This window comes from Pyrgilauda ruficollis, unplaced genomic scaffold (genome assembly GCF_017590135.1).
Source record: "Pyrgilauda ruficollis isolate IOZ18807 unplaced genomic scaffold, ASM1759013v1 scaffold13, whole genome shotgun sequence".
Classification (NCBI taxonomy): Eukaryota; Metazoa; Chordata; class Aves; order Passeriformes; family Passeridae; genus Pyrgilauda; species Pyrgilauda ruficollis.
The window spans coordinates 8,982,586-9,270,943 of NW_024511432.1; the positions used below are offsets into that span (position 1 = coordinate 8,982,586).

Consider the following 288,358-nt stretch of genomic DNA (forward strand, 5'->3'; position numbering starts at 1 on the left):
GCAAGCACCTATGACAAAGCTGGAAAAGAGACCAGGAGGGTAAGAGGGAGAGCTGTGCCCTCTCCCACAGCGGGTGAGAGCAGGAAGGTGAGAGCAGGGGGCTGCAGCCACGCTTCTGAAGGGGTTCAGGCGCTGCTGTGCAACTTGAACTTCTGACAAGCCAGTGCTGATGTAGGAGTCTGGGCCAGGAGGATTATGCAAGTGTCCAAAACGTATGATTGACATCAGTTAAGTCAGGATCAATGACTGGAGAGCCTACTGCTACATCTTGCATCTAAAACTGACATGTGCAGAAGGCTGTGGAATTACAAAATAGAAAACTAAGTGGCTAGAGACAGACAAAATCTCAGCTACTGCCCCCACCTCCAAGTTGTATTTCAGCCACAGACCTGCCATGAAAATCAGGATTTGAGTTTAAGAATTATGGTTGAAAATGCCTTTCTGTGAATCAGTAATCTGGGAATCAGAGGGGCAAACAAACTGCTTTTGTTCAGAGACGCATGATCTCACTGGTGGCTCTAATGCCCTCTAGCTGCTGGGATCTCCTGTCCTTGCCACAGGATTATTGCCCACCCATGCTGGTCCCTGAGCTGGTGACTCTGGGGCAGGTTTGCTGCTACAGTATGCACAGTCCTGCACAGTGTGGGGAAATAATATGTGTGAGTATGAGAGGGAGAAAGTTCAGGTGTAGACACAGCTCAGTGTCTCCAATGAAATCTCCCCTGCCCAGCGCCTCAGCTGAGACCTATGCCATGGGACACAGCAAAGGACCATCCATCCAGGTATGAATTCTAATTGCAGCTCTAACTTGATTTTGGCAGCCCTTCTGAGTGCCTCTTTTAATGTACATCTCAGCTGGGTCCCCGGACTTCAACCCCAGGAGTGGCTCTTGTGTTTTCCATCTGTTGGATAAAAATATCTGCTGCTGTCACCAGCTGCACTTAGTCCAAGAAAAAAATAACACAGACTTGACTAGGGTGACCCACACAGGGATGCTTCTCACTGTCTGCAACAGAACAGCCACTTACACGAGTTTCATTTTCTCTCTCACAGAACTTTTCTATAGCATGGACCTATCTCCTTGCCACTACACTACAAAAATCTCCCCAAGTACTCCATCATCCTGTTTCCTACAAGGTATGACTTTGCCTTAGAAATAGTGTTAGCAAAAGATGTAATTGTCATTCTCCTGGGCTGCATCAAATCTTATTTAAGGATGGATCTCCTCTCAATTTCTCTTAGAGGCACTTTACCCTAGAGAGAACCAATCCATTATTGGAAGGAGATGTTCTGACCCCATTAGCTGGGCAGACGTGTGCTTGAACTGCAGACCTCTGAGCATCCTCAATCCAAGCTGAGCTGGCTCAGGCAATGCTGTGTGGAGGGGATGCATCCTCAGAGATCCCTTTGCATCCTGCTCAGTACCAGGCAAGGGCTGAATGCACACTGCAACAGCCACCTGAGAGATCACTATGTCCAGCAGTTCATTGAAATGAGGGAATTTAAGGGTATGCAGATAAATATAAAATGCTGGGAAGTGTAACTTTGGATGTATGCTATGTTTTTAAAAAAAGCATTGGAGAGAAATTCGTTATGATTTATAATCCTCATATTGGCATGTACAAAAAACCTGTGTGTTGAATTTTTTTTTTTTTTTGAAAACTGCTCTGTTCTAAGCTTGCTTAATATATATTTGGCTCTGGCCCCCTGAGAATACCAGAAAATGCATAATACGAGCATTTGCAACCTTTAAAAGTGGAAATGTCATAACTTAGTCTTAGTTAGTCAGTTGTGGCCCTGGCTCTAATGAAAGTGCTGTTGTCCAATATGCTTTGCTCTTCATTGATTTTTCTTCTATCAGCTGGGAGTTCTGGTAAAAGAACAACAGATCTAATAATATCAGTAAAGCAAAGAAAGTAAGGAACAGTGAGCTCTTCAGTATATACAGGTCAAGCCACAATCAATTTCCAGATTTGAAATTTTATTTTTAAAATGTATGTTTAATACAAGATCTTGTTCCAAGTCTATCAAAGCTTGCATAGTTTCAAGTTCCTGAATGACTGCTTTATCGAGTAGCCCAGACTTAGGCCCCAGAGGTTAAGAAATAGAGGAGAAACAAAAATAACTTAAAAGTTTCTGCAGCTAGTTGAACCCAGCAACAGCTCCTTAAACCACTTCTACATTCCTACAGTTTGACATATCATAAAGCCACGAGATACTTTGAAAAGCTATGAATTTGCTAAGTAGGATTTCACTTCCTCTTGTTGTTAGAGGCCATTAATTTTATTAGATGTTAGCAAAATACTTGTAAACAGAAAATATGAAGGCTTATGAAAAGCACTCTATTTTCACCCTAATAATTAACATGCAACTAGGAATAGGGTAACAGAAACCTAATTAAGTGCTGTTAGTTCCAAAATCTTAGTGATAATTATGCAGCAAGTTTCATACAGACCAGCTGAAATGAAATAAAATTGGGCAAAGAGGGCATCATATAGATTAGATGAAAACTTGCACATATGTCTTTAGCAGATAAGCTGATTCAGTTACAAACTCTAAAATCATACTCTGGACCCACTGAAAAACCAAGAATCCAGAGTGATACAAGCTTTCTTTACTTCTTTTTACCTATTTACAAACTCAGTGTGATTCTTCTGGTTTGAGATAATGGTTCTTTTATATGAATGATTTTGGAATTAAAAACCCAACACTTTTAAAAACGTTTAGCAAAAACTCACTTTGAACTATGATTGCATGACCACAAAATACAGACATTGGCTGACAGATAAATTGCATATCTGCAACTTCAGCAATATAACTTGAGACATTTTAGATCAGAAATGAAGTCTCATCACCCAAAGAAAATAATATCTTTCAGCTACAGCAGGGTGTATACCCTTATGACACTCTCATCTGCAGGATGATGACTGTAGGGTGAACGAGGCTTTATGGTGAAAAGACAACAAGCCTGTCTCCTCAAGGAGAATTTAGGTTCTCATGACAGATTTCCTATAGAAAGAATGGATTGAGGGTAAAATTAAAAAATTCTACAATCACTGAATCCTGATTAGTTTCTGCCTCAATTAAAACCTGCTGCTTTTGAATGGAGATGCTGGGAGAGCATCTTAACCCCAACAGAAGATGTTCTTGAGTTTCCTTGTGCTTGTGTCCCTCCAGCACAGGCCCTGATTATTGCATCTTTTTTTTTTTTTTTTTTTTAAAGGTTACTACTGCCATGTGTTTTACCCATTTTTAAGAAAAGTTAAGGAAAAGAAAAGTATGCTCTGAGTAAAAAACGGAGAAAAAAGTGAACAGCTCAAGGCATTCTAGATCCCAGGGACACTCATCTTGGTCTTTCTAGACATATATCACAATGGATTGTAAGAAATGTTTCAGACTAACTTTGGTTTTGCAAATGGGTCTCCATACAGCTTTTACTTAAATCAATTAAACCTCTTCTAAAGCCAAGGAAAAAATGTTCTAGGCTAAGAAAGCAAATTTGTCATCTCTTGGATGCCTTGCTGACTCTGAGCTGGAGTGTGTGTTCATAATGCTCTCTGTCAACTTTTACTTGGAGACTCCATTCCATCCTGGCCAATTCTATTCACATTTCCATCACCTCTTGGCTGGAATCTACTAATGCAGAACATTTGCACACACAGCCTTTGGCCTTAAGGGAACTCCAGGAATTACAGAACACTGCAGTGCACCTCAGCCACGTGGCCATGAGCACATCACATCTCACTGTGCTGATCTCTGCAATGGCTCCTGCCAGAGCATCACAGGACATCTGCAGTATCAGTCCTTGCTTTGCTCTCCCACTCGAATCTGGATGGCATGGACACAGCTTTCCACTGGAAAGAGACACCTAATGACAACTGTTCCTCTGACATAGGAGAGCCCTACACAAAATCTGATGTGGGTGAATAAAAGCCTGTGAAAAGAAACTCTTTAGAAACAATGGACATCCCAAACCTCACTACCTCTCAGTCTATGTACAAGACACATTTCTTTGACATTGCCTTGTTATAATGACTACACATGTTTTAAACTGCAAGCTCTACTGCACCAAACATGGAACAAACAGTTTAAACACTCAAACAGGCTGATGGTGGTGGGCACTGAGTTCCTACCACTCACATAATGTAACAGTTTGTGTCAGACATGGGAAGTGAAAGGCTGCACTGCCAGAAGAATGTGTTCTAAACCTAACAGAGCCATATTTTTTTGCTGAAGGAAACACTATTACAGGGAGTAGAAGTCAGATTCATTCATGGTATGAGTCTTAACAAAGGCACAGAAATTATTCTGCCTTCCTCACTAGAAGATTTGCAATATAACCAGTGTTTAATTCTATCAATTCAAGAAAAAAACAAACCAAAAACCACAAAAAAAAAAAAAAAAAAAACCACCAAAAAAAAAAATACCCCAAACCCTCCACCACCGATTTTATCTATTTACTGTTATTAACTTGCCAGCATAGGCAGATGAGGATAACTATGCACTTGGACTTGACACACAGTCCAGGTTTTGAGCAATGTGCCACTGAAGAGTAGACTCAGCATCTTTGAGTGTGGTGCTTTGATGAGGTTTATCTCTCACTATTTGGCATCAGAGAGCTTACAGAAACCAATTTTGTCACCTGTGCACCTGAAATCTCATGCACTGCAACTATGAGGTATTGAAAAGAAGAACCAACACCTTCTGAAAGGCAAAAGACAGACAAACAGATTCTTTAGGAAGTTTATTTGATAAATGTCAGTAAATTAGTAAATACATAACAAACTTACATATCACTGTATATCTTGCAGAGTTCTATAAATAGGTCTTAATAAAAAGTAGCAGTACCACATGGAAAAGTAGTCAAAATAACCTAGTGAATTGGTTTGAAAAGAAATGTACTTCAGGAAATATCTGATACATAATTCTAAACTTTTCTCACTTAAAGGTCACATCAGCCTAACAAAGAACAAAACTTGTTAATAACATTACTGTTAATACTGAGACAAAAGGGAAAGAAGGGGCATCAGTCAACAGAAGAGAAAGAACAGCAATAAAAGAATTGTGGAATTCTTTGATGTTGGATAATAATTTATTAGGATGTTCATCAAAATAGCTAGTAACACAGTGCTCTGAGTAAAGTACTACCAGACTACCAAATAAGTACCAGACCAAAGTGCTAACAGGTGCATAACCAGCATTCCAGTTTGCTTCAGCAGCTCACCTTCACCTTGGTAAAAACAGCACAAATACCAACAGGGTATTTTCTTAAGAGTTTCCTAATACAGCAGCTGTGCCACCTTGTGAGGCACGCAGTGGAAATACTTAAAATAGATCTAGAAGAGTGGGGGTAGTATTAGATTGTATCATATTATACACTGCATACTCTCCATGGAATCATTTAATTCCAATAAAATCTGTCTTTCCCATTGAGAGCTCAGGGACTTGGAATGTAACTAAAAGATTCACTGGAAAGTTTTAATCAAACCTTAGGAGGTCTGAAAGGTCTCTATTATATGAGATATATTATTGTATGTTATGCAATTAAATATTATGCTAAATATGACATGAGTAGGACAGATTCCAGCTCAACTTTCAGATATAACTTTGGGGGACAACAAGTTCTATGAGAGCATCTTTACTCTGTAAACTGAGCTGACTTCTGGAAGTGATAGAGATATGCCAGCGACAGAGGGTTACATAACACTCGTTCCAGTGCTGGCACTCAGATCCCAGCTGCACTTTTGACCTCTGCCTCAGTTTCTCTGTGTAAAGCATCCTGATATTTTAAGATAAAGAGCCACTTTTACAATAACAGTACAATTAGATAAATCAGTGAAGCTGTTGAGGAAAGGGACCCTGGAAAATTTCTTTGTATTTCATATGTTACACCTTGAGGTTACAATGAACTAGGAAAAGTTAAAAACTCGTGACAATAAAGAGGTGATTTCACTGCATTTGTTTTTCCCTTTTTTTTATGTACACATTAATCTTCCACAAGAAACAAATCTTCTCAAAACATACTGGAGAGCAAAATGCTCAAGTCATACATGCTTAGTTTCAAAGTTATGCTGCTATTCCAAGAGAGAAATCAATGTATACTATATTAAAAGCAATCATCACAGTCCTTCAAATGATTGGAGAGCTTAACTTTGAATGCAATTCAACCTAATAGAGGCTTTAATGGCTTTTGACAGATTGTTCCACTGATCAAGGGACATGTATGAAAATAACTGCCTACCAAGCCCTGATTTGATTTTAAGAAAAGAAAACTGAAGGTTAATGGTAAACAGAAGTTGATTGTTCACATTTTCACTGAAATAACTCTATCTGACCTGTTCTTAGAAGCAGTGGAATAAAGGATAATGGGAATCTTATACACCTGACTTTTTGCTTTAGCCTGTAATCAAGGGGACTAATCAGACCAAGATGTGTTGGCATGAAAGCAAGTATTTGAGGATAGGGAGGGGGAGGAGAACAACTTTTGTGACCAAATTCTTGATCATCATGGACAAGCCCTGTAAAACCAGTGGAGATTTAGAGACTGTAAACCAAAGCATAATACATCCTTTTGGATAATGAATGTTATCTCCTAAGCAACAAGAAGAGAAACAAGAGTTCCTATAATATGTAAAGTGCTCGTGCCTAAATATCAACATTTTAGTGTGCTAATTTTATTGGTTATTTCTTGGATTTTATTTTATGTGTTATTCAGCCAGATCTGTAGCCTTTCTATGTACAGTCTTTTTGTAATTGTATAAATGATCTTCTCTTGTTCATTGAATGCCCTCAGGCTAAGGTGAAGAGGACAGATGAATGTAAATGAAGGTACAAGCTCAGCCACACTGAAGGTGAAGAGTCAGTTTGGACAGGAAAGAGAGCAGTGGCTCTGTTCAGGATTGCCTCTGCAGTGGATCTGTTCAGGATTGCCTGTGCAGTGGATCTGTTCAGGATTGCCTCTGCAGTGGCTCTGTTCAGGATTGCCTGTGCAGTGGCTCTGTTCAGGATTGCCTGTCCAGTGGCTCTGTTCAGGATTGCCTGTGCAGTGGATCTGTTCAGGATTGCCTCTGCCTGTACAGGTGGGGTGAGCCAGAACAGGGCAGGATGGGAGTCCTACAGAACAATGAATGCTGGTGGTTTGGCCAGAGACCTTCATCACTCCCTAGCAGCTCCCACCCTCTAAAGGCAGATTATTGTAGTCCTGAACCTTTCACTCTTATAGAGAGTCCAGTGGGTGTCTGTTTTTGATGAGGAGCCTCATGCAAACAGAATTTTTCTTGTCTGGCCCTTCCCTGTGTCAGATCACTGTCCTGGTAGAACAGGACAGAAGATGAGCTGCAGCAACTTGAATCTCAAATGAGAAACAGAATGTTTGGAGGTACTCAGTCTGTGGAGCTGTAGCAGGAGAGAGGATGGCTGAAGCTGGGGATGAGTTTCTCACCCCTGTTGCTACAGTGGAATAACCACTCTTCCCAACTCTGTAATCTTGGTGTGAGCTGAGAGTGGTCAGCTCCCAGCAGAAAGCTGAGGACTGGCTGTCAGGGGCAGGAAGGGGTTTAGGGAGCCAACATTAACTTTGCACCAGGTGGTAACAATTAAGAGAGAGATCCTGACCTGCACTGTACAAGTTTGAGCTCAATGACTCCCATATGAGTCCAGTTAATGAAGTTGTGGCCTTGAAAAATCACATCCCTTGGGTCTCCTGTGCATCCCACCTCGTCTCTCTCACCCTGCTCTCAGTCCAGCTTAGACAAAAGCCTAAGCCTGGCCTGGTTTAATATCCAGCAGCCCAAATTCCACTGCACAGCACAGAACTAATGGAACAGCACTGCTGTAACTGAGAAAGGAGCAATGCCAACTCTTAACACATTACAATATTGTAGTCACCTTTCATGATGGAGTTTAATAATATTTTGATTTCTGTGCTGTGACATGAATGGAATCCCTGAATCTGCCCCACTGCATTAATTAGTCCAGCATGATTTTACATTGCATCTTGTACCACTACCAGTGAATCTAAAACCATATTCAGATGATAATAAGACAACTGATTTGGATATTTATTATGGGGCATGTTACCCATCTTGCACAGTTTTCAGTCAGTGATTACTCACAGCATTCTTATTTACCCTTTAAATAATCAGAACCTGCTGTAAAGCTTAGAACATAAGTATTATGCCTTTAAAATCTACTGTACTGAGATTAATTTTATTTATTTACATAACCTTTTCAGCAGAAGAAAGGACCGATGGGATAAAATATTTTTATATACACGGATATGAACAAAACATTATAAAAACATCTCTAATTACATTGCACAACACAGCAGTTTTCTATCAAATACTTAAAAACAGTCTGTATCTTTCATCCCCCAAATTACAGAAACAATAGAAGTTTTTCATTTTCTGCCAACATTTTCTTTCTATCAGTGTAAAACCAACTCTGTATCAGATTTATAAAAGAAAGCCCTTGCCTTGAGCATTTCATTTGTACTGGTTCCATGTTTAGTCAGTAGCTTTTGTAAAATTGATGAATATTGTCTAAAGGCAAGTGCAGACAGGCAAACAGATCTGTATCTTCTGCAATCCATTTAGCCTGACACACACGTGCAAGTGAACTATTTTACCTCAATTCAGTCCTGGCTGATGAAAAGTAAATGTAAGCAAAATCGTGAACTTCACCATTTTAAAAGAACCACTGAATTTAATGTCACAAGTTAATTTATGCTCTCACCTCTTCCTTGAAAAAACTTGACCTTGGTCCTCATGCTTCTAAAGCATCCAGGCTTGGCAAACAATTGCTATACACAGAACATTAATTAGAGGCTGTGTCTTCCAGCTCTTTCAAAAAGGAAATGGGTTATCTAATGCTGGAATATAAATGGATTGTTAAAGAATCATTGAAACAAGCTAAATTGTAACTACTTGAATAAAATAAAGAAATCTTCAAAGTAGATTGTCAGCTTCTAACACATAATCTAAGCACAGCAATAATTTATACTTGATCTCTCAGTTTTTTTTATATATATTTACCTTTAACTGTGTTCTCCTGTTGGCATTACTGTGTGCTTCAAACAGTTCCACCATCTTACTCATGTTATTGCTATCAACTCCTGGGGGCTTTGGAGATATGAAATCTTCTCATACTTCTGCATTTCAACTGAGCACAATCAGGTTATACTGATTTAGATGATGCAAGACTGGAATGCAACACAGAGCCCTAAACCACTTGATTATTGGTATTTTGGCAGTCTTATTCCAAAGGTGTTCATTTGTACATACCATTGCTAACCATGGCTTAGATAAGTGCTGTCTGACTGCACTGAGACTAGTGCTAGTTCAGCGAATTCACTACCTTAAATCTTCAAGCATAGGCAAGGACTGGGAACATGTATTCTAAAAATTCTGTTATTACTGCCAGCAGCCTCCTAATAGGTTTGGGATTGTTTCAGTTTGGTTTTATTTTTACTGATGCTGGAAATAATTATTTGGCAATCATTTTTTAATAGCTTTGCCTCCACTTCAGCTACAAACTATATCATTGATGTGCCTTCTCCACCCTTTGTGGTGTTCAGATTCCTTTCAATACTGTGATTCCCATGGATTTCAGCAGTGCTTAATTATACACAAAGTAATCATAACATAAAAGCATAAACAAACAGTCCCCCTAAACACTGTGTTAACACTGTTACATCATTAGCTTGTCTGAATTCATACTGCTCCTTTCCAAAGCAATATCTGTTTCTGAGAACTGCCTTTTCAAAAGCAGAATTCCCACATCTTCAGCTAGCTTTTCTCTAAGTGATCTCCAAAGTAAACAGTGTTTAGTGTGGCACTAATCCAAATATGCCACTGGTAAAGCCAGCTTCAACTAGTGCAGGGAAGAGAAAGCTATGCCCATAGCAGTGTTTCCAAATATTAGGAAATCTATGGCACAAGAGACAACAGAGAAATGTGTGGATCATGGTAATATTATCAATGCTAGTTTAAGTAATAACTTATTCTTCAGAGAGTCTTTACATTCCACAGGATAACAAAAAGTTTTCACAGAAGCTCAGGACTACGATGGAAACACTTGGTTCAGGTATTTTTACTTTTGCTGGCACAGCTTGACCTAAAGTCTTATGAGGTACAACCTCTACTTGATATAATTGTCCTGGCAAAAGCTGGTAGGTGTGGACACAGCTTTATACCACTAAAACTGAATTTTTACTGGCACAGCTTCCTTAGCTCCAGGGAGGTCTGGCATATGTTATACTGTCAAAAGCACAATTTTCAGGAGTAGAAGCCTCATCCACACACACAGCTCTTTGCCAGTACAGAAGCTGGTGTGTTCTGGGTGAGCTCAGCCTCAGCAGAGACTTTAAACACCACATTAACACAGGTGGCATATTCATTTCTTGGTGGTAATGTCAAACTCTGAACCTTACTGGCTTCTTTGGTAACACAGCCTGAGTGTTTTTTCACCATAATGATTTTCTGCTTTTTGTGGCAAAGTTGGACACCAGTCCAATCAGTTCAGATAAAATAGCGATTTACCAAAACAAAATTCTCTATCTAATTCAGGGGCACCCTGTATCATCCTACACATAATTGTTCTTTTTACAGCATGTTACTACAAAACATCACAAACAGCTTAATTTCTCATAGTTTTTGGGTTTATGCTCATAGATCTCACTTGATGCTGAAATTCCCAATATCACACAATCTAAATCTAGTTTCTCAGGGGACCAAACAGCCCAAATGGAAGGTCTTACTTAGGTCCATCACATCTTTAGGCAATGCACTGGGAAACCTGACCTCAGAATAGGTTTCACAACATACAGAAACAAAGCAATGATTAGGAACTGAATTCTGAATTCCAGGGAACCCAGGAGGTACAGATTCACATCAGAAATTTCTCTTATTAGTACTCTGTTGCCATGAGGCAAAACAGTAAGAAAGTCTTGGGATCTATGTTAGAATGCTCCTACAGAATTCCTCACCTGAAAAAATGCTCTGAAAAGGAGCCACTGCACAAAGGAATATCTCCAGCATCTCCTGCCCCTTTGTGTTACCGGATTGAGACTCCACAGCTCTGTTCTGAAGATCTCCAGCAGGCTCAGCCCAAGCTGGCCTCTCATTAGGGTGCCCAGATCATGCAGTCTGCTTTGGCACAGGTGTGAGCTACACCTTGGGCTGCTCAAACCTGCCAGGCCAGAGACAGCTCTAGGCACTCATGGAAGCTGAAATTTAGATACCAAGGGAATGTGTCAAAACACTGCAGAGCTGGGCCTGCTCAGCCTCAAGAAGAGAAGTATGAGAGGGGACATTACTGATGTCTGTCAGTATCTGCAGGAGGTGTCAGAGGATGGACCAGGCTCTGCCCCTGGTGCCAGCAATGGGACAGGAGGAAGGGGCAGGAATGATGCCCAGGAAGTTGCACCTGGACACGAGCAAGGAGTTCTTTGCTGTGCAGGGCCCGAGCACTGAACAGCCTGGCCAGAGCCTGTGGAGTCTCCCTCGCTGGGGACATTCCAGAACTGTCCGGACACAGCCCTGTGCCCTGGGCAATTCTGCTTGAGCAGGGAGGTTGGACAAGGTGATTCCACTGTGGTCCTTCCAACCTGCCCCATCCTGTGATTCTTTGAAACACAGATATCCCTGGGCTGTAGGGTCAATGGGAATTAGAGTGGAGGAGGAGGGAACTAAGGCTGGTGTTCTGGACTTCAGGTCTTAAAAAACACACGCTTCTCTAAATTTGGGGGCTGGTCCTCTTTCTTGTGAGACAGTGACTAAGCTACTGTGTAAAGACTAGTAAAATCTGCATTGACACATAAAATAGCATACAATCAAGAAATCATAAAGCTTAAAAGATTTATGATAACGACAAAGCTTCTCCCCAGATGATCAGCATCAATAACTCTAGGCTGGAAGGTCACTTGTTATTCTATCCATTGAACAAGATTTTGTAGATAAGCAATTACTTCTTCTAGATCATATGGCAGAGGCATATTACATTCATCATCATCTGTCCAGAAGGGATGGCATTCTGGTTTCTGGTCTTCTGGCAAGCTCTCTGCTGCGTCTGACTGGCACCTGAAAAGAAAGGTAAGCAGATAAACCACTTAAGTAAAACTGTATCAAGAAACTGAATACTCAGCAAGGATTCATTTGAGCATTAATTTAAAGAGAAAGATGATAAAAAAAAGAAATACGACATCTTCTGACACCAAATGGATTGCACATTTCCAGTGAAGTTGATTTCTGTTGTAGGCTTTGTATTTTCTGTAGGGATTTCTCAAAAAGCCAATCACAGAGAAAACTCAGTTAGTGTTCCTTTATATGGTGAATTATTTTTTCATTATCTCAGCTGTTATTTAAAGTATGTGATTAAATCATTATCAGATTTAAATGTTTGCTGGTTTCCAATGTATTACTAGATTATTGAGAAAGATTAAACTGAATTTACTGCATTAAGGTCAGGGGGGATAGATTAAACAACATTAAAGAAGCCAGACTAGCTTTGTAGATTCTGGAGATTTACAAGTGTATCAACCTGCTTAGCACTGAAAAAGGCAATATAAAAAGAGAAAATTCTATAAAGAAAAATGGAAATGGAGGTTAATAACAACTTCCAATGATGAATAGGTGGGCAAAACTTCAATAAAATTAAATTAAGAGGCTAGTGTATGTTAGTCCCCAGAGAAAATGTTTAAATTACAATGTTTTTTATCAAATGGATTATTCATCAATACTAGTGAAGTCTAATTATAATATTCAACTGAACTGCAGCCTGCAGAGGAAAGTTTTTATAAGTGGCAACCATCACATCTCTAAAGATTAGATTAATACATGCCACATCAAAAACATTGTCACAGTTCAAGGAGGATTTCTCCCCCTCTCTTTTCCCTTCCCCTCAAACAATTTGCACATTGCTGATTAATTAGTTAATATTTGCAATGGGAAAAAAAAAAAAAAAGGCAGAGAATTACCTTAATTTTGGTACATACTGCAGGTCTACACAGCTCTTTAAAGAGATAACAACCAAATTGCAGAAATGCACTTTTATCTCTTGTATGACATTTTTTAAAACTTGTTTTCTATAAAGCACATAATTTTTGTAAGAACTTTAAAGTTGTTTTAAACATATATGTGTCTTTCACCTCAGTAGAATGAACTCTAAGAATACTGACACACTCAACTTCCTAGTCCACACCATTGACCTTCTGGAAGAGACTGTTGCCAAATGAAAGATGTCTTTTTCTCCTGGGAATTATTAATAGCAGCGTAATCCCCATGAGAAAACATACTTCAGCTTTACACCCATGTTGGTGGGTGGTTAATTGCTGCACCAGCATCCTGGGCACTCAATCCATCGTACATTACACTACAAGGACAGTATTAACACATAGCATTCCAATATATCTTCAGCTCTCCACATCAGCCCCTGATAATAGCATCTGTTAACATGCACTAAGTACTATTATGTAGCACATCACTTCATAAATAATAAGATTAGCCGACCTCAGGGCCCTGGGAAGAGTAATGTGTTTAAATGTTCTCATTATTTATTTAAAACAAGAATTAAAGGAACAGAAGCTACTTGTGACAATCCTCTTAGCATAAATATTAAACTGTTTGCATTGATAAGCTGCACTGTACAGAATAACAGAGGATTTGTTTTGCTGGCTGCTTTATAATAGTTGTTATAGCAAATGCAGTTTAGTGTGTGAGTTCTGAGAGGTACTTAACTGATTGTGCCATCATGTTCTGAAGACATTTTCCAAATTATATAAAGGAACAGGAGAAAATTAATATGCAGGGGAAGTTGAAACTAATTACAGCATAACTCTATAAGGCTTTTAAAAGCTTGCTTTATTTTCTGTCTTGGCACAAAATAATACACTCAGTTTGGTGGGTAGTATAAGACATTCCAGTTTAAGCATTTCCATCTAAAAGTCGATAAATTAACCATGTAGTGATTATTGCAGATAACAAATCACAAAGCTCAGCCAGTAAATACTGCAGGCAAGTTATGTGATCTGCAAAACTCAGCTAATAATAATAATAAACATTTTCTCTCTCCCACATTTATTAACAACAGTTTTCACTGAGAGAAAAGAGATATCAACCTTTAGCTTCCTCAGCATTTCAGAGCCCTCTCTGTACCTTTCATGTCTTTTTTTTTCCTTGCTCTCTCACACAAACAGATTGACCAGCTTTTCCCTCACATGTGGGTGTTTGTGTTGCTGTAAATGTGGTGGCAGTCACAGTGATGCTGTTCCTGGACAACCCAAGGGCAACTACTTGCTACTTTCCCTTTTCTATATTTGCTGCCAGCAGAGCCATTGCTGAGAGGTCTCCCCACAGCCAAGCACGTGCCTGAACTTCCAGGAGATCATGCAATGGGGGAAGCTTTAGCCATAGCATATTCCATGGGAGGGATTGGAATGGAAGTGTGTCAGGTACTCAGACTCACTGTACCAGTCTGATGACAGAAATGCATCAATGTGCTCTAAAAATACAAAAAAGGGAAAGCAGTGCCACAGTACTAGAAGTTCAGTGATCCATGGTGCAATTGTCCTTCTGCTGGATTTCTACAGCTTTGCTCCATACTAGCAAGAACAGCAGGGAATAATACACTCTTATAATTTGTCAATCATCTATTTTGACCAAAAATACAACCCCTGTGCTGGATCTGCTGGCATCAAAGACAGCTTAAATTTTGTCAAATTCAAAGCTATGGGGCTGGTTCTAGGCAGTCACTGCTGCACCTGGCAGTTCAATAAGCAATCCACCTGAATAGCTCCCACAATCTGGAACATGGTCAAAAATGTGCTTTCTCACTCAGAATTACAGTGCAAAAACCAGACCTTTCTAGATGAGTATATATCTGATTAAAAAAACTAAAAAATTCTACAGCAGAAATTGTTCCTACAATGGTCTTTAATTTGTAGCAGTGGAAGAGAGCTGAAGATCTTGCCAAAAGCAGAGCAACATTTTAAACTGAAGCAGAACAGTCAAATGCATCTAAATGATTGCACAGAATTATTTAAAATTCTTTGTGTCTGACAGTTAAAGTGAGTTAGCAACAATAACTCCTGATAAATAAAAAGAAGCAAAAAAAGGCTGCAAACATCAAGCTGTGGTGGTAGTGGGAAGCTATGAAGACTTACAATATTGTAGGTTAATGAAAATATTCCATATCAATTAAAAATTTTTATTTGAGTTACTAAAGTCAAAACTCCAAAGGAAAATAGAACTAACCTGTGCATATTATATGTAAAAACTGAGTAAAGAGTGGAAATCACACAAACTCTGAAATACAGAATAGATTCCTTCAATATTTTATCTGCAGCAGGAGAACAGGAAAACTGCTGTGATATATTTCAGAGCAATTTAGCTGCAACACCTTGACACTAATTGTTCAATAACATATTATAGAAAGAATTGTTTGTTTAGAGAATGCACAAAACTCCATGGTCCCTACTTTCTTACTAAAACAATCAAGACTTGTGACAGTTTCAATTTAAAAAGCCCATTTTTAGTTACTGTTGAAGAGTACGTTCTCACTACCTCTACCCTCTAAAGTTCTCAGATTTTTCATAACCTTTTTGTCTGTTTTTGACAAATGGACTTTGCTCATTAATATTTACCAATGTTCAACTAAGTGATGACAAGCATTTGTATGACTGTTTGACTATTTGCATAACAGCAGATGATGCTTTCCCTGGAAGGTGGCTGGTATCTCCCTGGGCAGGTGTGCATCCACTGAGACAGACACTTGCCTGGTCATGGTTCCCTGGGCTGCACTGATTTTTGATGATCAGGGTGTCATCTACATTAGAGGACACTGATCACCATGCTAAAATTAACCAAGCTAGCTAAAGTGTGTGTTAATTATGAGTGTGCAAGCAGTCAATAAAAGGTTAATGCAAAAGTCAAGGGATGAATTTATTTCAGTATTGCATCACTCTACTGACTAAATGACTAACATTATACGTTGTTTTTAATCGATATATTTTACAGTAATGCGTGAGTCATTGATTTGAAAAAATGTATTTTTTCTAACAGTTAAGTTTTGCAACTGTTAGAAAAGCATCAAGTGTCAATACACTTCAAACACACTTTCTTCAGAGCAGATACCTTTTTGTTCCATTGTCAGGAACAGGAATGCATAGAAGGCAAGCGGCAGCCTCAGGTTCTCTGTGATTAATGCAAGTGATTAATGCAAATAAGAATTATTACCTAGGAACCTAAATAAGGTGCTGTGAATTAGAGTCCCTGGATTCTCTTGCACTGTTTGTCTACTCCACAGGAGCGTAGTCAAATCAGATCAATAGGGGTCAATCAGTGGCTCAGACTGCACAGGCATGTTAAGAGTGAGGAGAGGATATAAACAGCCCCGTTCCTGAGATGGCACTAATTTAGTTACCTATGCCCAAAGACCAAAGGAGATGACATGGAAATTCATAGGGTAAGATGAGGAAAATGGGTCTGGCTGTTTTCCCCATGCACTGACATGGTCAGAAGGGGAGGATGGCACATTTGCCCTGCGGTGCAAAAGCACACACTCCCGCTTACTCCAGCACTCCTGAAATTTTATGTTTTATGTGGGGATTCAGGCTGGAAAAAAGGTGTTACTGTACTATTATTCAAAACTTCAGGATAACTTTTAAAACATTGGCCCAGGCAAAAAAAAGCATTTGGATCACTTTACTAAGACAAATGCATTCCTGAAACCCAGACTGATATCGCTTAAAATGGCACAGCTCTGCTAACACGGGGGCGTGCTGTTCTGAGTAAGAGGAATTTCTTTAGACACCATTTTCCACTCTTAAAACTCACAATGAGTTTGCATATATGTCTTCAAATATGGGTTATTAATGTTACAACACAGAGCTCTGCTGTGGAACACAAATCCTACTAGTATAGGAACCTGGGACATAGAGATTTGCTTTAGGTTTGCATTTTTTCATACTTGTCCCTCAAACAATTACTCCACATGGAAAATTATTATATAAACAACGTGTAGTTACTCTAATCTTAGTTGCCAGAGCATATACAAGACAGACAGCACTCCAGCCTGGATCACCTGTATCCAAGGGAAACCAGTCCTATGCTCTCCCAGAGCTTTTTCTGGAGAACTAATCCAGGACATGAGAGCTACATTGGGAGCTGGGATTTAACTTGTTTATAGTCAAAAAATATTGAAAGCTTGACTTCTCATTTATCTTATTTTAAAATAAATAGCATATAGAATCAGTATTTGAGCTGGAACTTCACCAAAAGTGTTTTGAAGGGTGTTTGGAAAATGGGCTGACTAATGCTCCATCATGACATAGGGTTAGGATGGAATACTTTCTGATCTCTTTGTTTAAACTCTGTAAAGCATAAGGAAGCTAATAACTACAAATCCTTCACTTGGTATTAATTTTTTTAGTTTGCATCCTAAATACTATTTTCTGAAAAAAACAGAGGATAGACACAATATTAATATACTGAAATACCATTTTTATATGGCTATATCACCAACAAAATTCAAATTTTTCATGCCAAAACTGATATTTTGAAAGCTATTGGGTCCAATCTAGACAAAAAATTTTCTTAGATTTTTATTAACCAATCAGAAAATTGCCAACTTTGACAGAAAGCGTTTCTTTCAGTTGCTCCCTGCTTGTCCCTCCTGTGACTCTGCACAAGTAAAACCTTCCCAGGTTTACTCTACCTTTTAAGATTAAAAAAAAAAAAAACCCATTTAAATCAATATTTTACTTTACAAACTAGATTTTAGAAGTGCTGGTCCCAAATAGGCAGTGAAATGAAGTGGCCAGATGGAAAGAGAGCAGTGCTTCATTCTTTTGGACATCTACTCCCCAGTGCATTCCCAAGAAGTCTGTCCCATTTACAATAAGTCATCGCTGATGTTCTTTCATGTGCTGTAACTACAATGTGCCCAGCCATAAATAATGGCTGAGACCAGGACTGCATTTATAGAAGGGACAAAAAGAGTTTGTTTCCAGATAAGAAACTTGAAAAGAGAATGCCAGTTTTAGGAAAGGGATAGAGGCAATATCAGTTAAATATTTATCTAAGAGAAAAAAAAAAAAAAAGTATCAGCTGCACAAAGACACAAGAACAAATACATTTGCTGGCACATCAGATGATCTCTGCCTGCTTCTTTCAAAAGTTGATAATGGCTCGTGTCACTGGTGCTTTTGGCCCTTACCACAGAACCGTTTACAGTCACTGACTCAAGAGCTTTACGCCTTCAAAATCAACCATGCCACTGGAAATGAGGACGCTGCTGCAATATCCTGAGGCATCACTGGTGACAAAGCAGGATAGCCTGAAAACAGCCAGCCTTGTGTGCACTTTGACAAAGTGAATCTATAGCAGAATCCATCTTTAACACTGGCCTGCAGAGTGCATTTTGCTGTTCCACAGCAAGGCAGGGAAGAGATCAGTGAACCTGTCACTAAACGGGGTGAAACAACAGTTGCACCAGCTTGAAAATGTCAGAGTTTCTATTACTACTCAAATAGTAAACCAGGTAAATATGAGAAAAACCCTCCAGATATTGAAATAACAGTAACCAAAGCACTAGTGGAGTCTAACCAAAAGACTTTTCAAGTGGTGCACCAATCTGCTTCACATGCATTTACAGAAATAAATGAAACTCAAAATCATTGAAAAAAAACCATTTTGCTTTGTCTTAACTGTAAAGAACTTAAAGTACTTTTCCCCCACAATATTAATTAAAATCTGTTAAAATGTATGTCAGTCTTTCCAAACTATTTAGGTCAGAAACTAAGGAAAAGGATCAAGGTTTGTTTCAGCTACAGAGTGGGGATTGCAAAGCCCTGAAACCTCCAAAACATTCCAGCTCTGGGTGGAAAGAATGAAAGAAAAGAGGAAACAAGAATCTCCTTTCTCCAAGACAGTAATCCCTACTGTGGGGTAATTAATAAACAGAAATCTACCCGACTTGTGACGAGTTTATCAGTGACCTTCCTCACCATGTCCACCAGCTCTCCCCTATAAAGGGCACTACCTAGGAGATGGCCTTGCAGCACTGAGAACAGCCCTGGCATCTATGCATGACGTGAATTTGACTTCCCCAGACACAGCTTTTCCTCTCCTTTGTGTCCAACAGACCCAGAAACTGTCCGTGAGAAAATCAGTGCACCTCCTATTCCCACAGGAGAATGTCTGTGTGGGGCAGCCTCAATTCCATGTTTGTTTGATTTTTTAATTAAGAAACATCACTACTCGCTATAAAGTGTAGGGGGTAGGGAAATCCCCCAGAGAAACACTGAATAAATAACATGGCATTTGCTGAAAGATGAAGTTTAATCCAATTTAACTTATAGGTCTAAAAATTGCTCCCTTTCAGTCCTGTTTCTCAGATGCTTTTGTTTCCTGTTTTTAGAATGATATGTATACAAGGAATGTATCCTGACTGTATGAGAAGCACGTTTATACATATTTATATGCACACCCCTTCACACCAATACTTGCAAAAAAATCCCATTAGTCCAGAGGAGACAGCATTTAGGAGGAAATTTTCAGCACCACAGACATAGATTTAGTTACATACTTTTCATGATCAGCAATGGGAAGGGAGTTATTCCCACCGTGTTAAGAATATTTGGCTTTGACTTCAAACAACGTACAAATATATCAACCTCAATATAATTTATATACTCTCAGAAGGAACCTAAAATTCTCTAAGCCTTTGCTGAGACATCTGATGTTCCAGTCCCCTCTGTTGCACTGTATGATCGGCTGTTTTATTTCACTTGCAATCCTTGCTTTCCTATGATTTTTTCAGACAAAGAAACAAAATGTCTGCTATATGCTGAGTATAAACACAGCTGACTTGTTTTCCCCAAAGTATCGATTTTATGCACTTTTAAAATAACTATTTTCATTCTGTTTGCATAATCAGCTGGGGCATTGTTCCTCTACATTTGCAGAAACACAGATGGAATTGCTGATTTGGAGCCTTTGGAGAGATTTTATAGTATTCTCCAGAATCTAAGCTTCTATTAAAATAAGGTTTCAAGCACTTCTGGTTGTGAAGATAGCCTGGACAATGTAATTTGATGCATGGTTATCTTGTTGAGTCCACAACCAGACAGACAGACGCAATAGCACCAAGGGAGCTGTGAATTTCCCCCACTTATTTTATTGGGTGTTTACTTGGGGCCAGATGCTCCCCTCTGTTGTGCAGAACAGCGTTAAATGACTGAAAAAAAGAGAGGAAAAGGAAATGGAAATAAAAACCAACAAAGAGGAGAAAAGGAAATCCCCACAGCCCACTTCCCAGGGGGCTACAGATGCCCTCCCTTGCCAGTATTAGACTGCTGGAAGATCTGGGGCTGAGCCATGCATATGGCACATTTTTTTTGAAAGACACTGTATTTTCCAAAAGAATGTCATCTGAAAAGTTAATGGTGCTTCCAGCGTCATTTACTCTTTCACTTTATCTTTTGTACTCTTTTTACGTGAAAGTCATATAGGTAAGCAAAAATATGAACACAGGATCTTCTGAAATGACACAGAAGGAGGATGGCCTTCCCATTTAATGCCACCTCATTTAAAATAAGCAATCCCATTTTCCGAGGAACTTCAGGATCTGGAGGCTCTGCCCTTCTGCAAGAAAGCTAAAACATTCTCCTTGTTGATTGTATGTTTTTCCATAAGGCACCTTTCCACGTTAATAAAAATCAACTGCTGTATTACAAATCCCTGTTCTGAAAGGAAAGTAAAATCAAAGGAAACATGACTGAATGCAACTAACAGCAACCACCTTACTTGATCCTTAAATCAGTCTGGAGAGAAAGGGTCTGTATCTTAGCATCAAAGCAATGTAATCCTTCCTGCACCACTCCTGCTGGCTGCAAATACAACTCACCCCCAAAATCCCCCAACTTCCATCAGGACCAAAGCAAGGGTGACCCACAAGGGGCAGCACTTGGGAGCTGAAAGGAACTGCAGATCTCAGACATTTGTAGTAACCACTGTGCAAGGACTCCAGGTATGATTTTACACGGAACAGTCCTTTGTGCATGTATGGCTCACAAGGGAGGGTGACACCAAATGGAGATCCTGCCCCAGAAACCACCTGGATCCTCTCAGATTCTTCCTAAGTTGCACCACTTGCCTGCTTTGCTCCTTTTCAGTGAATTTGCACATTTCAATAACCAAAACAAAGTTATGATAGATGGATAATAAGCACCAAACAACTCCAAGATTCTCCCAAGACTGAATTTAAAATCTTGTTTATCACTATAACCTGAGGCATAAATACATGTATGTACATACAGACATGTCTCTCTTTATACATATATACACTCACAGACACATATAAGAGGAGCTTATTCCACATCTTCTATCAAGAGCTATGGCCTTAAACTCCTAAGAGGCTTAGGAAATAAAGAAACAAACAAAACTAAAGGTTTATTGTGCTGCAGCACAACATTGTCTTCCCTGTGTTGTGCACCTTGGCCGTAGCCTGCAACCAGAATGTTTATAACGTATATTGGAACTCCTACTGTAAGAGCAATGCAATTCTGTGGGCTAAAACACAGTTTCTTTAAGGTCAACATGAGGTGAAATGGACGCAGGAGGGAACAAATAATAAGGAAATGAGAAAACAGATACAAGAAAGGCAGAGAGGCCCAAGAAGAGTTAGGAGTTTAGGAATAAAAAAAGAAAGCCTCATGTAACTAATCACATTTCAACCACTGCAGAATTTCTCCATGGCTGCTGCTTTATTCAGTGATATTTTATGGATAAATCACTATAAAAATATGCCACCAAAAAAAAATTCCAGTGCTGGCAGACAAATAGACTTGATATCCCAGGAAATGCTACACTATGTCCAGCCACAAATAAAAATAATATGGCAACAATATGCTCAACAAGCTGCTTCTCTACAACTGGAGTAAATCTTTCTGTCTACCAAGCAAGACCTCAGAGTTTATTCTATTACCCTTTGGATTGCAAATAACTGCAAACATTATAAAGAGATTTGAAATATCCTTTTCTACTTTCACTTGTAAATAATTATCATTGCCCAAATACAATGTGAAGAAATATATTTCTTTACTTACTTTCAAGTTCAGCATCACTGTACTTCAAAATTTTCGAATCAAGGTAACTCTGCAATATTTTTTAAGACCAACTAAAATTCCAGTACAGACTGGATGACGATTTAAAGTTACTAGACTGGAATATGCTTTAGTTTATGGAATATGATTGCATTCAATCAATTTAAACACAAGATAAAGTACATGCATCTGATGCTGGCCTACATTCACAGCCATTATTTTCAGATGTACTTACAAAAAGTGAAAGATTCTGATCTATAACATCCTATCAGTGGACTTGAATTCTCTCAGCCCCATGAGCACTTATTCACCCTAGCGAGCTCCAAAATGCTACTAGCAGGCAAAACCTAAAATGTCTATTGCAACAAATGCATACAGCTCTTCATCTTTCTTCTGCAGTTGAAAGATCTTTCTGACTGCAATATCTTTCTGACTTTAAACCACAGACTAAGACTTCAGACCTTCTGGTGGTGCCAACTCACTTGTTTTATATGCTATGATATATAGTCCTGGCTTTGAGCTCTCTCTATCACTACTGATGCTTTTGATGCTTTGTTCTCTTTTTACTTTAGGATGGAAAATAACAAATAATGCTGAGTTCTCTTCTTACTCTTGAATTCTTCTGATGTCTATCTTCAGAACTCTTCTAACATCCAATTTATGTCATTCTTTTTCTTTCCTATGCTGTGAATTTGAAATGAAAGAAGGTAACATAATATCTATGTAAGATCTATGGGCGACTGAAATGGCCTTCAGAGGAAACTTCAGAGTTATTTGGAAAACTATCTTGCCTCCATAGAAAGTAAAAAATTGCTTCCCAACAGATAATGCAACTACTCCTGAAATTCTTCTTGAAGTTATTGCCACAGGGAACAGTCCAATCATAATAATGTATATGCTGCTAATGCCTTATGAGTAGTTCAGATGGGTTATTTTGTTAGTACTTGCAAGGCACAATTCAAATTCATTTATGTGCTTTCTCTTGACTTATTCTTTACCATGAAATGGCAACAGAACCCAAAGTTTGCTAACAAGAGAGGTTAACATCTGCTCTGCTGATTGACCTGCAAGGCTACTCATGATATTTTATCATATAATTCCTCCTAAAACACCACATCAGAATTCCAAAGACCTCTTATATTAGTTAATTAAAGACCTCATTCAATCTTCTCTCAGTTCTCAGCAAAATGCACAGTCATACATTTAAATCTCATTTAGTTCAGTGGAACTTTCAAATATATTTTCAGCACAGGTTGAAAAGCTCCACTGTGTAGGGCCTGGGAGGTGATCTCTGCACCACTGCTCAGAGCACAGCCATGCACATATACAGGATTATCTGCAGCTTCTCTTAAGGACCAGAGACAGCCACCCTATCCCTATCCCTACCCCAAGGGCTCCCTCTGCATTTAGTCTCTAGTCCCTGTGCTGCACTGAACATTCTAACTCATGGACAAAAAATCAGGGGCATGTTACCTGAATAATGCTGGACTTCAGTAACCTACCAGAGGAACTTCTCAGGGGTTTCTGTCAAGTAACCTACATTAAACTGTCAGGTTCCTATTCTAGGTGGATAACTGTGTAATTTTTTGACACCAAGGAAACAGAAATCTTTTGTTGTTGGGTGCCATTTACTGTCCATCTCTCCATATTTTGTGCAAATTCATGAAAAATCAAGATATACGCCACGGAAAGTATCCATTTCACTAGTCTCATTTTTTTTTTTTTTTGACAGGTGTAAGTCTAATGTTTAATATACATAGGTTTAATGGAAAAGAGAATTGGCCAAAATACATACACATTAATTAATATTACATTTTATGAAAAAATGAAATATATGAATATATAACTAAGCAGCATGTTTATATCTTCATTTACTTATTTTCTCTAAAGATATCATAGAATCACCAAAAATACAAGGTCACATTGGATCAAAGGACATCATCTTGCTTGTTCAGAATGTCATTACGGAAGAAGCAAGAAAAGCAGCTGTATTACAAGTTGCCTTTCCAGCTCTCACAAACAAACTATTAATGGAGCAAGCCAGTCCTTTATGGTACATTACAGGGCCAAGGTCACCTTGGAAGCCATAAAGCCTCACTGGCTACCCCCAAGACCAACTTGATTAGTCCCAGTAACCTTCTGCCCTTGCCAAGGGGCTGATGGAAAAACCACTTTTTCAGGAGGCTCTGACCTGGTGGTCAGAGTCTTTAGAGGCAGTTACACAGAGGAAGTGCCTGAGATTCACCTGCAGCACTAAGCCACACTCACTACTGTCTGCTGGAATTACCAGGAGCAGCATAATCACGTTGATAATCACAAGTTCTCTAAACATGAAGTCTAAACTTACTCGGAGTCCATGTCAAGACTTCTGTCAGCTAAAGAGGAGCATAACTTTGGCACAGAAACCAGGGAGGAAGTGTTCTTGGAAATAACCTGTAAACACATGCCAGACACTTTAAAGCACTGTCAGACTAAACTCACGCTTTCAATATGTGGCTAAATTATGAACTCTGTGTGTTTTCCCTGTACTGAATCCTCCCTCATATTCCCACGAGAGCAAGAAGCAGTTTGACTTACTAAAACCTAATTAGCTCACTACAGAAAACAAATTACATATATAATATAAGGATTCAGTAAAAGTTCGTACTTTCAACTTCACGTGTGTTTATGCAGATGCATGACACACACATTTTAAACAGCAAATGACAAGAACTGAAGCCATTTAATCTGGGTTGAGTTTTTAACCCCCCAAAAGGCAAGGACATGTGGACTGTTTAATGCAGTCCCATCAGAGCACAGCATGATCTTGACTTATAAGAAATATCAATTAGTTATTCATTGCTTTCAGGTACTGTAGCTACTATTGCAATTCCACTTTAATTCCATCTGACTTCAATTGTGTTCAAATTATAGTAAAAAGGAAGAAGACAACAAGCTGTAAATATGAAAAGAGACAGAAAATCATTGAGAATCATGCCTTTATGAATATTTGATGAAGAAAGGTTAGATCTACTGCTGGTAAATTACTAGAAATTATGTCCATCATGTGACTCTGTCAGCAAAGGTTAATACAAATAGGTTTGGATTTAGTTGAGATGACAAGGAGGATTAAAAAAGATTTGTCCTGTCCTTGCTGCAATTAGTTTTTTTCCTATTATTATTGTAACAGAGTTTATTGTTAGGATTATGGTAACAGAACTCCCACTCAATGAAATAACTTTGTTTTTCATAATACTGTGCCACTTTTGCAATAAATTTTTCATCTCTCCTAATCTACCTCTTTATTGCTCATTTGCTGAAGTGTAGATACAATCATTAACCCATTTCTTGCTGTATTAACTCTCACTTTGACTGAAGGGGAATTTTGGATGCCTTCCCATGGGCTGCACAAGACTCATGGGCTGCACTCCTGCCCTTCTCCACTGCAGAGCAAGGGAGGAGGTGGTGACAAGGTGGCACATCACACAAGACCCTTTAGACAAAACTGGTGATGACATATGATCTTGTCTGCACTAACAGCTCTTCTGAGCTCGTGGTGATGGACAATGGGAAACCTGGAAGCTGTTACTGTACGTGCTTACACACAAATAAAAAGGAGGAGGTCTTGAAAATCTCACCCTTCCTCTTACATTGCAACTGATTCAAAGCACAAGCTGAAGTACATTGAAAACTTGATATTTTTATAGAAAGTTTTTAATAAAACTATCAAGCAACTATGCAAAAGAAATCAGAAGCTGAAGCAAAGTTAAGTTTCCTTCCAAGATGCATTGCAAATTTTAGCTTACATTCAAATGTTACATTTGGTCTATTTTCTGTATTTATATAGCTTTAAATACAACATTTTGCTCCTCTGGACTTGGTAGCTTCTTTGTCCTCTTTTCAGTTATACACTTTTAAGAATCCATGGGTAGCAGAAATTTAATTCACCATTTTCTATGACTGATGAAAATAAAACTTTCTGTGTAATTCTTCTGATAAAAACATGAATTAAAACTCCAGAAGTACACAGTATATTTGAAGGGTACACAGAATTGCTAGAAAGTGTTAAAAGTGGCTAGTAAATGACTAATTGGAATTGGCATGTGAAGCACAGTTGATGGCAAGCAGTCATCCTTTGGTGGTGTCCACTGAGAGTTACACATACTTCTTCCACACTTAACACCACGTGAAAGAAGGGAATTTAACACATCAGGAAGCTGGCTGGATTATCAGAACATCTGATCAATACCATTGACAACAATTCTGTCTAAAAGCATTGGGGCAATCCTAAGTAAGCTATGGGAAAGGCATTCAGGGCCTTTGCCAATACATTCCCTCTGACCCAGCATTCCCACCTCATCCCCAAGAGGCAGCGGGGCTCCCTTCCCCGAGCTCTCCCACGTAACTGCTTTCCAGCTGCCTGCTTCCATAAAATGCACCCTTCACAGCAGCTCTGACCCAGCTAAAACCAAAACAAATAACAACCCAAAAACCCCACAAGTGCCACTCTAAGCACGAGAAACAGGGATTCAGGTCACACGGATGCCGCCCTGCCGCAGCCGCGCTTCTCCTCGGCTGCAGAGATTGGACTCGTGTAAATCTCAGCAACGTCCTCAGCATCGTGGGACTCAGTGGGATACAAATGGCTTCTTCATGTACCAGCCTTGCTCAGAGAGATCTGAGTTACCTGTGGAGCAACTTTCCCACTCCCTGACATACACCTGGTGGTCCTGAAAGACATCATGACAAATATCCACTCGCCAGATTTAATGCTCTAAAAAGCACCCAGATTTTATTGCTCCAGTTGAAGTTAACTCTCAAAGACAGAAGACAGGGATGCATGTGTCTTGAAATACCTCAGGTAGCATTAGGGAAATGAAGTGCAATGGAAAAAAAACATTAAACTCATAGTATATGCAACATATCCAGTCAGACTGCTGTTCCCATGTACTGGTAATGGCCACCTATCTTTGAAGAAAAAAGAAAAAGAAAAAGAAAAAGAAAAAGAAAAAGAAAAAGAAAAAGAAAAAGAAAAAGAAAAAGAAAAAGAAAAAGAAAAAGAAAAAGAAAAAGAAAAAGAAAAAGAAAAAGAAAAAGAAAAAGAAAAAGAAAAAGAAAAAGAAAAAGAAAAAGAAAAAGAAAAAGAAAAAGAAAAAGAAAAAGAAAAAAGAAAAAGAGAAAAAAGAAGAAAGCTTGCAAGAAAAGAAAAAAAGAAACATCTCGAAGTAGAAATGTATTACAGGAGTCATGGATCAGTCTATAAACTTTTAAACATGCAGACAGCTATTAAAAAAAATTCCGAAAGAAGTACAACAAAGAGAGTCACAGCTATAAGCTAAAATACGCACATAACCCTGGAAAAAGAACTGCGTGTCACTGGGCAGGAAAAATGAATTTCTCGTGTTATCACTGACTTAATTATGTGTTTAGCCCTGACACCTGTGAGGCAGCCTGTGAGAACAATTCTATGTATCTTTGCAAGGCAATCCATAGAGTGAGGGTTATTTTAAGGATCTGATCCACATTGCAGAAATGGATCAGTCACTGAATTTTGTAACTTTTAACTAAAGATGTGAATATTGCCTCATGATTGTTCAATTTGTCACTTTTTCAATGACTACCACATGATTCCTCAGAGACACAGCTCCTTAACTTAAGTCTATCTTTTACAGTGGTATCGAAGTAAAAATAAAACAACCTGAGGTCTTCAGCTTTAAAGACAACATAATGAGATCAGAGATTCTGCCTGCAAAGAAATTAACTTATGGCTGATTAATGAAAGTAACCTTAAATACTAGGCATCCTGCCAAGAACAGGATACTATAACAAATGAGTAGGAAATAACAGGCACCTTTCAAGGGGCTAAGGCACAGCAGCCTAGAAATCTGAGCAAGCTGCTTTCAAATTTGATCCCAGCAACCTGGAATGACCAAATAAGTCATATCTTTTATAATGTCCTTCATAAATGTCCCCCTTCCATGTATTCTATAATGATGTAGATAATGGATTCAATCAGTTGTTGATAAAAAAATGTTACTATATGATAAAACCTTTGCATGTTGTTACAGGAAAAAAAACCAGAAATAATATTTATTAATAAAAAATAATCTTCTGAGCCCTATGAACCCTAAAGGTCCTCTGCTACACTCATGATTTGCTCCATTTTACATCAGCGGTATGTTTTGTCTATTGCTGTAATTCATGTTAAGTATCTTCAACTCAATTACTATTGCTCCCTGTTCTCTTTGTCTAGCATAAGATCAAGGTCCAAAGAAACGAGCTTCCAAAAGACACTTCACTGGTCTTTCTGACTTTTTTTTTGCTACTTCACACAGCCTCAAATGTGCTTGGTTTCATGTTCATACAGATGCTTCTTTACACATGTGGTCCAGCTAAAAAAAGTGCCTTAATATTTTAATCCACAGAACTGCTGACTTTCCTTTGCCATAAGTGTTGAGACTTCAAACAGATGAAAACTAATTTGTTTGGGTTTTTTTTTTTTCTATTCAATTAGCTTTGTCTATGGTCAGCTTCTTTTACCTCAGTTATTGAAACTAAATCTCAAAAAATAAAGTTGAGAGGCGAACAGTGTTGTTCCTTGGTGCTGTGTTTTCTTCTCCTTAAGCTTAAGGAGACTTACATATGTAATTTACTCACTTAAGTTAGTAATTAATGTTTCTAGGTGCATAAAGAATAGCATGATTAGCTTGGTGATGCCAGCTTTTAAAAGGTGGCCTTCTTTTTTCCCTTCAAAAAGAGAGAAAGCACAATTGTGGAAATATTTTTTGGATGGAATATTCAGGACCAATATAAAATCTAGACATCTAGATCTTGTCAAGCTCAAACTATTAACAATCCCACAATGTTTTGCATGCTCTGGTTCTGAGTCATTCACCAGGCACTCATTGTCAGACACGGGTTCCAACAGAACTCCTGATTCTCTTACAAACAGCCTGTGAAAGTAGGCCTGGAATGTTTAGCAATGAAACATATGTAATATAGACATGAGTGTACACATAGAACTATTCAGCACTTCCACAGGAGGAAAGAAGCTCTAACTGCTGTCTGAAATCAGTAAAACTATCCATCACAACAGAAACTGCTAAAAGGTTGTAGGTGATTAGAAATGGATTTTCCTGAAATCTATTAAATCATTTCAATATGGCCAGGTGAGGACAGTAATTTTACTCATCTGAAGGAATGGACAATGTGTTATTCTACAAATCAGCTGGCTTCACCAGTGGCTGTCAGAAGAACTCAAGAGTTTGATATTGTCAGAGGGGTTATATTCAGCTCTCAAGATTGCTCATGTGTGGCTTTGTGTTTGATAGTTGAAGAAGAAACCAGGCAACCGTACATTGCTTTTAATGTGCTTTCTTTAAACCTAATGCTGGGCACACAAATCTGATACAGCTTGTAATACTATGGCATGCTGACAGTGAGCTTTTTCTCATCAATCTTATATTAGCTTCATTGCTTAATTTCCTGTGTAAATGTATACTGTGCACTTTTCTAAGTGCATTCATTACATGCCCCATCTTATGAAAATTAGTGACTTAGCTGCATTTCACCTGTAAAGAACCTAAGACACTAAACAACCAAATGTTTTGTGCTTGTGACCAAAGGCAGGATTTATCTGACAGACACCTACAAATGCAAGAAAAAGAAAGGTCATCCCAGGTTGAATGGACACCTAGGAAGGCAAAACAAAAATTACTGTGACAAGTTGGGGCTCAGAACAAAGAGGTTAATGGTTTGCATTCCACCTGCATGACAAAAACCAACAAAGTACATGGAGATTCTTGCAAGGAAACATTGGAGCCAGGCTCTTCAGAGAAGACAAGGGGTAACAGATCAAAACTGAAACAAGAGATATTTTAACCAGATATTAAAAAAAAAAAAATCATTATTCCCATGAAGACAGCCAAGTAGTAGAACAGGTTGCCCAAAGAAGTTGTACTGTCTCCATCTTTGAAGGTTTTCAAGCTCTGACTGGCTAAAGCCCTGAGCAATCTGATCTGACCTCATTGATAATAATGCTCAGAGGTTAGTCTATACAACTCCTGAAATCCCTTTCAATTTCACCTATTCTATAAATCTGTGAACTAAAGTTTTTGACCTCTTTTCATTAAAGATATTTTAAATGCAGATTGTGTCTTTTCAGAGATGCAATCTGTTTCCATAATAATATGCAACTGAAACATTCTTATGTTGAAGGTAAAAATGTTGACTTACTTCCAGCTTCCCAAAGAAGGATGGGCAAGAAAGAAAGAAAAAACCCAAACCTTTATTGACATAAACCAACACAGACTGGCTTAAGTTTTCCCAAGTATTAACATTATAATTAGGGAACAAGAGGTTTTGTTCCAACTTTGGGTTTCTCACAACATCCTGCCTCAACAGGATATCTTGGAATTTGCAACTACTTTAAGCACAAATTGTTCTTCCAAAGAGATGTTGACTTTTGTGGTCTATTAAACAAGCAATACAAAACTGTACAGTGACGCAAGTGCTCCAGGCTAAGCTGTACATAAAACAGCTCCTTTCCCCTGGGGACTCTCTAGAAGTATAGACAAGATCAAAACTAAATTTCAGTGTTTTAGCAATAAGTGGTCAGGAAGAAAAAGCAATTCATACAACTTTGCACATTGTTTCATTTCCAGGTGAGAAATTATTTGCCTACCTACAGAGAGATTGAGTAATTGCCAAGGGAAAAACAGAAAGCCCAGTTTTTGGGGTGCATGGAAATCAACATGCAGTTATACACCTTTGGATCCTTCTTCCAAAGTATCTCTAATTTACAGAAAGTTGCTAGGGTAGCCCTGGACAAAGATTCTGAAAAATCTACATTTCTGTCTGCAGGGGAAAAGGGACAGAACCACACAAGTGCACCAGCAATCACAGCAAGGGTTGTTTTAGCCTGCTACAGCCTCCAAGAAATCCTAATGGACTTATAGCTGGCCTCAGATGGAGGGAAAAGAAGGGAAGTTAGAAAGAAAGAAATCTTCACAACACAGTGTTTTACAGAGCAGAAATTCCACTGAGGTTTTTGTTTATTTACCTTTAGACTGTGCTGTCGTGCACTTTTTTCCTCATTGGTGTGGAATGACCTACCAAACTCTCTGCTGGAAGGGCAAGTTCACCAATAGTATAAGCTACCCACAGCACTGAAAATTCTGTCTTATCTGTAGAAAAAGTTTTGGCAAACATGCTAGATACAAGGATAGTCACAGTTTGCATTTGAACAGTACAGGTTCTATAGGAAATCAAATGGCTAAATATGAAGCATTTATATTAGGATAGTTCTATTCTGTAGTACTCTATGTGGAAATTAATCTGGAAATTGTTAATGTACTGACAGCAACAAAGGGCTCAGAACAGGATGATGTCCCAAGTTCTTAGACATTCTTTGCCCAGTTATGTTTACTACCAGTGGTCCACATACGTTGAGAAAGCTGTCCTGTATGTGTAGAGTGGATATAGTTAACAAGAAAGATTTGTGAAGCTTTCATTTACTTTTTTCAAACATACATTTTTCAGTTTGTAGTGCCTCATATTAACATATATGGTCTTATTCTGCTGTTCTCATTCAGACAAGACACCCATTCACTTGGACAGAGTGTTCAGTTTTATGTAGGAAGCATGTTCAAAAATCATTTATCTTAAATGGTAAACAGTAATTCTGGGGAGAAATCCAGCAAGATTAATCCTATACATTTTCCTTCCCAAAAATGCTGGATTACCTTTCTGTTTTAATGCAGACCTCACTTCAAAGTGTTCTTTTCTTTCTATTCAGATTTCAAAGTACTGCAATCACTTCTGCCAGTTTCAGCAATTATAAGTGTTATTTCTTCTAAAGTACCCTATTTCAATCAGTGTTACACAAAGATACATGAGTTCAGATTTCTATATTATGAATGTGGCAAATTCAATCTCCAGAAAAGACCAAGATGTAGTATTTTGTGAAATACCTTTTTATACTCCAGTCAGCGAAGATTTAAACTGGTAAAGACATTATACGCCAAAATTTTAACTTTAAAATAAGTCCTTTCCACTGGAAGCTCATGCTCAGTTTGACAATTCCTGAAATGTTATTTGTAGGTTATAATTGTTCAGTTGATCTCCACCTATGCTTCAGTAATCAAAACAGTAGCATTGAATTTTTGACAACTGCAATATAATATTAGGTGTGTGTTGAAGTTAACTCTTGTAGGATTAAAAAAGGGAAAAAATACTTTCTTTTTAAGTCTTTGACAATTCAAAGTTTTTCTACAGAACAAAAGTAACTCTACTTATAATGCAACTTCCATGTTTCAGCTTCTATTTCTCCCAGCTCAAAGCACTTTATAACATTGGTCCAGATAGTTCATGCTTTATGCTTGGAAGCACTTTCATTAACTATTTATGTAGGTACAGAAAGCAAGATTTGGTCCATGATAAATAATAAATCTTCAATAGATTTAGCTGGGATCTCTTCAATGAAACATGTTTTTGCCAGAAAATCCTAATTTATTGAAATCATAGAAGTTTATGGAATGGGTTGGTTCCAATTTATTAAATGTTTCAAAGATATTTTGGAAAGACATTTCCAATGGTAAAAATCTCATTCTAACATATTTGAAACAATTAACTTACATTTAACTAAAATATATCTGAAAGATCTCTCAAAAGTCATACATCTTTTTGGAACACAAAATACTTTCACTAACCTGTGCTAAAGTGTATTCTGAATTGAAGGTTATGGCAAATTTTTCAGAATTTGACTTTTTGTCCTTATAGAAACTGTCTCAAATACTAACATTTTCCCCAGGACTTACAGCTGCCCTTTATATTAGTATTCCTTACTCTATTTACATTTTCCTGCAGAGATATAAATTAATTACTTAAGGTTACGAAGATCTTAGGACAGTGGGAAACAAACCCATTCTGTTTTCTGGAAAAACACTGAAACTGTACTGTTCTATATTTCTGAACATAAGTGAATAAAGCCTAACTGCCAATCCAAAGGTGTGATCCCGTTTCCCTAAGCATCCCTGAGCTAGCCAGGATACTCTGAACAGTTTATCCAACAGCCCCCAGAATAAATTATGTTTCTCTGATCTGGCTGAGTAAACTGGGCTCTCAGCAAGGTGATGGACATGGTGTAGTTGTGCTTCACCAAAACCTCCTGCAGCTCGTTTAAAGCCATCAAGGGTACAAGTATCTACGGTGAATTTACTGCAAACAGTGGGTCTGATCAGCCCACCCACAGATGAAATAAGAAAGGACACGTGGAGCTTCTCTCCCATCATTCCAGTGACTGGTAAGAACGGGGCAGAATCCGTTCTGGCTGAGTGTTGTGCAATCACAGTAAGTGCTCAGAACCTAAGAAAAGGAGCAGACTGCAGCTAAGCAAAAACTCCAAGCCAAACATGGCACAGAAGGAAAGAATATCACACAGATGCCAAGGCAGTGCAGTTGGGAAGGGCCTCTCGGAGGAAGGAACAAGTCCCACCCTGTCCCATGTCTGCAGGCTGCTGCCTTGCTCCTTCAGCTTCCTCTGGACCTGTCAGGCAAATATTTGTGTTTCTACTGATTCTCACCAAATACAAACTTCAGTTCTAGACCTGCTCTGAGACAAAGCCTCCTAGGGTATTACCAGACACCCAAGAGATTGCCAGGATCTCCTACAGCAGCTACCCCAAAGTGAAACAGTCATTTGGGTTAAACAAACAGAAAAAAAAATTAATGATTCTGGACCAGAAGGGAAACAAAGACGATTCCTGTAACAAGGAATCTTTCTACCCTGTCTTGCACAATTCCAGAACCTGACTAGCAACTTCTCATATATGATACATATTACATATCTAAATCATAAATATTACAGTTATTTATGACAGCAAACAGAAGAAGCTATTATTTGCACATAAATGGATTCTGAAAAAAAAAAAGGAAGAAAAAAGGCTGTACAACATTTCTCAGACATGGCTTAAAGAACAAGAACTTAAATAACTTGTACTTTGTGATTTAATTTTAGCATTTATGCAGTTACAAATAACCTGAGGCACTACAAATTGCCACGGTAAGGTATCAAAAAGGCTGAGTCAGGACCAACTGCTGCCATCAAAGACCCTGAAAAGCAATCAGAACAGAGTCATCTGTCCACTGGATGTTGTTTTGGTGCTAGCTCATTTATTAGGGTGCAGAGAACCCAACAAAATCAGTGATTCTGCCAAGGTAAAGTTGAGGGTTTGGCTTAAATTAGCAAAGCATGCCAGCAGATATATAAACTTAACTAAACATAAAAGTCTCAACTGAGCTAGAATTTTAAAAGAGTTCAAGTAGAGAAGTTTTCATTTTATATAAAAAAGGGAGGAAAAAGTAGTGATTTTGTCATGGTGGGAGTTTCTGAGCCCCTCCTTCACAAGGGCAGCAAAGAACCCACTGGCATTCACTAGGAGACCACCCACAGTACCTATAGTATATTGGAAATGTCAAGAGTGAGCTGCATGTGAAAATAAAGAATATATGCCCTACTTCCTATGGAACACCTCAATATGGCATGCATAATGTCTTAAAATTTTCCACTGAAATATTGGCTGCTACCCTGGTCCAATCTGGATTGTCACTCAAATGTCAGGACAGAAAGAGAAAATGCTGGGCTGGGTTTTTTTTTTTTCCCTTGCTTTAGACTTACCAATAATTTTACTGCCAGTCACCACCTTTTTCTTGCCACTAATGGTATTCCCTAAAATTCTGAGAGGTGGCATGAGCAATTCTGAGAGCACTCAGCCCGCCCCAGGGTGGGCAAGCAGCTGAGGTCACTACGCTCGTGTGACCTTGTGGCAGCTGGTCCCCAGGTTGGAGTTATCAGACTCCCACTTCCAACACAGAAACTCATTTCTGGAATTGTAGAATAAGGTACTACATGCCACACTGCTATCACAATGGTATAAGGAAAAAATTGTTCTCTAAAAAAAAACAACCAAAGACAAAGAGCTGACAAAAGAGGCACATGCAGCTGCACAAATGTAGCCAGACAGTGCAATTCTTGGGCAGTCAGAATGTTGCTACTGAATCATTTTCCTGAGAAAAATCTTCAGAGAGGCAGTGGTGAGATGCTTTCATCACATATATGCACATATTAATAGCAGGTTATGCAGAAAACGCCACAAGGTAGAGCTGCAAGGCACAAATAAGACACTGTATTATAAAAAGTCCTGGTTTACATTATTTTCCAGTACAGAAAAAACCAAACCACAAACCGTGAAAATGAGATATGCAGGTCATCTGTGTTAATTTGCTGCTCTGACTCAAACCTCTAGATTTTAACACCGAAATGCAAAGCACAACTTTCCAACATTCCCTGGTAAGCAGCTGCTTTATGAATAACTGGAAGAAAACCTTTATGCTTGGTCACACCACCAGCAGGAGACAACTGGCTTTTCTCATGTAATACAGGGAATTGCAGCCAGTACTTCATTAAAACACAAGACACTTTGGCAGACATGGATGCTGAACATTGCTTACTGTTCACATCTGTGGGTAAATGACAGCAGGCTGAAACTGTTGCCTTCCACTAAAGAGCAAGTACATGATCCAGTGCAGCTAATCAATAAGATAATGGAAGGAATCAATAGCAAAGATTTTTAGGAGGTCTTAATTAAACAAACACTTGCAGATACAAATGATGTCTTCAATCTATTGATGGTGCCAGGGTGAGGGGTTAAACACAAACAAAACCATCAACTTTATTTTACCAGCATCTATTTCTCTGAACTACCACACAGCATTTTGTCCTTTGCATTGGCCCATCACTGCATCCCTATTCATTTTTACCACAACATTACACAGGCAAATTAGCACATAATAAAGAAAAATAAACGAACTGAAAACCCCCCTGAACAATTCAAGATGTGATGACAAAGTAGATAATTCACTGCTCTTTCTTCTCTTTGAAAGGTGTGACTACCTAGCCAGAAGTCCTAATAGAGCCACTTTACAGCTGCAAGGTGTACAATTAGAATAATTAAAGAATACCTAAATTGATAGACCCATTAATGCAGGAGATCTCCATGGGCCTCCTGCACAAACATGATAAGTCGATATTTTTGATTCTCCCAATGGTTCTGTGCCAGGCACTGTTTTAAAGAGACATCAATCTATGATGTCAGCATTTATCTAATGAACCTTCAAAAATCAATGTCAAGATGGCCTGCTACATGTCTGCACCCAATTTGTCCATTCCCCAAGGGACAATGGGTAAAACAAAAACATTGGGTTGCATTCTGCTATAAGGGGAGGATTCTTTTTAATATTCTGCTGTATCATAGGAGGGATTCCTTTTAACAGATTCCTTAGATGAAATCAAGCACAAATTAGACAAACATTGTATCTGAGAACCATTTATTGATAACGAAGGATACGTGTCCCTACTAGAGAGGAAGAGAAAACTAAGCAGAGAGGGGGAAAGAGAGACTAAGAGAGAAAAGAAATACAGGGACAGAACCAGAATCCTAGGGTGCACTGTTGGCTTCCAACCAGCAGGTCGAGGTGCATGCTGTGAGCCATGGCTCACAATTTCATGGCAGCACAATTTCTTCCCTGCCTCAGTCACTGAGAGGACGTGTGCTCAGGTTCATACCGCATTTCTCTGAGCTTGGTTTCTCACACATTTTGTCTGACATTCCAATAGCACCTTCTCTAACACGTCCATGGGGAGACCATCCATTAGATTTCTCGGAATTCCCTTCTGCCAACCTTGTGCCCAAATCAACTGTCTTGTGAGCGTGTGGTCCCATCAACCCTGGCTGGAATGGGGGAATCCTGGGTGGCATCCTCGGACTAAATCAGGTGGTGAAGATCAGAAAGATGTAGGAGCAGCAATGGTGGGGTGCTGATGGCATTGCTGTGGCATGCCTCTTCCAGCCCCAGTGTTCCTGGACATGCAGGCTCCTTGCCTCTCTCAAGCCTAAGCCTAAGCCTAAGCCTGAAGGCAGTTTGGCACTGAGATAGAGGTCCTCAGGGCCATAGGTGGCACAGATTGAAGAGGTTTTCTGGGGAAGCAGCAGGCTGCTGTGGGCAGTGGCAGGCAGACTTGCGGAGAGGTGAAGCAGGGTAGAAAGAACAGGTGTGGACAGGTAAGGCAAGCAGGGACAAAGCAGGGTGGACTGCAGGAAGACGGGATGCAGGCAGGCTGAGAACAGGAGCAAAAAGGGCATGAACAAGTGGACAAATGAACCAAAACCGGTTATGACTCATTTAATTGCTTTTTATATGTTAAGGCTCCTCCCATAGTCCTGTCCCTTGAGGATAGGACCACTGGCTAGTCAGGGGAATTGTCCCCTAGCAGCAGGAGTTTCCCCACCTCTCAGTGGAGTCACCTGCAGCCCAGTGGTGGCAATTTTCTCTGCCCTGGCTGGCTGTCAGGTGAAATCCCCACAGAGACAGAGCTTCCCTCCATTTTCTAAAGGAGTCCTGCCTGGAGACTGGAATTTTGGCTGTCTCCACCCCCACCACACCTGCCAGCTGACCTCTACACGTGCCATGTGTTAGGGCTCTCAGCTCCTCTAGCAACTTTCCACCTGCTGCCAGAAAATGGATTCTTAACCCACAGTGTTGAGGCATAAATAAAAATTAAATTGGCTCCTCACACATTGAAAGAGAAAACTGCTTGTGACCAGCCTACCTGGTCTTGACAATGGTAATGGAAGGAGGGAAACTTGACCTGGCTGTAGACAACAAGAATAGGCTTCCAAAGACAACAGGTATTCCAATCCCTGCTATATTATATATATAAACATTAGGTATTCCAAAGAGAAAAGGAAATTATGTGGCTTAAGGCCCTCTAAAATTGCCTTTGTCAGGCTTGCAGTACAATGACAACCAGGTGATTGTTTTTTAAATTACTATAATCAGGGTTCTTAAGGATAACAAGATTGCCTTAGCTATTAATATAATTTTTTTCCTTGTTGCCAGTAGTACATTCCTTGGCAGAATTCTTGTTTACACCTGAGAGCCAGGGTGTTCAATCCCCTGCATAGCTATTAGCTAGGAGAGCCGTTTAGCTCTGCTGAAGCAGTTCTTTTAGCTATTTTTTTTTGTTAGCATTTAGACTCAACTCATCCTCACTATTCTGTCCACAAAATTCCCTGAAACTGATGTTTTGACACTGTATCAGACAGAAAGTGGAGGTCTAAGTTAGCTTCTCCCTCTCTCCTGTTTGAATAACAAACTGGTCTCTCTAGCTGCTCCGAGGTAGGGCTGCCTCCAGCTTGTAACTGGAGGTGACAGGTACTCTCTAGCAGATGGGCTGTCTTGTAATCTTTTTCTTTATTCACAGCAACTCTGTCTCTCCCTTCTGTTCAGACTATTTACTCTTGTTGGTAGCATGTAAACAGTTAGCTATGCCTTAGACAGTTCAAAGATGTGCTGTGTGGGTGAATTAGTTGTTGCAGGATGCCTGTCTGCCTTCGTGCACACACTTCCTTCTAACACTGCCATTTGCAGATTTCTGCCCAATTAACTGACGATGACGGAGCCCAGTCCTGAGCTCCTTGCCCAGAGAACCCTCCCCTGAATTCAGGAAAAGCTCTCAGGAAGCAGAAAGCTGAGAATCACTCTGAAGATGCCACAGTTTCTCCACTCTAAAATGCTGCATTCCATATATTTAGAACACTTGCAAAACATTTACATTCTTATCTAAATACAAAGCATGCAATTTAATTCCTTTCATAACACTTGTGTTTCTCGATGAGTTGGAATGAATTCAGGTTTTTTTTCACATATAAAAATTATACAGAATTTCTTCTTCAATGCATGTATTCTAAGCAACTAGGGCAGCACTGACAAACGGGACAGCTTCTGCAAACTACTGATGTCTCATGACATGTTCACTAATATTTCATAATGGCTTTTTTCCTTGCCTGTCTGCTGTAGAAGAGCTGCTGATTTGTCTTTACTCACAGATAACACAGTGGGGCCAAGTTTTCTATTTGATGCAATCACATGAGGACTGCGTTTGCTTGCTGATATCTTGGCAAATGGTTTTTGTATTTTAATATCAACAATGTTCAACTCATCTTTTGGGAAAACTAACTCCCCGTGTAATGAAGTTTCCCTCCACATAAACATACATATTTGTATGTTTAAGAAATGTTTCTTTTTATATTCTTAATGCAAGTGAAATTTTCATATCTGCTCAGTTGTACCAATCCGTACTTTTTGGTACAAACCCTCATGAACCTTCCTAGGGAATCTGTTTTTAACTGTATTTAAAGTGCCACGCTTCTTTTATTAATATGCAACTCAGTTTTCAAAAACAAGTATGCAAAGTAAATTTAAAAGATACTATTCAGTTCTTCAAAGAGATTTTCTACAGATACATAAAGTTATACCAGCACAGGAACACAGCACTTGCTGTGCAAAATGCACCACCATTTAAATGAGTAATAAATCAGGAGCCATCTCATACACTGGGGTCACAAGAGAAGAAATTTTCCTATGCTTTACAGCACCTACATTTACTCTGTTTTTTCAGAAAGTTATGTCAAGTTTCCAAATTTTATCTAAGTTTGTCATTCTGGTCTGCTGTTGTCTGGCTAATAAATAAATTAAAATTCGATAAAAGTCACTAGACACATTATGCATGTTTTACCGGTTACATTCTTAGGTGATATTGTAAGCTTCTCCTTCATCCTTGGGTATTTCCTAGTGAAACTATTTTAATTGATATTTGGGGTTTTCATCTCCTGGGTGTGCCACTAAAGGCCTGTGCCTCCATGGCACTTTGCCACGTCAACTTACTAATAAAGACTTCTGTGGAAAAATTGAGTGGGACTTGAGCATAAGTCAAGTGAAATTACACATTTTTAAAAGAAACTCTTTCAGAAGGCATGTTGCACTCAACACCCATCCACAGTAATTGCTGAAGATATGATTGACCGAAAGTCCTCATTTTACAAATGGTGGGACATACAGGCAACAAAAGAACTCACTCTTAAATGTCTTTGTGAACTTATGCCAGAGCAATGACAAATTTGTAAAAAAAAAAACAGATCAGCATTAACAGCACATAATCCCTAGTATTATGCCAGAATATTCATTAACAGCTCAGAATTCTTTAGGAAGCATTAAGATACTCCTTCCCAATCTATCAAGAACTGACTGGTCTCCATCTTTCTTGAGAGATCTTTGAAAAGCAAATCAAGACTTAAAACACTATGGTGTTTCAATTTTAATAGACATGATTTACATTCTTGTTGAAAAAGTTGAACTAAAGCTATAGCCAGACTCAGCATGTATGCCATGGTCTCTGGAAGCATGTTATAAATGCAATCTAAAATCAATACCAAGAAACAATTACAGCATCTGAATACCATTTGGATGAAATAAGCTGATGCTGGTGAAGCAACCAGCAAATGTCTGTCAATACCTGCAACAAAGTATTCCACAGCGTTTGCACAAAGAGGGGTTGAGTAAATATCAATAAAGCAACTCCTACTACAAACAGTAAAAATGATAAAATCAATATTATAAAATAAAAAGGTTAGTACACAGATGAACACTGTGATGTAGACAGTGCTGTGCTAGGAGTGTTGCTAAGTTCCTGCATCTCAGTAAAGGAATAGACAATGACTGCGTTTGTCTAGGGCTCTGATTAATCAAGAAATCAAAGTATACAAAAAATGGTATGCAAACATTAGACCATAGGCATTCATATGAAAATGTATTTATGTCCTACAGCAGGAGGAATCACATATCTACTGCACCTGCTAATCCTGTGCACTGTCAAGAATCCATCTAACTAGCCCGCAACATGCCAGCTCTGTCTGCTTAATGGGAAGACCCTCAAGGACTTCCCATTTGTCCATAGAAAAGGCTTGAGTAAGAAAAAAAAACCCCATTACTGCACAATATTCACATTAAAGCACCAAATCCCAGTAAATTCTTTAAAGACCCAGCAACTAAAGGGGTAAAACTGCAAGTGACAGCCCATCTGCAAGATGCTGTCTATAGCTCTGACCTGCATTTAAAACAGGGCTGCTTAGCCTTTAGAGCACCTAAAGTTGGCTCTGTTGTTTGCATTTCATAGAAACTACTTTTGAAAGTAAACAAGAACCTTTAGTGAATTATTTAGCATACAAATAAACCAGCAAAGAAGCCTAAGTAGGCCAATATGAACTAACTCGATTGAAATATTCATCTGTAAATAACTTTTCAATCTGCTGCTTTCACGTACAAATACTACATGGAACATTAGACACAACTAGCTTCTAGGGATATTTAGGCTCACTAGAGAGCAATTTTTATGTCTACTGGCATCTGTGGGTAGTGATATGGACTGACTGTTAATATAACCAACATAAAATTTATGTGAACACTCACTGCAATAGCAACACACTGTCAGACAGCTGGTGGTTGATGCGTAGCACATGCGGATTTTATATGCACTGTGTAAACTAACCTTTGCAAAAAAGATTTAGCAGGTTTATTAGTTTAGGAAATCGCTGTAATTATGGATAATTCATAATGGCCACTTATCCATTCTATAGCAATAGCTGCTTTAATTTCGACTCTGTTTCTTTGAGCCATAAATAAGTGTGCTGATATCTTCTGCACAGATGTGGCATTCAACCTGTTCAAGTTGGTTGAGTTCTGCTTGTGTTTTAATGCCAAAAAATAGTAGATAAGCCCATAAAAGGCACTTTGCTTGAAATAAATTAGCAAAAAATGAAGCTTGAAAGTTCTGAAACTCTACTAGTAGCTACTTTTAGGGAGGAGAGAGTAAAACTCAGAAATTTTGTACAAAAAAGGAGCTAACTACGTGGTCAGAGATCTGACCCGATAGAGAATAGCCAATTTGCATAATTAATCATTGGAAAAAGAGCTATGTCTGTGACCTACGTGTATTATTTACAATCTATTCAGTTTGTAATGGAGGGTTTGACCTCTGTCAGCCCTTCTCATAACACTCTGACTTTCCTGCTTCTGTGCACAGCTCCAGCCTCCTCTGCAGTAGAACATGTGTGGTGTTTCCTAACTTTGATTCCCATTAAAATTTCCTGCAAAACAATCCCTTGTGTTGCCATTGCTTATTTAGTGGACAGATCTTTTCCTGAATGTCAGCTATCCCATGTCCTACTGGTCTGGAACCACCACAGGTCTTTCTGACCAAACCTCCACAAATCCAGCTTTCCTTCCATTCCTTGCCTTTGGACACAGGCATTTTTAGTGGAAACATTTCACAGATAACTCCTTTACTAATCAGGAACTATAGGAGGCCTATAGTAACCACAAGGCCTGTAGCAGCCAACATATCAAATATGCTAGTTTTACAAAAAAAACCAACAAACAAATCTACTACACTTGTCACTTGTGACCTTATTGGTATTTTCTTTAGACAATGATTACAGACCCACCCAATTAAAAAAAACAGGATTTGAGGTGTCTTTCAGAAAATACTTAAGATGTTTGATAAAGCAGCTTGAAGTATCAAATGATCACAGTAAGTTTAGAAACAAACACAATCCAGATTCCTTTGATTCTAATTTATGCTTCTTCTTTTCTGGAGGAACCCTAGATTCTTATTGGTATTTTCTTTAGACAATGACTACAGACCCACCCAATAAAAAAAAAAAAACAGGATTTGAGGTGTCTTTCAGAAAATACTTAAGATGTTTGATAAAGCAGCTTGAAGTATCAAATGATCACAGTAAGTTTAGAAACAAACACAATCCAGATTCTTCTGATTCTAATTTATGTTCTGGAGGAACCCTAGATTAGCATGAACAGTAAAGAATTTGGATACTGAGCTTTGCAAGAGATGATTAAGTACAATGGCTCAAGGTATTATTTGTTATATATAAAAGGAAAAATGTGAAGTGCCTATCTAGCCTTGTAAGTCTCCTGCCACCAAGTTACTAACACATTGCATTTTCAGGGAGGGTGCAACCTACATTTTTTCTCCATTTAGATTTTATAGTAACCTTGAAAGTGACATTAAATGACATAAATTCACATAGTATCATGGCAGCCAGTGGAGCACATGTAAACATGTCCTGCTTGGGATCAAGTCAGTCAAAGATGAGATGCTTTTCCTGAATTTTACTGTTTTCCCATCAGCTCAACTTACACTGTGCCTGAAGAATGTGTACCAGCCAAAGCACTGGATCTATGAGTTTAGCTGGATCTTCTAAAAAGACTTACCCTTTTTTTAAAGAAGAAAATACAGAAGTGTAAGTAGTCTGCTTGCAATCACCAAGGAAATACAGAATAATCACAGTTAACAAAGGGAGATGTAGCAATCACCACACATACTGAATTTCAGGTTATCTAAGCCTATCATTTTCAGTCTCTTGATGACAAATGACCACAGCATTCTACTCATTTCCAGTCCAGTCTGAAGAGGTATTCATTGAGAGATTCAGACTTCAGTAATAAAAAGATCTTGGCTAAGCAATGTTTCCAGTCCATTGAATTAATACACTCAATTTTTTCATAAGTGCATGGAATACACTATAAAAAAATTCTTCCAATACTCTCTGCAAATCCATGGGGTAGTAAAGCACAACTACTGCTTTAACACTATCCAAAACATAAACACTGCAGTAATTATGGAATATAATATGGCATTCCAGGTAGAGGCACTACAAAAAGAGAAGTAAAACATGAAACAAACTTTTTTAAAAGGAATTCCTAGGCATTGACAGGAAACAACTGTATTTTCCTTACCCAAATCACAGCTAAGATTAGAATGGAAATGGGAGAGATGAACTCCAAAGTTAGAAGTTTTGCTGTCAATGCAAGACACCTTTTGGCAGCGTTCTCTTGCTCTCTGGGTTCTGACTAATATGTTTTGAATGAGATAAAAGCTCCTGCATTAGCATTCAGTTCAACCAACATGAGCAATTGACTATAGGATGGAATTGCTTTGCCAATGGCACACTGCACATAAGCTGAGTGAAACCGCAAATCTCCGTGCCAGAGGAAAGTTTGAAATTTCCATTGCCTTTTTTATTTTTTTCACATTGCATTTATTTTATCAACTAATGGCCAAATAATTCCAAATTGCAAAACTCAATCTAATTTGTAGAACTGAGCTGAAACAGTTGGTTTTTAGTCATCAGAACATTGGGCTGTTTTCTTTGTGGTGATGTTCAGCTTGGTGGGACTTGTGGCAGGTGAGCCTGATGTTCACATTCACACTATAGTCGACATCCCTGGTGGGATGAGGTGACATCTGCCATAATTTATTCAGCAGTCATTTAACTCCTGCAGGCCATTGCACAGCTTTATCTAATAAAGTCCAAAAAACTATCAAAGTTATAGTATTTTTGCCAAGAAGCTGAACAAAATGAACCAAATACGAGTTTGATCTACCCTTCTAGAAGGCGATTTCAAGTGCCACAAAATTAATTTCTTTTTTAAATAATAAAAAAACTTGAACTTAAGATCAAACCAAAAATTAAACAGATTTTATTTGAATAAAACAGAGACATTTATCATGGGAAGATTCAGCTTTGGTGAAGAAGTATTTGACCTTAATTTTGATTAGCTCAAATGATTGTGACTCATACAACAAAAGTATGGTAAAATGGAAAGTTAGATACTGCTGTGCTAATTTTTACCAAAAAAATGCAGAGTATTTGCTGCATCTTTACTAAATCATTCCTATACTTGAATAAGACATGAATCTTGATTTCTTTAAAAAGCCTTTACTGTTCAAGATTTCAATGGAAATATAAACCCTACCTGCTCAAAAATAGGAGATGAAGACACATTAGAAATGGTCTTAAAGAAGCCAAAAATGTCTCTCTGGTGGTTGGGCCAGGCCTGAACAGGGACGATGACACCATCTCAGCAACAGTTGTGAGATAAACTAACGTCTGTTTAACCCGAATTTATAAACTCGTTTTTCTCCTGAGATATCTCTTACAGTAAAACTGCTGTCTAGGTACCCAACAACTAGAAAAAAATCAGAAAAAAATCTTTACATTAGGCTAAAGTGGCTACACATGATTCTTAACAAATGCAAGACTTGTTATAGCCTTGGACAAGAAGGAAGCATGTAAAGAAAACAAACCACTTGTCCAGGCTGGTAGTGCACAAGAGAAGACCTGCAAGCCACGGAAGGCTTGTCTGAACAGGTGCCCTATCAAAAGGGTGGGCAAAAGGAAAGAAAAGAACCAACCAAACAGAAAAGGATAAAACAGTGCAGGAATGTAAGGGATAACATCCAGCAGGCTAGAGATATTTTGACTTAAGCCTAAAAAGCATTTTGTGATGAGGAACTCGAGATGGGGCAGGGGCAAGGGAGAAAACAGATTTTGTCATTTTGGTTTATTAGGTTTATTGTGCTTCAGCAATGGAGAAATCAGCTAGGTATTTGCTAAATAGCTTGAAAGTGCTGATAATGATGTCCAGTGTATCTTACTGCACAAAAGCTCATTATGTGACTTGTCATTACTGGGACTGATTCCTCAGCTAACCCAAACTCTTATTCTTCAGGGTCTGCAGTGGAGGGCATTATCAAGAGGACAAAATGCTCATGCCAGAGCAGCTCAAGAAAAGGTGACTGAAGGAGATCACGTGGGGAGGAGACCCGCACACCACCACGCCCCACCTTGCACAAACCATCCAGGCAGTCTGTGCCCAACACTGTGCCAAAGAGGCAAAGAATGAAAAAGAAACTGGTAATGCATGAACTAAATAGTTCAATGGGAGATGTGCCTGTGGTGTGTGGAAGTGCTCAGCAAGGAGGTTGGGACTGGCACTTGGGGCTGAGCATCAGAGCCATCGCACCACGCTGAGCTCCAGCTCGGCACCACGCGGGACAGGCAGCAGCTCTGCAGGCTCTGCTCCAAGCTGCCAGCATGGACAGGAACTGAGCACTCTACAAGGAACTTGCAGATCGGAAGGAAAAAAGAAAACACATGGAAAAAAAAAAATAATCCTGAGCATGTGGGATACAAGGAAATTTATGGTTGACAGGTTGTTTAGTCCCTCTTCCAGGGATCAAAATTACTTCAGAGACTGCCTACAAAGGGAAGTTCCTTAAAAGTGGAAGCCAGTGGCTAGACTGAGAAGAAAAGGAGAAAAACAGAGATTATAAAGTAAACAAAATAGAAACTCAACCACATCATCTGTCCTTGGTTGTAACTCACTTCTTTCCTGAGAAATAAACTTCAAATTATCAAACATGAATAATGAAACAGAAGTCACAAAAGAGTGACTGAATTCAGAGGTGGTCTTCAAGGTTAGATTACATCCCTTTGTCTTAAACAAACAAACCAAAAAAGCAATAAAACTGTCATTAGCTTTCTATAAAATATTTTTTTAAACTGCAAATCACTTTTTTTTTTTTTTTTTTACAAAAAGAAATGCATTTGCAATAAGACAACACAGTTTTGAACATAAGAAACAGCAAACAGTTTGGCACTGATTTTTAGCACTTATGGTTGACTGTAAAAGCTAAAGTACAGTATTTTTAAAAGCAGAATGCATTTCTTAAGTCACAAAGTCTTCATTGGATTTGCAGATGGGGACCTCTATTGGCGTAAAATAATTTCTAAAAAAATGACACCTGGGAACAGACCCATTGGCTCCCACAAAAATCCCAATGGCCAAAATCTCATTTTCATTACACCAACGTTAACATATACCCACTTCAATTAAAATTGCAGGAATTAGCCCTATCAAATGCAATTCATATAAGAATTTGGTCCAGTTGTGAAGGATATCAAGTATTCTTAAGGAGAAAAAAAAAAGCTACAAAGAAGAACTAATATACTTTGAAGTTAACCTTCTCATACTCACGCCTGGGGCCCTTCTGTGCATGTGCCTTGTGTATTTTTACTACAGCCTCCATGTAACCAGGCAGTGTTCTGGCTTTGGACTGACATCTCTCTGTGCTGGGCAGGATTTTCAATCCTTCATGACTATCTATTTGTCACTGCAGGTGAGTGGTAGCACTCAGGCTGATCCCCAGCCACTTTCACAGTTACTTATCTGTCTTTATGGATTCTTCCTGTGTGTCAAGTTGGTGCATAACAGCATTACTGTCAGGGTGACAAAATTGTCCCCAGAGTGTCACAAATGACTCCCTGGCCTTATGGCTGCAAGCAGGTAGTAACACATCGACACTGCCTTCCTCAGCTCATCTTTCTGCAGCCCTGCCTGTTATTCTGCGCACACACTCCCCTCTACGGATGTAAACCCCAGCTAAGAATTCAGACAGTTCTAATTTTGGTGCTTTAAAATTACCATCAAAAAAAGAGAGCAGAGTTTGCTTTCAAGGTGAAATATTTTTCTCTGAAAAGTCTGTTAATTTGCTTTATTAAATAATAGACTTTTGGTGGAAGAACATGCCGCAGAATTCCTGTTTTCTAAATATAGAAACCATGATTACAAATTCAAAATTGTGGCTAAAAATCTGCACTCATTGATTTTTGCTGAATTCTATACACTATCCATGCTCTTAATTTTTTCTTGTGTTTTTCTGTCAATGAAAGCCTGGGGTTTTTTCCTTATAATTCTGTGGCATTTTTTATTTAATTGTATTCTGCATGCAGTAACACCTTTTTTAAAATAGCATGTTATCCAGTTTAACATTGGGTGTTTATCTGGGTGATAAATTTAAAATCTCATTTGACAAGTGCTGGTATAAAACCCTTTCCCCCTCATAATGTAAAATCATTCCAAGGAGAAAAAAAATATGCATCAAGTTAAAACAATTTATATATTATTTGAAAAAGGCTGAGAATCTTGATAAATACAGAGAAAAAAAAATGCAGCAGCAGCAAACCTTGCTCAATAATCTAAAAACTACTTAATGGTTACATAGTATAATCTAAGATTTTGGTGATTCTTACATGAACTGTGGTTTATGAAAATAAGCTGCTTTAAGTCCACTGTACTTTAATTCTTTAAAACACCCTCAAGACAATTGCTTCCAGACACTGACAGTGGACAGGACTGTGTAAAGGAGTCCCTGTGTTCCTGTCCCTTCATCACCTTGCTATATCAGCTCATCTCTCCGTGCCTCAGTTTCCCAGCTGTGAATTGAAGACTGTTATACCAAATTTTCCTATAAAAATGCCAAAAAAACCGCAGAGCAGTGAAACTAGTCAACATTAAAAGTACACTGAGATAAAACAAAAGCTTTTTTTGGGGGGGAAGATAAACATTTAGAGAACGACCCAGGGTGTGTGTGTGAAATGCATGGTCAGGCACTGCTGCCTTGAGAAATGCAGCTGGACCAAGGGTACCTGACCCTCGCTGACACTGCCACAGCTGGGGACAGGAGTGCTCCCACCAACACGTGTTTGGCTGTCCCTGCACACCCTCCCCACCCCTCCGACCATTTGTCCTTCACCTGACAAACACACATTGTCTGAGTTCTCAGATAGGTTCAATATGATTTCTGACACTGGAAAAACAAAGCTAAAAGCAATTTAGAAATACCTGCCCATGAAGTCAAAAGGCAAAATACCTAAAGCTTCTCCTAGAATCTCTGACCTCAGAGGCTGACATGGTTTGATGGGAAATTTAATGTAATAGTCTGAGAAAGCCAAAAGGCCTATTGTCAGCAATGAAGTCTGAAAGTTAGCAGAATTAATATAACTGTACAATGGAAGTGCCCTCGAGGGACAAGGCTGCAGAACCAGGGCAGAGGGAAAAATGACTTTTGAAGTCATTTCACTATGACATTCTGTCATCACTGCTAAACGAAAATAAAAAAATCATCTGAATCACCACATGCTTCAGTGTGTGTCCCTTCCTTATCTAATATAAAGTAATAACACTGACGTCCTGTGCCCCACCTAAGCTGGGAAGGGGCTCTGCAGGGACTTCAGGAGCTCCATTTTGAATTGCTAAATGCAATAAGAATAAATGCAAGTGGGAGTCTGTTTAGCAGAGAATGATGTCTGGTCTGTAGCCCATCAAAGCCCAATAAATCTCAATACTTCAACAAGAGATGAAAATGGTTATCTCATCATTTCAGTGCCAGGGTGAAATTTTCTCTGAGCCAGAGTATTTTTACAGATGATTTATGTCTGGGAAGGGTAGTTGTTTAACAAAATGGCAGATAATGATAAATAGAAAGCAAATAGAAACAGCAGCTAGGGAGTGGTTCTTAGTTGCAGCAGCGGAATAAACAATATACTTACATAAAGTATATGTCATATATAAGTACCATTATTCTAAATCCTATGACTTATATGTTACTTGGAACATCACATAAAAGAGCTGGTAATATGATTTACAGGATAGGAAATTTAAGATGTATGCAAGGCAAATAAGTATCAAAATTCTTCTTTCTGTTACATTTCTGTTAATCCCACTTCACTGAAATTACTCTGGATTTCCAATTGTATAATAAACAAGAAGTGCCTATGTTTTCACTGGGTTTAATACATTAGTATATTAAAAGGAGAAGGATCAGAAGACAGGCTAATTTTGATGTTGTTACAAATTTATTTTTAACAATACTTATATTATCTGTGGGCTAAAACAGAAATAGTGCTACAGAAAAAGAAAAGGCTGATACACACACTATCTGGACATGTTTTTAATAGTCATCTGAAAACAAAACTTTTATTTCTCTTAAGATCTGGGTTTGGATGACATGATAAAACAAATATTCATGGAGTTAATGATGAGAGGAAAATGCAGCACAAAGCAAACTGCCTGAGTTTTTTGAATTAGAGGTACTGCAAACAATGTCAAATTGGAGATGGAGATTTGAGGTCAGGGTGCTCGGTTTCAGTTTCTTTTTCTTTTTCTGCCTTTTTCCTGTGGCTGTACACAAAGGAAAAAAAAAATCTAATTACAGTTTTAAATGCCCAAAATGCCATGTCCACCAAAAGCCCGATGCTCATTAGTACTAGTAATTAACTTTACAACTGTCAACACAAACACCACACAGGCTGACAGATAGATAGTAGCTCTGAGGGTGCTAATAAATCCGGAAATAACAACTTGACACGCAGATGCACAAAAGGATGCAGGTGATAAAGAAATGTTGACATCAAATCTAATTATCTTCGAAACGGCCAAGTACTGCACAATCCCCAGTAATGCACTGTTATTGCTGGTGATGAGCCCCACTGGAACGGCTCTTAGCCACAGCCTACAACGCAGCTTTTACAGCCCCTTGTCATATCTAGTGAGGACAATATCAAAAAGGAAATTATGAGTGTCATGACCCCTCCAAGTCAAAAATCTAGTGATGAATATAGGCTCAGCAAGGCATAGCAGATTACCCCCTTACGAGTTTTAAAGCCAGGATGATATATGACATTTTTATCAGGCACTTTCTCAGGAATGTCACCAAGAGGGAAAATAAAGGCCCTGAAAAGAGACGACTAGGTGAATTATGCAACTGTAATTGCCGATCATAACCTGATATGAGCTGAAATTGCTCTGTTTTCATATTGAGATAGCATAAAATAGTCGGGAAATGCAATGGCTTCTTAATGTGGCCTAGATGAGTCTAATATTCTGATCATTTTTCACTCAGCTGCTAGGTAAATAGTGCTTCTTTAACACAACCACCGTGGCCCAGGGCAATCTGGGGGCCCAATTTTACACTTGAATTGAGAAAATATGTGTAAACTACAATTTTTCATATTTTCTGCATACATAAGAAGATGAAACATCTTTATCATGTGTATTGTCTGGCTGAGCTTATACAAAATATTAGTTTATCTCTCCTACTTTGGTTTATTCCATAAGCAAAACACATAGATCTAAAGGACAGGCAATATTCTATATACAAAATAGGTCCATCTTTTATGCAGCCTCGTATGAAGAATTCTACCATTTTGTTTTTGAAAAGCTGGCAATTAGCAAGTGTAGATTTTGCAAAATAAATTAAAATATTCTAAAATGCTTACACTTTTCTGCAAATTTGCGTTAAAAAAAAAGGAAAATAAAAGGTCATAGAAATATTAATCTTTACAACATGAGATACTTGCTTAAACAATAACCTCTAGGAGAAAAGGAAGGTGAAGGGCATTTCTTTATTACCATGCCATAAGATAAATTTATTTTATCATAAATCTGCTGCATTAAGGGGTTTATAAAATAGATTTGCTTAAAAAACAAAACTGAGTTAAAATAAAAAACCCTCAAATCAACCACAAAACCCAATGAAACAAAAAGCATGCTACTACCCATTCTCAGATAATAATCAGCAATAATACCTGGGGCAGAAAGGTCATAAACCATACTTCCAAGACAGGAATAATTCATTGTACTACTATGTGTTTAAGAATTAGTTTGATAGAGTCACTATCTAGACTGTGAGATATTGTCTATCAATCTGACCTTCTAAAAATGAGCCCACAGACTCCCACTTAGATCAAACCTCTGCTTTTATGATAAGCAGTGTCTTTCCTACAATGAATTTTAGGACCAGGCTTATGATGAGTGCAGCACCATTTGCAAAATATGGAAGTGAAGCAACACAAACTCTTAAATAATTATGTCTTAAAATTTCTGGACATATTTTTCCTGCAAAGGAACTCAAAAAAGCAACCCCATTTTGCTTGCTTGCTTAAGAGTCAGTTCAGAAATAAACAAGTACAAAGGAGGTTAAAAGACTGAAATTTCTTTGTTTGCATTTATGTTATCTGTTCTTATTTCCTCCATATCGACCTTATCAAGGTGCTCCAACACTAATTGCAGAGCAGCACTGACTAGCAGCAATAACCAGCACTTGGAAAAATCCCGTGTGATGCTGGTGACTGCAGATAAGAGCCCCCTAACAAACTTGGGTATATCTGCATCAACTTATTTCCTACTCCCTTCTACATGTTATGCTTCCTAGAGGCTGATATTTTGTACTAAATATCATAGCAAAGTGATACCTCACTCTACAGAGAGGCTTCAAGCACAGATGATTTCCAAAGGCTTGAGGGTGTGGGATATACGGAACTGAAAATAACACTGAACACTGTGATACTTCAGTAATCACACAAGTCTTTGTAAAATATTTGACTGGAAACCAGAAGAGGATTGAAATATAGTTCCTAGCAATTAATACTGTGTGATCCTAAATGCAGAGTTGTTCAGATCTCAAAAGAATTTAAAACTGTAGACCCATCCATATTTATTACATTACCACTAACCCTATTATGAACAGTCTTTATGTAATTAACATACCAGCAGGGAATTTAAGAGGTACTTGGCATTAATTTTCAATCCCTATTCTCCATGAATTTGGTACTCAATTGTAGTGATAAATAGAAGACACATGGTTATGATCACGCATTTTCTGTAATGATTATGCACCACAGTAGAAAAGACCTCATAATGCAGCACAGGCTCACAGTTAGCAAGAAACCCCATTTACTGCTGGATTTTTGTTCTCTTCCAGTAATTCAGAAAGTCAAGTGGCCACTTTCTGGTTTTTTTTCCTTTTTCACAGGACCTGTTTAGAGAGGACTTTTCCCACAGTCACGGGCACTTAGCAGAAAAATAACTTCCAGCCTTCATCACTCCTTCCTCAAGTGAGCCCTGTGGAAGGTGCATTTATTCCATCTCCCTGTCTCTGTATCCCCCTTCCGGAGAGCGGGCGCAGGGGCTGCAGCCACTGTTGCTAAGCAACTCAGCCACAGCACTGCATCACCAAGTACAGATTGCTCCCATCATTTTCAGCCTCACAAATTTGGGAGCGGGTATAATAATAGGAAGTAGTAGGGATAACAAAACCATTATCCATAGACCGGTAAGTTAGCAGATGGATCATGAGAGCAAAAAAAAAAAAAAAAAAAATCTACTGTAACAAGAACACTGAACAATTATTGGCAGTATTATTTTCAACCTTAAAAAAAAAATCATTACAGCCTTCACAAAGAAGTTTACATACTCACTAGGTGTGAATGCAAAGGTATTTTTGGATTATGAAGATTTTTTGTGGGTCTTTCTGTGCAGGAAAACACCACAATATCGGTGCTGCCGAAAGCTAACAGAAGATCTATTAGTAATCAAATTTCAGCCCAGATTTTATGGTTAGTCTAACCGAGTTAATTCCTCTAATGTTAGCAATTCATGGAAGAGGTCTCTTGTGGCAGCACAAACCTGGGATCCACAGCAGCTGTCAGAAGAGACTCTAAGGAATTCCTTATTAGCCAGAATGCAACCAGGCAGAAAACTCATTACACAGTGCTAAATATACTTAATCACATCTATTAGAGAAAAATGAACTTGATAATTACAACAAATAACTAAAGAGCAAAAAGTGTTCATGGAAAAACCCACACCAGGATGTGTAAGAAGAGGGGCTGCATACTGACTGTGTGGGAGAAAGCCTCGCTGGAAACCCTTCTGATTCTGATGGAAAATGATTACACCACAATGTACAAATGATTTAGGTTTCCCTTGAAAGTGAAGCATTTACATTTAATAGCTTACATAAATGTAACCTAATAAGTAAATTAATTGCTTAGATTTTAAAAATTAATTTGGAAAGCTCTTCTGAGAGTTGAGACAACAACATCTCAACATGCTTTTTTGAGGAAGTCTGCTACAGACATTCACCACAAAAGTGGTAATTTCACAATAGCTGGTACTTCACTGCAGTACATAATACAAGTGCTCAAAGTCTTTCCTTGTTCTTCAGCCTTTATTTTGCTTCAAATGGGATTGGATTGTGGGGGTGATGTGGTCCACAATTTTGCCCATTAAGCTATCTGTATTTTAAAATGGGCAGTTTTAAACGAAACCTATCAGACAATGACCTCACAATGTAATTATAGGTTGAAGATAAACATAAGCATCACGTATCATACACAGGCACTCCAAGCAGACCTGGATACCATCTGCCAAAACCTTCCTTGCTCTGTCACCCAGAAGTACCCAAAGTCTGTCTTAGTTTTATTTGCACTTTGCCTAGTCAGTGCACATGAAGTGTGGGCACTCTCAAGTTGCAGCAATTGCAAATCCTGATGCACAGACTTGGAGAACACAACAGTGCAGTGTTGCAGTGACTGCAGCTTCATATCTTTAGAACAAGCCTAATACCCAGACTTCTGTCACTTCATCCCAAATTCCTCTCACATCTTACAAAAAGCAGATAACCTTTAAGCAGATCCATGGAGTCTTTTTGAGCCCAAACTTTATTTAAAATTCTTTCCCAACTATATACATATCCTTAATTCAACATCCTTGAAATAAAGAAATCAGGCATATTGAAATCATCAAATAAAATCTGAGAAGGGACACTCCAAGGTTTTCATGTAATTTTGACTTTATTGGAAGAGGACAGCTAAGTAATGCACGAAGCAAGCCATCTGGGTTTTCTTTTTCTATTCAGCCACAGAACATTTTCACCTTTATTTCTACGAAATACCATTAAAACACTGGATAGCATCTAGCAAAAATAAGACAAATTCTTCACAGTTGTATCCAAATAAAGAGAGAATGCAATGGCCACAGAAAGCCCTCACCTAAAGGCTGTCAAAGACACAGAAAACCTCAACACTTTGCAAGTCAAAGTGAGGGACCCAGGGAAGTCCCAAATGAAAGGTTTACAATGCCAGCTTCCTCTCTTCACCTCATTCCTTTCCTCCAGCTGTCATGAAGAGAGGCAAGAAATTGCAGAATTCCATTTCCTAGGAACATAACTTAAAATGGTGGAAATTGGGAAACAGGATTTGATTCATTGTGTGGCCCAACAGCAGTGAAAAATCCAAAGTCTGCATGACAGTAAATTAAGAGCAGAGGGACAAGACTTGAACTGATAGAAGAAAAATTTTTTTACTGCTCCCTTGCACTTGTTTTCCTTTGTTTTAGCTGATTCTACCTTCTTTTGGTCATTTCCGCTGTCTCTGTATCATGTCAGAACCAGTATTTTACAAGTAAAACAAGGCAGTTGCCACAAAGCTCAGGCAGTAGCCACTTCTCAGAAGTTGAGGACTACATGTACACCATTTTAAAATAAGCTCCTTCCAATGAGTTACACTTAGGGACTAATGTCTTTTAAAGGAAAAATGTAAAAGGTATTATAGAAGAGCGTAAAAATTGAACATTTTCTGAATTTTTTTTGGTTCTAAAGTTTACAGATCAGAAAATGCTCTTATGGAAAGAAGCAACTGAGCCTTGCAAGAATTACTGACTTCATAAAGTTTATTATTTAACCTATAAATCTAAAGAGTGCACCTTACTACAGAGAATGTGTAGTATTCCTCTGTGTGAACAAAGGTATCACAGAACTTATATAATTGCTTCCTCAGTTCTGTACATCTATTAAGCAATTTGTTTTTCTTTGTACAAACTGAAATTCTAATTTTAGGTTGTCAGTCATAACTTAGCATATATATCACACCATGCTGAAATGAGAATTAATGCACACACATGTGATTTGAATTATGGGCACAGAATGCTACATGAATTTGTAAGTTATTTTTACAAATTTCTACTGTGATTCAACAGATTTAACTCGCACTTAGTTATGCCAATACAATAAATGTCCAGTAAGTTTGAGATGTGGAAAAACAGTTTTTGCCTTCAAGCAACCTCTCTCCACTCTATCTCTAAGCTTTCAAAACTTGGCACAGTTCACACTGGATTGCTGAATTAGGTGAACCTTTCACCTGAATTTTCATAGCAGTTTCTATAATCTTATGACTGATATGCTCTTTACCCTAGAAGGTTAAGGCAACACAAATATAACATTAACTGCTATGAACTGAAACAGAGCTATGGTGGCAGTGGTAAGACAGTAAAATGAAACAAGCAAGTTTTAAAGGGCATAAAAGTTCATGATCTTTCTTTATGTGTACAGAAAATGGCTACAACCACATCAGAATTTTGTTCAAAAAGTAGAAATTACTGATTGTAATTTCTTTTCAGAACATCAGCCTTCCTGTCCATGTTAGGAGTTTGGACAATAAAAGCTGGTTCTGTACCATTTCTCATTTACACAGTATGAGCTCTGAGCATAGACAACGCAAAAGTACAACTGTGCATTGCAGTGACAAAAAAAGGAGGTGTAGTATCCTTTTATAACAATCATGTTCAGGAAGGCTAAACACAGTAAGAACATCATCAGAATGTCAGAATTCTGCCTTAGTGTTTTGGGGATAAAGGTACATTGCAATCTTTTCTGTCCTGCCATTCAATAAATAATAATAAGCCTTCCTCACTTAAAACAGAAAATGTATCCAATTTATTACAAAAGTTCATTAGCATTTACTGAGAATTGAATTAATAGAAATGGAAATCTTGCTTTAGAATTAGTGTGTTAATAGTATATGAATTGCAGATATCTCCTTTTAAATCCAGATAATTCTTTCTGGGATATAAATTCCCATTTTTATTTAATTCTCTGTTGAGGGCCTTATAGATTTTTTTTTTTTTTCTCCCAGGGAAGTTTTTTCCATTGTGAATACAGAAAAAAAAGAAATCTGTGGAGATGTTCACAGAGCAAGTTTATGTTGAGAATAAAGAACAGTTTGAAAGCCAACAGAGAGTGATGAGCAGTGACAAACACAGGAACAGAGGAATCATTCCTTTTGCAGTCCTCATGGACAGTCCAAGGATGCCACAGGCACAAACTTTTCCTAAGCAAAGAATGTTGTGATAGCATCAAAGGCAGAAAATCTGATTAAAATGGCTAAAACAGAGCTTTGTTGTTAAAAAATGTGGAAAATCTTGCAGCTCCAGATGTTCGTAACTTGGTGACGAAGCTTTCCTTTGCTTTTTTCCTATTTTCCAACACAGGGTTGCACCGAACACCCTTGAAAAACACGGCAGAGTTAGGAACAGCACTGACAAGCAGGGCAGGCAGAAGCAGCACAGTGTGGTGGCAGCTGCAGCAGCCCGGGGCTGGCAGGGATGGAGCACATGGCTGGCACGGAGCAAACAACAGAGACAACCGCTCCAGACCACGGACGGGGCATCGCTCCGTGGGGCTCCGCCACAAGACATGACAAGAAGAACTGTATCTATGACTTTCTCTAATGTTCATAACTCAAAACCTACGACCTTGATCACTTTAGCAGATGGTTTTGCTCTGCTGTAGTTGCAATTAAACAGAGTGTGCCAAAGTGAAGAGCAAATTACCCGTGCTATCTATCCCAGTTAAAAAAAATCTGCAGTCTTCCAGTATCTAGTGGGACAATATCCAAAATTTTTCAGCCCCAGCCCATGCTGGATTGCCATTATATTTTATGTCAGTCAGTACTTCAGAGAGTCCAAGACCCTTGGCATATGTTCTTAGTTAACAAAATGGAAAATTAAACTTTGTAGCAACCCCCTGCCACTCCCAAAATAAAAGAAAAATTCTATTTACATCAATGAGCAGGAAGTCTGATCTTCCTGTGCCAGCCAAAAAGCCTGCAATATAAAGACGTTTGGCTGAATAAAGGAATTTAAAGTAAGCAAACTAGCCTAAACTCACAATCCTGCATTTCAGGTGCTGAGGAATATTCATAAGGAATATGAATTTTAAAATAACCTCTGATATTGACAAGCAGAAGTTTATTACTTTTACAGAGCTTTTATGCCTGTTCAAAAATGAGCTGACCTTTTGAACACATTATCCTCATGGAAGAAGTGCTCCTGAATTTCTTCAACACACAAAAATTACCACAATCATAAACCCAGTGTATGCACAAACACGTAAAAAAATTGTATTGCAATGAAGCAGGATGAGGTACCTAATGACTGTGGCATTTCCAGTAATTAATGACTGTCAATAAGACCTCATGAAGTCTGAGGGACTGGACAAGACAATGCCTGAATATGAGACCTAGTCTTTGGTTCCCAGCTACCAGAACAAACTTTTCTCTGGGTTACACTGAAAAGGAAACACGAGCAGCATCTGCTCCTTGGCTCTCCAGCACTGATGTATTTGGAATAGCAATGTACAGTAGTCTTTACAAATTAAATGCATGAAAACTGCAATGAGTAGACTGAAAAAAAAAAAAAAAAGGTATTTGAGAGTAGATCTGAATATGAAGAAGATATGTAGATAACCTACCTCACTGGCAAATGCATGTTAGGTTTTTTACAGTCCAGATGGTATGGGGCAAACCAAAAGGGGGCATTTATGTCAGAGTCTGTACAAGGATGCTGATATGGTTTCTTTTTTATATAGAGCTGGGTAAAGAGATCAGAGAACACTGGAACGTTAGCCAAAACAAGTTATCCAGCTGCACTGTGTTTCATCACATATCAATTTTTACTGAAAGAAACCCATACAAATTTAATCAGTTCTTCATATGGTAATATTTAACATTTTTTCCCAAGTTGTTTGATATTATTGTTTTAAAAGTTCCTTTTCCCCCGTCCTCGAAACGTGATGTGTGATAGTGGTGAACACAGGAAAAACATCTATCCCTGGCAAGACTGAAAGCCTCATTTACAGTAGACTCAGTAATAAATGCACTGGCGTCTGTGGCAATTGACTGTCTCAATGAAGAACAGGTCACCATAGGGAGCAGCACAGGCAGCCTCTACATTTGAACTCCCACATCCCCATCCCGTGCATGTTTGTAGCATCAGTAGAAATTAAATTACCTTAATAAACCTTTCTGCCTCCCCCCTCCCCAAGAAACAGGATTATTTTCCTGATATCATAAACCACATGGGTTTTCCTTCTTTTTTTTTTTTTTGGAAGGCTATCATGTAGCATTTGTATAGCACTTTTAATTATTTGAAAATATATAATAGAGTGGAGACATAGATCCCACTTATATAAATGCCTATTAAAAGGCCATTTATTCTCTCAGTAACCATAAAACGTAAAACACCTCTTAAAAGAATATAATTCCTTTGTTTCTAAGCCAAACACATATAATAAGACAGCTTGCTCCTTTTAAGTAAATAAAAATTATTTGTATTAAATAAAATGAAATATTGTACGCACTATATAATTTAACAATAAGACACATCAAAGTATGCATTACTGCTAACCCATGCCTGAGAGGTGTTGCAAGCCAAATTCTTTAAACGATCCAAGAAACATGTTGTTACAGAAAAGCAAAAACCACAGCGCGTCATAAACTATTGGTCAGATGAGATGTAAAACCAAGCTCCTAACCATTTGTGGTCACTAAAATCCCCTGGCAATTACTGTGCCCATAGAATGTTGATTTTGCCCAAACTGGAATATTTTTAATGCACAAGTTTTATCGCCGATTCCTAATTTCTGCAGGGAGAAGTCCCTCCTGTTTCCTCTGCACTCTGCTGTGTCTAGTCCTCAAATGGTTGCAAGGACTGTCTTGCATGTGAACACATTTATCTGGATCTCTACATGCTCTCAGTTACAGCCCACTAAAATGGGTGAAACTAATGGGATTTCTTGGAGGTACTTGATAGTGACATTTGATCCATAGTTTGTAACACAGTTTCAAATTCCTCAACTATAATATAACTATAAATAACATGATTATGCTGTATATAAATCCAAATAAGTTTACTCAAAAAAATGTTTGTTAGTGAGAACACACTAAACCCCTTGACAGAACACGAAGTATTTTTAAAAACACAGCAAAAATACCCATCACAGAAAAGTTTGTTTGTATCAGTTTCATATGGATTTACACCACCACATTGCATCTATATTCCCCATACAGGAACTGTTCTGTAGTTTTGATTGCTCTATTTAAAAAAAATAATTCAGTGAAAGCACTGTAAGCTGAATCAGAAAGCTGATGAGTCAGTACAGTTCACTGAAAAGGAGTTTCCTCTCCAAGAGAAACATTAACATGTAGTGTAGCTTAGGTTCTAGCTGTGCCAACTGTATCGTAGCAAAAAAAACCCCTCTGTCTCTAGCAACAGCAGTAATTTCTTTTAAAAAATACACCACACAGCAAGGAAATGGACTGTAATCCTACTGATTTATACAACCTGTGAGGAGTGAGCGAATGGTGGCCTAAAGTGACATGTGAACCAAAAGTTGAGTTGTGAGTTGAGAGGACACTGACGCTACTCCATAAAGAGAAACCTCCCCAAAACAGGACAGAACTGAAGGCCTTCTGCTGCACCTGAAGCCTTCAGTACTCCAGTGCTGAAGACAGTGGGGTCACACTGTGGAGCTGTGGAGCTGCAGTTGGTGGGACATCTGCCCTACAGTCGGTCCCAAAGTGCACCAAGAACGAGCTGTGAGCTCAGGGCACAGGCCCTGGAGATGGGAAAGTCCCTGCTTGCCAACAGCTGCACATTCCACCCACGAAAGGTCCCACTAACAACAACAACCATTTATTCTGTGATGCTTGAAAAGCTTTTTAATAATAAAACAACCCTAACTGAAAAGTAATGAAGCATAGGGGAGTTTTTCTGAATAACTGTGACCCTAAAACATTCTACTTTGTTGGTCAAAATACGCCTGCCAGGTGAGTGGGAAAACCAGACACCAGCATATCGTCCTTCTCATTCTATTGTTACAGAAACAGCAGAAAGCACATTAATTCATGTCAGACATTTCTATCAAAAAAGCCACGTCAAATAATAAATTTGAGGTGATTTTTTTTTCATACTGTTATGTCAACAAAGAATGACTGTGTTTATGAAATTCTTTCTTGTAATGTTACTTAATAGTTCTAAACTTTTGCTGCTATCTTGCAAATTAACCTGCACCTGCAGTTTCCTGTGGCTATAGACTTCACCACCAAAAGTCATATGGTGCTAAAATAATATTTAATAAACACTTTTTTATTAACCTGTCTTCCATCCACAGTATTATTACAGTCAATAAATGTTACAAGAACATTATTATGTGGCCTAAAAATTGTTATTAATTTGCATTTGATCGACTCCATGTGTCCACAAGCCTTACAGGACTGCTAAGTGCTTCTAGCACAGAGCTGAAGCTCTTCTGAAGCAGATTCACAACCATTCAAAAACAAAAGGCTATGCTCATTGAACAAACAGGAGCCAAATCCTCCTTAATTTCATTGCTCCAGGCGTGCTGGTGAACTATTCACACTGATTGGCATCGTTCAGTTTTCAATAAAGGATTTGCTGAAGTGACAGATACTTGTGGAAATAAACTGCCAACAGATTTGCTATGTCAGTAATTAAGTATGTAAAGCTACAGATGTTGAACAATAGTGCCTTCCACCAAGATCTATGCCATAATATCAAAAAGTAACCTGGCATCTGGTTTCTTTATTTAAGTACTTTTCTTAGGGTTTGGATCTTAATTTTTTACAGTTGACAGCAACGTTATTTGAGTCAGTCAGTGGCATCTGGTTCCTGGGGGGGGTGGAAAATAAGGAAAAAAAAAGGGGGGAAAAAAGCAGCTCTGTGCACTTTAATTAATTGTGGAGAGATTACATGGTCTTCCAACCGTGTAGTTTGTCATCAGAGCACATTACAGATTTATATTAGATGTTTCTCCACAGTGTCAAGAATAATTAAAAAGGGATAGGAAATGATGCCAGCTAGCAATGCTTTACATCAGCGGTGAAAGTTTTATATTTATTACAGCCAAATAATTTTAAAAGAAGATGTCAATTTTGTAGTTATACTGTGCAAGGAATAAATATTAGGTGGGCAAAGCAGCCAATACATTTCAGCTGCTTGAATAATGAGAGGTTCATGTTTAATCTATCAGACCTACCAGAATTGGTGTGACATGTCAGTTATTAATGAAGCAGCATCCCCTTTTCTCATAAAAACATCCTCTCAATACAATAACTAACATATGTTTTTCTTTTCTTCCTAAAAGGAGCTCTGCCCAATTCCTCCTTTTGATTCATGTAAGAACAGACATGCCTACTGTACACAAATTCTTTTGCTCAATTAATTTGCAATACCTTTGGTCTTGGGCTGTGCTAATAGAACAGTGCTTATGTGTGCTCAAGCTCTCAATTCACTCATCATAAAGGGCCACGTTTCTCTCCTCCCCTGTGCACAGACTCCTTTGTACTTGCAGATGAGAAGCTATGGACCTAAAGGCAGTTTGCAGCCCAAGGAGCAATCTCCACCCAAATACTGCAGGTTTCATTTCTGTCCTCATATAGACTCATTCACAAACTGCATTTCTCAAATCCCCTCAATATATTTCTATTTATTTCATGCAGTTTGACTAACAGAGTTTCTGCTGCTTTAAGCATTCTGTATTAAGAAACCAGTGCAAACAAGTCACTTCCTTTTGCTATGAAATAGCTTTCAACCTCTGAGCTCAAATGGAGATTTTTCTGTTGCATATCAATGACAAAATTAATTACTAAAAACAGCTGTAAATTTTCCTTTTTACCCTGTTCTGTGTTTTTTTTTTTTTTTCTTTCTGAAGCACAATGAGAAAATAACTTCAGAGAAATTACTACACATAATTGTGATCAAATGGCTTGGCCCTTGCTGTTGTTTTTGCTGAGCCCAAAAGAGGAAACAAGCTTTCATGAGTACAATGGCAGCTTTCCCATTCAGTTCATCTCTCTCATTGAGCTACATTTTATAAAGGTAAAAATGCAAGAATTCACATCCTACATCTACAGCACCACCCAATTATGGCCAGAGCTCATGAATCAAAGAGCTGATCTGGAGGAGGATTGGGCATCTCTCCATACAAGGTAGGCAGTGAGCCCCAGCAGACAGAGCTCTGGACTGAGATTGCCAAGAGAGTGATGCCTCTCCTTGGCATGCCCAGGAACTCACTAGATGGCCTTGAGTAAGTCTCTCTTTCCTTTATGGCTGTGACTACAGAAAGGGCCATTTATTTCATTTCATTTCAGACACTTGGGCATTTGTTCATCACCACACATTATTACCCCAGTTAGAGATGAACTTCTATATGTTATTATAATGTGCATAGATTTTGAAAAAAGTACAGTTAAACCCAGTTTTTCATTCTTTAAGTGCCCTGACTTCATTTGGGATGTTTAACCATGCAATACAGCATTGCTGGGTTAAGATACCACACAACATTTCTGCCTATTGACGCTGCTGTGCCATGTTTCAGAACTGTTCCCTAGCAATGGACACCACACCACCTGCTTGGTTTTGTTTTCTGCTGAATGATCACTTCATTTACACTAGGAAACATGGCAATGACAATTCCATAATGTTTTGTATCTATAATGAGTCCATTTGAAAAATGTAACCAGTGTGCAATTTGCCTAAGTGGTGGTTCCCTAAACATTGTAAAGCTTTGGAATGGAAATTTCTATTTACTGCTGTTTTTAAGCACCTTTTCAAATGTGTTTTTTTCTATGTATTACCAAAATGTTTGCAAAACGACCTGTCTAGATGCCTTTCCTCTCTTTTTAATATGACCACAGCAGCAAACTGCTGCAGCTGCTCACAGAAGAAGCCCCCAGGAGAACCAATACCTGTCAGTGAGTGAGATCTCTTTCTTTGAAGCCTACTATTGGCATTTTTTTTGGCACTCCCTTCTCCCTAAGAGATGAGGAAATATTCTGGGCAAAGTCAGGTAATGGCTGTGGAGAATTCTCAAGAGACTTGCTCTGATTATTTTTAGGCTGATAAGGAATTTGATTGGATTTGGAGACAGAAGATGGGAAGAAACTGTTGGTCTTATCAAATAGGATCAGATTTATTTTAAGGTTATTTGGAGCACTGAGAGCAAGCTATAGTAAATAAAATATGAACACAAAAAAAGGGAGGAAATCGTTCACAGCGACCTACTGCATTACATACAGCATTTCACTTAGCTGATGTCTCGCAAGTGCCAGTCAAAACAAAAAAAAGTTCCAGCTTCTCTCACATTTCTCTACGTGACTACACGTGCCACTGACAATTCAAAGCCTTTTCAGTCTTCAGAGAATTAATAAACATATTCCAATGGATTTGAGAGGTGCTAAAGAGACAAAGAGTAGACATTTTCCCTTGTGCCTAGACTCAAATGTCCTTTTATTTTGAAATAAGGACTAAGTTCTCCAATCTCAGTATAACTCCTTTATCGTGAGAGACCACCTGATGAAAACCCACTTCTAAGAGGAAAAGACCAGCTGTTTACAACTGACAGAGCTTTTGGTTCTGCATCAGTGCATGGCTCATGCCAGTATAAATATCCAAATAGTACTTCCTGGAGAATTAAACCTGGACCTCAGAGTCTCCTGAGCTACAGCTTCCAGCTCAGTACCAGTAATACATCTAAAATTAATGCTTAACACACTGACTTACCATTTCAGATTCAGGGACTCAAATATCACGAATGTGTCTGGGAAAATAATCTCCCCACCATGCTACTTTGTCCTCTGAACTACTCTTCCCCTCCCTCTCTCCCCAGTTCAGTGACAGGCACACACCAAGGGCCATTAGTAGAGATACGACTGGTACAGTAGCTCCTGAATACTTTGATGATCTACTTTGATCATCTTGCATCATATTCATTGGAGAACTCTTACCCTTTCCATTCTGTAGAGGGTGGATATCTCCATTAAAAGTCCTCTTCTCTGATTACCACCAGCACTGGGGAATTCATGGTGTGCAATGTGGCTTTCAGGTCTCAGACACACAGAGATTACAATGTTCAAATTTAATTTTAATTTAATTCTATTGCATCAATATACAACTGCTTTATGGTCAAATCAATCCACTGATTAACAATATTTTATCATTGACTTGAAATTTTGCCCATGCAGAACACAAGCAAGCTATATTAATATTTGCTCTGATTTATCCTACCCTAATCAACACTCAGCTGTCACCTATTTTAACTACTGAATATTTAATAACTAGTATTAAAATAAAAGGGCATTATCAAAGTTTTGGACATCTTCCAAAGCATATTAATTTCTTATGACACCCAACCAGCTTCTCTAAAAACATTCAGAAGCCATTAGTTTGCATGAAATCAATGAAACAGATACAGCATAATCATGGATATTTCTTAAATTATTTCCCACAGCAATGGCTGCCTTATTCCCACCTGCCCTTTGCCTTTGTAAGGAGAATAATTTAGGAAAAAAAAAAAGAATCACATCTTTAGGTTCCTAGTTGGGTTTATATTATATATAATGACATTAAGTAACTATTCCACTTCCATCCCACTCCCTAAACATTAGTCTTAGATAAAGACTAATCATGATTTAAAACTACTTTTCTTTGGAGGGATATTAGAGGAAGACACGTTGGGTGTGGAAACATTCCCAAGCCACAGACCTATTTAAAAGGGCCCTGTAAGAATGCCAACACAGTTTTCAGACTTAAGGTATTAAACACGTTGTAACTTGTGCTGCAAAGGGATGGTGAATATTAGCAGGGTGGTCAACGGGGTAAGAAGCAAATCTTACTTAAAAAACTGCTTTCTTTTACACTTGCACATTCTCTAAACAACAGATGAATTCATTTACAAAAATATTTACAACTTAATTTAGACTGAAAAGTATCTAAATATAATCAATGTTGTTGACATTTTCACTGAATTTTCACTGAAATGAAACAAATTAATCAAAGTATTTTAATTAGAAAAATTAAAATCATTCATGCAACTGCCAAAAAAATGAGGTTTCTTAACTAAAACCATTACACCAGAAATTAAAAACCTCTTTCACACAGATGTTTCCCAGGAGTTAAAAACATGCCTGGGCTGGCTACTGCTACTGGATACCCAGTTTCTCAAAGCTAAGCTAAATCCACTGGACTTTCAGAAGAGTATTTTTCATCTCTCTTCCAAGAAGAGAAATGTGGTTATTACAACAAATCAAGAGAAATTTTGAAATTTTTAATAATGACAATGCATTAGATATTATCAGAGGTCTTCACCAAGACCATTTGTTCTGGTGTTACCATGGGGTGATCATGGCATCCCCACATGCTCCCAGCTCCGGGTGCCAGCTGCACTTTCCCTGTCCCTTCCCCAGATGCAGGACCCAGACAGGGCAAATTTAGGCACACACAACTGAAGTTAAACTGAGATGGTTTTGAAGTCTTCTTAGGATCTGAAATCATAAGCAGTACACTAATGATCCTGTAAAATTACAGATTTTTGGGGGGAGAAAAGTGGAAAATGTTTTTCTTTTTCAATCTGCCATATAAAATGGTGACATATCGTGAATATTTTTTTGTGTATGCCCATCAAAATCCATGGGAAGACTTTAGTGGCATTTGACCTGGATGCTTATCACCTTTTGTATCTATATTTTTATAAATTATTTTCCTTCTTTTACTGTTCTCTGTATCACGGTTGCCAATACTCTAGCTGTATGCAAGGTGATTTGACATATGTTAAGCGTTTTCTAAAATACTTTGGGATCCTTGAGGATAAAAGGTGCTACAGAATTTTTTTTTTTGTATTTTTAAACAATGAAATTGTGTGTCCCCTATAACACATATACATCTAGATGTTTGCAGACAGCGTTTTTGTTGTTGTGCACGCCTTATCACATTGTTTCCTTGAGGAAGACACACTAAAAAGCCAAAATCTCAGTAAAAAAACCCAAATAAAAAGAAATTTAAAAACATAACCCCAGAATTCACTCATTTAGATTCCAGTCTGAAAACCTGATGGACCCATACTGAATTCCCAGTAAATCCTGATCTAGACACTTAGGAAGAAATGCACAGATACAAAGGTAAATGCTAATTATGCATTATAATGTTTAAAGAGGGTTTATGCTGGATTTCATAATATGTACAAGCACTTCAGAAGTAAAGAGCTTTATATTGTATTCCTTGATTTCAAATAGTCTAAACATTTTAGCATTGATGTGCCTTTCCACTCACAGCCTTTGCACTGCACCTCTTGACCTTTCAGCACTCAAGAGTGGGGCTGAGATAACTAAAATCTGGGAAAGGCAGTAAAACACCGAGCACGTAATAAATTAAAGACTTGGAAAATTGTGGTAATAAGCCCTTTGGGGTAAGTCTCTTTTAAAGCAGTAGCACTGTTTAACACTACTGGAACAATTCTTGTTTTATTTAAAACTTGTGTTAAGGAGCTTCACCTACTGCTTAGATACAAAATGTGTTTCTGTTACAGCAGTGCAATTCTGTTTCAATGAGTTTCTGGCTTATTTCATGATGTCTTTAGATCTTTGTCTAAATAAAAAGACAACCAACAATTTTGGTGAAATGTTTAGTCCCATATACAGAGGAAGGCAAGTCACTCCTTGCATTGAACACTTCCATTTTCAAGGCATGAAGTTTAAGGAAGAAAACCATATGAATCAGTAGACTAAAATGAAAATTAGCTTTGGCAAGGAGTCTTCTGGGATATCTTGTTTGTGCAAAGCCATACATGAATGGGAACCACAGTTTCAGTCTAGATCTCACCTGCACTCATTTTAAAAGTGAATGCTACCTAGAGAGTAGACTGCTCTCAAGGAAAGGAAGAACAACCAGCACCTGGAACTGCATGATGGAACTACCAGTGTAATGAGAAAAACCCAGAAATTACAAGGAATACCTGACACCTATTAATAATATTTGCATGAAGCCCTTAAGGAATCTCAGTAAGTCATGAAAAAGACTGGTCTCTCATGGAAATTTAGGAACGCAGAGATGGCGGTCATGCGCACACACAAACTCTGGGGAATTCTGCTTTAAACTATGGAATTTGAGAAAAACTGAGGCACTGGAAACCTGAGACTATTCTTTATGTCTTTGATGTCTGTCTGAGGGGAGGCAGGAGATGTACAGCTGGGGAAAAGACCCAACCAAAGCTCCAATACTGAAGCCATTGTTTACATGCACTTAATGGAGGAGTTGCAGTTGCAGGAGTTGCTGCTACAAACCTGCAATGAGAGACATGGATAAGCAACCAGCAATTTTGCAACACAAGAAAATCAGAAATTAATAATTGTTAAATAACTTACAAAAGAAGTCCCAGGTGACTGTCTAGTCTATACTTCTGCAATGGGGCATCACTGATGTAATTATCAGCATTCATGTTCTCAAAACAACTGATGTGAAAACATGCTAAAGGTGTCAGTTGACAAATGATAGCAAACATAGATCAAAATGAAGCAAGCAAATTGGCAGGAAAAATGAGTGACTGAATTGCCTGAGGGATCACACAGGTGTTAGATATATGACCATGTGAACAGAAATGCATACAAGTATTCACACAGAGCATCTTTTTACCAAGAATATTTTTTATCTCTTCACCATTATCAAACTGTCAACTCATATACATTTATTAGCACTCTAAAGGAAAAAAAGCAGAATGACTCATTGCTATTTATTAGTTTGATATGTTAACTAGCAAAAGAGAAAAAAGTCCAGATATATTAAGTATGTGGAGACTGCCTACTCTTAATAACTCTAGGAAATCTTTGATCTATGTTAATCTCCTGTTATTGTAGTAAGCATGAAGGACCATCATTCATCTCATATGAGCAAGGCACTCTTGCGTGTCATGATAGATTTTATCAAGAAGAAAATGAAGTCAAAGGTGGCTGTCAAGGCTCTAGGGTTTTGAGTGAGTGGAGAACTTCAGAATGGGATTTTTGACTTGCAGAATTTGATGAAGGAAGGAAAGAAATTTAATTAACCACTTTATATACACAGTACTTCATTGATCATCAAAAAGCTTTCTTCATCTAAATTCGCACAGGAAAAATTCTCACCCAGGTAATATTCTAGGTAGAGGGAACTTGCAAAGTAATCATCAGCAGTTCAATGCACAAATGAAACAATGGAGTAGTTTGGTATTGGCAAAGATGTTCTTTCATTATTCCTTTTAAATGTTATGGAGAGATGGGATTTGAGCACAGCAGTAAATGCAGGGCACGAGAATGTTGACAGGATATTAGAAGGAATCCTGTGGTGGCAAAGTCAATGTAATTCTCATCACTCCACAGAAACAGGCCTATGGTATTTTCTGAGCAGCGAGTACAAATAATATTCACTTTGGCTTTTAGCACAGCAGTGACTGGCAAAAATACAAAAATTCTTTTAAAAATAAAAGTCATAAAATGATATTTCTTTTCTTTTTTAATTTGGCAGGCCATCTAAAAAACACCCAAGATGTTAAAATTAGAGGTTCATTTTTCCTTGCACTTGAGTATCACTTTGGGGTTTTTTCACTAGTCAGTGCTGCTTTACAAGGCGGCACAGGAACGTTCTCCCTGACAAGCAGCAGATACTGAAGGCATTCCACTCGTGCTGAAGTTAACCAGAAAAGTATCTCTGTGATCATTACTGAGAGGAGTTACTGTTCTCACTGTCTGCCATGGATTCAATACAGGTCAGGTGAGCATTAGGCTGTGACTCAGTTCACCTGCCAGTGCTCTTCAGTGCTGCTGGCAGCCTTATTCCAACGCCATTTCCAAGAACTGTTTGCACCAGGACTTCAGAAAGCAGCTGTGCAGGTACTCTGAACGTTAGTGAACCTCTGGAGCTCACAGATCGCTCCAGGAAAGCAACTAAAGCAAAGATCTAGCCTTCTAATTGCTTATTTAGCACCAAGTGAACAGAAATATTTATCACAGAGTCTTCTGAACTCATCGCTAAATGACACTGCTACCAAAATATCAGCAAAGCAAGTTACCCTGACATTGTACTAAATTCCTCCACCTGGAAAAGTAATGCCATTTGGACTCTCATTTCTGCTATATAATATGTTAAACCTGCACATTTTTGGTTTTTGAGGCTTAGGCCTGAATATCTATATTAGAATTAGTACTTTTAATCTTCTTTTACCTAATGTATTTCAAGATTTCAAATTATTAAAAGAGAAACTGCACGTAGACAGAAGAGCTGACATCCCATTGGTAAGGGACTGGTTTTAGCTCTGTGTTAAGCTTCAAGAGAATGTGATGGGCAGACAGTTCTCTGTACCTGCTGCACAGGAACAAGCTTCAGCTCCAGCCACTGTCTGCACAGAGGACAGTGCACAGTAGGATTCCCATCACACCACCATGCACCTGCTCTCCCCAAAGTCACAAGTACCAGAAGATTAGCATGAGAGAAAGAATATGTGTTGAAATGATGATGAAACTAGAGGTCCACACATATATTGTGTTCATACTACTAACACATACCCTAAAATTACATTAACTAGGAAAATAGGTCTATTTTTTACCTGTGGATGCTTGAAGACTTCTTTTCCCTTCTCCACCCATGTTAAAAAAACCCAAACACATCAATTCTCCTCTTCATTTTCCCACACTAATGCATTATTGACTACAATGTACCAAACTTGCACTTGCAGTCTAACCCACTATTACAGCACCTTGTATCAGTACTTTAAACATTGCTTAACAAGAAAAATATGTCAATATACAATGAAAGCCTTCATTTATGCCTTCAAATTGAGGAAACTGCTGCAAGCTATGTTGTAAATTACCCCCAAGAATGTTTAACTGGGCAAAATAAAGAACAAATTTTAGTGACATCAGACGTGACTTGATTAATAATTAGTAACATTTAACAATATATTAATTTTATCTCCTTTTTGTTCCAGTGACCCTTTCAGTCCTGAGCAATGTTTGCATATCCTACCATAAATCATGTCTCAGATTTGTCAAGGAGCTTGGAGTAGTTTTGTTATTTGCAAAAATTAAAAAGTGAAGTCCTGATTCAAAAATGTTTTGATTATGTGGAACAGGGTAGGTATGAGCTGCCTGATCTCAGCTTCACTCCAGTCTCTCTCAAAACTGAAAAAGAACTGTAATTAGTGTCTATGCAGAAGTCCATCACTTCAATAACTGATGCCACTGACTGGTGGGGCCACACCAAGCTGCTCCAAACCAGGTCCTAATGCCAAGTTAGCACTCTGCCTAAAGCGACTGTCAAGTAATGATAGATTGGACAAATCTGATTGCTCTATCAAAACATTCATCTCAAATCTTGATTAGCAAACCTATTGAATTATGATTAATTCACGAGAGTGCTGCTGACAGATAAGGTACTTTATCTGACAATGTGTAGTAGTTGGTTTGCCTGAAGCAAAAAAAGCTCTGAAGCTGCTGGTAAAATAAACAGTATCAACTGCAACACACTGCAAAGGATAATGAGGCTGCACACACCTTTTAATTTAACAAAGGCTGATCTATGAGAATTTAGCTTCAGCCACAAAAACATGGGGAAGGGAGGATAATGGCCAGGAAATGACCAAAGTGGCAGGAGACGAGATAAAACTGCCAGATTGAAAGTACAGAGATGCATGGGATGGGCTACAGGGACTTTTGGGGCAGCTAAGATGAATCACAAAATCCCAAAATTCCTGGCTTTGAGAAAAATCTGATTCCAAAATTATGGCATATGGCCTTGGCTTTACTGTCTCCTAGGAGAGTGTGACACTTATATGAGATGTGACATTGTCTGCTTTGCAGTTCCAGTGAATAAAGCAAGTGGTTAAAAACTGAAAACTCTATTCAGCACATGAAAGTAGGAGAGACTTGCTTCAGTGTTACTAAAAATATATTAAAATTATATCTTGCATTATTTTTAATGTTTCATACAATTAAATAAGAAAACAAATCCATTGTGATTTTTGCAACTTTTAGAAACCATCTACAGCAACAGCATTTTTACAATTAATGAAACTAAAATGTCATGGATTCATCAAGCTTCTTTCAATGCCACCTCTGCACACTCCCTATGAATTTGTCCCAGGCTCAGTATATTATAACAGATGTTCCATTACAGGGTAAAGTGAAAACCTACCAGTTTCAACTCAGTCTCACTGTCCTGATACCTGCATGTGCACAGGGGCAGATCATTAGAAAGCTCTACATTATTTGAATTTGTAGCAGAGTCAGTGAAAAATAGGTATTGAAATATTTGGTTCTGACTTAATGAAGAATCCACCTTCTCCAAGTCACTTGTTAGCTTATCCTGACCTAATAATTTTACAAAAACCCTAATGCACTATAATTATGTTTCTCCCCAGCCAGTATTAACCTTTCTGTGACTCTTTCCTCTTTATTCTCTCTCACACATATTTATTTATTTTACCTAGCCTCTGTTAATCAATGTGAACTGCAGATGGGGTCAAGGAAAGCTACTTCCTCCTTTGATAGTCTCCAATGCTTTCACTCCTGGGGATAAAAATGCTTTAAATGGAGTTATATTCTAGGAAAATCAATATATGATTACTGCAAAGATTTGTATCGATTGCCCTGTTGCATTGCAAAAAGGCTAAAGAAAAATTGCAAGGCATATTCCCTTCATTTTCTACTCCAGAGAACTTGCTGCAAATACCTTGAGCGAGTAAGAAGTATTGGGACTTTATTTAATAACCTAAACTTTTCTTTGTTTAACCCTGCTACTTGTGTGTTTACTTTGAAAAAAAATCCCATTGACATCTCTTTTCTAATGCCTAAAACCAGAGAGCTACTTGCAATCCTGAAACACAAATGCACTGCAGCAAACATCCAGCTTGCAATAACTTCACCCATTTTGCATATTTCATAATAACAAAAAAAACCCTCCAAACCCCAAATTCCTATTTTCACTACTTTACCAGAATTGTTCATGCTTCTTCCTAGCACAGACACCACACCAAATATTCAGGCTGGATCATGTTTTCACAGACTGTAGTGGTGGAGGAGCTGGGTTTCCTGACCTGGTTTCATTTGTCTTGATGTAACCAGAGTTAGACTTGTTTTTCCCCACAAAAGTCCTAAGAACTGGAACTAGGTTCAAGTTCGAAGAGGATCTTATTAAAATTCCTTACAGGAATATAAAAATTTTTTTAAACGCATCTTTATTTTGCAAGAATGGCCTAAATGCTTTCAGCAAATTGTTTTCAGACAACGGTCTCTGTAATCCTGTTTCTTGTAGTGTGCATTTTTCATTTCCATTATGTGGAACACTGTCCAAATAGGATACTGCTTTGACTGTTTGAATGGATCATTAAAGTTGTTAAATAAAGTAACACACCACAATATTTCAAAGTCACTTTGAATGAGTTCTCTGTTCATCAGTCTCCTGAAATGTAACATTATTTACCTCTTAGTAAGATGCTCAGAGATCTAGTGCCAGAAAGTAATACGGAAGGACTTACATACTGATGTTTGTATCAGTGAATACAGAATGCAAACACAAAACTATAACTGAAGGTATTGAATTTTTACCGAAATGTGCATGTGCATGCAATTTCTTGGAATCTTGTGAAGAAATAATAGGAACTTACAATTTATAACTCTCAAATTTATTGCTTTTATTTCCCCAACTCCACTGGCAAATCAGTTGATCTAGTTCTAGTACACTAATATTTAAAAAGGAGTTGTGAGTCAACATCTCCTGCTTTCTGTTCCTCTCCTTAACTCTACTGTATTTCAGTTTTGAAGAAATAAAAATATCGTACCAGATCTTTCTGTTACTTATATTTTTCTGTTCAGGAATACTGCAAATTATTTCAATTTCAATTACATTGAAAGATATTTCATGGCATGCTCCATTACTTATCTTGTAGAATCATTCAGGTTTTCCCATGTTGCTCATTTTCATTATTAATAAATTACTGACACTAAGTTTCTTTTTTTAACACTTAGAAACTTTTTCTCCAAAGTAGGTGCTAAACATACTACAAATTAATGCTAAATATTCTCATTAATGGACAAAGTGACATCATTTACATAAAGAAAGGGCAACACTAAACCACATCTGACTCACAAGACTAATTTTCAGGAATTTTCCTTCTATGGATATGCATGTGCAGAAACCAAGTAAATTCTGTTCTGGGTGAAGAGTTTCTAACAGCTCAGTAATTTTGATGTCTGGCCATTTAACTGTTCTGGTGGGAGACAATAAAACCTCAGAATAAAGTTTGTTCCCAGATTGTGATTTATGTTAATTTCTAGGTGAATGAAGGGTCCCAAGTAGTCTATTTCTATAATTGGACTTTTGACATTTCTCAAAAAGTGCCTGGGGAAGAAGACAGGCACACCTTTTTATGGAATGTATATATATAAGGAGAGTAAATACATACATGGAAAGTGAACTCCTGTGAAAACCTGTCTCCTTTAACCAGATTGTTAAATAGAAGGTCTTAACTGCTGAGCTTTTCAGAAATTTGATTCCCTTTTTTTTAAATTTTGTTTTCCAATAATTTTTTCCTGCTAGGCAATCTCACTCCATTCCAGCCTGTGCTGCCCAGCCTCACGCAGTGCTGCTGCATGCCAGCGCTACCTGCAGAGAGGGAAAGCAACTCCCTGGTGGGCAGGACTCCACCACTGCCCCAGAGCAGGAGCTGGTCACTCCAAGGCTACTGCAGCACACATCTGGAACAGCTGCCCAGACACAGCACTGGGGCCTTGGCATCACGGATAAGAATCCCCATCTTTCATACCTAGACTGAAAAAAACATGAAAAAAATACCATTTCTACCTGCCCTGTTCTTATTGCCTACGAATCAGCATGTGGCCACTCCTGGAGGCAGAACAGGAGTTTGATGGATCCTTGCCTGAACTTAGAGCACTGTTCTGTGCTTATCCACCTGCCCATGCTGGCAGGCAGATGTTCCTGGCAGTGCCCTGTCCAACTTCCCTCTACTCTTCAGTGTAAAACAGACTAGACATATATTTTAGGATTAATTTATTTGATTTTTTTTTCAATAGGTGTTCTCCTAGCAGAATAATACATAGAACATGCACTTACAGTCACGAAGCTAAGGGAAAGAAATCAATTCCTATTATGACTTATAAAATGTATACATATATATATGGACAGGCAGCACCCCATGCCCTTCTTGGCAAAATGAATTACAATACCTAGTGTAATTCACATATGCAGAAACTTGCTGCTGATAAAATCAAGTAAAACATAATTTTCTGTATTTTTAATAATTCTAATATTACCTATGAAAAAGTAAACAAAAATAATTTGAAGTGGATAATATACATCCAGAATGACTGGCTGTCAAAACATCCCTTAGATCTATAGATGACTTTTGCTGAAACAAATGGAAAATTATATAACATTCTAGGCTTTTTTTTCCCCTCAAATTACCTTTTCTGCCATTTTTTAATTTTCTATATAATTCTAAAAATTCCAGCCAAGTATTTACAATCAAATTTAAAAGTGTGCTACTACATACCACTATTTAACCTCCACATTAAAATTTTAATGATCAGATAATTTAGGATTGTCTTTTTAAAAGGATATTAAATCTTTAAATAGAATATTTAATTCTATTAAATGTGAAATCAGACGCCTCCCTAATGCACACGGGTACATTGTATAAAAGACACACATACAAGACATTTAGTGCAGCCCTGGATTTCCTTGAGCAGAGACAAGCAAAGCTCCAAGCTGTCCATTTAAACAAGATTGTTACTTCTGAATTACACACTCTTACCTATCTAACAAAAATGAAGAAGGAAAATAGCCTCAGTCCATCTTTTCAGCTACTCCCCAAACTCCTCTGAGAATCAATCATTAGCTAGTGTTAAATGTCTTTCTTCCACTGACTTCAGTAGAACTAAAGTTGACAGTGGGTGAAACCCTAGACAAGACAGATATACGAACTAACTCTGCTCTCTCATAAGGACAAGATGTTTATGAAAAAAGAAGATGGTACAAAGTGCAGAGCAAAGCTTCCTTCTGTTGGATGAACCCTCTGAACGAGGTGGGGATCTGTAAGCAAAGGTCCTCCTCAAGCCCCTTCCCTCTCAATGTTTTTCCACATTCTAAAAAACGTAGCAATTATTCAGTTAGGCAAATATAACTATGTCTTAATTTGCAGATTTTCATGCTTTGCCAACTAACTATTGAAAATGGCAGTGTTTTTACCCCGAGTTTTCAAACGGTATCGATGGTCACCCACCAACGCACGGCCAGTCCCAGAGCACAGCAGTCCCTACGTGTTTGGAACATGACTCTGCAGATCAGGGAATTCTCTGTCATTTGGTGACCACCAAGGACTGACCACAACACTCAGAGGATGGTAATGCTTGTTAAAGTAAATGTGAAGTGCTGTAGCCCACAAAACAAAGTCAGTGGGTATGCAGAAGCTCTCCCAGACAGGAGGGCACCACTGGATGGTCAGTGAATGCCAGATTATCATCTCCATGAGAAGGGGTGTTAGGCTCTCCCAGAATAAAGTTTCACTTTAATTAAAACCAATTAAAGATATCACTCAAAATCTGGGGTAATCATGACCAGGCAACCTAGCAAAATACTCAGGGTACCACTAAACAATTCCATAATAAAGGCCTAGATTAAAAAATTGCAGTAATACGTATGTATAAACACATACACACACACACCTTTTAGTACTGACTCATGAAAGGATTAAGTTAAAATTGAATATAGACTCAAATGCATGAAAATCTAGACTCCCATTTGCTATATACATATGTAATTGTTATTCTAGTGTAATCTATGAGTAAAAATCTGGTTCTGTTGCATTCAGAAACAGAATTTCTTCAATGTACAAAACTGCATAGTTTATTAAATAAACACAAACTGGGATATAATGGCATACATTTGTTTTCATTACAAGTAGTAATGCAATATTTCTCTGAGGCTTACTACATTAGCATTTCTCTCCATGTTCCAAACGCCTTTGAACTTTCTGAAAAGCTACATCTGTTAGCTCCCTCATATACAGCCGAAACTTACCAAGTGAATTAACTTTTAATATAAATTGCTTTGTTCACTATTAAGATTGATGTTGGACACACTGTACTGTAAGTTGCAAACTGCAATTACAATTCACTGCAATTATCTCTGGTTGTTAATAGCACAAGATAGCATGTCACTTTCTACCAAGTGTATAATTTATCATCTGGTTGGGGTTTTTTTTGGTTTTTCCCTTCATGAACTCTTGTGGTATTCCAAATGTATAATCTTGTTGTATTTATTTCCCAGTGGTCCAACAAAATGCACAGCAAGTGCTGACTAGAACAAACTAAAAGGCAGTGCTATTGACAAGCCGTCACTTGAGCAGTAATGAACACTCTGCCTTTACTTTCACCTCACCAAACTAACAGCTTTAATTTATGATAAAGTAAACGAGAGACAACCTCCAGTTTTATTATACCCTCAGTGCTGTTTCAAATCAAGTAATTAGAAGGTCAAGAGGCAGGTCTAGAAAGCCAAACACAAATGCAAGCCCTCTGCACTGACATTTTTAAAAAATCTTGGCTGTTCAAAGAGCATTTTATCCATCCCTCTTCTGCAGAGCAGTGCAAGGCAGTTTTTACCACCGTAACCAATCTGAAACAGTGTAGTTCAATTCTTTGCTGAGTAATTCAGCCCATATGTTCAGAGAGATACCTAGCAGACAATGTCCATTCTCTGGGCTTCTCTTTAAAAGAAAGGTACAGGTGAGCTTTATAAACATGCCTTTCCGACAGAAACTCACTTAAAAGTGGTTTACTTTTTAAAATACTTTTAGAAGCACGAGAAATTTCACAGGATACCATAAAAAAAGTGAAATATTTGAAGCAAATAAGAAAAAATAAATCTATGTTAGAGAGCTGAACCTAAATTCTCTAAAAGTTTATATGTAACTTGACAAGTAAACTATTCCTAGAACTGCTGAAGAACTAGTTTTTCTTGAATGTTTAGACCAACTGGAAGAAAAGCACATAACTATATTTGGTCTTTGCAGTATTGTTATATAAATATTTACAACTAGAGAGATATAATTATGCTAATGCAGCATGTCTCCATTTTCATTATCCGATATAATCTTGAATTTAAATTTCAGTCAAAAGTACCTCATAATACATTAGAAGCTATTGGAAGTTGTTCCTCAGCTGTGTACAATGAAACCTACACAATTAGGCATTCTTATTAGGCAACTGTATGCCTTAAGCTACATCAAAGGGTACTCCAATGTATTATTACAGCTCTGTTATATGGTGATTGGAAAATTACTTCCCATTAAGAAACTGTTTTTGCTGAGCCTTTGATGAGTTGTCTTAGACTACCTTCACAATTTCAGGTAAATTGCTGAACTCTAGCCAGGTCTGAATAAAAGGCAACAGCTGTTTAACAAATCAACAGTTTTAGGAAAAGATAAATTGGGGTCCAGTGAAAAAGTCTGGGGAATGAGTCTGAGTGCACCTATCTGCATGGCCATTGGGACCAAGGCTCTTCTCTTCCTAGAGTGCTTATGGAATACATGCTAGGAGTCTTCACAATACCTCAAAGACAACAATTTAGTCTCATCCAAAATATTGTTGTTCCACCAGCAGTGGAATAACTCCTGCTGACAATACCAGACCAGGGTCAGAATGGAGGGCACCACTTGCAGACTTGTGCCACACTAAGTACTGGACCATGTTTTTCTGTAACTCAAGTCTTGTGAAACTATCAATCTATTTAGATCATATTTCCTTAGCTAAATAGGATGGTAGAATCCCTACAAAAATGTTTAACTGCCTACATTCAGAAATACAGTTCTCAACAAATTTCACAGGATACCATAAGCACAGATATTATTTCTATGTAGCACAGACATTAGATGAGTTTAACGATAAAAACCACACCCAAATTAAGGCAAATATTTCACAAGCGCTTGCATAAGAAAACACTGAGATTTTGCAAATATTTGTGCATCATGGGAGCTTTTAGCCTCTTGTATATAATATATTTTGGTAAGAATGTCTTACATATTTAATGTTTTTTTAAGATTCTGTTGTATCATTTTTCTAAAAGTTTTTCTAATTTTTGCTCTACCATTGCATGTTCACATGGCAAGTGCAATTACGCTTAATGATGTAAGGGGTGTAAATGTGTGATTATACAATTAGAACATGCAGTTATGCTGTGAAGGTCCTTGAGGAAAGGAAGAATCCCCAGAAGATACTGTACACAGACCTGAGAGAATTAACATAACCTACTGAACTGCACTTTAGTTTTTACAGACAACACAAAAGGAATAATTTCAGAAGTTCTCTCAAAAGAGCTGCTCAGACAAGAATCCTTTACTCAAACCATTATAAGTAGCTTCCACTTTCCCTCTTCTACAGTTGTCAATATTTAAATTTAAATCTTTCTCATGCTGTCAGGGACGGAAAGTCTTGAATGACTGCAGGGAAAGCAGACACGGTGTTACATGCACATTCTGGTGAATAAGGACTTCCTTCTCTTTCCATATCTTAATTACCAGTCCTTCATAGCTGGTGCAGCTATGTGTAATTCACTCTGAATTCAATTTGGTCTAAACGTCCAAATACACTTAGCCTGTATATTCAATTACATACAGCCAAGTAACATCACACCTCTACAGTAGTGCTGGGCAGCACTGTGAAGTTTTATCCTGGCTCATATGAAAGCTCTGAAGCTATTTTACTTCACTGAACCCCTCATGACTGTACTGTTTTGCCCTGACAATGGTCTTCAGAGTCTATTTCCTCAAGCTGGTGTTTACAGCATGAGGTGAAATTTATTTCTCTCTATTCTGTGCGCTCCCGTCATACATTTCCCACCGCACAAATAGTGAACTGCCTTCTTCCTACTGCACTGGTCAACAACACCTGCAAAGATCATTTTGCTTGCCATCTTTTCCCATGAGAAAGTCCAACTCTGAAGCTTCCACTTTCCAGGTACCCTCAGGGTAAGCATATTCTTTCCTAAGGTGCAATTAAAACGGATGGCATCCCTTTTGCTGCCCCTTCACCTGCTCCCATCTAACATTTACCACCTCACTTATTCAAGAAGAGCACATACCAAATGGTGAATACAGAAAAACTGTATGCCTTGCAAGGAAGATTAAAGACTAAGCACATGACATATGCACCCAAAAATTCAGAGTGCAGTGAAAGAACATCAGATGTCTCTGCTGCTCAGTACATTTTTAGATTGACATAGTCTATGTGTAGCAGGCAAAATCTGACTCAAATGCTGAACTTTGACAGGTGGCAGTAGATTAGTGTGCTTGTGTATGTGTGAGAAAATAAGAGACTGAACGTTTGACTTAAACATATTAGGAACTCTTCTTTGTAGCATTACCTGCTGAAATGCCATCCAAACTCACAAGATTCAAACCAGATAATATTCAGTGTTAAATATTTCTTTAGAAAACCTTTGATGGTTCTCAAATTTATGACCTTTTGACAAAAGGAACTTACAAGGATCATTATGAGATTATGATTTAAAAAAATATATATAAATAATTCATTCCTTAGTTCAGATGCAGCCATTGCAAGGCAAAACAGCATTTATCTTCAAACTACTGTTCAAAGATTGTTAAACAGTAAAGGAAGTACTGAGGATATAAGGAAATCTGTGAATCAGTGAAAGATGTTGGTATGCAAGAGTGAAGATATACCAGCTGGGCTCTGCTTCAGCTGGTTACCAGAGGGCCAGGAAGAAATTAGTCTCAGCCATCAGTTGAAAGAACACCTGGACATTAACCTGGGGCACCAATTCCCTTATGAACAAGGTAATCTTTGTTTCCTCACCAATAGATCTAGAAACTAAATAATGACTCTTTAAAAAAAAAAATTTCTTAGTCCCAAGTGTCCTTAAATCACTTCAATAAAGAAAATAAAAGAAGTATTTATGAAAGGGCAGGGAAAAACATAGCAGGCTTTGCTCACACTTTAAGATGCAAGTGAAATAAACTGCAGTAGCTTCTCTCACCTCCTTGACAAAGACATATAAACATGGGGCTGAAACTAATTTATTCTTTAATTATTCTTACTTAATTCTCTAATGAAGAGATGATGCTTTCCCCAAGGACTTGGCTCATTGGATAAGAAAGAAACACAAGGCAATGAATTTATTTTTGGATAGACAGAACTTCTACACTGAAGATGACACAAGCCCTCAAAATAAAAGCCACGCGGTATTTTGGCTAGTGGCTTGTACTTTCTCTTCTTTGGCAATCTTGCCTTAGGATGCAGAACGAGAACACAGTTTGTGTTTGCCTGTATAGATCATCCCAAGAAAATGAGTATTGCACAATTTCCATAGACATTTACAAAATCGCACATATGGCTAAGGAGAAACTATTAGTGGTGTTTGAATCATATTATATTTGGCAGCACTGATATTCAGACTGCCAAATACCACCCAATTCCAAATACAGCACTAAACCTCTGCTTTAATACTCCAACAGACTCTGCCCTTCAGAAACCTTCACAAGGAAAAGCCAAAGATTTAAACTAAATCATTACCTCCCCTCATAAGAGCTTTTTGAAAAAAAGCTCGATGTATTTTACAGAAGAAAAATATTCTGGTAACAAGATATGTGATGGCTTTCCAATAAAAAATGAAGAACATGTTCTATTATTTATTTTATAAAAATTTTATATTTTTCTTTTGGTTTCTATTATCCTGTGTTGGAGGGAAAAAAAATAGAATTATTTCTACTGGCAAACTGGTATAGACAGAGAAAAATGTATTTGCTATTCACACTGGAAACAAAGATGAGAAAAAATAATTTGCTTTAATGATAAAATCCCGTGCTTAAATTATTTTTATTAAACTGTCAATACACTTTGGAAGCAAATTCACATTCCACCACAAAGTTGGCATGAATCTGCTCACCTTTTTTTTTTTTTGTTTTCCCCTCTAGTATTTTTGCTAGGGGCACACATCACTTTTTCAATGTTTCAATCCTTCTCTCGGCAGCCAGGAGCATCCTGACGGAACATTTGATGATGGACATTCTGTCTGCTCAGTTTTTATCAACAAATTATTGCAGCAAAACTTTACATCAGTGATGACAGGTACCCTGCTAGTAGAGAAGGAGGAAACCTAGAAAATGTTCCCCAAGAAAGACTAAGGAAGGGAAGGTAGGAAGGAGACAAATTCCCTGCAAGCTGAAGAAGCTACAAAAGCTCACAGATGTGAACTGGCAGCTAGAAATGGGCTAAATGCTATTTACTCCTTCTGTTAGAGTGATTCTCCCTGTCCACTGAGCTTCTTGAATGAAATGTGGGTTACTAAAGTTGTAAAAATCTTAGAATGATATTTTTTTCAGCAGTAGATTCAAAATGTAGAATAAGTTTTGCACAATCATATTTTCAATTAACTGATTTTTCTTTCTACCACTGATGTGTGCAATTAAATGCACAGAGTATTTCTTTTCCAAGGAGTGGCTGTTGTCTCCTCATTAGTGTCAGTATAAGGTCAGTCTTTGATTGTTATAATTCAAAATTAAATAACAGTGACTGCTAACAGTTGATGGGGGTCTCATAGATATATTGGGATGATATCAAATTTTATTACTACCCCATACAAGTACATGTCAATTATGGAAACATGTTTTGCAAGATTTCCAAAGGTAGCCAATATCTTAATGTGCACTTTTATTCCAATTTTCTTTGGTGTTCTGCATTAGTGATCACCACTGTCCTTCAGATGACAAGGAACAGAATAGAAATACTGTTTTCCCCCACAACAGATTTTCTTTCTCTGGTAATGAAATACAAATCCTACTCCAGCCAGATATCGGTGCATTCCATTTTTGGGTCAGCCTTCATCTGCATGTTATACACACTCTAAAGATGTATATTTTATCTCTCAATCAGTTCTTATAAGTACATGAAAGGCACATCCTAGAAATTCTTTGCTACAGCTTCTGATTCATGATGTATCTTACGGAAGACGTATTTTAGGTTGTCTGTCCTTTGATTTCCCACAGAAACTAATAAATAATCAACAAAAATATGATTAAAGATGTTGCTTGAACTCTCAGCCAAAATGAATACTAGCTAGTTGAAAATCTTTCTGATCCAAATCTGTTTATCTTAGAAACAGAATTCTAACTCAGATTTTAAAAAGCCTGATGAAGGGTAGCACTAAGTTTTGACATGATCTTTTCATATACAAAATATCTCTTGAAATAAGAGGGAAAGGTTATGAAACTTGAAATAGCAGAGGGATGAAATAGAGCTTAATAAGGTAGAAAAATATTTATTTACAATTGCAATCCTCTCTTAAATAAAAAACAAACTACAAAAACCTTTGAAATCTTAATCAACCAATACCTGATGCATTCCTATGAACACTGCTCTACATCTTTGTTTAGGTAACTAAAGATTACAGCCAAAAGTAGATATTAGATTAAAAGTATTCCAACTTATGCCTAACTTCCCATATCAAAAGGTGAGGAATAACTAAAATTAAAACTGCAAACTGAGTACTTCCTGTAATTCAATTCTCTGTAAGTCCATCTGTTTATCCAAAAGTCTATCCCAAAATTCTCGAACATATTCAACAAATTTGGCAGTGGGCTTAAATTGAATTCGAGAACATATATGAGATTTCTTCCTTGCCTTTACAAGTATAGACAGAACTAAAAAGATCTGGTTAAAAATATAATTTAACATATATGACCTCTAGCCTCTTTAAAGAAGTATTTATTTTCAAATAGGCAAACCTGAGATACTTTCATAAACCAGTTATTGATATCTGTAAATGCTCAAGATCTGACATACAAACCTTGTATTTTTGTCATGGAAGAATAGTTTTAGAGGAACAACAAAGTAAACAGAAATGGAATCACCAAAAGAATGGATTATTTGTAAGAAGCAAGGAGTGCTAATTAAAACTTTCAGTTGTTTTCTACAAAAATACTGCTAATTGACTAGTAACTATTAAAAAAAATGGTTTACAGCTCAATATGATAACTTCTGTACTTGACAGAAATGCATTTTTTCAATTCTACATAATACATACTTATTTAGCCTATTTTATATATTTTACTACTTCAGAAATAATTACTAACTATTTAAATATTTAGTAAAAGTGATAAAAAATATTATTTAGGTCTACCTTTAGGAAAAAATTGAAAATGCACAATATGATAATTTCTTGAATAGCTGTTTTTAATTAAAATAAAAATTAGTGCATTGGATATATTATGGAAAAAAACCCCTAATTTGTTTTCCATGTCCAGCAAGCATTTAAAACCTGCAGCTCAAGTCCTCTTACATAGCAATATATATAAAGGTTAGAATAGGAAAAGAAGCTTTCCTGCATTTTCAACTCTCAATTGGTTTCTCAGCTTTGAATGAATTAGTCAGTGAACCATAATGAAGGGAAAACTCTCTCTGCACGCTGCCACTGCTGCCAAAAGCCAGCTTAGCAGTTTGGCAGCCTTGCTCCAGGTGTTTAACTCCTTCAGCCATCTGACTTTAACACTTGAGCTGTAAACAAGTGTGCTGCTTCATTACTGGGGTTCATCGATCTTAAGACCTGTGCAGCCTCATGTTGGTTTCCACATATTTATTTTAAAGCAGAATGATGCAAATATAAATGTCAGTGTCTATTTATTTCTTTACACTGATTTTCTTTTTCCTTACTCTAACTTCTATATAACATAATTAAACTTGCCTTTATATTTGTTAAGAACAACACAGACCCTTACTTCTTTACATAATTTTTTTTTCTGGTACATTTTCAACAGGGCCTGAAGAGGACAAACAAAATAAATGCTTTATTGTAGCTTTCTCAGCCAGTCCTGCTCAGCCCTTTTAGCAGGTAGTTCTCACAAATAAATTTTACAATTGAGAAGAAGTGTCCTTAACTTCACAATTTCAATCACAAGAAAATTTCATTTCTTCAAAGCATCTGCAGTAATTAAACAAACACAAGCCCAAGCAGATCAACACAATGCCTCTCTCCTCAAAGGCATGTGGATGCAGCATGGAAATTCATATCCAAAGCATAGGAAACCCATATGCAGCTACTTAGTCCTCCAGCAAGACAGCTCATGGTAATGAGTGTTAGCAGCTTAAAAATCTCGATGATAAAAAGCAGATGCCCAGAAAAAGTTCCATTTGATTTAGAAGAGAGATGTATCTCTGACAGATGCCTAACACAGGGACTGGGTCTGTTTTACAGGAGCTGCCAAACCCTGGCTGGCGGTCGGCGCTCCGGGAGCAAAGCGGGACGCGCTCGCGGGGCAGGGAACGTCCCCAGCTGCTTGCACGAGACCTCAGGTGGCAGTGGCTGAGTGACAAAGTTTGCACACAATCACTGGGACCTAGTCATCTTTCAATTCTTGTTTATTCTGATGGAAAATCAAACTACTAAAAGTTCACAAGCAGGGATAATGCAGTGCTCCCAAGAACTCCATTTCACCAACATTATTGCATTCTTAGCACCCTTTCCATTTGACTCAAAGTAACTATATTCTCAAAAAAGCAGCTTTCAGAGCCAGTGTAGGCAGTGCCCAACACGACACAATTAAACTGACCCTCATGCAGGAAACATCTCAGCGTGCCACTCTAGTAATATACTCTGAAATACACAGAGCTATTTTTTTTTTACTAAAAGGACGTAGACATTTCTATTTATCACATAATTGAAGTGCTCTTTCATCCCCTCCTCTGTGTACCTTTTTTCTTTATACTCTACAGATAACACACAAGATGATTTTACAGACTTTCAAAAAAATTTTGTAAGCGAAATAGGAGGATTCAGGTAAGCAGAGCAAATATACCTTTACAGTAAACAGTTGATACTCTTGACACATTTTCATTCAGTATGTAATTTATGGGAATAACAGCATTGAAATACTGTCACAACATTATCTTCCCTGGCCAAAAAAAAAAAAAAAAAAAAAAAAAAAATTAAAAGGGAAAAGATCTAGAATTACTGAAAGATGATCTGACATTTGGCCTTAAATGAAGGAACACAAACAAGTTTAATATCTCCTGCTGAAAGAACACTCATACTCCAGTATCTTAACCCAGCCTCAATGCACCAACACATCTCACTAAAAATCCTTTGATTATTGGTGGTGTTTCCAGCATCCATTAAACATAATATGTTAGTGTAGTGCAAACATAGCATTTAGCTTGTAAGTAAATGTGATTTTAAATATACCTTATGCATGGAGGCTGGAGACATCCACTCTCCTGTCTGTACAAGCTGCTCTGCACAGTTTGCTAACTAGTGCTTTCTCACATTTCATGAAGAGACTCCTCCAAATTCACTGAGGGAATTCCTGAAAGGACTATGAAATTTCAGCCAGAGCCCCCAAACCAGAGCACGAACCACAGAAAGACTCAGCCCTTTTCAAGACATCAAACAGATTCTAGTCTATAATTTAAAAAGCAATTAAAAATTACAGAAGGCACAATGTCTGTGTATGAGATCTCAACAACTGCTCTGTGGGTTGTTTCATCCCAAACCTGTGTAAACTAAATTTTAAGGAAGTATTGCTCTCGCTATGGAAGTCCTTAGTGCATATTTCATATCACTTATGGTATTTAAGAGGACAACATAAACAACATTAGGTGTCTCAGTACAAGCAGGGCAGACCTGAGTGTCACACACACTGGCACATACAAGCACAAAGTAACTTCTGTGAATTACAAAAAAGCAAAACAATTTCCTAGCAGAAACACAAAGACCTGAAAGAACTTGATTAAAAAATATTTTTGTGCTTCTTTTATTCAGCAGCTAAGGGGATAGGAAAATGTATATTGTCAGTTTTCTATATACAGTTCAACATATGAACCACTATTTTAACAGTTAAGCTTTACCCCAAGTACTCCATACTTGCAAATATTGAAAATACCATCCCACCACACACAACTGTTGTAGGTAGAGACTTGAGTGAAAACACAGTCGGTTGAAAATAAAGCTGTTGCATATGTGCAAATTAGCACAGAGTTAATTGGAGACCTGTTATAGATAGAGGAGATGATGGCATGTCTTACTGTGCATCAATGATGAATTTCAACGATTGATCCTATAAATCAAAATCAAACTAAGCTTCACTTACCTATTATCTGTTCATAAGGAGTAAAAAAACTTTCTTTTCAGTACAGAGTATCTCACAGCAACAGAATTTAAACTACAACTGAACTTAATGAAATACAAATATATTTACTGATTCTACATAGTAACATCATTTCTGCCTATGCTCCTCTATCTTATTTTGTTATCTTGAAAAAAATAATCCTGGGATACTATAATAAATACTTACACATCAGAATATGAAAAATATATTAAATGCCAACATAAAGTGCTAAGAATGCAAAGTACTGATGCCATTTTTTCTTGACTGTTTGTGAACAGACTTATCAAGTGTTTCATAAATACAATAATTAGCTGGTGTTGGGTAGGTATGTGCATGAAGGGAAAACAATGAAACCAAGTATCTAGAATCTGAATTCTAAACTTGAACAGTCCCAATACCCATTTCGACATAATTGATCTCTAGCATGCATCTAATGTCCCAGAAGATTATTAGTCACTTGATCTGAGATGTGATACACATGGTCTCTATGATTCTGGACGGTATTTGGAGCTCTGCACCTGCTGCAAGCAAAATCTCTATGAAACTCCTGAATGAAATCCCAGCCCCTGCTGTTGTTAATAGCAACATTCTCAAGACATCCATGAATTTCTTCATGTTAAGAAACTCAAATGATGGAAATATTAATAAAATTGTCAAATTCCAATGAAACTAAAAAAAAACCCCAAGGCTAATCCCTGTATCTACTGCCTGTTTTGAAGGTAAAATGCTTGAGCAGTAGATAGGGAGAGTGAAAAAACATAAGAACTGCATCAACACAAATTCTCAAGCAAAGGCCCTGAATGGATTTAGACATCTTAAATCTCATTATTATTCACTCTCAAGTCAATACTTCTACTAAGACACCAAAGTACCCATTTCATTTAATGCAATCCATGGTATTTCCACTGTACACTGTCTTTCAAAAATGTCTGAAGTGTTTTAAAATACTAAAGACTAAGAAAAGACTAATTATTGCATTTATATAAACTATTTAATAACTATCTTAGCAAAGAGGAAAAGACAGAAAAAGAAAGAAGTGGTCATCTGTGATGAGCAGTAACCATACAGTAATCACACATTCCCTTCAGCCACAGCCACTCCTGTCTCCAAATATGAACTATTTGTCTTCAAGAATTCTTCCTAGCATGTATGAGCACATTTAACTGTTTGACTTGTTCTCCAAGTTGTTTTTAATTGCTTTAATGTGAAAAAACCAGTGATAATAAAATTATCCTCCATATCTCCCAACCGTGTTGACAGTTGCAATGAGAGGAAGATCACATAAAAGTGCATTTTCACCAAGCATGGACAAACCCTTGGAAATCGGCCATGTTGACACTAGAAGTGAATCTGACTAGACATGCTTAGAAATGGCTATAGCAAAATGACAATTATCATTCATTTCAATTTGGAGCCATGCAGAGAAAAGAAAAATATCTAGCAGATAACCTTTGTAAACCAGTAACATCATAGATTCATGCCCTTGTGGCATCATAATGCCAAGGTAAATATTTTTCCACAAATTTTACATTTCTGTGTCAGTTTGGTGGGGATCATTCTATCATCTAAATTAATGCCATTATATTCAGATTTTCTAGAGGCACAACTGAGTTCTTCATTACCAAATGACCTCAGGTGATGCAGCAGAATATAACAACCCCTGTGTTCCTACAGAATCTGGTGTTCCCTTGCCTCTTCTGGAGATTATTTGGAGCAAATGGATTTGCACAGGTGGATGCTGAGTCTCAGTGCAGTCTTTTTTCCTGGGACAATTTACCCTTTAGCTCAGACTTTCTCTGGCACATTTCACAGCTGTCCCAGAAGAGTTCAGAACACAATTCTATCACTTTTTAAAGAGAACCTACACACCAGATTCTTTGAATCTTCTTGATTTCATCTAACATTTCTTTGCTAACTTTCTGAAGTAGGCTAAGCTAAGGAAATGCTTGTTCTCTCCTCCTCATTCTCTAGACTCTGGATAACCCCACGAAATATTTTCTGAAAGACACAGACAGTGACTCTGATGTGCTGCTGATTTTCAATGAAGACTGCATTCCTATGGCTATGGCAACCACACAAGTTTCAAAAGGCACATTTATTTCAGATCTTATCTTGAAGAATGAACAGAATTTTGACTGACTCGAGGCCTGTGCCAACAGCAGCTAGCACTGAGCATGGAGCTGAGACCCTGGGGAGTGAAAGTCAAGCGGGTGGAACTCAAGGTGACTAACTGCCCACTTTGTACTGCCAGCCAGCACATCCCAAAAATAGGGCACTGCACTGCCTGGGGAAGGATCCTGTTACAGCAGACAGAGGATATTACTAGCACAGTGTATGTCAGCTACTATTTGTCCCTACCAAATAATACTTTGGGCCAAGCATTCAAAGACAGTTAAGGCCATCCTTGGTTTTGGTCCAGGAGGTTTAACCCCAGAAGTCACTGCTACCACACAATTTGTGGTGTAAACTAGAAGGTTGTCAAAACATTTGAATGTGCTTACAAATCAAATAAATTGCTTCATTTGCAACTTTACTGTAAGTGCAGAAGCATAAGGCTACTGATTTTTATCCTGTACTTCCACAGTTGTGGAAGCAGAATTTCCTGTAGAAGAAACTTCATTTAAAACTTGCCCTTCCTTAAGGCAGGTGAAACAAAGAGTACAAGAAGGCCAGTGATCATACCCCCACTACACTTCAGAAGCATAAAGAGACTCTTGTACACTAAAATACCCACTCCCCCCAAATATATATGTATAAATTACACATACATATGCACACACATATGTACATAAACACTGTATATATATTTAGTTGAATACAAGTTTAGCTAATGTGATTTTGATTGCTCTTTCAAATGCTGATATGACACAAGAAATTTAGTTTGTTTTTGCCAGTTAGAATTTACACTTACTTAGTCTGAAGGAGTGTGTACTCCATTCTTTACAAGGCACATTTTATTTTGATCCTGCATGTGCTAAATGCCAGCAGCACCCCGTGAGGAATATTGCTGTGGTCCTTCTCTCCTATGCTGATGGCTTTTAAAGCTACACTCAGCTCTGCTGTGGAAAAAGGTTTCATAGACCAAATGAGCTGCCTTTATCCAAACGCTAACTATCACATAATAATCAGTTTCTTATTTGAGATACCAATACACTAGCACAAAGACTACAAAACATGTTCCTAAATCTGTGTAACCGAGATTGTGCCACCTCAAGACCTTGCAAGTCCCCCCAGATGTGGACTGGATGTAAAGGACAGAGAGTGACAGCCCCCAGCTACTGCTCTGTCAGGAGACCCCAGGAGGAGCTTCCAGGGCTTTGGGAAAGCAGGGAGCCCACAGAACACTGGCAGCCTTCAGGGTACAAAGGAGACAAGAAAAGACACCATAGACATTTCTTCTTCTTCTCTGTCCTTCTCCCCCCATTCACAGTGATGGCAAATTTAACACTTTTTGCTTGCAAGCACCATATTTAGTACAATATAAATCCAAATAGAACCTTTCTAAATGTGCCAAACCTAAGAACATATCCATGTTTAACAGTGCTGATTCTATTTCCAGCCATGTTAAACTCTGATCTTAAAGACTTCAAGTTATTAGAAGCTTAATGTAATAACCACAAAGAAACAATTATTATACAATTAGAAAGACATGTGTCAACCATGTTTGTACTTTTTAAGAAACTATTTGTTAATTAAATGCTATGTTATGTGTTCAGACAATTCCCAGTAGATTATGTCTGTGTCCTTCAAATTCTGCCTTTATAAGTACAATGCACAGCTTTTACATTTTATCACTCTTATAAAACATTCAAACAAGATTTTTCTTTCAAAACCAACACTTTTTGGAATGGAGTAAGAGCAAAAAAAGGACACCTTCTTAGCTGACATCATAGCACTACCTAAATAAAACGGATACCAAGGTTCACATTAACATGATAAACACTAGAAACACAGTTTTTGAGTATTTCAGGAGTCTTAAAAGGTTTTTCTGAAGAGTGAGACATAAAATAAAAGAAATAAAAATGTAAAATAACCCTTTTCTGTGCTATAAATCACTGAGCTGCTTTTCCAAAACCCATTAATAAAAACAGTGATTGTATTTCATGTTACAGTTATCTACAAAAGACCATTCTTAATTGCTCTTAAGGCATCATGTTTTATTTTAGCCAGGTTCACGTTTTATTATAGAAGACTAATGGGGCATAGACTCCTAGCAGAACTTATATGGACCAGTCAACTATAAAGAGGGTATAAAAATAGTTATGGAGGCAAAATAAAAATTAAAAACTACAGCTAAGCTTTCAGATTTACAGGTCTAATAAAACGTGCCATAAACTTTTGCTTTCATTCCAAAGCTTTGTTGTAAGAACATGCAGAATCTTTGCCCGTTTCAAAAGTGTATGTTCAAAAGTTAAATCTTTCTATTTCCATTTTTAGTTTATAGTCTTGCTTGGGTACATGTAATTTGTTAAAATTTATTGCTATTTCATTAAATATTCCTGCAAGAGTGATAAGAAGGAGAACCATTACAGGATAATAATAATAACTTAATGGCATTTCTTGTTAATGAGGCAATAACAAGAGGCCTTCAGGCTTTCTGCTTCAAAGTTTATTTAACCAAATACTTTAATTTTATCTTATTAACCAGACCCCTCAAGTTGTCATTGCCCTAATAACAATTCTAATACCTACTGGATTAATTTTTTAATTAGTAAAGGAAAAAAATAATAAGTTAGACCTAAGAACTTTAAAAACATCATGGTATTTGACTGAGATGAACTTGTCTGGATGTAACACTGAGTTTGCTCTGATTTGAGACCTTAGGTCTTGCTCTGCTGTTTGCAGCAAGATCTCCCAGGAAAGACTGATATCCTAATCCTCTACCCCATGTAATTATTTTCTAGACTAAAGAAATCAGCACTTGTGTCCTTATAAATTCTAGCTCATTTATGTCATCCTGCCTACTTACATTTGGTTATTCATTGCAGCTGGATACCATTCCATACTTTTTCCAGACTTAACTATATTGATGCAGCTGAGATGCAGCTCAATTACAAATCTCTTGATATGTGGGATATGATTAGAAAAAACCCCAGTATTCTTAAAAGAAACAAAAAATCAAGGTGAACTTTACTGTCACAATGGAAAGCAATCTGAACAGTCAGAACTACCCCAGACTCATGGGGCTGGCTTTCTTTACATATTTCCTAATTTTTAATCTAATCTTGTCATGTTTAAGGTCTATACTTAATTCCAGTGCTGGTTTGTTTTCATGGTAAAACATCTTCAAATGGCTCACACAGCTGCCCAAGAGCTGCAGAAATAACACTGCTGTCTGCCATGACACCAACAAATAAGGGAGGCAGTACAAGAATTTATCTTTTTTTTTTACCTACAAGAGAAAAATACTACATAAGAATGTTTTGGAACAATCTGGTGGCAAAGATAAAAAGGGATCTGACTGAAAGCCTAATGCTAACAAGGTGCACAGTCACCCAATGGACTTTGTTCAAGCTAACTATAAACTCATTATAGCCATGGAAGCCCCATCTCTGTTTCACAGAGTGAACAGCTCTTAGGGACAGTGACACATTAGCCAGTTTCATGTCCTATTTTGGCAGGTTGCATTCTGCTAAATATAACAAATTTTCAGGCTGAAGGAGCTATGAAAATCTGTATCACGTGAACTGAGTGTAGTTTCTCTAATTGTTCTGCTCCATTTCTGGCTCTACTAGAATTAACCAAGGCAAATTATTCATGTGGAAATATTCTCATTTCCTAGGTGAACAGCAAGTCCTCCACAGAGAAAACTGCTTCATTATGCACATAGGCAAACTGACGTGTGCAAAACTGTATGTGCAATAGATAGCTCTATTTCCCCCAGATATCAGCAGCTAACAGGTTTAGTTTTAATTCCCCGTCATACTTGTCTGCCACAAACACTTTTAAATAGAAGAATCTTGAACTGGCTCAGGTTTGTTCCCAGCAGGCATACTTGTAAAGATAAAAAGACTAAGAATTTTTTCCCCCCTGCTTACTCCCTATTTTGGTAGTTTCTAACAAGAAGGACCAAGGAAGGAATGGAATGTTTAGCCCAGCACCACAGACTGATCTTGCAGAAAAAAACCCACAAGAGCAGTCAAGCAAAGTAACTCTGTTCCTATTTCTGGGTTTAAATTTCCATGCCAGGTTGTCTTTAATGTCTGGTTCTCAAAGTTTGCCTACTCCTAATCCTTCTTGCTAAAAAATTTGTTTTGTTTTTTTTTTCATCCTACAGCTTCTGGCAGCAAGTGGTATGTAAATGTTCAGTAGCCCATCTGAACCCTGTTTCAGAACAAAACAATTTCAGTTTCTAAGTGTCTGAATTACTTTAACTAAATCTGAGGATTTACCTATTGAAGCTTGAGCAGCTCCTTTCAACTCTGAATGAAGGAAGAATTACAAGACTGGAGTTATTCAATGAGAGCTATCTGTCCTGGCACTTAATCAAAGGGATTAGGATTTGGAAAGAAAAGCCTACAGGTGATCCTCCAGGAAGCATACCAAGCAGTTATCAAAAACATACAAGTTCAAAGCAGCTCAATTTTCATATGTTAAAAGTATTTGGATGAAGCCTCAGGCTTGTTTCTAGGTAAAGAATTGTGTTAAAGCTGTTTGTACTTGCATACTTAGTAGACAAGGGAATGAAATAGCATGTGGTGAAGCAGTACTATGTCCATCTAACCCTGATGTAACACAATAAATCAATCTTGTTCTGTTAGTGAAACATGATCTGATACTGAGTCCAAGTTTCAGTGCTCTTTTCCCACTCTGGCAGTTGTAACAGACATTCATTTACCTCTTCAGCAAAGGAAGCTGTCAGAGCATAAAAGGAAAGATGTTACACACCACATCAAGTGCTTTAATAATTGTTATTAATCATGTAACTGTGTTCTCACCACTCAATACATTGAACTTAAAACATATTCAGTATCTCTGCAAGACTATTTTTAAAACTCTAATAATCAGAGATCTGTCTTATTCAACTTGAGGTGTCAGTAATCAAAGCTAACATTAATTCACAACTATAATGATTTTCATTTACCACAAGCATTACATCACAGCGGCATAAAAGGGCAGGTTAGGGACATGTTCTGTCTCATTGCCAAAAGAGGGAATGCTTGAGTAGCATGGCTGGACCAGCTGTGGATCCAGGATAAAGTACTTTGAGGTTCTAGGCCTCCCCACCACATCTCTGAGATGGCTTTCCTTGCCAAGCACAGGCAGTTACTTTTGACATGGAATAAATGGAGGCACGGCTGTCCAGAAGGAGACAGAAACAGAAAGAATCCACTGTACATACTAAGTTCCTACTGAAAACCCCCATAAATCATACAGGCAGTCACCATGTGAGTTAACACTGAATCATTCTCTGCAGAGTTTACCCAGTCTGCAAATACCATGAGAGGTGCAGAGAGCAGAGCTATCCCTCAGCAGCAGCTGAGGGCCCTTGGCACCGGCGGTCTGGAAACAGAGACAGTTCCTACACTACTGAGAGCATGGCTTTGGGCCACAAAAAATTCTTACAACTCAAGAGGTTTTAAAAATGTATATATACATCTCCCTAGATAGATATTTATACATCTGTATATATACATCTCTCTATGTATATTTATACATCTATATATACATATATTTCTATAAATCATTATCTCAACTCGAGGGCAAGTGCTTCACAGCCCAGTCCACAGGGAAGAGGAATGGCACTGAAAGGGAAAAAATTATTTCCATGCAGAAAGAAAGAGAAAGAGGAAATATGTGGAGCATCCCAGCTTCCAGTATTTACCTGACAAAACTGCTTTGTGTTTGTTTTCTGTTAATATTATGTACCATCCTATGTACATACCATATGTATTATCACAGAATATTCTGAGTTGGAAGGCACCCACAAGGATCTTTCAGTCCAACTCTTAACTGCATAACATACAAGCAATTAACTGAAGTGTGCACAAAGGAAATAAAGATTTGTGCATCCATCAACTCTGGCAAACTCATGAAGAAAAGTCAGAGTACCTAACTGGGTCAGCTCAGTTAACACAAAAGCAAAAGATAAAAATTCCATAAAATGACAAAATGTAGGAGTTACACAGTGTACGTAGGAAAAATATTTTTAATGTACATGTTTACTCTATAAGCTCACAAAAATCTGATTTGTCAATATTTACAGAACTACTTCATAATAATTTTTAACTAAGACTGGGATTGTGGACTTCTCCTGAAGTCCCAGGCTTAGTTAATTCAAACAAATAAGTGTTTGGAGAACATTACTCTGAGTGGATCATTACAGATTGTTCAGAATAAATGCATTACTCACTCCTGAAATACAAACCTTATAGCAAACAGAAACTGTAGCAGAGCTACCGGGCACAACTGAGAAACAATACCTTAATGCTGATTCTCTGTGGCTTCCTATCAGCTTTTATTGGTAATTTGCAAATTACCTGCTTAAACACTCTTCAGAGAAAATCTTGAAGTCCTTACTTGGGCCAAATTCACACTTCAGAGCAACAAGATTTAGCCTAAAAGCACTTAATAATGAGGAATTGGAATTTATATAAATGTAAATTTATATTCTGATTCTGTCTCCATAGAGTCTCACATGTTTATGTTCATGTCTGTAGAATCAGGGCCTTAAATGCTCCTAGGTAAAAAGTAAGAAGAAAAATGTGCAAAAGTTTCCTTGTGTGTCCTTCACAATTACTCTTTAAAAAGGCAGAGTTATTGAACAGAAACATACATTGGAATAATAAAAGTCTGCTAAATATACATGGTTTATTTTGAACTTATGCTTACATAAGTGAAACCAAGGGAGTGAGAAGTCTTCCCTTACAGGATTCAAGGCATTACATTATGAAAAAACGGTATGCTAGACTAAAGAACAAATACAATAATATTTTTAGCCGGCTGATAGACAAAAGAGCTATTCTAAATAAATTCCAAAGTCTTTTAAAACCCCAGTTATTTTAGAGAATTGCCAGGTACCCTAATTCATTCCTATATTTCACTGGGGACTTACACCTGTACCAACAGATACTACTCAATCCTGACATGGTGCTAGACACCACAAAAACAAAGAATGGGAATCAGCTATGAAGAATGTAGAGCCAAAAAAAAAAAAAAAAACCAAAAAAAACCAAGAAAAACCAGGACAAATAGGGCAGGAGAAATTCTGTCTTATGATTACAGCCGTGCAGAGACATTAAGTACTTCCCTAAGTACCTATAAAAAAGCAGAGAGAAAGCTGGAATTGAATCCATATCTCTTATCTCTCTTTCCATAGCATAGAAACCAACCCTATCAAAACCAACAATAGCTGAGGGCACTCAGCACTTTGTAAGATCAGCCAGCAAGAAGTTCATCTTTCTTTCAAATGAAGCTATTGGAAGCCAAATATCAGCGTCATTCATAACTGTGTAGCCTCACAAAAATTCCTTATTTCAGTGGAGATCCTTGGAGTGGAATTTGACTCTGGAAAGTCAGTTATTGAAACTGATAAGTTTGGTAAGGAGTTTTAACTAACTTCAATGGAGTTCCTTTGGATTTACACCAGCATAACAGTGTACTTATCCTTGTACAGCTATACCAGTTAGCTCTCATAAAAATAGAAAGGGCTGTTACCATCACAACATAAACATTGGAATACATCTTGTGTACACTACTTAAAAAAAAAAGAAAAAAAAAAAAGATGTATTGCATGATTGCTACAATTCTATATTTATGTCTTTTTGCCAAAAAGAAAATATGGTTTTAATAAAAGTTTACATCTGCGTGGTATTACATGCATGTAAAACAGATGTAACCCAATTACATTTTCATTTAAATTGCTAAATAGCTACTTAAGTAAAAAGCTAAAATAACATACAAACAACAGTTACTATAATAACAAGTGTTCTTAGAATTAAATGAAAGGGATCAAAGCTACAGCACACAAAATTTGAGCTGGTCTTTGAAAAAGATACAGTGACATAACAGGACTGTATTGATTTACTCAGTAATTTAATGTCTCTACAACTCAGCCAGAAGACACATCTCAGTTTAGCAGAGACACATGGAGGAAAATTCAGGGAGTTTATACAGAGACTTTGGGTCTAATAAAGATTAGACATACTCTACTTGAGTTTATGTAGCAAAATCCCAAATTGGAAATTAGAATACCAATGCAATGCATTCAACTTGATTATACTTTTAGACAGACCTGTCTGAACTGGCTGGATTCAGAAATCACATCCTAACATTTAACCTGAGTGTGCCTTTTTTTTTTTAATTTTTAGCAGAGAATTGCAGTCTTTAGAATAGATACCATACTTACTACTATTTCTATGTATGCAAACATAAATTTACTAGACATAAATCTGAGTGACTAATAATAATAAGGTGAGTACAGTGGAAACACTAAAATCAACTCTCCTTGATTATTTAATGAAGCTAAAATAAATCTAATTTTCATTCAAACTTATTTACCAGAAAGGGCTAAAATTTCAAAGCCTGGACACAAGAGGGTGACTTGCATTGGTAAGGCACACCTAAGCATATGTTAGAAATTCTGGAAAAGGAAATATAAATACAGCATTCTGTATTCCTACTGTTGTCACTCTTAGAAACTTAAGACAGTGATAATGTTTTGTTTTAAAATATTTGCATTGCATGCAAATACCTGTGACTTCTATTGGAGTACCACTTGAGGAGAAAAGCAATCACACATTTTTATCTGCAATAAAACCTATCTTTTAATTACCTTATTTGTTCACACTTTTATAGAGTTTGCCATCTGCATGCTTTTCAATCCAAGGTACTTGTACAGACTTGTGTAGGTGGATAGTAAGATTATGAAATTTCTATCTCCTGCCATGAATCAGCTCTTAGGTAGGTTTTGTGTGTACATCTACTCTTTCCTAGAGCCTGTTCTCTGTATGCTATTACACTTCTGTGTACTTGTTAGGCTGCATATGACTAATGAAAGTTCAACAAGCTGATAAGCAGAGCTTGGTAGGAACATGCCAAAGCAGGTCTTTTTTTTTCTCCTAACAAATTATTTTTCTATTAAAGAAGCAGTTAAGAATGGTAATAAAACCATAAAATCATAGAATGCTTTGGGTTAGAAGTGACCTCAAGGATCATCTTGTTCCAACCCCCTGCAACCCTTCACTGGCCCAGGCTCCTCAAATCCCAGCCCAACCTGGCCTTGAGCACCTCCAGGGACTGGGCAGCCACAGCTTCTCTGGGAATCTGCTCCAGTGGCTCATCCCCCTCACAGGGAAGAATCTCTTCCTAATATCTAATCTGAACACCCAAATGTCACCTGGGAAGTGCTTTTGTCTGTGAGCTCGCTCTGCTGACACTGCAGGCAGCAGCAATCTAACCAGCCTGACTTGAGGCAGCCACTCCCTGCCAAGCCACCCTCTCCTCCTCTTTGTTATTTTAGTCTGGAACTAGAGCAAACTCCAAGGAGTAACACAACTCTTACAACATGTGTTTCATCTCCCAGCAGTTTGGGTGCAGGGCAAGGTAAGTAAAAGCACAAGGTATTCAACCCTCCCACTTACCCAAAACCATATGTAATTTGCAAGAGAAACTTGGGGGTTGTTAAAATGATAAGAGACACATTTGAAACAACTTCAGTTCCAAGGTCAACAGAAGTTCAGATTGCTCAGCATTTAATTAAGGGTACTCAGTATGTGTTGAGCTCAGGACCTTCAAGTGAAATTCCCATTTAGGGTCATCAAAATCTTCTATTTTATTAATAGTCTACTCTTATAGTCTTTCTTTTATGCATCCAGAAACGATTATCAGAAGTTTAATATTTACAATTACCTAATGAGTAATAAACATTTTGATTCTGTACAAAAATGTGACCTTAAACCAAAAGTTGAAACCAAAACATTTGTGCTTTGAGGTGCAAACCAATTTTGGGGGAATATGCAAAGCCAGGAAGCAGATCTGAGTACTGCCTGTTGCTGCTGTTCATCAAAAAGGAAACGGGACTACTGGAAAGTCCTATTATTTATTATCAGTCTGTCTTAAAAAGATAGATCTAATAACATCACCAATATTACATGCAAGCAGCTTTTCGGGGTTTTCTGGGCCTTTTTTTTGATCTCCCCCTGCATCCTTTTTGCTACCTAGAACAAAGAGGAGACACAGAGATGACAGCAGGCTGCAGAAATTCCTGGCTTCCAAGGACCTCTCCTTTTGTGCACTGAGGCTGAGTACATATAGGCTGAAGTGCATTTTTACATGTTTCAGTATGAGATCTAGATCATCTGGAAAAAGACACATTTATCTTGTAAAAGCACAGCTTATTCTTTGCTAATTTTAAAGAAATTCTCTTCATTAAAAGAAACATGAAGGCAGACGTTATTCTGGTGTTCTCTTCTATGTGGTCTGATAGAATAAATCAGCTTCATAAAAACTTCCATCTTCACAAAACATGAGGTCCTGTATTACTATTTATAGAAAACTTCTCATCTGAATGAAAAAAAGAACTGTTTTTTTCCATTGGAATAAAAAATCAACAGTAGTTACTTTATTGTGAAAGGTTCAATGTATGCAGTCACAGGCATTAGAACACAGACACTTCTAAAGGAAGAATCAGCCTCTGACCCTATTTTGAAGTGCCAATACCACTTTAGTGCTTGCATTTTAAAATATTTATTTCCTTCATAGATATTTTATGTGGAGATCTCAGTCCCTCAGCAGCAAACATTCTTATTTTCACATTAGCAGAAGCCCAAGACTAACATGATGCTTTAATATGAAAGACTTTCCTTTGTGGAAATCAGATTGTCTTCTGTCTTAAATGCATAAAATCATGTCTTCATTTGGTAATGGACAGATGTAAAATCATAAATATGAAAAAGCAAATTCTTCAGCAAAAAGCTGAAGAAAAACATTTTGGTATTCTTGTCTCTGGGAGGGAAATATTCTTAGTTTTGAATTGTATTTATGCTGTGAGATAATTTACATCACTTTCCAACTTAGCTCTGTTTCCTCTATGAATATATAGTTCTGCAACTTCTTTTTTTGGAGGGGGCCATGTATAATGGTGATTATCAGGAAGTCAAGAAACTGACTCAGTGAAGAATTATTTGAATTCTTTTTTCAGTTTCCAAGTGAGTTTCTGCCCCGCCCAATAATAATTACATTTCTGAATGCTGCCAGAGCTGAAGCCAACAATTCTTCATACAACTCTGGTAACCTTGCATCACTAAGTGCCAGCATGGTGGAGCTGCTGGTTTTTTTTTCTCTAGAACCTCCTACACAATTAAAATTGATACTGTCTGACAAGAAAAATAATGACCAGGATAAACACTCCACCCGCTGACACAAGCTGCCTTTCATAAGACAAGGCACCCTCAAGATATGTATATGCTTCTGTTCATTAATGGTCAGTATATTCCAATAGTGTGTCCTTTTGATCATATTTTATGTCAACTAACAATTACATGAACTTTCCTATCATGTTCAAGTCCTTTCTTTCCCCCATCTCAATTTCTTTTTTCTTTCAATTATCTTTTCACTCCTAAGCAGCAAAATCCTCCCAAAACACTTATGATCATGAGTAAAAAAGATATTTTAGGTCTCAATTTCCTTTTCAATGTTTACTTCCATTTTTATTCCTCTTATACACACTGAATATCCACTTATTACCTTTGTGTCAAGTTTTTATCAACTTTCTTTCTGATCACCTCTGCTTGGACCACCTTTTTCCACAGAAATCACTTCCACTAAATGTTGTAATAATTGTTTTGAAAATTTTTAGAGCCTTTACTTTTCCATGCACCTTTATTTTCTTTTATTGCCCTTAATCTTGCTGGGCCCAAAATCCTAAAAATGTGTTGTGTCTGAGCATTTAAGATTAATTTAATATTAATTTGATATTCTCTTCCACAGTTTGATATTGCCACCTTATCCTCCTCTGTCCCATTTTTGGTTCACTCCCCTCCTCAAGTGACCAGTTCATGCAGAATGTACTAAACTTTTGCTTTCCAACATAATAAACACTTAGTTGTATATTGATTTTACCCCACTGTCAAACTCACATCATGCCCCTGACAATTCTGCAAATTTCTTATCAACCTAAAAACTTCAAAAGACTGATCCATCTTCTACAGTCTCTTAAGTCCCTGTTTTTCCATGTTGGGTTAGGAAATTCAGAAAATTACTTAAAGACACACGCTAACATTTAGAAATATAAAATGTGTCACATGTAATCTTCACTAGTAATTTATGTGGGAGCATACTTGTGCAATTATGAGCTGATCTCACTGTTTCTAAGAAAATGAAATCTGTCTCCCTTCTTGGTGAAATTTAATATTGCAAAAGATACCTGTACTCTTGTTCACAAGACATAAGATGTTCACCACCTCTGTCTTTCCTGTGTTTTATTTTGATATCATGCAAGACAATTCATTTGGCGAAGTAAAACATGTGACTTTTTACCAAACTGATAGAAACTTATGCTATAGACTCCTATCCTGTGTATGAAGTGGCTGCACTCAGGTTAATATGCCTCCAGAGAAATGCCAGACCCAGGTCAAGGAAGACATAATACCATCTTGCTCAATTTTCCTCTTTTGTATGAGATAAAGCACCAAACTAAGTTTACCTATTTTCATTTGGATTTCTGGAACATGTGGGGATGGAAAAGGAATCCCAGGAATTGTTTCTTTGACTGATTTGCATGTTACATCAAACAAGCAGGTACTTTTTTTTCGCCCATGTACAGCATAATGGAGAAGATGATCAAATCTGAAACTTGTAAAATTTAGAATTCACTCATATATTCACTCACATAAATTTCACTTGATTCTTTATATATAAATTTGTTGAAACAAACCTCCCCCTAAAAGGCTAAAATAAATGTTATTTTATTAAGTAGCACATGGAAATAAGCCTAGTAATTTCAAATACATAATATGGAGAGAGTAGCAGGGATAAAATGAAAAGAATATAAGTATAGAGAGATCCTTCTGGGACCCTTAAAGTTTTATGAGAATAGCCCTAACGAAAGATCTCTGAATGTGCAAATGTAAATTAATTGAAGAAATTGAATCTTTACCTGCATAAATTTGTTGAATGTAACAATTAAAATCTATTTAAATGTTAATGATCTAAAATTTAAAATGTGCCCCCCATTAACAGAAATGAAACCCTTTACAGTTTAATCAATATTAATGAAAGAAAAATGTTAAGGTAACAAAACCTGGTGCATTAGAAGCTGTTGGGGACAGGATTTTCTTTTAAAGTAAGTTTTCAATAATCATACGGATTATACAAACAGATAGATGCATACTGTCTAAAAGAAAAACTGCAATTAATGAATTTAAGAAGAGACAAATAATGGAAGGTCATTAATCAATTAGGCATTGCCACCTCACATACACTAAACCAAAACTTGATATAAGAAATTGAACAAGTAACTCTAAAGGAGCTGAAGAAAGATTGAGTTAAGCCATTTATCACTACATAAAATACATGTGTCATTTATGCATATCATCAGCAGGAAAGTCACTGCACCCAAATTTGCTCTGCAGGAATCCTCTAAAGGAACAAAACAAGTGAAAGGTGGAATAGCTGGATCTGTATACAGTATACATTTGCCTAATGTTATGCCATTAAGGGCCATCCAAAATATTTTATATTTATATGAAACAAAGTGATCACCCCAAAATTTAGTAACTGACTACATACGGCAATCAGAGCAAATAAAGCAATAATGAATATTAACACATTTCCATGCTTTGCAGATGACTAACATCTTAAATATATAATTTTTAAAAATTACTGAAAGAAAATCTTTAGTAACTAAAATTTAACAACAGTTGCTATCTTAAAAAATGATTGCTTTGTGACAGAAATACAGAGAACTGCTGCACAGAAGTTTTTGGGAGTCACTATAAAATTTTTGATTGCTGATGATCTGGCACTAAATGAAATTATATTCACTGTCTGCAAACAAGCCTCCTGGACAAAATATTAATATAAGTTGTATACAATTCTTCAGTGGCCTGTTTATAAGGAGGAATCTTGTTAGCACAGCTCCTGAATGCAACTTCTGCATTTCTTCTATATCAAATGTATGCCAGACACAATATAACCTCAGTTTAGAACAGATACTTCTGAAGTTTTTTTACACGCACACTGATACATCAACACCAGTATTGTGCCTAGCAAGGACATCATAATGTCTTAATTCTTTTACCTAAGGCAGGTAAGTAAACTCTGATCTGACTTTAGTTCCACCTTGCATGCTTAATGACACAATTTTAGATCTGAATGGCAGATACTAGACTTGTACTGTGTTGTGAAAACAACAATTATTAATCCTGTGTCTGACATTTCACTTCACAAAAAAGACACTGGCTCTTTTATCCAAATTAGAAGTAAAAAACACATTCAACATAGGAAGAAAAATGAACTAATTTATACGAATATGGTACAGTTTGGATATGATTAGATGGCAAAGCATGAAGAACTAAACAATTTTGGTCCCTGCCTCAAAGCAGATACAATACAATTAAGAAAGACAAAAAAAGAATCATGCACAGAAGGCTCTGTGTATGAAAAACTAATTAATTTCATCAATGAAAAAAAAGCCACAATCCAACCAAACCCCCATTTTACCTAGGGAATTAAGTTTTTACTCTTTTCTTATAAAAGCAACAAGCTATCAAAAGGAGATAGAACTTTTGGTTTGGGGGGACTTTTGCTTTTGTGGAATTTTTGGTTTTGGTAGTTTGTTTTGGGTTTTTTTGGGGGGGAGGGAGTGGGGTGGGCTGTGGTTATAATCTTTAGTATATAGAGCCACAGCTCAGAAAATAATAGCAAGGCTGTTAAACGTCCACATAAATTAAAAACTACTGAATAAATTCACTGAGAACAAGTATCTATGCAGGACCATTAGAGACACCACCTTGGCATCAGAAATTCTATTAGCCACAAATTACCAGGGCTAGGTCAATATTCAGAGAGAAAATCACTTATTCCTTTTTTCTTTTTCTTTTCTCTTGCTGTGTGCTATTGTCCCTCACTGTGTGGCACTGAGCTGGGAAGGTTTTTGGTCTGACCTGGCTTGGTGTTGCTCACCACAGGGGAAAGAGAGCAGCACAACAGATCATTACAGAAACTTCACAGCATTTTTCTTCCCCCACTCTTCTTATTGATAGACAGATTCTTTACATTATTGTCTTAAAGCCACAAATGGGGACATTATTAAAACAACAAACAAATATGCTAGTTAGAAATTATTAATCTTGACTGGCATGAGTGTGACATTCAGAATAGAAGTACTTGGTATTCAGGCCATGCCTGCACCAGGATGCTCTGAAAGGAGGGACTGCTGGGAGCAGCTATGGACACTAATGAGCCACAGCTGAAGTGTAAAGATGCAGAATTGTTCCTGGGTAAATGTGGGCTGGGGAAGGAAGTTCATACAATGAAGAAGGTTCCTTTCCTGAAGGGGGAGGTGGAGTCTCTAACTTGCAATTTATATGGAGGGAACATTCCCAAAATTCGTGTCTGGCTTATGTAAATCTCTCTCTCCCAACCCACGGCTTTCCACAAGACAGAGTTATCTGTAACAATCATTCATCTACAACTCAACTGTAGAACTGCTGAAACCTTCTTTAAATCATACAAGCACATGCTTAGATTAATAAACTATTCAATTTACTTGCCAATACTTATCAAAACTGTGTAATGATAAAAAAGGACAGAGACTAGAAAATAAGAGCTTAAAGAACCTAAAAATTCTTCCTAAGTTCTGTAACTGTTTGTAAGAAAGAATTTTAAATTCAGAATAAAGGACAAATGCTGTTCTTTTAATTATCAACATTTATCTCTGGGACAAGAACATCAGGTATATAATATAGAAGATTCTTTTAATATAGAGGACAGATGGCAACTTCACTCCTGGGACTTCCTTAGACTGCCCCAGAAAAAAAACCCAACAAAACAACCAACAACCCAAAACAAAACCAACACCAAAACCCCCATAATTTTAAAAGGCTTTGAATATTCCCAAAGGAATGATAGTCTGGATATGGGAAAGCTGAACTATCTTGTTTGCAAAGCAAATGATAAAAATTTGAGGACTACACAGAAACTCCTAGGGATGCCAATTTAAAAAATTCACTTAAAATAATATTCACTGTAAATAATACTTCCTTGTCATCTAAGAATAAAAATTTAGAATTCACTCACACACTTTCAAATTTCACTTGGTTATTTATACATAAATATTTTGAAACAAACCTTTTGGAAAACAGAATTATGTTAGCAGAATTTAAGGTAGTATAACACATAAATGCAGCCTGGCATCTAGGAATGCTTAGAAAAGGTGTTGCTTGCTTTGTAACATAAACTAACAAAACCAAAGCAGACTGCACAATTCTTTAAAAAACCATTTCTGCCTATCTAAAATCATACATGCATCCATATATGCATGTGACTTTTCATAGGCATGTTTCATACTTCATTTACTGGGTGTTAATTTCGTAAGCTGTAAATCCACATTTTCTCCTTGAGTGTTAATACTCTTTATGTCCTGCTGGGTAAACAGCCAGAACCAAACTGGTGTTCTGAACTGTCCCTGACAAGATTTAGCCTTCCTACACTTGGTTTTCAGCACAGTAAAACCATTTACTTTTGTAAATTTAAATGTAATTTCTTATTAAACAAGAAAATAAAAAACAAACGAACAACAACAACAAAAACAAAAAAAAAACACCAAACCAAAACAAAAACAAAAAAAAAGAGCCTGAGTAAAAGAAGAAATATCACTTTAGCTTAAGGAAACTGGAAGCTGTCCTTTTTGCAATGAAGTTGATTGAATAGCCTGCAATTGCAGTGTAATGTGATTATTACTGAGGGTTTACACTTCCCTAAAAAATCCTGGAATCTACTTGACTAAATCAGGCTCATCTCCATTTCTGGTGCTTTGGGCCACAAATGATCATTTCTGCCTCTCCCATTTTTCTTTACATTGCCTTAAAAACCACAAAGCAGTAAGTTTCTTTTCTTTTTTTCTTTTTTTTGACTTAACCTTTTATATGTAAAGAATGAAATAATGCAAATATTTTTCCTCCTTGATTTTAGACCAAAGTTTCAAAACAGCAGTATTTTATATTGCAAGAAGTGTCCTTTAAATAATTAAAGGATTTGGCTCCTTCCCTAAGTTAAAAAATATATAGAACAAGTACAGCCATCAGTACTGGATTTGCCCCTCTCTGAATTAATCCAATTATTCAAATGTCAGTTATAACTGTCAGAGAGCAGTTCCTTGGGCTGGACCAAACTGTTAAAAATTAAAACTGTTTTACCTCGTTTAGTCTCTCTGCCTTTTTAATGTAAAATCCATGGTCTTGACAAAAAGTTGTGGGATTTGACACCCAATGCAACACAACCCTATTTCTGTCATACATGCATAATTCACTTTGGAAATTTGCACTTGCTTTAAAATATTACTAAAATATACATGTAACATATGCTAATTCAGCCGCACTGGCTTGCAAGCTCCAGCCACTAGGTTATATGTAAACTTTGCCAAGTGCATACACTGTACATAAAGGGATTATAAATGAAAGAAAAGATCACTGTCCCTAGCTCTCAGTTTCCAGCCTTGGCCAAACTGACAGCCCCAAATCCCAGCAACATCTAACATGCCCTTCCTGTGGAGAAGACAGCCTGTTCTCAGAGTCTTAATTACATCCCAGCTGACTGCCCAGCGTTGCCAAAATCAGGCAACAAACGATGCACCTTCACTTGCAATATGGTCTGCTAAACAGACTCCCAGTCACACAGAAAGAAACTTTCACAACAAGGAGAAATAAAGGGACAAGCGAGAGAGTGAGGGAGAGGGCAAGCAGCAATGCAGAGACAGCCAGAGCCTCCTCCCAGACTCCTGGGGGAGCGGCGAGCAGCAGCACGTAACAAACACGGCTATCCCTGGCTCCCGACACCCCGGCAGCCCAAGGTGCCTCATGCCAAGGACTGCTGTTCTCCAAGATGGGCCACTGTTCCTCAGACTGGCTAGATTAATGATTGCTAAGGAAGGCTAACCAACCCCTCACTGCTCAGGCCATTATAATTACAGAAGAACAGCATGCCGCATTCTGCAATCGCAAATGGTATCATATGTTTTCCTGGCCGCCGTGCACGAGGAGCTCTGTTCACACAGATGAAGTGCGAGAGGACCTGGATTTAAAGCAGAAGTATTTGAAAATTAACAGAATTGTGTGTATTTGTGGATACCCACCAAACAAAGTTGCACCGAGATCCGGTTTAGTTTGCGGAGCTATAAAGATCAAAGCCTCTGTGAGGGGAAAATGCTCACACCCATCCTCCCTGAGTCTCATGGTTACACAGAAAATACAGCATTGAAAAAGTCCTATTCCCTTAATGAAATGAATTTCTGAACCTTACAGAAGTGCTAATAAAGCAGTTTCACTAAGACCACACGACTGTTTTAGAATCTGCAAAAATAGAAACTTCACTCTTACTAAATGTGCTTAGGAAATGTAGAGATTATTTCCTACTAATAAAATGAATATTAATATCAAAATTACATTAATTAGATTCCAAAAGACAGACTTCATACTATTTTTCACAAGATTTTACTATAAGCAAATACATTCTGGAAATAGGATAGTTGCACTATGATTTTTAATTAATACATAGCTTACAGTAGTAAAAAATATTTTTGGGTTACTCCAAGTACCAAGGAATCTATTCCACTGATAAAGCTAAGTAGTTCTATCTATAGATATACTTATTTTTAAAATTCAAATCCTTCTCAAATACAGATTTGATGAACCAGTCTAATACAACATTTATAAAAAAAGCTATCTAGTCCATCAGTTTAATACTTCTTCAATCTAATTCTCCATGTTTGAACTTGCATCTGATGGACCATCTTTTTCTGCTGGTTTTTGTGAATTGTGTTTTTAAACCTATAAAACTGATTATGGTAAACTTTCTAAAGGAAGATGGAGTGAAAGAAATACAAGAGGTCATCTTATACTGAGGCAGATGACCACTTACAGGACTGCAAAAAAATTAGGTACAGTACACTATAATAAATATCTACAAAATCTTTTTACTTGACAGTTCACACACAAGGACAAGTATCCTTCAGTGGCCACACAAAGGACTATACCCTGCAGGCTTTACAGCAATGTAGGAAATTCTCAGTGCTCCTGAACCTTGCATTAAGCAGACCTTTCTTTTACAGAGCCTGTGACACAGAGTTTAAGAAATATCAGAGGATGAGGCTTTTTGATTGCTTCAGTTGGTTAGTTTGGTTTTAAATACAGGCCTCTAGGAAGTGAGAGAAAAACCTGCTCTGTGCATATTTTTGTACTTATAAAATACATTCCAACTACCTCAAGAGCACTAGTAATACAACAGACAACTATTAAAGTGAAACTGCTAAAAAAACAAGCAACACACCCACACCACAGGCCTCCAAAATAGCGAATAAACCACTATATGCAAACTACCCTCCCAAAAGTACACCTGGCACTAAAGGATGATTTTGCTAGCTCACATTTAAATCTTGACAATATACTATTGGACACATGTATCTCTTTTTTTGAAAGACATGGTGCCACACACTTAACTCCACACCCACTGCTCTTTACACAACAGAGTAAAATAATTCAACACACACAATCTTATTAAATTTTCTGAATGCCAAAATACCAGTTTTTTTTTCTTCCAGACTTCCCATAGCATTGAACACAAGCTGGTGAATGAGTCAGCCTCAGAATAAGGTGCTGTGGAAGCTTGGAACTGAATATTATCCATCGATCAACAGCTCCCACAGTTCACTGTGGCCCGCCAGGCTCAGGGGGAGCAGAGCACAAGCAGTGCTCCAATGGATGCAATGGCTGCTTTCCTGCACACTTCCATCCTGACAGCTGTGGAAGGCATTTTTATTGGATAGCTGCACAGGCAAGAACAGCTTGGGACTGCAGTCCGCAATACATTGATACAGATTTGGTAAATATCTTGGATCTGTGGAATGTGAGGGTAAAAAAGCATGCACATCAACCAAAGAAGTAACTCTCACAGAATTTATCTTGTAGATTACAATATATTATAATGGTATGAGTAAAAGGTCACATAGGAAATGGGAGGCAAAGGAAGGGTGTCATAGAAACATTATCACAACATAGTAATAAAATTAAGGAAATAAATGTAGATTTATAACTGGCAAGTAAGTGTTTGCACTACTCCATATTCCAATGCTAGTGAAATATTTCTTGTATTCAGAGAAGACTGCTTACTATCTGGACATTTGGATAGATACTATACAGAAGTTTGCAGATACATATTTTATTTAGATTTGTAAATAAAGATGCATGTATTTTAATCCATCTCAGCCTGATGTTCAGTATTTTGGTGCTGCAAAAGCTGATTTGTTGAACATCCTATTTCTGTGAATAGCCCTAAAGGCCTGGCTACAATGTGTGCTTAAAACAGAGTAAATTCAGCTCAAAATATGATGGATTTTGCATCAAGTAAACAACACAAAACAAAATAATTTCTTTATTTGAAAAAGAAACAGTACCATTGGCTGAAGATGCCACTAAACTTACTGCACTGTCCTTTTGCAGCCACACAGCTCTCACCTGAAAAACACTGCTCAGGTGGGCACAGTGGGGACACCAAAGCTGCATTGGGGATGAAAATTCCCAGACATTAAAAGATGTGAGGAATTAAGGAATTATTGTGAGCAGGTGAAAGGCTGTGAGGCTTTCCTGGAGATGCCTGTCTCTTCTGCAGACTGTGCAGATAAGCACACAGCTTTTTGCTGAGTCACTCTCAAGTTCAGCACTAGTTTCTACTGCAAAAATATAACAGAAAAGAGGAGCTGTATCCAAGCTTTTTCTGGCATAAACAGAATTGACATTGGAAATCCAAGCCTATATGAGCAAATCCTATTCCAAAAAGAAAACAGACTGTATTTTTATTGGCTGCTGTTAGTTGTAAAGGCCAGAGGGGCAGATAACACCTAGCAATCAGCAGAAGACATGACAAATTTATGAAGCCATGGCAGCAGCTCTGCCTGTGGCCTGTATGAAGTACAGACCCTCCTAGATCTCTGCCCAGTTTGGGAATGACAGAAGACTGAAATGATGCAGCTCACACATACTTCTGCGGAAAGAACTGCACATAAATGTTAGGTTTTTTCCTTCCAGCAGAAAAAAAATCATAGGAAGGAAGTAGTACAGAAAGGCTGCTGAAGTAAAGCATTCCAATAAGAAACAGAAAGAAGAACTTTTATGGTGTGAGGCTAATTAGCAACTGACTCAATGTCCAGAGAAATGGTAGATTCCCATTTCCCACTATCCTCAAACCAAAGGACACCATTCTGAAAAATGCATTTAAACCCAAAGATAAACCACTGGGCTCAATACAGGGAAAGCCAAGGGAAACACAACTCCTTAAAATACACAGGAGCTAAAATCAGATGGTCTAAATGTCCCTTCTGAACTTAAAATCTGTGACCGAAAAAGAACACTGAACAAACAGAGAAGATGGAAAATAAACCACAAATCTTGCTTTAAAGTGCTTGTTCCTTCAAATAGAACTGAATTCTGCCCTGTAATCTGAGCTCTTCTAATTCTACCAATGGCATGCAATATTTTTGATGTGCTATTTGAAAACAAATTAAATTTTCAATCAAAGTATTTCCTTAAATTAAGTGTAGATACAATCACAAAGGCAAAATTTATCTTCATTGCTAGAATTTAAAATGGCACTCCTTTCAGATGAAGGAAATACATCCTCTTACTACAGTTTTCTATTACTGCAAACCTTGAATTCAGCTCTGAACATCCAATGAATTGTTCTTTTGAAGAATGCACAAGATGAATGTCATATTCACTCAGCATCCATAAATCAGCTTGAATAATTTAATACCTGTTGAAATTTTCTTCCAATTTATTACATGAAATAATAACATGAGAAGTAATTACAATAAAGAAAAAGTTCAGGTGCAACAGCGTTAGTTCAACATCTAGGATCAAGTGTCAGTGGAGATTAACAAATTTCATTCATTTTATCTCCAGCACTGGAGACACGCCGCTCCTAGCTTTAATAGTCAGGAATGTCTGTTAGTTAAATGACTTTGTAAAGGCAGTCAAGTGAGGGCAGACAGCGACAGTTTAATTAGGGAGCTTGCTATAACTCTATCTGGGAGCTGTAGGCACTGGACTAGAACAAGTGTAAAACAGTTCTCAATACTGACTAGCAACCCCTGCCCGCCCCCCCCAGCCAACAAAAACCCTCCAACACAAAAAAACCCCAAGAAGATACTTTTCATGGCAGGCTCTCTCATTTATTCTGGCGTCAGGTTGGCTACAGGTGAACAGGAGCAACGTAACCGCTGCAGCAGAAGAAAGGTGAGGTTAAGAGAGCAATCATTTATCTTGTATTGATTTCTGGACACTATGTCCTAGATACATTCCAAGATAGAATGACAGCTTTCTGTTTTGTGTCGGTAAGAGAAGAAAATGACTAGCACCAGTACCCATTGTTTTCCTATCATATTTCCTTTTAGAAACATGCCACACTTAGATTTTTATTCAGACAAGGAAATCCAAACAAGTTTATCACAGAAAAGGAGGGCTAGGGGATGGTTAATCAGCCATTTGTCTTTGCTGCTGGATAGTTGGGAGTCACAGGGTCAAAACTGAGCACAATTGGACCATTTGGTTTTATCTCAGGTAACCCTACATCTCTGGTAATTGAACCCATTTCACTCGGTCAGAGTTCCTGTCACTCATATTCAATGTCTGTCATTACTGAGAAATGCTTCATGACATATTACACTGACAGAACCACCACTGCAAGGCTGCAAAGAATCCCCAGGCACCAGAAGTAGAAGACAATGGAAGCTTCTTTCAGACCAGTGATGTTTAACATTTTATGTGCTGACATTGTGACTGCAACCACAATATAACGAAAGCCTAGCAAATGGAAGATCAAAAAAAATCCATAGTTTATCTGCTTCAGGGACTAGCAGGCAACATCAGAAATAAAATGAACTGGCAGCTCCAAGGTTACTTGCACATAACACTAAAATCCTTTGGAAAAGCTCTATGTATAAAAACACACTTAATTCTAGACCTCAATATGACACTGATTTTATTTTGGATAGGCTTTACAACTACTACATCTCCCTTAACTAAGAGCATCCAAATCCTTTTCTTTCTGCTACTGCTTTTTTACTTATAACCTGCAAACAGTAACAGGAGCACAACTTGCACACCTTCTGTTTCACTGAAGACGATGGAAAACAGCCAAGATTTTCTAACCTCTGAAACACTCCTGTACATAGAAATTCTAAATGCAAAAATGCCAGTTACCCTTTCACTTCTCAGCTTTACAATCCTTACAAGTGATCTCCTAATTTATTTTCTCTGTAGATAAACTCCTTCACTTTGCTAGGTCATTGCTGCAGCATTTGACTGGCACACCACTCACCTCTGCCACACTTGAATTCATCACATACATTCAAACCATCTTCTTTGGACCACAGAAATTATTTACAGGATCTTCCTCGGGCTTAAAATCCTACAATTGTATTAACTGAACATCAAGATTCTATTAGCACATTGATTGGAATTCAGGGATGGAAAGTTGAGAGACTTGAATTGGGTGATAGGGGAAAGAAAAAAAAAGGCAACAAAAGACACTGAAAATTTCATTGTCATCTTGATAGGTTTAGCTCAATTTTACCTTCTTATAAGAATGTTGAATAAGTGTATTAACAAATTATTTAACTGCATCTCTTCAAGTAACTGCTGCGAAAATTGATTTAACTGCATTTAAAAATTCATTTTTAAGAACCTCCTTTAAACTAAAAGTTACAATATTTCAAAGACCCTTTGCTAAGTACCCAGCCACATGTTAAGATTGTATTAGCTACTACTGATTATTTGTAGTAGTTTATTACACTGCTTAATGATGTCCTGACCTACCAGCAGAGAGGAATAATTTCTTTCCATCCTGAGTGCCCTGAGTGAAAAATAAACAGGATTAAATTCTGCTCCTAAATTTGGTAGAAGCCCAGAATTTCAGCTGAGATTATTATATTAAACACTTATTGCTTCAAGGCTGAAGCAAAAACCAAAGGAACACCAATGTGAACAGTTAGATTCCATCCTAAGATTATAATGAATTTCACACAGAATAATGGAAAAATATGCCTAAACTAGATCTTTCATATTTTATTAAATCAATTTTGATTAATTTATAGGATTAAACTGAATTTTTGCACTGGTCTGATGCAGTATGTGAGTGAATATTTTAAATAAAGGGTTGCTTGGAATTCTGAGATCAATAAAGAACTTTAGCGTTATTCACTATCAGCTACAGAAATTGGAATGGAAAAGATAAAGTCATCTTGAACTATGAAATTGCAGTATGAAGAGCTGAGAAGACACTGCCTGAAGTTCATAAAAGTTCTAATATCAAGTGCATTACTTCTAAAGCAACCATTATTTTCACTTTAAGAATAAACTGTATTCATTGTGAAGTACAAAAAAATCTTAAATAGATTTAGAAACTACAATTCACAGCAGTAAAAGCAGTTAAGATGTCCAATAAGAAATATATGACAAACAGTAGCACAATAATTCAGCCATTAATAAATCTGGCACAATAACCATTATCTTGTCATAAAGTAAGATAATATATCACCAATCCCTCCACGCTGGACTTTATACTGTATTTATATGCTAACAGCCTTCTTAGAAGCAGATGCTTCAATTCAAAGCTCCAAAACCCCACTGATATGTACTGGTGCTATTCAGCCGTTTCTCAGTACTTCTGTACATAAAGCAGGGAGCAGGTTTGGGAGCACTGCGGCCAAAGAATCAAAATGAGTGATATTCAGGTTATAGCTTAGCAGGGAAAAAAAGTGTTGCAACAATTTTTCTAATGCTGAAATACCATTTCACCAAATGTTCCTGTCAAGGCATGGTTTAATTACCTTGGCACCCACGCCACTTATAATCACCTGTCATTAGCAACAAGGCTTGCATCTGTTTACACGTCTGTCAGAAATGCCAGCCCAGCTCATGTCTAAGTAAAACACAACTTTTGCTGGTGCTTGACCCCAGATGTGGAAAGCTCACCATAAACTTGGATCCAGGGCAAAACATTTCACAAATTTCAGCTCTGAAGAGTACTACAATGTTTTTGCCATAATGCTTTCCCATCGTGGATTTTGTAAACATGAGGCTTCTCTCTTTTTCATTGTCATATATATTTTGGCAATTTCATCTAGGAATTTCAAAATGCACAATAAGGTAGAATACATAGTTTAACCTATACTAAAAAAAACTTTCTGGAGGTACAGAAAAATTTCACTGTTGCTCTGATTCTTAAGTTTATTATTCAGAAGGACAGGGCAAGACAAGACCAATTCTGAACGATACTCTGGCAAACTCTCCTCACTACAAGGACTCCTTGTGCATCAATTCCACATACATACCTGGAAGTCAGGTGTGCATGCACATACATGTTGGGTGGTAGGTCAGTAACATACTAAATTGAGGGGCAGAGTCTGTTTTGATAGCTTTTACAATTCTAGGACTAAAACTCCTGAGGCAAAATAAATGCAGTTTCCATTTGTGTCCTGTGCAACTGGAACACTCACTCAAAGCTATTCTTCGGCAAATACCTTTAAAACAAGTAAATCACAAAAGCAATTTTATGGCTCAGTCCTGCAAATACTCTCTGCTGCAGCACTTGCTCTTTAAAAGCCCAGCAAGTCAGCTGTGAATCCAGGAGTGTTCTGAAGGATCAAAACTCTTAATAGGTGTCAGCACTCCAGGGCAATGCCCCACACAGAAGGGACGCACACCTGCCCTTTTCCTCATATAAGCACATGTATGGCACCCCGGGTGTCACTGCATTCTCACTCCTGCTTCAAGGACTGCAGACAGCTTTTTGTATACACTATTTCTAGCAAGTTAAAGAACCTTAAATCAAGTCCCTCAGCTGCTAAAGAGAGAAATTTTAGTGTACAATATTTTCACATCTTTATAATGCTGAAAATAAAAGCTTGCAGATACTACAGAAACATGCAGCTATGGCGAATACTACAATTTAAATATACTTTCTATCCTTGTAAGACACATGAAACAAAGCCAAGAACTCATTGGCTTTACATTCTAGTGAAATCCAAACTGTTCTGAACGGTTATAATGGTTACTGTTTGTCTTGGCTCCTACCTATATCAGATTCAGACTGAAGAATCTTAGTGAATTATAAAGGATAAAGTGGATATTTCTAAATTACAAGACTGCAATTCCAGTGGCTCAGTGTATCAGTTTTCTGTTTCATCTAAGTTTGCTGTGGAGAAAATTGTGGTATCTGACAACAAAGGATCGAAAACATTTACTTTCATGAGCCAAAAGCTTGATTATTTTGAAGATTAAACCCCCCACCCTCTGCAACCAACCAGATGAAGATCAGTTACATTTTGTTAATGACTCAAAGGGACATAGCTACCAATAGAATAGTTAGAATAGAATTTAAAGAGCACACAATCAGAAAGGAATATGATTAAATTAATCCAACGCTGAGTTTTAATCCTGGAGTGACGTCTGTGTTTTTCATGTAACTTTTTGATTTGTACCATTAAAAATTCAGGGAAAGTGAGAACTGCCATTGCATCTTCTGTTTGATAGGGACATCACACTTAGGACCAACAGTCTATCACCACTGAAATACAGCATCCTTTGTTTCCTTTAGGGTTTTTATGTGACATTAATAACTTCTTGGCCAGATAGCCAGGCCAGGTTAGTGACATGTTACATCCAGAGCAGAAGGAGAATGCAGCATCTGTGAGTGCAGCAAAGACCAGTAAAGCCAGCTTGTGTTTCACCCAGAGTCAATCACCAGGGCTGGATTAACCAGGAGCAAAGACAATATGCACACATCAGAATGAAAATGCCTTCCTCTAGATTTGTACCAAACTCATAACTGACATCATCACAACTTCAACTGAAACATAAAGCTCACAAGTACCATTAACACTGATTTCCTATAGTCACTACAGTTTGCTGAATGGTGAGAATAATAAAATTTGTGTGTTTGACAACCAGAAACCAGTTAGAAGTGTTCCAGAGACAGGGTAACCAATGCAAAAGATCCCTGCTACACGACACCCATGCAAGTCAATCATGATTGCTTTCCCTGCTCAGCAATAACTGATTTCACAGAAAATCTGAGAATCAGAGTGCTTAGTACAGAACAGGATAGACAAGGATGTTAGGCATCTCAATGCGTAATTTGCACTATACATTCTGTAGAATATGGATCATCAAGTACTCTTCCAAATGCTCCCTCAATCAGCACATGGTCAAAAACATGAGCCACGTCATTATTAATTTATTATAAATTACTCTTGATATTATATCCCCTCATAAAACATGATACATGATGAATATGACCAGACAAGATTAATTAAAAACCCAAAAATGGAAAAGAATGAGGACCAATGATGCATAGATGGCAAGGCAAGGAGGAAGCGGAGACTAAAAATGTCCAGGGAACAAACCCAAGAACTTCCTCTTAGGGCCTTTGCTGAAAGCATTGAAATCCATAAGAAAAATATGAAGAAGTTAAGCTGGTGTGTTTATTTTGGACTGAATGCCAAAGAGGTTTTGAGTAGCATTTCAAATATGACTGCTATTGTAACTGGTTAGACAGAGAAGCTCACTGACTACTAATCAACAAAGATCATGTAAGTTATTCCATTTCTTAAATGTCTCTGTCTGGATGTGGCTCAGTTCCACATACATAAACCTAGAGTTTCCTCCTTCCACTCCATTATTCAACAGCAATTACAGTTGGGATGTTATGTAAGAACCACCCAATGTTCCAAGCCCTAATTTAACATGATGCACAGCTACCTGGGTACTTCCTCCCATGAGATGTATTCAACCACAGAAAAAAAAAAAACAACATAAAAAATCCCTAACCTGTATTACTTGTAAAAGCTCATTATGATTAAGCTCTTCACTGTCCTATAATTAAAATAATTATTACAAATAACTGTCCCCTAAAAGTAAGCTCGTGGATACAGATTTCAATTGTGAACCATCTGGTTGTAGTTTTCCACCTTCCAGCATGGGTGGTGATAGCAGTCATACACTCTAAAACGAAGTTTAAAATAGTGTTATCAATACACACAGCATTGGAGTAATGAACCCCAGAAGTCTCAGCTTCCTAAGATATTTCTGCATTGGAAAAGACAGATGACTCCTGGAAGGTAAGCTAGCATTTCTGCAGCAAACATTACCCCAGTCTAGCACAGGACATAAAACTTGCCATTTGCACCATTAGGTTTGCCAGGACAAATGAGGGGCTGGGGGTGATGTATGGCACAGGAAGGCAACCACAGCTGTTTGCTTCTGCTCAGGAGGACGTAGGTGCTCTGCACCTGAGTCTGCAAATATTTATTAAGCCCTTAACTGTGAGGTTGTGATGATCAGAACAGCCACTGCTGAAAACCATTATCTATGGATAATTAACTATGTCAGGACACTGAGGTCCTAACATGAGGTCCTCATAATTCCCCACTAAGGGAAAGACAGTACAACATTATTATAATATATTAGTAATATTTAACAACAGGATCAGACTATTTGTGTTTTAATAATGAAGGCTGAACACCATAGCCAGGTTTAAATTAATATTAGTTTCTGATAGTGCAGTTTAAGCCAAGCTTAGCAAATTCTCAGTTTGTGTTACTACTAAGCAATGTGATAGTGCAATACAAAATAACAACATCTAATTAGAAAATTACTTATAAATAAAGCATTTATGTCCTTGCAGTTTTAATTATTATTAATGCATGTTTTCTATCATTTGCAAGAAGTCTAAACTTGTTGGGAAGACAAATGAAAAAAAAATTTTCCTATTTTTAACTTGACCAAAATTACTCACTTGAACTTTGGAAGCCCTTGTATTTTTTTCAACCAATTTTTAGAAACAGCTAGGAAAAAAAATTTCATCACGCAATAAAAAGGCTTTTTGACACATGAAGACAAAAGCTTCAGGCCGTTTATTAAGACTACTTCCTACTGTGTTGGGCTTTGTTTTATCTCATAATTAAAATCACACCTGAGCTGGGCCATCTGTGAGAGTGTATTAAGTTTCTTACAAAACATGAAAATCCTTTCATTTTTTCCATACAAACGCCAATAAATCTTGTAGGGTTATTTTTTGTGTGTGACATGGAAAAATAATATGCTTAAATGAAGGCCAGGCTTTGAACAAAAAAATGAGCATGCAAACAAAATTATTTTTCTGTATTCATCTTCAACTGCCCTTCATAATACATTTTTTTAAATTGTTCACTTAAATTTTTAAAAAAAAATATATTTGACAGCATGCTGTTTTCTTACAGTTTCTTCTGTAGGATAAAAATAAGATTTAGCAAAAATTGAAGGAAGACTCTTCCATATCAGTTAGCAATTAAGAGTATGCAGAAAAATCAGTCAACACTTTTTATATGTTAGCACACTAATGCATACACTAATAGATTCCAGTGAGAAAAAAAGAGAAGTTACATATTTCATAAACATAGGTACATCACAAAATTCAAGAGGGGTTTGGTTTTCTTTTGCTGGATTTTTTTTGTTTGTTTGTTTTGGCCAGATTTTTTGTTTGCATTAAAATACTCTGATGAGATACCAAGAGGATTTCCTTGTGCAGACAATGTATGCAGCAAGAAATTCTAAGTATAGACCAAATCCATCAATAGAATGTCTTCAACAAAATACTTCTGTCTGCAGTCACACTGAATGACAAGAGGACCTGAATTCATGCTAAAAGTCATAGAAACAGAGTAGCTTGCTTTGAACATGTGAAAATTCACATGCACGATTTTATTTATATTGTTTCAAGCTGTTTTCCTTCAAAAACTATAAATGAAATGATCTTGTTTCATACTTCTGCTGAGTTAGGAACCAAATGCATATCAACATCTTGTTTCTTAATCATGCAACTTTGATTGCACAATTAAATTTGCACAGTATTATGATAGCCAAGAAATCCTACTCAAAGTTTTATGTTTCTCAGCCAAGGCAAATGGTAGAATGGCTGTCTTAGAGAAGAAACAGGTCAGAAGGCCCTAAAATGGCAGTGAAGAACAGTGATTCTCCATCTCAGAGTAAAAAAAGAGCCAGGTGTAGGAACACTTTGAAAAAAAAATATTATAAAATGTATTTCACACCAAAACATCTCATATTTGAGTACAATAAGAGAGAGAAGCAGGCTTGTTTTCATAGGCAAACTGAACAAGCAAATAGTCAAGAGCATTCAGCACTTCCAGTGTTTCACTAGATTTAAACTGCACAAAGGCTTTCCCCACATGCTACTTGAGCATAAAATTAACTATTAACAAGCAGAAAATTATAACCCCCATTCTGTTGTTTATTACAATAATATTAAAATCACAATTTCTTTATATATTTTGAAGCATCAAGCTTCAACACTGATCTGCACAACTTGCCACAGATTTTAATCCCTTTTATATTCTTGTCTATTTGAACTACAGTTCTTTTTATTCTTAGAAATTCATTTGCCTGATAATGCACTTAACTGACAAACATGAGTTTACATTCTTTTAAATTACCTATTCTACATCAAACAAAAGTCTAAATTCTGTGTCATAAATAAGAATAAAGTAAAAAACCAATCCCTCAAATCCTTGTTTTCCAAGTGTTTTTTGGAATCTAATGACTAATACTGAGGCTATTCTGAAAATTCAGTTTTTCTTGGGTTGATGATAGAACATATTGAGTCACATCAAGCAAGAAACAACAATATTTTTAAATGTGTCTGCCTGTGAAACTAAGTGGCTTGGATCTAAGTCTTAAGTTGGTCTCTCTCTAATTATGTTACATGTAATTCAATCAATTTTTGTAAAAAACAATTTTTCAATACTTCATCGTTTTCTTTCCAAATGCAGATTTTTTTCTTTCAAAGATGACCAAGAGCTAAGAAATAAAGGGACTTTTTTCTGGGGGGGGAAAAAAAAAAGTTTTCTCGTTCAATTGCATAAAAATTTTTCTTATATTTGAAAGAGAATTACTTTGGCAATGACTATTTTATGTGTCAAATTAAAGCCACAAAGATTTCTCAAATCAGATGTGCCTCTTTCTGCAACAGTATCACCATCAAAGTCTGAGATTCCACCACCAGAAAACATGAAGGATATTTATCAGGATCTGTGCTCTAATTCTGTTCTCAATCCCACTAACTCAAATCAAGAGTAACTCTCTCAAACTCAGCAGAATTCCAATGGTGCAAAATCAAGCTGGGAAGAGATGATGATGACAATAATCCAGATCCTTTCACATGATTTTAAAGAAAATAAACATTACAGTTTTGGATACTCAGCAGTCAAATTATCTCCTAAGAAACCAGTGTGGACATCTGAATTCTCAGGCCTCTCTCCTGTCTCCAGCCTTCTGTGCAAGCACAAACTCATGAGAATTACACTACAGCAGTGCAGGTACCCCTGGCTGTGATCCCAGCTGGGAGTGCCCCACAATGCAGGGTTTGCTTTGGGAATGTTTATGGATAATCTCTGTTTACAGGCTGACATCCTACAGTGCAGGAGATAATAGCACACATGACCAGGTGGAGCAACCCCACGGGGGAAGGGATATTCCAGCAACACCTGCAACACCTAGAACTTCCCCTCCTCCTCTTTTGTGGGAGATAAGGAAAGGATGACACCAAAAAGGAACTTTGAGAACAACACCTCTGAGTCTGCTCTTGAGGCAATCCCGTTTGCCCAGGGCTCTGCCTAATGCAGAACTTCCCTCTAAATAAACTAAACAAATAGAAATACAGGGTTCTGGTCAATTGAAATGTAGTGGTTTCTTCTGGGAATAAACCAAAATGTGTGCTGTCGACTCTGGGAAAAGGATGGAACTCTAAAAGATATCACAAGGCACATTTACTGTAAATTCCAAGGGAAAAGAAGTAAAGAACATACATTAGAAGTGTAGTGATTTTTAGGCTCTAATGAGTCCTTTTCCCCCTTTTGAAACATATACCAAGTCTAATTTACAATGTCAGCACTATTTTGAAAATGTTTTCTTCCCTGCATAATGAACAATCAAAAATAATTAAAACTGAATGAAGACTGTCAAAAGAAACAAACAATATAAATTTAGATGAATTATCCTACTGTTTTTCATTATTGTGTTTGTTCATTTTCTCCTCAATTGAATTCATAACATTTACTCATTCACAATGGGTCTGTACATTCACATCTGCACAGTGGTTGCCTATGGAAAAGTATCAGCTTTCAGTATTCCTTCTCAAGTGCCCTCCCAGCTGTAAATGAGGTTAGGAAACAACACCATAAACACAGAAGGCCTTTCGAAAGGTAAAAGAGTGGAAGAATAAAAAGCCTCTCAGGAAATTTGATTTGCACTTTGGTTTTAGTCTTAAAGGAACACTCAAAGCTTAACAGCATTTAAAACTATCGAAATACAAAATATTAAAGGAAGAGACAGCAGAATAAGGCATTCCATGGTAGTCTTGTGTTATTGCTACAAAGAGCAGAATAAGGCATTATAGCAATAATAAAAGTGTATTACTAAAATATAAATAGCACTGAATGCCAATCTCATTGTTCTGAGCAATGGGCTGCTTTATTTTTATTATTCCCCCTCACTTTTATTTCTTTTTAAGAAATGAGTGTTTGCAATTCCTTCAGCAAAAAACCCAGGATACACAAGCACAGATGTCATAAATAATGCCCATATAAACCCATGCTAATTTATTTAATGTGAAACTCCAACACAAATTACTTAGCAGTGAAATTGCACCTCCTCTTATTGTGTTTGCGAAATAAAGGCGAACAGATGTGCTCTTCCAGACCAAGCTATTGCTACAATTAAACCAACAGTCATTTTACAAACCAGCGAGCTATTTCATGTGCCTCTACAGTGCTAATCATCTTTCCTGCACCAGCCCAGCCCAACAGAAGAGTGAGTTATTTATAGAGTTATCTATCTTGCACTTTGCAGATGATGCCTAACATTATGACAACAGTGAAAAGGTCTCCGTACCTGCCTACCTAAAACAAGTTTCTGTAAAGTAATGAATAGAGACAGCTTGGGGACTATCCACCTGCACTGCCTGCCTTTTACTGCCTGCAAAGTGAAACCACAAGGGACTGGCAGAAGGTACTTGTCTGACAGGGCCAGGACAGCCTTTCTCCTCAGTGACAGCCTGGGCCTTGCCTCTTAAACCTGACCCACCATAATTCCTTCACAATGCAGCAGCGAGGCAGCTGACAGTAGCAGCTGCACCTCCTAAGCGAGATGGATGGAATTTTCATAACTAGTTCCCCAAGTTACATTTTACCTTCAAGATAATTTATGAGCTGCTGTGGAGCCTTGAAGAGACAATATGCTTGCCATAAAATTAACTGTAACAGTCTTGTAGGTTATAATTAACACTGGGAGGGTAGCACCAACTGGATGAAACACATGGCATAATTGATGGTGAAACTGGAAATTAAGGAAGCTAACAATATCATTACTGTGCACATCACTTTAGTGAAACCTATGCTTTCCAGGGGTTAATTACAATCCCCTTCCAACGCACACACTCTGACGGGGAGTGGATGAGTGTCACGGCTAGGAGGAGGCAGGTTTGCTGGCAAGGCCACCTTGCACCTGGACTGATGTGTATATTGTTTTTTTTGCCTGGAAGAGATATACATGTCAAAGCAGCAGCACCAGCACCTGAACATCTGGCAGCAGGCACACTGCAGCTCAGAGATAGATGATTGCTCAAGCCTCATAGAATATTTCATTTTCACTGCAGCCAGCACACTTAATGGCAAAGAAGAAAAAATCCTCTGTGAGATTTCACTTAATGACACACATTATTAATTTAAATTACTTGAGCAAAGAAAAACATTTTAACTTTATATTGCTGTAACTTAGAAGCAAATTAAGATTTTTTTTTAATCAGTGCATTATCATTTTGTCTTATTACATTAGTCTTTAGAAACATGCAGAGCCATCTTTTTAGAATCTCACCTTTCAAGGGAATACTGAACTGAAGATGCAAAGCTAGTGAGCTAGTTAATCAGAAATAATATTATAAACTGCTGCCATCTTTGGGAAGGTGAACATGCGATTCATGTACCTGTATCCAAGACTACTCTCTAGCCAAGGCTTAAAGAATCATTAGTGAAATGCATTTTTTTGAATCCTTCAAATTATTTCAATAAAACTTTTTTTTTTGTCCCTGGACAACATATGTGAAAATGTACAGATAAATGATGCAACAGTGTCACCTACAGGCAAGCAAAACAGTCAAAAACCTCCTCCAATATTGCACCCTCTTACCTCTCAAACCTTTTCCTCCCCTGCTTTCCCCTCCTCCAACCTTCCCCTCAATCCCTAATAATACACACCTGGATTTGGGGATTATCCATATCTCCAAGTAGAAAAAGAAGGGCAAATACCTCAAGTGCTTTCAGGATGGTCTAATATAAAATACTTAGATCTTTATGCAGTACAGTGTGCCTTACAATAAACATGCTGTGCAGCCAGCAAGTCATCTGCACTGGAGTGGGGACTTGGATTCCTTCACGTCTCCTGAGCACTTGTTCAAATTCAAACCAGTTAACAAGCTGGTCAAAAGTAATTCTGATAAAAATATTCTTTATATCTCAGGAAAACCAAAAGCTGACATGAAATGTGAGAAAATAAAAATGACAAAATGTTGACTTGCCTAAAAACAACCAGCAAAAAATTTAACAGTATTGTCCAAACTTCTACAAAAAACACCCTCCAGCATTATTTGGCACTAAATCTAACTCCAGCATATCATGGGCATAATTGATGGATCCATTCAGCTTACCCTTGCAGAAAAAGTAGAACACGGTCTTATTGGTAGCTCTTAGAATTCTCAGAACTCTCATTTTCCAACAGAATACTCTTTTCTCCTAGTATTACTGCCTTCACTTTAACACTCAATAGACTTTTCTTGGCTTCTCCCACAAACTGCATTTTGAGGCCCTGTTTCTCAATCTTTTTGATACTGTTCAAGATACTTTTTTGTTTCAATTATTTCTTATATATCTGCATATCTCTGAGAGAGCCCTCAGTTGGCCAAGTTACTCAAGTAAGTTGCACAAAGTTATAACAGGATTTTCTTCTATTATTATTAATATTATATATTATTATATGCTCTAAGCACTGTTCCCATTTGGGGCTGTTGTCATTTATCAAAATAAGACAAACAATATGAGAACAATTTACGTTCTGTAACAGGTCCCCAAGTTCACTGTTTTTATAGAACCTCTTAAGCTTAAGAAATGCCAACTTCCCTTTTTAGCTATATTAAAACATCAGCATATTTCATAATTTAATAATTCCACAGCAATGATACATTAAGTATTGAAAATTCATATAAAATAAATGGAACAAATAATAGTAGCCAAATCAAACTCTTCAAATGCCCAAAAGATCTCATTAGCAGTGAAAACTAGCAGGTAAATCAAATCCTGTTCTCCGGTTCATCTTAGTTTCTCAGATTAGTTGATACATCTCCAAGCCATTCCTTGACCTCCTTGTGGACTGCACTTCCCTTTCACCAATCCTCTCAAGATTGCCCAGGAATTCACTCTCTGTCCCAGCACATGATTATCTGCATGTGCTCCCATAACTTTAATGCAAGCAAACTGCAGAGCAGTGCGACAGCCTGATCCTCTTTTTCACCCACAGCAATCCATGGCATTCACCGGCTCCTCACCACCACGGCCTCGACTGCTCACAGCACTGACAGCACATTGCTCAGTTGCAACATCCATTCAATTTTTGGCTGCTCCAGAAGTGCCAGCAAGGGTACCAATTAGTGTCAGAGAAGCAGTTGCTGTACGGATACACACACCTGCCCACCAGGGCTGGAGAACCCGTGCATTTTACATAGGCCATCAAACACAGATGCCCAGTGGGAATCCTCTTTGGCACTACCTACCTGAACCATATTTAAACTGCTGACCTGAAAACAAAAGGCTTTGTATTTCACTGCCAATCCCTGGAGCCATCAAGTTCTGTATAGGTGCAAAAACTTTATTAACACAAGGCTGACAGCCTTTAAGACTGAAGTCATGAACTTATGTAAGCATCTGCTCACTTACACTCATGGTATGACACGACCAGCACCATTTGGCTGGGTAAACCATTGAAGTTACCCTCTGTTTTGTCACCATTGGTAATGTATACAGATTATTTCACACACCTCCAAATTAAATATTTAATTCAGCATTATGCCAGGCAAAGCTGTGACAATAATGGTACTAAAAATCATTAAAGTCCTGTTTCTATTTTTTTTACAGAAAAGAGAATTCTGTCTTCAGATTCTTTTAATTTTAAATATCTAGTTTTAGACATAGTTTTGAGTTCACAATAAGTTTGCCAGTAGTTTAATGGATGTTACATACCATGACATTAGCACATTTTGCTGAAGGCAAAGGAAAGCATAGATGGATACTGCAGAAGAAATAGAACTCAGTGTAAGAAAAATAAATCTATGATAACTTTTTTCATTCACTGGACCACTCACACCTTACCCCTAGTTTGTAACACCAGGTCTTTATCTAATATGGGCAGCTAGAGAGCACAGTAAAACACACTGAACTCTCCCAGCCTTTCTCCTTTTCCCCTGCCTCTGGTAGATACCATTCTCTCCTACAGAAAGGATGACAGCAGATGCTAATGCTACTTTGTGGTTCAACTGTCTGATGATGTGGCTAACACTTGGTCTCCACAGATTATAAATTTGTCACTTCTGTGATCTAGTCAATCTCCAGTACCCTGCAGCCTGGAAATGCAATAATCTCCATTTCCAGCATTCAGGTCTCCCAAAGGTAGTGAACAAATCATTGTCAAGCCACTGGAAAAACAACACTATCTATCTTTCTTGTACTGCAATTATGAAAGCTTACATAAATAAGGAAATGTCACCCATGCTGACTTTAAAAGCCTGTCCAAGTAAAACCAAACATAAAAATCGTAAATAACTGAATAATATCTGATAGAGTGGGAAAATTCCTTATCACATTTTTTGGAAGCTTTAATCTCACTATAAATAAGGACTAAATTTGTGTAATTTTCCAGTTTTGGAACTGCCATTGAATTATTTGAAAAACTCATCTGGCACAAGAAGAAAAAAATCATTAAATCAAAAAAGGAAAATATCAAAGCAGTTTCATTTGGTAGTTACTCAGGTATAGGATTATACATCTGTCTATGGATTTCAGAAGTGAACCATTAAAATTAAACTAAAATGATAAAGGAAACACTCAGAGTAAACAATCCCTACGAAGTGCCTTAATGACAGAGTCTGACACAAACACAGAGCTGAAGTTCTGCAGCTTTTCTTAGCCTGCCCTATAACAGCATTTGGTTTAGGCTGCTACACCATGTAACATTTTTTTGCACCATATGTCTGTGTATATAGTGACATCACAAGGTAAGGGGCCGGATTTGCTCTAAGTAGCCACAGCTTGTAAACACATAGTCTTTCCAAGGGTAAGGGGTCAGGACAGTTTCAAAGGAACAGCTAAACAGCAGCATTTAATCAAGCTGCATTTCCATTGTTCTGAAGAGTACTTGTACCTATTGATCCCAAGCTTGGCTGCTTCAAAGACTCCTCCATACAAGGAACACAGGTGAAAGACAGAGGCAGAAAACAGGAAGGGTCACGAGGAGCAAAAGAAATCTGGCAATAAGCAACTGGAGAAAAGTCAAAGGTCAATCAAGGCAGCTGATGTCTAAGCATAACTACAGCAGGAGACCTGACAACTTCATCCACGTTGCAGTGTTTTCTCCATTCATTTGAAAGCTGCAAGGTTGGTTTTCAGTCTGACTCAAAGCATCCTCTTGATTAACATACAGTATTCAGGATTACTCAGCCACAATTTACTTTCTGCACATTGTCTAAATATATTTATGTTCTGAAAACCTGGTTTAAGCTTACATGCTGGTGCTGAACAGTTTCTTCTTTTAAGGAGTATTCATGCACATACATCTAAAGTATCAATGTCAAAGAATCCAAATGTCATTTTCTCTTTTTCTCCCTGTAATTTCCAAAATGGTGAGTCAAAATTTTGGTGTATGCTCATTGCTAACTTACTGAGACCCACTGTCCAGAGAGGACAACTGTTACCAAAAAACACACTGGAGAGCATACAGCTGTATGTACTGAGATCCTTGTAATATAAGAAACATAGATACTGGATTCCACAACATAAAAAAACAACAAAAAAAATTCTGTCATTCCCACTGACATTCTCACAAAACAAGAAGTCTTAAACAACGCAAATACTTCCCCCCACTCTCTGATACACTTTGATACCTCTGTAGTTTGTAAAATCTTGGGAACTGGTGTAGCTGCTATTGTAGTATTTTGTGAAGAGTTCACATTATTTCATATACTTATCATCCAGCCAGGTCTGTGGGAGTTAAAAAAAAAAATCCATATTTTTCAACCAGTCTTTGAACTGGTATTATCACATTTGGTTTGAAAAATAGCATTCATGAGTTCCTGAAAATGCACAAAGCCTGTGACAGAAAGGAAAAAAAGCTCTGATTTTCCCAAAGCCCATGTTTACTTCTTAAACTACAGAGGAAACACAGTCCTTCTTTAAATCAACACTACCTTCTACTGGAGCTAAAAAGAGTAAAATCTACCTCAATTACTCCTTAATTATGATCTAAAATTCCAAGGTATAAGGAGGTTAGGCATAAGAAGAAAAAATGAACTTTTTCTTCAAAACAGAAAATAAAATAAATAAAATCTTCCACTTTGTATCTTATTTAACATGCACGCTATTTTAGGCTTCCACTCTAAGATTCTTCATTTTTCTTATTATAGAATTGAAGAGCGTCATCCAGATTAGGACTCAATTTCCTCACTAGGTCCCTATAATTGACATTCCTATATAAAAATTCCTGATAAAAATCCAGATTTCACTGCTGAGAGCTAAGACTACCTCTGCAGAATAAGTGTTCATTGTAACTAGAAAAAAAATACATACCTTTAAATTGTTATATAAAATTGTGAGATCTAAGAAGGGGTTTGACAAAGGCAAAAAATGCTGAGGAATTATAGCTCACATCTGACTTGAAACCTGAAACTAACACGATTTGTCACAAGTAAGAGGTTCTTTTTCCACTGCCATGCAAAATGCAAGAATATAAAAATTCTAGAAATACAGTGACCCAGTCTACAAAATATTATGGGTTATAGAATGACCCCAGAAAAAGATATTTTTTTACTGTGTTATTTTAATGATGCAAGGTTATAAGTTATTGATTTTTACAAGATATAATCAATTAACACTTTTCTACTCTTTATCTCATGAACCAGAAGAATTTTGTGATTACTTTGGTACAGAATATTTATTGAATATTTATTCTGTTTTCACTATGTCAATTTGCCATTAGATGATTATTTCAAGAGAAGTTAAGATTTCAGAATTTGGATAAGTAGCACAACTATGAAAATTCAACAATCATATATAATTTTATCAAAATTTCCACTTCATGCACTTCATTATGTCTGTCTCCAAAACTTTACATTTTCCAATATCTGGCTGAATTTCCCCTAAGAGAAATGGCACAATTTCACTGAGGGAAATAGCAAAATAGACATCAGAGTCTGTGTTACAATAAAACTATTTTGGACTAATACAATTTTCCCACTTGGAAACTCCATACTTTAGCAAAGGTTTAACTAACCATATTTTTTCCTAGCAGTCAATATTTTCAAGGCAGTTAAACACTACCATTTAAATTAATCTCTTGTTGATTTATTGAAGACAAATTAGCTTGGTAGTAAATGTATGTCTATGAAAAATACAACAAAAACCTACTACCAATTAAGTGCAGTACGTCATGCAAGCATTAAAGACAATGCTATTATAACATGATACAAGTTCTATTAGGAGAAATAAGAGCTACAATTTTATTCAACTGTAGCCCAGCCCTCTCAGGCACATCTGATCAGGAAAAGTGCAACATTCTCTCCTGAAATTCAAGTACTTTTGTCTTTTTCCCCTGTTTCTTTGTGATATAACAACTTTTCTGGTTCCAGTTAAAAAGTAAAAATAAAAAATGTCGATAACATCATGAACAGGGAAAAATATTAAAGCCTTTTTAAAAAATGAATCAGGTGCAGATATTGAACTGTACTTTCTCATCCTTTGTCTCACTTTTCAAATGATAATTTCTTCCACAGTCACCATTAAATCTTGATCTATTCCAGCTCTCTGTATGGGTCATTGATTCTAGATGTACCATGGTTATTTTTAAATGTTTCCCTTTCGTAGAGAAAAAGAGGGCTGTCTAGAGCCAGATGGGTAACTTCACACTTCATTTATCAAACCCAATGCATTAGACTCCACCCTCTCTTTCCCACTATTGCTGTTAAATTTCCATATAATTTGGTAACAATTTTCATTATCATACAGTGACCCTAAAAAGTCTATCCAGGTTTGCATGGTTAGTCCAAAATTCACAGCTGTTCCCTTCACCCTCTGTTTATTACAGTAGAATCTGAGGTTCCCCTCACTTTGTAAGCTGAACAGTGACCTTCTGTAAGCAGAGGTCAAGAAGGGGTCAGTTCAAAGGGCTAGAGCAGCTCTTTAACAGCTATAACAACCTGTCCATCAGGCCCTATCACGCAGTATAAACAAATCTGGGGCTCTGGAAACTCTGGACCATTTCTGTTAACACTCAGAGGACATTCACTGAGTCCTACCTGAAGTATTTTGGATCACTACCACTCAGAGAACAACTTGAATCCCTGGAAGACCTGCTCAGATACTTAAGATACTGATGACATCTTTGCATCACAAGTCTATGAAATGGTGAGTGCAACACGAAGCACACTGCCATGAGTTTTGGGCTGTGAAGCTGAAATAAAATCTTAAAGAGTCACTTCAGCTCATTAACATGAAGAAACACTGGCACAACTTAAAGTAAATAACATAAGAATATGCTTTAACTGAGTAGGTACATACCAGAAGAGTTCATATGCTTTTCTCTGGGAAAGGATAAATTTCCAAAAGTTCAGTCAGCTTGTATTACCAGTTTTTGGTTGTTTTTGTTTTATTTCAGGTGTTAATGACACAAATAAAACACAAGAAAGAACAGAATGACTACATAACTCTACAAAGACCAAGTGCAGAGTGAAGTTTTCTGCCAGCTGCCCTCCCTTCATTGACCTAAATTTCTTGAAGTTGTACTGTTCATAATCTGCTCTCTAATGCACAATGTAAGGTAATTAGAGTCATCTGTATTTAACTTCCACAGGAAAAAAAATTCTATTATCTAATCTAGCTGATCCCCTGATAGCCTGTTGAAAGTAAAGTACTGTAACCTATTGCCTGCCCTTTGACAAGTGCTAATTATTTCCTGTCCAAGCACATTTTTCTCATGTAATTCCAAAGTACACAATAGACTGATCTCTAAAACATGGGCAGCCCTGCTCGTACCACGGCGGACGTTTTATAACTTTCAGCACCGTGTGCTCCATGGCTGCCACAGCCAGTGTTTCATTCCAGACACCGAGCTGAGGCTTTGATGGAGCCAAGTGAGGTGTATGGTAACAGTCTCTGTATGCAGATCATACGGATGGGACCCCCAGATAGGTCACTGGGATGGGAAACATCAAATAGAAAGAAAAAGGATTATGGATATTTAATACTCAAAGGACACTTTCTTTCAGAACTTTCAATGCACAATGCTCTCGATATTTTCTTTCAGGTGTTTGGTTTTAAGAAGGCCTGCACTTCATCTGCTTGTGCCTGTGCCACCCCCAAGAGGTGCAGCTTTGCTGTGTCAGAGGCTGGGCTGCGTCTCCAGCTGCAGCCCTGGCCGCAGCCCCAGAGCTCCCTGTGAGCAGCAAGTGGGGCCAGGCACACTGAAAGCCACAGCGCCTCTAAATCACTCATTACTGCCATGATTGCTGATGACTTTGTGTATTAGGAAATCATTGTTAGACAAAATGAACTCTAAAAAGTATTCCACTCATTAGAAGCTTTCCATTGTGTTTCATAACGAAGATGCACATGTCCCACAGAAAAACTTTAAGTGATTTCCTCTGTTTCAACATAGCTAAGACATTTGCATTATTTAGTAAGCATGGTGATGGAAGGCAAAAAAACAAAGAAACACCCCCCCATAACAAACAAAACAAACAAAAAAACCACCAAATAACCCAACCAATTAAAAAAAAAACAAAAACCTAACAAAGCCACCACAAAAATCCCTTATATTGTTCAAGAAAAAAAATTAAATCCCACAGAATACTATGGAAAATATTTTAGAGCCAGTTTACTCTGAAACCTTAAATGAGTAGCATACAAGCAAACATTCCATACTCACTGGAACACAAACTTATTAAGCACAACCTGTAATTTGTAAAATAATTATGTGTAATTATGTTCAATTTTTATCTAAAGTTTCTAAAATGTTTCAGTTTCATTTGCTGTAATTATGTGGAGCAGAAAGGATACCCTAGTGTCAGACCCAAAATCTACAGATAACATTTTAAAAGCAATCTCAGAGTCTTCAGGAGCTACACTAGCAAAATACCAGAGATCTCCCTTAATGTTAATTAGTGCAGGTAAAAAAAATCATGCCAGTTAGACACTAAATTTAAATAACAAAAATCTGATTTAAAAATACTTTTGACTAAAAATTGTATTTAATTGTAAGAAAGGAACATCTCCTGGTTTTAAATAATAGCTGCATATTTGGCAGAAAAACTTCAGATTGCTAGGTATTTTATATACATATAAAATAAGAAAATAATAGATTATCAAATTAGTATAAACCTGTAGCTTTTAGACATTGGTGTGAAAAAAGGTGACATCAACTCATTTAGCAGCCTAAGAGAAGAACAAGGTAGAACGTGATGGAAATCCTCTTTCATTGACCTCTTTCTGAAGAAACTAAAAGTACAGCGTATCTGGTGCTTCTGAAATGCTATTCAGCTGACTATATTCCAGCAACACAAACCCTTCCAAACACAAACATAAAACAATTTTCAACATGTTGATAGCATCTCCTGATCTGTGGCAGTGAGCTCTCTTTAAGAGCTCTGGTACAGTAAAACAGCCCCACGTCGTGAGCTCCAGCAGTTCACACACGTGTGCCCATCTCACCCATCACCATCCACTTAACTCCAGCAGGACACCACAGGGAAATAGAAGGAGCACAAGCCAACAAGTGCAGTTTTAGCAGAGCATTCCAGCAAAGAGCATGGCTCATACTGGCAGCAATAGGTGGAAAACCGAGGGCATTTTAGGTGGCAGCACTCCTCAGGTCTGAGTGCTGCCTACCAAGTTGCTATCAGTAGTCTGTACTGTGTGAGAGCAGTGTAGCCACAGAAACATGGACTATCCCATTCAAGGAATTACTGTTTGAACAGTGAAAATTTTAAATTTTTTTAAGTCACTTTTCCCCACTCAAGGGGATTTATAGGAGTACTTCTCACCTTGCTGTCCATTCTTTACGCAGCTTTTGTCTCTCCTTAAGAAGGAGCAGGAAGCAGCTGATGGTCTCATTTCTTTGTTCCTCAATTTGTTGCTCTTTTCTAACCTCAGAGAGGACCAGACTTGTCTTAAAGGGAGGAAACACATAAAAATTATAATCTAGAAATAGGAAACAATGTGTAAAATTAATAAAAAGCCCATAAGCAAATAAGGACAGTAAATCAATAGCTTTTTTTATTACAGTTCCACTGCTGACAAATCAATACAGTAAATGATGGTTAGAAATGGCTACCATATATTTGGTATTTAATCAATATACATGGCACATAAGGTAAACCTTAAAATCTCATTGCCTTAAGTATCACACTAAGACACCATGCATTCTAGCCCACATTTTCTTGAAGCATAGTTATTTTCTAAATATTATCTTGTATCAAATAATATCAGAAGTATTTTCCTCAATGTAGCATTTGTTTGGGGGACTTCACCCTCCCCTTTGTTCATTGGTAAAGCTGTTGAAGAAAATACCTGTTTGTACTGTATCTGCTGATGTCCACATGCTCTCTTTATTGTTAAGTACTTCAAATAAACAAGTTATAAAGTCTTTTCACATACAGAATAAATTAAAAACTGATCCAAAATATACAGATATACATGCAATGGATTTAAATAATCTGTGAAGCAGGATGACACTCAGTCTCTGCAGATCAAGTGTTACTGCCCTTCCCAAACATTGTGCTGACAATTAATGTTGATCTAAGAGACCTGGGGATGTTCTTATCACCCTTCATCCTCCCACCAAGCTAACCCCAGCTCCCTCACTCCATCTTTTTCTACTCACTCCTGCACCATTTTTACCTCTTCTTTCCCTGCACCTCCCCGTGTCTGCCAAGCTGGGAAGGAAATTGTTGATGCTCAGCTACCAACCAGTCCTATATCCACCAGCACCCACGTGCTCCTCCATGTGCAGAAGTGTCTCCATGGCAGAGACTGAGAGTCTTTTCCTTAAGTGAAGATATTACATTGCCTTTTTCATCTTAATCAGCCTCCAACAGACATGGAATTATTTTTTATATTCTAACCTCCAGTCACATGTTCTGCAAATGTATCAAAGCATCTAAATGTTTTTGGGAAGGATGAGAGAACAGATGGAATTCTTACACAAACCTGTTTTCTTTTCACAGAAAAGGAGGCAAAAAAAAAAAGTTTCTGACCTGGGAAGTTGTGCATGTGAGTTTGAAAAAACAACCAAACATAACCAAGAGCTGCAATTCCTATTCCCAGCATAATCTGCCTCATTGGAACAATGTGACAAAACACATCACATTTTGCCTCCTCCTCAATATCACATACACATTACCTTCTGTCCTGCCCAACTAAAATTCCTCTGGGAATTCTGTGAGAGAAACTATTGTTATTATCTTCAGTTTGTGAAAACAGATCTATCCTCATTCTGATAGGGTTGTTTTTTTTTTTTTCCCCCTACAAAAAAAATTATAACATGCAGATAATACACTTCTTAAGCTATGTAAAGTAGGAGTAGCATTGTTGCTGCTATGGTAATTCCAAGAAAGAAGCATGACAGGGTTCACAGAGACAGAAAATAAGTTTATTGCACCAGCATCACAAGCGAAGAACAAAAAGCATCTTTCTCCCCACCTCCCAGCTCTATCCGTTGGCCTACCAAAAGGCATTACCCCATCATACGGGACTTAAACATCAAAAAGAACATTTTCTTGTAAAAACCCCAAATGTTCAAAACTCTGTCTGTACAGATCACATTCTTGACCCTGCTTTGACATTACAAAGCAAACAAAAAGCCAGAGAGCATTTTCAGATAAGGATTCCATGACATGGGTTTCCCTTGCACTGACCTACAACATCTTTTCCACAAGCTCTAATATCCGCCAACCTCAGCAATCCTGACCTTAGAGCCTCATTGCCAGCAGCTGCACAGTTTGAAGCAGGATTTGATAGAGGACTTTAGCAAGTGAAACACACTCACATGAGCTGATGTACATTCTTGAATGGTGAAAATTAACACTCCTTGTCATTCACAATAAATACACCTACTAAGGCTTGAACTTTTGTATTTATCATGTACAAGACTTGACAGAGCACTACAACCAGAGTTTATCTCTGTATTATAGGATGATCAGGTTGCAGCCATACAACGAGGCCACAGTCCACCAAGATTTCCCTTTCAGAATGTTTGGATGGCCATTTTATTCACAGAGGGACAGGAAAATCCACTGATGATGGTGAGATGTCTGCTTCTCCCCCAGACTTCAGGAAAGTCCCAAGTTTAATGATGCCATGCCTCACAAAGCTAAAAGTACAGTTATTTGCTGCAACAAACATCAAGATCTCCTAAATAAATGATTCAGAAAGTGCAGAGCATGGAAAACTGTGACTTGCTACAGAATTTTCAGTTAAAATCTGGTGAAAATATGATGTCAATAGAGTATTATCAGTCAGAGATGGGTGATCACTTCCCCAAGTATTCACAATCACACTGTATGTGATATGGTATGAATTCTGTTGACCTGGTCAAATTGCAAGTTTGGTCCTGAGTTTCATTAAGAAAAGTCCCCTCCATCTACAGAAACATCATAATTCCGGAAACTGAACATAATTTATTTTTTACTAAGAATATAATTATATTGCTCCAGCCTTCTGTTAACACCTTTCATTTATGTGGTGATGTACATGGCTCAAGTCAAACGCATAGTTTGACACTGACATCATAAACGCTTCTTTATTGAGCCCTGTGAGTACAGTCACAGCTACCTGGAGGGTGAAATAGTATTATTAAGCAACATACAACAACAATACGTAGCAATTTAACTGATTTACTTGTTTTCTAACAGTGCTGAAAGGGCAGTAAGGTCACCTGGAATGCCAGTGCAGGGCTTGATGGGTAGCTTTTATAGAGGCATTTCTTAATAACTTGCTACTCTTATAATAGCAATAAAAGTCTCAAAGTGTAACAAAGTAGCATTCTGGATAAAATAATATTATAAAATATGTTCCTTTGAAAGTTGTCTTTTCCATGTAACTTGGTTTTGGATTTATTTTTAACAAGGGGATTCAATATATTCTTTGACTGATAAAGGTCAAGGGTTCAAGAAACTCGGTCAAAGATGTTATCAGCTGGGAAAGCCATTTCCTCACATCAACACTGATAAAAACCCATCAGAAACCTGGCTGATACAACCCCTGCTCCAAAGAGCAGGAATGACCTTCTTTTGAACATCGCTATAGTCGCACATCCCATCAAAGAAAATCTGATCTTGTGTCTCAATTCTTTTAATGACAGATAATTGCCTGCAGAGGCCCCCTCTGCCCAATGCTGAGTGAAGCCTTCACAATTCTGAACTGGACTCAGCACTGGCTCAGGGGTTTTCAGCACACTTGGGACTGCAGGACAGTAGAATAAATAAACAATGCAACCAGCCCTACAGCCTGTCTTATCTCATCCTTGTGTTCACAGAGATTCTTGAAGGTGGTAATGTTTACAAACTGGTGAAACTTTCTTTCTTCTGCTTCCTGAGCTGTCAAAAAACATATCCTGGACAACCTAAGCAAGGAGATTACGCAAATTGCTTATCACTTGTGGGAAGCAACTCCCAGTCTCATTGGCCAGCATAGCTCTTGAATAAGCAGTACTGCTAGTATTTTCACTAAATCTTACCCAATTCTCCTTACAGATCTATACATGTATTTAGGGCTTTCCTCGTAAAACCCAAATGGCAAAAGTCTTAAAAGCACACAACTCACCTCTCAAAAAGCATAAAGCTATGTACATACACGTGTGTGTGTGTGTATGTACACATATATCAGGAGCAAATCCAGCCTTTTACATTAAATACAGTATTTAGGAAACTCTACTCTTTGCCTTCCTCCTGGTACAGCAGCAGAACTAAATTCAGGCGTACCAGGCAAGAGCCATCAGAGCATCTTCTGTCACTATGTAAGAAAAGAAGGTTCAGATCAGATTTGAAGAGACCAACACCCTATTTCTCTCATTATCACCATCAAAATATATCAGTGACACAGGACTGAATAGAAGCTGTTATAACGAAGTCTTTCTATTCACCCAGGATATACACACAAAATTAGAAACATAACAAACCCAATCTAGGTATTGTAACAGGTTTACACTATTTTTCCTTAGATATGCAGCAGAAGAAACTCTGCTTTAACATCCATAGGCCACTACCCTGCTGAACTGCGTGTCCTGGATGAATATCACAGCTGAACTGCATGTCCTGGGTGAATGTCTACAGACAACCAAGAAAAAACAACATCTAAACACTCCAAACCCCACACTGGTACATTTTCAATTTTATATAGCCAGATTTTTTCCCTTCCTTCAATACAGACCTCATAAGGAGTCAGACATAAGGTTAGAAACACTGTATAACTGGAGACATGAAGCTTAGTGCTCTGTCAAACAAATTAGCCTTCAGTCTGAACTAAAGTGGCACTTGGGACACTTTGCCTCTTGGTCCTACTTTGTTGGATCAACAAATCAGATTTTTCACTCAAAGTTAAGATTTAATTTACTCACCATCAGTTTAAATAGGATAAACTTCTGAATCTTTACCAATCACTTCTACTTTAACATAGCAGACATCTCTAAAAAAAAAATCAATAACTAATAGAGAAAGGAAAAACAAAGAGTAAAATCTGTAAACAGAGCTAAAATGTTATTCTGTATTTTCCATGTTATTTTTGTCATTTTATTTGCTTTCAGTGAAAGAAGTTTCCTGATGAAATTCTATGAAATTAGAACATGGTCCCTTTTAGAGGGGAGGGAAAAAGAACCTGAAGTCTATTAGGCCATGTTAATTTAACATGTTGTAACTCCTCCATGATAAAAAAGCTAGTAATTGATTACAAAACCCTGCTCATTTCTTCTTTACTTTTAAAATCCCTACTTAAAATATGAGCAAATGTGCCCATTTTCATTTATACAATGGAAACAGCCAGTATGGTTTAAGTTATCACCCGGTAATTTGGGCACATTAAACCCAATTCTCTGCCTTTTGTTTATTAATTCACTATGCCAGATATCACAGTTTCACTCAGCAACCCTCATGTTCTGGATGATATTGAAAAATGAGTCATGTTTGTCAAAGAAAGTCTAAAAAAAAAAGGTAAAGAGGAAAAAAGTGTTGTTTATAGAAGCCAGCTGCTCTGGCTTCGGCGCCAGCAGCTCTTCATCCTGCTATTTTACGCTCACAACCCCCACTGCCCCCACTGGCACAGGTACAACTAAATGTTGACTTCAATGCTTCAGAGAGCACTCAACTGATTCTGTACATGATTAATTGCCAAAGACATGGCTGACCATATGGAACAGAGAAAGCATCAAGTAATTCATACTTCTGTATATGATCATTTGGCCCCTGTTGTTTTAATGTACAGGAAAGAGCTAGTATAGCACAGACCTGGTGTCTTGCCCTTGACAGCCCATTAAGAAATCTCAAAGCACCTAGTTGAAGTTATGCTGTTGGCTTTTCAATAGCAGCCTAATAAAACAGAAGCAAAGCTTTCCAACTAGTCTTAAATCTTTCACATACAGTACATTAACCACTGCTGCTACAACAACTGGTTTCTTATGATAGGAAATGGGATTTGATTTCTAGCCTCTGCATACTTACTGAAAGCCTTTTTCTGACCTTTGGAGGGTTTACAAAATCATTGTTCGTTTTTCCTGCCATTTTCCCAGTTTCTTGCCATGGTGATCCTAATAGATTTGTTTAAGGTTCAGTACATTCTACTCTTACTAGCTGTTGTATGCAAACTGTGCAATGAAGGTAGGCTCACAGGAACTGAATGGAAAGAAATTATTATTAACTATTTTCTTTCTGAGATTCAGAGTAGCCACTGCAACATCTAAACCAATTTATTTTTAAGGAGCCTATAAAATAAAACAAAAAATTCCTCAAAAGAAGCAATATACTAGCATGTGCTTTCTTTTATCAGACTGGAGACAAATCATCAAATTTCATTTGAGAAGGAAGGACAATTTATTTTAAAGCTGTAGTATTCTCAAGGATTTCTGACATAGACCTCAAGAAAAGAAAAAGGTGCAGACTTGGAATATATGTCAGTATCATTAACTGCTCTATATTAGTTTTATCTACTGTTAACATCTTTTCAGTCATATGCAGTCAAAGAAAAAACATTTAAATAATGTTTCCCTGTCAAAGCTCTTAAGACGACAGTGCTAAAAAGTTAATCCCCATCCTCACAGATCTTCTGGCAGCTTTGACATACGTTGGCAAGGATGCATTTGCTGGCACCTTCCAACAGAAAATATTTACATGGAGTTTTCTTGTCTGATGATTTTCTATTTGAGTAAATGATCTTCATGATCTGAATGGTCTTATATGGGAAATTCTAATCATTGGACATTCATCAGTGGTAATTTCCCAGGCTGAGAATTCAGATAAGACTATTAATACTCCAACAAAACACAAGAATAATCTGCAAGTCAACATAAAACTCCCTAACTATTCTGGTTATTGATTGAGAACTTATAACATCACAGCGTTTAAGACAAACATTATGTCTGTTTTTAAATAAAATATAAGGAATACAGAATTTCACAAAAGAAATAACATTTCTGTAGCACAAAAGGAATGGAAACTCAACTTGTTGGTGTGAAACCATCACCACAAAGATTATACATTCTCCCCTCCCATTATATTCAATGGTGCACATCAAAACTAAACATGTACATAACCCAATTATAGAGCAGAATGCTTAAAGTCAGACATATGCTTAAGCTCTATATACAAGTCGACATGCATTAAAATGTAGGCAGCCCTGCCTGGCTTTGAGGTATTCACTGCTGACAACAAAGGATGAATACCTGACTTGATAGATGAGTAGTTTGACCTAGAAAAACCTACAGCGAGTAGATCACTTCGACATTTCCAAAGAAACTGTAGGTTTTGTCTGCACTAGAAAGTTGTTCCATTTATCTATACCTGTGGAGCTAAAGCAGTACATTTTCTAGCTATATGAGTTTGAAAGTCATAAATTAAACTAGGTTGAGCTTATTTGGAAATAAGCATTACCTTTATGCCTATAAAAGAGTATTTATACCAGGGTCTTGAACCATATATTTACAAAAAAGGAAGTAATGCCCAAGTAATTTTTGGTTACTCTGGCATGCCACAACTGAATAAATTTCCAATTGAGAGAAAAATATTCTCTTTACTGGATGATTTAAGCAGTTATGATGAGTCTCTGTGAGATATTCAATATGTAGTTACAAACTAAAAAATGTAAAAAGATCAACACTTTCAAAATATTTTTGCTGCACTAATTGGTTTGGCAGTGTTCTAAAGGTGAAGTATAATCTACCTCATCGTGAAAGAGCAACCAAACCACTTAAGATACTTGGAATAAGAGTGGCTTAGCATCTTCAGATGTATGGGTGACTGAAAGGTTACCCTTCAGCCACATTCTCCCAGAGCATGGCCCCTCCACCTCTGAATCATCAATAGCACAAAGACTGAGGCAGGCCTAGCATACATAGTGGATTATATGAAGTGTAAAACATTGTGGGGAAAAAGCTTTTGAAAGAAGTCAGGAAAAAGAAATCACGCTTGCAAGAAGATCCAGCTGACAGGCCAGTCCCTAACAAGTGAATATGTTTGAGAACATTGTGAATGCAAGAAAAGAACACGCCTTTTGTTTCCAAACCTACAGTGTCTTTACCCCAACTGTTGCCTGCATGGCTGAACATATGTTTTCTGAACAAGAACTGAAGCAGAAAGTGTTCTTTGTTATAATTCACTCCTTTGTATACACCTCCCTTTTCCCATTTTGGTCACATGCAAACAGTAGTTACGTCGAACACTTAAGTTCTGAAGGACTGCATAGCAGTGTATGCTTCAGTGATTATCTGCTATTGCTGAAATCAGTTGAGCTAAGATGCACTACAAGACTCACTTGGCTAATCTGCACTCTGGACAGCTTAGATTTTGCAGTGCTGAATCACGCTGAGTACAACCTGCACATTCTCACTCAGCCAGCACTCTGAATTTTCATCATCAATTATGTGCAGTTCTAATAAGCACTGAAGAATTATACAACAAATTATTTTATGCATTCAGAAGAACTCAAAAGAGTACCCAGTAAGTTTCTTAGCATCTTAAAATTAACATCATCAACTATTATGAATAATTTAGGGTGGAGGAGAGATGAGAGGAAAAAATTATGGACTTCAAAGCCAGAAGTAGGTAATACTATTTCACAGGCACTGAAATGAACTGTAGTTCAAATTAAATACTCATATAATTTTACTGATTCTAATGAAATAATTCGAGACACGAGATATTGCTTTATCTAATTTATACTGAAGCCCTAATACTACATACATGTCTCTCTTAAAATATTTATAGATGCAAACTTGTACCAAAATCTTTGAACTAAATCTCTGCTCTTTGTAGCACTCAAAATGAAACCTGGAATCTCTAAAGGTAACAGTATTAGTCACCAAAAAATTTTTAAATACATACAAGCTACGAATAAAAATGGAAAACAGTGAATGCTAGATTCTGAATTCATTATTACATTTTTATTTTTTAGTGGTCAATTACATGTCACATTACTGACTTTCTTGAACAGTACATCTCAGTATCTATTTAGTATGGAAAAGCCTAGAATATCAGTATTTTCTTCCCATCACTGAAGCCACTACCTGTTGCCATCAAGCTACTTACTGCCTTAGTCACAATACCTTTTAACACACTGTCTGCTAAAATATAGTTGTGCAGAAATTTGAAATGTATTTCCAGTGTCATTAGTTTTATTAAAATAATTTAAAACAGAAAGCCAAGTTACAGAACGGGTTAAACGCTGCAGAATGAAGAAGCTGCAAGCCACAATCAAATGAAACAGTGAGCCACATGTCCAGAAGTGCCTGTGGGCATGCTTTGTCTGAGACACATGCCACAGCAGAATAGCAATTTAGTACATATGCAAGACAACCACATACAGCTGAATCATATCTTCAAATGACATAAGGGGTTCACTACCATCCTCACAGCACTAAAGGCACCAGGCCTGTGGATATCCCTGTGAGAATGGGATTCTCACCATGCTTTTTTCAAAAATGAGGTTTTGTCACACTTGGCTCAAGTAACAACTTCATTACCCCCAGTGACACCACGGCACACCATTGTGAAGATTTAAAATTCCTAATCATTTAAGTGCAGTAGTGATACCAGCTGGCATGGCAAAACAGACAGAAAGAGAACTGAGAGCACACTGCTGAGAAATGAAAGCAAAACAGAGCCTGCTACACTGCATGTATTTAACATATGGGGAATATGACATTACCAAGCAGCAAGGAGAGCACCACCAGATATTGCCACACCACCAGTAGTTGATGACTACAGCATTAGGTTATACACTTTTTTTGGAAGCTATGATCCTCATTCCTCAACAGAAAACCAGGCTGTCTGATTTCAGTGCTTTATTCTCCTTCAGTTTTCTTAGAGTACGTAACTATATTTGACATCAAACTATGGGCTAGGTACTTCATATACGGGCCATGAAAATGCTGATGATGTGCAGTGTAAAATGTACAACAAAAATACAATGTACTAGCAAATTTTAAAAATGGTGGAGCTGACAAAAGGAGAACAAAAAGAAAAGCCTACTGATTTAACTTACTTCAAACAGTTGCCCAAAATATGTACCATCACTAGTCTGATTTCAGTATTTACACTAAATATGGATTCCTTCTAAAAGAACAAGGCAAGTACTCACTCTTAATTCTCTTGCATTCAGAGCACGTTCAGGAATAAAGTTTTGCACATGTCATTCTGACTAATTAAAGCATAAAACTACATAAACCTGTAATGTATATATGCCACTTATACATGGACACTAATTTTCTATTACAAGTTATAAAGGGCAATATACCTTACTAGTATATAAAGACAACACAAATGTTGCAAGAAACAAAGATAATTAGATAATTGCAAAATTACAATGTTGAACTATAGTTAATAAGTCTGATCAAACTTTACATCCTGTAGGCTCAAAAGAAAGCTACACTTTTATTTTCCAGAATAAGAAAAAAATAAATACACAAACCACAGCTCCTCCTAAATGAAAGAATATTAAAACCCCATCTAATCTTATATGTGTAAACCTATGTTTGCTGTATTGGATACACACCAGGATACCAAACACCCACAGTTACTGTTTAATCACATTCCACTTAATTTCAGGGCAGCACCATGGATCTGGAACATTAACCCAAGGAACACCCAGACACACCTCCACCCCTTCCAAGGACACATCAATTCCCACCGAGCTTCTCATCCTGTTACCAACTTCCATTCTGCCAAGAACTCACTAACATCTATTGCTATTTATTTTTCTTCTGAATGCAGTGTGTCTGTAAAATCTACACTTTATAAGGCTGTTAATGCCAGCTGTAGGCAGCAATTGATTAGTCTGATTGAGCTGTGTTCCAGTAAAACACCACACTACAACACTGAAGAGGATTAAATGCCCAACTATTTGAAAATTTCACTACATTAAAAAAAATTATATAATTTTCATTCATGTGACAGCATTCAATCAGGGAAAATAAACTTTAATCATCTGATTCATGTGCCCAACAAAGAAAACAAACAGTGTGATCACCAGATCAAACATACACACACTGGTTTCTCTCCAAAACAAAAATCACGTGCTGCAGATTCTGGCAACTCAACAGAGATGACATTTGCATGATGTGCTCCCAAATTATGAAAATACAATTTGGAAAACAGACAATGCTCTTACAGCTCAGACACCCTGTAACAGTGCATTCTGTTACCCTGCACCACAACATTCCCAGCTCCTGCCTCACCACTCACCAACTCTTCCTTCTACAGGCACGTGAAACAAGATACGGGTTCTCAAGTTCAGCTGCAAAGTCCAACTTCAGAGAGAGGTCAGAGGTGGCTGACTAATCACCTCTGCACTCTTCCAGCAGGAACCGTTAATCCACGGGTAAAAAAGCAATGTCAAGGATGCATTAACACAAACTGCCTGAGCATCCCCAACAGACACGTACCGAGGACGTGCCACAAAGGACATGTTCTCCACCAGCCCAAAAAAGCTTTTGTATCTCCTGGGCTGCTGCAGAAATGAAAAATAGCAGTTTGTGGAGAAGGGTTTGACCTGTGTTCTCTCATACAAAAACCTCTACCGTTAAAATACATCATGACAAGCTGTGCCAGAGCTCTAAAAATCTCCATGTCCTGTCACTGTCTACCTGCTTCACCTACTGCTTCACCATGGTGCTACAGGGCAAACCACACTTCAGAGCACACATTAGAGGAACAGCCCCAGCCAAACAATCACCCAAACCATTTATGTTAAATAATAAATTTATTAATAAAAAATATTTCTCTTCTTAGAGAGGAAAACATGCCATTTGATAAACTGGTGTCTCTCAGCATTTGAATTCTGGAGTTGGTGTTCTTTATTTTTTTTTCCCACTTTAAAATTTTTCATTTAGGATGTCATTATGCAATCTTTTTATGTGTATCAAATCAATCTTCAGGGATAACTACATTCTTCTAGGAAAAAAAAAAAACAAACTAAAACATTTTCATTAGGATATGGACTGCTTTTTAACAATATTTGTCTATTTTTTCCTATTCAGCAACAGCTCTGTCAAGACTGCATGCTGAAAGACTCATATTTACTGCCATCTTAAATGCTATACTTTCCTTTTTGTTTCAAGAAAATTTTTCTTAAATATTTATTAACAGAACTCCTTAAATATCAAACTATCACTATGTTATTGAGTTCTACATAATCTCTTAAGGTTGTCAGATTTCCTCCTGTTTACAACTAGTCAAATCAGTTATTGCCATACTGGAGAGATCACTAGATATAGTAAGTTGCTCTTGCTAGAGATGTAGTGTAAGAAAATTAAAACCCAAGACAAAACGTCTCTGCCAAAAGCCCAAGAGCATAGCAATTATTAGGAGGAAAATAAGTAGTTTGAGAAACATTTATGAAAACTTATCACAGCATTTCCATTTGAAATAGAACAACCAAATACTATGAACTTATGTCCATATTGAAGAGTTTTCATCCTGAGAAAAAAGTGAGATATTCCCCCACCAAATGGCTCCCTGTGCAGCAATTAAAAGCATGACTTCAACTTTTTTATTGTTATTTTGGCTTAAAAACCAACTAAAAGTGACAGCCAAAAATTACCATCATCACTGGGTTTGAAATCATGTAAAATCTTGTGTCTCAGGGCAAATTCTAGATAATCAAAACAACCTGTAATATTTAAATATATTTCTTCCTTCATACATTGGTGAAAGGCAGGAAAGAAACTTCGAACTCCTGAAGCCATTTCAAAAGGTTACACTTTGTTAATTTTTAACTGATTAAAAGCACTGAGAATACTATTTTAATTTGACATTTTTAGAAAGTCTTAATTTTAAACCTATTCATCAACACAGAAATAGTAGTCGGCAAATTGTTATGTAAAGGGTTTGGGGTGGAAAAGAGCAGTTCCAGCTTTGTTTACTACTTTTCAGGCTATCAGGAACAGAAGGAGAAAAAGCTTCTTCGTTTTGTATTATTTGAGGTGAATCCATTAGCTCGGTTCAAAAAAAAGAAAAAAAAAAAGTACCACAGGTCAAAAGAACAAAATGACACAAAATCCATTGCCAAACTGGCTGTCGGTTGGATGCACAAGAGTAATGCTAAACAACTGTGGTATGGAGACAAAATATGCTTTCTTTAGGACACTTTTACAATAAGTTATTTAAGCCTTGTGAACAGCCTCGCCTTGCGCCCACCCCTCACACATTAATGAAAACAAAGGGGGCCCATTTACACTGTAACCCCGCAGTGGGGTTAAGCATGTGACCTTAAAGTATGGTGCTCTTGTGCTCAGTGGAAAGGTTCTTGACAATATAAACAAGAATTACTGCTGTTAGAGAAAGGGAAGACAATTAAAAACAATCTAGGATGCATGTTGTACAGCTGTTCAAGTTACAGCTACGGCTGACCCCTAAAGATGCTACAGGTTTCACTTCAGAAACTTAGGACATTTTCGTTTTATTAAAGTAATCCTTCAACAAAAACTGAATTCAAACGAAAAACATGAGGTTTTAGATGAGTAACACAGTGAAAATTATGTATTGCTGGCAAAACATGCCATCGCTGCAGTTAAAGAGACGTTGTGGTCTGCACATCTCTTTCCAATACTTAAGCTTACCAACAGCTGAGCAAAAAGGAAATCTCTGTAATGAATGCTAAGAGAACCTGTTGAGAGAAAAAACACTGTTCTTGAAACAAATGAGACTTTGACAGGTCAAATCACAACCAAATCTGTTTGACAGACCTTTGTACCCAGGCAAAAAAAAACCCAACTGGGTGATTTCAGCAAAACTCTGCAGGCGCAGTGGCCCAAAATAGATCAAATTGCAGGACCAAACAGCCACAACATTTTTTTAAGCTTAATTTTGGATACCATTGATTCCAAATGCAATAAAGACAGGGTGCAATTATGGTCAGTAGTTTCTTTAAACATGCCTACAAATTTTCTAATAACCAAGAAAATACTTAAATTTTAAAGAGCAAATGATAGGACAATCTTTTTTTCCCATCAGTTGGTAAAACTAATTGTCCTAATATTGTCCTTAAAAAATAGGGTTAGAGAAGAAAAACTTCTGAGAAAATAACAAAGATCTTGGCTAAGTTTCATAAAACCACAATTTTCCTGTCTGTTTGATCTCTGTACAGTCAGCATAAGCCACTGAAACTCCTCCACAAATGAAAGGCATTCATGGGAAGCCATCAGAAAGCATTGCTTGTCCTCTGGGACCCAGGACAATAAAAGAAAAGTTTGTGTCTGCCACGTGGGCCTACAATTCAGCTTAAATGAACAAACCATTGCAATATCCTTCAGCTTTGTGAAAACGATACTTCCTACTTTTTTTGGAAGAAAGGAAGTCATATATAAACAGAACAAAGGGAAGAGGCAACACAAGTAGAGCCTCTCATAATAAATATTACAGTGAAAGTTTTGCTCATCAAACCAAGATTAAAAACATATTTTAATCTCCCAAGTTTTATGCCTTTGATGTATGTTCAAGAGGAAAGCTTATATATTTTGTAAGATTTACAACATTTCTAGTGGGAATAGCTTCGTATTTCAGTTTTTTCCCCCTCTTTCTGAAATTGAGAATGTATGGGCTTGATTCTATCCCTTAATGCTGTGTCATATCAAACACTTCTGTAGAGAACAGAAGTTAGGATGTCCTTTGGACATTTTTCCCTCACAAATAGGCTAGTGTTCTATGGAACAAAGCACTGCAAAGTCATTATAATATTCTAATGGTAACCTATGCAACTATGAAATACTTCTTAAAATGCCAGCTTTCCCAGACCACAGGAAAGTTCAAATATTTGCACTGAACTCCATAGCATAGAGAAGCACTAAACTGCATTTCCTTGTGGCACTAAAATTAGGAGAATTAGGGTGTATAGCTTCAGGAAAAAGAGAAGTAATTTATTATCTGTAATTTCACCACTACATGCCCACAACAGCCTGACATGACACATGAAGCCTTAATTTTCAGAATTACCACACAAAAAGCATAAAACTTATACATCAGGAGCTCCCTTTGTAACATCTTCTGTTGCGTTTTGCACGATTTTCTTGACCTCCCATACAACCTTTCTGGGCAGCTTTCCTTGCTCTTTCTTGACACAGCATCCATTGCTATGACAAAAGAACCTGCTCCTAAAATCACATTTTCTTGCTGCAACACAGTCAAACAGCTGCTCTTTTCCACAGTCTCAGGTGAAGGCAATGCCAAATACATCAATGACCCCCTCAGATGGTATGAGGCAAAATAGGTGAAAGTTTCAGTCCAAGAAACAATGAAAGAGTGGACAAGCACGCTCTCCCTGGTCTTGTAATGCTTTTGGCTTTGGTTTTATCTACCAAACATTAACTTTGGAGGGCATCATCAGAAATTCTCAATTATAGTTTCACAGCCACAAAGTCAGAAGAGCAAAGGTGAAATTTGCCAGAATTGTTACTTTAAGCAACTGTTACAGTGGAGATAACTGTACTGTGTATTGGTAGGACTTAGTTTAACAATGTTTAAGGAATATCTGTTAACTTCAGAGAAGTATTGAACTGCTGTGAAACTGCTATAAATGAGGAAAATACTGGGTGGTAGACAGGTGTGTACTCAGGAGGTGGAAAGGAGAAAATGGGTGAGGGAGGAGGTGACAGAATCTTCCCAGAGCTGATAAAAAGATTCCTCTGTGCCATTCCAAAGGTACATGGACCACATAGCTGTCTTTCCAGAACTCAAATCCTTTCCACATCTTTCCAAGCACTCCCAATCAGCCCATTTGATTCCAAAGATACACAAAAGAGAGATGCAGAAAGTTGTGCAGAAATGGCAACTTGCAAATAAAGAAAAAATGGAGGAGGCAGAGATTTCAAGGACAGCAAGAACCCACCACAACAGATTGTCCTTCTCAAGGAAAATAAGTGAAATGCTGTAAGAGAAGAAAGGGATATCCTACCAGAAAATTAATATAGATTTTAACTTAGGAACAGTCAATAAGAGATTATTTCAACACTATTAGAAAAACAACAATAGATTTATAATCAGAAGTGCCAAAGCTGGAATTACACCAAAGAAACTTCAAGGAGCCTGACAGTGAAGACAGGTGTCTTGTCAATAAATACTGCGCCAGAAGAAGGTTCAGGCACAACTTCAAGTCATTTGCCCAAAGCAAATAGCAAGCAAATGAAAGTGTGAGGAATAATAGGATTCTCGTCTCCTACTCTCTATTTCCCTTCATGTTGCCATATGGTATCCATATCTGGGAGGATAAGCAGTACTTTGTACCCCGGTGTTTCAGTTTTCATGACACTTTACAAGTCTCATTGCTCATTTCACCGCTTTCCACGAGCTACTCCTTAATGACACCCAGCCATTGCTTCCTTTGCTTTCCTGTAAAAACAACATGCTCAGGAAATAATGAATGTATATTTGTCTCTTTCAAGTAACTGCAGCTCCGTTTTAGCCATTTACTTTGCAATAAACTTTTTAAAGAGAGCTGCTTTTCAATCAAAAAAAAAAAAAAAAAAAAAGCCTGTATATCTTAAGGGTCACGATACACCAATTTTTTAAAAAATACACAAATAATGTCCCATAGCCTCACTTCTGACCTATGACCTACATTAACTCCTCCGCCTCAGCAAACAAAAAATTAAATCACAATGCAACAACTGAGCACTCCATAGTTCATTTTGACTTTTCAGCCCAAACAGAAATATCCAGTGACCGATGATAATTCACAAAAAGGACTATCAAATTGCTTGTAATGGTGAGTTTCTACAAAGCATTCTTTGCTAGAGGGAGTTACTTAAGAAGTAGTTGTGGAAACAAGAAAGAACTGGCCCAGAGAAGAGGAGTGTAAGCTTATTAAGAACAGCACCCAAGTCAAAGCTGAAAGAAGCACCTGAAAAGGCAGAACTGTTTTGTCTCCTCTGAGTGCAAACAGTGGACTCCAACCACAGGTCAAGGCTGAGCAGTTTCACTGGAAGGGAAAAGGAATCCTCCAGAGCTAGAGGCCAGAGCCATGCCTCAGGCAGAAAATAAACCACTGATGAAAATGACTCAAAGAGTGACTCTTTGGCAGGGAAATCTCTCTCTTATTCTTCCTTGGTGCCCAACCTACTGCATAGCCTATATGAGAAAATTCTGCATTTTTCTGCATGACAGTAGCCTCTGAAGCAGGTATCAAAACTTATATTTAAGAAAAAGAATTGTAGACTCAAAATTTTAAGATACTTTAAGTCAAGATCACGGAAAGCTTCTGAAAACAAAACATTGTTCATAATCAATTAGAAGAAAGGAAATTCCTGGGAAATTTTAAGTTTTTCACCTCCCCCAAACCCCAGATTTTCACAGAATTTTAAAGTCTATTCCATTCACAAACCATTGCAATTCTCTGGAAACTATCCTAAAGGCTACTTTTCTCTATGGTTAGAAAAGTGTGCTACAACATGGTCTAGGAGAGATATTCTAAATTTTTCACCTCAATATGATAAACTTGAATATGAAAAACATACTCAGAAATACAAGTCAGATTTTTTTTTCCTAACAGTACAATAAAATTAATATAGCAAAGGGAAAAGATTCATCACTGCTCATAAGAATTCATTCGCCCAGGGAGTTTTTTCATCTGTCCTCTCCTTTACTTAGCTAGACAGAAAATAGATTTTGCTGGCTATGTTTAATTTCCACAGCTGTCACTGTGATCTAAAACATTTATATTGGAGCAATCACATTTATCCTCAGGAAACCAGGAACTGGAGTACCAGTTCTAACACTGGATAGTCTATCTGCTGTCTTCTGATCACAGTGGTGTCTCAGAGTTAGGAGATGTACAGTGCAAATCAGCAGCAAAATATTTTTTGATTAAATTTGAAAAATGCAATTAAACAGCAAAAATGCGATGAAACAGCAAGACTTGACATGGTTTATACATGCTTATTGACTGGGTTAGTACAAATGTAAGGCAAAAGTAGGTGTAAAATGAAAACAGGACACTATTATTTCTGGTGTAAATCTCTAAGCATATTTTAATGTCTAGTAATGAAACAATATAACATATTAATGTCTTTAATTTGAATGTATAGTAATGAAATTAATTGTATAAATTCTCATTATGGAAAAAGTCACCAAAAAAGAGCATCACAGGTAACAAATTCATAGCTGTACTTGTAATTCGTGTTACTTACTTAAACCCATTATGCAAATTTTCAAATTGTTGTTTTCAACAAAAGATTACAGCACTTACACAAATATTTATGGTTCAACCCAAGAAAATAAATGATTGTTTGTGATAAATGTAAGAAGGAATCCAAAATATTTCAGCAAACTTTGAAACAGGACTACCAAAACTCTAACGTACAATATATTTGTACAGAACATAATCTTCACTACGAAAACAGCCAAGTACATTGTTCTAGCCATACCAGCTAAATCAGCAAACAACTTTCTCCATCTTTCATGAAGCACATCTTATTTAGTAAGCTGGTTATTCTCAATCTTTAGTTGTCTGTTCTTTCAGTCTTGATTGCTACCTACTAATTTATTTCCCTCCCCCATGCCTTTTTTTTTTTCTTTTTTAGTATTAAAAATGGATTTACACAAAACCAGTAACAATTTTCAGTAAAAACATATTCTGGTTTTAATAAGGCAGTTCATCACTTAAAATGTCACACATACACACTATTGCAAATGCTCTATCTGCAGACTTTCAAGCTCAATGTTCTGCTGCTGTGAGGCCATAACGTAACCAATCCACAAGAAAGCTGATTCAGGACTACGTCAGCAGACAAGAAACTACTTTTGTGACATATAAAGTGAAATTATACATTCACACAGAACTCCCATTTCTAACTAATTGCATCATTTATATTAGTAGTTTACATATTTAATATCCCCAGAGCAAGACCCTATTAAATGCTGCAGCCAAGTTTAAGAGATGAAAATTCAGATCATCCAATTAATACCTTCAGTTCTTTTAACCCTAGCATCCTTTGCACTTCCAAGACTCTTTATACTTCCATTATATTTATTCCTACTTCTCTCACTTGATTATTGTTACTCCCTCTTTTCTGCAACTTATTTCCTCTCAGTTTCTTGCTCTGCTTACAAAACCACTTTGACCTTTAATTCTGCCTCCTACCAAACTACTTCAAATGCTTTCAATACATTTTGTAGTGCCAGACTACTCACAAAAGTAGGAAAAAAAAAGTTTCTAAGCATAAATGAAACTATTAAAATGGAAGTGAAACACTAAAAGCACAAGGAATGAAGCCAGTGTAGCATTTAGCATTTCCACTAACCACAGGCCAGCAGTTGAATGGTAGTCAGCACTTAAGCAATCTTATAACACAGAAATCATGTAGGAAGCCACAGTGCAGTGTGCAGCATTCCCCCTGGAGCATGTACAGGAAAAAAGTACCCCTAAAATTTTAGCATGTCTGCTTTTTATCCCACAACATAGGAACTAATTGCCCTCAGTGTCTGAGCTGAATTCCTTGCATGCTGGAGCAGAACAAATACTACTTTCTCACCTATCCGTCACAGCAAACATGAGGGATGATGACAAAAACAAACCAGCTAATCTTAGCACCTCACTGAGCTCACAGCAAAACACCAGGCAGCAAAGCAGAGAGAAACCCAGCACACACAGAGAGTGGAACAATCATCAAATGAGCGGCCAGACAGGAGCAACTGGCCTCTGTGCTTCCACTCACTCCACCATCATCCTACCTGCTGCAGAGCAACACGAAAACACCCACAGGTTGGGTACCGAGGTTAAGTGTTTAAGAATTGCTACAATATGTTTCATTTTTCTAGCAGACTGCAGGACTTCATCCAGCAGTTCAGGCATGAAGCCCATTCTGGTAACTGAGTTAAAACTGAGCTTTTATACACCAGTGAACTCATGTCCCAGCTCTGCAAGAGAGACACTGTTAACATTTGTTCAGACTAGTCTGATGCTGAATTTTCTTAAAGCAGCAAGTCAGGAGCAGTTATGCCTCTATTAGAAAAGGCAGAGGGAGGCTTATCATACCCTGATACAGCTTCCAAGGCTGGCATCATTTGAGCTGAGAACAATCCATAAGCTCAAAGCATTGCCCCAGCCAGACAAGCCACTCTCCTGGTTTTGGTTTCCTAACTTTATTTACTGTTTCCTTTGCTCTTTGACCATTTTCTTTCTTTACGTGCAAGTCCCAAACACTGCTGAGGGCAGTGCTGCACCAATTTAAAAAAAAAAAAACAGCAGTGAGGGAACTCTTGCAGGTCTTCCATCATGCCCACACTTTTCCAGATTTGGGATGACCACGGCCTGAAGAAATCTCCGGGTGGAACACGTACCTCAGTCTTGCAGTCGAGGAATGTGCTGTGGTCACCTTTAGAGAAGGGGGCAAAGCCCGTGTGACAGCACTCTGGTGCACACTGGCAATGGCTGCAGGCACTGGAAAGGCTTTGCAGGGGGACACAGCAACTCAGCAAACCTGGACACGACTGAATTCTGCTGGAGCTGGGGGAATGGTTACAGGACCCCAGAAATGTGTGAAAAACAAAACAGAAAAAAATCCTTTGGTGCTTCCCTCTCAGTCAGCTCCAACACTTTAAAGAACACAGAAAAACACAAAAAACCCCACAGAATTTCAAGAAAGGACTGAAATATTAGGGCAAGGGCAACTTCAGCACAGCCATAGCCTTTGAAACAACTGAAGGTTTCTATAGCTCCTCAATTCTGAAACCACAATGACTGGGATACAGCTGGCAGCCAGACAAGAATCTCTGCAATATCTCCACATCACCTGAAATGAGAGCCATATATATTTATACCTCATAAAGTGTGTGTTTATATGTATACATACAAATATATATATATATACACACACACACACATTTATAATCTTTAATAAATCTTTCTAAAAAGGCTTAGAATGAGACACAGGTAGGTATCTACTTTTTCACAGGCTTAAGTAGAGACCATCTTCTTCTATGTGCTTTTTTACTATTTTTTTTTTTTTTTTGTGGTTATGAGATTTTCATTATTTTTAAATAGAGGATTTCTGGTGGAGCTGTTCAGTGCAAAGAGAACTTATGTTCTAATGCCTACAGCTCCAAAGGACTTGGGTTCCTAAGAAAGAAGCATGGTCCTCTTCTCTCCTCACCCCAAATTGTCTCAAAATGATTTTCAGATAAAACAGAGATTGAAACAACCTTTAGGACAAAAAAAAAATCAAAGGAAAAAACACTGAAAAAACCCAAACTCCAAATAAAAGAATGTACCTTTGACCTCTGGTAATTCAAATAGAGTGTTAATCACCAAAGGATTAACACCCTCTGTATTATAAATAACATAACCAGTCATCAGGAAATTATAACAGCCCATATAATCAAGAAACACTGAAGTCTATAACAGAACTATGCCCAAGCAGTGGGATGAGAAGTACTAATATGAGAAACTTAACCCATTGTATCAGTTAAGAGAGATTCTGCAACTTCAGGCATTATGGAGAGCAGCTTAGTACTTAAATAGGCAAATATTTTACCCTTTATGTGTGCACATGGCTGTATATATATATATATATATATATATATATGCATCCACGTGCCATATAAACAGACAAAAAATTTCACAAGCCTTAATCATCATATGCATTTTTTAAATTTTAAAAAAACTATGCATATATCATCTCCTTGGTTTTTTTCTGTATAACTTTATGTACATGAAATTGAAAGAAAATACTTTTCAACATACTTTAGTTTTCTGCATTCAATATAATTATTTTTTGCTTAAATAAAGATTATTTCTCCCTTATTTATCTCTCCTTTATTTTAAATGTAGTATTATTACAGCACAGAGGTATCAATGAAGAGAATTCTATCAAAACACTATTTTTTTAAAGGGATGGGTGAAAAAAAAATCAAAGAAACCACTACCCACAGTATTTGGCGTTGAAGGAGACACACAGCTATACCCTTATCTTCTGCCATCTTCCCCATAACCACTTCCCACTTGCAAAGCCTCTCCATCCTATTTTCTCTCAAACCACACCATTCCTTTTTGTCTGAGAGCCTTTGCCATCCTTTCCTACTTTTCCTCAACCTCCAAGGCTCTTCCTGCCAAGCTTGTTTTCTATTCCCACAGTACCCAAAGGTCCATTCCACCCACACACTCGGTTCCAAGGCTGGAAGCAGTTCCACACTGACTCCAGAGCTGCTGTCCCAGGAGTCCTCACTCACCTCACCTTCAGTGCTGCCACTCTGCCATGACAGGGCTCCCAACCCTCTGTTTGCACTGGCACCTGCTGCCACCCTCCCCTTGGCCAGCTGCAGCTGCTTCCCTGACTGCTCCTTCCCCACCCCTTACTCCTCCAGAAACCTGTGGAGGTAGGTAAATAAGTCACATTAACAAGCCAGGTGAAGCAAATGAGATGGTAAGTAGAACCCACTCAGCACTTACTGTTTCCAGCTGTGCCTTGCTAATCATCCTCCTCTGTCCACACACATGGCTTACACTAGGACCCCAGCGTTTGCCCAAGAGGAAAATCAGACTTTTTCCTCAGCATGGAGTACCTCATGAAGAACAGAAAGGGCAACTCATCACAAAAAATAACAACTGAATTTGAATTACTTTAATTTGTAATAGTATTTTCTGCTGAGACTCAAAGATCAGTGGAAAAAAGATCCACATTCTCACAATCACACTGCCTTAGTTTACTTCTTTCAAAGAACAATAAAATAACGTAGAGTCATGGAATCTGGTGACACATCTACAAGCAGACAAGCCAAGGTTGGGATGAAAATGGACAGCTCTTGCCGTGTATAAAAATCTTAAACTTAGATGGGGATAAAAAGAAGAGTTGACTTTCTCAGTTTGAGAAGCATTTACAATCTAAACTGCATTAGAATTTCCCCTTTAAATCTTCAGTAAAAAGGTCACACTCCTTTAGTTCACTTCCTCCCGTTGCACAATAACTATCAAATCTGATCTTTTTCAAGCCCACTATAAAAATCCCACAGAATTTCTCCAACATTGTGTCATTCCACAACTATGAAATACAGTTTCTAAATGAAATACACTTTAAAGCTGCACCATGAGAAAAAGCACAGCTTAATGAAGTTAACTAAGCTGATTAAGCCATGCTCTTTCACCTACTAGAGGAAGTATTTAGCCCTGGAGCCATCCTGAAGGCACCTCGCACAGTCTATGACATGTTTTCCAGAGATACTGTATATATTTAGTCACTGTGGAAGGGGAAAAGCAAACACCCTATATGTCAGCATGCCAACAAAAGAACAGAAGAAGTATCAGCTGATAAAGCAGCTGTTTACATCTCATTCTTGTCTGGAAGGCAGGTATTACATTACAAGGGAATAGACAAAGTTAAGAGAACAGTATCCCACCACCTCAGATCTGACTGTTATAAAATAATTTAAGTAGGAACACATTCTCTAAAAATCCTGATCATTGATATTATTACTTGGATCTTTGTAAGTTAACTAACTCAGACAAATTGAATTACAGCAGCTTTATTTTAAAATAATTAAGAATAATCTTTCTCCTTTGTTGTATTTAAACACATTTCTATCATTAAAAGAATTCTTTAAAAATTTCAATCCTTTAAAAATCTACAAAAGCAATTTCTAAAATAAAGACATAGCAGTATTCTTATCTTGGCTTTTCCTGGTACAAGGCTGCTGCTCTGTGTCTCATAAAGATTTCTGGCAGAGTGAGAAAACCTGGTCAGTATCAGAGTCTTTCCTGGGACCTGTCTGCAGTGTCGACAAGCAGCTAAGCTGAATATTAATACACTCTCCATCATCAAAAGCTGTTGCATACCCAAAGGATGAAAAATATTTTAATCAGCTTTCAGCTTGTCTAGTAGAAGTCAGTTTATTCCTTTGGGATTATACATCTATGTGCTCAATTTTTGTCTTTGCACTCTCTCTCCATACATATTACTTTTGAAACTAGCAGCAAAGAGCCTAAATCTGCTGTTTTGTTGGGAAAAGCCAGCTAATGCTGTGATTCAATTACAGTACTTTACATTAAAGAAGAAAATGTTGAAGATGAAAAGCAAAGAAAAAACTTGAGAAAACAGCCCTGTTATCAAGTTTGTTAACATTAGGATTTCTTAAAGAAACCAGTGAGACTTTTTTTGTTTTGTTAAACATCTCCACAAATTTTAAGAATTTTCAAGGCTGGTTCATCTGTTGTCTTACCCATCTTTTCCTCTCCCCAGTAATTACTGCAAATTCACAATTCCTTTAGCATAACAACCACCAGTGGAATTGACCCATGAATATATAAATATTTTATGTGTATCAAGTACATCCTACATGAAAACCAACAAAAGATCAGTAATGGAAAAATGTTTTGAAGAGCCTTGACTGTACAAGTGTACCTGCATGGCAGCCTCTCCTTTCTCTGCTGTCCTTTCTCTGAGAGACAATGCCAGTCCCTCTAAGTTGCATTAACGAAGAAAACACCTACAGGAGAAGACTTTTGAAAGTGAGAAATATTAATAATCTTGATTCTTAATCTTGATTTTTAATCCTTTTGAAAGCATCGTAACATTTTGGACTAGGACCTAGTCAGGATTTGCATTGGTCTTTGCTTTGAGCACCTACATAAATGCAATATAGAACTAATTTCATCTTGCCTCAGCCCTGCTTCCTGGGGATAGATGCATTACCTCCGGGCATGCAACACCATCGTGCTCTTTCCTCTTGCCCATAAGAGAAGACATGAAGAAATGCAAGGCTCTGCTGATTTTCAGATTTTCTATCACCTCATGGAAGCCTGAAAAGTACAACCTCTGTGTGGTACTACACAGCATCAGCATCAACTGGTTTGTACAGGCTAATCTTAAAATTATTTATATTGTCCATCAGCAACACAACCAATCATTTTTTCTGAGCAAAAGAGTGAATTCTGTGGTCCTACTGCAAATTATTTCAGCACAAAAACTTCTTTTTCATGAAATGGAAGTACGACATTGGACAGAAGGAAACCAAAAGGATCACAATGAGTTAACTTACTCTGCCATGTAAAAAAATCTCATAATTCAGTTATCCAAGCTGAGTCCCACCACAACATCACAAAACAATTGACCTTCTAGCTAGCTGCTGAAGCTCTAATCCATTAGCATGTAGGACACAGCTTGAAGATGGAGCTAAAATGTAATTATTAGCAGTGTGTATATGCATACATATATACCCAGACACATAAAAATAATCACTTCAGTTTATTACACAATGATATTGATCCCTAGGCAGCTAAACAACATGAACTGATGCACTGTTCCCAGCTATTAACAGTGCACTTTGTGGATCACTGCATGCTAAGCACAGAGCTGGATTCATCTCCAGCACAGCTCCACTGCTGCCATTCCTGTCCCCCAGCAACAATCCGGCCTGATTCACAATCCCCTTCATCATTCTACTCTATTGCAGAAATCCAAAATGAGTCCTATGAAAACTACTCTGATTGTGATAAACAACCACATTATTTTACTGGAATAATTTAAAAGATTTGCTACATTTAAACTTTATATTAGTGCCTCTGTTGTGAAAATTATATAGAGTTCAGATTGACTAGCTGTCCAAGGAAAACTGCCAAAATCTGGTGTTCACTTGTAACATCTGAGAAAAGCCAGTAATTATCTTCCTACTGCAGAATAGTAAACATTATTATATCTACAGCTTCAGGATCATTAAGCAGAAGCATGTGTAGTGACAAACAGAAAGTGCAAAAAAGATTCCCACAAAAGCTCCTGAGAACAAGACCCGGGAACTGCCAGGAGACAATCAGGGTCTGCCAAAACACAGTAAGCTCTTTCTTAAACAGACAGAATTTGTCCATCTGACAGGAAAAAAAAAAAAAAAAAAAAAAAAAAAAAAAAAAGCATCTGCTCTGAAAGCAGTATGTGAATTTATGTGTTCGTGTTTAATTTGTGTTTTGGGACCACTGCAAAATGTTTCCACGTTAAAAGCAGTGGTAGTAAAGCAGCTGGGAAATACATTCCCTCTAATGCTGCTGGCTGCCCTTTGGAGCTCAGACTTGAACCCTCACATATGGAATCTTTTTTAAAAAAAAAAAAATTTTCCCCCTTACAGGAAAAAAAAAAAAAAAAAAAAAAAAAGCAGCTCCTATGTGGCCCCATCTACACTTTCCAATCATGATATGGGGAGGCAGAAATTTGTTGGTTTCCTTCAAATGCAGGATGTTCTCTCCCTGGGACATAGCCAATAAGTAATTGTCAGATACAGAAAAAAAATCACAGCCTGATTTAATTGAGGAGGAATTTAAGATCAGAAATTGTCTGCAATAAAAACCAAAGTTAGACCTCAATGTTTTGATTGCCAGTCTGATTTTGAAAACCACACCTAGGTTACTTACACAAGTTAAACAGAGGGTCAGTAAAAGAATCAGCACATAATTCATCAGGGCATAATGCTCTCCATAGCAACTTCTGAAGCCAAGTAATATTTCATTATGTATAAAATGAAAGCTGCAGTTTTGACCAAAGATGAAGTAACTGTTAAAGAATACATTAGAAAAACCCATTACTATTCACCCATGATGTTGTTAGGAATTAGAAGGGCTGATGAGCAGATAGGAAAGAAGAGGTATCAATGCAGCAGCAGCAGCAGCTTTTCAGAAGACGTCACCTCCTTCGCCTACCAAAGCCATTTGGAAAGTAAAGCAGCTGTGTTCTATTTTATAGTGGTTACAGAGCCACTAAAATACAATAGCAATAAAACCACATTTAGCAACACTAGCTGTATTTTAAAAAATACAGCAATGTAGATGGTGACATTTTAGTTATACTGCCATTTGCTTTCACTTTCATTCAAAATCACAACTTACCCTTGTTTATAACAATCACAGTACAAATTATTTCTGCCAAACCACTGTAATTCACAGTTTTAACATCAAACCAAATCCTTTTTTTTTTTCTGTGTAGCATGTCCATAAACATATATATAGAAATACAAATCCGTAAGTTCTATATCTGATCACTTCTAGGATTGATAAATAAGAACTAGAAATAATTTTAAATCTTGATAATAATTACTCAATTTCTATATAGCATATAACAAATTCTAAAAATACAGATTAATTTATTTCCGAGAAATACTATTCCCAGTCTTCAAATACGTCTTTTATTAAGTTTTTCTCCTAGGAAATAGATTTCTGAGAACATTAAAACATATCATAGAATCTTCTGGGTTGGAAGGTACCTTAAAGACAATTTAGTTCCAACCCCCCTTGCCATGGGCAGGAACACATTCCACAATCCCAGGTTGCTCCAAGCCCTGTCCAACCTGGCCCTGAACACTTCCAGGGATGGGGCAGCCACAGCTTCTCTGGGCACTCTGTGCCAGGGCCTTGGCAGCCTCACAGTAAACAATTTCTTCCTAATATCCAAACTATACTGCCCTCCATCAGTGTAAAACCATTCCCCCTCATCCTGTCACCCCATGCCCTTGTGAAAGACTTTGCAAAGAATAATGAGTCTGGTAAAACTATAGCTCAATATGCAACATCACTATTTCCACAGCAAATAATATGCCTCAATAAACATACTATTGACACAAAGATCTTTTGTTATTCTAGTGTATACCCATCCAAGGTTTTGGGAGAACAAATTTGATTTCTGCTGATTGTGGTATATGCGTTTATGCCTTAAACTCCAGCACAGACCTCATGGCATTTTACATGCAAGTGCAGGTATTTAGAACACACAACTGTATATATCTAAGAGTACAAAAATAGTGAGGATCACAGAAAGAAGCCCGGTTACAGTCAGAATAAAGCACAAGAGCACACAATTCTAGTTATTCAAAACTGCAGCTCACCAAGATCCAGCTGTGTGCGCAAGAACACCCAGCAATGTCAAACTTGCAACACCTATAAATGTCAAATTTGCAACTCAGGTGCAAATCCAGCTGGAGGGGAAGGCAGAGGCAGGACCACGCCACGGGCACAGCCGCACAGCCCAATCCCACCTGGGCCACCAGAAATGCAGCTCCCTGTCCCAGGGCACACAGAGGGTCCCAAACCTCTCCTGGCTCATGCCAGTGCACATCAGAACCTTAACGCTGTCAGTGTGATTGTCCCAGAACGCTGTCAGGTGGGAGGCTGCCCTTTGAACAATCCCAGTTTCTAACAGAAATGTTATTATAGTGGCTCATATCAACGCAGCTCAGATCTCAACCAGCTCACGTAAGGGTTAAAAATAGAAAGTGCTATCCACTGGTTTGCTCTGATGTTCCTGGAGATATTGTCACTGGATGTATCCTCAGAAGAATTCTATTCAACACCTCTGTCTTTAAGTACAAAGCTGTAGGCTGTAGCAGCTTTAGGAAACATAAGTATCCTTTTTTCTGCTGCACAGTATCTGTGTGTGAAATTCTCTAAAGGGGTTTAAGTATTTACCCTGAACACTATCAGACAGTTTCTAAAATTTTCCTTATCCTGTTGCAGAAACACTTCAAAGAGAATCATAAACACAGTCTTTTGTGCTTTCAGCACACATGTTGTTTTCGAAGCTTAAGTCTGAATTCCCTCAGAATTGTAAATAATTTTTTTCTTCAAAGATGTGCAATATAACTTTACTTTTTTTCTTTTTTCCTTTTTACAGTTTCATTGTGATTCTACTACAAACAATGCTAAATCTTTTCTGCCATTTCTGACAGCTAAAAATATTGGGGTCATAGAAATTATTGCCAGAAAAAAAAAAAAAAAAAAAAAAAAAAAAAAAAAAAAAAAAAAAAAAAAAAAAAAAAAAAAAAAGAAAAGAAAAAAAAGTCTCCAGGATCAGGTTTTGTTGTTGTTGTTGTTGTTTAAGATAAAAGATACATTTCCAGAAACATCTGACTTCCAGTATACACAAAATATAATCTGCCAAAAATACATTTATTTAAAGGCTCTGGCCTAAACAGATAAGGAGAGCCCCAAAAGACAATGAATATGGGTAAAATGTGGATTTTTGAGCTGCCATGTTGTTCCTGCATTTCACAGCTCATTAGGCAAATCTGATCACCCATGGCCACATGGCCCTCCAATAAAGTGTGACACTGCAATATCTGAGCACCACGGGAAAACCAGAAGAGAAATTAAAATAATACCTCAAGAGTTCCTGGAATTCTGGCTGACAAGGTCAAACCAATTCAAGTGTCAGTTAAGTTGCTATGCAATTTCTGAAAGAAGCTAAGCAAGTAACCAGCCTGTTTGTGATCCCATTATCTATTTTTTTTTAAATAATTAGTTAGTTGTTTGAAGTGCCAAAGTCTAGAAAAGCTAGGAGAATTCCTTGTAAAAGCATATTTTTTCTTAGAGCTTTTCATGGTTATCCGGGAACTGAAATGCTCTTGATTTAAATACATATTTAAACCCTTGCTTTAATTTGGGAGAAAAAAAAAATGGCTCTGGGCTGAGATTTTGTAGCTCAAATTTCAGTGTAGACTCAATTCTAACTGTCAGGCTGTAAGCCCCTGACAACAGTGGCTTATAGCTGAAACTATGACATAGTTCATATATAGCAATAGGGGCAAATAATGAAACAGACCTCAAAAAGTAAAGAAAAATATTTTACAATAAAATAGCCTTGCTCTCTGATTTCAATTCAGTTGTGTAAACTGATAAAAAGCCTGTTATTAAGAATAGCAGTAATAACAAGACTAAAGACAGTTTTTAAAAAAGTTTTACAAATCAAGATGAAAGTTGTGCAGAAAGATACCAGCCTGCATGAAATGCCACTTTGATCATTCTGCTTACATCAAGTGTGCATGCTTCTGCTTTTGCACTACTACAAATTAAAAGGTGTGCTGCACTTCATTATCATCAGCTGTTTTAAGACGCCAAAAAATGAAACAAATGGTGTAACAACTACTTGTGCTTCAGTTATCCCATTAAGAAATTACTTCCTCAAGATCTATGTTTCATTCCTTTAAGTAGTGCCTTCAGCGTGGGCAGTGAAGCAGTTGTGCTGTTAAATGCAACTCAAGTCACTCACACTTTTCTCTACATTTCAGCTCCAAGCTCTCTTTCGTCTTGCCAAAATCCTGCATAAATAGGTGGGATTAAATGGAGCCTAGCCTACCAAACATAATTATATATGTTGTGATTTTATACTGCAATGAAATTGATACATTTTAATAATGCCAGTCTAGGCTCTTTCCCACTGAAGTCAATAAGGGTTATTAAGGCCAACTGCCATATAAATACATTGCTACATTGCTAAATGGACTGTCAAAGCAGGAAATACAATTCACACCATATAGCACTGTAAGGCCCTTTTTTATTTTTTAGGAAACACTAGATATGTTTAAAAAAGCCTTCAAAAATTCAACATGCAAGTGTAGCCATATACGTTTACTTTTCATTCCACAAACGAAAATAATTTCACTGATTTACATTTTACTTTTCTCATGTGAATTCACCTAAAACAAAATAACAAAAAAAAAGACTGTTGGACTTCTGCAGTTCTTACAGATTTGGTGTGGTGGTTACAGATTTTCATAGCTAAAATAAATGTCAGATTGCAAGCTTTGCATGATATCAGACCCTGAGAGACAAATTGTCTCTCCACTGAATCTCAGAACAGCTACAGCAAGACTTGCTCACATCACATGAGATTTCAGCTTTTCAGACTTCTCTTTACCCAGAAAGCAAAGCCTATACGGTCTTTTTTCAAATGGTAACTCTCCCTTTGAATTCTGCAAGCATTTATCCTGATGTTGCAGGCGATAACGTGTTAATCTTGGATGACTTTTAAAAAAAAAAACCCTCCAACATATGAATAGCCTTCATATTTTCAAGGGAGGGGGAGAAAAAAAGGAAGATTGGTTAAACTGCTTCGGATTTAATGGCTCATAAATTCATGAGGTAATATTGTGGGAAATGTGATGTTTTATCAGAATGTCATTCAAATGAAAGGTTTAACATTTACATCACAAGAGTGAGCTCTTAGTAAAACTATCCTCAGGGAAAGAAATGCCAGGAATAAACATTATGATAAAATTGCGTGCTTGCTATAATGTACAAAAATATTTAATAAAGCCCACAGGTTTGAAGACACTGGGCTGAACTTCCTACAATATCATACTCTGCCGTGACAGAAGAGTAATTACAATTAGCAGAATGAGAGATAATTTTTGAAACTTTATTCCCTTCTTTGTTAAACAAGGGGAAAACCTAAAAAAAAACCACACAGAAGGTCCCTGAGACTGACTTTTGTCTCACTCTAGACACATATATAAAAACGCTATGTCAACAGTTGTTCAGCTCACACACAAAGGAAAAATACATGCTTAAATATTTCCTTTTAAGAAAGAATTCCTTTTGAGCAGCAAAATCCTTCCAAAACAAGACCAACAATTCTAAGACATTTTACTTTTAGCATTTTATTCTTTTTTCTTTTTTTTTTTTTTTTTTTTTAAGAATCATCCAGGTAAAGTTACAAATTCGGAAGAAAAAACCCCCATCGGGTGCAGACTACTGGCTACCTTCAAAAATACCCTTATGTTTAACTTAGCCGTGGAAGCTAACCATGCCCCAAAGCAGCGCAGTTTTGATGTTAAATTGCCGTTGAACGGGTTACCCCACAGCGCTGGATTTCCCGAGCTGTGGAATCGCGGATGGGGCTGGCGGCAGCAGCGCGGGGATCGCTCCCGCCGCAATTCCAGCGCAATTCCAGGGCCGGGAGCGCCCAACGCGCGGCTCAACACTGCCCCCTGACGGCGGCGGGCCGGCACCGCAGCGCGAGTCGCGCCCCGCGGCCCCAAAATCCGCCGAGCGCACCGAGAGGCTCGGCAAGCAGACAGCCCCAATTAACATGCTCTTCTGTCTCCTCCAATAGCTGAAATTAATTGTGATTAATATGTTATAAGTCATAAAACATTAAAGCGATTCTTAAAATATAAATTAGAAGCAGCTCCTGTCTTGGCCCGAGCTTGGGTTTGCTGATAAATATCATCCCGAGGCTTGTTGAAAGGAGATACACTGACGCCACCATGCTTCTAATTAGAGACACATGGCAATGTCACACCAATTGCAGAAAACCTAACCCTTGAGAGTTCCAGAGTTTGCTGTTTTTCCGTGTTTTCAACACACAATGGATATAAAATATCAAACATTCTTGTCTCTACCTCATCTAAGCCTGTGTTACAAGAGAGTAAGTTGTCATTTGAAAGAAAAACAAACCAGAAGATTTTTTTTTAAATTATAAGGGTCGTTCAAGAATGTGAGCACAGAAGAACACAACAAAAAAAGGGAAAAAACCCCAAAAACCCCCACAAAATTCAATCTTCATTGATTTCTTGTAGCAACTGGTTCCACAATTCAAATGTCCACTTTTCTGGGTACGTTTTCTGAGTCTGAACCAGCCACTGCTGGGGCAGCTCACACTGCATTTGAGCAGCTGAGCCACAGCATTTCCTGTCCAGGAAGGTCTAAGGAAGGACCCCAGGTTCTTGTTGCACCGCAAACACAGCCCTGACACAAGTGGTACTCAGCATCCTCAACTACAACACAAACTCTTCCAAGCCAGTACAGGCAAACCGAGGCTAGTTTATGCTGTGGCCAGCAGAAATGACCAAGAAGCAGCTTCTGATGCAGATGGATGGAGAGGAGGACAATGGGTTTGCCGGCACAGCCCCTTCTGAGTGCAAAAAAAACCCAGAAAAAGGCATGCTGGCAACTGCTCTGGAGCTCTGACAGCACAGGCTCTGACCTGAGGCTCTACGTGGACAGCAGCAGCAACAGGGTAGCAGTGTTTGCCACTGAATCCCTTTTCAAGAAATGCACAATGTACTTTGAAGTACCCAAAAATCATTATTACGTTGATTCTTGAAATAATCCCCTCTTGCAGGTTCTGGCTTTGGTCTAAGAGTGCAGGTGGACCACAGACAATTGTACTTCCAGATGACCAATTTTGTTCTCAGCTTTCCTCTGACACGTGCACTACTGTTGTCACTAGCAGAGGTGTCCGTCAGGGTGTTGTACAAAAAAGTTGACAATGCACAGTATTTGTGTGGTGTAATATGTGGCTGTCATCTTGTGAGGCTCTAAAACGCTCATATGAGGCTTTCAAACTTTAAAAACAAGCAAAGTCAAGAACTAACTAAAATCCTGGGGTTTTGGATCTGATTTTGCTCACATTTTTTCTGGCTACTGGGGGATAAAAGTAAGAGGAGACAGTGAAAGGCTGACATTGATTCTGCTTCTCATATGTTCTGAATAAAGTCTAAACCCCATTACTACAGTACAATTAAAAACATAATTGTGAGTGCTCTCAGAATTAGGCCCTAGCGGCTTTAGACTTTAAAACCAGTACTTACCATAATCTCCAGTTTTCTCCAAAATTCTTCCAATTTAGCCATAGGCTTAAGCCACCAATCAGTGCACTTCAAATACCTCTTGCCTTGGAACCAAAACTGTCTAAGCCACTCAAATTCAACCTGCAAGATAAAAACATATGGCACCATAAACATCCACAGTCCTTATCTGGGGCAGGAACAGGGTAAGGCAAGAATCCAGCTATACCTGAACAGTCCCACAGGAAAGGAGACAGTTAGCAAAGCAGGTCATTCCTAAACACACCCTGACTGTTCCTCTCTAAACACACCCAGATGGTTATTTCTACTCCACATCCATTTGTGACCTGAGCTACTCCCTTCAAACCCAGAGAGGTGCAAAACTCAACTCTTTTTTACATGGTGTATGTGTATAACAAACATTAAAAATTCCAGCCCAATATGCACCAACCCTGGCTTATTGTGATTAACACTGTGGGTTTCAAATTGTTTCAGTCACAAAGATGGAAAAACACTTGCAGTAATAACATTGCTAGAATGCAGCCCAGTTGCTATGGAATGAGAGGGGAGCACACAAGGAATCACAGCCTCTCATCCTTCACCAGACAGCCCAGTTAGCAAAGATGCTGCTTTTCTTTAAGAGTAATCCATAGTTCTGGTCTTTAGAATTCCATATTTATCTTTGTTGTGGTAGTTATGTTTCACACTGAGTTCAAAGCTGCTTTAATCATTATTTGTACCACAAAGAAGATTTGTTTATCCCTGCTCAGCTCTGAAGATGCAAACAAAGACAACCTACCAAGGTGAAAGAATAAAGAAAACTGCCCAAAGCTGTCACCTAACACTCCCTTTCCTGCAAGAGAAAACTGAACAGCTGCAGAAATCTGAAAGTGGTCCAGTTGACATTAACTGAAGATTTGGTCCATACAGTAAAGATTACAATTAAAAATACTTAAATTTTCAGTGTATAAAAAGAATAATAAAGGAACTTTGTTAGTAAAATATAGCATGATTAGTTGGCAGACACAGATCTTAAAATGTTTTAAAAAAATCCTGACTGCTAGCCAGTGACTTTTTAGCACAGAAGTTTGATGACATCCTTCCAAAAAAAAAAAAAAAAAAAAAAAAAAAAAAAAAAAAAAAAAAAAGAAGTTGAAAGAAACTTTGCTTCCTCTATAATATTAATGAGGTATGAAGGACCTAGTTATGGTTTGGTAGGAAAAAAAACCAAACCAAAACCAGTATATGCAGTTTTGGGAAAGCTGAGCATACCATTCTTCAATTAGCATTTTAAGAACTGTTTTTTTTCTCTCTTCACTTCTTTTTGAGATTTTTGGCCTCTACCACGTGCTGTCTGGTAAACAGGTTCCATGAAATTAGTCACGAGGCCATTAATCAATGAAAAAAAATTATTAAAATCAATCTTAAAATATGACTCATCACAGATCTATTTCAGTCAATCTGATTTTTACCTAGTCATATTGATTTGTTGCAATAATTTATGTAACTTCACTCTAATTGCAGTCTGGCATATTGGCCAAAATTTAAATGTATCTTGATCCCATACAAAATACATATAATTTGACCCAAAAGAGTAGGTTTTTAGGTCTAAGACATAAAGTAGAGCAACAAGCTAGTTCATTTTCTGCAGGATTAGCTGGTCTCATCAGAGGTCAGTGTGTACCTAATTGCAACAAGAGGCTGTTTAATGATGTGGACTGCCATCTCACACAGCTATCAAACTCTGCTCTGCATTCATCTCACAGCTGAGCTGTTTAGCTCTAACCTGGCTTAATAAATTGGGGTTGGGGAGAAAATGTTTCACTCTCCAAGCTGGCCCTCCAGAAAATGTTTCACCCTCCAAACTGCTTGACAAGTGTGTGCTCTGAACTATGACCTCTGAACAGGTATCTGTTGATTCTGAGAAAGAAAATTATCTTGATGATGCAAGGGTGACATTATTTCTCTTCTGTAATAACTTTTCTCTGCAGGAAATCACTCCTCTTGGTTTGTCTCCTTCCATGCACATGATGCAAGGGTGACATTATTTCTCTTCTGTAATAACTTTTCTCTGTAGCAGGAAATCACTCCTCTTGGCTTGTCTTCTTCCATGCATAGAAGCTGTACCATTAAAAAAACCTCAACACTAAATACTGGAGAGACACAAAAAGCTCATTTCTAGCCCTACTGGAATGGAAGTTTAGAGAACATTCATCTTCTGTGACAAAACTCTCAGGTTAACCGCTCTTGCTAAGTAAAGATTTTGTCAGAGAGTTTTAATTTGGAGACTTCCATACATGAGAACTAACTTCAGTTATCATTAGAAAATATTTTACATGACTGAAAAGGACACAGCTTAAACATATTTACAAATAAAAATATACAGGCTAAGTATCTGAGGAATAACTTTCATCTTCTAATTGATTTTCACTTATGACTTACATCTGTGCAAGTCAGCCCAGAATCAGGCCTCATGTGTCTAATCTCAACATATTTTCAAGTTGTCCTTTAAGCAATGATTAAAGGCCAATTTTAGGTTATTGCCAATACTGGGCAGTAAAAGGCCAACAGCAGCATTTGACATTCTGTGAGGCAATGCTCCTCAGTCAATTCTTTAAAAGTACTGGTTATTCAATGCCGCACATGTAGGCGATCTATATTTTCTCTCTGCCATACTAGTAGCCACCAACCATGCTGTCAGCTCACTATAATGTGCTAAAACAAACTAATCTTCTTTTGGCTGCCTGCACCACTCCCCTTCTCACCCACGACCTCTTTGTCCAACACCACATCCCTTCAACTCAGCTAGCCCATGTTTTACCTCCCCATGCATTCTCCAAGCTCAATTAATCTCCTGTTGCCATAAAAACAGATTTGCTGTAGGCAAAAGTGACTGTACCTCACAAGCAACAGGGCAACCAATTCAGTCTCTAGTTTTAATCATGGCAATCAGGATCTGATTATCACAGCTGAGCAAACACCCTGATGTGAACAAATCCCCACCTTTCCAACTTAAGTACTTAGTTTGAAACCTGCCATATTTTCAACACAATCCCATGACACAAAAGACTGCCTCTGGTGTTTCACTACACTGAGGACATCTGAATATTAGTTTGGTGCTGGCAAATACAGAAACCTTGAAAATACCTCACACCAACATGAACTATTAGCAGATTCTGCATTAGTCAGAGCAAGACAAATTTTCTTTGAAATGTGAAGAACAGGCTAGTGAAGATCTTTTCTTCAGATTTATTCTTATATGTATGAGCAGTTACATTGTCTGTCCAGCAGTATTTAATTTCTTTAAAAATAATTTAGCTGCCAGCGGTTTTCCCCAGGTGCCCTGTAGCTCTGTTTGGGATGTAGTCAGCAGCTGTACACGTTTAGAAAAGCCAAGTAGGAGGAAAGTAGTAGGAGGAGCAAGAAGTTGCCATTCAGAGAATTGTGCGAGATCATTTCTTTTGGGATAAACTATTCCTGACCAAACAACAGCCTGGTTGTGACTGTGTGTGAGCTGCCAGGCTATTGTGCTCCCCAGCTGCCAGGTAACTGCATCTCCTCACCCTCCTACATCCCTGCCACTGCAAGGCCATGAGCAGCACAGACAAACTGCACGTGAACACCCTTAATTAAGGTTATCTTTACTTACAGCTACAAAGTACACACTGGGAGTGAAGTGACTCACACATCTAACACACAGCACATACCTTGCAATTACTCAGATATTCCTTTGAAGGCTGTTTTAGTGAGGGAGACCATGACAACTAAGCCAGGTTTAAAGAAATACTAAACTTCCACCTGGCTGCCCACTAGAGATGCTAAAATCCTCCTCAGGTTAGCATTTCACTTTTTCAACAGGAATATCTCTGTCAAGGCATCCAAGACAGGGCCCTGAAAAATGAACTCTGGGAAATCTAACATCAAGTAAGGACACCCCCCAGATACTCTTTCAGAGGTTTCTCTACCTACCAAAAAACTGGAAAAAAAATGAAGTCTCCACCTATGCTTCAGATCCTCAGTTCAAACACACTTTATCAGCACAGCAAGTCAATTTTCCTGCCCAGGAGTACAAAAGTGAAGGCACAGAACCATTCCTCATTCTTTCAGACCCGCTCTTAGGCTTTTTCCCTCGAGCAGACACAGATAATTCATCCAGGCCTCATTTGGCAGAGCAGTTAATTTCAGCACAGTTTGTGAATCTGCTAAACTAGTAGACTTTAGCTTGGTACTGTGATGGTTCTGTTCTGGTTAATGGTCTCTGATGATTGCTTTGGAGGTAGCAGCAAGGGGGCAAAAAGAATGAACCCGTAGCATTTCAGGAAGATAAAGCACCAAGAAGAATGGCTGCAGCTAGTTATAAGAGTTAAAACTGAAAAACTTCAGTTAAGACAATATTTAAAAATAAAATACAACAATGTCATCACCCCTAGACACTATCTCATTTCAAGCTCATGATCTCTGGTTCAGAAGAAGATAAAAAAATTTGCAAGGAGCTTTATGAATAGCACAGAAAGCTGTCTATCAGAAATACACAGGCAAAACTGGGAAACTGGCTGGCAGTTCTCCATCAATCTTATGGAGATCTGGATTTTAGTGATTTTGATTTTACATTAAAAACTGCTAACAAACTAAGAGTGTGAAATGAAAGGTTCATTTTCATCAGTAAGCAGTTTGATTCTTTTAAGAAACAAAACAGTCTCTTGTTCTTCCATCTGCCTGATAAAGTTTGAACCTAAAACTTCTATTAGCACGTGAAAAGACAAAGATTTATCATACAGGAAGGTAGGAAGCTTTTATATGCAAGAGAAGTTGCATTAGCTTCACAGGTCTTTATATTTTCAGCTCAGTGATGTTTGAAAAAAAAATAAATTGGCATTTACCACAGAGATAAGCCCCTAGAAATTTTGTCTACTTGTGCAGCAATAAATGAAATTTAAGGAGCATTCTAATAGGAAGTGAAGATTTGACCTTGGGATAAAAAATTAAGGGGAAAAAAAAAAGAATAGTAAAATAGGAGGATGGGTAGTCTCTTTTCAAATTAAATATAGATCCAGTGTGTCTACTAAGTGCACAATAAGTACAAGTTAAACAAGGATTGCTGTTACAGTATATCCCATATGTGTAACAGGAAACATCCCTGTATGTCACATTGCAAAATTATTCAGGTGACTGCAAACACCAGGGGCTACTCTCTCACCTGATGTAAACAGCACATGCCTTTGATGTTAAAGGACCCGTGCAAATTTATACCAGCTGTGCCTGTGGCCCTTGCTGTGCAAACCACATATGCGTGTAGTTTTATGGACTGAGCCTGATTAATGTTTTGTAAACCCCTGCATGCATCAGACTTCTTTAAATTGCCCTAGGAGCTGTTTTGGTAAAAGTCAAGGGCGCAAATCTTTTGCCAACGCTATGCTCCATTTTACCAACTGTAAACACAATACAGATAAAAATGTGTTCTACAAAGTTTTAGTAGCACTACACAATATTATATTCCTCAGCAGACAGAAATTTAAACATTTTACACGAATTCTAATTTGAGTGCAAATGACCTTTGTACAGCTTCTAATTTATCTTAGTAGAAATACAGCACAGCTCCAAGCAAGAAAGCACTTCCAGCTTCAGTGAAATTCTGTCCAAGTGCATTAATACACTTGCATCTTTTGTAGAACTAAGTGACCTGTTAAAATATGTTCCTGACAAGTATTTCCGCTGTATTTTCTTCAGAACATACTTTAGAGCACACAGTCACAATTACGCCACCCATGGCATTATGCAAAGACCTGGTTCAACAAAAACCAGGGAGGAATAACTGAAAAAATCTACCTGCTCCTTTCCCTCTAATCCCTTCTCTCTCTTCCTTTCTGTTAGAGAAGTGCTAGAGTAGTCTGTTTGACCACCACGCTGTCAGTTCTGGTGCAGTATTTTGTGAAACTTCTCTCACTTTACCAGCAGAGGGATCTTAAGAAGGAAAAATGAAAACTTCCACAATAATCCCAATTACTGTACCCAGGTAAAAAAGACATAAAATCCACATTGCAAACTCCTACAAAGCAATGCCTTGTAAGCAGCTGAACACACTTAATTGCCATTAACTCCATGAGGAGATGCACTGCTCAGACCTGGCTGAGGTGTTTTCAGTGTGGACCATCTCACCTCATTATGTATTTCTTCTACTTGCTTCACCACTGCAGCTTCCAGTGATCTCAAAGACAAAGCCATTGAATCAGGATCAGTCTGTAAATTCTGGAGTGCCAGTTCACACCGCCCAAATATGTATTCCAATGTTCCTCTTGAAGACTGTAAAGATACAATAAAAACTTATATATAGCCACTTCAGAAAATTTGTATTTCTCAACTACATTTCATCAGCAATCCGTGAGGTGTGGTGCAGCACATTCACAATTCACATCTGATAAGCCCAGCTGGGAGTTAAGGCCAACTACCAATACAGAACCAATTGTACCTCAATCAAAAATAAACAATGGCAGTTAATGAAAAGAGTTTGAGTCATAAGCATAACATGAACCACAATTCTGATATCCTGGTGCTGCATACATGGCACCAGGATACTGGCTGTACAAGGGACCAAAGAGTGAAATGGTTTTGGTACTTACATCTGCCACCCTGTGAGTGGAGCTGAACCGAGGTGACAAACCAGCCAGAACACAGTGCTGATGGGTCATATTGAGGTCATCTAGGGACAGATTAGAAAACCTTAAGTACAGGGAAAAATTATACTTAATCAAAGTTAATCTGGTTGAATATGAATTAAGTACACTATTTATCTTGCTTTAATGCTTAGAGAATTCAGCCACATAGCTCCAATGTTCTGCAGAGCACAGTAACTATTTACTATCCTAGAGTCAGAAATATTTCTACTTACACTAGCTTTCTCCTATACAGTTTAGAAGTGGCATTTTCCCACCTCTCATAGGGAAAGTTCACCTAAACAAATTAATTCCTCCAAAGCTGAGGAGGCTACTAAATCTAGACTATGGAGGAGAATAAAGAGGCTACATGGAAGTTACAATCTCTTTTCCCAAAAACACTAAACATGCTCAAAGTTCTTGAAAACAAAATGCTAAAAAAACCCAACAAAACCTTATTAAAAACTATTTCCTATAGACACATATGAGGATAAATTGCACAGAATCCAGTCTTGCAAGGGCCACAGAACATTATCATCTCTGGACATCACAATATTTAAATACCACAATCACTTTCAAGAAGAATTGTGTCAGAAAACAAACCTAAACACTTTCACTACCCCTTTCCGTGCCCATTCTTTATGGCTGTATGTAGCAAACATAGAATTAGACATTACATTTTGATGTGCACCTTTATTCAAACCCTTGGCATAACTTTCATTGCAGAGCTGCACCTTGGAACTGCTCCCAACTGTCTCTAATCCTTTATGAATCTCAGAAAGAAGCCTGTAATTTTAATTTAAAAGTTAGCAAAAAATTTAAAACTCTAATTGTACTAAAATAGTTGAAGCTTCATTGATTGCATGCTTCAAAGCATATTAAAAAATACCTTTTAGGCCATAAAAGATTGTGGCAAAGATTTGATTTCTTTTTCTCCCAAATATATATTAACTGAAAAGAAAAAATCACTCTTTGTTAAATTGGCCATTGTCCATCTGGCATTAAAAGCTTTTATTCAGATACAGAACACTACACCCAGAATGCTATTTTGGTTTTAGAGCCAAACCAAAGCTGTTTCATTCCTTGGTCACCCATGTTGGAAGTACCACAGAGCTCTCGTGGGGTTCAGTAAAAAACAAGTCTTAAGGAGTCAGCCTCAGCTTTACATGACTAAGCACTGGCCCATCAGGTCTGCAAAAGCAAAACACAGACTCTTCAGCACAGAATGCAGGCTATTATTCTCTACATGGGACCCCCCATCAGTTAAACTTCTCAGTGATATCACTGTTATTTACAGATAGCAGATAAATTTTGGACTCTGGATGTTGCATATTCAACTTTTAATTGTGGAGGCAAGTTCACATGGTATATCTCTCTCTCCCTGCACTGTACTGACATCTGGGGTTTTCTGCCTCTTGTTTTCTCAAAATACATCCCTCCAGCACAGACCTTCAGCACAGTCCTCTCCTCTCCTTCAAACTACTGCCAGATCCTCCCTTTGCTCTCTGATCCCGTTCTCAGTCCCAGCCCTTGCTCTGTCCCCTCTGGGCTCTCTTCTGACAGCTGAATTACGTGGGCTCCACCAGCAGCACTGAAAGCCCCGTGCTCACACAGCCTTTGTCAAAAGAACAGACTAATGGATATGTCTGTGCACAGACACTGAAATAACACACAGACACTTAATTCTCATTTTACCACTGAACTATCAGGGAGCTGAGACAAAGCACTTCAAGAGGAACAATGTGACACCCACGTTACTGCAGACTATTGCAACATAACAAATAAAAGGTAGAAAGATAAGAAAATCTTAGCCAATCCTTAAAGAAGTGGAGGCTAAAGGCCCTAAACTTATTACTTTGAGGTAAAATATTTCCCAGGAAAACACAAACAACAAGGAAAAATGGCTCCCAGAATTACCAACAGGGATTTATATAGTCTTTTCTATCTTCTCTAAAGTGTTCCCCATGAACTTTTTGGACAGTTGTCTCTTATCTATTTCAAGAGGCAAATAAAAGGTACAGTGGTGTTCAAAGCACTGGCAAAATCTTTGATATTCTAATCACCACAAATATCTACAAACAAAAGTGAAATGGAATGGACTTTTGTTATTAATTTTCTTAACTACCATTAACAAACAAGAAAAAACGTGCACAAATAAAAACAAATTAAAAGTCTAAAAACTAGAAAAATAATGAATTTAAAAGAAATATGTCAGAGTTTGCAAACTTCGCAATCAAAGTTTTTTAATGACAAATATATTTCTGGAGTTCTAAGTCTTAGGAGTAGCTAATCCAAATGTACCATTTGGATTAAATGTAGACTCAAAAAAAGGAGGAGGTGAAAAGCTCCAACACATTCAAGATGCTAGAGAGCAAAGAGGGTTCAAGTTCATTTGTGAAAATAGAAGCAGATTAAATATCTAGAAACAGTTTAATGAGTCACTTTATACATGTGGAAGTGTTTCCATTAAATATTAGCTTTAACCACAAGCCAACTCTGCAATGTGTGCAACCTACTTCTGGTTGGTTATGAAAATAATTTTTTGATGCTTCTCAAAGTATAATTTGCTGGGGGTGGGGAGTGGTATAAGACTGAAAGTTCATCTTCATGCTGTTTTAAAACCCTGACCTTCAAGCTAAGAGCTTGATCTATGGGAAACAGCTGCAGAAAAGTAAATCTGCCTTTGAAAGAGTCCAGAATGTATTTTTGTTAAGTATGTTTTGAAGTCATGGTAGGAAAATTAGTGAAAATTGTAAATCTGCTTGCAAATCTGGTCATGTCTAACGCAAAGATTAGGGAAAACAACTCCAATTTAATAGTAGGACCATGACAAGCCTAGTTAAGCATGCTCCAGGACAGAGCAGATGGGGCCCTTTGCTCACCTCCACGAGTTTTGGATTTATTGCATGCACCCAACACTTTTCATATTAGACACCCCTTGACTGTGTACTTGAGGCAGCAGGGTTCAGTGTGCACTTCCTCTGCAGACCAATATATTATTCCAAATTGAGCTAAAGTGTTTCCGTGTCATGAGTGATATAAAGTTTAGATTTGAATTTTTAGGCAGCAGACTTGCAGCCATTCACCAGACTTTTTTCTTCATATTAAGAAAAGCCTAAAAAATTATTTAAAAAAATCAGTCTTACTCAAAATAATTTTGAGTTTTTGCTGGTTTTGCTTAATAAAATACATTTATATTGTTGTAATAGCTTAAAAGAAGAACGGATGTGATCATCCTATGTTTAGTATTAACATACATCTAAATTATGGCCCATGATTTTATCTGAAGAGGGCTGCTGGAGAAGGACAATGTAAATTTAAATTATAAGACATTTTACTTAATTTCTCCCCAGAATAATAAAAAAACATTCATAAAGCCAATGAAGAGAGGAACAGAAACATTATTAAATGTCTACTAGAAATGCTAAAAAGAAAAAACTGGGTTTTTTTTGTTACTTTGCTATACCCATTGATCTTGATTTACAAGTTACTGTAATTGCATCTTACTATAAGAAATATCCAGTTACCACACTCTCTTATATAGATTTGTGTGTACCACAGGAAATACTAGTGGTATTACAGGTACAGAAATTGATAGGACCTGACTTTTAAATTATAAGCAACATGTTGAATGTGATGTTTCAGCATTTTCAGCATTCATATAAAGCAGTAACACTACACCATTCCAGCAACTGGAAGGACAGACCTACAGAGTGGCTGAGTTCTGTGCTGGGGTGGGTGAGTCAGTGGTGGTCACAACCAATCCCCCCAGTCCTATCAATCAGTGCCTGTACATGAACCACCACCAGCTGCAGGACTCTTCAATATTCTGCTTTCTAGATGTCTTGCATTCTGCCACTGCTTTTAACATAATGCCAGTAAGAGGACTCTGCTTACTGACATGAGGTTCTGGAATACAACATGTACAAAAGCGTAAGACAAATTAATCTTCTTTTTTTTATTACTGTCAAGTTTCTTTTTTTACAGAGTTTTCATATTTTGTCTTTTAGTTGGCATCTTCAAGATATCCCCTGTTAAAAGTTAATGTAAAAAATCCAAACAGTAAAACATACACTGGAACTATATATGTTTCCTTATATTGTCTTTCACTCCAAGTCAAAATGATAAAGGCAGTCCTGCTACACAAAGAAAGCCAATAAAAGGGCCATTTTGAGAATACCCCCTAAGACTATTTAGAAGAGTAATTTTCTCCCCAAGTAATTGAAAAGAAACACAAAGACTATGGAAATGCAGAAGAGATTAAAAAAACACCTGGCCTACAGAGCTCAAATCTGTAGCTCTTCAAAAGTACTAATAAGAAAGTGATTTACACATCATCTTCAAAAGAATGTTTAATATATCCTTTGTTTCCATCTAAACATGCTCATGATGTTACTCATTAAATAAACTAACTTTCTGATCTACCCTTCATATAGAATCTCTGAAAATACTTTAGTCACTATATAAATTCCACTAGGGAATAAAAAACACCCTTATGATCTGGTAACTCAATCAACTACAATCTACAGTATTTTGCAATAAAAACACTAAAGTTAGTCCCCTTCTTTTATTAAATACCTTCTGAATCTCTTGGCCAGCAATGCTCTATATGCTCAAAGTTTCCAGTCAGGAAGGATTAGATAAGAAGTTTACTTGATGCCCTAACTGCTATTGCACAAAAATAGATTATAATAACCCTCCTAGGAATGTTTAGCTGCCACTTAAAGTTCATTTTCACTGTCCCTCTTTCCTTCTAGGCTTCTACTTCATGCCCTTACAAAAAAGGGAGGCACGTCCAGACCACTATGCCAAAGGATCACACATCTTAACACCTGATCTTTCCATGTCTGAACATTCTTTAGAGCACAGTTAGTCCAGTACTTCTACACTACACTTCCCTGCAGAAGGATTTGATGAGATAACTAAGAACAAGGAATGGCACATGGGTTTTATGATGGCTTATAAAGGAATTGTTTTTTAGTATATATACTGTGAAAGGTACAGTTCAAAAGACTGTTCTGCCCATAAAGCTGGGAGTGTGACAAGTCATTCGAGGGACATTCCAAGGAATATGCCTTCCAAGTCACAATCACATAAGCAGGGAGCTCTGCAAGTGCTCTCAGTCTTCAAAGATGATGTATGTCAAGCCAAGACACTAAACAGGCCAACATGATGTTGTCAGAAACCTTGTTATTGTTTTTAGTGTAATCTATAACTAAATTTATTTTAACAAAAATGAAAACCAAGAGAAACAGAAGCCAAAAGAGAAAGCAACAGATTTTGTGTCAACAAACCTTAGCAACAGCTCTTGCTTCGTTTCTTTCAATGGATAAACCTTAGCACATGAGCTCAGCTGCTCCAGCAAATTAACTCAATTTAATTTTCTTTTCTTAATCCTCTACGCTTGAGACATTGAGACTCATTCTTGGAGTAAGACAGCTGTGTTCATTATGATCTCAGCATAATCCCACTACTAGAAAACAGCATGCTTGAATGTAGACATAGTAGCAGAAGGAGAGAAGTGTCATGTGTAAAACTGGTGACTAATAAAATATCCACAGATTGGCATAATGACTGAAACCTCAAGGACCATGGTACCAGAAAACTTTAGGACATTCATTCACATCCCACATAATACAGGTGTCACTTGATAAGCCAAGCTGAAGAACAGAAATTTATTCGTCGAACATAAGAGATGCTCAGAAAAACTGCATTAAGAATACAAAAAGAACCTAGAAATATAAGGATGGAAGAAATACAGCACAACTTCTGGCAAGATCTGGGGAAATTCTAGTTATGGCCTGAAGTTTAACTTGAACTAGTAATTCTGACTGCACAACAGACAGAAAAGGTGAAAAAAGACTATTTCTTTCTTAGCTGTAAAGGGAAACAAACATTAAGAAAAAAAGTTCCCCTAAATACCTTGGAAGTAGGCAGAGCAGGAGAAATTTACTATATACTCCAGACAGATTTCATGTTTTACTAAATAAGAAAAGTCCTAACTGTAAGGAAGGTATGGTAACTCATTTTAACATAAGTGTAATTTTCTCTATTTTCAGCAGACAGTTCAACATTTTAGTCCTTGAAAATTACCAAGCATCAAGTAGATGTCTCCTTGGTGAAGTGGCACTGCCAAGCCAGGTGTCTCTATGTCCCATGCCACCTTCAAGCCCACGTGCCAAACAGCTGGGTCTCTTCCCTTCAGTTCCTGTTCGTTGCTTTCTTTTACAGATGAATCTTGAGAGAGAGAAAGAGACCACAAGAATGAGGGAACAGGTAAGAATCATAAATACAAAATCTGGCTTAGACTTAAAGACATCCCATACTGGTACAATCTGAATAGGCTTAAAGATTCTACAGTCTCCACTTGCTAGAATCATCATCTCCAAATTCAAAAGTAGGCAACAGGTAAAAGAAAAATAAAAGCCATATGAGATCAAGAATTGTTTTGCAACCAACTTTACCAAGGTGAAAACTTTAAGTTAACTACCAAGTGAAGGCTAATCAAGTCAAGGCTTGTAATGGACTTAAGGTTTTCTGAAACTCTTAAGCACGTGTAAGGGGAGTTTTAGTTAAGCATCACTAATTTTTTTTCATTACTAAAACTACAAGCACGGAAGAAAAAAAAAATCAAAAAATGCAGCAACATTGATATAACAATAGATAACTTCTGAAAGAATTTCAAGTTGTAAACTGCCAAAGCATTTTAGGAAAAATTTCATTTGTTTATGTACTTGCAATTTCACCAAATCATAAACTGAGGCAAAGGTGAAATAATGGTTACAAAATACAGTCTAGACCAACAAAGCAAATCTTGGAATCATCTCTGTCATTCTTTTCTCAAAATTACTAGTCAAACATGCTAGATAACATGTGCAAGAGCCAATGAAGCTTCAATGCATTTGTCACAACACTTTTCTTATCATTATGCAACATGAACGTGTTGAGCTTGGGGAAAAAATAATCCACTGCATAGAAATAGTATTTAGAGCTTAATCCCTCAGAACCATTTTCATAAGCTTACTTCACTGCAGTATAAATTGAAAGATACAGTCAGCATTTATAACAAGGTATTTGGGAGCTATGGTGTAACAGTTTTACAGCTAAAGTAACAGTGCATTTTGACAGAAGAGGGATGAAGTTTTAATAAGTAGCTGGCACAGAACAGCAGTGAACAGTTAGAAATTAACTATGCACCATGCCCAACTCTTGCTTAGAACTTAGCAACTGTGTCCATTTCACTGTCCATTTGAAATGTGCTTTTGTACAATAATTTTTAAAACCTTTGTCTTAAGTAAATTCTAGAAGAAAAACATTAAAGATGTATAGCTCTTATTATAAGAGGCATGCACAAAGTGTGACCACAAGCTCACATTTCTAAAATATTCATGTCATTCATCTCACATGGTTACTGCAGGTTGTTTAGCTGGGAGCAGCCTTTAGAAAATTAAGACAATTTATTAATTATTATATCAATGAAGTATTATCTAAATTCAGGAAGCAGAGAGACAAAGCCTATTAAAGAGCCAATCTGAATGTTCTTAAGTGAAAATTCTTACAATCTCCAAGTTCCCTCCCTTCACTGCTGCAGGGCTCATCCAACTGAAGCTCTCACTCACAGGAGCAGCTCTAGGCCCTTCCATCAAGGAGCACAAAAATGAGAAAACAAGAGCTAGCAAATACTCAGAAAAATCAATACTAAACTCTTCAAGGGGCTTTCATATTTTCTACCCTGTTCAGATAAATCGTACCTTAATTTAAGAAAAATGTTTTCTGAAAACTGCAAATAGGATGGCTTTCAAAGCATTTTTAATGCAATACATCATGGATATTATAAAAAGAAGTAACCTTTCTGGGTTAACTCTCTCTGCTATGCTGCCTTCCCATTCACTTTGGCAGCAGCACTGCTCACAATATGGCACCAATAAAATATAGAACTACAATCAGAGACAGCAATTTCAATCAAAGTTTCCTGGGGTCTCCTCATAAATCCAGCACCTTTGGAATGTGCTCGTTAAAATGACTTATTTTTTGCAGTTTGATAAATTTTTTATTGCTTAAGTACTGAGTTCAAATACAGCTCACGGTCTCCTTTTCTCTATATTCTCAATTATTGCACCTTATAATTATCAGCAGCAATTGAAACTGATTGCTCCTACCATGTTATTTTGGTAACAAATGGAAGCAAGCTGCTACTTGCTTTTAAATGCAAGCTACCCTGAAACTGAGAGCAAGGGAAAAAGAGACACCTTAACATTTGTGGCATATCCTGACAAACTTTTACATAAAAAGAAGTTTTTATTAAATTCTCTATGACACCTCAAGAATTATTGGATGCTGTATATTTATTGATATAATTACAGCTGCCATTTAAGTGAAAACACTTGGATGCATCTAAATCATAAGCATTTGAGAATAAGTCATGTGAATAAATCATGGATCACATACCCATCACCTTAAGAACACAAATGTATTTTGTAGCAAGCCATACAGAAATGGTCAAGTACACAAGTATTTAATGGAAGTATAACAAAACTATGTGCAGATTTGAATTCTGGTCAGCAGAGATTTACAGACTTGGGCCTGCAAGAAACCTTTATGCTGGAATCCCAAATAAAATGGTGCAATGAAGTAAAATCTTACCACAACATAACAATACCTCATCAAACCTGTAATTATGGTAGGGCCATGAAAGAGAGAATGTAGCTGCAGAAAATTGGCCACAACATTATGCTTTTAATGAGACAGCTCAAATTTCAGAGATGTTCCAGCACTAAGATCTGATCTTATCAGGTTTGGGTCAGGGTTAGGTTCAGAACAATATGAAACTTGTTTTCCTGGAACTACTTTGGTTATTGTTCCAGAGCACAGAAAGTAAAAGTAGCTTTGAAAGGTTTCTTTGCTATTTGGCTCCAAAATCTTCCAGAGTCTGAGACTTTTTGATGCTCTGAAACCTAAAATTATCTCTATTCAAGTTAAACTGTAATGCCAAATTATATCCTAAATGTAACCTTACATACCATTTCTTAAGAAAATAGAATCACTGCCAACACATTGGTAAGAACAAGGACTGTAAGCATTTACTTCAACATTAAATCCAACTGACCACTGTTATACTATTTCTTACAGATTGATTGATTTTTTCCAGAATGCCCTTGTTCCTCAATGAAAAAAATACATAAATTATGAGCGTCTTTCAATAGCAACTTATATATGTTACATGCAAGAAGTGGAAGAAGCAGAGCTTGCTTTGCTTCTTAGCAGCTGATGAGAAATAAGTATCTACCCAAAGTTATTTCCTCTACATCATTACTGAAAAACCATAGTATAAGAGGTTACATTCTATTAACATTTAAATTTTTCTTGCAACTGACATTCACAAAACCAAAAAAACATAAGATTTTGCCAACAATGTTCTTATCAATTCATGTTTGGAATGGTGTATCCACATAAATCAGGAACAAAAGCATGAAAATAAGAACAAACAATATTCTGTGATCCCTTCATTTCTGAAGGAGAGGCTGTATTTGATCAATGAGATGTTTAAAAGAGACCCCAAACCCACAACAGTCTATTCAAGTGATGATTTCTTTTTAGACAACAGGGATTCTAATCTATTATTATGAAAATTAGTGGATCACTAAAAATTTGCGTCTTTGAGAACATAAACCAAACTGGTCAGACCCTACAAGTTAGAGCTGTGACCATTTCATACACTTACCCATTTCTTTAAAAGTAAGATAACATTTTCTACATACCATTTTTGTTACTTCAACAAGTAATATTTATGTTATATTATTGTCATTAGAAATTATTCCAATACTGCAAAAAAGCATCTACTCTATGACTTTTATCCATTAAGCAGTACATAAAGAGGATTATTGTCAAAGTTAGACTGACTTCAATGCTGAACAACTTTCGTAGTTTCAGGATTGTTTTTAATATGGTGGGGAAACATACATCTGTTGTTCATCTTAATAATTTTTATTCCCAATTAAATGAAATAGCCATCATTAGACTATCTGCCAGGATGTTGCTTCTAGCTTCACAGAGTAAAAACATACAAGCAGCATTTCACAAAAGAAACAAGCACAAAAGGTCCTTGAAGATCAGTCATCACTGCAACTAACAGTAAGTTTGTTAAACCTTTTAACATTACCTTGTCAGCAGACAGAGCCAGTTTGTAGGAGTTCAAGAGTTAAACAGCAAGTAGCCCTTACAGCAAGAAAACAAACTGGATATGGTATAGAATCTAGAGAAAACTACTTACCTAATCTCTTCCTCTGTGGGAAATCCAGGTAAGAGAAGATGGACACACTTCAAGTGTTTACATTTTTTTCCATCTCCTGTAAGTTTGTAACTGAAACAGGTCTCTACTTCAAAGAACATCTATAGAACCAACTAGTGCTCTGGTAAGTAATAAAACTTCCTACAAAACTTACATTGACCTGATGGAAAGCTAGTCATTAGGAACTTTTCATGGATAAAATCCAATTTTTGAAAATGCCCTTATTCTACTGAATTGCAATTCACTTTATAACCGCAGCAGGAAATAAATATGCATTATTAGCTTACTATATTAAAATCCTGAACAATTTTTTTACCTTCATGCTCTCAGGTGACAGGATACTTGTAAGCTAATGTGTTATTAAAAATGCTGAATTGATCAAAATTTGAAATTCCCGTTCCTTGATAAATTCTGAAATTAAATTAATTCCAAATAGTGTTAGTGGCAGTATAATTGAACACACATTCTGTAACCAATTCCATTCTGCATATGCACCCTGACTACCACTCATGCACTTTCATGCAGCATACACACCAAAAGGAAACCTCTCAAATTTTTATTCTCATCACTTGACAACCTACTCTTAACCTGATGTAATGTAAGTAAAAGCATCAACTAAATGTTTACTTTATTTTGTTGTTAGAATTGTACTTCATTTGAAGTCGCTTTGAAAGAGTTTTACACTGGAAACAAGAAAATAAACACTGATACCAATTAGAATATCAGCTTGTTCCAATATCTTTATGTTGATGTCTAAATTTCTTTTCTGGCATATTGAAATCTGCTTCTACTCCAATTAACACTGATCAAAGTTTCAAACATGAAATTTTCATTATGGCATCAAACAATGAACAAATGAACAAGAAAACAAGTTGTTTCAATTACAGTAGTATCTGTTTTAATGCTATTTAATCCAGTAAGTAGGTACAAAACAAATACTGATATAAAGATGTAAATGAAAGTACAAAGAAAACCATATAACCTGAGTTGTGCATCTCTAAACAGTCTGACAGAGCTGCCAGAGCTCAGTAAGACTGCTTGACTCCAAGGGCTGCTGCTGCTCAAAATCTGACAACCTGGGGACTGAGCATTTGCAGCAGGGTAGGTCAGTACCAGCCATGCAGCCCTGGAAGCCCCAGCTCCCACATGCCAAGGCTGCCACAGACCCTCAGTGTCCACTGGGGATTTGAGGAATTGAGAGCTGACAAAAAAAAAAAAAAAAAACATGCAGGAAAAAAGAATCAAGCCAGTTCCAACAAAAATCAACATGCTTAATTTGTGTTTGTGTTTCCCACTGAAGCGGTGTTTTCTCCCAGAAAATTACTAATCCAGCTCACCTACATTTTCTAAGGAAAAATAGCTCCAACAAAAAAATTCTGACCAAAACGATTCATTTTATTATGTGTTCTGTAATGATTCTGTGACAGTCTTTTTATACTACACTGAGAATTCAAGGCTAATTCAATACTAAATGAATGAGTGGAGTAAGTGCTAATAAAAGATGTCGGCATAAAAAGTAAACATATTTATGGAAAATAAAAAGTCAAGACATGATTTCAAAATATAACAATATTCTTCAAAAAGATGCTGAGATCCTCATGTTTCACAGTTGTGGAGACCTGGTAATATAGGAAATATTGAAAGTCTTTGCAGAAACCATCAAACATTGACATTATATAGAAGTGGAAGGAATAATATTATAAACATTGTTGAGCTTATAACCACCAGCACTGGAAGGCTGTTACCAGAAAATCAGAAGAGCAAAATTTACTTCTCTCAAATCAAATCCTCTTGGATGCACTGGGTACAAAACTTTAACACAAAGAGGTATTTACCCACACTTCAGTTACAAAACCATACTCCTAAGTATAAACAGGATCCATTTCCCCCAATTCATGAACAGGCAGGTCATTGCTTTCGGGTTACACAATGACAACCCTGACACACATGGGAGTGAACTGCTGGCACACAGAGCTGGACTGCAGGACATCTCTCCACGCTGCTCCATTGCCATGGCAGGCACCTGAAACTCCCTCTAAAGCTCAAGAACTCGACCTGAGCAATGCAAAATCAGAAAAATTGCAAGTAGTGACTTTTAATTTTTTTTAATGATAGAACAATCAATTGATTTACTAGAAAGATCTTGTTTTCTTTGTTTTCCTGTCTATTTCCCAACTTTTCAGAAAAAAATACAAACTTTTAATTTAAGTGTATTTATGAAAAAAACCTTGTATTAGGCAAAAAAATTAATTATGCATAAAAACCAAAATAACTTTTAGCCTAAAAATATAAAATATTTCTATCTACCCACATCAATCAAATCTTCTACAGAATTTTTAGTGGTTTTAAAACACCATAATTTTTACTTATTTAACTCACTGAATAAAAGAAAGAAAATCAACTGACAAGTTAAGAATAAACATAGCAGCTTTCATTTTTGTTCATTTATAGCTGAACTTAAAGGGACTCATTTTTTCCCCCTCTATAAGCAAACTTCACGTTAAAGCAAAAAGTTTTAAGCATACTACAATAAACCCTCATACACAGTATTATTATAGTATTATGTTTAGGTTTCTTTAACTTAAAATCCTACTGAAAAAATATTTCTCTACAGTATTAATGGAAAAAAACCCAACACATCTACTTGATACCACTGACAAACAGGACAGAAAGAAGTTCATGAAGAAAATTACACTTTTACCAGTCAGGAAATCTCTTCTCAATTTGCTAAGCCAGTTGATGTTTTATATCCAGGAAAATGTAAATAATATGACTTCAGTTGTACATTAAGTAACAAAGTGACACTGAGTTTCAAAACTAATAACAAAACCAATAAGAGAATGCACATGGGAATATAAACTGTTATTTTTATATCATAGTCTTTAGCCAAAACCTTCTGAAGTCAATGCAAATTCTTTCCCTGTTCTAAAGCAAACATCACAGGATTTTTGGAAGAAGAAAAAATCCATTGCTAATGATGAAACATAACAGAACATTTGCAAATTCAAATCAAGTTTCTAAATTCTAATCTTATGTTTGCAAAACTAAGAGTCATTAAAAAAATATCCAAGCCTTTGTTCAAGCATTGTTAGGAAAAAAAACCAAACAAAAATTCCTCATGTTCACTCTTAAATAACGATAAAAATGGGGCAGGTGCTTTAAACTAAAAATGAAATATTTAATGATGTTTCAACTGCATTTTTACCACTACCACCCCTAAAATGCTGTATGCAATTCACTTTAAAATAAGCAAGAGCCTGCAAAGCCTGTCAGACAAGAGTTGTTTTAATGCAAAGTGTCCACTCTTCCCAGAGAAATGCTGGCAAGTCCTCCATAAAAAACACATTAACACTACAGCATGCCTAGACAAAATGTATATATTTCTAAGTAAATACAGTAATACTTCTATCCAAGACCAACAGAAAATGATCTTTCCAAAGAAAGAAGAGTAGTAAAATCAGCACAAAGCAAAGCAACTCTGTATATGATAAATAACACTATAAAAATGGTGATTCCAACCACAGTGAAACATTTTACAGGACAGAAAACATGCACATGCATTAACCTGAGAAAGGCATTTGACAGATTTTGATTTCCTGGCTCTTAGTCAGGGAGTTAATTATACCAATGTTTAAATCTAGTTAGAGAACAACTGCTAAGCCAGCTGCAGTAAACACAGGTATTTTGTACAGGTTTTGGTGGAAATAAAGACAAGACTTCAATACAAAAGGTACCACAGTGCATTCAGAAGCATGTGACAAGTCTAGACCAGCATGCAGGTATGCTTATGTACATGCACACAAGGGAACACAGGAGAGCTTCAGGGATTTCAGGGATTTTTGTGACTGGTCAAGTCCCACCACTCACCTTCACAGCTGTAACTGTACACAGCCACTGCTGACCTCTCCACCAGGTTCTCATCATGGTGCCAGCTCACTGCCATGTTCCCCATTCCAAAGTAAGGTTCTTGTTTCAAGTACAGCATTTGTAGTGGATCCATATAATTTAATAAAGTCAAATTATATGATGTTCTGTTCTTTAGACTTCTGTCATCCTCTGGTACACAAACACTGCTTTGATATTTTGAAACAGACACTTGCTCTGTAAGAGAAGTAGCAAAACTTTGCTTCCTATCTAGTACAGCAGTATTGTTAATTTCTTTGTTTTCAAACAAATTTTGTCCTTGTAATGCCTTGACTGTTTCAATATGCAAGTAGTCATTAAGTCTCATTAATGCTTTACAAGCATCATGTATTTGCGGACTGCAATATTTTATATCATAACTTTCTGTAGGCCAAGGAACTGTAAATAATCTTGTGTTCAAGTACTTATAAGTGCATCCTGGGCTTCCAATTAATATACGAGACACTGGAGTAAGAAAGTCTTTTCCTTTGATCCTTACAAGATCTTGAAAGAAACAGTTGTGTTCTCGCAAGGCCAGAAAGCTTTCTTGTACCATTTGATGGAGCTCTTCAGGTACTGTATCAGATTTCCTGAAAATCAGCTTGGAATACTTGGTCTTCCACTAAAGGAGAAAAAAACCCCAAACAACAAAAAGAGGAAAATAATTATTCTTTTTACAGGAGTCAAGATATTTCAAGACAAGGCAAAGCTGTCAAGTGAACAGGAATGAGTCTAGAATGTGGTGAAGATATGGATGCCAGCACTTGTTACTTTTCATATTTCAGGATATTGCATCAGCTGTGGATATGTATCAGTGGCTTAAACCAGAGCAAATCTCCAAGTAAATAAATACGAAGACTCTAGAACAATTCAGCAGAACATACAGCTCATGTGATGAATGGGTAGATAATGCCACCTTTAAGTATATAAACAAGAGAATATCAAGCAGTAAGAAAGTGATTCCTCTTTTGCAATGGTTGCAAAGACCCTTCAGTTTCATTCTGATGTACAGTAATCTAGAGATCTACATGATACACTCAAATAGCTTTATCTAACAATACTTTTCAGGGAAAAAATAAAAACATCAAAATGTAAATTTTTAAAAAAAATGCTCCACTAACATTCTGGTGCTTTCTATTTCTACATTCCTCAGTACCTGCCAATTATCCCTCATTTTATATAAAAGCTCTCTTGGTAACCGAAAATGTCCAAACTTATTTTCTTCCCCAGCTCCCTACCTGTAGTGTCCTTTTCCCTCATATCCTCTTGTGACCACACCAGCTCTGGTATCAGCTGGGGTTCAGAATGCAGCAGTGTGTGGAGGCAGCAACTCCCAGCAAGGTATAACACTGCTAATCAGCAGCTTCTTGCTTTGTATGCACAATACTGCTTCCCACTCCAGGAAGGCTTGGATAATTTTATTTTGTTAATCTGGTTTTCTGAGGAAGTGAGTATCACATAATCACACCTTTTATTGGTTGCCTGTAAATCTGCTTTAACTACTGCTGCGACTGTTTGGCAAACTAGACAAAGGCTAGGGAATAAGTTCTTTTAAAGAGTGGGTTCTTACGTATTTCATTAAAATTAATAGATAAATAAAAGAAACAGATGCACACTAGTGCCCTAGTAGGGGAAGGGCTGTAATGTGAGTGTATCAGGCATCACTTAGCATTTGTGAAGCTCCTAAGGACTCACCACACCTATTTCCTTTTGTCCAGAGAGGTACTGATGGTGGTGTGGGGACACATGTTAAGGTGGACTGAAATCATTAGGCAATAGGGCAAGAGCACATGGATGCATAAAACTGATCTGCCAAAACTTTTATTATTAGTCTAATAGCTTATGTTCAAAGTGCTCTTAAAAGACAAACAAAAGTCACCGGCACAAAACACCACACTGACCTACAATCCATCTGTGAGCTCCTTCTGGTACAACTCAAACCCCCTTTACCAGTACTATCTACTTCCAAGTCTCATATGAACCTGCCTTTCAGGAAATTAATTTCAAAATCCAAAGAATGTGCCCTTAAAAAATACAAACCAGGCAGTAAGTATTCACATTTTCCACTGCATGAAAACAGACTTTTGCATCATAATGCACTGTTATCCTATAACACTGAAGAGCTGGCTTTATAGGTTCATTTGTTTCTACTAAAAAGAAGAACATAAAAGGAAGCCTATTTTAAAAATAATGATTACATATAATAAATCTTGGTTTATCTATAAACCTTGCCACTATTCCTTGTAAATTTTTACAGTGAAGCTAACTCCTTTTCTTTATATGTTCTTATGGTTCCAAAAACTAGCTTCCTAGAGAGAGGAAAATAAATCCCTGTAACAGTATCTAAAGATAATAATTTCTGACAATTGCATTTACATGCTTAGCTTCAAACACCAAAGCTTGAAAACAGTCCCAGATCTGTGTGAAGGTCCCTCTACAACCCCAGAACACAGGATCACAGCTTTCATTCAAAGAAGTGAATCCAAACTTGATAAACTACATTCACCTGAGCTTGTCAAAAGCCTGAAATGATTCCTTCAGAGGTCCTGAACTGCCCCTTTTGTTTCTATCAGTGCTGTGTATCTCCAGCCTTTGAACAATACAGTGAAAAAAGTCCTTAAAAACAACAACAAATGAAATCAGTAACTGTAAATTTAGGACTTGGAGCTATAGGCTACAGTCAGATGTGAAGGTACAGGCTCATGGGAATCATAAATATTCTTTCATAATGTTGCTTAAGAATGCTAGAATATTATGTGTTGTGACATATAAAGACTATTACTTCATTATTTCTTTCATTATGCAAACGCCCTGTATGAAAGAAAGAGCTCTAACAGTTCTATAGCAGTACCCCAGTATTCCTTTAAATAATTCCGTATACTGGACATACTCACACCACATCACATATGCTATTATGGTGTATTTAAGCAGTCACTAATACTATATATTTTTAAACCATTTATATGAAAATATAAATACATTGAATTTCTGACATTAATCACACACACAAAATTCCAAACAATTATTAGGAACAGAAGTAGGGAAATAACAATATGACGTAAAGCAATTAAATCCCTGAAAACATGCACTAGAAAGGAAGAACACAGATTTTACAAAGGAAACAACATTGTATTCCCCTCCTGAACTGCAGAGGTAATGCCTTGCACATTTTGCTGCCAGCCAAGAGGCCTGTTACCTTTGGGTTGTGCTTTAAGATCCCATGCTTAAGAACTATTTTATCATTAAGGTATCTCAAAAGAAATCAGGAAGTGGAAACACATTTCCGACACATCACATGAAAACAGCCTGGTCTTCTTTAAATCCCCAGCCAGTGCCTGTGCTGTGCCCTCCATAAGGAAAGAATTACAGGATCAGAACACGGGGTGACTGCTGGGTTCACGCTGGACACCTTGTTGTTCTGGGGGTGGGGCAGGGCAGCAATCATGTACTCTGCCTTGTAACTCTGACAGCCAGCATCAGAGGTCAACGCACTGCTCACTCTGAAAGAAGTGGCAGCATTACAGGCAACTACAGTACAGAAAAAAAAAACCAAACACATTTGATGTTCAAATCTTTTTTGACTATTACACACAAGATTTTAAGTATGCTTTCACTTTTGATGGTGATGCTCAACACAGAGAAATCACCCCATGGACCTGAGTGACAGAATAAAGTTAGGAATCAGTAACAAGGACCCTTGATAAGCAAACTGCCATGTGAATAATGAAATTATAGTCTGAACTTCAAATATTTGTGAACGACCTTGTTGCAGCCCCTTTCTTGTTCTGTACTGGCTTTAAACATTACACTGTTTCAGCTTATGGCTTGGGGCCCATTTCCAAAATCCTTTATCAGGAAAAACACATTGAAAGAGGATGTCAGTGGAAGTTTTGCTTGTGATGGAATTTCTTACTTCTGTTCAGGCTGTACACTTCCATACCTGACAGGTAAGACAGTTTTTTAAGTTGCATCCTACCTAACTTTTCCAACACATTCAAAGAATACTGTTTCATAAGAGTTAGATCCTTCAAGGAGTAGGGCAGGTCTGTCCAGGAAAGACAGATTATAAAACTAAACTGTATGGGATATTTTACTTTGCCAATTTGTTGTCTTCAAGTTCTCACCCTTCTTTTCCTCCCCAGCTGTAGCGCATTTAAGCATCATGGAACTTGCAATTTCTACAGCTGTGATTCCATGAACATTTCATAACCACCACAGACTTCAAAAGGTGTTTGTGATGTTTATGATTAGCCTATACACTTAAAAATACCTAACATGCACACACACACTACATAAAAAGTATAATTCCATATTTGAAAACAAAATGCATTGAAAAATTATTAAGGACTGAACAGGTGTGATTTTACTGCTTATCTTGTTCCCATTGTCTTCTGTATTTATGGGTTACTGACCCTGAGCAAAAGAGATGCCACCTTCTCTTTTCACATCAGCTCCAGGAGAAGCTGAATTTACAAAGATGTGAAAAAGAAAGAAGATGCTGGGCACAGCAGCTCTTGGCAGCATCAGAGGCAGAAGAGAACAAACAGGAACAGGACTAGGAAGGAGAAAAGTCAGCTGCCCACTTCTTAAAAGAGGGAAGAGTTTCTTCATGAGCACTAAGACTGAAAAGAATGTGTTTGGGCTTTGTGTAAAGAAAGAAGAAATAATAAAATCCATCTGTATCGCTCTTATAAATTCTCCCAGCTCTTCCACACTTGCACATCTTTGAGCCATATATCAACACAAGGCAGGCACACTCCTGTGTTGTGTAATGTCAGCATGGTCACTGGAGCTCTTCAAACAGCCAGGTCATTCCTTTTGCTTTTTCTCTTACCATGATCCAGTTTGATCTGATTGAACCTACCCTGAGTTCTGTAGCTGATCTAGAAAGATCCAAGACAGATGCAGAAAATTCTATTTCTTCATTATATTCTTGCACACACTCACTTGGTTCACTACTCACGTGGCTGCTGGGCCTGATCTTACTTCTGCTTGGTTTCATTTGAGGCATTCCAGTTTCCACAGTTTGTTTTGCAAGCAAAGTAACAATTACTTATTGTTGGAAAGTAGAATTAAGCCTGACAAACTTTAAATTTCTATGTTAATATTTCCCTTATTTTGCCCAACAGGAGCTATAAAATTATCTTCACCAGTCAGAAAAATAAATTAAAATATTGACGATAAGTATTTTGCTTCAGCAAAGCATGAAAAACTGTGATTAACTGTTATACATTACTTGTAGTGAGGGCACACACATAAAAATAAAGTTCACCAAGTTCTCATTTGTGAACATCCCAGTTCTAGAGATCTTATTTCAACCACCTGGAAGTGCATTACCAGCTATCAGGATACCTTTTTTCATATCAGATTTCACAGTGTCTCTTTGAAGGAAGATTTATTTGTTGTTCAGTGCAAACAGCCATTTTAGTTTAAAATTACTTAAAAGAAATACGTTACCAGCTGGTGGAAATCAGCATCGGCTGGTGTCAGGTATGGAAGTCTATTCTCCCCAAGTTCTTCAAGAAGTTTTTTCCTCTGTTTTGAAGGAGCAAAATTGAAACAGAAAATTAGACTTAAAAACCAAGATATAATCAGAGAAGTATAAAAATAGTTGTATTTAAATGGTAAAATCAGGCGCAATTACTTCTTTTACTATCTTCAATTCTGGAAAATTAAATAAATAAAACAAAAAAAAAATCAGGGGAAATTCTCTGCTTGCAAAGCAGTAATTCAGTTTAGGCAGTTTAGAGCTCATGAGTGTTTTTACTCCCAAGTTCTTTTTTAGATATCAGTACTTGTTACACTGATCAAAATTCATCTTGGCCTTATGTTCTTCAGACCTACGCCTACTTTATAACTACACATTCATTTCTTGTTTCCTTTCCATTTTTCTTTTTTACTTCAATTTGTGCAGCCAATGGGTACAAAGCTCATATTTCATCAAATGGCTCAAAAACCCACTTCATTAAAACAATAAGCCCCAGTATTGTGGGTACTCTAAAATATTTCCTGAAATAGTTTATGAAATAAAAGGAAAGCACAATCTACTGTAGCCCAAAGCCCCAACAGCCTGACAATATTTGAAAAGCCACCCTCAAGACCTGCCATCCCAGAGACAGCCATAAATCCAGTTTGATGCTGAGAGTGCACAAAGAACCAGCTGCCTGTAAAAACAGGTTTCCTCTGTCCCCTTCTTCTCTCAATTCCATTTCTACTTCTGATTTAGACTGAGAGCATCTCCACCAATATTTAGCCAGTGTGACCACTAATAAATTGCTAAGAACGAAGCCTGATGTCTCTCCAAATTGTATTTTTCAGGTTTTTATTAATCAAAATAGATTTTTTTGTGGCACTATGTAATTAATTGTGTTGATGATTTGCCAAGTGCAAGAGATGTGTGAAACATGCCATCAGAATTTTTGGAATCAAACAATCCTGATCCATGACAGGTCCATTCACACTGATCTACTCACAGAATAACTCAACATTAACTTGATGTAAGTACAGCTTAACCACAGTGTAAAAATTATTACAGTGGAAGTTCTGGCCTACAAAACTAATAAACTCCTTCCTCTACTACTTCTTTCTTTTAGATTGCGGGGATTGCTTTTTCAAACTTTGATTATCAACAAATTTTAACTTACTTGCAACTCAAAGACCATAAAACTGTATCTGCCATAATGACTAAATATGTAACAGGACTCAAATTTTTATTTTGATTGCAATATTTTCAACTACATAAACACTAGCACAAGAAAAAATTCAATATTTTTATGTTGTAAGAGAAAGACCAGATGAAAATAGAATACTGTTTCTAAAAAAATATTAAGGATATAATACAATGGGAAACATTAAATAAAAAAAAAGGTATGACTAACACTTTCATAAAACCAAGTTCAAAACAAGGTGAAACTAGATCTTCACTATTCTGGCACTACTATTTAAAAAAGGAAGAGAAAACTATTTATGTATTAACTAACTTCTGTGTTACAGCAAACACGTAAACGAGGAAAGCTGAACTATGGAGTGTAACTGTGCATTCTGTGACAAGGAATTCCTTCCATTCAAATTTCAGCACCGAGAAAGGCGACAGAGGCTTAAAGTCAGGTGGAAGTGTAGAGGATTTTAAGGTTCATAGATCAGTCAAACTACAATCAGAGCAGGTGGCTCCCACTCACCCCCACACCCACAATGTGCTGAGCACCGATTGTTAACGAGCCTGAGAAGAGCAGCACTGACATTTCTGAACTAGTGGTGTAACTTCTTTGTGTCCTCAGTTTTCTTTGGGGACAGGTTGTTGGGTGTTGACATGAAGTCATTGGTGAAACACAGCAGATTGTAACTTCAGATTAAGTTGGCAGAAAATGACACACGGGTTTCCTGCATTTTCTAAAACAATTACACTCCTCTATTACCAAAACTTGCCAGAATTTTATTACATGAAATTGCTGAAAACATTAGACTGGCTTTGTTACCTGTAAGATAAACCATATTAAACTGCAGGGGAAAAAAATAAAATATTTTAACATGGACTCACATCTGTGGGAAGAAAAAAATAAAAGTGGGAAGAAGAGAGATTCTGACAATTTCTTTGTCAAGTATCAGGCACTTGGCAAAAAGCACACAACATTAAAATGCACTCTTGTGTATAGGCAGTAGTAGTTCACATTTGATTGTCAGATCTGGCTAAGTGCTGCTCTTCAGCTTGATGTGCAGACTAATACACACAGCTGGGTGGTAGAACATGCTGCTCATCTCTTATGCAAGAAGCTGTCACACAGATGTCAAAAACATCAAGCTACTCACAAATACCTCCAAAAGGTAAAAAAAAAACCAAAAAAAAAAAAAAAAAAAAAAAAAAACCGAAAAACTGAGTATCTGGCTATACCAGCTGGCTGATGTGAAAGTCTAAGCAGTGTTACATAAGCATTGTTTATTGGTTCTTCAAACACATAACCCCCTCAGTAAAAACGAAAAAAATGCCTTCACTTGAAGATGTCAGACTTTTTAAAAAGCATTTTTCTAAATCTAATTTTTAAGTTTTAAAAATTATCAACAGTGTAACAGTTTATTCCGATATCAAGATTATGTTCCTCATGTTTTAAAAAACAATGTGATTTTTACGCAGACATTAGTGATGCCAAGACATGAAAGACAATCTGATGTGCACCATCCCCATCACCACACACTGCACTGCTTTAGAAACTTTGTCAGGTCTTCATCTTGGGCCTTCAGAAAGGCAAAAACCTCTGCAAATACTTATTTTATGGGCTGTTGTGAGTGTTAGTGGAGCTATTTTAAGTGACTCTGCAATAAAGATCGGAAACACAAATGCCCAATTTTAGAGTGCACAAGGAACATTCTGCAGACATTAATCTCTGCTCATTCATTAATAACAAATAAGATTATTAATGAGATGGTTGTAAAATTCAGCAAGTGGAATATTAATAATTGGAATCTCTCAATCACTATACATGTAATTATTTATTTTTCCTGTCAAGAGAAGTGGTGCCTTGTATGTCACAGAGCAAGAGAAGTAACAGAAACACAGCAAAGAGGTGAGGGTGCAGAGAGGATGGTGTAGCAGCTTTGGAACATCATCCCCACTCCCAGCCTACAACAGCCCCTCTGCAGCAATTCCTTTCATCACAAGTTCTTCATACATTGCCCATTTTTTCATCTTAAAAGTTTGCTAACTGCCTGCTGCACTTTTTACACTTCTGAAACTACTTGTGACCAGAGCTAGTAAAACACTTGATTTTTTTTGTTTTTGGTTTTTTGGGGTTTTTTTGGTCTTTGTTTTTGGGTGGGTTTTTTTTGGGGGTTTTTTTTTTTTTTTTTTTTTTTTTTGTTTTTGTTTTTGTTTTTGTTTTTAATGCAATCCAATGTTTTCACAAAAATTTCAGGCATAGATCATAAAAGAAGAGCCATTATTCAAAGCATAAGAAAGTATAATATCCTTCTCCAACAGTTTTTCCCAATAGTCTTTTTGTTTTCCAAAAGGTTACCAGGTTTAGAATGCCTGAGAATGCCTATTGTAATGAAAGAAAGATCTGAATCACAGTTCAGATGCAAACCTTTGGTTTCTCAAAAATCTCTCCTTCCTATTACCTTTTTTACCCACATAAGAATGTCCATTAGGACCTGTGTTTCTCTTTCATTCTTTTCTTTAATCAACTCTAGTAAAACATGGATTTCTTTCAAATCCTGCATGAAGCAAAGGGTCAGTGCTCTAAAATGCTTAATAAACAGTTTTATAAAGGAGGAAGACTAAACATATAGCGAAAGTTTTGTGACACATTACAAAGACCCCATCAAGAAAAAAGTCATCATTTTACAGGAACTTCTAAAACATTACTTCCTAACAGCCTTTCACATGTAGGGGTTTTTTATAAAAAATAAAACTGGGATAGTTTCTTAAGGAAGGAATGTGATTTTGAAGTTGACATTTGTTTAAACTACAAGGCTTTCCAAGTGTTAGCTATTAAAACTTCATAGCTACCAAGATCATTCAAGTGGTTCACTAAAACAAGTTATGTCAGAAATGAATCTAGAGTAATAAAAAATATATCCTAAATGTACCATTACAGCTTTTATTTCTCCGTTATCACATATATTAGATTTCAGATTTTTTTTTTCTGCAAATTATTTCTGTAAACTCTACTCATCAAAAGATCTTAAGGGACTGGCAAATTTTACAACACCATTTATTGACATGAAAATGTTATATTGCCAGTCTACTCTTCATTACATTCAAGACTTAACCAAAAACCTTGTCTGTGCCACATTCTACAATGCAGCCTCCCAAAAATACTGGTAGACATATGACCATACTGTACCACACTGCACACTACAAGCTGCTCTCCTTGCCCACCTAATATAAGTCAAAATCATTTTTATATTAAGGGCAAAAATATGTATAATTATCATTACTATTATTCTATATAAACTCATATTAAAATATCTACGATGGTCTAGCAATATTTTATGCCCCATATATCCGCTTGCTAATTATACTACAATAAATTATACTTGTTATTTAATACAACTACAGGGAATCCTGTTCTTCCACTGAACAAACAGGTCCAGCTACAGAAGTAACAAAATGCAGTTCAAGTGACCTGGGCATGAAAAAAATTACGTAATGAACAATCCACTGCCATGCCAAGACCTCAGGTCTTACATCAGCATCTGTGAGTAGCTGTCACAAAGACTGTTTGATATTCTCTGCTGCAAAGGTACTGTTTGGCTTTGCTTACTAATTTCAACCTCTCTTACCCTTTCTCATAAATCAACAGGCCCAGGTTTTGGTTCACACACAGACCAGTCATGCATATGCACAACACACTCCACTGATGTAACTGAACTAAGAGTTAATTTATGCATTGAAGCAGCTTAGCAATGTGTGAAAAATATCCGCTGCCAGTATCCCCTCTCCCCATCTTCAGGTGTTAAGGGGCCCTTAATTGTTGTTTTAACCTACAGGAACATTGTTCCTTCGGCCAGTGGCTGTTAATGGAACAGAACTGGCAATTTCCTTACCTAGCTGAGCGTAGATTTGTCACACATGGATTAGCACTGTAAGTAATCATAATAAAAATATGAAGTAATAAATAGTTCAAACACAGACACTTGGGGCTGACAAAATGTCCCTAAGGCTCCTCTGTATAATTCTGAATAAACTTCTACTTCTTCTACCATCACTGCAAGCATCTTGATAACGTCACCCACGTCTTGTTCCCTCCCAGCATTTGTGCGTTCTCTTGCAGCACGTACCAGTTAGCAAATGGGTTAGCTCTGTGTATTAGGTGAAAAGTAAGAACATTCAAACTTTGAGATTATCAAATTTTAACCAGATCTCCAGTTCTTAGTTTCTTCTTATACATACGGACACAAGATCACATGTGTACTTAAGAAAACGCAGTTAAAACAGTGTTTAGTTCCACATGGCTGTGAATCCAGACAAGGACACTGAGGCATGTCTGCATGTCATTCTTTGCATAGCTTCTAAAAGATAGCCAATAGATTCTGAGACCAGATTTCTTAATCTAGCAATTCTTAACCAGCTCACCTCCAAAGAGTCAGCAGATAGAAACCTTAGTGACTGCTACCAATAACTGATTCTGCATGATTTAGGAAAAACACCCCTACACACCCAGTGCCAAGAAACCAAGGGGCTTTGACCAGCTGTGAAATACTAAGCAACAGTACTTGACAGACAAGATTCGATAAAGATTAAAGACAGATAAAATAAAAACTGTAACAAGAGTTAATGTTGCAACAGTGATACATTTGGTGTTGCTGCTCATCTCATGTTCTAATGACATGAAGACTGATGGTTTCTAAATTCCATGGAAATCTATTACCAGGACACATGGCACTAGATCTCTGTAGCCCTTAGGAGCTGCATATTATGCTCAAGAATGGAAAACAATGCTGACATGGTGCCATTTATCCCTGAAGGCCCCAAGGAAACAGAAAGAAACATTAAGAATTTGGGGAAATAGTGCATATCTGCAATGTGGGATTGTACAAACCTCACTGCGATTCAATATCTAATCAATGTAGCAAAGTAAGAGCAAACACACTGACCAACAAGCACAGAACAGAGCAAGGACCTCCCGACTGAAACCCAAGGGCTGACAGCTTGAAATGCAGACTTAGAACCTTTGCAACAGGCTCACAGCCTCTGTAGATACAGACAAAGAACTTTCCAACATGAACACTGGCAGGTTACACTGACACAACTTTTCAGAACTACCAACAAAATCAAAGACAAAGTAAATTTTCTGGCAGCTTTTCATCATTTCCATAAAATAACAAGCCTGGCATGATTGCTGATCTCTATATATATTGAAAAGTAATGGTAGATGTTTAATGCATAGTAAGAACACTTTAAAAATGGGAAAAAATCTCCAAGCATTAAAATATCACCCAGAAAATAAAGCAGTCAAAAGTGAAGTAAAAAGGATATGAAAAAAATATAGATATTTCCTTAAATACTTCAGCTTAGCATCAAATGCAGCTTCTAACCTGCCCTTGGTGACACTGCAGAAGATAGTGTTAATGTAGAAAGAGCAGGTGTTAAGTGCAAATGCATGTGCCATGCAATCGGCTACAAGGAAGATCAATAAGGAGCTAGAGCATTAAATTTCACATACTGTAGCTGTCATGCCCATTACACAGTATTTGAACATCTTTGCAGGCCATTACAAAATTGTTGATTCTTGGTATTTTTTTACAGAAGCAAATTGTTTTCCAGAGTTTTATTAGCACAATAAGCACTATGAAAGTCTAAAAGCACCTACAAACTTGGTGAAATCTGAAGACCTTTACAGCCCTCCAAGACATCATATGTATGTATTTGCAGAATGCATAACTGAATTCTTCACTGCAGAATGAAAAGACGGGAAGATCTGTAAAGCCTTACAGATAAAAGGAAATGTATTCCAGGAACACTTTTCTTTTCTGTTAGTCATATTTCACCAGGCACACAGATGATGTATTTTAAAGGAGGCATTTACAAGATAATGCTTGAGAGTATGTGCCACAATTAACAAAATCACTGCCAAAAAATGCACCAAAGGAAGGGCTATGCCAGGTCCCTGGGCTCCTGCTGCAGAAGCAGCACCAGACTTCTTGCCTCATGCTTCTTGCCTCTGCTCTTCCATCTTTGTGCTTTGCCCTTTTCAAGGACATAATCAACTCAAATTTTCCTTCCAACATTTCTCACTAGAGGAGGCCTTGAGCAGAAGCTTTGTGGAATTCTTCCTCCTCTCCTCAAAACAATTTAAAGGCAATCATCACTGATGTGTAATCATGGTTACAATGAATTCACTCTCAACATCTTTCCAAAACAGCACAACTGAGAAGTCAGTTTTGAAGAAGTCATGTTTGAAGACATGCAGGAAAACAATGTTATTACAGTTGCATCACTTAACAATGTATTTTAAGGGACATAAAAATTAGAGATCACATTATGCACTTAAATTTAACATAACAAAATTTGTATGACTGTATTCAGTGAGGTGCACTGCATTTTGTAACATTTTGCACAAATGGACCAGAGAATCCTTGAGGCCCCCTTCCAACCTGGTATTTTATAAGGTCTAAGAAGTGATAATAAATGCACAGACACTGGTTTGATTTTATTACATACTAATTTCCTAACTTGGCATGCACTACACCATCAGTTAAATGATGCACACACTCACTTAGAAAACCTAAATACTACAGTTGTTGACTCAACTTTATAATAACACAACTATTAATGAAATACTGTTGGATTGAATTTTGGCATAAAAATTAAAGAAAGATATCGGAATTTTTTTCAACAAAAGTCATTTAAAGTAACACCTCATAATGAACAATTCAGACTTGGTTAATTTTGAAGCTTGAAGACTTTGCTTTGTTCACAGTCTCCAAAATAAGCCACATGGGGAACAGAAAGCTAACACCTAAATGTTAAGTTGGCAGGCAACAATTAGCAAAATTCAGGGTCTGAAATGTTGGACAAGTTCAGACCAGAAACAGGGAGCACAATTGAAAAGAAAGGATAATTAGGCATTGGAGGAGACACCTCTGTGAAACCTGAATTCTCCCTCATGGGAATTTTTTCTTATATCAAGTTTGGAAGTTTTTCTAAATGAGTGGTTTCCAAACTGTTTAGACCATCAGACTTCAAAGAATCATTCATATTTCTTTAAGAAGTTCTGCACATACAGCCTAACCAAATAAACCGGAGGCAGCAGAGCCACACTGACTAAAAGGTAGATGCATGTCATTCCTCAGTTTGGTTTTGATTTATCACTTTGCCAGTCACCAGCGGTCAGTGAACCAAGAGACCTTGGTGTTTGAGATTCTCTTCTGCCTCAGAATCCAAAAAAAACAGGGGTTAGTTGGGATCTTTATTTCACACTACTGAGAACATTTACAGTACCATCATAAGGGTAAAGAACCACAGCTAAAAGAAAGGCTACTCACATTTTATTCTTAAGCCATTTCTGCACAATGTAAATAATGATAGGGTATACTATGAGGTAAAATACAAGAGAACACTGATGTGCTGTGGCAAAAGTAAATCTGTTAAGCCATTTGCTTTGTGCCAAATCCAGGCAAATTTCATAATTCAAATCAACATTCTGCTTAAGAATATGTTTGTTGAACAAACTTAAGAACTCCAACATTTTCAAATAATGCTGTTTTAATAAAGCTATTCTGACTTATGAAAATGCTAATACTTAATTTTCAGTTTTCATTTCTATTATTTGCAGATATAGACCTTATTTCTCATTAACTTTTCCCCTCACTTGCAATGTTCAGGAATAATTTTGCAGAGCAGCACCACTCAACTTAAAATGGAAATGCACAAAAATTATTTTTTAAGACTTCCTTGTACATTTGTTCACGGAAAACTCTTTCTGTCCTTTCTTCCCATACAATTACATTCCCAACTGGTTTGAGATTCTGAATAGTCCTGCTGCTACCTCTGCCTGTATTTTGAGAATGTGAAGTAATACAGTAATAACAAATCTTTTCAAAATCATCTCTTCACTTCTCCATGCTATTCTCAAATACAGGCTGGATTTCTGAAGGTGAAAAAGAGAGGCTGGCACACAGAGGACCATTCCAGATTTCATCCATTTCAACTCTCCTTTGCCCTACTTGCTCTCTTCTGCTGACAAAACGTCCTAGACTTACACTATTGCATGTTTCTTCTGCCAAATTTGATAAATAAACAATTCCTACCAAGAGTACTGACTCACTCTAGAATGGCTTGGATTGGTTGTCTAAACAAAGGAAGAAGAGGGACAGCCATACTGATCCACAACATAGTAAAGCTGTAGCAGGCTGATAGGAAAATGCAGACATGTTTAATGAACGGTGTGGTGACAATCAAAACTGAATCCCTGAAATGACCCAGTAAAGAAAAGCACCAAATAACTTCTGATTGTATTTTTAAGTAAATATCTGTATATGATATTGTAATGTAATGATAAGAACATTATCAAAAAAGCCCACAGTAAATAAGTACAAGTGAAGGAACAGCAAGAAAGCATAAAAATCTTTCATGTAAAGAGATATAAGCACACAAAAAATAATCCTAATGTGGAAGTACAACTTGACAAAGAGAAGGATTGCTCTGAATAATTATAATTTTAAAGGCACACAGGAAAATCTCCATCCAACTGAAAATACTGCAGATACCTTAAAATCGAAACTCTCTTGTTTCCTTAGAGGATATGTCAAAGACAACAATAAATAAATTTCACTTCCTTCAGAATGCCTACAAGGACTGGAGTCAACCAGTTTATAATTTGATACAGTGGTTTTGTATGTTGGAGTACTCTCAACCTGAAACTCAAAAATCTAGGCCACCCTTTCTGACACGTAGCCTGCATGTCTGTGTTAAAACCATCTGAGTGACAGCAGCTCAGTTGCATTAATAAGGGAGGCTGAGGGCAAGGAATTGACATTAAAAGAAAGCTGCCAGACCCACCTTTGTTCTTATTTGCTGGCTTAACATGCTGTATTACTTCCCCTTCTACAATGGAATTGCTTCAGCAGTAACTAGAATTCAAGAAGGGCTGAATGAAAAAAAAATGAACAATGTAGGATTTAAAAAAAAAAATCAAAGGGAGGATTTTAAAATTAAATAACAGACAACTGCAAGAGCTTATGACCCACATTTGGCACTATACGTGCTGCAATTCCCCATTAAACTAGTGACAAAGGCTTGACAGTCTCCATGCAGAACTGAACTTCCATGTGAAATAAGCCTCAAACCACTGCTAGTTGAGCTAATTAATTATATAAGAATTGCACTAAATTTTTACTTAGGAATTCAGCTGAAAAAAGACTACAGCTACTTAATAATTTGGGGAACCTTTAACTTTATCAGGCCCTCCATTTGGAAAGAACCATGATGAGGCTCCCTACCTACAGCACTTATTCAGGAACCTTTTCTTTTTATTTCCATCACAAGTATTTTAAGCAAAACCATTTCCAGCTAGGAAAGTGCAAAAAAACCCCAAGTACTGTTTAACTACCCTTCATGCCAAGCAGATAAACTTTGAGCATCACAGCAGCAGAGATCACCTTTAACAGGCGTATGAGAAATGTTCCTCTAGAACAAAGTACAGTGATCTGCACTGAACCTCATGAAGCACTAGAACAGGCTCCTGAAGCCTGCCATTGGTAACAGACACTGTACTCTCATTTCTGTAGCTCCTCATTCCATTTCTCTTTTTTTTTTTTTTTGTTTGTTTGTTCTTTAAGTTGACAAGTTAAGTGTTCTGTGCTTACAAGTTTTCAATAGCCTATTACAAAAAGACTCGAGTTTGTTTGCATTACACACCACGGGGATTAAAAAGGAGTTAATATATATCTATTCAGAACTATTGTGCAGCAAATAGCTGTGTTGTACAGGGCTTAGGCTGTGACCCGCTTAACTTTATTCACAGAATGCACAATCCATCACGTACAAAAACACAGAGGAAAATGGGAGGTGTTGGTAAGTACCGCTGTTAGCGAGAATTTCTGCTAATTATTACACCAAATAAGCATAGCCAACAGGCCAGAGCTGTGAGAGGGCATGTTTCAGGGCATTAAATGGCTGCCTGGGACGGAGATGAATACATTACACCGCGCCCTTTGCCAATAAACCAATTTCCCCGGCACCCGGCGGCGCGGAGCGCGGCGGCGCCGGGCACGGCCGGTGCTGCAGCGCCACCGGGACGGCGGCGGGACGGCGGCGGGACGGCGGCGGGACGGCGGCGGCCCTCAGCGCCAGGGAGAGCCCGACAGCGCGGGCAGGGCACGGGGAGAGCCTTCTTCCTCTGCACCTCCGACACACGCGCCCTTAGCTGGAAACGCTTTACACAGTTTTATTACAGCCCGCTCGCACAGTCCAAGCCGTAAAGCCTGTACTATGCACTGGAAGCTGGGGACAGTTTTTGTCATTGATTTCAGGAAAATATTTTGTATTTGGGTGCACAGCCCAAAGGCGGCCCGGCCCTGGTCCGCGCCAGGGAAATCCCGACAGAGGGATCGGGGACACACGCTCTTCTTGCTTTGTATCTCCAACACACGTGCCCTTAAATAGCTGGAAACGCTTTACACACAGATTTATTACATCCCACTCGTACAAGCCAGTGCATCTTAAAGCCTGTACTATGCACTGGAAGTTTGGGACAGTTTTTATGATTGATTTCAGGAAAATATTTTATATTTGAGTGCATAGCCTAAAGGCGGCCCGGCCCCAGTACTATGCACTGGATGCTTTGGACAGCTTTTGTCATTGATTTCAGGAAAATACTTAATCAACTAATTTTTTTTTAATACCCCCCTGTTTTTTAAATGGACTCTTATCACTACTATTTTTATCTGGAGTGCTTTCACAGCTTAATAAAGTGTATTAGAGCCTGCAAACTTGCACATTCTTCCTTTCTTTGCTTGCATGTTGACACTTGGTATGCTCCTGCCATCATATTTATGATTTATGATGATTTATTTATTTATTTAACTCCACAACAATGGAGTTACAGCCATGCCCCATCTCTGTTACCCTGATTCTATTCTGCTGATCAGTGTTGCAGCTCAATGTTGAAGTTTATGCAAACAAACTAAACTTTGCAGCACAACCATGCTCATGAAAAGCCATGGAAAGGTTAAAATACATTTCATGATGGATATAAATTAATCTGTGAAGACCAGCACAACTTTCTACCAAGTAAAATTCTTTTACATGCTTAGGTCAAGTTAAAAGCACAGATTGCAAAAAAAGGATGCTAGTACAATCCCTGCCATTAGTCTCCACATTTTTATTCCACAACATTTTTACAGGAAAAGACAAGAACAAGTCTATGTTCTCTACCCATTTACCACATGGACAGCATTTATTTATGGACACTCTTTATATATTGATGAATAAGTTAAAAATGCTACATCTGAACCCCACATCTATCATCATGAAATAATAGCAATATATTAATACTTTATAGTACTAATTTCAGCAGAAAATCACCCCCCAAGCTGCTGCCTATTACTGGCATTAAATTGCCATGACTCAATCTCGTGACTCCCAATTTCATGTGCTTTATTAAACTAAGCAAAAATAATTTACTTTTGCGTATGTAGAATTACATACTACAAAACACAGAGAAAAAAAATCAAAAATCCACACCAGGCAGACTCACAGGAGGACACCAAATGTCTGTTCTGATTGAAATATGACTCATATCACAAGGTGCTTAGAGGTTGCTTTAAAAATAATTTTTCTTCATTCTGAAGCTGCAAGAAGTGTGAGGGGCAAGAATGAAGAGAAGGAATAACAGCTTTTAAAACACTGCTCATGAAAACATTATTCAGGCTGCAACAGACTGACATTTGAGGAGTTTGTCTAATTTAATTTCCTCACCACAAACTCCGTGAAATGGAAATATAAAACTTCAGCAAAGTTTTGTATGCTCTCAAGTCCTGACCATTATATCGTCTAGATCTTGGGGGTAATATGATGAACACAGAATCTTATTCAGTTATGTATCTGCATCAGAAAACTCTGAAATTATGTGTGATGAAACAAGTTTCTGAAGCTAGAATTCTCATTTTGATAGTTAGATTAGGACAATATGACCACATGGACTAAACCTTCCATTGAATTAGGCATACAATTATGATGTGAGGTACATAAATACTGCTAAAAAGCCCTTAGAAATCCAAACTTGGTACTAAAAACCCTTAGAAATCCAAATGGGAGAAGTGAGTGGTCAGCACACTGTAACTCTAAGTTTGGAAACCTTTACTGTAAATACACTTTAAGTATTTGAATCTGTACCCTACTTTAGGACCTGAACTGCTGCCACAAGAATCAATATTGTCCCTACTTTAAATACAAAATTAAAAAAGAAAGATAAATTTGTTCCTTATGTGTCATACAGAATTCTGCTCATGGCTTCTCAAATTGCTCTTCCAGATTCAAAGAAAGTGCTTGTACTTTCTGGAGCAATTTCACTGCTCTGACACCTGGGAAAGCTCAAATGAGCAGAAGGGAGGGAAGATGTGCTGATACAAAGCAATGAAAAATGGTGAGGAAATGTAGAGACCACAACGCAAAGAAGGCAGCATTAACAGCAAAAACCAAGTGTAACCCCGTTTACCAAAGCAATGAACAAAAAAGTCCCAAGTCTGATGGTCACTGAAGTATTACTGTTCAAGCTTTTAAGAGACTGTTGTTTTATTGTTTTTACAAAAATGCATTCTTGTTTCTAACACAGAGGCTGCATTAGAAAGAAAAAGGATTTAAACTAGAGTAACTCCTGATCAGCATGTTAGAAGTTTTAATCCAAAAAGATCCCACACTAGCAGTTGTCTTGAAAAACACACGTAGATCATCTACTCCACAACAGGTATTGTTTCTTAAGGATCCAAAGATGTGCTGTCCTCTGAAAGCCAGGGTCACACCCCTGTACTAGATTCCAGATTCAATCTGAAATTTAAATGCTGCATAATTTCCAATTCTTGATATCCAAGAAACAAACAGGGAATATGGTTCAAGTTTTAGACAGTGAAATGAACCCAGTTGGGTTTATCTTCAGTGCAGTCCCCACTCAAAACATCTCAGCTCACATCCACTGGCATCAAGTCATCAACATTCCAGCTCCGTAGCCCACATCAATTTCACAGCCACAGAGGAATGCTCCTCAGAGCAGCCATCACCTGCAAAAGTTTTTCCCCCAAAGAAAAACTCGTCCAAAAAGAGAACACATCACATTAAATTTCTGTCACATTCCTTTTGCAAAGCATATCGTTCATATATTTGCAGGAATATAACATTTTTTCTCTCTTGCAATATACCAACCCTTTCCTCCATAGCATTAAGATTCTTTCCTTAAAAGCTATAAAAATGTTTTTGCCCTTATAGCTGAAGAAATGTTTGACTGACCAAAGCTCAAAGCTGGTCATATGCCTTAGATATTCCAGATATTCACAGTTATTCATATTCTCAAATGAAGCAGATTACTTATGGACATTGATTGGATACCCACGCTGAAGCCACTGCTAAGAAAGGAATTGCCAAGCATCTTTTCAAAAAGAAGTTTCCCTTATCCACTTCCAAAAAATTATCTTTGCTGTAAAATATTGAAACAAAACAAAAACCTATCTGATTATTTAAAGCAACAAATTCTAGAATTGTGTTCTGTGTTCTCTTTTGCTTCTCTTTTGTGATGAGAAAATGAATATATGAAAAAGTGGCTTGATAGCATTCAATTTTAGTTCATTTTCAGTATTAATTTGTTTTAATTACATGACATGACAGATTATTAAATGCAAGCATGCTCATCATAGCAATACAAGCTTCATAAAGTATTTTTTAAACATTCAATTTACTATCACCATTGTTTTATTTTTCCCTACAAGCAAAAGGTTTTTGAACTGCATTTAGAAAGATAAAAACCTCTAACAAAATTCATATGTTCCTCAGTATAAAAATTGTTATCCTATGTTTCTTATAAAGTCATTTCCTTTTAAAATTATGTGTGAATCAAGCATTACCTATTTTAACAAGTCCAGTGCAAAGAATATCAACTGTTCTACAATCATAATTTGCAGGTTCCCTCGAAAAACAAAACAAGGGCACATAAACCAATATCCTGCACTTCAAGAACTCCAGAATCAATAAAATGGATTTACTCCTGTGAAACTGCTCAGCAGTGGAGAGGGCAGGAGGACTCCTTGCTTTCATCAACTCTTTCAGTCACAGCCACAGTACATTCTTTAGGACACAGCTCTCCAGACAGCTCCTATGTTGGAAAATTCAATGCAAAACTGAGGTAAGGCAAAGTAGAGTGAATCTGGGCTTTTGGTAACAGGTTAAAATCTACTTTGGTTAATATTAACCATTTAGTTATTATTCAATTATCAATTCTTATTTCTGAACTCAGTAATTGCTTTTGCATTATGTTAGGTATGGAGTGATACTGGCACCTGGAGATTACACCAATAAAGCCTTGAAAATTGTCCTGTATGACAGTAGATCATATACCTGTCTTTCAGAGAAACACTGCTAGTTATTAATAAGAAGTTGTCCTATACAAAGGTGTACTATATCACACTGGGGTTTACCCACCTTACTGCAGAGACAGTCTCTTTTCCACTGTCAAAATGCTTTTGCTATATGTAAATATTTAATGTTATTACCATCATTCACTCAGTGCTCACATTGTCTGTTCAAGCATCTATTACTGTCTGCTAGATACACTCGAGGATAACACTTATTCATGTCTGCTGCTCAGTCACATGCAGGCCCCACTTCCCAAAGATTCTTCAAAGTTCCATGTTTTATTAAACACTGCAAAGGCCTGTATCATCTGCAGGATTTTACTTGAGCAAGTGTAAGCACCGAATGCACCCAAAATACTGCAGCAGTTCATACTACACCAAGACTGAACTTTTATCCAGAGTTCTGTAAGCAACTGAAATCACAGGAAGAAATTTTACATTTCCTAGGTAAGAACTATAGATCTTAACAGAAGGATACTGAATGCACTGTAGTTCATTCAATTCCCTGAAAGGAAATAAACATAGTGGTCAGTTTCACACCTAGTTGTAGTTACATGCAGCCCAATTTTTTTTTTTTTTTAAATTTACCTAAATTCATAGCCCTGCATGTAAGATATATATATGTGTGCACATATATATATGTATGTATATATATATTAAAAACCCATATGTAATACAGGATTTTATCACCAATATTAACCCTTTATATACCTTCCAGTAAAATATAGAAATCAGCTTTCTAAGTCACAGAAGTCCTGTTAAGATAGACAAGACGAATCATCAGAGTCCTCAAGAAGGACAGTCTCTCTAGCAGTTGTTTTGTTTCAAAGCTCAGTTTTAGTTTAGATAAAATATTTTTAATTTAATTTTTATTTGTTTATTTTGTTAGGAAACAGTAAGCATCACAAACAGACCATCCTAAAAAGTACAAGACTGCACAATTATTCCTTCTATCCCAGGGCACCCTGACACTTTATATGACAAGATCTAACTGTTCATCAATGAGGCTAAAAGGAAATGAAAACCTTGAATTCAAAAGATCTGCCTTTCAGTTAACGTCCTTAATGCAAATTAGGGTTAAATGTGAATAAAATTAATATTTAATCACTTAAAAAACTTCTATTCCTTTCTTCTCTTTCAACACTAAAATTTAATTATAAAATAATGTAAAACAAGTGTAAATTTAAAAGAATCATTTTGAAGATCTGCATTAATAGTTCAAGACCTGTTGACACGGATGAAAAGAAGGGGAATCCCAACACTGTGTTGCTTTAAAGCACAGTGTGATTCTGTTCCTTGTCAAGAGACAGCAGGAACCCAGCACAGGGGAGTGCTGTGGTGGGGCAGAAGGGAGAGACTGGGATGGAGAAGCACTGCAGGAGCAGCACAGCAAGGCTGACCTCTGCCAGAAAGTGAAGTGCAGCTACCGGAGTGGGGAGTGTTGGGGAGGAGGAAAGGAATCCCAGTGTCTGAGCTGCTACAGCAGGGCCTCAGTAGATTGCTTCACATATCACCATGGAATAAAAGGTTCCTATCAGACAGGGCACAATCCAATATTTAGTTATGATGCAGCAGGATACACAGAAAACAATCCAAAACTGGGGGGAAAAAGCTTCTGACATCAGCACAATACCTCTTCAAAGTATTGCAGCTCTTATGCAATCTAACCTGCAGCCCTCCTAAACTGCATTCACAGGGTGAATCCTATGGGCCTTACGGTTTTTCATAGTGGTTACTGTCACACAGTCTATATATACAGTTTAAAAAACAAGATATAACAGCTCAGACTTTAATAATATGTGTCTCCATGAAAGATAATTTGGTTGCAATGAACCAAAGAGGCTCATTCCACCACTCTTCTCTATGCAAACTTAGAACTAAACTCAGGTTAGAAGTTGTTTCCACAAAAAGTAATGAAATTAAAAACCCCTGATGTGTTTCCCATTCCTTTCTTGAACATAACTGAGGCATTTTGTCACTTGCAAACAACACACATAAATGAAAGACGAGAGTGAGATTCATGGCAAGTACCAGGCACACAGGGTAAGAATTTGAATGCTGAAAACCCAAATCCAAGAACTTCTTTCAAATCAACTTTTGACTGCTTTACCTTTGTTGCTTACACCCTAAAACTTCCCCAGGTACCTGCTAAACTTCTGTTGACTAGAATTCTCTTAAAGTTTTAACCTATCTCAAAAAAAAATTTAGCTTCTATGAGAAAGTACATGTTTCATAAAATTGGTTATGTAAGCCACTTAGTGAATTCTAATATTAACGCCATTCAACAAAAATACAGCAGATCATTTGTAAAGCATACCACTAATGGACACCACTGCTCAATCTCGTGAACGTAAGGCAGCTTTGCCTTCTAAAGGGAAAACTCAAACCCAGTTGTGTTTTATGGTTAACTGTTCCAAATACAAACAAGTTCTCCCTGGAACAAGCACAGGTGGTAATTTCATTTCTGTCCCACTCAAGTCAAAGATATGAGAGAGATGTTTTTAGCAGACAGCACTAAAATAAGAGGAAATTGGTTATTTGCAAAGCATTTTTCTCAGTACAAAGAACCTACCACTCTGCCAAAATTATAAAGGCATTATTAAACTTGAACATCACATTGCAGATACTTTGTTAACTAGCTATTTAACTTCTGCTAGTTGAACTTTAAATTAAAGAAAATGGTCTTATTTCCCCCTAAATAATGTTTTCTCATTCCTTTCTGCAATCACTTCCTTTACATAGACTTTGTTGACTGTACTCTACCACACAACATTTTAAAACCTGAATCCCAATCAGGGCTGCCCTCATTAAAAATGTGACCTTTCACCTCCAATGAAGCACTGATAACATAAATTACATTTTGTTGTAGCCCAAAGGTGATAGAGATGAGAGCAGGATAAACAAGGTATAATACAAAAGCCAGTTGGGTCAGCCTTTCATTACAGCCCTTTCAAAAGCTATTAATCTCCCTTGTAGTCAGTAGGCTGAAAATAACTATTTATTCTAACCAACACTGTACTCAAAAGTAGCCATGGGGACAGGTCATGTAAGATGCAAATAATTCTTGGTCCTCATAAAACCACTTCAGTTGGTATTATGAGAACATCCTGGTATGCTACTTTGAATCTCACTAGTCAAAGGATATTCAACAATATCAATCTGGCCAAAATATACCACAAAAAACAGAAATTAATTAATAATGTTGAATTTAAAGCACCTATAAAATAGCTCTGTAGATTTTAAAATGTGAATACAAAATGCTATTCATCAAGTTCAACTTAATTTGTATTTCAAGTCAGGGTCCACCTTAAAAATAACAGAAAAAAAAAAAAAAGAAAAGTAGGCATTACTATATTTCAAAGAACATGGCACAAGCTAAGTGTCCTTAAGAAATACCATGACAGATTTTAGTAGTAGGCAACAATGACTTTGTCTACCTGGATCCTTCTTTTGGTACTTCATGGCCAATTACAGTAAAAGTTGCTCAACAGGATACACACATAAGAAAATTCCTGTCACAGAGCAGATGCAAATTTAATTACTTTAAGTTAAACCTTCCATCTTGTCTAGAGGTCCTTCAAAAATGCAACTGTAAACAAGCACTACATTGCAATCAGGTGTCAAGGGCTTATTTGATCTCTTACAAAATATGTCACAAATCACTGGCAGAAAGTGGGTCGAGAAGGAGAACAAAGGAAAAAACTGTCAATGGACTAGGTAGCTCATGTGAGTGTGCCTATTAGTGCACTGGATCTTTCTGCTCCTGTCTAATGCTGTCCATATAAAACCTTCTTAGTTTGACAGTGTTCTGTTATCCTGCATTTGATGTAATTTTTCTGTAGTAAGCAAAAAAGAAAAAAAAATCTGTGAAAAGAACTGATAGAGTAACCAGAGAAAACACTGAAGATATCAAAATTATTTATTCTGCTAAGATATCAATTTTGTGCTATTCTTCATGTGTGATATGTTACAGAACTTCTAGAAAGCTCTGCATTTTTGAGAAAATAATCACATAAAAGCTGGAAGTAAGTTACTTTACATTGCAATAGGATTACAGATGGCCCCAAATAAGTAGCACATAAGACATTCTTTTAAGGAAGGAAGTCACAGCTTTGTACAACTGGCCAGAAGAAAACCATGTGTATGCGATGCACACATTTTACCTTCTCTGAAACACCAAGTATTTTTGGGTAACTAGAGTTAAAATCCCAGACAGCTCTCTGCAGTCCTCTGGTGGTCCTGAAATGCTGGCAGGTCACTGCTCACGAATCCCTGCTCTACAGTGTAGCTCGGAATGGAGAGTGTTTAAATGGCAAAGTATTGGTACCGTTAAGGAATTTATGGATACACAGCTATGAGGACATCAGTCTTATGACAGGAAGACATGGTAGGTATTTTATTTAGTAGAAGAACCTCTCAAATGTACTTAAATGCACAGTCTGTTTTCTGTACACACTCAGTTTAAACCATTTACCAGAGAGTTAAAACTATAATTAAAGAGATCATTAAAATTCACAAGGGAATATGCCAGCATCTCTCATATTTCCTCTGAGATCTGTGGAGTTTAACAGTAGGTGACCTGTGTCACTTCAGCAGCAAAGACTCACTGGTCTGCACAGCACAGCTTGTCTGCTCTAAAGAACACTTTGGAGTGTGGGGCAACTATCCCGAAATACACTGGGCTGCAAGAGCCATGGGTATGTCCCTTGTACCCAGCCATGGGTATGTCCCTTGTAAGACCACTCGGAGCCACTAGGCATGGTCAGTCCAGCTTTAGGACACATAAGCCTTGTCTAACTTTTATACTCTTACAAGTTGGTCTAACACATTATTACCTTTAACTATCAAATTTTTCTCAACACAACAAGGAAAATACCAGAATTTAAATACTGCTGTCAGAAACTCAAAATTTGTATTCTCTGACTCAAACAGTGTAACGTCTACATAACATTTACTGGAAATTTTGCTTAAGTGCCTATTCATTCAGAAAAAAAAAAAACAAAAAAAAGCTCAAAAAAAAAAAAAAAAAAAAAAAAAAAAAAAAAAAAAAACCAAACCAAACCAAAAACCCCTCAATTAGGTTGTTCCATTTTACAGTGCTTTTTCCTGAAACCAAAGTATATCCTTATTACCTGTAATACAACAACTTTTTCAAAAATAGTATCTTGAAGAGTCAGTTTAGAGAAGCCCTACTAAGTCTGACAAATCAGGCCAAGGAGTTCCTCTTTCATACAATCAAAAGTACTCAAAACAGAGGCAGGGGGAATATTTTCCTCTTAGGCTTACAAAATCAAACCTTTCTACATTGATCTAAGCCAAAAAAGCAGATAAAGAGCAAAATCATCAAGGAAGCTGCCTGCTCTGGACAAGGCCTGACTTTGCTTACTATACAGGATGCTATTTTTGCTATTTAATCAGAGCTGCATGTCATATTTATCAGCTTTGTAAACTCAGTTAATTCTGTTTAATACATGTGTCTCATGTACACTTCTTGCTACTGAGCAAAGAAACCAAATTGTTAGTCTTTCAACCCAGTTCTCCTTATTAGCAGAATACCGCCCATCAAGAATGAACTTGAACAGCTGACACTCTCTGTTATTTTAATACGAAAAATTTCCTCTTGGTTCAAATCTCATCCCCCCTCAAAAAAAGAGCTTTAAGTGTAAACTATTTTATTTATATATTAGATAACAGACCAGTTGCAATCACTTTGCCTAGAATTGACTTTTTTTAAATCCCCCAGATGACTCTAACACCGCATTTACGAACAAAAATGCACTAGATCTATTTATCTCATTCCAATAAAATTTAAATAGTGCAACACATTATTCATCTATCCATATTATAAACTGTTGTGTACATTAAGTGGATAATATTATTAACACTAATGTTTCTGTAGGCTATTCATTAAATAAATGGTAGACACAGTAATTCCATCTATTACACATGGAGCTCAATAACAGCTGTAAATGAGAAAATTGCAATAGACATACTGAGTAATAATCAGAACTAAAACGACAACTGTAACAATATATCCATTGTGTAATGTTCTGATTATAGAAACACAGACTAATCTGTAATTTTTCATCACTGATAAACATTGGTAACCAGCCAGTATTTAAATTATATTTTATCCAGTTACTAAAACACAAAATCTACTTGATTTATTAATTTAACCAGATACAAGTATTTTGTTTACTACGATACAGAAATATGTGCAGCTTGACATCAAATCACCATACCTGCCTAAAAACTACAGCTAGCAAAATGCACTATACCTTTCCAAGTATGTAGCTACAAACATGACATACAGAGTTTTGCCAGCAGAATGTCATAAAGCTATACTGGCTTGTCAGTAGAAGTTCTCTAAGGCTTCTTGTTAATATTTACAGGCACCATGTAATCCCAGTTTAGAGCCTGCAAAAACAACTGATCATGTCAGAAAAGAAATTGAGGTAACTTTCTAGTTTGAGAGCTTTGGTGATCCTAGTTAAAAATCTTAACATTTTTACTACTGTTTATGGAATAATGCCTGGAAATTATCTGTAGAAGCACAAAAGAACCATGTGGCATACTACACACACAATTGACTAACACTGGAAAGTTACCCAAGAAAAGTCTGGATCATTACTAAGAATAAATGCCATCAAAGGCCTAATATTTGGGATATGAGGCACTACATCACCTGATACAAAAATGCTTCAGTCAAACACCTGGCATGGTTTTCTGCAAACAGTGCAATTTATTAACAGGAAAAGGCTAAATGCGGCAAACACCAGGGATTATTAGAGAAAGGCTCCTTAGGAAAATGCCAGCTTTCTTCTATTTTCTGCCTCCGTACCAAGAGTCACACAAACTTGCCAGCACGTGATGGAGGAGGCTGAGGTGTGGCCCACCTTCCTGATACCGACCAGATGGGGACGATGCTGCAATTGGCATAAAGCCCAAGGAGAAAGAAATCTGTGGGGACATGGGGAGAGACAAACATATCTGACAAGAGCAAGACAAGAGCTCTCCCCCAGACATCATCCATAGGGATGCTTCATTCCCCTTTGCTTATATTATCCCTGCATATGCATAGGATGACTGAATATATTATGCATGGGAATTAATCACGCCACTGGCACTGTCAAGAAGTCACTGAGCTTTTATTATGCATGCAAAGTTCTGCCATTTTGCACACACAGATGAAATTTGGAATTCTCAAATAATTTCAAAACTAAATTAGAAAGGAGAGATTAGGCTAGAGCCACAATAGTAGAGAAGATTCCACAGGCAAAGGAGATTTTCTAAGAATAATAAATCCATTCTAAGCAGTTCAGACTATTTCAGCCAGGTACCTCTCCAAAGGACTCAATGGCCAAGGCCCAGCAGGTACTTATGCATGAGCAGGTCACGTGCTCTTCACAACTATTTGTTTGGATTTTTCTTCATTTTTATTATTTGTAGCTATGCTAACATTCCATGCTTTTAAGAAATCTTCCATTTTTCTCCTTGGTATCAATTAATTACTCTCCCTCACTACTCCTCAGAAAAGAAGAATTAGCAGATGCCCAAGTGGAAAATAATTTGGCTTTTAAAAAAATTTGATGTACTTACATTGCTAAACAGCCTCTCTTAAACAGCAAACCACACACGTAAATTCACTTATACATAAAGCACACAACAGTCACTCATTACATTTCAGTGAAATAAATGCTAGAATATTACACAGGAATCCACTAAATGTCTGGCTTTGTAACGCACTTTTTATTGGTTCTCTATCATTTAGTTCTGTGTTACTTTTCTCCTTATCTAATCTTCCTCCTAAAATATTGCATTGCCTTAGTATTTTATCATCTTTCAGCATGTCTCTCTTTCTTGAGTTATTTTGTTCCTTCATTGCTCATCGCCCACCTTCACTACTGACTTCCTTCTCTAATTTTTTCTGGATTAGGACTCAGATTAGGAACTGGATTATATCCTGCTCTTTACTTAAATTCCTTGGAATAAAAATATTTACAAGAAAACAATACCAAATCCCCCACTGATTATGAAACAAACAAAAAAAGATGATAAATAAATTGGCTTGTTAATGTAAATTTCTAAAAACTCTTTAATCACAAACGCAGGTAAAATCATGGGCAGTTAAGTATGAGTCAATGTAATAGTGAATTCTGTAAACATTAAAAAATTGAAAGAGGAAAGTTCTGTAACAATAAGCTTTTACTTTATAACTAGCTACTAGTCTTCAGGGATATAATCAGAAGCATTCAACAACACTTCATAAATCCAAATTCTCTGGATTGTTCTTTCAGTTTTTAAGAGATATCAGTTTATAACCATACCAAAGATGCAAGAATTATATTGAAATTTCCACAGATATTGCTATACTTTCAATAGCTTAAAATAACCTTGATTTAATTCATCAGCTCATCATTCTCTAAATTCTTTGAAGCACAAATCCACTTTATAGCACTTGACACCACAACATTGCCCTAACTCTAAGGAAACTGGACTTTTCAGGCAAAACTGAGCTAGCTTAAGTGCCATTTCAAGAAGTTGAAAAGAATGGTCTCCTTAAAGCCCTTCTTTAGGATGGTCTGACAGTTATCTCCTCTTTCCCATGCCTTATAAAAAACTTCTAAACAATTAGGAAAAGACAAAGTTAATTATTTATGCTTCATCCTTAAAGCCCTTCTTTAGGATGGTCTGACAGTTATCACCTCTTTCCCATGCCTTCGAAAAAACTTCTAAACAATTAGGAAAGACAAAGTTAATTATTTATGCTTCGTAAGAATATAATGTCAGAATTTTCAGGATCTAACATGACATGCTTCACTGACCTAATTTAAATAAGTTAACACTGTTTTTCTAAATTTCATCTTCTATTGACATTTAACCCAATACCAACAGATTTCTACCTTCTTCATGAATACTTAAGAGTTCTAGGCAAAAAATACCTTAATGAGCTTGACGTGCAAACAGCCAAAACTAGACCAAAGTTATGGGGTTTACACTTCTTTAAAAAGGCTCCCAGGCCTTTTAAAGAAACTTTTCCAGTTTCTCTCATGAATGTTCATTTGTAATTTCACTCATTTTGGGCACAGATTTCAGCTCTTAACCAATGTAAAAACCAGTATCTGTTTGGCAACAGGACGTCAATTTCCCATCCCCTGGAGTCTCATACCTCTAACAATAAAACCTTTAAAATCTATTTATGCAAACAAGAGACAAGATTATTATGCAAGGAACTCACACAAGAGACATCTAAATTTCATTGCCATCGTGCAAAACATGAAGAAATGCTGGAACCAGTCTACTCAATATTAATAAAGAGTGCAATAGAAATCTTTCCTTTGTCCTTAAGTCCGGTTTCTGATTATCAGGAAGCACACCTTTCTTTACAGAATTGCATAGAAATATTAATTAAAGCTTAAAGTTCATTTAACAGTTTGAGATGTTCCAGCTCTACAATTTCAATCAACTCTCTTAGTTATATTTCATCACACACAGCAATAGGCAATGACTAAGAACAACTTCCAAATTAAATTTTACAAATTATAAATGCTCTGGAATGCTACCCAGAAAAGGTCTTGAATGTGATGCCAATTATTTCTAGAATACAAGAAATATTGTTACTTGTATCAACTAAGTCCATGATTAAACTATCTAAGTTGCACAGCCCAGTGGCACATCAGAATTTCAAGCCATGACTCAAGACATGTCAGCCTTTTGTGCACCAAAAGGCCCTGGACAAGTGGAGAGCAGGGTTAAATGCAGAGCTTGAACTGCGAGTGTCTGAAGTGGTCAGAAGGAATCTCTTGATATGGATCATACATCCTGTGATACCAAGGGCTCACAGAACAAACAATCTCTGCCTTTCTTCATAACCTTGTTCAGCACTGTAAACCAGCTTCTTCTTTCTACCCCTGAGTATATTTTATCAGTAGCTAGAAATGTCAAATACTTCTGTGGTAAACAGAACTATCCTGGCCTTTTTTATTTTCCTACACACCAGTACTAAAGAAGGTGACAATGTAATCTGCCCCAGGCAACTCTATCACCATCCACAGTAGACAGGTCATTTTCCTTTTTATCAAAGAGGAGAGTAGGTCATCACATTTTAGTACATGTTGACACCCCTGCTAGTAAAAAGAGATAAGAATTCAGTGCCCTTAAGGTGCTTTAACCTCTATTTTACCTAATACAGATATTTCACAGCTCTTACATTAAAGCCAGAAGACAGATTTGTTCCCTGAAAGAATGCACTACAAAGGTCTCAACCTTTGAGACAAGCCGATATTTTGTATTGCAGAGGGTATAGGTGACAACAAAGCACTTCCCTTAAGGTATCTACCTCTCTTTTATTTTGGGTAATAGGATTTATTTTGTTCCTATAACACCATAGAGCATCATGGATGTTTAACCTCTCAAATACACTTACGTGGCTTTTGAACACCTTTGGAAGGTGAAATAAAAAGCACATGGACACCTCCTGCCATCCTGAGAACCACTTCAGAAGTTTCTTGGCTTGATTAAAACGTTTTGCTTTCAGCCAGGATATTCTTAATTCAGAACACAAACCAAAATAATGACACTTAACTGATGTCATCTTTATTCACTGTGCTTTCACTTTCAAATTCTAATGTCTAAAGAAAGTTAAAAAACACTTTTATAGTGCTCCTTTTATCTTTTAAGGCAATGGGAAAAGACACCAGCTCCCAACAGTTAATGAGAACTTACTTTTTATTGCATTTTATGTTAATAAACTGGTTTCTCCATATCCTTTTTAAAATAGTGATAAGATAAAAAGATCTGCAGAGCAAGAGAAAAACATTGCAAACTCTTAGTTATGACAAAGACTGGACAGAATTCACAGAAGTATTTCCATTCGTAAAAATATAAAGATATGAACACACAATAAACTGCATAATGATGCCTAGTTTCTTCTGCACATCAGTGTAAAATGTTACTTCAAATCAGGAAAAAAAAAGCAGCCTCTGGTTAGAGAACAACACGTATTCCATACTTCAAGTGAAAAAATAAATTTGTGGTTCAAGATTTTAAACTTTTCTCCCTCAGTAACACAACTACAAAGAGTATTATTAACTCCCAACAGAAATTAAACCTTCATTTGTGAAAGAAATAGTAACATTCTTCTGAAAAGAAAAATAACATTCCTTTAGTTTGAAAATAGTTGGGCCAGTTTTTCTGTTAATTTTGGTGGCATTTTTTTTTAACTGTGGAGGCTGAAAAGGAGTTCTGAATTCAGAGACCATATCAACCAACACAATAACTCACTATTTAAATGCTATTTAGTTGTCTACTTAAATGCACTTAAATGATTGCACATTTGCATATTTACACACTTTGAAAATTCAGTCCTTCTTCACAAAAGCACATTTCATATATATATATAAATATATATACATTACACCAGAAAGGGGAAACATAAACCAAAACTTACTAACAGCAACTTCATGGGCAGGATAAAGAATTTACAAGATAATAGTTTTAACATCTAATAGCAGACTACTTCATTCGACAAAGAATTTTGCACATTTATGGCACATGTGTGTATGTACACAAACACCTGAATGCATGCATTTTATACTCTGTTTCAGAGTAGCCACATGTCAACACACTGGCAAAGACTAAAAGAGCTGGGCTATTAAACAGCAACAGCATTTAAGAGCAATAAGACCAAAAAGATCTCCATGACACAATCTAGTATTTTAGATCATTGACTCTGAATTGAGGTCTCTTGCAAATGATACTATGAGCAGAAAAAATAAAATATGGTTCAGAAAATACACTGAGGGCAAAACTCTTATGAAAATAATACCTTTTTGTTTCTAAGCAATCTAACCAATAAGAACTCTACTGTTTTTACTTAATTAGCATAAAGATGTTTTGAAACTTGAAGGAAATTAAAAAAAAAGTAATTTTATAGCCAGTTTGCAAGATGATCCTACTTTTCTGGTTTGGAAAGAAGTCATTATGGTCACTATGAACAAGCTCTAATGAATCTCTGGTTTTAAGATGATATTTTGTGATGTCATCTTAATATACCGTTTCAATTAGAAAGGAACTGATATATTTTGAGAGAAAACAGACAAGTTTCAAATCTAATAAAATAAACTTCAGTTACAGACAGCTGTTGCCCAAGTGAATAGCAAATATTCCTCTGAAGTAGGATATGACACCTCAAGCAGGAAGCAATTCAAAGTATTTGTTAACATATGATAGATTGCATAAGTGATTTACCTACACACCAAGTTTATATTCACAATTAACCTACGGGTACAATCCCCATTCGTTAAATTAAGTATGAGATTCATCCCAAATCTCTTTGGGATTCATTGTCAGAAAATACACAGATATCTATCTGCCTGTTAAATATTTTCAATGTCAGGCATTTATTACTGAGTAAGTTTCAGCCTGGCTCCTCATGCTGGATTTTGATGCTCTTTTATGCATTGTGTACTCGAGAGAAATGCACTCTGTACTCGAGAGAAAAATGACCATTTTATACTGCCTTGGGTTCTTTTTATGATAAATTCTCTTTTCTCGTCAACTCTTTTAGATGGGGAAAAAAAAAAGTACCTGAAATAAACATTTCAGTCATTTTAAGTTTGCACAACTGCTTTACAAATCACACAGCCTGACCTCCTTCTATGATATTACATTACAGCAAGATCCAAAATAACATTCCAGTTTGACAGCTAACCTCAGGCACCACTGGTCTGGTATCGCGCTGCTTATACTGCTGGCTGAAAAGCTGATAGGATACGCAAGACAAGCTGAGAGTTTAACTGGCAGAGCTGTTCAAATCTAAATTGTGCTATTTGAAACTTAGACCACAGGAGACAACAGTTCACTTTTTACCATGGCAGCAGAATCAACCTCTTGGCCCTGTGAAACTCATATGAATACATTTAGCGCACACAAAAAAAGATCTCCCTATATTATGATCAAAGACATATTCAACACACATTTTTTATGCACATTCGATCGTCCTGTTGACAGTCCTGGAAGTTAAGTAATATGGACTGCTGCACATAGGTTTCAAACCTTGATGGAGCCCAATGGCAGGCTACTTTTGACAGTCAAATAATGACAAGCACGTTGCAGGCCAATGCCCGTCATTCACGAACATCTTGGCCTGCTCCAAGCGTTGCGCGGCAACAAAGTGGGCGGTCAAAGGTTAAGTTCGGAGAAGACAGCGATGAAGGGCAACTGTCATGCACCACTGAGTACTGTGAGGCAGCAAGGAGTGGTTGTCTTCTCAAGAACATGCAAAATGTTCTCATTCTGTCCAGGCAGACACATATTTGAAGGTCCTAAATGAGACCACTGCCAATTCACGGAGAGCCAAACTGACAGCATGCCATTCAAACTGTCTCCCTCAAATTTAGCTTTTTTTTTTTTTTTTTTTTCTTTATTTCAAATCACAAATGCATGCAAAGTATAATATTAAACAGAACTCACAGCAGTTCTTTTAAGCAAGCCACATTTGGCAGGGTAGGAAGAGTGAGGGAAAGACATCTAAACTTTTTCCTCTCACGTTCTTTAAATATTTAGAAGTTCAATTATTTCACAAGAAATTCTACCATTTTCTTGTATGCCTGCATTTATTTCCAAAATTACATCTGTTGTAAACCTTGTTCTAAATACTGGTGTTTCTTCCAGTATTAAAAAACAGAATGTAAAACCTCACAATTAGGTCTAATACCCGGAATTTCAATTCTGCATTTGTATATTAATATGACAATAGAAGCATACATTAAAGCATGCTAAAATAAATACTTTGCACCAGTTTCTAAATATTCTAAGCATTTCTGTTATAAATGGCCCAATTACAGTATATTCTATTTGTTTAAAAGCACTGTTTTGTGTGGAGTTATGGCTTGAACAGCATGATTAACAATGAAATTGCATTATTTTGCATAAAACATATACATCTTATTTTTAAACTATTGCCAGTATGTATATTTTTTTACATACATATTTAAATTATGTGATCATGGTCATGCTTGCCTCTATTAACATATAAAAGACTTCAGGAAAAATAGAAATACTTTTTTCTATTAGATAACAGTGATGTGCCTCATCTTTCATATGAATGAACACTTGACATTAAATTTAATCAGGCTGACAAAGGATCATATGGGTAAGCTCTCTGTGCCCTTTTCATGAACAGTCCATCTCTCCTGCACTTGCAGGGCCAAACATTGCCCTCTCACAAAAGAGTCAACATGCAAAGTGCTTGTTTCTTTCACTGGGTCACTGGCATCCTCCTGCCTGTGACATTACTGCTTTGACCACTTTCTGTCATGACACCAAGCCTTTAAAGACCCTAATCACAAACTGTGCTCTGCAAACTGAAGAGAAAATGAATTCTCATTATTTATGAGGAATATGTTTGGATCATAAAGCATAAACCCATGTGTTTGTCACACATACAGACACACACAGAGCACAAACTCCTTTAGGTAGGCATTACCTTCATATATTCTATTGCACAAGTCATAATATCAACATTTACCAAATCACAGAAACCACAGATAATGACCAGTCTACTGTCCTGATCACACTGAATTACTTTCAGGTAGCCAGAACCATAAAGTTATAATTCAACTTTTTTGGACTGAATAACAAATTTCAAAGCTTTTTTACATAGGCAAGATGGTTCTATCTAAAGCAGAAATTGTAAATTTGGGGAAGGATCATCAATGTGACAACACCACCTTGTCAACGAGACCATGGCACTAAGTGCCAAAGACAGTCTTTTCTTAAACACCTCCAGGGACGGTGACTCCACCACCTCCAAAGCCCAATCACTCTTTCCTTTTTGTGAAGAAATACCCCAGCAACATAAGGCATTTTTAAAACAGTTCAGGAAGGGCTGACCAATATCTACAGTTCATTACAAGAGTTTAAGGTATAGCACCACTAAGAACTTTGCCATATACTCTCATCAAGCACAGTTTGCTACAGTCAAGTGATTACAACAAGTTTTCTAAAGCATCAGTTGCCATGGGCAGAAAATCTCCTATGAGTTTCAACTCTTATTTACAACAATACTGGAGAAAAGCTTATGGAATCTATGAAATTTATGAAAATATTAATATCAAGAATGTAAAGAAATTCAGAAGAAGAAAGCCTTTTTAAAATAATTCCCGATGGCACACTCAAGCAAAATAGGCATTCAGGAATATGAGCTTTTACTAATGCAAGTAAAAAATTTTTGAAGTTCTTTAAAATGGAATACAAGATGTGAAATAAAAACATTGGCTGTACTCATAATCTGCTTTTATTTCATTTATGACTATTTATAAACACTTTCCATAAACACTTCCTATTGAACCAAGATTGATAGTGAACATATGAAGATATCACGGACTGTTTTCCTGGACAGCAGCAAGAGACTGAAGAAATGACAGCGAGCACATACCAGATGGTCCCAAGCTTGACAATGCAGAAGCTTAATGGCTTCTGGTTTCAAGAATGAGGGAAGTCTACACAAACCAACAGTCGTTCTAGTTTTCCTCAACTACCACCTTCTGCATGAAGTTGAAAAAGAAACAAACCATCCGTATGGTACCCATTTTACATTTCACATGCTAGAGGCGAGAAAGCAGAGCACTGAACATCCATAAAAGATAACTGACTACTGAACTAATCATCACAGTAAAACATCCAAACCAAAACAGCTTCCCTTCCTCATTACCACAGATGCAGAGAACCACATAACTGATTCAACCCATCTTATTCTATAACTGACATGGCAATGACTGGAAAGTAGGGAACAGAACTGCCTTTTTGTCTTACCTCCTGTCAAGTCAGTTACATTATACTCAAAAAATATAGTATCTGAAATAAGAAATTTAGTAAAAAGTTACTTTTTGGCTCCTACGTGGATAGAAGACAGAATTGGATTTTTTACAAGTTCATAATAGCTGCAGTACATGAAAAAAAACGTTCTTCTACATTTTAGAAAACATCCAGGCTTACAGAAAGAGTTCCAAACTGATCAGAGCTTTCATATAATTTCTGGTGGTTTTATATTATATACTAAAATATGGCACTTATATGGTCTCAGAATACACAATAAAATATTTTACTTGAAATTAATCTAATTGGAACCTTTCCACAATTTTTTTTGCAGAAATGTCTTGCAAAAATGATATGTTTGACAAATGCTCATTTTCTTTAAAACAGCTTATTAAGAATTTCTGTTTAGACTCTGACTCTAAGCAACTTTTCCAACTCAGAAAGATGGTCATTTTCCTTATGTTTATATGTACTGTTAACAATGAAGGCCCAAAACCAATTTCTCCTACCTAACATCATTAAACTAAATAGTTTGTTCTGGTTTTATTCAGTGATTACATACATACATACACATCACAGCTCAGCTCAGTATTTTACTGACTGCAGTTAGCCATCATATGGTTTAGGTATCACACAATTAAGTATTTCCTGTAAGCACAAGAGCATCATTACCTGCTGCACTGACATAATTTAAACTAGAAGTAAACATAGAATAGAATCTGAAGATTTTTGTAAGTCCTGAGTGCATATTCAAAATCAGTAAGACTGGGCTTCTAAAGACCTTTAACTGCTTGTGAAAATCCTACCTATTTCCATCAGAGTTAAAAAAACCCAGCTGTTAAATGTGCCTTTGAACATGTATTTTACCAGTTAAACTGTTAGATTTATATCTATGTGTATGGGTTTACATGGCAGTAATAGCAATGTTTTCCAATCCAGAAGTTGCTTAAACTTAGTATTTCAAGATGCAAACCTTTATTTGATCTTCACCTCTTTTTTTTTTTTTTTTTTCCCCACAAACATATACAGGGTATGTACAATCATGATTTATCACTGGTAAGATCCAGTGCATGAAATTTCTGCACTCAGAGGACAGAACATCCATGAGATGTGGGAGATTTTAAGTAAAATCTGCCAGCAAAGAATGGAATCTCTTAAAATTACAAGGTGTTTGATTTCAATACAGTTTTAAACCTTAGAACAGAATCAACAACGTATTTTAATCAGGCACCTTTTCAAGTATTTACTGCATGAAGTACCAGTTGCCTGAGGGTTATGAAATAATACTAAAAACTTTATAATCATTCATTGATTTAGTTTTGAGCATAGTATATCATTTGAATCCAATGGGAACATAAAGAGCTATTTGTGAGGTCAACCACAGTACAGACAGAGGCTGACATGATATCGATGGCAAGGTGGAAAGAAATTGCCAAATACAGCAGATCAATACCTCGTTTCACTGTTACACCCTTCTGCAGACATAAAATATCTATCTTTACAGCTACGAAAATAATAATAATGAAAGTGGGAGATAAATGCTTCCCTCAAGGTAAACTATTTGATTAGCTGAGGGCAAAGGTGACAAGAGCAGTTACACTAAAGTAACTTTACAGTCTTAAATAAAAATGGTGGGAAGAGCAGCAGATAAAAGGGCAAAATGAAGCTGAACAAGTTCTAGGAGATAAAGATGTAATTCTTTTGGAAACTGGGGTAGCATGTATACAAAGGCAAAAAACTGCTAAGCTAAATAAGGCAGAGCAGTTTCCTCCCATAAGCAGACTCCAGTAAATAATCACAAGTGTTTTGAAATTACAGCACTGAAATTTTCTATCCAGAAGGCTTCAAGTATATGCTTAATCTGGGCCATACTTAAAATGCCAATAAATGCTCATAACCATGTTTTGCACTTCACTAGAGAACCTAACAGAATACAGTAAAACACTACAGTGCTTCTCAGCCTTGGCTGGAGGAAAGAGGATCATCTGATATTTTGGATGCTCTTGGTCATTACAGGTAATTAAACAATTTAAGAAATGGATGAATTATTAAAAGCATGACAGCCCAACCCTGCTTTGGCTGAAGGCTGCATAAGTTTGATCATCAACTGCAAGGGAAGAGAAACAAGCTTTAGGCAATCACTGTTTGACCTGTCTAGTTGTCACTAACCTGGGTCAGCTGAAACTGAATCTTCTCTGATGTAAAAGAAAAAAGTATAATAATTATTCATCAAATGTTTTCAAAAACTAAAAATAAAACTGGAAGTAGGCTCTGTACTGCATCTCCAGTAGAGATGTTTCACTTTGGCTTTATTTCAAAAAAGCTAATTTCCATCTGAAACTTCTAAGATTATAAACTCAGTTCAGAACCAGAAGACTAAAGGGTTTGGGTGACTACCTAGCTGAATAATCTGCTAACAAGCTTCTCAAGATTTCTCTTCAGAAAGATATTAATTCAAACACCAAAATTCAATTCATGTGAAGTTTTATTTTTCTATAGAAAACAGGAAGGATTTTCAAAATGTAATTTTCCTCATTTCTGTGGGCAAGTTTAATTTTCCGGAATGCTACAAGCTATAGAAATATTTGAAAAATAATGTAAAGAAGTATCACCACCTTTTTAGAAATTCATGTCTAACACTGGATTTTTAAATGACTGTTTTCTTTGTCTCAGTGTTGCTGTTTGAGAACATCCTCATGCTTAATAACAATCTAGGCTTGAAAACCAGAGTAAAGAGGCTGCTCACCAGGGAAAGTGGAATTTAGGAAGAACCATATACCCTGTTCACATTCTTCTTTAGAACAGAGGGGGAAATTTAGTGTTCTGAGGCAGACAAGGAATCACAATTCCTCTAAAGATATTGACACTCCAATAGCTTTTAGGAACTCTGAAGTTTCTCCAAATGATACAAGTTGAATTGGTTAAAGTATAATGATGAAATAGAGGGGTAATTAGATAGATAAAAATACTGTTTTACCAGAGCAAAAATCTAATTTAGACAACAACAAAAATTTTCTAAAATGCATGGCCTACCAGAGTCTCTAAAATGAACAACCAGTGGAGCAGCTTGCCCCACTTCTAGGATGCTCCTTGCCCACCATGAGCTGGCAGGACACCCATGGCTGTCACCCAGCAAGAGCCAGAGCAGTGAGCCCAGTGAAAGGTCAGGGTCCATGGAACCATCTCCCACACTCGGGTCCCACAGGGTGCTGTGCACTGGGAACAGCCACTGCGCTGAGGCTGTGTGAGTTAGAGACCTGAGCTTCCACTGTAAATGTACAAAATTATGAAAAAATAGAACAGAGGAAAAAAAAAGAACAAGAAGCCTTCCCGTATTCAGAACTGAGACGTGCACAGCTCACCATATGACTGTCTCATGTAGTGGACCACCAGGACACAAGTAAACTGAAGACCTTTAGATGCCTGGCATTGAACTTCCCTTTCACTATTCCCATCCACAAGAGCCTCCCAGGCCACCATTCACAAAATCCAAATTTTGTGTTTTGAGCAGTTCTCCTCACATCCTTAGCTCCAAGATCTTCATAGATTCCAATATGTGAAGCATAGATCTGTCCTTATTTACAGCAAAAAGCAAGTGACTGAATGTAAAACAACGTTTAATAAATCTGCAGAGCCTAAAGTACCAATATAATTCCAAGCAGGAAGATAGACATGCACTTCTTAATTAAGTGGGTGATGTTCTAGTTAAAACAAAAAAGACAACCCTGGGCCATAGCTAAGATTAAGCACATTCTCTTGCAAAGGAAGCTCTGACTGTTATCAATGTAAAGGCTTTAAATCACAAAAAATAAACCATCTAATAGTCTGTATTCAACAGTAACTAGAAAGTCAGGACACAGACTGATTTGGATTAACACATTTTCAGTTATAACAAGTAATTTTACAGAGGATTAGTATCTTGATGGTCTGATCAATACTAGGCACTGCTGCTATTACAGATGAAGAGAAAATTACCCCTCCAGTAATAAAGTGTGTGTCTCGGTTCTCCTTCATTTGCCGAGTCCATTACTGTAATGGTTCCAGCATTAGCAGCTGAGGCAATTTAAACAGCAGGAATGTGATGAATTTAAAAGCAAGAAACATTCGCCACTCATTCTTTCTTGTATTTTATTCTGCATATGCAAGGCTTCTACCTGACCATTTCCAATATACAAATCATGTGTTATGTGACTATCAACACTATTTCTTAATTATTGTCCCATTAATAATGGGAAGGTCCAATAATGTGATTACCACAAAAATTGCTACTGGCATATTGGTTGCTGATTCTGCTAAAACTTGCACACCATTTACCTAAGCAGAAATATGACATGACAAGAAGCTTATTTAACTGCATCTAAGCTGTTTCATTAATTTTTCTAAATACAATTTCTAAAAGAATCTAATCTGTCAATTAGAAAATTTTGTTTCTTTTGGCTTTTTTTAATAATGTTTTTTGTCTTAAGAGGTAGAACAATAAATGGAAACAATAAATCATTGTAACATTAGAAAAAAACATGGTAACAATGTTAAAGTTTTTAAACTTCATTGTATGGTATGGGCACCATCTTTCAGCATTAATTCTAAAACCAAACCCTTAATCATGCATTGAAGTGCTTTGAGAATACTTGTCTAATTTTCCTTGAGCATTAATATGTTGAAACAACCTGTTTTACCTTGTGAAGATGTATTATTTTGCAGGCAGCAAAAATGAGGATGATGCAGGAAATAAGACCTTCAATGATATCTCAGCTGAAACTCAGTATATTCCCTTTTTCTCCTTGTAAATAAAATACATACAAAGCTGTGTGTTATTTAAAGCTTTATATTTCCTTGCCACTTTGTCCAACATGCCTCACAAATGTGATACTGCATATGAATATCTTTGTAAAAGCCCCTGTGAATATTCAGATACGTGCACATTGATGCATTTATTATTTGTACAGCAATAAATTTATTGGACTGGGGTCCCAGCTGTGCTGGGAGCTGTACAAACATAACAGTAGTGTCTGTGGAATACATTCTTTGCAGTCAGCATTCACAGTAATGTGAATTAGCATAAACAGCTACATAAGGTAATTGTGAACTGGGTTTAATGGTCTATTCCAAAGACCCATCAAGGTAATACCTTTAGTTTAAAAGAAAATAATACTCCACACTAGCTGAGTATCTTCTCTTTCATCTGGTAATGGCACAGGGTGTTAACATGCAAAGAGTGGTAGAGGAAGCATATACAGGAAATAGCTAGAACTTGGCCTCTCTCATACTGAAACTTACTTTAAAAAATCCACTTTGAATAAACAAGTCTCAAGAACATTAAGTCTTACATTAAATAATAACTTTTTAAACTCATCAAACAAGATAATAAACATTCTAAAAGCAACAAGTTTTCTTCCCAAGTCTATAAGGAGTAAATAGCTTACTTAGATCACCCAATAGGAAATCTGTTTGATTTTACTTTGCATAGTATATTTCTACACCCAGTGAAAAAGAAGTGACCAATTCTGACCAACAGGGTGAAGAAAACAGAATCAAAATAACTATAAACTGTATTATTCTAAGCTAAAACAAACAAGCATGAACAACCCCTCAACAGACTGTTTCATAAAAATGCCTTTTCAGCTAATGAGCAACATCTACTCTAACAGTTCTGGTTTTATGCACAGAAGTAATATTTGCTATGGGGAAGACCAGAGTAGCTGATGGCTTGCAACAGCTTCAAAGGTATCTTTAGAAACTTCAGAATAGCTGTCTTTTGCTGTCCACCTAAGACTGAGAGAAATATTCTACAGGACATTAGCAATGCCCCATATGGTGTTTAGAACAGATGAGCAATTAACTTCTGACTACGTTTTCCTATTTTTCTTTCAGACCCTCTTCCCAAGAATGAATTTGCATCCTCCTCCTCCTCCTCTTGACTCGGAACACCAAATACTAGTACAAACAATTGCATTTCTGCTACACATTTAATCTTACTCAACCCAACTGAGTGATCTGCAAAGTGGAAACTGCTGTATGACAGCACTGCACTCTACAGAACTTCTACCACATGTACTTGGAACAGAAATGTTCTTCTATAACAGCAGAAATCAAAACTTGCTATGTACAAGAAAATTCGAGCCAGAAAAAACTTTATCACTTATAAGAAACATACTACATAATTACAAAGCAAAAGCCAATCAGTGGGATTCTGATAGACAGCATTTAACGGTACACAATTATAGCAAAACAAGAACTTTTATTCAGGATTTAATTCTGGAAAACAAGAGTCATTGCCAGAAGACATAATCCAAACCAGCTTCTTTACCCAACCACTTCCCTCTCAGTAGTAGGCCTCATAAATCTTAGTCTCTAGAAGAGGTTGGGTTAACCTCACTAATATTCAGTTTGGAAAAAAAGTATTTTAACCCATTCTTAAATGGAATTCTTGGCAGAACTATCACAATAAAGACACTCTTCCTTTGTCTTCAGAATTTCTCAGGTGACCAACATAAACTAGGGATGGCTAAACCTAAGGATTGAAGGGTGACTTGGCACACTGCCAGGAGCCCAGAGATTAAATCTCCAATTGAGTTGTAGAAAATTATCAGTATGAGGATGCTTCCATGGGAAAAAACCCGCTTATGCTCCTTCTAGCATAGCCCCTCCTTTTCCCATTGCTGCTTTCTCCTTTGGCAGGCTTTATTCTAAGACATTCCACAGTCTCATTTTTGCTTCACTTTCAATACACTCACCTTCTCTCAAATAGTACCCAGTTTACCACATCTCTCTAAGGCATTATATAATTATTGAAACCTTTAAATTCTCTGTAAGAATCTTTTCTCTTTCATCCTTCTCTGTCTGTGCACCTACAACACCAAGTTGTGTCTATAGCAGTACTCTTGCACTTGAGGTCAAGTTCTTCTCATACATTGTTCTTGACAGCTCTTCAAGTGCCTTTCCTCCCACAGCCTTTGCCAATGTGGTTCACAGCACCATCCTTTCACCCCTCACAGGTATCCCTGAGCTATTATCTTATCAAGGGCCTCTATTCTCCTAATGCAAATGATTCCCGAATACATTCAAGACCTATTAACAAGACAAAGGCCCTTGGATGGACAACACAAATGTACAGGCTAAAAAAAGTATGGGTTGAGTTTTTTTCTGCATCGTATTGGATGGGACATCTGCATATGTTTTGACATACATGGAAAGGGCAGAACACAAATGTAACACTGAAATTGCTGTCCCCAAACAACTTAGGATAGCAGAAAGACAAATTACAAAATGACCAGGTAGTCCTTAAGGAGTTGTTATGAAACTTACTAGGGCAAAGAGGCCTTGAAGTTTTCTAGTAAAATACTTAGTTGCAAACTTACATCAGACCTTTTCCCTGCCTTTGCGGGGAATAGTATATTTAATACTGAATAGTAAATTATTAGCAATACCAAAGCCAGCATGTTCCCTGTTCAGATGTATGAGATTAGCCTTTTCAAAGGCATTTTCTAAATTTATAATGGAATTAGCCTTCTTTTCACTAACACCTCTAATATCAGTACCGTGCTTTCAAACAAGTCACTTACTGGTTCTCAGTACTACTGTTTTGTAAACAAAACCAGCAGAAGTACAACAACCATCAAGAGCTGAAGTAAAATATTGTACAATGTAGTAAAACAAGCCCTTGAAAGGCACCTGAAACAGCAAACATTCAGCACTCCTGTTTGCTTCCACAGACAGTGAAATAAGCATCTTCAATGCAAGCATGTAACAGCGCTGCATCTAAACACGTGAACAAGAAAAGAAACATTATAAAGCTCGGGCAGTATAAGAGACTTAAAAATATTTATTTAGGTGAGACTTAGTGTAGAGTACTTTTAAATTTAAGAATTAGGCGCAATTACACCATCTCACTGTGAATGTGTCGACACAAACAAACACACAGTCCTTGCATAATTTTTTTCCTATACCACAGAGCTCTTTAAAATTGAAATATCTTGCCCAGGCGGCACACGCCTTTACCACTAGCTCCTGTTAACGCTGTAGGAGATGCCCCTCGTTCAGGGGAGGGGGGATCGGACATTTCCAGGTCAAGCAGAGCCCCCTGCCCGGGCAGCCCGGCGGGGCGGTGCTGGGCACACGCGGCCGTGCGGAGCTCGCCCCCGGCTCCGTCACCGCGCCGAGCTCGGGGCCGGGGCTCCTTCCTTCTCACAATGAACTTCACGGCGGCCTCGGAGTCCCCGAGCTCGGGGCTCCAGCACTGGAGCTACCGGAGCCCCGGCGGGCTCTGCCCCGCACAGCGGCGGAGAGGGCTGGCCATGGGCACACACACTCCTCGGGGCTGCGGGGAGCAGGAAGCAAACGGAAGGTACCTTCAGTTCTTTCTCCCGCTCCCCTGCTCTCCTCTTCATGGTGCCGCCTTTGCCGTCCGCACGGAGCGGAGCAGCGCACCGCGGGAGCCCGCGCAGCTCCGCCGGCAGCAGCCGCTCCGCGGGCTTTGCGCGGCCCCGCCCCGAACTCCAAGTCCCGGCAGGCCCAGGGCGGCCCGGAAGGGGAAGGGCCCGGTTGGCAAGAGCGACAGCGGCTAACGGAGTGCTGAGGAACCCGGGGCTGGCGGGGGCTGTGAGTACGGGGGGAGCTTCTCCTCCTCTGGGCACGGCGTGGGGAGGACCGGGGCGCTGGAGCTGCCCGGGGCTCTGGCGCCGTGTCCTGGAGCGGGCGGTCCCCGGGCGGGCAGGCGAGGAGCTGGCGGGACCCGCGCTGCGGGCGGCGGTCCCAGACCCGAGAGGCTCCTCGCTCGGTGCCCGTGGGAAAAGGCTGGGAGCCTCAGCGTTTGGTTCAAAATAGCCCTGTAGGCCTGTGTTTTGTACCGGGAAAGGCTGCTGGGCTGAAGCGGGAGCGGAGCTCCCGTGCCCGAGGGCGGGACAGCCCGGGCGGTGTAGGCGTTCCCTCATGAGGCAAACGCTGCCTTCCGCGCGACCCTGCCCCTTCCAGCCCCGTCAGTCTCCGCCGAACTGGCGCGGCTGGATCAAAATCGGGAAGCTTTGTAAAATATGTTGAAGGCAAGACACGGTTGTTTGGATTGTTTCTGTGTTGAAGTAGGACTTACAGGTCTGAGAGATGTTTCTTCCCTCAGGCAGCAGTGGGATGTTGTGATCCCGTTTCCTAACGTCTTCCGTATCTTCTCTCTTTTTTTCCCTGTCTGCCTCCTAAAACACACAGCACTGCAACACATGATATTTGAAAGATGGTATGTGTGTGTATTTCTACCAAGTAATAAATGAGATTATTTTAGGTTACAAGACCAATAAAGTGCCAACATGTATATTTTAAAGACTCAATAGAGAGAGAACATAGGCTGGAAATACATTATGATAAGCTAAGATAGGTGGGTGGTCCCTCCCACCTCCTTTTTTAAATTCCCTCTACCAGGGAAGTGGGATTTTGTAACAAAAGGATCATCTTGGCTGCGTCTGACACTCAAATTCAAAAAACATGTTGAAACAATTAAGTTGTAATTCTTATGATTTTGCTAGAAACCACCTCACTGGAAGTCGCTTATAGACCCATTGGCTGAGAACTTTCAAAAAATGAAGTAATCCCCACTCAGTTTTGCTACCTTTGAATGATGTTGGTACAAAAGTACACTTCTGTGAGTTATATAGGAATCTGGACCTAAAGCATGAGCTTTGATAAGTATTAATTTTATTAGTGTCAGGCTTGTATAGCAGTGCAAAGTTGTGTGCAGTTTTTTGTAGTAAATTTTCGGATACAGGTAGTGATAGAACCAGTTTTGTAGGTAGTGAAGTGTGTAAGAGAGTTACAGTTTCTTTAACTTTAGTAGTTATATTGAAAATTCTTGCTTATACCTAACTTGAAGTTCTTACAGGTTAATCCCAGAGATATGGGGAATATTCCTCTCTTTGTACATTGAGCTCTGTAGTTTTGAGAAACAATCTGTGCTGAAGTGATTGTAGGGTATCCTTTCTTGGAAATAAAGCCTGGTTTTAGTTTTTGAGGTTGAGGATGGCATGTGGATCTGTCCAGATGCAAATACAAATTTATATCTCTTTCACTTTGTTATGCTTTCTTTTAGGAAATGCTGCACTTTTAAGTACCATAATTTTTGTTGCAGTGTTGCTGTACAGTTTTGTCAGATGTAATCACTTTGGAAATGCTTTCAAAAGTAATACAGAATGCTGTGGAGAAATCTCATATGCTTTTAGAAGTTATGCTGGAACTGGACTGCAAAGAAAAGTAATTTTGTTTAAGTGTTTGTGATTGACACTCAGATAATATTCAAAGAGGAACTGTAACATATGTAACACATGCTTTGATGTTTGAAGTGTCCTCTCTCAAAGCAGCAGCATAACTGGTGGTTATTAGTGATTATTAAAGACATGGGTATGTTACTAATCAGGCAAATAAGTTGCCAAGCCAAATTCTAAATCTGTAATTATATTTGGCCTCCTTTAAACCAGGAGGCATGTTTGTACTATTTCTGTCTAAAACCACTGTATCTGATAAAACCAATTAATATGGTTGGTTTTTTTTCATTTTCTTTTTCTGTGGCCCACGACAGAAAAGATAGCTGAATGCTTAATTTCTGACACTTTGTAATGGAAATGCAACAATTCTTCCTCTTCCTTTTGAAAATTTGACCTTCTAAGTTTTCAGGACACTTTAGTTTGAAGTTGCTTTATTTTGACACTTCAAACCATGTCATGTTGCCAGGAATAATTGGCTTTGTGTGCATCTCTGCTGTGTTAGTTTGCTTACAGCTCAAGTATTTCTGTGGGTTTGCTGCAGCCAGTAATCGATTACTTCTGACAAGAGTTGTTTGTTTATTTGAGTGACAAGCGTGTGTTGTTTTGTCTCTGTTTTTAAATGAGTAGATTTCTCTCATACTGAAGATAACAGGTAGATATCCATAGTAAAGTTTCTTCAGCATATAGTGAAAACCAGTAATGTTTGTCTGCCTGTCACTGTTCTGGAGTTTTTAAAGCCTGATTTTCATAGAGCACAAACATTGTGGAGACGTGCTGATAAAATACTTGTTCAGCTCTTGATGCCCAGAAAAAGCCTCTGTCATTTTTGATCTGTGAAAGCAAGGACAACCACATTCTAGAAAGATGTACTGGGGTAGCATCTTCTCCTTGCTGCCACCATGAACCAAATTTAGCTGATCCTCTGGAGGTAAAATGTCTGTTTCCCTTTGATCTCAGTTGCTGTAGCCATACTGGTACAGGGACATATAACAGTAACCACAGTAATGAACCTAGACTTGAGTGAAGCCAATGACTGCAGATAGAGCTAATTTAACACATTACAAAGAAGTTTGGAGGATTTTGTAAGAGCAATGCAAAAAGAGCCAAGGATGCTGCATTCCAGTGGATATGTGTTTGCATTGGTTGCCAGTTGTGCCATCAGCTGAGTGGTGTGGACGTCAACATCCCAGAGTAGTATCTGTCACTGACAACATTGAAACTGCAACCATATTGCAAGTCTGCAACTGTAGATCAGTTCACTTCTATGGTCATGATAAGGAAACATTTGTTCCACATGGAAGAAAAATGTGTTCCTGTTTATTCATAAACAGTCAAGTCTGGAAATAATATTTTATCATAAATTTTAGTGGTGAAAAAACCAAAAGATTAAAAGCAAAACTGACTTTTTGGAAACTAAATTTCCATTAATCCCTTTTGTTTCTTTAGAACAAAGCCATAAGGAGAGTTATTTATGATGGAAGAAAAAGCTTAGGCAGCACTTTTGATTATGATTGAATTAACAGATATTTAATGGAATGTCTGTTGATTGTACCATGTTGCTTCTGCCCTCTGATGCAAGTTTCTAGTAGCATCACTGTTAATTTCCCAGTGCTTTCCTAAATGGTTTTGAATTGACTAAGGATTTATGTCACCTGGAGAGTGTAACAATGGTTTTGGGGGTAAGACTGTCACAAGGACTTCACTTCTCTCCTTTTCCTGTTGTTTCAGCATTACTTGACTCAGTGACCAACATGTAATTTTCTGCACCAGAAGACAAGAAGGAAACAGCAATTTTTAACAAGTATGTTCATATATTACACCAAAACAAAAGTAGTACTTCTTCACATTAATACTTTCCTAGTCTCACTATGTCATGTAGCTAAGCTTTCTGATGCTGCAAGATAGAATCATGTTCAGATTTATGAGAATCATTCATAGGAGAATTTCTGTCTTAAAAAGTAATTTCTTATATGACAGTAATTGAAAGAAGATTAAAAGACAATGCCAGGCAACACTGAAATGATTTCATAACCCCGAGCACCTGTTTCAAAGAGTTCCATTCAAAACATGGAAGATGACATTGCTCATCTACCATTGGAGGCCTTAAGCTTTTACTTCTCTTAAAATGAACAAACAATTAAAAAAACCCCAAAAAACCGCAACTAAACAAACAACCCGCAGGTCCCCTTCCCACATCCACTTGGAAATATGGCCTTAGCCCAGAGATTCCTGAAAACAGCAGAACTAGAACTTCAGAAAGCTATTTGTACATGTGTTAGATAGTATTGGAGCTATTGCACAACAAAGGTGATCTTGTGAATGGATTAAAACTGGCATAAAATTAAACTTGAGAACTTCAGAGTTTAGATTGTCCTCTGAGCAATCTAGTTGAGACAGGAGCATTGAGAAGGCTGTCATTTCAGTGAATCTGCCATAACTTTTGCCATCATTTCATATGGTGTATTATTTGTTCTAGTCTGAGTTTAAATAACAGATGAAGAGGAATTTCATTTGAATTTTGTTATCCCTAGATAAGCCATGCCTGTTGCAGCTATGTAACTGTGGGGGACCTGCCTGTGAGACATACAGGTCTAACTCCAGCTGGAATTGAAGGATTACAAGGTTTGTACCAGCTGCTATTTATTAAAGCTACAGACTTTGATCAGTGGCTTCTTTAGTTTCTTTCTAAAAATGTTTCTGATGTTGCCACTCACAAAATTAAGTTCAAATACCATTCAAAATCTGGGTTAAATTGTGAAAGATGCTGTGACCCATTCTATGTTCAAGTTGCTTGTTATAAGAGCAGAGTTGCTGTGAGATGCTAAAAACTGAAAATGTCATTGAGCTGTAACATTCACACATCCAGAAGAAAAGAGGATTTTTTTGCTGAATTGAGGACAAAGCCAGATCCATTTCACAAAATGGGAACCAAAAGTATTATGCAATTCTGCTATATTACTCAGCTGCTATTAGAATGGAACAACTGGGCTTAGTCTTGTATCTGAGTAAATTTACAGAATTATGGATTAATATTTTCAAGATTCAATATAATATTTTCGTTTTGGAACAGATTAGAAAGAATGGTAATACTTATTTTGAGATAGTATCTTTGGCAGAACCTGGTTCTGGTAAATTGTTACCTTTGTGTTGTCTAGTATGAAAACATGTTGCTGTATAATTTTAATTACTTTTTTTTTTTTTAATCTGTAAGAGGAAGGAAAAAGGAAGTGATTAAAATTACTATAAATAAAAAAAAAAAAAAAAAAAAAAAAACCAGACTTGTACAAGTGTAAAATATAAAATTACTTGAACAGTTGGGTGGGATTCAGTATTTCAAAATGAGTTTTGACTTTGAGCTACATGTTGTTGAAGGTATTGAAGGTAATTTAAAGTTGTGTTGGTTTGGGTAGAATCATGAACCGCACAGAATATAAAAGCTCAACAAGCAAGGTAACAAATCAGTCAAGAAGAACTGGAGGACAGATTTCTTCATGTACATGATGATCACATCTTACTCAAGCAGCATGCAAATGAGCAAGAGGAGAAAGCTAAAAGGTATGGGGATTAATACTTTTATTTTAGCTTACAGTAATATTTTAAAAAAAATCAACAAATTAAAAATGCTGATTTCTCTCAGAGCACTTTTTAAAGCAGTAGCAAAAATCACTCTTTGGAATGAATTATTTTTAATTTCTGGTTATGTCTGTGTATGTATGTCTTTGTGGTGGTCTGTATTAGATCTCCATGCCCAGAGCTACAGTGCTGTCTGTCACTTTGGAGCTGGTTCCTTGTGTTCAGAGCTATGCTGTGAGAGTGTTCTGGGAACTGTAGAAGAGGCTGTAGAAGCCTAATGATTCATCAGCAATTTCATTCTAGAATCAAAATTGTGTGTACAGTGAGATTCCACCCCTATATATTAAACTTAGTGCTGTGCTGGCAAACCAGTGTGGGCTGAGCAGAGTTGTTCATGATATTACTGCCTTGCAGGAGGGCTAATTAATCCAAATGCACTGTGACTCTGTGCTTGATAAAGTCATGCTGCATCCAAACAAGGTGTAGTCAGAAGCTAACAGATTCACAAAAGGGCAGCTGAAAACACTGCTTCTGTAGATGGGACTATTTCATAATTAAGTCCAAGGAATTCTTTCCTTCTGACTCAGTATTCAGTGAGTCAGGAACAAATTGACCAGCATGACATAACTTCCATCTTTTCTGTCAGGCTGTTGTCAAATCCAAGATGGTGGAACAAATGAATTGTTTGCTTATTCCAAAGGGATTTCCTGTGTTTCTGTTAGGTGCCTTACCAAATGCATTCATCATCCACTTAGGTAGCATTACACACAATGTTCAAATTGGAATACTTGAATTAATACTTTATGGCACAGAAAATAAAAAAATATAGTGTTTGCTAGAGAAAAAACTTAACTCCTCAAGTTGAATTTCTTTTCCAGCATTCCTTGCCAAAACCCTTTTAACTGGAAGTTTGGAATGAATTTGCAATAGAAGAACATTGAAAAACCTCCATGTAAACAAAAAACCTGCTTACAGGCAAGTAACATTCTGTGACATCCTGAAGTTATTAGGGATTTTTTTTTGTTTCACTTTTGTTCTTTTAAGTAGAAGCTTCTGTCCACAAGTATACAAAAAATAAAACAAGTCCCTTTAAACAAATGAAGTGTGTCCTTATTTTCAGTTTTCTTTCTGGGCCTTCAAAAATAGATTTCCTGTAAACTGGATACAGGTCTCAAAGATGTGCAACCGACTTTGTAAAGTCTTGAACTTGTCTCTCTCATCAAAGCCACCTTTTCTTTCTTTATATGCCAAGTTTTTTGCATTCACTTCTGGGTATGTTTTGTGTTCATGCATGTTACATCACCCCCATGTGCCCTCACTGCCTTTTGTTCTAGCTTACCAATGTTTATCAGAACGAAGGGAAATCAAAGGTACAACGCTTGAGATACCAAAAGCAAAATTTGTATCCTTCTAAAGACAGATGACAGCCATACCCTCTGTGTCTAATTATATTCTGCAGCTAACTGTTCCTTCTCCAAAGCACACTGGAAATATTTGCCAAGTATAAAATTGAGTATGGTAATGAGAGCTGTTAAGTCTTTTTTTTCCAGAGTACCTTCTTTAATATCTCCACCTATATATTTCAGCCACTTTAGACATGGAATATATATTTAAATCCCAAAATACTAGAAATTGTATATATTATAATTGGACCTTTGCATATTATTAGCATTCTTTCAATAGTTGAACGTTCTGTGGAATTGTAGCTTTTATAGTTTGCCCCACCACATCCCAAAACTGTAACTTTACTTAACAGCATGCAGAGGTTCCTATATAAGGTCATGCGTTAAAAATTACATTTAAGCACCATATGGAGTAAATATGTGTCCTCCCTTTACTAACCTTAAATGATAAGCCTTAGGAAACTGTTATTTGTCAGTGCTATAAAGCAGATTGCTGCACAGTGGTTTCAATTATCTTCAAAGAGTTCTTCACAGGCAGTAATAGTTATATCAAAACCTGAAATTTATTATTCAGGTTCTATGCTGAAGTCTTCACAGTGATTATGTTCCTTTCAACAGAGTGCTTTTTATGCTGACTTTTCACATTCTTTTTCATCTTTTTTATTATTTTCCCCAGAATGACCACAAAGTTAATACAGCTTGTTAATGACAAAAAAAGTCTGAACAGGTTGGTGGCGGCCCCAAGTGGCTGGGTCAGGCCTGGAGCTGGAAGAAAGGATTGTGCATTGACAAGAAAAAGTTCATGAGCTTGAGAAACAAAATGAGAGCCTCCCCTTTCAGCTGACCAGCAGCTCCAGATTCCAGGCCACAGGCCTTGTCCATGCAGCTGTGTTCAGTCTTTTATTAGCAGTGGTCTCAGAAAAGTGAGCGAGGTTGCTGGTATGCCAGAGCACCCAAGGAAAGGTGTAATTCACATTTATTAAAAACAATGGTTTATATCCCTAACAATTGCTTCACTGTAGCAAGTCCATACTCTTTTTTTATTCATCAGTGGGCAATAATAGTACCTGTAGGCAGAAAGATTGTTCTTTCCCCTTGTTCTTGTATCTATTTATAGCAGTCATGATAACTTGCTTGCCCTTGAAGTCCTTATTATGAGAATCCACAGTAGTTGGGGTTAAACAAAAGTACAGATTTGAGAAGACAGCTATCAGGCAAGTGTTCTAATAGTTAAAATCATTGGATTTCCTTAGTAAAACTTCTATACATGTTAAAGGGTTATAAAAGTAGTATATGAAAAAGTTTAGTGTTTTCATGTTATAACAAAGTTTCAATCTGTAGTTTGTTTGCACATGTTTTTCCTTTTTTAATTTCAAGGTTTGTTCTAGTCTCTTGACACATGTGTGCACAGCACTGCAGACTTGAAAAATCTCTCACACGTGTGGACTTTGAAAAGCAAATACTACAATGCAGCCATCTGTAATGGTGCTTTTTACTGTCAAGACTTTCTGCTTAAGGCAGGCTCCCTCTCAGGCCTTTACTTACTGTAGTTACATTTGGGAATCACACTTGAAAACTTTCATATTTTCATAGGAACATTATCAGCTAACCTATACACTGAACTGATAATGTATTTCAAAAAACCCCCAACAGCTACAGCACTGATTCAAACCTGAGTCAGCAGAATTGTCTCCTTTACTTCCAGAAACCATTGATCAGGCTGGTGGCCAGTTACACCCTCACACCATCTTCATATTTATTACATTGATTCAGCTATATGATAACAGCAACAATTCTCATGTTTTTAGATTTAAAATTGTGTTTGTTTCTTCCAATATGCCTCTCTAATCTATTTGTAGTGCAAGTTTTGATGATTTTCATGCACCTATGTTTTTACACTTCATATCATTAATTGGGCACTTTTATTCCCAAAATCAGTTTGTTTGGTTTTTATCTTAACAATGCAAAAATAGGGTGGAAATATAATAAATTTGTTCGGGCCCAGTGCTACCAGAAAGAAGATGGCAACTTGGTTCTGGGAGTACAGATCAAATGTTGATATGATAGAGTGGGAGGACTTATCTTGGTACAAAAACAGATCCAGATCGAAGATGTCCTGTGCAGAACTAGGACTGGGACCATATTGATTAAGGCAGAGATTCTTAAACTGAAGCAGACATTAATAATTAAAAATAAAACAAAAAAAGGAAAAGTTGTCCTCAGAAGGTCCAGCTCAGATAACAATGTTCAGAAATTTCACAGAAGTTCTAGTGTGTCTGTCTGTTTCCTGAGGCCTTCTCCAAACCAGAGGGGATTCTGGTAATTTGTGTGCTCTGAATATGCAATTTCTTGAACGCATTTTCTTAAGGTGAAGACTTACTAGAAATCTAGTAAACAATACTCTGAACTTGAACACAGAGCATTGTCTTCCATAAGGACAGAGAATACTTTGTATAATATTCATTAAGCATACACTGTTTCATGTTTTCGTCTTGTGTATGTCCTTGTCCTGCCCTTTTGATCAATGATGAAAAACCAAACAGACTGATGTTGGGTTTGTGCCCTCTTTTTTTTAAAGACTGTTGAACTCTTAGATTGCTCAGTCAAACCTCTCAAAAAATTTTTAGTGCAGATCAGAAAACATGCAGGACACTTACCCAAAAATAAAATGCCTGGAAAAATTCAGGAGAGCCTGGCTCTCTCTAGGTTATGAAGAGACAAAAAAAATCCACAAAGAATAAATATACCTTACTGTGTCTGCTTTGTGTTTGGCTGCTTTAAAAATACCGTAGCATATTGATCCAAAAGATCTTCAATATAATTCTTGCAAAATTTTAGGTGTAAGTTCATAGCAAACAATTTAATATTCATTACTACCCATTAATAATTTGGAATATAGAAATGGTAGAAAACTATTGGCCTTGTATAGGGGTAGAGTAGCAAATTAGGTGTAGCTGTGCAGTGCAGCCAAGTCAGGCAAACATACATGCAGAATGTGTTCATATTAGTTAAATCTTTTATCTTTCTACTTTTTTGCTTTTGCAAAAAAATAAATGCAAAATTCTGCAGCTTTGTATTTTTGCATGTATTTTCCCCTTCTTGAGTGTTTCAATTTCAGACTTTTACCTTTAGTGGTGTTAAGGATCTAGTATGGCATGATCATGCAGTCCTTACTCGTTTGATTTCAATGGAAGTTCTCCTTGATAAGAAATATGTCATCAGTTCTTTAACTGCCTTTCAAGGGAGGGACCCCGTTACTATATGTGAGCTTTCTTTTGTGCATCAGTGGTGCTACATAAATAATACATCATAATGTTTGCTATTAAATTATTCACAGAGTCATAAGTCTCCCCTATTCAGAATTTCCTTTATATAGTTTAAATAGGTTAAAGAAGTTATCAGAAATAATGTCTCAGTCTGTGCCTACAGTGATTCCAGAAAATATTTAAAATATTTTTTCATTGTTTGAAAGTAATCTGTTTTGAAGAACTTCTGTGCTTCATTTTTGTATGAACACTCTTCTTCAAGTACAGCAGACAGAAACTGAAGATAACACCTAAATTTGATGTCAACTACCATATTTATGTGAAAACTTTTACGGAGTCTGAAAGTAAAGATGCACTTCAAATTCAGCTTAAAAAAATCTTCAACTAAAGCCACACTCTAAAAAGTAGTACAAATCCTTATTTATGTTCAGCAAATTACTTGTATCCAAACCATGATACTTGACCTAAGTTACTGTCTGTGAGTTAAGTTCTGAAAGTATTTCCGTTACAGTCTATTTCTAGCTTGAAACCTGATAGAAGATATGTTATTTGCGAGATGCTGTGTTTGACTGAAAACACTAGGAAATAAATTGAAAAATGTCCACCAGTACATATGTAGAATAGTGTGTGTTCTATAATTTTGCCACCGGAATACGTTATGGAAGACTCTTAATCCTCATGTTTTCCAAGTTGTATTTTTTATGGTGAATGCACAGAGCCAGAACTTAAAGGGATCCATGAACGTTACATTCTGGACACTTTCATTAGCTTGCTTTCTTGGGAGTGTTATAACTGCTATCTAGAACAGTCTGTATGAGTTGTTTTATTGCACAAATAATCCTACAGGTTTTGTGACATTCTTATTTTTAATCTTTGTATCAGCAGAGAAGGAATGTCAATACTGGAGAAAAACCTGGACATTTGGGTGACCAATAAGGTCATCTTAGTTCATCTCTGTAGCTTATTTCTTTGAGTTTTGGTATTATTAGCAGCTTTTTCATGTGTTTTGTAAGAAAACACATGGCTGTCATCCTGCTACATAACCAAGTAAAGACAGTGTTGAAATTCTTTAGGAGCTGTGTGGTGCCAAAAGAACTGGGCTCCTACCAATCTCTTTGCTGTAGCTGTTAGACTTCTGCCAACCTGTAGGAAAACATTATTTATTTTGCTACATGTTTAAGAAGTTCTTGTGATTGAAATAACTGTAATTACCAAATAGTGAAGCAGCCACAGTTAATCATTAGTCCAGCATCAATAAGGAAGGGAGGTGCTCGTTATCCTGAGTTCTATATCCACAAAAAATCCAGTGATATTTTAAAGCTGCCTTTGCAGCTTCACTGCAGTTTCTCTCTAACACTAGAACTGCATACACGAGCTGAGTTGACATGCAGCACTCCTTGAAATGATTATTGTAATGTGGCTGCAATCAATGGATTTTTTTTCCATATTTAATTGGAGTTTGTTTGGGTATTCTTTCAGGAATGTAGAAATCTGCCTTAAGGGACAAACTTGGCCTATGGATTATTAGACTAAACACATTTTAAGTACAAAATTTATCTACAATTAGCTTGACTGTTCATAATGAAAAGATGGCGGAAACCACAGCCTTGTGATTTGATGTCTGTGGTACGCACTGTGCAAGGTAAAACATTAATTCTAAATAAAATCATTTTGCAAGCAGCTATCTTCAAATTACTTAATAACTCATAGTACTTTCCAAAAATATCTTTGGAGCCATCCCAGACTGCATTTGTGAAACAGGTATTTGCACGTTTGTGGTTTTCTTTGTGTGTTTAGTTGATTTTTTAATGAAAGAAGCTTATTTGCTTGTCAGTTTTTAATTCCTTTGGCATTTTTTTGCTGCATTGTTATTCTGGATTTGAACCTATTAGCTGTGTTACTTAAATCAACTAGATGTATGTAGATCTGTTAGATAGTACTGCACATTAATGTTCTTCTCTGCTTGGGACTGTGTCTTGGACATTGGTGTATTTGTGGTTGAGAACAATTAGATGAAGAGCCTTTAGTTTATTTTGCCAGACAGAGGGCAGGTGACCTTGGGAAGTTTGCTGGTGATACATATTTTACTTGCTTGGTTTTCAGTTATGAATATGGATGTGTAAAAGTTTTTGAGCCATTAATCCAGTAAATACAATTGTCAGGACTCCTTAAGAGTAGTCTCAGTATTGTATCCATGTCCTGCTCATATGGAAGCAAAGACAAGATGCAAGGGATGTGGTTTAATTAGACCTCAATTTTATTAGCTTAGCCATCTGGGATTTACTGGCATAAATTTGTACAGTGGAGGTCAAGATCCTTTCTTTAATCATTTCCTTCTGGTGTAAGTTGCTATCAGTGCTCCATTCCCACACAGCTGGTCCCCAGCCTGTTATTGGGACTCCACTCTACATGCTTTTAATCCAAATGATAAGAGGTCTTGGAGAGAGATTGTCTCTTTGGTGTAGTTCAGACATTAACCCCAAAGATAATCCTGAGCTTTTTTAAGAGTCACTTTCTCCTAACTTCGTTTTCCATTTCAGACTTTTAAAGCCAGCACGAAGATGAGGTTTAAAGGAAGGATAGAGTTCATGTTCTTTATTTCTGCAGTTGTGGTAGAAGGCATAGAGCTAGATCAGTTTGCCCATTAATTCATGTTATTGCCTCCAAAGGGATATTCTTTTTTTCTGACTTCTGTTCAGCTCTACTTCCATGTGTCCAGGTTCTGTGGCAGTTTTGTTTGGGTTTTTTTGTTTTGTTTTGGTTTTTTTTCTTTTTTTTTTTTTCTTTTTTGGGCACTAAAGAAAATACCAAGAAAATACTGCCTGAGCTATCTCAGTACAAGTTTAGCCTTATGCATTACTTTGAGGGAAGTATTTGTTTTAGTGAAAAATACTAGTCAATTTCTATTAAATCTGTATATAACCCCTATTTTTAAGTAATATCCATATACCTGGGCAGATGTTCAGGGAGCAGAATATACCTGCCTGAGAGGGAGAAACCTGTGTAGATTATCCATTTCTATTCTACTGGTTTGTGACTTCATTTCTAGAAAAATGATCCTTCCCAACAGAGTCTTCCTTAGGTAACTGTGCCTTAACCACGAAATCTGAGAAGATCTCATTCAACAGCAAGCTCTTTTTCATATACCTGGACGCAATGGGCATTTCTTATGCATATTTTATTTAAATAAATAAAGAAAATGTGATCAATGTAATGCACTAGTAAGTAATTGCACATGCTTTCTCTAGCTCTTAAAATTGCAAGAATTGAAATGATCCAAATAAAAAGTAATTTTTCCCTTCTGAATTTGAATAATTTGCTCGACAATATTAATATCTAAAACCTGTTTGAATCAAATGCTGTTTCGTTCACTGTTGAAAAAATAGTTAATGTTGACTGTCAGAAGCTATGGAGTTTACATCTGTACATCATAAATTTCACTATCATCTGCTCCTTTTTCTACTTAAAAAGAAAAAAAAAAAAAGCCCCCTGCTTAAAAAAGAAAGGAAAAAAGGGGCCTTTGAAGGCATCAGACCCTTTTGTTTGATGTGTGGAACAAGATTAATAAAAACGTGCCACTACATTAGCTTTTAAATAGCTAGCATGAGACAGTGCTGCTGTCTATACTCACCACAACTTCAATTTATGTAGATAACATGTTTTAGACACATGATAGTTTTAGCTTTGAGTTCGGCCTGTTTCTTGGGGAAGATCTCAGATTTGTGACTGTGTTTATCTTTTGTACAAGGACGATTAACTGGGTAATGCCAAAACACAATAGCATTTGATATTTTGAAGAATAAAAGGAAAATATTTCACGTATCCAGCTGGTTTACAGATGTGTAAACTATGTAATCCATTCTCTTGCTCCAGCGTGGCATTGTGACCGTATGTCCAATACGTCTAAAATTGATAAATATTGGAAGAGAAAATGCCTTTTTAAATGTTAAGGATTTTTTTGATGTAGAATAATTTATATTAATACAAATCATCATCAAATCTTGTAGTTGTAATCTTAGAATTATAAGAATATTTATCTACATAAATATTAAATGATTTTCATGTAGTTGACACACCTGCAACATGTTTGAGTACAAGCTTTCAGTTGTTACAAGTTGCTAAGACCTTTTTATTACCAGAATTTAATATGTTTAAACTATAAGAGAGAATTTTAAAAAATTATATTCTACTGGCACCAAATACTTCAGATGGTGAAAAAGTGAATGGAGAACAAATAATCTCTTTAAGTATAGGATGAAAGTTTTTTCTGTCATGTCCTGTTTTATACAATAATCAAAATGTTGATGTATTGTTTAAAGCTGCTGTATCTTCATGTTTATTCGCCTACATTCTGTAATGTCAGTTATAGAAGAAGAAATTAATTTGGGCATTACGCACTAAATCTCCCACATTTTTGTAATCAGCTTTTGTAGAAAGCTGATTTGCAAAACAAGTTCAACTTTTCAAAAGCTCATGATATAGTTCTTTTTAAATTTGAAGACTAAACATTTGGGACAGTGTGGAAATTATGAAGGTTTGTAAACAACTGGTTGAAGAAAGCAGTTCTGTTTCAGCAATGGAATGGAAATTTCTCCAGTTTCAAGAGATAGTTGGAATTTGGTCAGTACAGTTCTCTACTCTGATCACATAAGCCAGTGTAAATGGAAAAAAAATATGCACAGTTTTTGATTTTGAGTCAATACTGAGTACATGAAAATGAACTACATATTACACTTCTCTCAAGCTGCTCCAAATGAAAGAAGGATTTTTAGTCTTAAATTTTGGGCTTTTTTTAGAAGAGTTTAGGAGGTCATCCCAGGCAGATTGTGAAGAATGAACTAGGTTGTCTGTCCACTGAAAGAGACTCCTGATGATTTAAAGAGAGAGCTTTGACTTAAATATACTGATTTACCAAAAAAAGGGGTACCTCATTTTATCAGTCTTTGATAAAGTTAGAGATGTTTGACTGTTTTGTTCTCAGTGATTCAGTTTTAACTTGTGTTCTTATGTTCATGGAAATTATTTTAAAGGGCAACCGTAAGTAATGATTTTCTTTACAAAAAGAACTGTTTTATGAAAATATCACCAGAACATGCAATTGCATGTTGGATTCTCTGTAGGTTTTGATTATATAGCTCTTGCCTTCTTTTTCCTATATGTGTTTGGAGAACTGCATGTGCATGTGGAGGTGATATGATTGGCAGCTTGGAAATGGGAGAGTTCCTGTAAGTAGGGGAATCCTGTGTGCATTAGGGTTCTGTAAAGGGTCCTAGCCTTATGAGCTGGAAGCACCAGGTATCCCTGTAACCTCTTACTGCTCTTACCCTTTAGCATTCTAAATCGCACTTGTGCCGTTAGATTTTTGTGCCGTTCCTTTTTCCCCCGTGTTGTTTCATTTCTGTGAAATGTTTCATTTCTGTTTCATTTCATTTGCTGTGCTTTGCCGCCTTCTCCTCTGGTGTAATACCTACGCCCTTTCTGCCAAAGTAGCTCTTCTGTTAGCAGCTCAACTCTAGTTTTTCATAGGGTGAGCTATGTAAATTCCAGGGGAGACAGGTTTCACATTACTTTTTGGGTTCTTAAATAGAAAGCAATAAGTAAACTGTTTCATTTTAAAGCACATGCAACTTTCTGGTAATTTACAATAAACGTTGAGTGCTTTTGCCTCTTTCTTGGCAGCAGCCTAATGGAAACTCGGGCTTAGGACTCAAACTGCTGTTTGAATACATTGTTTCTAATATTCACAGTGAAAGGTGCATTTCAGAGAAGGATGGGTGTTTTCTGTGGCTCTTTTTTGTTATAAGAGAATGGATCCAATGGTTTTCCCATTTCAAATAATTTTAATCTTTGAGACGTGTCTACTAAATGTGAATAACTGTAAAATCCAAAATTTCTAGTTTAGATGGCACATAACATACTTACCTATTACAACTACTTTGTAGGAAATAGTATATTGAAAAAGCTGAAGCTAACTTTATTCTGTCTGCAATCATTAAGCACTATCTATACACACATATGTATTTAGCATAAATTTTTATACACTCATTAAACAGAAGATTGGCTTCTGTGCTCTGTTGTTTCAAGTCATACTTTGAATATTATTTACATTGAAATTCTTGATTAATGAGGCTTTATTAAAGCACTTGTGGAATGTACCCACTATTGTATTAACTAATATTCTGAAAATAGATGTTCTATTAGCATTCTTCATTTAATATTAAAATTGGTTAAATGTGCCTTAATGTTATTCATTGAAATAAATGAAAATGTAAAAGAAATCAGAAGTCTTTTTAAGTATTTTTAAAGTACTCTTTAAAGTACTAATAGTAGGAAAATAGAACTGAATGTATTAGGATTATGGAACAATTACATATCTACAATTAAGGGTTAACAGAGCTGTGGCAAGCTCTGTGATTACCATAACTGTGGTCAACATTCATTTCTGCTTGCTGCTGCGGTGTTTTTTGGTCAGCATGTCTAACCACCATAACCACAGCAAAATCTTTTAATTGCTGAACAGATGTATTTCTTGGTCGTTTTCATCATGACTGAACTGGGGGTTTAATGTTGATGAGAGCACCAGGAGTGCCACCTTCCCCCAGCCATGCCTTCAGTTACTTGGATCAAGAGTGTCTCCTGTTGACCACATTGAGAATATATACACTAAATACTGCCAGGGAGACAGACCACAGATGGAATATGCTGTGTTGTAACACACACAGATGTCATATAGACAACCCTGGACAGTGTGATTTATTCTATTTTTTTCTGGATATTCCTTCCTTTTCATAGAACCTAAAGAACTTAAAGACCAACCACGATGCTTCGTTAGCAAAAGGTGATGAACTGAATGAACAGCTTAAAGAGGGGCAGTTAAAATAGTTCCATCTTCAAAACAAATTGCAATCAGCTATTTCAAACAGAAGGACAGAGGAGATGAGGCTGTGGGCAAGAGTTAGAATCTTTTACTTTAGGTAGTGCATACAGATAAGGGAAAAAGAAATGTTGGGATACATTTCAATGGAGGAGATTTGAATAGACCTTTCAAACATATTTAGAAGACTGACCTGGTACTATATATATTTTTATCCTATTCAAAAGAAAAACTTCTGACCAAAATGCTGTTTGTATTTCATAGAACTGTGAACCACACCTGATCCAAATCACCAGTGTTTGGAGAATATTTGAAGTTAAAGCATAAGACATCATGTCAATTCTGGTACTAAAAAAGTGGTTTATTAATAGAAAAAAACCATAATACTTGGTTTATTGATCATGTATTGCTAGTTTTTAGTATTCTTTGAACCTTATTTAATCAGAGTACAGTGTTACATCTTATGCAGCAGTTCAAATCAGTCACTTCTATTTCTCTGTCTAGTCTGAAAGACTTCTGTCATCACTAATAAGTTGTCCAGATACAGGGCTAAACATCAGATGGGGAATGGTTTCTTCCCCATTTTCTTCAATGTACAAGGAATAAAAATGTGATAGCCTACGTGATTTTTCTTGCATTTTGTAGCAACTTATATTTAGTTTTACCACCTGCTTTACCTATTGCAAATAAATGCATTTTACGTGAACCAAGTTTACCTCATAGATATTTTCACCAAACATTTTAAGTGTTGTAATGCATGGAGAGGAGACATTCTCTATTTAAGTATCTCATGTCTTTAAACCAGAGCCTGCTGTAATGAGTGTTTTGGAAGCAAGGGTGTGTTGTTTCTATAATGTCACTAAAAATTTTCTATGCAAAAGCCATGCCCTAGCTAATAATGATATTCACTGACTAAAAGGGAATTAAAAAGTATAACGCTCCATGTCTTTGTATTGCTTTGCATTAGATGGAATGTGATTAGATACTGTTGATCAACTGTAGCATGCTACTCTCAGCTTCATGTAAACAGCATGGAAAAGACTTTGGGCCTAATGTATATCCATGTGGATTTATCGTATAAAGCTTCTAAGAGACAGTTGTATTAAAAGAACAGACAATAGCCTGACACTGCCTAAAAATTGTTTGCTATTTCTGTTCACACATTCATTGTAATTTCATTTGGTGCTGTGCATTACTTGAAATGTCTCTTCATTTTAGTTACAGGAAAGAATAAACAATCCAGAAAAAGAGAATGAACTCTTGAACAAAAACTATGATAAGCTGTGTAATGTAAGTTAGGGCTTCTGCATACAGAAAATGTGATTCTGATGTTTTTTAATAGATCTTAATATACTGTGTGCTGTAATATGTGTATATATATTTTGTGCTTTTGCACACGTGTAACTGTTCAGGCTGCTGTTCATCATATGACTGTATATGGAAACTTTCAGGTGCTCTGCTGTATTTAATTGGCTCTCTTAAAAAACCTAAGCTTAAAACTTTTTTTTTTTTTTACTTAGGAAGTGCAACAGTTGTATAATCACAAAATTTAGAGTTTTGTATGGAGAAGTTGGTCACTTGTCTCTCACTTAAGTTAATTGCTGGAGATTTCTCCAAAATTTGGTCATGTCATAAATATTTCTGATGATGTTTTTGTTTATTCTCCATCATTTATTCAGAGAAATAATTCTTACTAATAAATCAACTTAACAATCTTGGCTTGAAATTTTCTGTTCTATTTAAAACATAATGGGATGACTTAAAAAGATATTTAACAAGAGAAATTGAAAATAAGTTTCCATTATAGTAATCTATACTATGGTGTTTCTTTCACTAAAATGATCTGTCTTTTCATATACTCTCATTTAAACATTGATTCATCTTTCTCATTCCATGTTATTGTATAGGTATCAATAAATTAGAAAGAGAAGGATTACATAGCCACCATTTAATGGCCAGCTTGTTTGGTTGTCTATTTGAACAATGCAACTTTACTAGAGCTTACCTGGGCTAGCAGTAGATGGGCCAGTGTCCACAGGTGCCACTTAATTAATAATTTTTTTTCAATTTTTAAATGGAGGCAAAGGTGCATAAACCCATTCTTTGCTAAAGTTATTTTTGGGAAATTTGTTTGACATTGATGGGAATTTTGCCAAAGCCAAGACTGCAGAACTGGATCTGAAAAGTTTGCAAAGAACAAGTATGAATTTGTCAGTTGACTCTTATTATTTAGTCAGTATCCAAGAAAACAATTCGTTTATATAAAAGGTTTGGAGGAATTATTTTCATATGACCTTGTAATGCAAATCTAGCAATGCTTAAACTCCCTCCAAAGGAAATGGTGCCAGATGTGGTTGACCATTATAGTTACACAGATGGCTCCAACTCCAGTGAAATACAGTAAGTATGAAAGAAATTCCACATGAATTCAAGTAAATGTAATCTTAAAATTTGAAAGAAGAAAGCAACACACGTGGACTCAATTCAAACTGACATAAACATTAGCATTATATGGGCTCAGATAAAACCTGTCTTCTAAAATGTTCTTCATTTAAACATCTAAACTCTTAACTACCAGAATAATAATAACGCTTAATGATTTTTCTGCCAGCAAAGTCTTCTAAAAAACTGAACTACTACCTGGCTGCATTCTTATGTGAAGTAATTGTACGTAAAGCTGATGAACTCACATATAACTGGGTGTTATGGTCATTCAAACTTGAACACACTTTCAAAAGTGTGGAAACTGACAGAATTTCTTTTCTTTTCTTTTGAAGAGATTTTTTTCCTTATGGAAGCCAATCAAACTCTAAGCAATTGGAGAACACACTCTCTTCTGTGCCTTTGCAATACTGTGGAGTGGTAGTGGACTCAGTGCATTATATTGCCTGTATATTACCTTTAAAATTATAGGAGAGTGATGCATGTATTACTGCAGGACGTAGAGGCTCTACTTTAGTTCATGCATGCTGTGAAAACAGTCACACTATAAAATGCTCTATGCCTAGACAACTGTGTACATAGGTTAGATATAGAATGAGAAAAACACAAAATACAGGGATATACAACTTTTTAATGAGTAATACATATCAGGAATATAAACCCTATATACTGTAGGGTTTGCAATTCATACTATAATATTTTATTTCTTTAATCTTAAAGTCATTCTTCTAATATATGAGATAAAAATGCACTCACAGGTACTCAGAACTCTCAGCAGGTAGAGTCTGTGAACCCACGTGGGCTGTCCCTTCTGGAGCACCTCTTCTCTCTTTTTGTGATCAAGGCTTGTTACACATGTATCTTGGAGAGATAGGTGGATAAACAAATAGATATCAGAAGATCTCAAATGCATTGATGTATATAATATATACATTTTTTATGACTGACAAGCTTCACCAGAGTTGAGGAACTGACTTTTTTTGTTTACAAACCCTACAATTACTGATTTTTCACAGGGTACAAAAGCGAATAAACTGGTTTGTGCTTGGTGAAGATTGACATTTCTTCAGTAAATAAGAATGCAAATATAGTAATATGAAGACTGTACCACTCACTGTCTAATTTACATTGAGTAAAACTCATTGCATAGCTTTGTCTTTTTGCCTACTGAGAATTACACTGTAAATTATATAATGTACTTAATTTAGTTTTAATCTGAGTAACACTTTTTGTTGTGGTTTCAGCAGTCCTAGTTCTGTGTCCATGCAATCCTTATTGCACATAGATTGGTAGTTTGCAAGTAAATAATGTGTTACAGGCAAAGAAGTTATTCTAACTTCTCGGCCCACCTCTGTTTTTTTTCTTCAAAGTAGGAGAACAATTACTTTAAATGTGCTTCTTAATCAGTATCAGAATTGTTGTTTTACAGTATGAGAAAACTGTTGTCACTTTGTGGTCAACATTTTTCTTTGAACAGGCAACTGACTTTATGCTCTGCATGTTTCACAGATTTAAAAGAAATCAGGTGGATGATCCCAGTTCTCTACATTAAGAGGTTTTGTATGCGGAAAGAATGGTTTTGTTAGTTGTCACTTGCTGAGGTTTAGAGTTGTGGATTATTCTGGGATATGCATCTGAATTCCTTTTCTAGTCCCACAAATGTTGCATGCTGCCAACTTTTTGACTTTGGATCTCTAAATTAAGGCCAGTTCCTTTGCTCATCCCACAAACTCTTTCATGTTTTTTAACCGCAGCCTGAGAAAGGCGCCTTGGTTTCAACAGCAGCAGACCAGCATGTGTTTACTTAATTCCTAAGACATGATGACAGTGGTCTCTGTGCCACTAAAAGCTTTTTTCTTTATTATTTTCTGTTGAGGCTGATTTCTAAAAGTTTTTCACATCCCATATGTTTTATTACAGTGTCTTCTGTATGACCCATGAACAGCAATGGAAATCAAAGGAACAGCAAATGAAACTGCAAATTGCTAAACTAGAGATGGCTATCAAATCTGATTTAGCAGACAAAAATGCAATCCTTGACAAGATCAAAGTAGAAAGAGGTATTTTTCTGAAAAAAATCTAATATTTTCTCAAGATGTGAGGTCATACCTATGTTGAAGTTCAGGAATATTGCCCAGAAAAGTGTAGTTTCTATTGCTGGTGATTTCAAAGCTGCCTTTTAAGTGAACATTTGTACAATATGGTAAGGTTATGACTAGCTATTAAGCACAAAAATTCACCAAATACAGATTATATGCTGAATGAGGCTCATATTTTTTCAGCTGCTGGTTAATACTTACTCTTTATTCGGTGTTTCTTCTCTCCTCTACATTGAAAGCTCTTACAGAAAAGAGGTCCATCTGACATCCCTCAAATTATAAGCCACTATTCTATTTACTGTACTAAGTTACATGAAGCTTATACGGGTACTTGGCTATGTTTAATTGTCTTTCAAGTTCATTAATTCAGAAATTTTTTAATATTTTCAGTATACACTGATTTTTATTTACAACTATGTATAATCTACTAAAGAGATTATTTCATATGTGGTTTTCCTGTGCTGTAGGACAACTTCTCAGTGAATATTTAAGACTTTTCAATCTCTTTTTGTATCTCAGCACTGTGTTGTATACTGTGGCAATATATAAAGTTTAGGCCAGAAGTAACCTAAATATTTTTAGGCTTGATTATTCAAATGTTTATTTTTTAAAAAGTGTATTTCTGTGAACAATCTAATGGAATGAAGTGGACCAACTTGTTGTGAATAATTCTTCTTATGAGTATGGGTTCAGTTCATCATATGCTTGCTATTAAGATTCTGAGTAGCTTCATTTACATCTAATACTAAATTGAACATTTAAACATTTCCTTTGACCACAGCAAGTGTTTGCAAAATTGGCCTTAAGTGATACTAATATAAATAAAGATACCTTAAGCTACATTAATATGAAGGTACAACATACTGGCAGTTGTTACCAATAGCTTGATTATATAATGCTAAATTTAAAATTATATTCAGAGCATGAAAATACCAGGGGCTGTACTATTATTTGGTTAAGCTAAATTTGGAAAATTAGGCAATGCTTTCCATCTTCTGTTCTTCCTATGGGCCTGATGTTTAAGTGGCAATCTTTGCCTTCCCCAGACTGGCACTTCATAGCTTCTTGTAGTAGCACCAGGGTACCACCCTTTCAATTGCTATTAAGTTGCAGCAATTTGCATAGATGCTCTAATACCCTTCAAGCCCTGTGTGTCTAGGATTTGATTACAGCTTTTTATCATTGCTTAAGTATTCCCAGGATCATAGAATTGTTCCGGTTGGAAGGGGTCGCAGGGGGATTATCTCGCAGAATTGTAGAACATACTGAGTTGGAAGGCACCCACAAGGATCACCAAAGAATAGCTTCTGGCCCTGCACATTTTGCTCTTGTTTGGATGGAGTTTGTTTTGCCTCCTCTTAAAATTACCAGTATATAGCAGAGGGAAATAATGAATAAATGGAATTACTTTAGCATATAGCTAAATAGGTATTGTGAACAAGTGGTTTGGCCACTTAAACGCTATCAAAGGTTTAGGCAAAAGCAGGGTTTAATATGAATTTGTGAAAACATGACTTTACTGAGTTTGTTGGCAAGACTCATTACACAGATTAAAGCATACAAAGGAAGATTAAACTAGAAACAATTTGGAATGATTTATACTGAAGTCTGGAATGCAGAGGGGGTAAGTGTGCCATGATATGGATGCAAATATAAGGGTGCAAAAGCATTTAGCAGCACTTAGTCACTGAGTATTTTAACATTTAAACGTTTACCAAGCAATTCCATAGGATTCACTGCAGTTATAACAATGACTTTGCTGTAGGTATGAGATTCATACATTCATACCATAATCAAGTCCCATACACAGCTAAAGTGATGTGTGCATCTATTTGTATGTGTGTACAGGTACCCATCAACCTGAGAGGTACCTACCATCAGTTCAGTGAATAAATCACATGAAATCCATTTGTGTTTCCCAACAAACCCCAAGGGTTTAGACCTTAGAGACTCTGGAAATGTGTGGGTGGGGATCAGCCCAGGCTTTGCTGTCTGCCATGTCCTTCCAGTGTGGCAGATCTGAGGGTGGGTGAGCCCTGGGAGGTGTCCATGCACAGGGAGGTGCTGGCACTGCTGCAGCTCTCCAGGAGAGCACAACGGGGCCTGGCTTCTGTGGGCATTAACATGATTGACTTCGCTAAGTCATCGCTGAGTTTCCATCCTGGACACAACCCTGCAATGTTGTATCCATTGATGAGGTGTTATTGTATGTAATTGTACTCAAAGGGAACCAAGGGGGTAAGATTACCTCAGAGTAAGTTGTGTACTGAAGATATTTTACCTTAGACAATGTTTCTACTGTGTGACAAGGCTGATTCTTTTTTATATTATATTAGTTTGCTTTGAAACAGAAACTATTGTATAATTTAGTTGTAAAATTGCTGACTGTATAAGATAGTAGTGGAGCAGGTTTTTTGGTTTTTTTTTTTGTTGTTTGTTTTGTTTTTTTTGGTTTTTTTTTGTTTTTTTTTTTTTAAACTGAGTCTTGTAGAACTAAAAGAACTGAAATATAAATGAATCTGGAAATCTAAGAAGCTGTATATATGTTGACAGGTACCAAGTGATTATAATACTTATGTTTTCACAAATATACATTGTTAGAGAATTTCTTTTTACTGTATCAATTATTTGTTACTGGAGTTGACATCTTCTCTTTGTTTCCTGTGCTGCATAAGCAATACCATTGTTTAAAGACTTTGCATAATGAATATGGGCCATAACTCTTCAAGTTTTGAACTTTAGTAAGTTTTACTATTCAAGGGGTGTTATAAAGACTGTAAGTTTGTCTTTTTATGTAGCATATGGGACAGGAGGTTAAAGAAGAAAGGCTAGCAGATGATAAGGTAGAGATGGCCGAAGAAATTTAACAGGAGACAGAAGACCTCTCACATCTGTCAGAGGAGCAGTTAGCTGACCAAACATCAATTACTTCTGGAAATGAGAGAGAAATAACTGAAGAATTGGAACCAGAAGGTAGAATTCATCTTTATGAATAAGTAACTGTATTTTGTTAATAAATCTATGTCTCTTTCCATTTTCTTAAGCATTTCTTACTAGCAGTGGGAGCTGCCTCGTTATGAGAAGCTCCATGACAGAAATTATGTTCTGGTGTACTTTATAGCTGAAGCTGGGTAGTGGATATGGTGGTGTTATTTTCTTCCCAAATGGAAACTGTGTCATAATTGAATGCAAAAATCTGGTATCTGACCTAGATTCATAAAATATTAAGGGAAACCTGGCTTCTATTTTAAATGTCTTTATATTCTCCCTTAGAACTATGCTGTTCTAAAGACCATTTTAATGAATATGCTCCTTTTGTCTGCAGATAACAGCCAATGCTGCTATTGGAAATCCTTTCAGACAGAGAGAGGGGTAGTATGTCTTATCATATTCGTGACTTAAAGTTGTTGGAGGCAGATTTATTTAAAGATTATAAAAGGCAGGTCATCCTGTTCCACCTCTGAGCTTAAACTGTTTATGATTGAAATAAACCAAGTCCATGATACCAAGTTTACAGTAAAAGCACAAACAGAATGCCAAAATTTCATGTTCATTTTTTTGCAGCTTCTGCGTAAGAATGCATTCAAAAAATTGGAAAAATATGATGTTGAATCCCTGTTGTGTTTATATGTAATTTGCTTCAGAGAAGAAAAACTCAAAATGCTCTGAAATAATCCACCTGCATACAGAACTTTTTTATTTTCTTAAAAAAAAGGATAAATTATTCTTTATGTGTGCATGGTGTTAAACATAGTCAGAGGAAATCCACAAATTCAGGCCATATACCTGTATAAAGCTAACAGTTCATACCTCAATTCATCACAGGACTTATATCATTCCAGTCCTCGACTTTCATCTGGGAAGCACTACTACTTTATTTTTACAAACCAGAAAAAAATACAGTTTAGGTGACTATAAAGGTTATTGATTTGCAGGGTTAATCTTCTGCAAGGAAGAGAAGATTTGCCTGACACTTATTCTTCATTTGTTAGTAAAGGACCTATATTGCTATCAGGTTCCTCAGCAAAACTCAGATGGACTACAGTAAGGGGGTTTAGCCACACTGATTCTTCCAGTGTTTTCCAGATCAAGGTGATAGTGCTTTTGAAGCAATAAAATCTGACAGAAATGACTGTATTATTTCAGGTCCATTATCCAGTAATATTAAACAGCTGAGTCAGAATGTTTATGGCAATTATTTGGCCAGACTAAAAAAAATATTTTAAACCTAATGCAGTCTAAGAGTAGCTTTGCTAACATCAGTTTTCAGTTAAGTTATGTACGTATGGTATCAAATCACTTCAGTGTACATCTTTTTCTATTATCATTCTATTATCTATAATCATGTTGTCTTGACTTATTCTTAAAATCAGCAATTAATTACCACAAAGGCATATATAAAAAATAAGAAAACATTAATACAATTTTGAAAAATTTTCTTTGAACAGTATTTCAGTAGGATAGATCTAAAAAAGAAAAAAAAAATTCTACTTTTTGATCTAACCTTGACTGAACAATGTTAAAAAATATAAAACTAGTAAGTAAAATTGATGACAGTGCTTCTAACTGTTAATACTTCTCTGATCTGTCTCAATCTTCTTTTAAAGGACCAGGGCTGTACTGTTAGATCCTATCAGACTTCATAGCTTTTAATGTTCTGCAGTGTGATATCCTAGAAGTAGCTTGATTTTTTTTTAATGCTCTTTTCAAGGCTGTGAAACATCCTACAAAGCAACTAGCAACAAGAAGCAATTCTTTATATGAGAAATATAGCTGTTCTTTGTTTAGGCTGTAGAAGAGGTTTAGAAATGCTATCACTCATACATTCTTCAGAAAGATGCAGAAGGTACTTTTGAAGATGGAATTGCATTGTTTATATGTATAATGTTAAAAACAATGTCACCTGTAATTTTGAAAACTTAAATTAGTGCTACTCATCTCTATTAAGTCAAAATATAATACCTTTGTTCTGTAATTTTCTGCTCATCATGTCTTTTATTTTATCACAGTTTTATTTAAGAGAACTTCTGTGAGAACTTTGTGCGTAGATTCATTTCAGGTTAAACTATTTCTGCCTTTTTCCATTGATCTGTTCTTGTGGTAACAAAAATACATGTTCATGAAGGGTAGATAAAACAATAAAACCTCTGAACCATTAAGACAACAGTGTATTTGATACAGATTGGATTTTTAAAGTATGCATTGGTTGATATAAATTCTTGGGTTAATTATGGAATACAGCATGTCAAAATTGTTACTGAATTTGTATTTTTTTAAGATTAAAAATCACTGCCTTTTATCTTTTGAGATAAATATCCTGCTGGTAATCAAACACTGTAAATAAAACTTGTGATTTTTTGGAGATCGTTATGCTAATTATCCCCTAGATCTGAGTTGTATGCCAAACTGTTTAAGCCATTTAAGATCATACTGAGGTTTTTTTGCATGTTGCAAATTAGACAGTTCATGGTTATTTCTTAGATATGTTGATCACAAAGGGTATCTAACAGATTTTCCAGTACTTAACTGTACCACTTGCTTCTTTCTCTTTTCTTCTTGTCTATGATGTATGATTAATCATAGATTACTTCATTTTGTTTCATTTCATTTACAACATTTATGAGCTTCACTTTGTCGGTATGAAATGCTTGTCCCCTTCTTTCCTTTCCAAAGTGGCATAATTAGTGTTAGCATCTTTTTTAACAGGCTACATAAAGTTTAGTGGCTGGATTAAATCAAGTCATTAACATAATGTGCTATACAATTTGCCCCTATCTCTTTTCGTTTCCAGTACATCAAAGTGCCACAGAGTGCCAGTGTAATTGGGCCTTGCTAGCTTGTCAGGTTCAGTCAGGCTGATGGCTGCTGCTTTTACTAAAAAGCTTCCAGGCATGATAATTAATAGAGAAAAGAAGTCTGAGAAATGTAAAAGTTTGGACAGTTCTCTATGAATATTTCATACATTTGAATAATCAGAAGTTAACATTATCAATTTGATGTATAATACATTGATTAAAAGCCTTGTTTCAGATCCTCAAAATAGACATCAAAACTGGGAATTTGCATTTTCTTTGGCATGGTCTTTATATTAAAAAAAAAAAATTAAAAAAATCTTTTCTCTTTCTTTCCCTCCTCCTTTACACTCCCATATCTGTACCAAATCCTTACAGGAAATTATATAGCATTCAGTTTTCACAATAAAATTTACTGCTGTCAACTTCCAAGTTGTCTTAAAATGTGCCATGAGACAATTACTGGCAAACCCAATTTGTTTGGTAGTGGTTCTGGTTTTTTCTCTCTTTTTTTGTTGCAGATACATAAGTGCTCTTGCTCTAATAGCAGTTCACTGATAGCAGCCATTACCTGTACCTGTGAGTTAAGGTCCCAAGTTGTAACTAATTTTGACATGAAAATCTTTCTTAAACAGCAAAAAAGCAATACCAAGTGCTCATGGTTCTCCTGGTGAAGGGCACAAGCTTGTACTAAGGTGAGAAGTTGTAAATTTTCAAGCTTATTTATAGCAAATCAATTAAAACTATTCCTTTTACTATGGTTTTTTTTGGTACGATTACTTGAATAGTGTATTTCCAGCTATGTGCTAGCTGTATTCATTAAAAAAGGAAATTATTTGGATATTGTATTACAGTTTTAAATTTTGGCTGATATTATTCCTCTTTACCCTTATTTTCTGTAGGACTTGAATGTCTTTGGTGTACTTCAAGCAGATTTTTGAGTGTTCTCAGCTTGGCTTGTTTTGTGACTATCTAATCTGAATTTAGAGAATTAAATTTCAGGGTTTTAGTATTACCCTGTGTTACTGAGTTGGCTCAATTCTACCATGCCAGAAATATTAATCCTTTGTATTCTCCTACTCCTGTACAGAACTAAACTCTGTTGCTTTGTGGTTTTTCTTCTGTAAGAAACTGGGGAATTAAAAGTGCTGCACCAGCATATTAAATAAAACAAGAAATAAAATCTATGAAACAGAACCATCTTATCAGAGTATGATATCAGCAACTTGTTAAACTTGGTAGTCAGTACTTTCAAAGACTACTGATTGGTTTAAGATTAAAAAGAACCATTTGCCATTCTCCATCTTTGAGGCGGTTGTTTGCTGGGGGGGTCACTATAATCCAGAATCTAAAGTAAAAGTGAGTTTAAAGTATCCAGGAAATACCTAAGCTGTGTTTTGCAACTGATAAAGTGTGAGATGACAGAATTTTGAGTAGACGCTATGGTGAAATGATGGACTTACAACTTCTATCTACCCCTTGTCAAATACACTTTGAAGTTGTAATTGAAAGCATGTACTGCAAGTCATTCTTTGTGATAGAAGAAATGAAAGAAGAGGGAGAAATAATACCAAATAACACCAAACAGTAGCTTTTAAAATTATTGAAAACTACGGAATCTTAAGTCATTGTCCATTATTTTTTAGGTAACAAATAAAACTAATGAGTTGGATTGTGAAATTATGTAGAAGGCCAGATTTAAGGCTAAATGTGTAAGCCCACAGGAAAGCATCTGCAGGAGTCACTCTCAACCTAGCTGGTAATTTTTTTTTATTTTATTTTGAGGTTATGAATACAAATGCTCCTGGAGAGACTATTTATGAGAGCTTACGGACACAGGAGTAAGTTACAGTGGCTTTCCAAGTAGAATGTATTGTTCTAACTGGAGGTCTAAAAAGCAAAGGATGGGATTTGAAACTGAGTTTTAGTTTGATTGGTTGTGATAAATATCACCAAGCATTTTTTTCACATTATGCATATTATAAGAATCAAGTTCTAGTCATCTTTGAAGGTCTGTATTGTTCTCACGCAATTCTGTAATGACAAGGGGGGACACAGAATAAAATATTAAGTATTAAAACTTCAGTAAGAAATCCAACCACATTAAAAATGTGCAGTTTGATGCAGTTTCTCACTACACATGCACCCTAGCAAATGAGGATGCTATACTGACACATCTGCCTTCTTCCCATACTAAGAGGTACTTTTTTCTTAAATGGATTAACTTTCAAATACAGATTTTTGAAATTTAATTTATTTTTTAAATCAAGACAGAATTCTGTGATCTACATGTAGAAAAATACATGCAGAGCTGTACATACAAAGACAGAAATCCTATTATATTTCTCTTGGGCTAGATTTTTACGTAATACTGCTACTTATTTAATCTTATTTCTGCAACTTCAGTGTACCAAAAATGTACAGATATCTTTTTTCCTTAAAGAATTTTCTGACTTTCATGATTTTTTACCTTAAGAATTGTGCTTCCCTTTGAAATGAAAAGTAGTTACAAGTTTACACAACCTTTGAATTTCTTAATTATGTGACTGGTTGGTACCTGTTTAGCTAACTGGCTTTGAGATTTGGTAGAGTTGGTGTTTGGTTTTTATTTTTTCTGATGGATCAATAAAAGATAAGTGATTAAACATTTAAAAAAGTGAAGTTTTCTCTTTGAGACAGTATGCAGGATTAGGTGTACCTTCATTCAGGACAGTAACAATATTGCTTATGAAGTTTTCCCAGCTTCTTGGGGAGAAAACAAAATTCAGAATTATGCAAGTTTGTATCTCACCAATCAGATAGGTTCAGATATATTTTTATTTTTGTATTATTCATCCCTAGAAACAGTTTATCTTTAAAATCTGTTCGTTGTGGCTGTGCCACGGGCAAGGTCCAAGACCAAATCTTTAAAACCAATTCCACTTGAGAAGAAACATTGAACAGCTGTATGGTTTTTCTTCAGAAAGGGTGTGAGGTGGGCTGAAGAGAAAACAAGCACTATGCAAGTGATCAAAAGTTCTATTATGAGCAAAGTGCAACTGTGACTTCATGATCAGATATGTAGTTGTTGTGGTGGTGGTGGTGGTAGGAAAGCACACTTCCCTCAAGAACCTTCTATTTTCTAAAACATTTGGTGCTTTATACCTGATTAGAAATTGTCATTTTGGAAAGAAAAAGAGTGCATGCTTGATACATTACAGATTTGCATAGAGAGTCAGTACCCAGTCATTTAATTGGCTCAAGCTGTAGCAAGTAATTAATGCCTTTGAGGATATTAAAGATGAATTTATGCTGGTCTGAAAAATGATGAATTTGGACTCTGCACTAGATAAAAAGGCAGCAACCAGAGTTCCCTTCATCGTCACAAATAGATCTTTTTATTCAGTGTGTTTTTAATTCTAGCAAGAACTGAGGGGTTTGCATGGAACCTTGTCATGGTGCTGGTCTAGGGCCATTACATTCTTCTCCTGACACACGGCAGAGCAGTGATGCTGGGAGAGGATTTTATGTGCCTTTCCTTCCACTAGAGCTATTCAACGAGGAGAGATCTCTCCCCAGGTCATAGGGAGAGTCTAAGGTGTTTGCACTTCAATAAAGTCTCATCCATGTGGAGAAGGAACAGGGAATATTTCTGTATCCCTCTTCCTGTTCTCACATCCACACCAGTGTGGGGGAAAGGTAAAAATAGAAGATGTTATTCCTCATATGAAAAGTCACTACATACAGGACTAGAGTAATTTTTTTGCAATATGTATTTTTATGTGAATATGATTCTGTGTTGCCCTGTTAATCGTAATTGCTTACTGAGTAATGTTTGTGTCTCTGTGCACTTGAATTACATTGATGTTCCTGTTAGTAGCATTTTTTGTGGCTCTCTTTTGACATTGTTAATAAGATGATCACAGGAATTCAGCACTTGATAGAGGAAGAGGATTATGTCTCATTCAGTAATATATTTGTTAATATTCATAATGATTGTAATATTGATAGCAAATGGATGATTACTTGTGATTATTGGAGAGTAGCTTGCAGTTTATCTTATATGCTCTTTGCTTGAAACAGAAGTGAATAAGTGAACTCTGGAAACAAATATATAAAATGCTAAGGAGTAAAGAATGCATTTTTTTGAGCATTGGTAGATATTGGCAGATTTGAGCATTGGCAGATTGAAGTCGATTTTACTGTTTAGAAGTTCCCTTTATTTTGAGTTTTTCAAGGCAATATATTAGTTGTGGATGTAAAAAATAGGAACGTTGGTCCTATAAGCCAGGTATTTTCAACTCAGCTGTTCTGTGCAGACAGCACAAACTTATTTTTTAAAGCACTTCTGTGGGATACTGTTGTTGAACATTTGAGACAGTTGGATTTCTATTTTTCATATCAAAGTGTTAGCCTTTTATTGTAACCAAAAAGGAAATCAAAATATGGAATATACAGCTGCTTGAAGATGCTTCAAGACTAATTACACAATTAAACCAAGGTTTTTTTAATCTCAGAAATCAGAAAGGTGAGAAAAGTTGAGATTTCAAATTTGAATGTAATGTCCAATGCATTTAGTACTTACCCTAATCCTAAACCTTTTTGAGGGAGTTTGGTGATTCTTCCAAATCTTTGGGTAGCATTAATTACAAAGAGTCAGTATTAAATGGTAGAGAAAGCATTTTGACATAAACTAAGTATTTTACCTATGTTTTGTGTCCTCACCTGAAATGAAAGCACTGGACCCATTTCTCTGAGACATTTTTGAAAGCATTTAATATTCTTCAGTGTCTGCCCGTTCTCTGTGTTAGGTGAAATTTTGTATTATATTTTGTTTTAAATACTAAATGTAAAGACTAATTTTATTCCCATTAAATAGATTTATTTGTGGGCAGTAGTTGACAAGCTATCCATTGTTTTCTTGAACAGTACCTAACAAATGAGAAAAGGCTTTAAAAAAACAGCTTAGGAATAGATTTAAATAACATATTTCACTCTGCATCATAGAAATATAAATGGTTGTTTAAAAATGAATATCATATATTGGATGCTACATATATTTTTCAGCATGGCTACATAATGTGAGTGGTTTTGTATTAATGATGAAATATGACGTGAGCTAATCCTGTTCTTAAGCATTTCTATATTTTTAGTTCGTAAATATCTTTTTTAATCAGCTTGTGTTCTGCTTTGTATATGTTGTATTCACGTCTAATATCAATAAAACTGGGACTCAAAATACTCTTGACTGCTAAGCTCCAAGATAATTTGTTATTTTTTCTTATAATTTTCTAATAGTATGGCTCAATCATTTGGTTTAAGTAAGAAAGTAGAATACCTGAATTTACCCCACTAGCCTTGAAAAAAGGTAATATTCTTTGCCTACTGTATGCAATTACAAGTGTTAAATATGTCAAACAAATTTTAAGATATGTAAAAGGAACACTTTATAATACAGGATATTGTATTTGGACTTGATTCATAAGCTACTGTCTGTGTACAAACTAGTCTGACATAGCTGCTAAATACTTTGGGGTGAACAAAACCACTCAGCATATCCCTTTAAATACAGATGCTAATACATCTGTTCAGTGCAAGAAGAAAAGAGTTGTTTCTGAAGTAAAATTAGACAATAGAGCCAATTTCATTTTTTATGCATGTGAATGTAGAGTGCTTGAGGTTATTAGTTGAAACTGAGTAACCTTTCCAGGCTTTCATCTCTTTCTTTTCAAATTTGAATATGAAAAGCATATTCAAGTCAGAGACCATCACTTTAATGACATTTGGCAGTCATTTGATTTATTAGATTTTAGAAAAAAAATTCCTTTTAAATATTTCATCATTCTATGCTAATCCCAGTAATATTGCCAGCTGAAGCCATGTACCTGTATTAGTGGAGACAGAATGGTGTGGAATTTTTTCTGTCATCCTAGTAAAATTTCCATGAATCTACTGAATAATAAAACAACCTTATTGAAATATTCAGATTTGGGTTTTTAGTTAAAGTGTCTTAGGATACATAATAAAAGGAAATGTCTTTTGAAAGGAGGGGGTAAAATTACTTCATCAAATATTGAAAGGACTTGACAGCAATGGAAATTGTTCTATATGATGGATATTTTTACAATAGGATACACCTGCTTTTCAGTTTGATTAATCATATAATTTGCTTGGGGAAATGTAAGCTATCTCCATAATGAATTAGAGTATTGACTTGCAGTTTGAACACTGAATCTAGAAACCTAGTCTTCTGCATCTGATTAACACTTCAAGTGATTTAAGTTTAAAATCAAAAATTGTCAAAATATTTCCACATAGGGGAAATATTTTTAATAAAGATATGAACTTGAAAGAAATGAAAGAAGTAAAAAGAAATTTTTTTGACATTTCTGTACTCCAACATGTTGTGTTTGCTCTTTGAAGAATGTTGTCTTTGAATGCTCACCTACATACTCCACTTTGGAAACCAGAGTGGCTTTTCTTTCTTCAATTTACCTAGGGAAGTACTTGTGACTTTCTGTTGAGTCTGACATTCACACTTAAATACAGAAACCTTATTACAATGTGTCTGTACACAATACCATAAACATTGCTGAATAGTGTGAGACAATTTTACAAGGAAAAGAAAAATGTAATTTTACTTAAAAGAGAATAAGAAAAGGTCCGATGAAGAACAATTGTGTTTAATTTTATGATATTATTAATTTGAACTCTTTATGTTTGATTTAACTAGTCAAGTTGAGTATATGAAGTTGAATTCCATATAAATGCAGTTGTACTTTACATGCCTAACAATTTTGTGACTTGGTGGATTTTTATTGACTGTGGTATGGTCTGCAGTAGGCACTAACAATTCTCTTCCATTTGGAAAACTTTGGTAGCTAATATTACTGAAACTGTTTCCAGCAGTTACAGGATCACTTTGCTGTGTAGCTAAAAATAATGGCAACTGAAATTAGTGGTTCAGATAGCAGTAGTACATAAAGATATGATGAATACAGAATTCAATTTCAGAGTTTTAAGGTAATTATGAAATTTCAATACATTTCAAGCTGTGATATTTGAAAATTGCATCACGCTTTAGAGACACTGTAGTTCATAAGGGTTTCCAATGTAGTAGTGCTGTATTTTATTCTTTCTGTTAATCATAACATGGCTGTGCAACTTTGCTTATTCTATTTACTGCTTGGGTATGGATTTTAAAACTATTTGAACTTCAAAATATCCCAACAAATCAATATTAAAAGGTGGGGTTTGGCCTTAATTGCTTCAGGCCAATGAATACAGTATAATGCTGTATTCTGCAGCATTATACTAATGTGGTTGTTACTTGTAGAGGTTTGCTTAGATAATTGGGTGTCTAATTTCTACTCAAGATTAGCTTTGCATATAGGGGAAAAAACCTAATGAGTCTGCTTTTTGATAATACCAGTTGAGAAGCCAGTAAGATAATAGTAATGAAATCTGCATGTGTGTTTACTATAGCGTTGCTGCATCTCTTATTCATGTCTAATTAGATTTGAGTATGCTGAATATTTTAGGTTAATTGAATATTTTCTTTAATAAAAATGAGATTTGCATGGGTAGAACTAAATTTACTTTGAGCTTGAAAGGAAACTAATAGTCTTTTAGCCTTTTGCATGGAGAAAATCAGAGTAAGTCCATAAGTAATCTAAAAAAATCACTAATTCTTATAATAAATAAAGCATTTTATATTATCTATAACTGGAACAGATTGACTGTTTTAAAAACATCTTAACTGTTACAGAAGGTTTCATGAGATTCATTGCTTTAAAAACATTTGAAGTTTTTCCCATACCTTTTGCACGTTCTTCACTGTCATTGTTTGGCATGTGAGATAGAGAAAATTAACGGAACCTTGCTGAAAAACAATATAGTAGAGTTCAGTAATCTGGACATATAAGATCCCATTAATTTCCATTTTCACAGGTGGTTCAAGCATGTAACTTGGCATTTATTAGGTTTTTTCCATTATGACTCTTTCACTGAGAATGGTTAGAAGATCATTTTCTGTCTTCCAGAGTCTTGGAATAGAAACTTGGATGGGGGAGTGTAGACAGGAAATTTAGAAGTTTAGGATCATGGTCCGACCCTCTTGATTGCCCATGACCTTGTGTGGTACCTCCTGATGACCATAGTGACTGAGAGGAGCTGTTGTGATTGCTACCACTGAAAAGAGTTATTGGAATATCTGAGAATGCCTCCAAACACTACAGGCCCATACATTCAAAGAGCAGTGAAACTTGCCAAATTATACTGTGGTCCTAGAGAACAGACAGCAGAAATAGAAGAAAGACTTATGAAACCTGGCAAAGATTTTATATGAAATCAAATTGGGAAGCAAAAACTTTTCTCTGTCAGAAACATGACTGTTTGAACAACTTGAAGTACAAGTGGAAGTAGAGAGGAGAGGTGTGGGAAAGATGGGATGTACTTTTTATTAAAAGTAAACTTCTGAAGATCAGTGTTCTAAAAGTGGATTTCTCAAATGTTAAGGCTTTGCATTAGGAAACATTGTTATAATTCTGTATGTTTATTCCTTTTCTACAATAAGCTCAAGATGGTGGAGCATTTTTTAATTCATTTGATGAAAATCTGCTTCATCATGTAGTTGCTCAGTTGTACTAGAATGTGAACTATGAAAAAACTGAACTATAGCAGAAGAGCAATATTTTGATTTGCGGAGATTTCTAACAAGGTTCCAGTGTCATTGTAATCTTCAGCTTTTAGTACTTCTTTAGGACAAACTTTAAAATTATAATTTTAGAGGCAAGCTATCACAAGTTAATTTTGCATTATTTTTGCAATGATTGGATAGAAATATGAGATGTTCCATGCTTTGCAGCAATGTTAATATTTCTGATTTCAGGCAGTACTAAGGGGTGCTATGAAAACATGATATTCATCAAGATCTAAAAGTATATTTGCACTCTGTTTAATCATTTTCCCCAGACTTGAATGAAGTTCTTGTGCCAAATGTATTACTTACTACTCTGAATTTTTCCATTGAGGGAAATGAGTTTGAACTCCTTAGATTTGTTAATAATTTGCATTTAAAATTGTTTTAGATACAGTATTAGTAAACCTAGGAAATTCCATTTGGGATGCTTATGGGAAAGGGAAGGATCTGTTGATGTGGCATTTCCTTTGAAGTTCTCTGGCTGTCCATCTGTCTCCCTGCTGCCTCCCCATCACTTCCTGCGGTGGCCTTAGGAGCACTTGGCCATGAGAGTAGCACATGTGGAAAGTCATCACATGTCCAAAAGAACAGCAGATGACAATAACAGCTTCTTATAACCTAAGAAAGTAAGAAACTGTGAGTGGAAACTAGGAATTCAGAGTGCTTTGCTTTCTGTTAGTAGAGAAGAAGGTGGCAAATTGCAGATTCCTTTGGTGGAGTGACTTAGCAACTCAGGCACTGGACTGGCTGTTTGTGCTCGTAACCCATTCATAACAGCACTTCTGCTGCCCATGTAGGGGCTGGGGAACAGCTTTGGGGAAAACTGAAAAATCTATAGCTCTGGGAAATGGGCTTCCTAGGACTAATAGAGATGTGTCCTTCAATAAATCTCTCTACAAGGAATTTAGGCCTTCCTATGTCCTCATATTGCTGTATTCCAATATCTCACTCTATAGCAGAGTTGATACTTTCTGTTTATACAAGTTTATTTTGGTTAGTAAAAGACAGTGTGAGATACATTAAAGATTTCTGTCTGCACAGGGGAAGAGGAAACCTTACTGTGAGGTGGAGAGTCAAACAGAATTGTTGTGAGTACAGTGGCAGAGTAATTAGAAAAAAAGTGAGTATTAAAAATGTTGGAGTTTAATGACAGACTAATTTCTAGCTCTACCTTCTCCCCTCAAAAACAGGTGAAAACTCTTCTGAAGATCTATGTTTGATTCTTAGGGGGCTATATTCATTCTAATTCTATCTTAGCAAAACCCTTTCAGTTTCATTTCTTTATTTATTTTTTTAATTCCTGTAGCACCTTTTCAGTTTTTATAACCTTTCATAGTAGTTTGCTGATATTTGCAGACTGATACCATTTGCAGGCAAGCAGCTACTTTCTCTAATATAAGATGCCCAAAAACTTCTTAAAGAATTTCTTAAAACCCTGCTTCTCATTCTTCTAGTATGTTTTCCAAACCAAGGCTAACTTTCACTCTAAGTCATATTAATAGTACAAAAATTAAAAGCTGATCCTTGTGTTTGTATTTTAAATTAAAACAATGAAAAGCTTTCAGAGCACTCACTCACACTCCCCAGGCTGTGGATTTTCTCCAGTCCATTGGTCTAGAGGTTTCTCTTATTGAAATATTGTGGCAGGAAAGGAGGATTAAATTACTGAGGCTGTCAAAAAGGACAAGCACTCTGCCATACATTATCATTATCACTGGCTTCCTCAGTGGAAGAAAATGCAGTAAATCACTTCAAATACAAAGCAATAAAGACCAGTGGCTTTTAAAATCATGAGTGCTATTGCCATTAACAGAAAGTGACAGCTATGTGGCATGCTTAGATGCTGCTTGTATCTTTTTTGACAGCGTGCACATAAACCTGCCAGTGACACACCATTAGATCACATGACCTTTCAAATTTGATTCTAGCATTGTTGCTTTTCCTTAGAAAAAAAGAAAGAAATGTTTATTTTTCTTTGTTCTTTTCCTCATGCTCTTTTAAAAGATGAAAAACGTTTGATACTAATAGTAATTCTGATTTGCTTTGCAGTGATAAATATGGTTAAGACAGATAATTGTGCAGAAAGAGGTCTCAGGTCTGTTCTAAAGCCAGATCTACACACTGGCAGGTACATACTTGTGCTGGAAAACTCTGTTATAGGTCTTAGTAAACAATGCTTGTGGTTCACCTTGTGGTTTGTCTCTTTTGAGGAGGTTGGACTAAGAAAACTAACTAGGAAAAAATTTGTTTCAGCTAGAAATTATAGCTGCATTCTGATGGGACAATTGCTTTTATTTTTTTCTAGTGTAGGTTTATGTGGCATGGAATACTGCAACCTCACCTAATGCTGGTTTAGTGCTGTGGTTTGGGGTTTGGTTTGGGAGTTTGTTTGTTTGTTTGGTTTGTTTTTAACAGATCTGTTCCACAAAACAGAGAATCTATCACCAGTATTCTATCACTAATGCATCTGATAAATACATATCTTCACAGTGTAGTGTAGTACATTTGTTGCTTTCTGAATTCAGGATACTGATAAGAGTCTAAGAGGTGTAGAAAGTGTTCCTTGGCCCTAGAATTTCCAGAAACAAATACATAGGTAGATAGATAGATAGATATAAAGAGCGATCATAAGGCAGCTATTATGTGAATACATATGAGAAAGAATATAAATTATTCTTGTCCAATTTCATAATAATAATAAATTTGTTCATATTAAATTTTTTGACTGTGATAGTATTTACATGATTTATACAGAATGAATGACATCCTTTGATTACATTTTCTCTTGAAGGTTGATCATTAAAATGGAATAATCACTAATTTAAAGATTCATTTGATTTCTGGAAGAATAGGGTACGTGCTGATTGTATTTGACATGTTGGAGTTACTTGTAAATCTTTTAAATATGTATTTATTCACAAATCACTGTTTCACTCCACAGTAAGGAGGAGTGATCTCTCTTCATTTCACTTCTAGATCTGAGTTTCATGTCTTGGCTAAAAAACAGGTTTTACTGGAATGGAGCAGGGAACACCATGAAATGATTACTTGTTGGGATGGAAATATCATACCAAAACAACTCTTAGATTTGGAGTTTAAAAAAAAACCTGAAAAATACTTCAGTTAATAAGCAAGCAGATGACTAATTCTACCATATAGAATAGGAAAGTGGATAATGTTTTACTAAAATTTGACAATACTGAGGATAAAATACTCTCTTTTTGTCTTTTTTTTTCCCCTGAGGAATAAATGAAGCAAACGAAAATAGCTAGTCAGTGTGCAAATAGCAAAGTGGATAATGTTTTACTAAAATTTGACAATACTGAGGATAAAATACTCTCTTTTTGTCTTTTTTTTCCCTGAGGAATAAATGAAGCAAAGGAAAATAGCTAGTCGGTGTGCTGCAATTTCTCCTATAAATACTTGGATATTTTTAATAATTATTTTACAAGCCTAAGGTGAAAGGTAAGATTACAGCAGTGAGCTTTTTCTCTGAACAGAAGCATTCATCTATGTGTTGCTGCCATGGTACTGTCTGTGTTTGTAGGTGGGTTGTTCTCTGCACTCATTGATGTGTCTGCCTTGGCTCGTGGTGAAATTTCAGTTCTGCTTTGACTAAATAGGAAGACAGGAAGTTCATCAGTAGTCCAGCTCCCCACTTGATCCTAGCAAGAGGACCACCAAGAAAGAAAATTTATGGAAAGATTGTGCCCATACACCAAAAGTTTCCAACCCTGTGCATTTTAAACCTGGCCTAGTTATATCTTCCACACGTGTTTTCTATCACAAGCCTTACAAACTAGTATCAGAGCTTTTTCAGCTGAAACAGGAACTGAACTCAACTAATGCTTTAAAGCTCAGGAAACCAAATTATCAAGGATATAAATATCATTGAAAATTGCCTGCAGATGGTTTACCCTGACACTTTATTGGTGTTTGTGCTAGGCCAAATTATAGCAGCATAGGCAGTGTATTATGTTTATTAAGTAGTGTATTAATTTATTTTTTTCCTGTCACAATGAATGTTGCTGGAAATGATACTCATAATGATTGGATCCATATTAGAACATAAATAAATGGGTAAATCACATGCTATTTTTGTTTTCTAAAAGAAGAATCACTTTAATGAATAGCTCTAAAAAAAGATACACTATTATAATACATAAAATTATTGCTAAGCCAAAGTTGCAACTATAGGCTAATTCTGTAGTTGAAACTGAACCAATTTGACCTTGGAAATAATGTATTTCACAGCTTTATATCCTTTTAGTTTATGCTTACAAATAAATAAATGTTAGTTGGCATGGAATTTATATGGAAAATACATATTTTTTAGAGTCCTATTTAGGTTGGAGAAGAACTTTCAGGTCATCGAGTTCAACTGTTAACCCAGCAATGCACTTTTAAATATCTCCAGGGATAGTGACTCCACCAGTTCCCTGAGCAGCCTGTTCCAGGGCTTGACAACTCTTTAAGGGAATGATTTTTTTCTTAATATTCAGTCTAAAATTTGTTTGGAGTGGAATTCACTGTTCATGCATATAAGATTTCAAAATAATTATTGTTCTCTCCTTTCAATTTCATTTATTGATAATGGAATAATTTTAGAAGTTTATTAGAAGTGTTGATTTTGGTTCCACATTTGAATTAATGGCTTTAGTTGCAGAAAATGCAAAGGTAATCAGTATCAAAAAAATAAAGAAAAATATGCTGTTAAATAGAATTATATAAAATGTAAAATACATAAGCATGAGGTAGTAGGAGACTAGGAAGACTGTTTGAAATCCTTTTTAGGTTACTAATTGTTGCAAACAACAAAGATGGTTCTTTTCTTTTGACAAGCATATTTTCTTTATGTTTTCAGACAGTTGTTATCTCTGTCATAAATATGGAAATTTTGCCAGAATATTTGCTTTTATTATACTTGTACTGTGTGACATGGGTAGCCTTTTTGTTTTGTTTCTTCTTCTGTATAATGGGGATTCAAATTCCTTATTAATTTTAGGAAGATATACTTGCTAATATTTGTAAAACTTCGGAAAAAACAATGGATACAGAATTATTATTTCAGCATCTGAACCCCGTCATTATCTACTTACATGTTCAAGTCTCTTAATCGGTTTACAGAACACATTTCTGGCCATCCATGTAACTTTTTGTAAGTGTGTCAAAAAGTTGTTTTTTTCTTTTTCACTGCTGCCTTTCAGCATTTTAAGAGTGTAGAAATTTCAGTCGTGTAGTGAACCTTCCCTGATTCCTCATGCCAGACTGTAGCTGAAGTGCTGAGACCTGGAGGTAGAGTCTGTGCTCTTCTGACAAGTGTCAGGAGAGACATATGTGAGGAATGGAGGAATCCATTCTTCTAACAGTCACCCTGCTGTGATTACAAGAGTGAACAGCTTTATGCAAGAGGTTTCCAGGCTGATCCTGACAGGTGCATCATTTCTTGGTGGGAAATGATTGTTATTCCAAGGAACAGACTATATGAAGTCATTGTTCCCCAAAGTAACAAAATCTATGCCTCCATGTTATAGAACAGAGCATGCATACAGTGTAAGTTTCACATGAATATACTGAATTCATGCACAAAGTTTTTTACTTGCTGCTTAAAAACACTGATCTCTGGAATACAACAAAATTGGATCAAATTTGCCTATATAAGAACTTCTGTCCAGTTGCTCTAAATTACCTGCTGGTGATAATGCCTCTAAATGTTGTTCTAAAAACAAAAATAAATAATCATTCAGGCTTTCATAGTAAAACATGCTTTAAGCTTAAAGCACTTACTGCTTTTTTCACTTTTCTTTTGATGAACAAGTTTCATTTAGTTCTCTGTTTTTTCCTGCACTGTCTAGCAATTATCTTCTCACATCGTGCTTTTCAACAAGATGTTAAATATTCTTCCTATTCAGTAGGTTTGGAATTCCTACAATAAAGTGTGTACTTATACCTGGGTATTACAGAAAAGAAATGTGGAAATCAGCTGGAGAGAAAGCCTGGGATCCCAGAGAGAAATATAGGAGAATAACACTATCCATAGCTTTATTCATGTATTCATATTTTGTGTAAGATATCCTTTCCTGTAGCCTTGGATGTAACGTAACTTGATGCTAACCCATTTCAAATTATGCCTATTGTAACATTTTTAGGCTGTAAAGATCACAAATATTCACAGTTTGACCAATGTTGCCAAGACATACCAAATGTTAGCTCTAAATTCCTGTCATTTTGTCAGTCTCGGTGTTTTTGGCCCCAGCACAAGCCACTAACTCAAGCCAGCTCCAACACAATACTGGAATTGTGTGTTTGAAAGGAAAGCCATACTTGGAGGCAATGGGTGTAATTTAAGTTCACAGAAGAAAAGCATATATTTTGTGTAGTTGTTTGTATAGCCAAATAAACAAGAATTGTACCATGGGATGGTGGGAGGGAAAACAAAAATGAAACATTTCTGTAAGCCTGTGGATCTATGGCTACAACTTCTCTGTCCTTCTACTAAATAATACTAAATAATACTAAATAATACTAAATAATACTAAAGAAGAAGGGAAGATTTAAAAGAGAGGGTCTTGGACTATTCTTGTCATGGAAAATGTTGAATTTAATTGATAAAGAGTTCCTGCTTATGTAGTGCAAAAAATAAAAAGCAGAATGCAGTTTTGCTTTTTTTTTCTGGGATTTGGAGTTGATTTTTAATCCCTTTTGAATGCTTTTTTTTGTTTACACTAAAATTTACAGTGCTCAGTGACACCCCAGAAGATGAGCAGAACTTGAATGTGAAGATACTGATTTTGCTGAATCTGTTTGAAAAAGATATTCCAGAAGCAAAGAAATACCATTGAACAAGTCATTGGTGGTGAGTTTTAGAGACCACTTTTTTGTAAACTTTTGTATCTTAAAAATAATTTATTGAATTTCTACTTTTCTCTGCAAGATTTACTGTGAAAGTAATTGTTTGACATAGTGTCAAGAAGAAATTCTTTTCTATTAACTGAAGGTTTCCACATTTATTTGCAAAAGTCTGCAGAAACTATTACTGTCATTCCTTAAAATATTTTTGAAAAAACCAAAACCAAACAGCATCCCCAGCTCGTAGTAATTACTTTATAAAACCTAAGAACTTTAAGGACATGTCTGCTTCCTGTAATTCTCTATTTTATATGACATACTTCATTGTAATAGGACTATAATTATATATTTATATATATGTATTAAAATTGATGTCAGTAATTCTGTATTGCTGATGTCTGTATCTTATTTAAAGTTACAGTATAACCCCCAGGGTATTGCTGGCTTTTGTGTCCTCCATACCAAACTGTATCTGGGACAGTGTGAGTGCAATACTGAGGGTTGGTTAGGGGTCAGTTTAGCCTCTGGAGCACCCCTCTGGAAAAGCCTCTGACAAGCCCTTCACTGTGACTTCCCAAAGCAAGGTGAGCTGAGTAGGAGCTGTGGAATATTCCCTTTCCTGGGCTGTTGGAGAGTATTTTTGTAGTGCTCATAGGAAGACTGGAGAAGGTTACTCAGTCTTCTTGCAGACAGGGAAGGAAAATATTCTCCTTGCTTAGAGTTTCCTGTTGCCTGTGGTAGCAGGTCAAGGTTACCAATGGTGCATTTTTCTTCTCCCTCTTCATTTCAATCCTCTTTCCTGTTGCGGTGAAGCTCAGGGAAGGAGCTGAGAGTATCTTTGTGATAAAGCAATCCCTCTGTGGGTGCATGAAGCAGCTCCAAGCCTGGACACAGTGCACACAAAGTACCCTTTGCAGAGCAGGAATTCCAGTTAGCCCTACTGGAATGCCAGGCCAGTGTGACTTTGCTGCTTCTCTTGTTGGGGGTAATTACTCAGCTATGGGGAGCTGAGTATTGAGAGAAAGAAATAGGCTTTCTTACCATTTCCATTATCATGCATGATTTGCATCCATGCTACAGCTAAAATACTCAAAGAAGAGTATAAATATTCAAAGTTGCAGGAACATGATAAGGGAAATGCAAAGAATCAAATCTCCTCACCCTGGAAAAATAATACATGGATTTGATGCACTTCATAATGTGGCTGAACACTTCCGCTTTTCTGCACCAATAATTTTTCTCCAAGTAGTTGTACAAAAGCACATCTCCTCCTAAAAGGTATATTGTAGTCTCTCACTGGAAAATTGTTTTTGTTCTGTATTTTAAGGCCATAATTCCCATTGTCATAATTCCTATTTGGTAAGATTTATTAGTGATATATATATGTATAATTTTATACCATCTCACAAAACTCCTAAAAATCCTAATCTTCTGAGAGAATTATTATGACAGGAAGGACTGGTTTTTCTTACGAGTTGTTGTTCTGTCAAAAGCCAATTATTAATATGTAATGAAAACTACTTCAATATTGAGGAGTGTATCTTCCCCTAATCATAAGACATTTGAACTAATTTTACTGTATATGCATTATATCTATTAAAGTGATAGTAATAGCTAAAAATGCTTTTATTCTTTTTCTTATCCACACTTCTGCCCTTCCCTGCAGATGCTATGCAGTTTTGTTTTTCTGTTGAATCCATATGTAACACTGCATACTTTCTGAAAATTTAGAAATTTCAGAGAATTGAAATTAATTTTGCATTAATATATGTCAGATCATGACAGAAGAGCATATTACTGTATTTTCTTGGATGAATTTATTGAAAAAGGATCTGTTGTCAAGATCTGGACATCAACTTCTATTAAATGTAATGGCATGATAAATAGAATTCCTGAGTAATATGTAAATTTTCTCTGAGATGGATATTGTTTTGAGGGAAAAAGAATAAACACAGACACAGAAAAATTCACAGAACACTACCACATGAAGATGTAGTCATTCTCAGATACCCTGAGTTTCAGTCACTCTATTTGTGGACTGCAAGCATGGATCTTTTTCATATCTTGTTCCTTTCATTGCTGGTTGTGTGGAAGTGGCCTCCAGGAAATTTGAAGCAACTAAGTGCATGACTAAGCAAGAGGGTGGATGAAAAAGAGACTTTTAAAGTCAATACATCTAACAATAAGTCTCAGAGATAATATGACAATATGAAAACTGATAAAATAATGTTCTGATATCATTAATTACAGTTATCCTGCTGTTCTTACAGTAAAAACAATACTGTCCTCTGAAGTCTGCTCTGAAGGTGACAGTTCACTGAGCGATTTGTTCAAGAATTACAAAATGCTTTGGATCACTAAGAATAGCATCCAATCTGTCCTATAATAGGTCTTACAACAGTGTAAGTGATGGAAGGTTTATCGTGTGGTTTCCCTTCTCTAAACCTCTTCTGAGCTATCCCAGCAGCCGAGAAGTTGCAACATGAAGCATCATTGCATGTCCTAGAGTACTTATCCTAATTATTAAATACATAACCTTGCTATTTGTCAGCTGTGTAATTTGCTTTGGAAAGATATGCTCTCAAGATTATTTGTTTTTATTCAAATTCCTTCTAGAGTCATGTTAGGCAGCCTCATTGCTTTTTGTGCAGGACTAGGAAAGAGCCTCATTTTTGACTTAGCGGCATGTTTTAATCACAGCAGCAGAGATTCTGGCCCTCTGGGCTTACTTAGATATTGTGAAAGAGTGCAATTTTAAATCATGTCAGCTGATTTCTGTAACAGAAATTTTAAATACTACTTTAAAACCCACATATACAAAGATGAAGGTAGTTTAGTCTAGGGGAATTATCGTCTTTGCTCATACTTCACTATTTTACTGCACACAGAAGCTTGGAATTTAAATAATTTTGCATTGCACAAACTGGAAAGCACAACTTGCTCTTTAAATACTAATTATTGTCCAGGCTGACTTGGATCATACACAAAGTATAGAAAATGCATTAATTAGTATATTTTTTACTTTAAATGATTTCTGACTATGCATATATGTTTTCAATAGAGCTTGGAGCACCTTTATTTACACATTGTGAAAAATTACTAATTTACGTAAGCAATTATTATACAAACAATTTATTTCAGAGTTAATTCCAGCCCTGATACTTTCATTGATGTACATTCTCGTTCTTAGAGTGCTCAGTTTCCAGTAGGCTGAGTACCTGAAAAGTAAGCTTTCTTTATTATTTATTTACCTCTCCCTTTTTTTTTTAAACATATACTAGAAGCCTTTTAATCTGTCCAAATGCTAAGGAAGATTATCAGAACAAAAGTGAAACCTTAAATGAAATTGCTAATGCTGTTTTGTAGTGTTTCCTTTCTAGTTTTTGATTCACAAGATGACAGTGCAGTAATTGGAAAGCTCAAAGGAGCAGTGGAAGCCCTCCATGCGCTGCCCTCAGTCGAGAGGGGAATGCAAAGATGACTACAAGGCATGAAAGGAAGTTTGCCACAGAAGAGCCTTCTCCCAGTGTAAATACATGCTTGATAGTGCATCAAAGATGAGATCTTTGTAATTCCTACAGTATATTTAATGTATAATTTATATGAAAAGGACGCTTGATTTGCAGTTGTAAAGTTTTGTATACTTTTCAGTCTGTTTGTTTTTATATTTCCCCCCTAAGGCTAAGAATATCTCCACAATGGACAACGTCTTGTAAATAATTAATACCTACATGATTGAACGACGTGCTTTATTTGCATTTTTAAGATTTTTTCCTACATAAAACAGTAATAAAAATGCAAGTCAAAATTTTAATTTTTAATAAAAAAACCATAAGCCCTAGAAAACTGATTAAAAATACTTTTATGTTATCCCTAATCACCCCGTTAAATGGAATGCCTATGATTAGCCTCATTAAGAATTTTATACTGTGAAGATTTTATTAAAAGCAATATATGAAAATTACTTGGATTAATGTGTTAATCTGCCTCTTTAAAATGCTAATATCCATTTTATGCACATTAAATCTCAGTATGTGTTTTCTTTGATGCATGCAGTTCCTATCAATTAAATATAAAAAATTAGGCTAGTTGCAGGACTTATTAAATTACTGCACCCTTTTTTTAAATAACTTTTACCCTTCTACTAACATTATAATCAGCTGTTTATGGTTACCATAATTTGAAGTAGGGGGAGGGCAGGCACAATCATTTTCTGTAGAGTAGATGATTTACTTGCAGCCAACATCTGTCAAAGCACAAAAAGAAGCCATAGAGTGTCAGATTTTGCTTCACCTACTTTGGGCTTTAGGGATGGGCAACTGTTTTCATTTGGGTTTTGTCACTTTTAGAACTTACATCAAACATATACAATAAATTGTTGTATCTGAATAACTACTGTCTAGTGTGGAAAGTTAATTTTACAGCTTTTAACCAATCTCAGTGAAGGGTTTAATTGATATTTTTAATGGAGCTGTGAATCAATGCTGCAAAAGGATTGTCTCTTGAGAACGAGGATATAATACATTTCATTTTTTAATTTACTTTTTTATTTGTCATTTTCTTCAAAGGATTTTATAGACTGTGGATTTCCACTGTTTGCAAACAGGCTATGTTTCTTCATAAGCATATGTAAAGTATTCAGAGAGATAAGTAATTTATTAAAATCTACCTAATTTGCCGTGATATATTAAATCTCTGCTTCAGTGATCACAGATCATTTCATTTAGAGAATTAGGCATTCCCTCTTTGTGTGATTAAAGCTCTGGAAAATGAGTTCTTTGCTCCTATTTGTGAACATTCAAAGCCTGCTAATGGCAAGAAGATGGAATAGATTATGAGACAATTCATTACAGTTCAACAGAAAAAAAAACCCTGCTATAATGCAGAAATGCAAGTATGAATATCTGCATATAGTTTGAACCATCTGTGCTCTAATGCCTTCAGTAATGGCTCTTCGTCTTCAGTAGGCTTTGAAATGACATCCATACAATATTAATTTGTTGATGTACATTATGAGGCCAATGGAATGAATATATTCTGACCACAGAAATCTCTGAATTCCAGCATGGTCTGCTGGTTGACTCCATTTTAGGACTCAGCATCTTCAGTAGGGCTTCTCATCCAGACTTTGCCAATCCTCGCAGCGTTTCATTCCTCTGGAACTTTAGGAGACCACAGACAGCTGCATTCCTAAACCCCTCCATTCTTCAGTTAATGGCCATATGTTTGTTGTCATTTGGGCTGGCACTTAGTTCATCATTTTGGCCACTATTTCTAGCTTTTTTTGGCTCTGTGCATCCATATTGTCAATAAGACTGTTATTATACATTACAATAATTTGAAACAGCCAGATTCGACACTGAGATTAACTGAGTGGCTTTTTAGAAATTTAGTTGTGGTATTCTGTCAGGAGGTTCTTATTATTCTTCTAATACTTTGCAAACCAAACTAAATATCCTGCACATAAACAAAGAAGCAAATTGTATTGGGTTTTTGTGTGTGACTGTTTACTGACTTGCAGGAGAACTATGTTAACTGGTGCATGTTTTCTTCTGAAGTAAACCATGTGGTAAAATTAGAAAATCAGAGATGTTCATCTCACTTAAACATTTACAGTAACACCCTTAACACTTAATCTTCGCCATCTGAAGTTAGAAACTTAGAAACCAAGAGTTCATATATTCATTAAACACAGATCTCTTCAGTAAGTTACTGCAAAATATTCCAGTTGACATTTGGTTACATTGTGTTAACTGCTCTCAGTGACTCCGACATTAACATGGATAATTTGCCTCAGGTTCCTAGACATATTTCTTTGTAAGGCTCACTGTTACTCAGTTTCAGATTTTAAGAAAATAATCCTGATTTCTATTCATGTTTATTGCTAAAACAGATATAATATTCAGCAAGGATTTTCCCAACAGATGGATTGTATTATCTTATGCAACATAAACATATGATCACACCAGAAAGTTTTGTTCTTGCATTAAGTAGTCTGTATTTCCAAAATGCTCTTAAATCTTAATTCTAAATGCTACATTGTGCAGGGAAAGTGGAAGATGTAACCTAGTACTATTTTGTCTTGATTTTAGCAATGAATAGCTTGAAGAAAACATGCATCTGTGTAATCTCTAGGCTAAGGCAAAGGAGCCATATTAAAGCTGGGTACTATCATGCTTTAAAATGTTACTCAATAACGTTCATTTTTGTGGAATAGATGAGTTTTTACTGTAGTGTAACTTGGTCACCACAGTGGTTCTGCATAAGATGAAATGACAGTGTCAAATGATCCGTTTTATATTTATCTCTTTTCCCATTTATTGTTACAGCTTATAGCTTTATTGTGATAACTTCTGGTGTGATATGATAACTGCTGTTCTCCAGGTTCCCAGGAATGTTGATCAAGATGGAATTTTTTTTAGCTCAAATAAACTTTATCTGTTTTAAATGTTGCTTTTAACCTTTTATAACCTTAACCTAGGAACAGAAGTTGTAAGAGTAAATACATCATGAACCAGGTAACAGCTCTGTGAAGTCAGTCAGTCTTGCTATAGAGTAAGTCAAAGCTTATCTCATTATATAAGAGTAGATATAACATGACAAAATTTATTACTTGTTTCATATGTCAATATTAAAGTTAATAGTAATACTGTTTTAAAATGTTTTTTATTGTTTCAAGGCATAGTGAGACCTTGTCATAGTTCAAGAAGTCTCCAAACATATCGAGACTAAATATTAGCTGCTAAATTTAATTTTTTTTTGTTCTGTGTTGGGACTGAGAAATAATTAAAATACAGGTTAAAAACTGTGCTACAAACTTTATTTCAAATTTGAGAGCCAGAGAACTATTACATGTTTTAATTACAGACAGGTCTTTCTGCAGGTGATAACAGTGACTTATCCATCAGTTTTTTGAGATACTGCAAAAGATAATAAATATTTTTATACAACTTCACCCATGTTACTCTTTATGTTAGAGCTTTTAGCAATTTGACTAGATCCTGCAACTGCTACTGGAAGAAATTGTATGAAATTAATTGCAGAATATGAGTTCAGGTTAGTACCTTAGTATGCACATGATCAAAATTTGCTTTTGGCACAGTAAGCCCAATGTGTACTGCTTTTTGCTTTTTGTTTCTTTTTGGTATTTATGACAAATTTTAATTCTTTTTCCATCTTTTAAAATGGGACGAGGCAACTTCTGAGGATCTTGAGTCATGCATCTGTGAGTTTTAGAAGCATTTTAAAAGGGTTTTTTATTTTTAAGGTCCTTGCTGAATCATACTTCAACCTTTCAGCATCTGGCATCATCAAAGTCTAACTCCTAGCAAAATTTCGTCTCCAACAAGAGCTGCTTGTAAATGATCAGGTACCAGTTGAGGATGGTTTTTTGTGGAAATAAACCTTCAAACAGAAATGCTTATGGATCTCAGTAGTAGCAGTTCTGTCACAATTCTATGTCAAGATAGGATCATTCAGGCTAAGGGGCCCTCAGGTGGTCTCTAGTCCAGCCTCTGCAGGGTTAGGGGTAGTCTGGGCTCAGGGGACAGTTTCTCTCTGGGTGCCCTTTCCTGAGCTGGCTTCCAGGGCGGACTGGATGCAGCCCTGAGTAATGGGGTCTAACATCAACAACTGACCATTGCTGGTGTCAAAATATGTCTTATTTCAGTAGTCCAGTATCTGCAGCTGTGCAAGACAGGTCTTGAGCGTGATCTAGCAATGATTTGTTTGCGGATTTGGAAAATAATCTATTTCCTACTTAGACAAAATGTCGTTCTTGTTGGATGCAAAATTATTTCCGACATATTCAAGCAGCAAGAGCTGAAGTATTCCTGAAAAAAACTATTGGAAAAAAATGAGGTCTTTCTATTACTAAAACAACAACAACAAAAAAAAAATCAATAAAGTGAATTTTCTTTTTCTTGAAGCACTGTTATCAACCAGTGATTATTTTGATTACCTACTCATAAGTATAAACAGCTACAGTAGCTGATAGTCTTTGCCTTCAATGATAATGAAAACCAGAAGATGTTCTGCCATATATAGGGCAATTTTCCCAGAGAAATGAAAAGAGGAGACACCAATCAGCATCTGATTCCAAAGACAAAGTACACGAACAATAAAGAGAACACAGCAAACTTAAGAAAACATCAGAAAATCTTTACAGAAAATCCACATTTTGAAAATATTCCGTAACCTTTCCTCTGTAATAAGCAGTTACTTTAGTATACCAAAATCAGACCCATTTGGAAACTTTCCAGGTGGTATTGTCAGTGGTATAATTTACGTCTTAGATGCAATGCACAAAAATGGATCTATTTATAAAACAGAACCAGTTGGGTATCACAATGCAGTTGATGCAACCTCAGCAACAACATATATTGGCAAGCCTATCTCTAGTTAAGGCAAACAAGTCAGTGTAACTTGTCATTTATTTTCGAATGGAATTTACAGTGATTGACTCAAAGTCTGCAGTAACAGAGCTTTTTGCAGACATTTGTGAAAGTTCTGTGGGATTATATTTCCACCCACAACATCAGAGATGATAGGGGCCTGTAAGAGGGCCCCTGTACAGCTCTCTATGGATCCTTCAGCAGCATGTGTTATGGGCAGCACTGACTGCTTGGTGAATCTCTCCTCTGTGTCTTCTCTTTTTGGGCTGGCCTGTTTAGGAAGAGCACAGAATTTGGCTGTCAGGAAGCCTGTAAGTGTGAGACAGGCTGTTTCTGCATTTTCTTCCTTCTCTGAAGGACAGTCTCCCTACAGCAGGGAAGTGGGAGGCAGATTTTCTACTAATGGTGAGTTTTGTTTTAAAATCAACAGAAGGGCTGTGGGGAAAGTTGACAAGAACTTCCTAGATGCTACAAATCAAAATACTTTTTGTGTTACCTCTACAGTAAGTGGGAAGTCCAAATTCTATCAGGCCCATAACCCTAATTCTTGCACTTGGTTCATAGTAAATTTTGGTAAACTTTGGCAAGTTGCAGTGGTGACCATAAAAAAAAAAAAAACAGAGCACGGAAAGATGTAGGGAGAAGAGGTTAAGCTCTAAGAATTAGTTTATAGTTAAGAGGGCAACAGATTGGCTTGACAATCCAACAGAATTGTTTCTTCCTGACAGAAACAACCCTTGAAAAAGTCCCAAATAAAAGCATCTGTGATGCTGCTGAGAGAAAGGCTTTTATTCAAATAAGAGTTGAAATTATTTAGGCATTTACTGGAAGCTTCCGTCCCTCTTCATGCTTGCTATGTAAGAAATGAGGTTTTACAATTAATGAAGGAAGCATAACTATTTGTGACTGTTCTGCTGTATTTCAGCTAATTCCTACACATCTGTGCCTGTCATCTGGGAGGAAGCAGAAAGCACTGGAAATCTTTTCATAACGTTTCCCACCTCTGCTGAGGCACGCTGAGGAAAATCCCTGTAACCACAGACCACCAGAGTGCAGCCTGGCTGCTGCAGGAACGCCTGGTGCAGGAGAGGTGGGACCTGAGAGATTAAAGAGCTATGTCTACCTGAGAAAAACTTCAGTAGCTGCAAAGATTTGGTGATTTTTGAGTGCCTGCAAGGAATATGGGCTCCTTCTTGGGGTTGCTGTATGTCAGTGGGAAAAGGGAGGGAAAAGGTAGGTCTAGGGGTGAGGAATTTACATGGGAGATATCCTGGGAGACAAGGAACAGGAAAAAATAAGATGAGGAAATGAAAAGGAAAATAGAGAGAGAAGTTAACATTAAAGAAGTGGGTATCCTATCCAAAGTGAGTTTTCTCACTGAGCTTCTCCTCAGTATCTCTAACAAGCCTGGTTTGGATGCAAAGAGGAGGGATGGCCCAGGTGAGGATCCTGGAGGGATGTGGAGTTGGTGTGAATATGGTTTTGTCTTTGCTCATTTGCCAGTTTTAATATTGAGCCTGATTTCTTGAAGCCTCTACATTAGAGAAAAAAAGGAGGTTTCCATAAATTTGGAGGATTTTTGCCTTGGAAGCAAACTTGCCAGGACTTCACTAGCAAATCTGTCACACAGAGGTTATTTTGTACAAAGGGAAGATGCAGGACACCATTAAACTTCAGTCTGTCTGGGTGTCCCTTCAGGATGGCCCTCCTCAGCCACATCATCCTCAGCCACATCATGTCCTGTCCATGTGAAGTCCACTCTGCATGCAAGTGAGTAGGCAGAGGAGCTGAAGTTGAGTCCTGGCACACAGCTCGTGAAAGGGCACACAGACAGGAAAATGTTAGAGGGAGACAAAGAGGGTGCTGGAAAGCAGCTGTTGGATTTCACCTGGAATTCACTCCTGCCAAAACACATTAACAAGACAGCATGATGCTTCTCAGACTTAGTTAAAAGACAAAAAAAAACCCCCAACAAAAATACCAAAATAAAAACAAAAACTAAAACAATTGCAAAGAGAAAAAAACCAAACAAACAATAAAAAACAGCAACAAAACAAAACCCAAAAAACCCCACCCAGTAATTTGTAAAACATCAGAAATTATGGGATCATGAAGTAATCTCTTGTGGTAAAATGTCTGGTCTGCTTTTTTTTTACTATGCTTTTTATGATTAATTTTTCTTGTAAAGTAGTACTGTTGATACCAGTTACACACATGCTCTCTGAGTATTAACATGAAAATGTAAGTTCATTTTGGGAACTGCTGGAGGGTGGATGCTATTCACATCTTGTAATCCTTGTTTATGTTATGCTCTGTCTATTAAGTAAAACAGTTTAAGTGCACTAAGTGAAATGGGAGATTTATATTTTAAAGTGGGGTTATGTTTAGAGAAATAATTGTTAGCTGCATCAGTGAGAAAAGCAAATACATAGTTCATTTTCTTCGGGTTTAAAGCCAGACAAGACATTTGTTGTAAATTATTCTGACTCCCTAACAAAGGCTCTTGATTTTAGTTACCTGCCTGAATTACTGAAGGATCTCAGGCCACTTTAGGAGGAAGGTCTGCAGCCCCTTTCTCACTTTGTTACTGCACTTTGACATGCAGTGTGGTTTACTCTCAGGCTTGAAGCTTAAATGGAGCATGACAGTTTGTCTGATTTGGTTCCCACTGTTTGACTTCCTTCGCTTGAAATCATGGTTCTACCCAAATCTGCCCAAAACTCACCCGAGGTCTGACCACTTCATTGTGTGAAACTCACTGCAAAAGTAGCCCTAGTTATGGGGCTTTATTACAAGAGTTATTGTTCCACTTTACAAGGTTTGCTATAAAGGTATTTTCAGTGCTACTCTACTTCTTTACTTTCACCCATCTGATAACTTAAAAAATTAAACAAAACTTTGAAATGTAAATCCGTTCATTGCCTATTAAATGATATAAATTATACAATATTTTAATTAAAAATTGTAGTTGTATAATATAGTGAGACACATTTGGAAAATATTATTTTATATCTGAATTTTTTCCTTTGTTAGCGTGCTTCATTTTAGCATTTGCTGTCAGGGGAAATGTATGGCAAAACTCTCATTTTTCAGCTGATTCTAACTTGATAAACAATATAGAACACAACTTTATTCTTCAATATTAATTCATTGTTAAACACAATCTCATTATGCATGCTAAAATCACTAATAAATATTTTTCTATTTATGTCAACTTCTATATTAATCCATGTTCTGATTTTTAGGTGTTAAATTATTGCTTTTAAAAATTGCTTATTCAGGGAAGAATTATTTACCAAAATGTGTCTGTGGAAAAATGATCTTTTTGAGATTGGACTCTCAGAAATCCTTTGACAGCAAACTAGAGGAATACAATTGTCCTGCTCTTTCATTTCTCAACAGCTTTGAGATTAGTTTGTTATTTCATCTTGCAGCATTTTTCTGGTAAATACACCAGATATTTCCTCAGCATACTGCTTGGAGAAGAAAATGGGCACTTAAAAATGATAGCTTCAATTGTGCAGAATTGATATAGACCACACAGTAAACTTAGGTAAGTGCTGGAAGTACCCACGTCATGTCGTGATACCACAGATCAGAGTGAACAAAGCACCACTTGTGGATGAAAGTTGCCCCCTACTGTCTGGTGGGACATGCGCATTCAGAATTGTTATTCACAACTTTTCAGGCTGATTTGTCTACTGTTTCTTAAAAGAACATGTTTTAATTCTAGATTTTAGAATTTAATATGGAAATGTGGTGCATAGAAGATCAGATGTTACAGGAGGAAAATGAGCTGAAAGACTGCTCTGGTAAAAGCCTGGTTCTAGCATTTGCTAACAAACATTTCTTGAGATAATGATTGGTGTTTCATTTGTAATTTTGAGGGATTCTCTGTCCATGATAATATTATGAATCTTTTAAGCAAATTGTTTAAAATATTCATTTTCAGGGTCTATTTAGTTGCTGCAGACTACCCCTTTGTGAGCTGTTATTTCAATTATACAGTAATTGTAGAGCATCATTCCATAATGTACCAACCACACATGGTTAATCTGAGAAATATTTTTGTTCAAATAGTTGTAGACATTAAGAAACAAACATACAAGCTTTTAAGTTTTCTTAAAAAATCTTTCGTGAATACTGTAAATTTTTGTAATTTTGAGGGATTCTCTGTCCATGATAATATTATGAATATTATCATAATTAGTCTTATTACTCTTAATTAGTGGTATATAACTCTTAATTAGTGGTAGTTAGTATAGCTTCACTACCTATGGAGACTTTCTGAGAATTTGTCAGCAATGGAAATTAGCAGGTCAAAATTCTTACATGCATAAATAATTTAAGGATTGAGAAGAAATTGATCACAAATGCCAAACCTCTGGGAAGCTTGTAAAGCATTGTCCCAGTCACAATGTGAATATATGTCCCTACTTACACTGCACAAATGGTACTTGGAAACAGCTACAGTGGTAACAAAACAACTGCCAATGTTTATGCTTTAAAATTATAAGTTGTCTGTCAGAACAACTTGCATGTACAGATCTTAAATGATTCAGTAATAAATGCCAAACATCACTTTGCAGCAGATGATGACTGTTATCACATTGATATTATTAACTTTTTTTACATTGTTATTATTAAGTCTTAGATACCATTTTTGTTGGATACTGAAATATTGGGGGTTTTTTCAAATACAATCTTTGGATTGCAATTTCCAACAAGGAATCCTTAAAGCGTTTTACAAACTGTGTAGCACATAGAAACTACTTTGAAAAGAGAAACAGAAAAAACCCCTTCCTCGAGGCAGTTGGTGAGAGCTGAGGATCTGTCATTGGCAAAGTGGCAACACAACTGAGCAAGGACTGAGATTGCAGAGCTACTGGTCTATTTTTGAAGGCACACACTCCTTCCTCTCAGTCCCAGTACCTGTTGCTCCTCTTGGTACTACTCTTCTGTATAAAACCCATTTCTCTTTTTGAAGATTTATTGGTGCTGTCAGGGAGATGTCAAGCAGGAGGCAGCTTCTCCTTGGATGCTCTAAATGTTAAGCTTTGTATGCCTGCAGGGGACAACAGGAGAAGCTTAAGGAACAGAAATCCATGGAGGCTTACTAAATGCTTAGAAGTATTAGAAGGCACTTGTGGCTCAGAAATGCCCCGAGCTGAAAAAGGGTAGAGGGTGAGAGAATGATAGGAGGATGTGTTATATATTCTTTCCCTGCTGTTGTTATTTAGGCACTCCCAGTGACTTCACCACATCAGAACATGAAATTAAGCCTTGTCCTGGTTGTTAGGCTTCCTACTTCATTGCTCAAAAGAACTTTTCAATAGTATGTATTGCATTCTTGCAGAGTCCTGCTTGGGACAGCAGTACGGCAGAGACATTTAAACTGTAATAAGAGCAAAAAGAAATTAGGAACTGACATTAGGGGAGCTGAAGTATGATACAGGTCATGTATTCTAAAAGCTCAGGTTCTTTGTTCTTGAATTCCTTGCGGTCCATAGGTCATTTTGTACACAAACTGTACACAGTTTTCAGTTTGGGGTCACAATGGAACTTAACTATTCTGTAACCCAGTAATCAAATTGTCACTCAGTGGTTTGCAGACTTGCCACTCTTGCTGTTCTTTAGCCACTGTTATAATTTCGATAATTTCATGTTTCCTGCATATGCTTTGAAGTTTTTAGTACATGTAAAAATGCATACTTGAACAAGCAAGCACTGTGTTGCACAAGTTGGAACTTTCTCTCATCCAAACTGATGTGATCCAGCAAGCACTGTGTTGCACAAGTTGGAACTTTCATCCAAACTGATGTGATCTCAAAATGTTCAGTTTAGCAAGGTTTCACTGTATCCCAA

At 36.9% G+C, this 288,358-nt stretch overlaps 1 protein-coding gene across 1 annotated transcript; it reads right to left on the reverse strand.

Moving 5' to 3' along the window:
- Positions 1 to 4,748: 4,748 nt before the first annotated feature.
- On the reverse strand, positions 4,749 to 231,348 carry FTO (FTO alpha-ketoglutarate dependent dioxygenase). The gene is made up of 9 exons (XM_041458865.1): positions 231,227 to 231,348; positions 191,457 to 191,534; positions 185,964 to 186,621; positions 177,902 to 178,045; positions 171,776 to 171,855; positions 171,315 to 171,458; positions 165,183 to 165,302; positions 132,201 to 132,325; positions 4,749 to 12,077 (listed from the first exon to the last, which is right to left on the reverse strand). Exons 1-9 carry the CDS (start codon positions 231,263 to 231,265, stop codon positions 11,924 to 11,926), a joined length of 1,542 nt encoding a protein of 513 aa, XP_041314799.1. The 5' UTR covers positions 231,266 to 231,348; the 3' UTR covers positions 4,749 to 11,923.
- Between the last annotated feature and the right edge of the window lie 57,010 nt (positions 231,349 to 288,358).

Bases quoted from the DNA above. Each gene is read 5' to 3' on its own strand.
- FTO (XM_041458865.1), bottom strand. From the start codon at position 231,265: ATGAAGAGGAGAGCAGGGGAGCGGGAGAAAGAACTGAAG. The intron at 178,046-185,963 runs GTGAGTGGTGGG...CTCTCTCTCAAG, and splicing joins GTACAGTTACAGCTGTGAAG to ATTCATCTGTAAAAGAAAGC. The intron at 12,078-132,200 runs GTGAGAAGTACT...CTTTCTTTTCAG, and splicing joins CGTAAAGAATGGACAGCAAG to GTGCCAGTCAGACGCAGCAG.